This window comes from Cydia fagiglandana, chromosome 9, assembly GCF_963556715.1.
Source record: "Cydia fagiglandana chromosome 9, ilCydFagi1.1, whole genome shotgun sequence".
Taxonomy (NCBI): Eukaryota; Metazoa; Arthropoda; class Insecta; order Lepidoptera; family Tortricidae; genus Cydia; species Cydia fagiglandana.
The window spans coordinates 10,344,041-10,593,032 of NC_085940.1; the positions used below are offsets into that span (position 1 = coordinate 10,344,041).

The following is a 248,992-nucleotide window of genomic DNA, read 5'->3' on the forward strand; positions in this document are numbered from 1 at the left end:
TCTACTTTACCACCCTAAAATCATAAATGATCACCAAAATTATAACACCATTTTAATGTGAAATGATTACCAATTTTATTACATTTTACTATCCTATTAAAGGAAATGACACCAAACTAATCATTATTAACCCAAAAATTGTAAATGATTACCAAATTTCAAACCCCATTTTAATGTCAATTGATAACCAAAATTTTACATCTTGCTATTCTATTAAATAAAATGACACCAAAATAATCATTGTAAACCCAAAAATAGTAAATGACCACCAAAATTAGAACTCCATTTTAATGTAGGTAAAATTATAACCAAATTTTTAAATATTGCTATCCTATTAAAGCAAATGACTCCAAAATAATCATTGTAAACCCGAAAATAGTAAATGACCACCAAAATTGTAACCACAATTGTTTCTGTATGGATCACAGTTCAAACCTAATCTAACCCACTTTTCTAGTAGATTTTCGTTTCTGTATGGGTCGCAAATCAAACCTAACCTAACCCACTTTTCTAGTAGCATTTCATTTCTGTAAGGGTCACAGTTCAAACCTAACCTAACCCACTTTTCTAGTAGCATTTCGTTTCTGTAAGGGTCACAGTTCAAACCTAACCTAACCCACTTTTATAGTAGCATTTCGTTTCTGTATGGGTTGCAATTCAAAAACCTAACCTAACCCACTTTTCTAGTAGCATTTCGTTTCTATAAGGTTCGCAGTTCAAACCTAACCTAACCCACTTTTCTAGTAGCATTTCGTTTCTGTAAGGGTCGCAGTTCAAACCTAACCTAACCCACTTTTCTAGTAGCTTTTCGTTTCTGTATGGGTTGCAATTCAAACCTAACCTAACCTACTTTTCTAGTAGCATATCAGTATGCTATTAGAAAAGTAGGTGAGGTTAGGTAGGTATGCGGTGTGGGGTACGGGGGTTGAGCTGAGCGAGAGGGGCTAGTAATTTTGGCATCATTTTACTTTATTTGGTAATACGTATACATTTTTTGGTAATCATGTGGTTTATTTAGGTGCAAAAATCTCATTAATTTGGTCTTCAAGATTTGGTGATCATTAATGATTTTTGGTAATCATTCAATATATTTGGTATTCGAATACAATTTGAAGTGCAGTCGTAATTAAAACGGTGGTACATTTGTAATTTTAGGGCTTACTTTTTTGGTGTTCAGTATTTTTTTTTGTAAGCATAATTTTTTTATTTAGGGTACCAAAGTATTTTTTGGTGGTCATTATATTTGTAGCCTAATGGAATCAGCCACATTGACCTTATACTACTCTTTTGTTATATAGGTACTCATAAGTCTGGATAATTTGGTCAAAACAACTGAATTTCAAAGGTAGCATGAAACACCGAAAAATTACAATCCACTTGAGATTTTACTTTTGATCTCAGTTCATAAGTACAATAGAACATGAGTAATTACCGAAGTTTCTGTGTGAAACAACGGCAAATAAAACTTATGCAATAAACGAGAGAACAAAGTTCATATCACGGGGTGGAAGCGTGTTCTTCCGCCACAGGCTCATAAGGTGAGCAACTTCCTGGGCTCAACTCCCATAATAACTTCACGAGCGCATCACAACTTTCCATCCAGCCGGCCTAGCCAAGGTGTCAATCGCTATCGCTTCGACAGGAGCGTAAGCGATTGGCATGTTTGCTACGCGGCCAGTACGAGTAGGTACTTAAGGATGACTCACGCTAGACCAGACTGGGGCCGGGCCGGAGCTTGCGGCGCTTCGTTTTCTATGAAACCACGTGGTCACCGACCAGCCGTCATAGAAAATGACATGTCGGACGCTCCGGCTCTGGCACGGCCGGATCTAGCGTGTGTCATCCTTTCAATCTTTGATTACGCATAGTTAACTTGTCATAGATCTCTCAACTATACTGGTTTTTTGGAAATATTGGGAGCTCGGTTCCTAATTAATGAGTATTGTAATATTGCCACTTTTTGATAAACACAGTTTATATGAAAACTAATGAATTAGATTTATAATAGCCTTTTCTATACATATATAAAATAATAAAAAAAACTTGTTTTTTATTATTTATCATAAGAATAAGAGACACAGTCATTTTTTGAAATGATTTAAAAGGTTTAGGTTGTAGTTACCTCTCCCATTCCCTCAATAACACGAATTATAAACAACCCAACAGCGCCTCCAACAGTAACAGCCCATGGGGTTAGTACAGTGGCCACAGACGTAGTCAACAGACCGAGCCCAACAGTCCATTTTCCACCAAACTTCTCCGCCAGAAGAGCGCCGGGCAGGTGAGTCAGCACGTATCCATAATAAAAGGAACTAAGCAGGAATCCTTGGGTTGCTTCGCTCCAATCATATTTTTCGCGACGCTGAAATATAAAAATATTTTTTAGACTAAGGGTCAGCTGCACCAAACTATCTGTCAACTTTAAACAGTTCGCTAAATGTATTTTGTATGGGAAAATTTCATACTTTACTGCTGTTTGACGTTAATCAGTCAGTTAAATGTGGTTGGTGCATCTGTGCCTAATAGTTCACTGCTGACTGACGTTGATGATGGTCACTCTATTGATATGTGAAAATCGCATGAAAATTCGTTTAGTACCTAGTTTTAGAGTTTATCCCGAACAAACACACAAACAGACAGACGCGGCGGGTTGTTTTATAAGGTGTAGTGATAAAAACCGTACAATATTACCAGAATTAATAATCAAACGAACTTACCTGTGAAGTTTGATTACAATTATACGAGTATCCAAATCCAAGACAACAAATATAATTTACAAGCAGCAGTACATGGAATCATGCCGTCCTTGTCACACATTTTAGAGATATAATATTTAAAAAACAATTTCGCGCTGTTCCCCTACCTCACTACGCCATCGTCCCTCGCCATCCCACTCTAACCCCGCTCCTGAGATACCCGTCATTATTTCAGAGTGAATCTTTTTTGTGTTATGAACAGACACTATTTTATTTTAATTTTCGGGGTTGGGGGGCGGGAATTTGTTGTCTTGGATTTGGATACTCGTATAATTGTAATCAAACTTCACAGGTAAGTTCGTTTGATTATTAATTATACTTCCTATCCAAATCCAAGACAACAAATATAATTTACAAGCAGATGTTCAAAGCCTTGTATCTAAATACAGGTGCGAAAATAAAATGAAATATCGATATGAAATCAGTAAGTTACGTATACCGTTACTGATATGACTGATTTCAGCTGAAGAGATTTACCTGCAAATGTAATTTTATATAAGTATAGCATAATATATTATAATGATAAGCATCATTGATTAACGGGTAAAATTAGGTACCTTTTATATTCCTTTTTGGTGAAAGAAAAAAAATAATCATAAATAAATTAAACTTTCTTAGTTTTTATTGTAATACTATAACTATAACTTTAAAAAAACAACTTCTTAAAATTATGGTTATAACTGTTGTATAATGTAATTTTGCCTTTGCATATGTAGACCATTGAAAGGTGTGTTCAATCTTTAGTTATAGCTCTGAACCAATTTTTATACCACTTTATACCCATTATATTATTCGAATTTCAATTTAAATTTAACTAAGATATACATTGTTTTAATTTTCAAGATTATAATTACTACAACAGTTTAGGTTGTTTTCTGCCAGACACTATACATAATAAATAAGCTGTTTTTTATCATTTAGATTTTACCAACCACTCACTGGATGTAATTATTTTTTGGGTTATGATTAATCTATGAATGTATGTCTTTTTAAGTATTGACAAGTAGAATAAAATATAACTTTATGACAGTTTGCAATGAAGATCCAATACAACAATAAATACCCTCTTCTATACAAAGCCTGTGGGTAAAGGAGATTTTTCTTCATTGTAAGGTTGTCATAGAAATCAAGTTTCTATACATTTAGACTAAGCCCGGACAATGACTAGTAGAAAAGCCCGTAGGTGCTGTTTTGAAACTTATAATTTTTCAAATTTTCAATTATAATTCAGCTTCAAGTTATAGATTTATATAGTTGGTCAAACCAATTTGTCAGTCAGTAACAGGAAAACTATACTCATCCTTTCCTTTTGGGTGCTAGTACTGGTGTAAGACAAAGATAGTACGATTCGCTCTGTCTTTGATTGAAATGAGACAGTCACATTCTCAAACGATATGTAAATAGCTAAATCTATACATATAATAAAGCTGTAGAGGGTCGAAAGTCTGTACATGGAAGATATTTGAAAAAAAGTTGGCTGGGGATACTTAGAATCGATAACAGAACACGTTCCAACAGTTTTTAGAATTTTTGTCTGTTTATCTGTTTATCTGTTTATCTGTTTGTCTGTTTATTTGAACGCGCATCACGTGAAAACGGCTGAACGGATTTTTATGAAAACTTCATTAATCTGTCGAGAAAATCCCCGGCCAGGTTATAGGCTATAAAAATTTAACCCCTAAAAGGGGGGGTAGCCACAACATTCGATTGACTTAAGTTTGCCCCTGAATCTTATGGCGCTACTTAGGAAGGAGGGGCAAACTCTTTTCAGATATGTGCTGCCACTATTGAGTACCCTAACTGAACAAACAGATGGCGCTGAATTTGAAGCCACCGCGGAAAGATCTTGCCAAATTAACTCTAAGTTTAGAAAGGGGGTACGGATATATCAGCAAAAATAATTGAATAATTATGTTGATTTAATAAATTAATAATACAACAAAATTAAACGACAGTAAATTAATTGCCCCTCATTGCACAGTGCCATCTTTTGGGGAAGTGAGTAAACATTAAGTAAACAAGAAAACTAAAAATGAGTTTACATAGTTACGTAAGTAGTGGTAAAATAAACACACATATCAACACGCGTGTAATTGCATAGTTATTTAAAATTATTAATTTTCTCCGTCATGAATTATACCTAATCGTAATTATATCGCACCCATATCAAATCTATATTCATACGTATCGCCTACTTTAAGCACTTAATAGTAATGACCACGAAGGTGGGTACTTTGAGAAAAAAAACATTGACCTCCGTCATTTGCAGTGCCGGATTAACCCTTTTAAGCAAAATAAGCACTTGCTTAGGGCACCAAAACTGTAGACAAAAAAGAGAAGGCTGCATCAGCATTGCAGTCGTCGTGGAGTAGGTACCTACATGAAACTTTTATACGTGTGTACCCATCTAATAGCGAAGGGCCGTAGGGATCAAGTAAGAGAGTGAGGGTACGTAAGAACATCTCCAACGTAGGCTTTCGATTTGACCTTACGCGGAGGCCCTTAAAGTCATGGAAAAAAATCTTGCTTTCGGGCTTGCGGCCAGCGGATTTTTTCGACAAAGGTTACCGATATTATAGTGAAATTTGCTCTCTTGCACGCCAGATTTGTCGGCCAACCCGAGTTGCTCCTTAGCCGCGATCCTGAGACCTAACTGTCAAAGTGTTATAAGGGGCCCCGTGAAAGCCGAAAACTAAAAGCATCCTATAAAGAAGCGCTTTCAAGTGAAGCCACAGAGCGAGCAGTAGAAGAGTCGTGATTACATGCATAGATTCGATTTCAAGCCACTCTTTTGCAGTTCGGTCTTATGCGAGGTCTTCTGCCTTATGGCAAAGTTAATCTTCTGCCTTAATTACACTTGGGCGTGGATCCAAATCCATGCTTTCCTCTTTCGAAGCTGGGCCTTCTGCCTTGCTCACACTTCACCAATTCCATTCACTTGGTCAATTCCAAGTCCAAGCTCTGCTTTCTTGCATCTTTTCTGTATGAAAACAACCTCGCTGACACCCTTAAATGTCGAGCCCTATGCGAAGCTAGGCTGATAGAAAACTGTCCCGTCCCTTCTCTGTAATAAATCCTGGATACGCGCCTGGTTGGGACTAAAAGTAAAAACTAATGTACAACTGCCTATCAAATTGCGTTTTTTATATCGATACATTTTTGCGCTCGCTTCGCTCGCGTTTATAATAACATTATAAGATATGATAAAAGTGACATTCGGGTGGCGACTGCAGCAGCATTACTCTGTTAAACGTTACTGCTGTAGCACTGTCGATTTTCGTGATAAAATGCTGTGACTGATTCCCATACTAAAAGTAAAAATGTACTACTATCTATCAAATTGCGTTTTTATATCGAAAAATTTTCGCGCTCGCTTCGCTCGCGTTTATAATCACTTTCTAAGATATGGCGACTACAGCAGCATTACTCTGATGCAACGTTACTGTTGCAGCACTGTCAATTTTCGTGATAAAATTATGTGACTGATTTCCATACTAAAAGTGGAAATGTACAACTGTCTATCAAATTGCGTTTTTATATCGAAAAATTTTCGCGCTCGCTTCGCTCGCGTTATTAATAACTTTCTCAGATATGACAACTGCAGCAGCATTAATCTGATACAACGTTACTGCTGCAGCACTGTCAATTTTCGTGATAAAATTATGTGACTGATTTCCATACTAAAAGTAGAAATGTACAACTGTCTATCAAATTGCGTTTTTATATCGAAAAATTTTCGCGCTCGCTTCGCTCGCGTTATTAATAACTTTCTCAGATATGACAACTGCAGCAGCATTACTCTGATGCAACGTTACTGCTGCAGCACTGTCAATTTTTGTGATAAAATTTTGTGACTGATTTCCATACTAAAAAATTAAAATGGAACTGTCTATCAAATTGCGTTTTTAAATCGAACATTTTTCGCGCTCGCTTCGCTCGCGTTTTCAATAACTTTCTAAGTCAAATAGCGTTTTTTTTTATCGAAAAATTTTCGCGCTCGCTTCGCTCGCGATTTCAATCACTTTCTAAGATATACCGACTGCAACAGCATTACTCTGTTGCAACGTTACTGCTGCAGCACTGTCAATTTTCGTGATAAAATTATGTGACTGATTTCCATTCTCAGCTGTAATGCAGCAATTAACGTCACTCAATTTACCAAAAAAATTCAATGTAATCTCGATGACCCGAGGGAGAGGGGGCACCATGGTCTAGAAATGCTTAGGGCATCAAAATATCTTAATCCGGCACTGGTCGTTTGCGGAGTGAAACGATTTGGGACTCGCATTTTATACGCATTACCATGCCTTCCCGAAAAAAATAGAATCATTCGCGAAAGTCTCGCAACGCATTGGGGTTACAAGGGGCACGCGGTCTTCCTCAGGAGTCTGAAGAAGACCACGGTGAGTGGCGCTCCAGCCAGGCAGGCCGCTTCGCTTTCGCTCGCGCGCCTATTCCTTACTGTATCGTCCGATATAGGTACATCTACTACTCTGTCGTTTAAATCACGTGTAAAATTTGAATAAGGGCGAAAAAAACTATTGATTTTGGAGTGTAGTTTTATTTAGTGGTACCTAATTGTAAAATGTTTTATCTGGACTACAGTCCTCTAGCATATCCATCTGTCAACTTTACTTCAAGTTCCGCCTTCAGGGGAGAGGGAGAGAAATTAGGCTTAGAAATAAGCCGCTTACTGACACAGACCGAATTCCACGCGGGCGGAGCCGCGGGCACAGCTAGTAATGTATATAGATAGACTACCTTCATTAATAAATAACTCGTCTTTCTTTACGTATCTGACCGATGACGACTACACGTGATACAAGTGGCAAGTAAACTTTGGTAGATTGTAGTGTAGGTAGTTAGGTCTTAAATTATGATATATTTGTGTATAAGGCATTTACTTGAAATTTATCATTCAAGGAGTAACTTATAGTAACCTTTTTAAAAAATAACAATTATACTGTGCAGCGTGCACAGTATTCTTGTGATACACAATCAACAATAATTATTTAAGCTTTCTCGTGTTACGTAGCATTCAATAGGGTATTACATAGGTGCTATAAGTATTTAAATAAATTATTTTACACCATACATAAAATACACAGATTAGAGTTATTGTTAAACACAAGTTCTATTTTATAAATTGGATAGAAATATAACAATACACTCTTTTTGTTTGGGCAGTCGTGTAAAAAGTAGGTGAGTTGACCGTGACGTCACGATCTAATGTTTCATATAAATTCCATGTTAGCAAATCCTTTTGACAGTTCTAAAAAGGTAACTGATTTGTAGTAGTAGTAGTAGTAGTAGTAGGAAAATACCCTATTATAACTGTACAGCAATATAATATGACAACCTAGAGCATTTAAATTAATGACAATATTTAATTTTATTATTGTTGATGGATATCAATCTTTTATTGCGATTGTCAATCTAGCTATTTAGCGAATGCGACTCATGTAACAGGTTACAGCATTTAACTCTGGTTGCATTGTTGTGCAATTATGCATATTGGTTTTCAGCTAAGGATTCCAGCGTTGATTTCGCGTCGTGGGATATATGCATCAACCACGGTGCAGCCCTTGTTAGTTGCGGCGACGGTCCCCTGAAGTTTAGAGCTGAGATAACCAGTAAGCAAATCGTACTGGATTTGTTACGAGTAGGTAAATCGGGCTCGTTGAGATGGTATATATTTGACTGCAGGACAAAGATGCTGTTTGAAGCTATTTGGAACACATAACTTCGTTATATGTATGTAATTTCGGTGGTTGGGTAATGTAAAACCGGTTAAAGGGTTATATCTCTTTCCATATATTGTTTACTCGTCATACAGCACTGTTGGTGTACTTAACAGGATTTTAGGCTGCATTAACACCAGTTAAATTGCTTCAACGTAACTAAAATCTCCTTTGTATTTCACATACGTAAAGTCACATCATCACTATTAAAGTGGAGGCAACATAAAGGTCTGAATGCAGACTATGACAAGTACATTACATTGGCATCAACACTGTTACAGTGGAGCACGGTTATATATCTTTGACTCATTTTATAACGATCAAAGCGTCTGCAGAACAAACATACCGAAGAGCGTAAAGACCGAAGAACGAAGTGACTGAAGAACGAAGTGATCGAAGAGCGAAGCGACTGAAGAGCGTATCATCAGAAGAGCGAAGCGACCGAAGAGCGTAGTATCCGAAGAGCGAAGCGACCGAAGAGCGTAGCATCCGAAGAGCGGAGAGACCGAAGAGCGTAGCATCCGAAGAGCGAAGCGGCCGAAGAGCAAAGCGACCGATAAACCAAATGACCGAAGCAATCGAAGAGCGAGTCAGCCATTATTATGTAGTTTTTGATATTATGCAATTATCGTCATAAATCTTCAACACAGTAAATGTGGAGTAAGGATAACCTCGTTACTATTAATGAGGAGCAAATTCAACCTCGACGCTGTGAAAGCGGAGCTCTCGACACAATTACTGTGGAGTAAAAATAGCCTCATCACTATTAAAGTGGGGCAAATTTAGCCTCAACGCTGTTAAAGCGGAGCTCTCGACACAATTGATGTGGAGTAATGATGGCCTCTTCACTATTAAAGTGGGGCAAATTTACCCTCAACGCTGTTAAAGCGGAGTTCTCGACACAATTAATGTGGAGTTAAGATAGCCTCTTCACTATTAAAGTGGGGCAAATATAACCTCAACGCTGTGAAGGCGGAGCTCTCGACACAATGAATGTGGAAAATTTTGCCTACCTGTTTGATGATCATCTCGTTGCATAGTATAAGTAAGTAGTATAAGTAAGTTTCTAAGTACTCACCCTACGTAAACTACCAAATTCTGAATCCCAGTTGTCATTAGGAGGTTTACTTATATTTCCGATACGATTTACGCATGAGTTTACGATCCTCGACGCTATTGTACTAGCGGAGTATTATTATTTGACGTAGTCTATAATATTACACAAATCAAGTCCCAATACTTTGACAATGATTTATTTCATTCTAAAATTACATTGAGTTGATAATATGCGAGTGCATAAAAAGAAATTGATGTTAGCACATTCATGAGGTTTACTTACTCGTACAAAGATATACTGTTCACACTTGGTACGCCTCCGTTATACAGTACTGTTGTAGAAAGTAACTGGCTATGTGATATTAAGCATATAGCATTGGTACTTAATAGTGTCAATCAGTAATGTCTATTTATCACAAAGCAGGAGATCTGATGAGCAAAAGGAGGCGACCACACCGACTGGACCCAAGACTCGACGATACTGCGATGTGCGATTAAAACAGTACCTAATCCGTTTTAATCCTTACGATACATTCACTATGTCGGTATCGGAGCACGCATAGCGCGTGCTCGTCGTATACATCGGTCACTGGCAACAGTCGGTCAAACTATTCTTCAAGTATCTTGTAGATCGTGTATTTAATGAATTTTTTTATGTACCTACATATAAAATATAGGTATCTGTATACCTACAGGTATGAGGATACCTCCTCATAAGTTGCTAATTAAACTTATTGGTTAAGTAAAGAAAGTCTATATGCACAAAGACACATTTGCTACCGTGCATAGGCACTTAAATATTACCAATCGGCAAGGATTAATATTGTTACCTATCTTTTTTATTACACAGTAGGGTAGATCTATAATTTTTATTCAATTCGGATATAGTTTGTATAGAGTCTGTGCGGAAAGAGAAGAGTCGTGGGATTTGAGGGCGCGCCAGTGCTATTTTATGGTTTTTGCTATGCTGACAACACTGGTCACGTGATTATAGCACGACACTAAAGGTCATGATACTTGAATCCCTTTTGTTCCGGTTTTTTACCACGGCTTACTAAACGGAGTGGTGGTGTCGGCTCGTCAACTCAATCCTCTGATTTAGCGCAGGCACTAGTTTTCTTTTTAAAACACACTTGTTTTTATATCTCAGATACTAAAAAGTGACTGCGATTGACAAAACTGCTAAAACTATTTAAGAATCTGCCCAATACAACTGTAATTTTAGTACCAAACAAGATACGAGTCTCATTTATGTACTGCCTAATCTGTGCAGTCCAACAGTTATTAAAACCAGGTAGATCGGGTAGAAATTGGGCAATAGAACTGTAATTTTATCTGGGATATATTTCACCCATTGTAAACTTGACTTGTAATGTATGTGTACATTATTAATAATAAATATGAATATGAATAAAAATAGTGCATAAGTAGGTAGGCCTTATTGGGATATGTCCGGTTTTCTCATCTCACGATATTTTACTTCGCCGAAAAGTCACTGCTAAATATGAAATATAATTTCGTAACTAACAGAACCTACAAATAAAGAAATATTTTATTAGAAAAAGTTTTATTCTTTGTAATCGAAGTCTGAATTAAAATATTCAATGTCACTTATGTTTGAGCTAGCTTCAAAACAACCAGGGACATTCATAGAACTATCTTCATCTGAACTGGATGTGCTTGAATCCGGCACGTAGATTACGAATTCTTGCATATCACCTACTTAGCGGTCTTTTATTCGAAATACCGTAGGTACGTTTACACAATCCTGAAAAAGAAATTACATATAAATATGCATAAAATGGCAAGTATCAAGACTATTTATCAGTTATTTTAAAGATCATGAATGACCTGCATATTTATGAAAATTAATATATTTTGAATGAATATACTTACCGATTATGTACCGGAGACAAGGGGGCTTATTAAATAGGTAATTATTTAATATTAAATACAACATCAATACCCGCGAATAGCGGAAACACGTTCCGCGACTTTTTGTAAGTCGATAGTCGGCTTTTAGCCGTTTTCTTCCCGCTGACAAAACCGAACAATGTTAAATATAATTTTTCTTGTGGTTTTATGTACGGTTTTATCGTGTTTTGAATATATTTTATACATAAAACTTGCGGTTTTTGTTAATAAAAATATACATTGACAGAAGTTTGTTTACTTTTTACAAGACAGGTGTCAAAGGTTTGATTGCCATATAAAATTTAAAATGTTAGTTCCCGTTTCTGCCACGACTCTTCTCTTTCCGCACAGACTCTACCTAGTACCTACTAGTATACAGTATATAAAATCTGTAGGCGAAAGCATGTCAATATAATATAATAATATGGTGTTCGCATTCGTAAACAATTTATTGAGCGAACATTGCATAGTATGAATGTAACATATTTTATTCAAAACATGAAATGTTAGTAATATGGTACATATTACTATAATCTTTGAATTTTTTATTAGTCGTATAACTGGGTTAAAGATCATTTTGTGATTTATCTATTTATAGCTCCGTACTTATTTCATCCGTAATTATTTTATTCTAAAAAGGAGGTAGTTGTAACAAGTGATTTCGTACGGAAGCAAAGATTACTTACTTAGTTGATTTATTACGTAATGACTTTATAACGCTAAATGAAAATACGATTTCAAATTAAAGATTACTAGCCATGTAAAGTATTGCAAACGAGACTAGACTTGCCGTGCCGAAAAACCATTCATTTGTTGCTCGGCCACGGCGGCCGGCGGTACAAGTAATGTTTTGATTCTATAATTATTCAGCGCTTAATAGACATATTAAAATTACTCACCCTAACTTCATCAATCGACACACACACAGACATTTTTAGAGGAACACTATTTTGGCGAAAATACGTGTGATTCGGACTAACACAAAAACATGTAATGACGGGTATCTCAGGAGCGGGGTTAGAGTGCATGGGATGGCGAGGGACGATGGCGTAGTGAGGTAGGGGAACAGCGCGAAATTGTTTTTTAAATATTATATCTCTAAAATGTGTGACAAGGACGGCATGATTCCATGTACTGCTGCTTGTAAATTATATTTGTTGTCTTGGATTTGGATAGGAAGTATAATTAATTATACAGTCATTCGCCTTCTTACCTCATATATCATCAGCGTCATATTGGGAGCCTCTCTGACAGTAACGTTCGATATGTCCGGATCAGGACAAGTTTCACCAATAACGTGTTCTGTGGAAGCCGTGTGCGTTACCATCTGTGTGATCGTCATGCTGAGACAGACCCGCATTGTGAAAGAGTTCGCTAAAGCGAATAAACCCATCACCCCGAGGACATAGCGCTGGGGTATGATCATTACTGAAAAATATAAAATGTTACTGATATGATAACCTGTAACTGTCTACTTATTATTGAAATACAGTTTGTACAATACATTGAACAGACAGACAGCCATACAGACGAACCTCAGAATGTTAGTATCAGACGTTGATAGTTATAGTTAAAAATAGCAAACTATAAAAGGTTTTATAAAACGTCTCAAATAAACTTTTACAACCTTTTGTATTTCGAAGATCAAATTTAATAGTCAGGTGACAAGCAAAACTCACTAATTACCACCGCAAGGTCATAGCCATAGTAAACTATATGTATTAGTACTCAAATGAGGTTGAATTTTGTTTAATTATTTTAGTAATTAGTGATTTTTGCTTGTCACCTGACGAAATAGATGATTTAACACTACAGTGATTTTGAAAGGGACGATCAGCATCGCTCTTATAATCTAAAATTCTAAATGAATGTCACTGAGGAATGCAAAAGATTCCAACGGAATTTATTCCCATTATGTGTCTAAAGGCTGTTTTGCAATCCACATTTAATTATTATTTTTTCGGAGAAGGAAAATATCGTGAGGAAACCGGACTAATCCCAATAATGCCTAGTTTCCCCTCTGGGTTGGAAGGTCAGATGGCAGTCGCTTTCGTAAAAACTAGTGCCTACGTCAAATCATGGGATTAGATGTCAAGCGGACCCCAGGCTCCTATGTGAGCCTTAGCAAAATGCCGGGATAACGCGAGAAAGAAGATTTATAATTAATATTTTCCATTCAAGACTCAACAGTGATCTTTGACCCGCTACATATGTAAGTAAGGTAAGGTGAGGTAAGACTATCACTTGAATGGAATCCTCATAATGTTAGTCTTGCCCCGAGCAAAATACACTGTGTGTCTTACCTCAACTTGCCTTATTCACTTACCTCGATTTAATATTAGTCTCCATCCTGTGAGGGTCATACTGCATTAAATACTGGCGTATAAACATTTACTTGCAGCCGACACTGCCAGTCATTTCTGCAATGATTAAATTGATTAAAAGGTACAGCCGAGTGCACAAACATCTTTACAGGCCAAAGTTCCAAAAATATATACACGCATCTAAGACAAAGATGTTTCGACGGTACCATGATTCCTACAGTCGATAGCAAGGCTTCCAAAGAAAAAAATAGGTATGTGTTTATTTATTACGTTACTTACAAATATTTTAAAAAAGATTGTGTAAAATTGATTATCTAATTAGAAGATTTAAGCTAGTTATTAATTTCGTTTCTAAAGTAGTACCACTGTATATATTGTGTATGTAAATAAATGCTTTTTCCTCAAAGAGTTTAACATATCAGATTATATGTAAATACGATGTATACGTCATACCTCTCATTCCTTTCTTTCACAAAAATATTTACTCGTTCACTATCAAGTAATCGCACTCAATGTTTTTTTTTTATATTTATCTAAAAATTACGGCACACTTCGTTCGTAAACCATCTCACAACAGTATCGCAACGCGTGGTGCCAATTATCACTATAGCTGACATGGGATCTGATAACGTGTTCTCAAGCAGACTTAAGATAAATTGTTAAGTCTGATAAGCGGAATAAAATCAAGAAGTGAAGATGTGATAAGCGAGTGTCGATCACTCTTTAAGTGTTCTGTTTGTTTGCAATTTTTGAAAGTAATATTTAAGAAGTATTTACTCGAATTTACACATGAGCTTATTATCATTACTTAATACTTGTATTTAAGTAGATAACGTTTGCTTTATGGTTACAAACACGTATTTTTACTGTACAAAGCACATACTATGTAGGTACTTACTATTTTTTGTCTGGTTATAATTTAAACTCACCTTCTCCCACAATGTTAGCATAGATTTTTTTTAGATTTTCTTTGTTTTATATTCTTATATTTTTTCCTCTGGTTGAATCGGTAAATGCTGCCGAGTGCCATCCATTTTGGTCTTACAATGTAGATAGGTACTTATTAAATAAGATGTATTTGTAGGATAAGTTTTATTTTGACACCAAATAAACTTTTTCTATTCTATTCTATTTGTCATAAAGATCTCGTTTTAAATTACTTAATGAATACAATGGCATAACTATAAATATCTAAGTCTAAATTTGACCAAGAGGCTCTGAGTACAAGCCCCCAGTTGCCGCTAATTATCTAATTAATTAATTTGCCTCAATCGGTATAGTTATGACACTATTACTCTCTACATTTAATTACCTTCAAGTTCAAAATTGACACCAATTTACCTATTTATTATTAATTTTATTTTTATTTATTATAATATTATTTTATTTATTATATATAATACTAGTTAAACTTAAAGTGCGTCAGGAGTTATTAGAAACATTCAACTCCATTATCAACCCGTTATGTGGTTAAATCACAAATAATCCTTTCTCAGTAGAGCTCGCTACATTAACCTCTGTGGTTAATTTAGAAGTAAGTATTTCAAGCATCGCAGAAAGCTTTTTAAATACCTATAGGTTAAGTACTTAGTAAGTTTTGTTATGTTTGTTTTTGTTTAACGAATAATATTATGAATTATTTAATAAAATAATTAAGTATAGTCGTTCGATTTGTAGCTGGCCCCGAACGGCTAAACCTTTGTCTAATAATGATTCTATACTATCGGCATAAGGATCGTTAACGCTCCATAGCGTATCGTAGTCATCTCTCTCTATCACTCTTCCTCACTAGTGCGACAGTGACAGTTGCGTTTCGTTCGATGCAGAGCGTTAACGATTGCATGACTGCATGTTGGCTACGCACCCAGGAACGCTACAGCAATGACGCTACTGCAGTCACAATCGAATATTGACCACACCCCATTCTACCATCGGACTTTTAGACGCACGGCCGGTTTCCATCCTTACTTGGTAGATATTCCACCAATTCGCACGAAGCGCTTTGCTTCTACTTTCCTTATGCGCACTGCCAAGGAATGGAATTCCTTGCCGGCGTCTATATTTCCGTGTTCTTATAACCCGGCAACCTTCAAATCAAGAGTGAACAGGCACCTTCTGGGCGAGCTCGCTCCATCGTAGGCCACGTCTACGCCTCGGCTAGTCTGTGGCCATGAGTAAACCCATTCATAATAAAAAAAAAATTGACTTTTAAATTTGAACTAAGTATTTAAAGCTTCGAAGACGCGCAGCCGCTACCTACCTGAAGCGTACAATGGAACGGCACCTTTAGTGTCAATTATTATTTATTTTTTAAACATTGAAATAAATTATACTTACACGTTACGCAACCAAAACAACACATTACAGCCCAAAGAATCTGCAAGTTTTTAGATTCAACGGGACTTAGAAAACACTTTTTAGAAGGCTGCCATATAATATCACTCTTGGCCGAACCGACATTTAAACTCAATAATAACAATATGAGTCGGCTAATAAAGAGTAAATGTAGCGATGATTGCGCCAGTCGTCGTGTTCACTGACAGGTGGCGATTGTACGCAATTCCACAAGTCACGATTCATCCGCATCCAGTTGATACGTGAAATGTGATTTGTCGAATATGGCCCCTTATATTTTGATTTATCTATTGTCAAGTAGCAATACTGATAAATCCGCTACTTGATATGTCGACTACGAAAATAATTAAGCGTTTTCGTAAGAAAACTGATGTGTGAAGTGAGTAGTTGGTATATGCTTTCTTATTTCTCTATGACTGAGGTAAAATAAAGGACAGTAATCATAATTAACGTATTTAATCGCCTCTTTTAAATAAACTATAACTTAAAACCATTTTATAATTACACTAATTGTCATTTTGGTCAATGTTTCTGCTTTTCTTTACTTTCACTAGTTGGCGCTTCACTGTCTTTCTTCTTGGTGGGCAGAGGTCCATGTTTCCAGTTGGGAGGGTAGCCGTACTTTTTGACATCGTCCCACCACTGAGGTTCTCCTTGCGCCCATATGATGTATATGATGTTGGTGATCACTAACACCGCGAGACATACCCAGAATGCTATCCGCCATTGCGCTAGGGTCGACTGTAAGAAAAAATAATAATTTAACCATAGATATTTTCTGAAGTATTCTATATATTATTTGGGACTCTAGGCGTGAGTTCGCGGATATATCGAGGATAAAATACTTAAGTTTTTATGCTCGAGTTAAACACATGGCTTGCAATTTAATTACAATCGTCACTGAACTAGCAAGTATCTACTATCTACAGTACTCTAAACCTCGGACTGGACTCTATAATATTGGCCTATGCGGATTTATTGAGTGAATTGCAAAATATTTGTACATAGACACCTGTAATTAGTCTAAAGTTAGTTGATTCCATTGTGTAATGAATGTGTGTTAGCGTATGCGAAATAGATGAATGAAAGTGTGTTAGCGTATGCTATAGACTTTAACTATAGTTAATTTTCGTAACACAAATGAATCAATTAAGTTAAGACTAATCACGACTCATTCTGCGCTTAATTACGTACATTTTTTTTTGCAATTCACTCTTAAATGCAATTCAGCCGTTGCGATACTGGTCGGTAGGATTTTTAAAAGGTGATTCATATATTAATTAATGCAACATCTAGTAAAGACCAATTTTACAAAAATAAATACAGTAAAAAAATGTAAATGAGCCCAAAAGGGAAGAAGCTGATGACGGATAAATACCTGATAACTAGTTAAACCTGAAAATTACCTGTGGAGTCAAAAGGCCAATGAGATACGGCGTTATAATGGCAGATATGGCTGCTATGCCGTTAACCATGGCGGTGGTGGTGCCAGCGTAGTTCGGCGTGATGTCCAAGGCGTTGATCTTCATGCCGCTGTAATACGCGCCCATGAGTGTCATGGCTGCCACGAACCAGAACACCGCCAGCGTAGTGTCACAGCCGGAGTACGAAGCCATGATGATGCAAATACCGGGGCCCGTGGCAGCTGTAAGAAAGCGATAAGTCATATATATAGGTACTTCAAAGCATTTGACATTCAGTAAAATGCTTGATTTGATTGCCGCTACCAAACTTTAATGATTTAACAATTTTAAGTTTGCCAAAATTAAACAAGTTAAGCCGTTAAATAACGTTTATACTGTTACACTATTGACTGGCCTTTAGTAAATCTTTTTGGAATGAAATATACCAATGCTGACTTAACTATTTTACTCTTAAAACAAAAATTTGAATTGCAAAACCCAAGGTTCTATAGTTCGCCAAGTACAAAGACAGGTAAAAACTTAGTTTAAAAAAAAATTGTTAAATAAAAGACTACGTACCTATTGTAGTATAGATTTTTCTTGCATTAAGAATACTGTGGTATCCTCGTTTGACACAGAAGTCACACAGTAGACCGAAGAAGAAGGCGGCTATCCACATAGCTATGTAGGGCACGGAAGACAACACCCCGGCCGCCTTGATGTTGAACTTCAGGACGTCCGTCATGTACTTGGGGAGATCGGTGACCATTGTGAAGTATCCCCAATCGTGTCCGATCTGCCAGTTAAAGAAGGTTAATAAATATACCACACATCTATGCGTATGGGGCTATTCCTAAATTACTTCATTTCAAATTAGGGGGGGGGTCCGGACATCGGATGATGGTAGCATGACGTAGGAGGAAACGGGGTCATTCGAATCATGATTTTTGGATGATTTTAGGGGGCCGGGGTCAAAAATTGTCAAAAAACGATGACGTAATTTATGGACAGCCTCACAGGACAGGACTCTTCAGTTCCCGTTTTCATTGAAAATTAGGGTTGGCAAAACTATTCTAGATTTATTTTTAAGCATTAATTGTGAATTCAGTGGATATATATTTCTTGGTATTCTTGTTAATTTATTTTATTTATCATTTTACTTGGGAAAAGTTAGGCATCAACAGTGCTTCTTAACGATAAATAGTTTTATCAACGCTTAGGTAATTTAGAGTTTGTTGGTAGAGCACCCCTTGCTTGCCAGGCAATACCTGGTCGCAAGTATGTAGATTATTCATCTAACAAAAGTTAAGTATTCATCACAACTGGATGATCACCTGAGCGATGTCTACCTTATAGATCTTCTAGACAGATTCAAGGGGAACTCCAATGACAACTTACTCCCGCAATAATTAAAGCCCACAATGGCACGGAGCGCAACAGCGCCTTCCAAGGAACTGGGTCTAACTCGTGTTCAGCGGTGCTGATCAGCGATGATACATTCTCGTTTAAGTACTTCTTTTCCTTGTCGGATATGTACGGGTGAGTGTTAGGCGTGCTGTAGCAGAGGACAATCTGAAATCAAAATCACCATGGTTACACTTTTAAGCAGAATTTTTTATTAATAAAATTTGCGAAGGTGTAAAACTGAATAAAACTCTAAAAGCTCCATATCCCAAGGCAATTCAAGTGTCTCCGATAGTATCATTCAGATAGGTACCAAAAAACATTATCATCTGATATCTGACGTCAGGTCATGGTCGTCAAAAAATAAATCTAGGTTTAAGTTTGAGATTATTATGAGTACGTACTTGGAATTTTTTCTGATATCTATTATCTATATAGGTAACGAGTATATCTATATTGTCACTTACCCAAAGAGCAAACCAAATCAGCCCCAATCCTCCGAACAAGTAAAATACGTTGTCCCAGACCCCGTCGCTTAAAACTATTCCAGAAAAGAATGTTCCCGCAATGTTTCCAATCTGAGCGCCTCCAAACACGATGGAACCTATCCTCGCACGTTCAGTTTTTGGAGCCCAGCGGGATACCATTGACATTAGTGCAGGCATAGTTGGACCCTAAAAATAATAGCATAATTATTAATTGTCACTGTAATAAGTATAGACATAATAGGTACGAGTATTGAAGAAGGCTGGAAGAGCAAGGCTGGCAAGAAGGAAGGAAAGATAGAACACTTCTTATTCTATTTTATGCGGACAAAGAGATTGTAAAACTTATTCTCCGACCTATTATTTGTACAATGTAAAACGTTCATAAGTGCTTGTTGCTAGGCCTACATGAATAAAGTACTTATATTTGACTTTTTTGACTTTTTGTCAATTTTATATAGCACTTACTTCACCAATACCTTCAATAACTCTCAAGGCGAACAGTGCCGGTGCTCCTCCCATTTTAGTCACAACAGGGGTGACGAATGTGCAAACTGCAGTAGAGAGGAGACCCAGGCCGAGAACCCATTTTCCTCCGTACCGCTCCGCCAGCATACCCCCCGGAATATGCGTTATGACGTAGCCGTAGTAGAAGGCGCTGAGAAGCAAACCTTGGGTTGCTTCGCTCCATTCGAATAAAATTGCCTGTAAATGTCAGAGATTGGTAAAAAATAAAACTTTTCTAACAATTTATCGTAGCATAAAAGGACGTGTATTTCTTTGGTGGGCCCTAGAAGTGTAAGTGTAGATACGTAAGTAACAAGTTAGTGCAAGATGCGCTGACGTTTTTCAACGCTATCAGCTAAACGTATGTTTCAAATGAAAACAAAATCGGTTTGGTTTCGTTTCCTCAAATAAATTCATCAGTAAAATAATATAACAAAAGTGAAGCTGGCAAGCTTTGATTATAAAAACTAAGCGCTCCGAAAACAAAACCTGATAGGTATGAGGAAATATGGGATTTACAAAAGGTAGTCAAAATGTTTATGTAAACTTGTTATCGTTTTACGTATCAAAATAAACCAGCGGTAGTTAACGATAAGACAATACAGGCTCATGAATAATTCCTCTGTTAGATGGTACTTATAATGTACAAAATATCTGCCGTATTCGAACTTCAAGATATTCACAAGAGACGACACGTACAAGATCCATTCTAGATACGTTATAGTTTAGATATTATTATCAATTAGTTCTCTTTTTCAGCGCAATTCGGGCAACCAATATCACTTTTACGTTAGATAGAGTAAGATATCTATTAGACGTGAATTGGATCTCTAAGTCATATCCTGTGGAAATCGTTCAAGAGTATCTCCAGAATCGCGCAAATATCAAATTTGACAGGTTAGATCTTAAACATATCTTGGTGATGTCTAAAAGATATCTAATAGATGTCTATATCAAAATCCGAATCGGGCCCATACTCAAACGCAGAGTGCGTAGTTATTTGATTGTCGACATTGTCGTCATAAGTATATATATTTTTTTTTAATATTTTTTTTTACATATATTTATCTCGTAGAAAACAATATTGTTTAGTGATTCATTTGGATAATTTTAGGTACATTTGACTCATTTTCCCTAAACTAATTGTAAGTCAATTGGTAGTGAACATGGAATATACAATATAGTACTATACAAATACTCTTTTCATCACAGTCGCTCAGTAAATGTGGGATTGCACGCAGGTTTAGCGGGAGTTATAGAAAAAGCGTTCTCCCTAGGGAGTTATGACGTTTCTAGTGCCATAATTAACAGTTTTTTCTCTTTATACTTAAATTTTGTGTCGCAAGTGTGATGAAAAACTTTGTGTGTAACTCGGGGCGTAATAATATTGCAAACTCGAGTCTATAAATGTTTACCTGAAAGATACCAAAACTGGTTTATAAAAAAAAAATCGAGAGTATTACTTTTACAAAAGTAGAGGTATCAAAAACATCTCGCTAATAAAAGATATGTACACAGATGTGAAGACGCAAGTCGTGAGCCCAGCAGGTAGAAGTGATAGTTTCTCCATAACAACCGGTGTCCACCAGGGCTCTACACTCAGCCCGTTACTTTTCAATGTAACAATGGACAACCTCACGAAAAGTTGCCAAAAACCCGTACCTTGGAACATCCTTTACGCGGACGATGTTGCACTCATCTCAGAGGATATAGGTAGACGACCTCCAACACACATTTAACACCTGGATAGATGCACTTGAAAAAAATGGGCTCAAGATTAGTAGAAAGAAAACTGAACATATGTCGTGTGTGTTTGATGGCACTTCCGACGCCAGCAACTTTGAGATCTACATCGGCGCAACAAAAATCCCTACTGTGTGCCAGTTCAAATACTTAGGATCCATTATCAGCAACGATGGCAAGATCGATAAAGATGTCACACATAGAACCACAGTAGGTTGGCAAAAATGGAGAGAACTGACTGGCGTAATATGCGATAAGAAAATGCCAATAAAAGTAAAAGGGAAAATCTATAAAAGTGCAATAAGACCCGCTCTCTTATACGGCTCGGAATGCTGGGCAACATGTAAACAACAAATAAATAAAATGCATGTTACAGAAATGCGCATGTTACGCTGGTCAGGAGGAGTCACACTGTTGGATAAAATCCGTAACGACTTTATTAGAGGGAGTTTCAAAGTCGCTCCAATATCTGATAAACTTAAAGAAAATCGTCTCCGGTGGTACGGGCATATTTCTACGTCGCCCGGAAGATCATATGGTTAAGATAGCCCTAAATATGCCGACACAAAAACGAGGAAAAGGAAGACCACCTGCCACTTGGCTGACGACAGTCGAAAAAGACATGAAAGATGTAAATACAGACGCTGAAATAGCCAAAAATCGTGGATTATGGAGGAAAAGGACAAGAAAGGCCGACCCCAAGTAAATGGGAAAAGGTCAAGGAGGAAGAAGAAGAAGAAGAAGAGGTATCAAAAAAATACTTTTTTTGTACTTTTTGGTTTACTACTATACAATTTATATTTTTCATAATTATATTTTTTGTATGCGGCAAAATACCAATTAGTACTTTTTACCTGACATATGCAACAGGCGTTATAACATATTTTTTTAGTAGAATTTTGTTAATGGGTTTCTTTAAACGAAATAATAATAAACCGAAATAATAAACCGACAATTGGCATAATTATTTTCTAATTAACGTGTTCATGTAGTCCTAGCAATTCGAAAACAAGATGAAGAACATTGTGTAGTGATATTGTGGCTATGTCATAATCAGTGATCGTACATTTTCCAGCATTTATAGTGCAGCAGAGTGGTGTTAACGGAATTGGTATAGATAATTTCAACTGAAATGGTAAATTAAGGTTAATATTAACCTAATTAACGCTAATTAATCATTAGGGTTGAAATTATTTATCACCAGTTATAAATAATTATTACATTTATATTTACGTTTTTATGTACATTTTCAAGCATTTTTGGTGCAGCGGCGTAGCGTTCATTACGTTAATATTAACCTTAATTTACCATTTCAGTCGAAATTATCTATACCAATTCCGTCAACACCTGTTGCACCAAAAATGCTGGAAAATGTACGATCACTGGTCATAATACTCATAATATTTGTAACAAACTTGAACTTTGTAATATCAATATACTTAATATATTTTTAATGGTATAAAAATCATTTATTTACAAACAAGATATACATATATTATAATAAAATTATTCTGCCTATACACATGTTCACGTTTTCGTTCAGGCTCATCAACTATATATCTATATGGTTTGATATCAAACAGGAAAAAACATAAAAATACGATTAGGTACCTGCATCTTAAACTTTAATGCAATTTGAGTCATAGTGGAAATAACTGTTTACTAGGTACATAGTTTTTCCCATTGTCACTTTCCTACAATATTGATATTGTGACAAACATGAATTAGGTCGTAAAAGATAAAGTAAACAATAAAAGTTTACTTTGTATTTGTAAACGTGGCTCGTTTTTCAGTATTTTGTCGTAAATTTTATAGAAACGTGACGGTGACTAGAATATTGACCGAATCTAAATACAAAGGTAAGTATAGCCTTGAATTCCAATGTTTGAAACAAAAAGAATGCTATTGTGCTTAGGCGGTAGCGTCTCGTAGCATAATTAGCTATAGGTACCTAATTTACATAAACTATCCGATATTAATGATCTGTTCAATACCAGATAAATTCGAGTTGACTAGTCTAAATTATCGTTATTATGACTCATAATAACAATTATGTTATTAAAGCTAGTTATTAATTTCGTTTAGTAATAGCACTGAATATATCTTAAATAAAAAAGTTAATAAATGGAAAGTCATATTATGTTTTATTTGCGACTGAAGATGATCTGGACGTAATTATAGGTATACTTGATGTGCAATCTTAATTAAGTACAATTTATAAAGCTACCGCCGTAGGTACCGCACACTTTACAAGTATTGCATATGTTATAAATAATGTACAATAAGATTATTTTTCGGTAATTAATTATTACAAGACATACTCAGAAGCTATAGTAGGTAAAACGCCTACAATTGTAATTTACTATAGTTCTCCGTAAATCAGTTCTAAGATTTATATTGTTTGTAGGTTTATACACTCGGGCTAATTCTAATTTAACGTCAACAATTAGATCTCGATACGATATAGATCGGATCTGTCAGTGTCAAAAGTGACATTTTTATTTGAAGAATACTCGTATAATACGAGTATTATATGAATACGAATCGTATTCATCTGGTAGGTACTCTATGGATAGTTAAGACTTCTGTAGGTATATCCAGAGATATATATAACTCCGTATAAGATAAATAAAGCCTAAGAAAAAAACGTGCCTCGGAAATCAAGAAAAAGTCATTCTCGAATAGATGGCGCACACACCTTTGGCCTATTCTCGGCTAGACGGCGTTGACGACACCGTTTGATATTTAACAATTTTAACACATATCAGTGAAAGAACATGGGTCAGTATGGAACAATAAAAATTAAAAATCATTTATCTGTAAACATATTTTGATTAATTTATACATTTTCAATTTTATTTTAAGTTTTAATCGTGTGTCGATAGATGGCAATAAATGTACCGTGACTACAAAATTTACTTTGGCAATTGCCCTATACACGGTGTAACATGAGTAAACCGAAAAATTTTAATAGCGTATTCCTGATCATATTTAGAGACAAAAATGTCCTATAAACTTTTTTGAAATTCGCCTAGTTTCAGAGATATTATTAATTAAAAAAAAAACAAGTTTTTATTGTTACATAGTGTAAAAGGCCATTTTGATGGTGATGTTGCTGCTATGGGACGTAGTCTAAATATCCTTATTGATAGATGTCAAAAAGTGACAAGTAACACTTCGCAAAAAGTAGGTTCTACGAAAAAAAAATGTAAAAATCAATTTTAAGTGACAAGTCTACCAATAACATTTATTATTTATGTGCAAATACATTCACAAAATTGAAAAAAAAACAAAACAAAAAATATATTTTTTTGTCGAAATTGACCTAAAGTCATATTACATTTTTTACTTCTTTTGACCTCAGAAATGCGTGGTTAAAATTATTCGGTTTACTCATGTTACACCGTGTATACTATCTATTCTCTTTGGTATATCTCTGAAGATAACTTACCTCGCTTTGAAGGTATGTGTCCGCAGTCGTATTCCTTGACACGACGGTCTCCGTGCTCGGGTCCGGACATGCGTTAGGGTCGTAATGCGGATCACCCTCGACCGCCGTCGTCTTTCTCACCATCTGAGTGATGGCCATGTTAAGACACACCCGCATCGTGTAAGCGTTGGCGATGGCCAACAGGGCCATGATTGCGAACACATACCGCTGAGGTATGAGAAATACTGAAATCAATACAATGCATCATCGATGGTAAATGGTATGGGAACATATAAAATAGAATAGATTTCACATCTCTCCTGTGCACCCAACACCCATAAAGTTAAGGGTTATAAAGACTAATTAACAAGCTTTTATTGGGTCGACCTGTATGTAACTATGTAATGGAATCTAAGGTAACTAATTTAACCATCTTTCAAGGATCGTAGCGTCATGAAAATTGGCAGCTGTATGTAGTTCTGATGACAATACAATAATAATTATGGTACTGTCGAACTGATCTGATGATGGAGACAGGAGGTGGCCGTAGGAACTCTGTGATGAAACAACGCAACCTAATTGTGTTAGGGGTTTTTAGAATTGTCTCGATGAGCATTAGTTGTCTGTCGTAAGAAAAGTACAGTCAGCAATAAAAGCTTGTACCAAAAATGAAATTTTTGCCAAAAATTTATTTTCTGACTTAACCTGTGTGAAAAAATCGTTGCTGAAATGAACAGAAGATACACCAGAAAAATATTTGTATATAATACTACAAGAACGTGTAGAGTAGATATACCTAGTTGTAAGTTGTGAAATAGGTAGTTATTTCAAATAAAATATTGAGGTGATTATCAAAAAAATTGTATCGTGTATGATGTGGTTTGTAATCGATACTATAACATTTTGTGTCTAGTTTTAGTTAGTTAGTGTCTAGTTTTACAAGAACGCGGCTTGATACTAATTTACAATTACAGTGAAAAATAAAGATGTAAGCGTAAAAACAAAATGTTAGTGTTATTTACAATAATATCGTAAGATGAATATTTTTTATGTAATTGATACACCATACATATCAAATCAATACTGCATAGATAACAGGATTCTGTTTGTGGGATAACATGATTAGGATTACAGTGTATTGTTGTTATCTAATTGTCTACAAGTGAGAAAACTTTTGTTTTAAATATGTGAATAACCCAGGTATGGCGTTCGAACTAATTGTCCGCTAAAGTTGGAGATCTTGGATTCGAATCCTGGTTATAGAAGATAAAAATAATTTATTGTATATAAATACGTACATTTCGACAGAGCAAGCCTCCAACCCGTCAACATGTTGAAGTTGTACCTAGAAACACCATAAAACAAACTCGTCACAATGTTCCTAGAGGCATACGGTTCCAGAGTACATGTGGAAAGCACTCAAGTTTTATCACAGATGTTAAAATAAATGTGTGGAGGTGTTGACTATAGGACGCGCACTGAAAGATAAAACGCTGTGCAGACTCGGTTCCTTATTTTACAGCTTAACTTCTTGTCGTCATAGCCCTGCGAGCACTATTACTGGTACTTTAATTTCCTCATTTACGCTATTCGGTCACGGTTTTTTCTCAAATACGAGTAATACAGTTTGTTTGCGCGGACAGTATCAGATTTCGGCTAAGGAAAGTGTTCAAAAAAATATATTACGCAGTAGATAGAGGAAATTGGTATCGTCTTGGATCGTCCCATTCGTTTTTCGTCAAGTTCTTAAATTAGTCCTATTCTGCTTTCGTCACTTATTCTACATTGAAAGCCACCGACGGTTGTGACGAATGTGACGAAGACGATACCAGGAAATTTCCTAAATATGAGTACCTACCTAGGCGTTTAATATTAACGTACCTTAGTGAGTGCTATTGTAAGAAGACCGCCGCCCTTGAGCCACAGCACCCCGCAAGCTGATCGCAGCCAAGGACGCTCGTACTTATCTAGTCATCACAATTTTAAAGTTAGGCACGTTCAATGTCATCATCATCATCATCATTTCAGCCTATATACGTCCCACTGCTGAGCACAGGCCTCCTCTCATGCGCGAGAGGGCTTGCCCAATGTGGATTGGGGACTTCACATACACCTTTGAATTTCTTCGCAGATGTATGCAGGTTTCCTCACGATGTTTCCCTTCACCGAAAAACTAGTGGTAAATATCAAATGATATTTCGTACATAAGTTCCGAAAAACTCATTGGTACGAGCCGGGATTTGAACCCGCGACCTCCGGATTGAAAGTCGGGCGTCATATCCACTCGGCCACCACTGCTTCAATCATTCAACGTTCAATGTAATGTGTAAATATTTTGATTTTTATTAATATTGCTTGTTCTAGGTAATCAAAAGTAAAAAGCTAATAAAGAACAATGCAAAGACTGCCGTAAATTTAATTGTTTGTAATTCTTGGTTTATTTTGTACTGGTACATACTAGATTTTTGTATTTAGCTACGATTAGCTATAATTTTGTGATAAAGTAGACTGACTGTTAGAAAATGACTCATAGTAGTCATAGTATTAAGTCGGCCCTTTCTACGATACGTTTTCCTTTTATGCAATAAAGGTTAAACAAATATTGTATTAAACATTTTTATCTTTCATATAAATTCTTATAGATTAGTGTGAAATAATTAATATTGTAACAATGATAACAAATAATAATTAAATTAGTTACTAATTAAAATTAACTAAAAGTCATGCACGTATAATATATTGTTACAGATACAGATGTAGTGCATAATTATTTTCCACTGTATTTGCTCGGAAACGTTCATATTTGTCATGCTAGTTCAATCAACCTCAGTACTTTTTGTACCTCAGTACTTGTGCTGACTGAAATAGCAAGACACGTTCGTACGTTTCCGTGACAATACGATGCAAAATAATTGTGCACTACATTTATATATATTTAATATTATGATATAAATTTGAATCATATAGGTACTACCGGCAACCATGGCAGCTCGTATTCGCCCGGTTAAGGGGCCCACTGATTAACAGTCCGCCGGACGGTATCGGCCTGTCAGTTATTCGGAACTGTCAAAATTTTGTTCTAACTGACAGGCCGATACCGTCTGGCGAACTGTTAATCAGTAGGCCCCTTTAGAACTAAAGTATTACGAGCATAAAGCAATTGAAAAATTACTTCCAGCCAATTTATTTAAGAATAGCGTCGGGGTCAGGTGCGTCGGGCACGGCAAAGATTGGTCGAAATGTTCAAATAAAAAAATATTATAAAGGTAGTACATATTTTAAATTTATTTTACGCGATATACTTAATCCGTTAATTTAGTAATCAAGAATCTAAGGAAATTACATTTATTTAGATACATAAAAGATACCATACAGTGGTACTACTAAACTAAATTAATAACTAGCATAAATCTAAAATAGGCCTTTGAAGCACCAAGGATGCTGGCAGCATTTCCTCGCTGTATCGCAATGCTGATACGTTGTGCGGAGTCGCTAGCTCTTCGGTCACCAGTTACGTTCATTTAGTTATATTTCATATAAATATGTAGGTGCATATGAAATTTTTATTTTAATAATAATGAGTAGGTAAAATATTAGAGATAGTTAAGAAGTTTAATTTAAAAGCTTTTACTAACCTCGGACACTTATTCCATCAATTAGGTACTAAGTTTTTATTAAATATTTGAACTCCCAGAACGCCGAGCACAACAGTCCTACTAACTTCTTGTTCGCAAGAATTTCAGTATGTAACCTTTATCAGCGCATGATTGACGTTATCACCGCTCACTTTCGTTGTCTTTTTGAAATGTCAGGAATTACCTAATGTAAAGCTTATACCCTTAAACTAATAACGCATAGACAGATAGTCCCCATACGGTGAACCTGCCAAAAGTGAAGCCGAAACACGATGGATGTGTGCGTGCGACGCTCGTGTTTTACGCTCAGCAAACACACACATATATACAAAATATGTTGCCAGTATTCATTTACATCTCTCAAAGTAGGGGATTTTTAACAACATCCACACTTGGTTATTAATAATTAGGAAGTGTGTAGATTCGATTTTGTAGTAAAAGCTTTTTGTTTATTTTGGGATTTATTGCATTTCTGTACTTTGTGAAATAAGGTAATATAAAATAAATAGCTGATAAGTTTTTACTATTTTATTTTTATTCAACAAAATAAAAGTGCATAAAATAATAAGAATACATTTAAATATGACAGAGCATATTCGACTGTGTTTAGTCGGTTTCCAATGTTTCCATATTGCGTCATTCCGATTTTAGTCTAATTTTTTTCCTTCCATCTCGCAGACAGCAGATCAGTCAGAAAACTGAAACGAACATTACACATAATAAAAATAAGAAAAAACTAAGTACCTAAATAATTAACTTAATTATAATGTATAATTGTATACAATGAAATTCAATTGAGCGTATTTATTTTAGAATGTAGACGTCATGTCCCATTTGGAGGAAAAAATATTCACTACACTGGCAACATTTAGAAGAAATGGCAGCTGACGAAAATTTGGATTTTTGTATTTACGATTATGTAAAAATATCACCTTAAACTCGGTACTTACGCGTGAAATGTAATATCGGGCGGTTTGTTTTTATTATATGATGTGTTGTGACACCCATTCACTGTACAAACAACCATCTTTCCTGTAGTTTTTGATTTTTAAACGGGAGGTGTACACACACCGATTTGACTTTGAGTACTGCGACGGCCGTTCGAATACGACGATACGAGTGTGACGAGACGTCGCACTTGAAATGGCTTCACTGGGGGTGTACGGATTAGGGATCTATGCCTTATAAATCTATGCTTATACCTACCTTCTTGAGAAAATAATATCAATAACCTCTTCAAGAGCACTAAACACATATGGATATCATATGAACTATGAGCTACGGCAATCCTTAAAAGAAACCTATACAGTGATCAGCAGAAGTATATAACTAAGCGGGTCTGATGTTGATAATACTATGAACTCACTGCCAGATTCGAACTTTAACCCTTATCTTGGCAAGGCTCAAAATATCTTAAATATAAACATTTTTTTAGTTTTTTGTCACCTATTGAGCATACTAGACTATTAAAAAATAAGGAAAAAAATTCAGGATTTTCCAGTTTCGGAAAATCATATGTATCATATTTGATACAATGCCAATAACTCGACAAAATAGTTACCTACTTTTTAGAAGAAAAATGAAGATTTTAATAAAAATTAAACATATAATGCATAAGAAATTAGCATTTACTGCTAATTAAACGCAATCTAAAGCATCAGATGACTATTAAACCTGTAAAAATAAATTATATCTACGAATACCTGATCACATGGGCGGAAAATCTGATCCCGTAAAGTTTCAAAAAAGTCGTCAGCAAAAAGTTGAGTAAAATATGAAAAGTAAACAAATAATTAAAAGTAAAAAAAAATACATTTTTTTACTTTGGGGCCATTTTTTGCCATACACATATTTTTCCGTGCTACGGGGTACGGCGTAGCAATAATGCTACGTCATACGAATATATAGCTAAATAACATCTAGTACTTAAAAAAAAACAAAGTTTAATAACTAAATAATACCACAACTAATATTAAATAATTGAAGCATGTTTTGTAACCCCACAAAAATAAAAAAAATAAAATATCATGTAAAACTATTTTGACGATAACTTGGCAATGTATTAAATGTAATACAATCCTTTCGATATGTACATTTCTGAGTTCTTGGCAGTGTATCAAATATAATACATAACAGTTTCATGTAAGGTTCTGTGTATTAAATGTTTTTAAATTCGAAGGCATTGTAAATATGTATGCACTAAGAGACAGTAAAGATATCAAAATGTTGATTATGGAAAAATATATACTAACATAAGAAATAAATGCAAAACTTCCAGTACGAACCGAAATCTATTGTTACCGCGGCGCCATGTTGATTATTACTAATTAATTTACAATGACACTCGTGTCAATTATTTTTTTCTATAAGTAAGAAGGGTAGCTCGACTTATTGATGGCAGAATTATTTTGTTAGGTTGTAAAGTGAACCTGCTAGATTTTTTTAAGTTCCATGTATCACGGGTGTTACGATGCCAAGATAAGGGTTAAGATACATCAGTTAATAGATCTAGAAACGATATGAATTAGATATGTCAGTGTTAATGTGACGTTTCTTCAAACAAAAATGTTACATTTGACACTGACACATATCGTATCTTTAGCAAATTTTTGACATCTCTTAAAGTTCGAATCAGGCCGTGTATCATATGCGGCAAACTACTTTCATCATTTTTGGTTGTCTCTTTATCTATACCTATATCCTTAGATAATAGCAACTTGAACTAGTAACACACAAACTATGTTTATTTTGTATTTTAAACTTACAACTAAGTAGTTTGTTTTTATGAGTACTTAGAATAAGTCATAATAGATATTCTTTGTTTGTTTTAGGGTGTTGGGGATTAAGTATAATGATCCTGATTTATAAAAATCTGAAGCGGATGAAGCATCTTGGCGTAAAAGGAAACTATGGCGTGCTATGGCTGATGGATTAGGAAGACATATACCGGGTGTGGCCTGTATTACGAGCAAAAAATTAAACTGTAGGCTGTACTCCTCATACTAATCAACATTTGTTCAGCGACTTGTAAAAATAACTTGTGGTTTGATTTTTAATACACTTTAAAGTTTATTCTAAGACGCAATGTATTGCGAATTTTGTTATGTTTAAGGCGTGACAAGCAACTTCAATCACAATGATATGGCGTGGCGATGGCGTCCATTGAAGATAATATTTATTTAAAAGTTATAATTTTTAAAAGTTGTTGAACAAAAGTATCACCGTTTGAGGAGTACAATCCATGTTTTAATTATTTGCTCATGTTACAGGCCACACCCGGTATATGTCTGAAGATTAAGCACGGATACAATTCAGACTGTTTAGCTTGAAAAGTATGTGAGGGCATCACGCACGCGAACAAAAGCGGTTTATTAGTACATTTTTCAAACGTTACTTGTCCCCCCGCGCGTTTGAAATGCGGTTACATATTCAAAAAGATTCAGTCTGCGAAGACACACTGCCGTATTCGAACTTCAAGATATTTACAAGAGACGACACGTACTAGATCCATTCTAGATACGTTATAGTTTAGATATCAACTAATTCTCTTTTGCAGCGCAATTCGGGCAACCAATATCACTTTTACTTTAGATAAGTAAGATATCTATTAGATGTGAATTGGATGTCTAAGTCATATCCTGTGGAAATCGTTCAAGAGTATCTCCAGAATCGCGCAAATGTCAAATTTGACAGGTTAGATCTTAAACATATCGTTATCGTATCTTGGTGATGTCTAAAAGATATCTAATAGATGTCTATTCCAAATTCCGAATCGGGCCCACATTCTAACAAAAGGTCCTATTACCGCTACCAATCGTTTCAAATTAAGATACCATCGCCATCGTACATTGGTGGACCTTATGTCTTTTGTAATAAGGTCCACCGCGATGTAAAGTTAAGAGTGTTGCTGTTTGTACCTACTTATTTAAATTAACTCTATTTAAAGATTGTTCGTATAGGTGTTTATTAATAGGTACCTATACCCTTCTATAAAACATCTGCTAGGTATGCTTTTACACTAAAAAGGAATAAAATGCGTCACTTTGTATAAACATTCGACTAAACTGGGACCGATAGGCATCAAGCACCACTTCTGCTCCATCAGGGATGGTGCCAAACGAGTACCTAAGGGCTGATTTAAACGGCGCGCGAACTCGCATGCACGATTGTAGTTACATTGACGGACTGTGGATTACGTCCAACTCAACCGACCAATCAAAACCCGCAATGATATGAAACTCGCATGCGAGTTCTCGCATCGTCCAACTCGGCCTTACGCATTTTGGCTGCTGTCGCACTGTCGCTCTCGTGACCTCGCAGACCTCACTGAATTTGTCACATATTTTTTTCCCACTAACTATACCTTCCGAAATGCCAACTAGACCTACTTCTGCTCCAGATTCTAGTTTGATTAGATTACTGGATGAATCTCAGTATAATTAGATTAATTAGCAACGCGATGACGAAGGTAACGGAACGTTCATAAGGAATACTTACTGCCCTTATTAGTTAGTTATAGATATAAATAAGTTACAGTTCAAGAATAGCTTGCAACGATTTTGATAGCATAGCTACGCAGTGCAAGTGTTATTTATACGTCAAAATTTCATAGAACTTTGACGTTTAAAATGTGCTATCAAAATCATTGCAAAGCAAACTCGTTGGTCTAACTCTATTATACGATCTCCCCTCCTGCTGAGACTTCGTATAGCTTACCTAATCATATAGGTACTTGAATGATTTATCTACTCACGGCTGTCATGATAAAATGGTCGTAAGCTTACGAATATATTTTTCTTATCAAAGACACCAGCCATTGACAGAATGATAAAAGTAAAGGTTCCATTCGGATGGTGACTGCAGCATTATTAGGTACTGTTGTCAAGGAGATTGACAGTGACACCGTCCCCGTCAACGCTGTACCAGCAATACTGGGTAACCTTTCATGTGCTCCTGAAAAATAGCCATTTATGTAGCAATCATGACAATTTCATGTTTAGGTTGAGTATACATGAGTATACATATATGAAGCAAATCTGCTCCTAAGCATACCAAAGGGTCAAATTCATATGGCAAATCAAATCTGTGATGATAACTGAAGACGCATTTCTGTTCCAGTATTACTGCCGCGGTGTTGACGCGCTGTGACTGCCACAAATCAGTGACGGATTGAACGTTCTAATCGCGGTGACTACCGTAACTCAAGCTTCAACGCCGCAGCGGTAATGCAGCTGCAGTTGCCACCCGAGTATCGCCATAACGCTGATGTGGACAGAATGTAGCCTTTAGTACCTTAGCACGTGCTAACTTGCGTCAACGTTTGCTTAGTTGTAGAGTTGTAGATTGATAAGTTGTAGTAGATAGATATAACGAAAAAATTGGCTAAGAGCATGTCGGGCCATGCTCAGTGTAGGGTTACGTAGTTACCATTCTGTCAGAATAGACTAAACGCTATTATATATTAGTATCATGTTACATGTACATTACAAAGAATAATTGAGTACTTTTGCAGAACTTTGTAACGTAGGTAACTCAAAAACGGGTGAACCAAACATGTTCACTATAGTTTTAATTGAAAGTATTTATTAAGCTCTTGTTTTACGATACACTCCATTTTTTGGACCGATAGCTCAAAAGTTAGAGGGATAGGCGCATATTTTTGTCCCATACAAGAACTTATTCATAAACTGGCCATGCAATTTTGCTGCCGGGTATAGGCACCTACGTCTTAAAACATACTTTGAAAATAAAACACATTCATATTATGATAATAAGGTTTTTTGTTCGATTAATGCTAGTTTACAATAAGATTACTTTACCATTTCATATAATTAATTAATTAATTGTATGTTCACAATGTACAATGTGTAAATTTTGTCTTAGAGTTAAATTCAGAAACAGTCCGCCGGGCCGCCGCCGGCCGCAAGGGCACTTTGAAATAACGCGGTGAACTTATTTGGCAAAATGTTGATAGCCAGCTTCATACGAACACACTTCACACAACGATCAAACGTTTTTCTTAATATAAAATTCGAAGTAATAAGTCAAAAGGTGTTGTAACAACTAGGAGATGTTCCCGGTACCGATTTTGTATGGCTAGAAACTGAATTTTCCGGTTCTAGGACTGATTTTGTTTTGTAATCCAATACCGGGAGCACACCAATAACAACGCAAGCTGCGAACTCTGCTCTTGTAAACATTATTCCTTACACAATAAAAAAAACGTAGGGACAATGACTCGCAAAAAGCGTTGATATGCTCAAAATAGTAAATCGCCATTCGAAACCGTTTTCCATACATATTGGCTAGCAACCAGTATTTACGTAAGTAACTCCACTTTAAAACATCATATCTTGTAGGATTTCGTTACGATTATTGGAACGTGCAATTTCGTAGTTGGAAAAAGGTATCTAATTAGCGGGTAAGAATTACAACAATCGCTTCATAAAACCTGCTACACATATAAGACAGTAGGTAGGTACACATAGTAAATAACTCCTTTGCTTCTCGAGACAGACTCGAGAGTTCCATACAAGCAAGTTGTCTGTAGTGGAAAATGAAAATGGCTTACCTGCAAAACTAGTAATAGGCATGTATTAACTAAAAATAAACTTGAAGACATACTAAAAACACCCATTAAAAAAGTAATTTCAATTTTACATTAATACGATGAAGTTTTAGATAATATTAAGTTATATTATAAATCATTATTAGGTAGTTACCGAAACTTATTTTTGTTTTGAGTAGGTAGGTAACGAAGCGATTGTAAAATGGTTAAAAAAAGTAAATCGTTATACAAAGTTGAACTATTTAATTTACGGACACATCCTGGACATTTCAATAGACCAGTTTTAGAGAGAGTGGTATGAAACAGCCAAAATATGAAAGATCCAAAATATATGTCTTTTTTTAATATTTACTATTTGATTTTTTTAGCGGGACAACAAGTTTATTTAAACTAAAACTAGAAAAAAAATACATATAAAAAAAAAAAAAAAAAAAAATTAATATTATAGGACATTCTTACACAGATTGACTAAGTCCCACAGTAAGCTCAAGAAGGCTTGTATTGTGGTGTATATATAAAGAGAGTTGGTTAACGGTGGAGTTCTGGGCCCTAGGCTGCAGTAGGGCTGCCCCGTCATCAAAGCCTAGAATTTTTTGTAGATTTTAATCTATGTCGAATGCACATGCTTAAATTGTGGCTCTAATTATTTAAATGTGTACTCCATAAAGTAAAATGTCTCTCTCATGGCACTCTTCCCGTACGAATTTAAATTTAATTTAATATTTTTTGATCATAAGTTTTAGCTCAAAGTGAACTTTAATAATTACGATACTGCTGCTTGTTAATTATAAGAATCAATTTCAGCTACTGTCACTTGACTCCATGTGAAGGCTTAATTGCGAATAGGTCTCACCGATGTCAGTACTCATAGATAGATAGGATAGGTAAATTTCGCTGATCACCTGTCAAGTTATCAAAATTGAACTTACTGACGTAAGCGATACCGTTCCTACATTACGTAGCACCACTATACCGGGTGTGGCCTGTAACATGAGCAAATAATTAAAACATAAATTGTACTCCTCAAAAGGTACACTTTTTTCGACAACTTTTAAAAATTATGAAGTATTTAGACTCCCTATTTTTCATACAAAATAAATATTATCTTCAATGGACGCCATTGCCACGCCAAATCATTGTGATTGACGTTGCTTGTCACGCCTTAAACATAACAGAATTCGAAATACATTGCGTCTTAGAATAAACTTTAAAGTGTATTAAAAATCAAACCACAAGTTATTTTTAAAAGTCGCTGAACAAATGTTGGTCAGTATGAGGAGTACAGCCTACAGTTTAATTTTTTGCTCATATTACAGGCCACACCCGGTATATCGAATGGCTTTCCAATAGCAACAAACATTGAATGAATGCATATAGGTAACTAGCTCACAAAAAGCCTGTCTTGTCTTTTCAATATCTAGTTTTCTCATGTAAAATTGAATAGAGAATCTATGTCCGTATAACTTAACGCCGCGAATAAATATAGGTAGTACACAGAGTCGGTTCCTTTAACATTCGAATTGTATGGGTCTTTGCACACGCAATTCAATAAGAAGTACATAACAAAATAAAAATTAGGATCTCTAAGATTGTGCTAAATTAAAAGGGATTTTTAATGTAAAATTTAAGGTATTTTAGATTCAATCCACAATATTTCCACTATTATAAGATGATCCATTCATACTCTAATATTCGACAAAATGTTTGAAAAGCAGCAATTTACTTACTGGATAACGATAAACTCAATCTAAGTATTTCTATATTTAAGTATTGCTTCTTCTGGCTGTATTATTGCATAATATAGGTACCCCAATGTTATTGCATGATGTACGTATGTTAAAAGTACAACTCACACACATTAAAGGCGTCATCGAGTAATGGCACTCTTGACATTAAGTTTTATAACATTGCAAATATCAGGTTTTATTTATAAAACAAATAGCGTATTTATAAAGGGAATTGGAATAAAAACGAACTGATTTCATTATCACAATTCATTCATTGATTTCATTGACGACCACTCTGGCCTAGTGGGTAGTGACCCTGCCTATGAAGCCGATGGTCCCGGGTTCGAATCCTGGTAAGGGCATTTATTTGTATGATGATATAGATATTTGTTCCTGAGTCATGGTTGTTTTCTATGTATTTAAGTATTTATATATTATATATATCGTTGTCTGAGTACCCACAACACAAGCCTTCTTGAGCTTACCGTGGGGCTTAGTCAATTTGTGTAAAAAAAATGTCCTATAATATTTATTTATTATTTATTTATTTATTATTTATTATTGATCGACTGATTTCATTTTAATTTGGAACGACGGGTTTCCATTTCCATAAATTTTATTCTAATTTAAGAAAGACGAATAAATGGATCATGCCAAGGATAGTGCCTTTATTCGATGCGACATGTTACATACAAGTGACAGATAGTAAATAATATTAAAAGCTTAGGCAGTGTATCGTTACAATCTATTAATCATTTGATGCCTGGTCTTATGAAAGTAAAAGGCTCTATAAAATTAAATATTCCGCTTATAATATGTTACACAGTTAACAAAGCGCGCAAAGAGACTCCAATAATCAGGATTTATATTTAAGTGAATATTTAACTTGCAAAATGTAAAAAGCCGGGAATAAAAATCGACACCAAAATTTTCAATAATTACCACGGTTAATTTTCTTCAACATTCCGAGCATAACCCAAAACTATTTTGTATTTTATTTTATTAAATACTTTTATGAACCAGTCGCACAAACTTTTTTATTGCTATCGACTCTCAATTTCCAACTACATATTATTTGGATATTTAAAAACATAATGTTCATTCAGTAACTCGATATAAAAATAATTGTATGCGTCAATATCATAGGTATTAAGACATCCCTTGTCTCATATTTATAAGGACTACTTACAGAAATGGTTTTATATACAATGGTTCCGAGTTTGTATAAAAATTGTCAAGTTCAGGTTACCCTGCGATACAGGATCCACTACCAGTAACAAACTTATTACACATATTAAGCAACTTGCCCACTAAAATATCATGAATGATTTATGATTGATAAAGTAATATAGGTACATATCTCCACTTTATCGTTACTTATACGATAAATTGGTAAGCTTTATGTAATAATGAGAGTTCTTAAGAACATAATAAACGCATTAACAAGTTCCTGGACCTGAGGGCCTATCAAGAACCACGTTCGACGTGTTGCCTCTCAATCGCACTTGTAAATTCGTACGTTAGTGTGACAGAGAGGCAACACGTCGAACGTAGTTCACGGTAGGCCCTCTGATTTCTGAGTGCTGCCAGCTACACCGAATATAGCTCTGTATTCATGGGTCAAGAGCTGTCGTTGTTTCGATATCTGAGGGGCTACCGCGAACCACGTTCGACGTGTTGCCTCTCTGTCGCACTTGTAAATTCGTACGTTAGTGTGACAGGAAGGCAACACGTCGAACGTGGTTCGCGGTAGGTCCTCTGATTTCTGAGTGCTGCCAGCTACACCGAATATACCTCTGTATTCATGAGTCAAAAGCTGTCGTTGTTTCGATATCTAAGGGGCTACCGTGAACCACCTTCGACGTGTTGCCTCTCTGTCGCACTTGTAAATTCGTACGTTAGTGTGACAGGAAGGCAACACGTCGAACGTGGTTCGCGGTAGGCCCTCTGAACCTCGTAACATACCAGGGCTACCACTTTGTTTACGTCAAATCGGTAAACTTTCATTATCAATAAGATTTGAAACTGCAAACGCCTCATTCACAAAATCACTTAAACACCCACTGCTCACTGCTCATGTAATAAAATAAATAATCCTAAAGTTAGATGGTTTAAATATTTACTAGCATATTTTATAAAATAACATATATAAACCTACGCAGACTTCATTATATACCTATATAAATTGACGAAATTAAAACGTTATTATTGTGATACTTATAGATAAGACTGAATTCGTTATGCATGATAAACTTAAGACATGAAAATATGACATATTTATTTAACACTATTTACATTATTTAGTAATATACTAAATTATGTATATTTTGACACCATTTTACGGGAACATGTTTAAGCTATAACCGCGACGAATGAACGCAGAACTAGTAATAACCCTATAGGGAATTTTCTCTGAATCCCTCACATTATACGAGTAGGTCGGTACCAAGAAATTTATAATATGTACCTGCATAGTTTTAATACCGAAAAAACTAACTTTTATTAAATTCTGACAACACAGCAGGTTTTGTGTAAATTATATATATTTAGCACACTACTATATACTTATTATAAGTAACAATCCGCTGAGGATAGCTGTTGCACCTCATCTTTAGCATTTTAGCAATGAGGATCTCATATCATTGCTAAATTGCTTATGTTGTGTTTATGTGTAATTCTTGCAAGTTTATTGTTTATTGTTGTGTATTGCTATGTGTGTACCTAAATCACATGAAATAAATAATTTTGAATCTTGAATTTGAATCGTAGCTAAAAATTTTAATATTAAATGTGATTGGTTAGCGGGAATACAGAGAAAATTCCCTACAATCATTTTACACATCTGTAACATGGCAATTGTTTATAACAGAGTTTATTCTACATTTGAAATCGCCCGACGTTATTTTGTATTATTTGTAATTAGAAAAATACTTTTATTTATAAGTACGTTGCGACTGCACGACGTTCCCGTAAATTGCACTCGACATCCGCACATTTAAATACAGCGCCTTACCGCGAACCACGTTCGACGTGTTGCCTCCCTGTCACACTTACGTACGAATTTACAAGTGCGACAGAGAGGCAACACGTCGAACGTGATTCGCGGTAGGCCCTCAGCGGCTTACACATATATAATACAAGTTATATACAACAATTACTCGCTTCGAACGATAAGTTACCCGTGGATATTATCACATTATTTTTAATCGATTATACACACTCTCGAAATTGCATGTTTTGAAAATTTGAGATAATTTTAGTCCATTCAAACAACAAATTCAATAAGTATAGGTAATTCTCAACCGCTCACATATTAAAATGGTATTAAATTGATTTAATTCACTTCTAACGGTTTACTTTGAGAGACAGATTATTTTTCCATAAGTAAGTGCGACGAATTATTTTTCGAAACAAAAAAATATCGACACGAACAAGAACGCAAGTTCCGATATCTCCGACTTCATCGCTCTCGCAATAAAGTTGGAGTTATTCAGACATTGAGTGTAGAGAGTTGGCAGTATCTGGGCAGGTGTCGGGTGTCTCTGGTATGTCCCTAGGCTGCGGCACGGCGGCTGGGACAGGCGGCGGGTCGCTTCGGGCGAGGGGGCTCTGGCGGCGGACACGCCCGCGCCGCGCGCCGTCATACCCCGTCCAGCTGGCGCACGCGCACGTCCTGCGACGCGCACATGTCGGGCGCGAACGGCAGGCACGTGAAGTACGCGCACAGGGCGCACTCGTAGGCCGGCGCCGCGTAGAACAGCGCCACCAGCGCGCACATCATGCCGCCCGCCGACACCAGGCACGCCCACACCAGCACGATCTTCCGCCGCCTCTCGTACGGCCCGAACGTTATGAACGGCAGCAGCGCGTACGACAGGAGGAACCCGAATACGAAGCCGAACACGTGAGCGAAGTTGTCGATCCACGGGAGGAGGCCGAGGACGAACAGCGCTAGCGCGAGCCCTATGAGCTTGAGGATCGCGCGTCGCGGATGTTTCAGGAGCGGCCACGCGCCGATCACTTCTACTATGAGGCACGCCAGCAGGCCGAAGTGAGATCCAGCCGGCCCCACCTGAAAAATTCATAACATGGTTCATATTAGCAAGTTTTTTTAATACCTAATTATTATACACTGAATAGTAGTTCGCCCGGACCTGAGATCTCGAGATTCATGAAAAGCGTGAAATTTTTAACCACAGGATTATAAGAGTGGATTCATAAAAATCTAGTCGCCATCAGATACATATATCGTAGCGGCAAAGGTGTTCAAATATTTCTGACCAAGACTATATTTCAATAAATTATGTACACTGCAAATACCAATTACAACAGCCTGTGCTATGCTGCCTAGATACACTAAGGTAATCCTGACCGGGCCCGGTATCTTAGGAAAATATCACATGAGGGGGCACTGTAGCGACCTACAAACAATAAGGTATAGGCGTGGTTTAGTTTATCGAGGCAGTTATAACACCCCGTGTGCTGTCAGGGTACCATTGCATCTTACCTCAGCTCTATAAGGCTCAAAGATCGCTGAAGCCATATTCCCGGCGACACCGCTCCCCAGATACACCACAGCGATCCTGACCGGGCCCGCCATCTTCTCCAGGTCGCGCATGAACAGCCACTGCAGCGCTAATGACGCCGCCAGGTGGAGCAAACCGGCGTGGACGAACAGAGAGGTCCAGGCGCGGTACAGCTGGTCGGGACGTCGGCGACGCATGAATGGAAGCATACCGCATACGTCGTCGAGGCAGGATACCTGTAACGTAAGCATTGAATGGATTAAGGATCTTGCATCATGTGAGGAGCCTAGTAATTAAATGTGACGTCCCACGGGTAAAGGTACCTTATGGCGGTTGGCGCTTACGCTATTATTAACGCCGCTCCAATATTATTGCGGCGCTATGCGACATAAGCGCCAGCCGCCATAAGGTACCTTTTGCCGTGGAACGTCACAAATGGTCTGATGTATCCAAAAAAGTTACACAGGAATAGTAGTTTGCCACAAGTTTGGATAAAGGTTTTGATACTATCGATACAAAAGAGAACGCCTATATAGAACGGATAACTTTAAGCATTGAATGTTTAAGGACTTGCATCATGTGAGGAACCTAGTAACTGAATGGTCGGATGTATCCAAAAATATAGTACGGATAACTTTGTTCATTTTCATAGAGTTAGATCAAGGAAAGTCAGCAGCGATTTTGGTCGCCTACGCAGTGCGAGTGTTATTTTAAATGTCAAACTTCTATGAAACAATGACGTATGAATAACACTAGCATTGCATGTGCTGAAAAAATCGCTGCAGACTTTTCTTGGTCTATCTCTAATAATCATTTTTAAAATGTAAGAAAAAAAATATACCTGTGAACACAACGACGCTTCCTCGTGGAAGTAACCCTTAACAAAATCACAGTGCTCTCTCGTCGTGATGACACACTGGCCGTGCACGCCTATGCAGCACGGGTGGCCGATGACCTCGCACGCCATGTGCTCGGCGGCGTGGCCCGCGCGGCCCGCCGCGGCGGACCCGTCGATCACAGACTTGCGGCAGATCGGCCATTTTGTGATGTCGTCCGGCCATTCGTGCGGGGCTATCGAGCGTGGAGCTTCGCAGAACCTGGCAATTAAATAATAAAACACTATATTCTTAAGGACCGTAGAGTCGGGTTACATTGACCCAATGGAGGGTAACTTTGACCCACATGAAAACCTCATTTAAAAGGGTTACTTAAATAAAAAAAACTTCAGTTTCAAATGTGATTCATCTGCCTGTCTGTGTATTTCAAGATATTTTAAGTAAATTGCAGTTTTTTCGTAAGATTTATAACTTACTGAAATGAAAGTTTTGCTACAGCATAAACATGACAATACCTACAATTAATAATCTACGAGTAGCTTACATATGGCTTTTTCTATTACTCTATTTCAGAGATTTACCCGTGGGGCGCCCTACTGTCACACGTGTGCAGGTAATAATATAGGAGTTCCATACTACGGTAATTCTGGGGCGCTCCACGGGTTAAGATACGCTGATGTATCAAGTGTGCTGTAAAAGTTACAAAGGTAATGTCGACGCACTTACTTTGGATCTAGCCCACAAACAGAGCCCGATATCCGACCTCCGGGACCGGACTCACCCGACGACCATTTTTTCCACGTCGATATTGTGTTCTGAAATTTAAAATACTTATATTAAGACAACGATAGATACTTTTGATGCTGACCGTGCTGACGCTTTATATTTTGTTTAGTTTTGATCTTGGGTGGAAAATTTTCCAACCAAATACTTGCGCCTGCCAGACATCTACTAAACCCATCATCCGCATGAATTTTTAAATAGCTCATACCTATTTAGTTAAGAGGTCTTTACTTTGAAGCAAGACTAATGAAAAAATCTTTCCCATAATTAAATCGTGGTTGTTTTTTAACTACTAGTACCTATAGGTGGGGGAGTTGTAGGTACTATTCTTAAATAATATTAATGGAAATTTACTCACCAGACCCACCTTCGGGGTTAATCCTCTTATCTGAAGGGTAAGCATGAACAGAAATGCAAATTTCTAAACTATTTTACTTATGACTAATACTGATTGAGCGAATACGTCAATATTTTTTGTAATAGCATGATGATGATAAATTAAATAACAACTTCATTCAGGTAATACTAACAGTTATTTTTTTTTAATCCATACAAGTCTAATCATGTGTTGTGTATGTGTGTATGTCAGACGTCCTATAGCTGTCTGTTGACTAACTCTTTCTTTATTCATCGCCCGGTAGCTGTGGCTTTTAGCTAGCTAAAGTTTTCTTACAACTATAAGAATTATGCCTTAACTTAAATCGAGAAAAATCAAACAAACAAAGACTTCACACAGCCAGGTATATACCATACCTATACGTTAAAGGTGTACACCTTTATCGTATGGAAGCTGCGTCACACTCTGTTTTTGCGTCAATCTTCGCGTAGGGGACAAGCGCAGCCTATTCTAGCGTCAATCCTCGCGTAGGGGGCAAACTTGAACCTTGCCCTCTAAACGTAAATTAAATTAAAGTTTACTCACCGAACAATCAGCCTTGGATGACTGTACACAGCCAGAATCGTCATTTCGTATGCAGCACGCCGTGTCGCGTTCTCTTCTCGCTGAAGCTGCTATCGCGCGCGCTATCCTAGCGTCCCTCCTCATGCAAGGGGCGAATTTAGCACCTAAGTGTATAAGGTCTGCCGCCCGCGGCCCGAGCCAGAAGGATGCTGGCTCTTCCCATTCAACCTGGAATGAATATCATTTTGTTTTTAAAGTATGCTCATACTCATGCACTGGTAGTGTTGGCAATTAAATAATAAAACACTATTTAATTTAATCAGGAAGATCAGCGCTGGAAGCCACCAGCAACATGCTGAGATGGGGCCATTTCGTGGCACTTTAATCTTATTTTGTGCTTTCTTTTATACTATGTACTGTTCCGATTGTTTGTGCTTACGAATAAATCTATTCTATTATATTCTATTCTACTATATATACTTAAGTACCGTAGAGTCGGGTCGGGTTACATTGACCCAATGGAGGGTAACTTTGACCCACATGAAAACCTCATTTAAAAGGGTTACTTAAATAAAAAAAAACTTCACAGGCTAGCTAAAACCAACCTCATGGCATATTTCCATAATTATAGTGCCATAATATAACAAGGACCGAGTAATCCGACTTTTCGGTACAGATAATAGTGATGGACAGTAAAGAGGCCCGCTGATTAACAGTCCGCCGGACGGTATCGGCCTGTCAGTTGTCAGTCAAAATTTTGTTCTAACTGACAGGCCAATACCGTCCGGCGGACTGTTAATCAGTGGGCCCCTTTAGTTTTTGAATTGTTGCAATACCCTGAGTTATTTTATAAAAGAATACATTTTCATCGTGTTGTCATTTATAAAGTAAGTATATATTTTGGAAATTTTAACGAGGATAATGATATAAGTAAGAGGTAACGACTTGTTAAGACTGGAACCACGCCCACGTTAGTACAAAACTTCGCATTAAGAAACAAAGGAGAATAAAAGAAGGAGGTAAGGGTAAAGTAATATAAAAATGTACAAATAAAACTCTTATATGGGCGAAAAAATAATCATATTTACAAAAGTACTAAACCGCCTACATATACATGTAGGAGTCTAATTAGTATTTGCTTATTTTAATTGTAACGTTCCATTACTGAATGCAACCTTTAGCGTGTGATAAGGAGAGCGAGTGTGTGGGAGAAAGAGGGGAGATGGGGGCTATGGCCATAATGGCGGAAATTGTAACTTGGTGGAAAAATAAATCAAAAAAGTGGTTTCAAGTGAAAATGCCTTTTATTTTGGACTCCAACCTACATACATATATTTTGGATTTACTTTAAATCTGGAGCCCGATTCTGATATTCTATTCTTGTTCTGAAACTATTATGGATTTGATCTGTCAGCTATCAACAGTGACATTTTTTGGTCCATACTTAAATGTCACTTTTGACAACTGACGTCCAAAGCTATAAAGGGGCCCACTGATTAACAGTCCGCCGGACGGTATCGGCCTGTCAGTTAGAAGCAAATTTTGACAGTTCCGAACAACTGACAGGCCGATACCGTCCGACGAACTGTTAATCAGTGGGCCCCTTAAAAGGTTTTAGACGAGCAATTGAAATCAGAATATGGCTGCCCTTGTGTTGTTATTTAAAATTAAAAATATGTTATTCATCATAGATGTGTACACGATGTCTAGTCAAAATGGCGAATTTCAAATAAGGTAAACATTAACATCACCTTATTCAATATTCGGAACAAGTACCGCAGATCCAACTTTAGCGTACGTTCTCACTTAATAAAGATAATTTATAGTTGTTACTTAATAAAGTTTACTGAACATGGCATGAATTTAAAGCAATATTTCGGTGACTTACTCGAACTCGTTCGAGGTTTACCCGACATTAGGCACTTGAAAATTAGACTATTGTACTAATAAGATAATATATTTTCAGTACCTACGTAGACAGAGCAGTCAATAAACGCTCTTAGTTAACTCCAAAAGCATCAGTAGAGCATTAAAGACCAATTAAGTTCAGTAATTAAAAAAAAGAAAAACCGTCTTCAAACAGTATTAAAACGCAAACAGTATCGAAGTATCGGGTCTCTATTGTTTCCCAAATAGTTTTAAGCCATAATGTATTGTTTGTCCGAATTTTCATTAGTCATAATTGGTTTTTCTCAGAAACGCGTAACTTTTCAGGATTGCCATAAAACAAACCTAACCTAACCTAACCGATCTATACAATAACCTTACGATAATCCTGAAAAGTTAACGGTTTCAGTTTTATGACTAACGATAATATGACAAACGTTACATTATGACTTAAAACTTTATGGGAAACAAAGGGACCCCCGAAGGTATCGCCTAGTTGGCCCACGTTTACTTAGTAACGCTTTTTTAATATACCACATCGGTGGCAAACAAGCACACGGCCCGCCTGATGGTAAGCAATCACCGTAGCCTATGGACGCATGGAACTCCAGAGGTGTTACATGCGCGTTGCCGACCTCTGCCTCCTCTGACCTCTGTTGCTTAAAAATTCTGGTTAAGCCCCTGACCACTTTAAATGTAGGCACTTTGATAGAAGAAACCAATCAAAACCAATTTCAATTTAATGTTATTATCCGATAGTCGAATCAAGTACATATTCATAATTATCAGAAACGTATACGATATCACTCGAACGAGAATTCATAAATTCCATAATTGACTTCGTAATATTTGACCTCGTAGTAGCTACCTACTAATATTTGACCTATACGTTAGGTATTCGAATTGAAAAGGTCAAGTTCACAGTTTAATTTGATATTAACTTGGTTTTCACGAAAGTTTCTGGGCACACAAATTGCCTTATAAAAATAATTGGATACCAGGTAGTTCACCTCACATTCATTACATTAGACTTGCCCCTGTTCGCTCCAATCCGAAAGATTGTTAAGCGGCAAAAACTGAGAGACAAAGGGACTCCTCACAAAGCCTGTGTGACCTATATACCGGGCTGGCTTAATACCCTTACTTTGTATCGCGACGCCCCTCTCGTGTCTTTCACCTGCTAATTTCCACATTACGATTGTGCTTTATGTGTTTGTGTGTACATAGTTTAGCAAATCGGGTCATGAGTTTTATGTCATGCTTGCGCGCTTGTTTTGTAGTCTGAATGCTTTAGTTAATATCTGTGGAAATCTTATACAAAGCCGCATAGTTCCAAGCTCAACAAATGTCGAAGTAACAACGATGTAGACAACGATATACATAGTATCTGTACGCACTGGTAACGACAGAGGACAATGCGTACAGATATGTATATCGTTGTCTACATCGTTGTTACTTCGACATTTGTCAAGGTTTGAAAACAAATATTTCTTTTTTTTTAGACGATATATTATTTAATTTGAATCGCTAAGTTTCATGGCGCACACTACTAACTTTTCCATGTTATTCCACTTCTATCTCTCCTTTAAAATCCACGGATAAACCCATAAAGTAGCATGCATTGCAAAGGACTGACCTGATTACCTCTACAAAATAGCTTTCTACCTGTGGGAGTAATTTCTCCTAAGGTAAGCTCTAAAACTAGAATAACGGTGGTATTATGGTAACTACGGAGGGTTTAAATTAACAAATAGCTATCCATTCGGCTTGTATACGAGTATATTCTTGAAGATCCAGCCTACGCGTTGAAGAATATAAAATATAAGTTAGGTTCTTAACCACCGTAATCAAAGTTCTACCTGAGTATGAAAAATAGGTAAGCTTAGTATTGCTATCGATGGCACAGTTATAGTTTCATGAGTCTGATTTTTTATGTATACATATAAGTTAGTGTTAATAGGTACGGCTAAATATTAAGCAGTCATCACAACACAAAGAGCGAAGGCGGTAATGAATCCCCAGGGAAAATATTATGCATTGTCTTCTAAGCGCCGTCTAAGGCATTAATCCGTAGGGGCGTGTTCTCTAAAAGCTTTGAGTCATTTAAGCTTATTATACTGGTCGCGACAAAGAAACCGAATTCTGGAGATGACTTTTGTCACTGTAAGGGCTGCAGTAGATAAACTAACATAAAGAGGAGAACCTTAAAGATTAATATGACTGTAGTGGATATTTGAATCTTTAAAAAAATACTTCCAATAGGAACCTTAGATAAGTATAAAATTATAAAATAGAGATTGTTAAACGACTTTGAATTCATGGTATTTTAAGAGGAATAAAAAAAAATAACAGCTTATTTTTCTTTAAAAGTAAGTAGTTACATCAATTGAATACCATGTGAACTCAGTTTCATCTGAATTTCAAAAATAAAGAGAAATTCAAGTCGAATATATTATGGTGCCAGTCTTATATAATTAATTTAAACTTTAAACATGATCGCTTATTTTGACGTAAACATCCTGACATGACGTGACTAAAATAAATATAGTTGTACAATTTGATAAAACATATTTGGCAGTTAATTCATTGTAGTGTTGGTATTAGAAAAACACAATTGACGACTTGTTTCCACATCCACTTTTCATATTTACCTGTGAAAACTACTGCTACATGCATAACAAGTTCCAAAAATGACATTTCAAAACAGAAGACAACTTTTTTGTTACTATCATGACTCATATTTCATTCAAAAAGACCTGTCCGCCCTCGGAATAGGTACCCAACTGGCGCGAAGTGGCGCAGAATAGGGCAGAGTGGCGCTCTCTTGTGTCAGAGGCCAAGATCCTTTTTGGGTCACTGGGCCAGTGATGTATGTATGTATCATGACTCATAACAATTTTATAATGACTACATAATATAATCACCTGTTGCAAACTCAAGCTCTTCACGAGCACCTGTCCGGAATGCGTGTGCCGGCCGAAGCCGACGGGCCCGAAGCCGTAGCACAGCAGACTCAGCAGCAGCACCAGCGTCTGCACCGTGCTGACCCACCACGTGAAGTACGGCCGGTAGTCTGTGAGCTCGTCCAGTTGCTGCGCCACGTCCTCTTGCCGTGTCACGGATTTGCGGAGCGACCGTCTGGAATGAGGGAAAGGTATGCTTAGTATTATGATAACAGAGTCGTATTATGTCGTGAAAGCAGATATGAGCGTGAACGGGCTCACACGAAACGACGCCCAGGATCGCGCAAAGTGGAGGAAAGCAAGTAGGAAAGCGGACCCTGGCAAAGGCCGGGATAACGCTAGGTAGAAGAAGAGTGTGTTGCCAGAACGGTTAATATTTTCATAACTGAACTGTATCTAGATTGCAAGGTTCTAATTTAAGTGCATATATTCGCCATTATATTGCCATGGTACCTTTATTTAGATAATAATTTAAATTGTTCTTATTTTTAATAATATTGGAGTTTGTTATTGAGGTACAGATAAATAAATAATGACATGTTTGTTCATATTTTGCTTAAAGCATATTTTAGGATACGGAAGAAGCTCTAAAGATACAGGGGTTATCTTCAGAAGATAGTGATAAATAATTTAAAAAAAAAACATTTACCTAACCATAAGTCTATAACCAGGACTTCACTGAATATCGTATAACCGATGGATATCCGTAAAATCATGGTTCTCTTCGTTGTAATTCACATGAGTTAGCGTCCGAAGGCGTAAACAGCGGCCATAAATACAGCCATGCATCATGCCATGTCCAGCAGTTATTAATTCCAAAGCCATTACAAAACACTTTTACACGGAATTTTCTGGGTACGCAAGGGTAATGTTTAAAAAGCAGACAGGAAAACGCCAAGTTGTTATAGAGTTTAAAAAACAAAAGATACAAACATTGAAGAGTTGTATTATATATTTTGTTTACATAGTGTTGATCGACAACAAGTTTACAGTAAGTAAGTTAAGTTCAAGTTTAGACATAGGCTTAGTAATTCCCTCTTTTGTAAGTAAAATAAGTAAATTTTACCTAAATATTTTATTAAAGACTTGTTTTAGTTTGATCGCCACTAAAATTACCAGAAAATCTTTCATGCCGAGCTACTAACGACTATCGCTGTAATATCTAAAATACATTTGTATATCATACCATCCAAATATTAAGTAACTACTTAATCCTTTTATATTCTTTCGAAACATGTAAAAATTCACAAATGAAAACTTTGCGACTTCGTTTAAAACCCTACATACCTAACATAAAAATTCAAACGTTGGAGTATTGTGCAATTTGTAAAATTGAAACTATTCCTATGTAAATAAAATTGAAAATAGGATAACATGCAGAAGCTAAAATGTTGAGTTCCATTGTGCAGTTTTTCATGCAAGTTATGAATCATTTGCAAGAGTTTTTATTTATAATTTATGCGTTTTGAACGAGCCACACGAAAGGCGATTTATACCAGCCAGGGTTACTGTGTTGTTTTATTGAAAACCGTAAATGTATATTTTACGCATTTAAATTTGCGTTTTCAGACATATAATTAGAGATAAATATATACTTAACTTAAAAATAGTTTTATGTGCTTTAAATCGTGTAATAATATTTTCTTGTACTTCATATCATGTTAGTCAATGTTATATAAAACATAAAAATTGCTAAACCAAAAATGGTTCGATAGTTTCTTTTTAATTAAATACAGCATTTAGCACTGGACTTTGAACCAGTTAGTAGGTATGTTAATTTAAAGTAAATTTCAATCAAGCAGATCCTTATTTCGCTAACCTTTTGCCATATTTGACCCAATTCTTACATTTTGAACCGGCGCTCGAATTTATCGATTTTCATGATTAATATAATGATCGGCAACACAATGTTTGACAGTGCTGCTTAAATATCTTGTGTAGGTATTTATCCTTATCTGCATCTTTAATATTTTTGGATGATTCGTCTATGTCTTGAATTTGAATATGTAACGTTTCAGCGGTTGAGCCGACCTAACTGTTCGAAAATATTCATTATTTTTAAAAATTAAACCTTTCGTAACTAAAACAAAATGTAAACCTTCTGCCTTCTGCTTGTGCCTTGTTATCACAGACAATGTAAATGTGAAATTACGTTTAGTCTCATATATTAACTCACATTTACAGACGGGTCTATCGTGAATTTATTTATTACCTTTATTTACTGACGTTTCGACACAAGTTTCACTCTTCGTGGTCGCGGCTAACTGGCCTATAACCGCGAACATCGAAGTTCGCAAATTGCGGGCATTTTTCTCTGTCACTCTAATTACACCTTCATTGGAGTAAAAGAGAAAGATCCCCGCAATTTACGAATTTCGGTTTTCGCGGTAGCCCCTCTGATGTCCCAGCAAAATGTTTAGCCAGCAAAACAGAGATTTGTGTGTCTCATAGAGCTGCCTAATATGGTTCAGATTATCCTTGAATCATTCATTTATTGATTTTTATTATGTCCTTGTTCTCAATGCTTTGTAGCAATGTATCCTCTCGCGAGAATTACAGCGTCCTTCATTAGAGTCAGACGCAGGGATCCTCGAAAATCGTAGTGCGGGGCGATATGTCACGCGTACGCGTCGCGGTGACACGTCGTTAAGGAAACAGCTTTACAAATGACGCTCTCGCGGCACTAAGCCCGCGCCGCGAGCAGAGACTCCAGTGCAAGTAACAATTACAGTGGATCTTCTACTTAGGAAGAAATCTATATACACAGGGTGAAATTTTAACCACCTGCTACTCTGCGTAGTAAAGTGACTCTACAGGTCACACTGAACAACTTTTATTACAGGAGCAATGCCGAAATCGCATAAAAAAATGTGGCTGTTTCATACATTCCGGTTGATGTGATGCCGCTGATTTCTATGGGACAGCCAAATTTTTCCGCGATTTCGGCATTGGTTCCATACCAAAGGTACCATACCAAACCTATAAAGTCACTCCGCATAGTATGGCTGGTGGTTAAATTTCCCCGTGTATTAACTTCTACCCGGTGCTTCGTCTGCGTGAATCACAGACAAAACATCCTCCAGACTGAGCCAAGTCGCGCTACCCCCCCACGCATACGGTAATTTTACTCCATGTTCGAGTCGAAAGTGTCTTTGTGTGACGTCCGTGTCTTTGACCGGACCAATCACGGCACGGGACTTCGCTCACCTCGTTCCGCGCACCCCCGCATTTTTGGCATCATCGGTTGCATGAAATAATTGCTCTAAACTCGGTCTAGAGGATTCCTAGTCTATGGCGTGAATTGATGATGTTGATTGATAGAAAATCCTATATCCTTCCCTGGCCCTCAGTTTATCCCATACCTAATTTCATTTAAATCGGTTTAGCGGTTTAAGCATGAAGATATAACAGACAAACAGGTTACTTAAGCATTTATGATATTGCTAGCTTCTGCTAATGACGTCTGTATGTAATTGAAGATGATGATAAGTATAAACTATATATATATAAGTAAAAACTATCCTATGTTTCTAACTATTTCCAAACCAAATTTCACCTAAATCACATTTTTGCCAAAATCTCTAAGTTGATTGACAGTGGTATGGAACCGACATTCTGTACCTATCCATCTGTGCCATCATACTTGTAGGCGCTAAGCCTGCTATGCTATTAAATAACATATGTGTCCCAATGCTTGGGTACTATTACGATCCTTCGCTTTACAATTTAAATGTAATGATGAAAACGCGGGCCAATAGCTATAAAACCGACCATGGTTTTAATCCACTGTCGTCTCGGAGCCACAGTTTTACGATATTTATTCATTTAGTTAACATTCACGAATTACGTAGTTGAAGTCGTCATTCATTTTAGAATTGAGAACGGCAGCCTTAAAGACAATTAATTCTTGCGACTGCCAGTCAACTCGTAAGCAGTGGGGAGACACTCCTGACTTCGGTCGAACTCGGCTCCGTTCGGCTCAGCATTGCTCCGAGCAATTATAGGGTTGGCACCACTTGACTTACTTTTGCGTGCACGACCACAGATAAGATAATCACTTGAATTTTGTCAACCCTAAATAGCCGAAAGGGATAGTGCCATATATTAGAAAGTGATAGCATGGTTCGACCCTGAACCGCTGTCAAACTTCGGGTTTGTAGGAAGTGTCCTTTTTGTACGGTAGTACTGTTATTTCTTCTGTGTCTTAAGTAACCAATTTCAAACGTTTTGATTACTACTACATTACGGTTAAAAGATAAATTAGTTGTACTTCATTAGCAAAGTTAATTCAAAACTATTTTGAAGGTATAATAAGCGGAATAGGTAAATTCTAAAGTGTCTAATACAGCTTTTAGTTGCTTAGTTTAAATTTTGTCATAGGCAAACAAATTCTGAAAAGCAATTTGTAATTTCGTTTAGTAAAATAAATTGTGAAAAGCAATTTGTAATTTCGTTTAGTGGAAAACTTCACTTTGTAATTCAATTACAAGTAAGTTTGCAACTTTCCTCGGTGGCTTAGACAGAAAATCGGCACAAAACTAATCAAGCTACTATGTATTCTGTTTGAGTAGGTACTTAGGTACTATTTGCATACATGGGACAAAGCTACATTATTGAGGTCATTCATTAATTTTGTCATAAACTCATTGAAAGGGCAACTAAAACAAAACTCATTTAGTCGAAACTAAGCTTACACTAAAAAAGTTTTGCATTAAAAGTTAAATTACAAATAAATAAAATTGGTGACTAGGTAGTTACACTATTTACTAATTTAAGTACCCCACTAGCAACATTACTGAATGATTATATACTCATAAGTACCTACATAAAGTCTGTCTTATAGAAAATTTTGCCAAAAAATACTAGGCCGTCTGGCTAAGGCTAGGCTAAACAGTTGTCTTCAGCTGAAATGCCAAGTGTTATCTGAAAATTGTCTACCAACGTCCATGCCAAGCTGCCTTCGATTACAGAGGACCTGCCGCAAACCACGTTCGACGTGTTGCATCCCTGTCGAACTTACGTACGAATATACAAGTGCGACAGAGAGGTAACACGTCGAACGTGGTACGCGGTAGGGCCTCTGTTGTCCGCCAGTGGCTCTAGATTAGACGTGGAAAATACGCTCACCACCCGCGTTTCGCGGCTCTTTCCGCTCCGGTTGCCAATTCTCTACGTCATCGGTCGGCAACCTGCGGCCCGCGAGCCGCATGCGGCTCGTGAACCTGTCACTTGCGGCCCGAATCGTTGTATGTAATAGTGACAAACGACAATGTCTCATAAAGTCATAAATATTAACAAAGTACGGCCGGCATCACCTCCGTTAACTACTATGTGGCCCTTAAAAGGTTGCCGACCGCTGCTCTACGTCATCGGATCTTAGTATTATAGGGTTACCTGAAAAATCGTCCAACGACGCCCATGCCGAACTGCCTTCGGTTGGAGTTGTCGGCCAAAGGCTCCAGCATCGGGGTGTGGATGCGCGCGCCGCCCGCGCCCCACGACACGCTCCGCTCCGGCCGTCGGTACTCCACGCCTCCGGAGCTTAGAGGCGATCGGGCGCTGTAACAATAATCAACATCAAATCGGACAACATTAAGTTCTCAAATCTGTCACCATTAAAGCGTTCGCTAAATTTGATTGTATGGGAAATTACATACTTCAATGCTGTTTGACGTCAATCAGCCAGATCAGCCTGTTAAATGTGGTAGGCGCAACAGGGCCTAACAATAGGTATAAACGAAAATCTGGTATCTTTGGACCAAGCTGAGTGATTATAAACGAGTTTTATTTTTTTGATAAAGTTGTCAGATATAAGTTTTAATTTCAAAACCTATTTATTTGACTTATCGGGTTTAGCGTCAGAACCTATTGTATTATTATGCAAGGATATTATATCACATAATAACGTAGTTTCCCCACAGAGATAATTAAAGTATGACATTGGCAGTCGTTTCCGCAAAACCTAGTACGTATGGAAATAATATATTAGGAACAAACCTCGATGGAAAAGCGGGATAAGCTTGCTAGGCTTTTGGGTAGATAGAGAATCAAGCAAAATCTCTAATAAAGAAAACCCTTATAACCCGTTCTTATAACCCGGCAACCTTCAAATCAAGAGTGAACAGGCACCTTCTGGGCGAGCTCGCTCCATCGTAGGCCACGTCTACGCCTCGGCTAGTCTGTGGCCATGAGTAAGCCCATTCATAATAAAAAAAAAAAAAAAAAACATTTTTCTTTGTTATTTGTCTCAGATCTCGCTGTATATGTATAGCAATAATGTGGGTAACGAAACCACAAACCGCTAACCGTTGTTGGTATTTCTACATTATTTTATTGATTTAAGGATCACCAACGAAATTACATAAGAACACTACTACTTATAATATTTGAACAAGTTACCTATTAGGTAATCACGTTTAAGCTACGTAGGTACATATCTCTTTGTATTCTTTTGACGCTCGGCGAAATTCGAAGGGTAATAATGTTATAATTCATATAAAAACGTAAATATGCCAGAAAGTATAGTAAATATGCCAGTATAATAAAAGGTTTTTTATATTAAATAATACCATATTATAAACTGAAATAAATGTCATATACTAAGAAAAAGTGACCAAGGCCTCCAGTGCCCCAGGCTGGAATCGAACCAGCGTCCTCTGCTATCGCGGCAGGTGCCTGAACCACTCGGCCACCGGGTCACAGAGACGTTAGTCAAATTTTTCCAAGTATATGCACTTTTACTGAAGGCTTGTGGCGCCCCCTAGCCATCTCTAAGGTAGAACAGTATGGTTCGAACCCTTCTAGCTGGATCATTCCCATGATGATACCGAGCTAGCGAGACCATACCATATTGCTATAAATAAAAATCAGATAGGAAACCCGACCGCCACCTGAGCTCTTTAATTCAGAGTCTCCCGAGCCTAATAAATAATGTAAACAGCGAAGTAGGTTCGGTAAATAACAGCACAAAAATACTAGTAATAAATAAAATAGCGTATTAGGGTGAGCATATACCAGTAGCTTTTGAGTACTTAATGATAAAATCCACCAACATTTATAAAGTCTAATAGAAATGCGCGCACCAATGGGAACGCAATCTCAGATCTGTCCACTCACTTCGCTCGCTAGCCGCTACTATACACTCATCCCTAGTGGATGCTCACCCCATCGCAAAAGGCAAGCCAGGCAGTGTCCGATAGGAAACTATTAAGATTAAATCTCCGATTTTACAGACCCATGTCACCATAATTTGGGTAAAATTATATCTACATGAGATAACATGTTACATTCTAGTCATTTATTTATGCTGATATACCTAATATATTGACTTTAACTTATCTGTTACCAAACTGTAATCTAGTAGTAACTGTAATCTGTATTGCTTAAATCACTGTAAAAACTGTGGTGTTTTGAAAATACTGTTTCAGTATGCATTTGTACATAGGGGCAACAAAAAAGTAATATGGTAATAAGTATATAATCATGTTACTAAACTCAAGGAGCAGAATCCTAATAAGTATTTGCTACGTTTTAATTCAAAACGCATTTCCCCTAGAACTAACTTTCTAGTAAAGTCCAATCTAGTTTTAACAAGATACTTATAATACCTTATATAAGTATTATTACCTATTACCTTAGTGACTACTAAATTAACTTAAAACTAAACTTAACTTAAAACTACTAAATTTACTTATCTTTATGAAAAAAATCCAATTAAAATGTACATTATAACAAAGTCATATAAAAAAAATATCAAAACTATGTTTGTTAATAGATATACAGTAATCGTACAAATTGAAAATAATAGATACATAGATGGTCAAGCAAATCTTGTCAGTAGGAAAAGGCGCGAAATTCAAATTTTCTATGGGATGATATCCTTTCGCGCCTACATTTTTCAAATTAGCCGCCTTTTTCTACTGACAAGACCCAGTATACCTACTCTAGTCGTACAAATTGAAAATTAGTTAGGTACTAAATTACTTTTGAGTAGCTCAAGATAGAGACACATGGAGAACACTGGGGGAGGCCTACGCCAAAGAGGCGACTTCCATAATTAATGAAGGATAGTTAAATTAAATTTTTGAAATTTATGTTTAGTAGGTACTGGTAATTAATAAATTTACACTAATATTAATATGATATAATTTGATAGATATAATAGTAAAAATGGCTTTAAATGTAAATGACTGTGATAAAAATAGATAATGGAAATGGAATCGAAATTGAATGTCAAATTGAATCTTTTATATTTTATGAATAATACCTATACTAGTATCTTATACAATTCTATATTTTAAATACAACAAAATGAAATAATATAATAATTATGCAACTAAAAATGTAATTATGCATGCAAAGGAAATGTAAAAAAAAATGTAACTATGGTGGAATAAAGGCTATTTTTATTTTATTTTATTTTATTTAAATTACTTTGACGATAAATAACAGTAACAGTTACTGACATTAACATATTATATACATATCACAAGACAAATGTTAGCTATCACTCCTAAAAGCTTCTTTCAGGCATGTCAACGGAGAATTTTACTCTATGCCAACTCAGAAACTAGATCAAAGAAAATTATTGAATAACATCATGAAAACATTATCTTATAGTTAATCGCGATAAAGTCTGCCTCCTAATTAAGTTAGGATCAAAAACTTGCGGCTTTATGCTTTCACTTAAAAGATGATAATCTAAGTATATTTATAAATTATAAGGAACGAGGAGCTAATTATTCTGTCAAGTTAGCGCAACATGGCGTTATTAGCAGAGTTTGACTCGGCTCGAGCGCGATTATGGGCCAAACTTGTGCAAACTTGGCCCCACTAACTTACTCTCTACGTTGCGTGGGGAACACTTCATAACCTCTGTCAAACTAGTTTCGTGGTTTAAACAATCGGTTGTTAAAGCACTTTTTGGCATTAGCGCGATTCGGGGAGCGATTTTGAGTAATAGTTAACAGTCGTTCAATCATGTGTCAAGTATGCGCCGCGTTTGAAGTGTCTTGCAAGGAAATCAATATGGCTCGGCCTTGCTCATACTTCGGCGCGGCGGAGAGGCCATTCAAATCGCTCTACCTAGTTATTCCTTATCTTTCCGCGCATTGCCAACATCTCAATGGAACTTTATGATTTCATGGACCTGACAACGCTATTAACAAGAGAGCTGTTCTACTAATAAATTACCTTTTGTGTAAGTATAAAATAAAACTCAAATGACTTTTTGCCTTTCCAGAAGTTATGCATAATTAAATTCTTGCCAAGTTATTTTTAAAATGGTATATCTTTTTCAGACTACGCGTTATTCTATGCAAAAACAAATGGGATTAATTGCCTAAGGCACCGTTATATTATTTAATAAGCTGGTCAAAAACGCTTCTCACTTACTTTTTCTTAATAATTATGTAGAAAATTATCTTACAAACAATTAGAAAATAGTTATTATTAGAATCTGCTTAGTTATCCACAAATAAGTAGAGTTACACCAAGAAAAGCCTCCAACGGTTTTGATAACCCACGCAGTGCAAAAGTTAGTTTAAACATCAAACTTCTATGAAATTATGACGTATAAATAACACTTGCACTGCGTGGGATATCAAAATCACTGCAGACATTTCTCGGTCTAACTCCACTTCCTATAGACGAAGACCACTGCTATTAGGTTTGTGCTATAGCAGAGTTAATTCAAACGGATAATATAATGGACAATATACGTGATGGAAAATAGTATTGTCAAAAATAATAAAAACAGGGACAGTTTGTATAAAATTGTATCTCTTATGGCAACAAATCTTCCAGACTAGGCTGGGTATTCCAGAAATCTTTCAAGAGCTCCCACTGTTATTAATTTGAAAGGTTTCCTACGGCTACAAGCCTACCATTGTTTCAAAATCTGTGTTTTTAAAACCCTCGAGTAGCTACATGATTTTTATATAAAACATAAATACTGCTTTAACTATTGACTTTAAAGTGGAAGCAATATCAGGTACAAATGAATCCAGCATGTATTACATCATTGAATATTGCTCACATATTTTATTCTAATCTTGTATTGCAAATTTATAATTTGAACTAGAATACATAGATGCAAGAATGAAAAAAACATTGAGCATTGAGCAAAATTGGAATTGGTACCTATTTTTAGAATTTACGTGTATCTCAATACCGGATAGATTTAATTGTCTTTGTTGGTAAACTTACTTAAAGATGCCGTAGACTACCTTTAGATATTTTATTATCAATGCGTGAAAAAGGTGCATCAGGATACTTTCTCTCTTCGCTTTGTCGAGGTATTTCGTCGTGGTTCGCAACAGCGACCAGCGCAGCGAAGAACACGTCATCCATATCGCCTTCCACGCGTTACACCGCTGCGTCACCAGTATATACCCCAGTAGAATACGACCCCTATATATATATAGGTTATAGGTTATCGCGGGCTTGTTTTCCGCAACTCGACGTCTATTATTGCGCCTATTTTGCGTGATGGGATGGCTGCACTATTCCTGCCAACCCAACTCCACCAAGAAGCCTAGCAGACCCTTAATGTTGCCGACGACTTCTGGGAGAGACCCCGGTGAGCCGAGGTGTTGTGCCCGGTATTTTGCCACCCCTGGGCATTCGAGAATGACGTGGGCGGCTGTCTCCTCTGCCTCCATGCATGCTCTGCAGAGGGGGCTATCTGTAACACGTAGGGTTAATAGGTGTTTGTTAAATGAGGCGTGTCCAGTTATTGCCCCAGCTAAAAGCCGGAGCTGTGGTCTCTTCAGCTGTCGAAGCCTCCGCGACAGATTGGGGTTGAGTGTCGGGAGGGCTTCCTTCGCCTGCCTGCATGTGCCTAGGTTAGACCAATATTGCTGGTGTTTTACCTTGGTGTTGTGTCGCAGCGTGTTCCGGAGCCAGGCATATGGCAGAGGTAGGATTGGCTCAGGTCCTGCCACCTTCAGTTCCGAGCCTCCTCTCGCCAGGATGTCGGCTGCATCGTTACCTCGTGAGTTGCTGTGTCCTTTGATCCACTGCAGAGTTACGCCATTGGTGGTACATACCTCTGACAGAGCTTTGTGACATTCGTAAATTAGCCCTGAAGTGAAAGTAAAACTTTGTAGAGCTTGTAGTACTGACCGACTATCAGAGAGTATGCGGATGGGGTAGTCCATTGCTTCCCTTGAGACGATTGCGTGTGCTGCCATTATAATGCCCATACATTCCGCCTGGAAGACTGTGTTATGGGCACCAAGTGGTGTCGAGATGTGTATGTTTAGGTCCTCTGAGAAAACCCCAGCGCCAGTGCCTGACCTTGTTTTTGATCCGTCCGTGAAGATTCTCAGCTCCCTTGGGTTGAGTCCTTCATGGGGTTCTTCGTGTAATTGTATTTTGTATTTTTTGTCGAAGACGAACTGCTTGGGTATCCTGTCAGTCACCGCTTCTATAAGCGGTTCCTTACCTATGGCCTCATAGAGGATTTCGGTGTGTGGCACCCTAGGCGGTCTCCAGAGATTAGATTTTTTGAGACGTACCGCCGCAGCCAGCGCTTCTTGTTGTATGAAGAGGTGCAGCGGCGGCAGGCCCAGTAAGGCTTCCAAGGCCGCGGTTGGTGTTGTCCTCATGCAGCCCGTTGTCGCCATACAGGCCAACCTCTGGAGTCGTTGTAGTCTAGCCTCAACAGTGGATAGTTTGGTGCGTGGCCACCATACTATCGCGCCGTAGCTTATTATTGGTCTTATCACTGCCTGGTAAAGCCATAGAGTTAGCCTAGGAGTTAATCCCCAGGTTCTACCCACCATTCTACGACATTGCCAGAACGCGACTGTAGCTTTATCAATTTTGCCATTTAGGTGATTACTCCAATTCAGTTTGTTGTCAAGTATTACCCCTAGATACTTTACCTCTGCCGATAGTTGGAGTTCTGTATTGAACAGTTTGGGAAGGTGGTAGTTTCCCAAGTTGCGTTTGTTGGTGAACATTACCAGCTCCGTCTTGCGAGGATTGACTGTGAGTTCGTTGTTAACGCACCAGCGCTCCACGATGGCTAGTGCAGAGCGGGTAACATCGCATACCGTACCTGAGTGGTTGCCGCTTGTTAGTATCACTATGTCGTCAGCATAGCCGATTGTGTAATAGTGATTGTTGTTTAATGTTGTTATGAGGTCGTTCACCACTAGGTTCCATAGAAGTGGCGATAGAACTCCCCCTTGGGGGCATCCCTTTGCCACTACTGCCTGCTGTGTCTCGCCTGTCCCAAGTCTTATGATCCTCTGGCTCAACATGTTGTTTATCCATTTGGTCATGACTGTATTCGCACCATGTCTTACCAGTGCTGCTGCAATGCTGCTGAACCTAGTCCTGTCGAAGGCTCCTTCTATGTCTATAAAGGTTCCTAAGCACATGGACCTGTTTTTAATCGCTACCTCAATTTTGCTTACCACTGCATGAAGTGCCGATTCTGTAGACTTGCCAGGGCTGTAGGCATGTTGGTTGGGATGCAGGGGCACGTTACTCAGCACTCTCTCCCTCAGGTGCCTATCGCACAACCTCTCCAAGGTTTTAAGCATGAATGAGGTCAGGCTGATGGGCCTGAAGGATTTGGGATCTGAGTAATCGCTTTTACCTGGTTTCGGTATGAAGATGACTTTGACCTCTCTCCACCGCTTCGGCACGTACCTGTGAGCCAGACGACCCCTATAATTTAGGTACTTCTGTGGTCCGTCGATCTCGTCGTGTTGCGCAACAGAGGTCGGCGCAGCGAAGAACACGTCATCTACGTCGTCCTCCTCGTGTGGCGCGCTGCTCCGAAACTGCCGTGATCGCTACGTCACTAACACTACAGTAGTATAATACTTTACCTCTTTACTCCATCAATCTCGTCATTATGGTGCACAACAGAGGTCGGCGCAGCAAAGAACATGTCATCTCGTCACTAACACTACAGTAGTAATACTTTACCTCTTTACTCCGTCAATCTCGTCATCGTGGTGCGCAGCAGAGGTCGGTGCAGCAAAAAACACGTTATCTACCTCGCTCTCCTCGAGCGGCGCGTTGCTCCGAATTCTCCGAAATTGCCGCGACCGCTACGTCACTAAAACCACAGCTACAGTAATAATACTTTACCTCTTTACTCCGTCAATCTCGTCATCGTGGTGTGCAGCAGAGGTCGGCGCAGCAAAACACACGCCATCAAACTCTATCTCCGCTACGTCACTAACACTACATTAATAATACTTTACCTCTTTACTCCGTCAACCTCGTCATCGTGGTGCGCAGCAGAGGTCGGCGCAGCGAAGAACACGTCGTCTACGTCGCCCTCCTCTTGCGGCGCGCTACTCCGAAACGATCGCGACCACTGCGCCGACGACGACTGCCGCGATCGCCGCGTCACCGCCTGGGAATGAAATAGTTCGTTTAATACTGATTTATATCCATAAAATCCCGCCATTAGAAAGCTATAATAGTATATAAGTAGCCTTACAGAGTACGCGTCGTGACACCTACTTTACCAAAAAAATACGCGAATATGAGGCCTAGGAACAGTAACATTCTCTCATATTGTTAGTACAGTTAACTGTAAAAATATGTGTGCACAAATCACCTCAAAAATATGTCCCATAGCTCTTATGTCAGCGAATTAAGAACTATGGGACATAGTTTTGAATAAGTTGGCTACACCTATATTTTTACAGTTGACTGTACCTACGAAAAATATTGTATCACTTTAGTTAGGACGTGATTAGAATCTACCAGTATTAAAATATACTAAGAATGATTTTTTGCATCTTTTGAATTAACGATATGTAGTTTAATACATATTCATATACCTGCCTACCTACATATATAGGTATCTCTGGATCCTACTGCTCCGGAGGTACCTAGGTACTAGTACATATTTCTCACTGGGAAAACTCCTTCCGAGATATCACTGACACGGCACCGAGCATCTTGGCCCATTATTTACGATGCCGTAACAGCGGCGCCGATCCCAAAAGACATCGCTTTTATAATTTATTGCTCGGAAATATGGTAGCCTAATTCTTCCGCCATATATTTAAGGCCTACTGAATAAAAAATATTGGGGTCAGGTTAGGAGGCGAGTGCATGTAAAAATGTCGGAGGCGGTCATTAATTTTTAAAGTACCATGCTTGAGAGTTTTACGGAATCACGGTAATGGTACAACACATTAAAGTTGATTTTTATTACGGACAGACCACGAAAGAACTTGACCTGTGCCTTGCGTTTTTAGCATGCATTTTTCTCCATAAAGACTGTGTCTGGAATTTTATTCTCAATCTGACCATAATTATATTGAATACTATGAACAAAATATACCTCCTAAATGCTTTATTGCTTGCATACTTTATTTTACGGTGTCTCGTAGTTTTATAAAGGAGTTTTAACTAACTTTAAGTACCGTATTTAGGTACATAAACACATTAATATCTCATCTTATCTATTTCAAAATATTTGTTTAAAGTCTAACGCCTTGTCATTCAACAAGATATACAAGATTCCTAGACAATAATCCTTATAGTAACAAGGCAGTTACAACGCCTACACGAAGGGTTTCATTTTATGAACTCGGATCTTACAAAGCTTTTAATAGTCGTTCCATTTTACTAAAGCTATTATACGTTATAACAATTATACATATTATCATTCCATTACAGGCCTCTAAATTAATACACCATGAAAGCAGTGACGAGCCATTGAATATTAAAATGTAAACAATCAAGAGAATAAATTGATTTGGATGAAAGGATTAATTAGCAAATTTACATAATCAACGCTCTATGTATACTATTGTATGGTTCAGTTCACAAATCAATTAAAATTTCAACTTGACCGACACAGCCAATCGCAGTGTAGGTACGAGAGGTACCTGAGTTAACTCGAACATAAACACCCCTCACCTCTTGAACTTATTAAGCTAGGCAAAACTAATTGGTACTGTTTTTTTTCGTGTTTTATTTAAAAATCAATTGATAAGATTTATATGTATAATGGTAAAACGACGGTCATGATTTTGAGGACTAGTTATTGTATAGTACACTCAATAGCAATTAAAATAATTAAATTTAATTATGCACTGCAATTGTTTCTGGTTTGACCCATTGGTTGACTGGTAGAGAATGCCTTAAGGGATATATTGTTTAATAAAGATTAAAATAAATAAATAAATAAATAAATAAATAAATAAATAAAACTGGTCACTAGATAGTTCATGCAAAATGATCACTTTTCATTATTTAAAAAATATAGAAGTCTTATGAATACTATGTTCTTTATTTATTTTGTTAGGTTGTTTATAACATGAATATAAAAGTAAAATACTAAAGCACATAAAAAACAATAAAAAATACATAGGTACACATTATAAAAAAACCTATCCTAATAGGGTGCCGCCAGCAGCGGAGCAGGGCCCAAGCTCTATTATCATTAAGTATATTTTCTGTTCTGAAAGCGTCGTATTTACTTAGCTTCCAGCTTTGAATTTGTATAACCTATTAAACTTAGCCTCCATTAAACGGGACTCCAGCTAATCGCTGGCCATTAATAATGGAAAGTTCGATTGGGAGCAATGCATTTCTAAGTCTTTCAATAAAGTAGACGACCGTATCAAACGGTCAGGGATTTAGCTTGAAAGTCTTGAAACGCGAAGCGCTTTTAGCATAGCTTAACAGATGGTTCTATGAGAGTACTTAGTATCTAGATGGGTTTCGAAGTTATTAAAAATATATATTTATATTAAGTAAAAGTTTTTTTTGTTGATGGTAGTCACACGTACCTAATACTTCAACATGTTGCGGATTAGTTCATGCTCAACTTCACAAAATCTAGTACAAATTAAATTAGTACTAGATTTGTCCCCAAACTCAGCTGACTTTAACTGCAAGAAACCCATGACGCAACTATTTCTGAAGGTGACATTCCGAAGGCGACTGCATCTGTATTAGTGTGGCGGCATTACTGCCGCGGCGTGGCCACGGCCGCTGTAACTGTCATTTGCCATTCGTTACTGTCACGATCGTTCAAACCGTCGCTCATTTTATCCAGGCAATCGACAATGCAGGCGTCCGAGTTAAGGCCACAGCATACATGTCGCAACAGTAATATAACTGCAGTTGCCAACTGAATGTCACCTTAAGCATACAATTTATCGTATACCTAAACATACAACTGTTTTTAATTTCAATCACGATACCTACTACCCTGAATATGAAACTATTTTAAAAATAGATCAGTGCTTCAAATGTTCATAAAAGATGCTATGCAACATACTGAATGCAATAAAATGGCCCATCTGTGTGTTTAATGGCAGTCGTCATTTCCCGCCTCTAGCAGATTGCGCCTCTCTGAGCAGTTAAATTCAGAAATCACTTATGGAACCAGTATAAAAATCATTTCAAATAATACAATAGTTGATGGAACTCGAGCTCAAGTTATACTAGAAACAGACTCGCAGTAGAGTTAAAATGTTTTGTTAAGCTAGTTAGCTTCTCGGGGTATTTACCTAACTTTTAAATACTTAACCTAGGAAACTAGGTCAGGTGCTAGCACCTGTGGCAATAATGGCGTCTGTCTTACCAATTAACTATGTCTACATAGCTTCAGCGCTATAATAAAGTTGCTCTCTTGCGCTTGTGCATTGTTTATTAGTTTCAGAATTTGTCTGCACTCACGTAAATAGCGGAGAAAAGCTTAGTCACTCACAGTAACAACATAAGAAAGGCCACTGAGCCATGCAACACTATCCTTGCAGGATGGGGGCGGGCTACCTACGGTTCAGGTTTAATGCCGAAGCCGCTTAGTTCATCCCTAGTGCTCAATCTAGCCATCAGTGATTCCCCCTAGCTTTCCAAAGAGTTATTTTAATGCTGGCAATGATACTCACAGTAACAACATAAGAAAGGCGCTGAGCGTGAACCGTGCTCGTATGTATCCTTGCTAAGGCGTAAGCTATGTATGTACATGCAGCGATACTCATAAAAGTCAACATAAGAAACTTACAGTAACAACATAAGAAAGGCCGCTGAGCGTGAGCCGCGCGACGCTGCCCTTGCCGGGGCGCGGCAGGACGGGGGGCGCGGGCTCGTCCGCCGCCGCAAAACAGTTTATCACCATCTCTACAGTTCTTTCAGAAGCTATATTTGTACAATGCACTCATAATCTCATAAACACTTACAGTAACAACATAAATGAAAGGCCGCTGAGCGTGAGCCGCGCGACGCTATCCTGGCCGGGGCGCGGCAGGGCGGGGGCTGCGGGCTCGTCCGCCACCGCAAAACACTCCGTTTATCACTAGTTATGGTTCCAGTTATCTAAGAAACTATGTATGTACATGCAGCGATACTCATAAAAGTCAACATAAGAAACTTACAGTAACAACATAAGAAAGGCCACTGAGCGTGAGCCGCGCGATGCTGTCCTTGCCGGGGCGCGGCAGGGTGGGGGGTGCGGGCTCGTCCGCCACCGCAAAACACTCCGTTTATCACTAGTTATGGTTCCAGTTATCTAAGAAGCTATGTATGTACATGCACCGATACTCATAAAAGTCAACATAAGAAACTTACAGTAACAACATAAGAAAGGCCGCTGAGCGTGAGCCGCGCGACGCTGTCCTTGCCGGGGCGCGGCAGGGCGGGGGGCGCGGGCTTGTCCGCCACAGTATAACACTCCGTTTATCACTAGTTATGGTTCCATTTATCTAAAAAGCTATATATATGTACAATGCAGTGATACTCATAATCACATAAATACTTACAGTAACAACATATGAAAGGCCGCTGAGCGTGAGCCGCGCGACGCTGTCCTTGCCGGGGCGCGGCAGGGCGGGGGGCGCGGGCTCGTCCGCCGCTGCGGGCGCGGGCAGCACGTCGGGCCGCTCGCGCGCCCGCCCCCGGGCCTCTCTTGGTGCCGCTCCCGATGCTCCATACATACTAGGAAGATAAAATAATTTTGAGTCAAAATTAATAGAACATTATCTTACACTACGCAGGAAGCAGGAACGAATAGAAGGATAACTTTTTTACATGGACCGATATACTATCAACACAAACAGTTCGGATAATGAATTAGAGATTAAGGTATCTTATGATGGCGGTTGGAGCTTACGCTATTATTAACGCCGCTCCAATATTATTTCGGCTGCCATAAGGTACCTTTTGCCGTGAAACGTCACATATCTGTACTATTTCATATCTAGTGAATCTCTAAATCATTTCCCGAATCGCGCCGTACGCATACCAACTCTAACAACAGGGGTATGATTTAATTCTCATCAAATTTTACAAATTAAATAATTATTAACTTAGTACCTACCTACTATGATATACATACTAAATAAAAAAAATAGCACAGCTTCTCTACCCCAATCTACTTATGTGTTTAATGTCTATACTTTATCTGTATGCAAAGCTTTGATGTTGCAAAGCTATTTGCACTGACCGCTTCCGTTTCTCCATTAAATGCTATAACATTTCTCTTTGTTTTGGAATGGCGTTCAATATCAGGGTCCATTCCAATTGCTTACAAAACACAGGCGAGTATAAGGGTTAGCAAACCAGTATACATAGGTACTCCCGATACCTATAGTAACTACTAAACTGGAGGTCACACTGATCATGAGAAGTAGGTAGACGCATTATCAATAGAAATGCGGCCAATAAACCGTTCCAGGGATGCAATGCTAACCTGCTAATTTACAAAGGCTTTGTCGAGATTACCTAACCACGGTTTACCTACGTTTAGCCGAAATATTGTTTGCTGTAAGTCATACCAAAGTGAATTTGAAATAGAGGAATATTTTCAAAGTAAATTATGTAGTCAGTACATTTATTGCCATCTTTCAACACAAATGATTAAAACTTTTGGATCGCCATTTGACTTTGATCCTTATTTTTTCACTATGTGTTAAATTTGTCAAGTGTCAAAAAGCATCGCTCGAAAAGATGGCACCATAACTAAGTACACAGTTAAAAATCTATCTAGAGGCATATTCTGATTATTATCTATATGACAGGTTATGAATTCTGTCTGGATTGGTTATGGATATGATTTGTCACTATCAAGGATGATTCTATTTCTTCAACCAATAACGTTCTTATTCAATAAATAAATCCAACAAAATGCTATAGGTAACCTAATTTTGATGGAAGATATTTCAAGCACTCTCAAATATCAAACTAATGACGTTCATGACGTCATCTGTTCGCAGACTAATCAATCTAAATCAAGTGTCCTATATCACATAAGAGATTGAAAATCCATGTAGGGTAACTGTAATGCCGCCAAAAGCATCTATCACCGTTATATAAGAACAGCGACAAAGCCGCTGTCATGCTTTCAATAATATGTATACTTAATCGTGAACCTATTTGAACCCTAGTCCATTAGGTCGATCGATTGGTCTAATGCTGACCGGTTAGCACACCTGGGGTATTCAGAAACAATATTGAATACTAATATATAAATACATTTTCAATGTTATTTTAGTGTTAAGATTGCCATCTCTATGTCCTACATTGCGCAAGTTTACAAGCACACGCATCCCGTGGGTTTTGAAAATGCAATTCCCATAAATCAAATGTAATTGGGAAAATATACAGGGTGGCTAAAAAATACCAGTTGTAATTTTAAATGATTCATCAATCAATCTATTACATATTTAATTTTACAGCTCATTGGCGCCCCTAGCTGTAATGCTGTAAAATTATCTCTGAATAAATATCAATATCTCAGTCATGACAATAAGTAGTACAACCATAGTAGATACAACATAATTATGTAAAGAGGAAACACTTATTTAATAATTAAAACCACAATAACCAACAAAAGTTCCTTCAACAAGTAATTACACATACTTACTTGGGCAACACAACCGTGGATTTGAATAAGCAAATCGAATTTACATTTCTCGCCAAGCCGACTGCAACATGTATGTATTGCGGCGAGCAGTCGAAACTTGTTGTTCACGGAGCACGCAAAGTTCGAGCGCGGAATTAACAAGGACATTAATGAGCTCGCCACCGCGGTCCACGTGGACGCCGGTTCTGTTTTATTATTATTATTAGCCTATGTGTGTGTCCCACTGCTGGGCAAAGGCCTCCCCTCTCCCTTTCCGATCCTCCCTGTGCTGAGCAAATCCCCAAACCGGCTGGGATGCATCCAGGTCGTCCCGCCATCAGAATCAGAATCAGAATCAGAATTGTTTATTGCACTCATATTAGTATACAGCTCTTAAAAACTACTAGTACAGTTCCACATGAACCCTGTAAGGGTATAGCAATATACTTAACACTAACTTATGAGATAACATGCATCATAGGCCAATTCCTAAGGGCTAATGTATGATTTACAATGGTCTCTCTTGTAACCTTTTTTCAAACTTATATCTTCTCGGTTATTCATCCATATTTTCATTAAAAAAATCATTTAATGTATAGTACGCTTTTTTTACTAGGTAAGTTTTTAATGCATTTTTAAAGTTACTATAATTATTTATTTCTTTGATTTCGTTTGGGATGTTATTATATATTTTTATGGCCATGCCAAAAGGGCCTTTATGGATCATCTGTAAAGTAGAGTTTTGTGTGGCTAGTCTAGTCTTTGGTCGTAGGTGGGCCGCTCGCGAGTATTGAGGAAAGAGGTTTCCATTATTCTTTACGAATAGACACACTTCCAATATGTACATGGAGATTAAGGTCAGGATTCTTAACTTTATGATCTCTTCCTCGGTCTGCCTCTGCCTCGACTACCCTGGGGATGCCAGCTAGTGGCTATTTTGGCCCATCTATCATCATGCATCCGGCAGATATGTCCAGCCCAGTCCCACTTTAACAAGTTCATATTTTCATTTCATGTTGATCTTGGTATATGGATGCAAAGCTTGGACGTTGACCCTGAAGGAAGAAAACAAGCTCTTTGTGGCAGAGAGGAAGATCTTAGAAACATCTTAGACACTACAAGACGTGATGGTGGCTCTTGGAGAGAAAGGAGGAGCTTGGAGGTAGAAGAACTGGCGGGCGAGCCCAAAATCATCGGCGAGAGCAACGCTGCTCGACTTTGCTGGCTCGGCCATGTGGAGAGGACGGGAGAGGATCGTGTGGCCAAGAGAGCTTAATCTGGGGCAACCAATTGGGAGACGTCGGAAGGCCTAGGTACCGATGGATCGATGAGGTCCAGAAAGACCTTCGTGACATCCAAGCGACTGAATAGCGTCGGATCGCTCAGGACAGGAGCGAATGGCGAAATCCGGTGTCGGGGGCTAAGATCCACTTCGGTTGGCTGAGCGAAGTAAGTAAGTATTTAAATTGATACGTCCATGAGTCTCGTTATAATTATAAGGCATCTCACGCGTACCTGGTGCGAATAAAATATCTTACGCGACGAAGACGACGGCTTCCACCAGTTTCACACTGACATACTCGTATTACCTAGCGTGCGTAACTTACTGCATCTCTCTCGTACTCGCATATTAGAGCGAGAGTGATGTACAGAAAACAGACGAAGACTTTAGCGAATATGTCAGTTTGACACTACTAAGGGTGGTATTCTAACTGTCCAATTTCTTTATACAATGTCAAATGTTGCGTCTCACTCTCTCATTAAAGGAATTATGCGATCGACAACACAAACGCAATTCTTCCTATTCGCGATTCCCATACAATATGGATTCCACACAACTGCAGTTTACTACATTCATGATTCCACACAGTTGCTTTTTTTACGCAATCGAGATTCTTCCTATTCGCGATTCTACACAATATTTTTTCGACGCAATCGTAGTTTACTACATTCGTGAAAAAATATTGTGTAGAATCGCGAATAGGAGGAATTCCGATTGCGTTAAAATAACGCCTGTATGGAATCACGAATGTAGTAAACTGCGATTGCGTCGAAAAAATATTGTGTAGAATCGCGAATAGGAAGAATCTCGATTGTGTAAAAAAAGCAACTGTGTGGAATCACGAATGTAGTAAACTGCAGTTGTGTGGAATCTATATTGTATGGGAATCGCGAATAGGAAGAATTGCGTTTGTGTTGTCGATCGTATAATTCCATTAAAGCAATGAGACGCAATACACATTGGACAAAGAAATTGGATAGGTGGAATACCCTGAGGCAGTCATGATAATGCTACTGATTGCATTCAATCAGCATAAGCCGCGGTAACGCTGATTGGCACCCGCGGCCAAGGTCGTATGAGAATACGATTAAAATCATATGACATTGTTAAAACAGAATCAGCCTCGGGCTTCGTAATCTTGCTCAAGAGGAAGAGCTTATATTGTGTCTTTGAACGACATGCGTGCGGTATTTTACCGCTGTTCTTTGTTCGTATCGTATAGCTTAGTTTTTTACCATTACGAGTGTGCCTCTTATACTAAATCGACATCGATTAAAACAAAGGTTTATGTCTATGTAGATGTAACATTATTAAATATGTTATTTAAATGCTGTAATTGTAATTATGTTCTCTAACATTTCAAATGTTACTGCTGTCCATAAATACCTAATATACCTACTACCTTGTCTATCACTTGTTAACAAGACACGTAAGCGTACGTACGTTTCCATTAAGATCACCTAGTACAAACTATACTATGTATTTATACAGATACAGATGTTACGTTACGTAATAAGTTAAATTTAAATTGTATTGTAAAACAATCGCACACACTTAAACAAAGTGCCACCATAAGCTTGTCAATATTCTGTTTTGGATACCTACTAGACCTTAAATCAAATCCTTAAGCTGGCTCATTTTACTTAAAGGAGACATTCCTTTATTTTTAAACAAATCTGCATCTGGATTTAAGGTAGTTTCCCTCCAGGGCCCGACTTATTTTTCCACACTCTATATGACAGATAAATACAAAATATCTGGGATACCGAGCTTTGCTCGGAAAACATATAAAAACTCAACGCGTTTTCCCAGAGATAAGATCTAGCTAGATCGATTTATCGCCTCCGAAAAGCCCCATATAGCAAATTTCACCGAAATCGTAAATAAATAAATAAAGAAGAATTGCTCGTTTTAAAGGTATTAGATAGGTAGATAGATAAAACACCCATATTTTCAGTACCTATTTAGTGATTTCGCCCTTATTATTTGTGCATTAAGCTAACTGTTCGTAATAGCGACGCGCTACATATGGCGAAACTGTGGCTACGCGCTACGAGCGTAACCCATAGCACTTAGTAGCAATGAATGTGTTAATAACCATATATGGCTTAAAATTACTCTGCTTTGTAGGTACTTAGTAGCTTCGGTGTTTGTGAGTAGTTCCAAACTACTCTTTGCTGCACTTGATATTCTGCCGTATTCGAACTTCAAGATATTCACAAGAGACGACACGTACTAGATCCATTCTAGATACGTTATAGTTTAGATATCAAACTAGTTCTCTTTTGCAGCGCAATTCGGGCAACCAATGTCACTTTTACGTTAGATGGAGTAAGATATCTATTAGATGTGAATTGGATTTCTAAGTCATATCCTGTGGAAATCGTTCAAGAGTATCTCTAGAATCGCGCAAATGTCAAATTAGACAGGTTAGATCTTAAACAAATCGTTATCGTATCTTGGTGATGTCTAATAGATGTCTATTTCAAAATCCGAATCGAGCCCATTAGCACTTTGCATGTAGGTACATGTACAAGGTGTAGGTAGCACTTTGTATGAGAGCAACACCGTACAAAATAACTTTTCACAAGTTAACTTGGCTGGAACTTGAAACAATATGTAGGTACTAGTACTTTAGTGTCATGTTAACTAACTTGAATATTTAAGACTTACGGCTCGATTCGGAAAATGAATTAGATTTCTACTAGACTTCAACAAGTTACGATATGGATAATTTAAAAATATTTGTAAGATAGATATGTCAAATTTGACGTTTCCGCGATTCTGGAGGTCCTCTTGAACGATTTCGACAAATTATGACTATCCAAGTCACATCTAGTCGATATCTAATGTAGATCTAGTTAATCTCTAAATCGTCTCTAGATCTCGTGATTATCTCGAAATCCGAATAGGCCTGTTAACTTTGACCTTTGGAAGTTATTTATGACTAGGGCTTGCAATTCGATTATTCGAATTTGTCGCAACCTTTTTGGCGCAAACATTGATTGTTTATATTATGAATCATTTTTATAGAAATAGAAATATAAATACATTTATTTATGACAAACAAACACAGATGACAAAAACATGTTGACAAATATACAATGTATAACATTTAGTGAAAAATGCCATAAAAGGGTCACAACTCAGCATGTTGCTGGCAAAGCCAGCGCTGTTCTTCCGTTGTAACCCAGGCGTACGCGTACGTCGTTCGACGACGAGGAGGTTATGCTATAAATTTTTCTAACATATTATAGCGATATTGATTCAGGAAATAAAAATACCAGTCGGCTATCAAAGCTATGGAAACATTTATAATATATTTAAATATATGTAGAAATATCCTTTATGTGTATTTTCTTTATGTGTCCTTTGTGTGTTTTTGTGTATGTCCTTTTTCCTCCTCCTTTTGGCCAGATGTAGTTCAAAACCGGGACGAGTGGAAGAAGAGGGGGAGGCCTTTGCCTAGCAGTGGGACACAACAGGCTCATAATAATAATATGCGTTCGGGGATGGTATCCGCCACGTGTATCCCTTGCCTTTAGATTAATTTGTCTTAAAAGGCCTCTGCGCTTCGGCCCCACGCACGCCTCTCAAAGGTCCGGGACCCCATGGTCCCGAGATATGCAAAGACAGACAAATAATAATAATAATATGTAGAGCCTGTTAAGGTCACTATTTCCGATTTCAGGGTAGGAAGGAACTACACAAAATAAAGTGTTATTTATTAAAAATACTTGACGCTGAATATCTTTACAAAATAATTTTAAGTTTGTAAGAACTTAGTATGTAATTAATTTATTATAAACTTCCTCATAACTAATAACTGTAATAAAATAATTTCAAACCCCTCAAAGTCAGAAATACACGGAGGCCTTGACAAAGTCGTATAAACCCTTACACGTGCCGCGCTATAAGTATGTAATAATAAATATTATAGAAACAAATTGGCTAAGTCTCACGGTAAGTGAATAAAGCTTGTGTTTCAGGTACTTACACGCGTATTCGTGAAACGAGATAATCACTAGATCTAGAGACGATATAGAGATTAACTAGATTTACATTAGATATCGCCTAGATGTGACTTGGATATCTAAGTCATAACTTGTCGAAATCGTTCAAGAGGACCTCCAGAATCGCGGTAACATCAAATTTGACATATTTATCTTACAAATATCTTTAAATTATCCATATCGTAACTTGTTGAGGTCTAGTAGAGATCTAATTCATTTTCCGAATCGAGCCGTTAGACAACGATATATATAATACTAGCTTTTGCCCGCGACTTTGTCAGCGTGGAATCAATAATTTAGGTAGGTTGCTAATTATTTTATTCAATCTGCGTTTTGTTGATTCCCTATACAAACTTCAACCCCTCTTTTCACCCCCTTAAAGGGTGATTTCTTGGATGAAAATTACCCTTTGTCCTTCCCCGGGATTCAAACTATCTCTATACCAAATTTCATCTAAATCGGTTCAGAGATTTAAGCGTGGAGAGGTAACAGACATACAGACAGACTTCGTTTTATAATATTATATATATATATATATATATAGTATGGATATAAATAACACCCACAACCCAGGAACAACTATCCGTGCTCATCACACAAATAAATGTTCTAACCAGGATTTGAACCCGTGCCACTAGGCCGGACCAGTCTAGTGGGTAGTATAGACGTGTAACTAATTACACTGATTTGGTTGTGTTCGTATATTTTTTAAATAATTTGTTATATTTTTAAAGTATAAATAAATGTATTCTTGTGAATAAAAACAAATCAAAATTGTAATGACTCTAGATCTCCGTGTGACATTATTCATTTACCCTATTTATTTTGAACACAGTTTTTCACTGGTATCATCATTCGTATACGGACTTGAATTTATGTCAATATATATATATGCCAAAACGAAATGTCAAAATGGGAGATCCAGGTACGCGACCGCTCCGGACCAATCTCAGCGGGCATCTGATTTCTGGGATGTATGGGAATTTTACGAAAGTTTACGTTTACGATGGAATTTCTCTATTGCCTTTAAGAGGAAAAATAGGAAAAGCCTGATTCGTTGTAGTTCAGTTATCTGGCTTTCGAAATCACTCGATTTTATAGCTTGAGCATCGATTTTTTTATACAAATTTTACTAAACGCTGACACTCGTTCATCTCGTTTTAGGTACAACTTTGCATAAGTGTATTTATTATATTGAAAAAGATTTCAGATTTTCAAGGGTGATTCGTTGTAAACACACTCTTTGAGATAATAATGACATTTTTTTTTACCAAGATATGTGAACGCTAGCGACTAAACGGTGACTGCCTTTTTCGCTGATTTTGCTCGACGCAGTCTTAACTAAAGACATCGGTATCATTGTTGTAACGCTTTATTTCCACTTCCCAGTATTTTAAGACATTGGTGGTACTAAAAGGCTCTTTAATAAAAAAATTTAGAACAGCAAATTTTCTGTTGAGCCACGTAAACTTTAGTATGACCTTGGTGAAAGCTCCATCAACAATCAACATCATGATAAAAAAAGCATATTTTAAAACGCTATAAACAAGCGAGCAATTATATAGGTAGGTACGGTACATATATAATATATAAAAAGATCGATTTACCAAATCTAGTTATTAACAAAATTGTAATCGTGTTGCTAATCGGTACCAACATATACTAGAACTAGAATATGTTGTGCATAGATTATCGGTATGACAAATGGCTTACATCCATTAATTACAATTATCCTTCGTCAACTAAAGTGGGCAAGATCAGTTTCAGACAGGTTAAGCCTGTAATAATAATAGACTGAGTGCTTCTAGCATGATATATTAATGCAAGAATCCTACAAACTATCTTCTACCTTTATCTTTCTTCTTCTTTTATTTGTGTTTTTTTTTTCTTCAAAATATCTTCTGAACTGTATAACTTAGCATTAACTATTATGTACATACTTCTGTTGTTTCTCCAATAAAGAAAATAAAAATAAAAATTAAATCAAGCTGGAGGGCAACTTACTTCAGATATCATAAACCCTCTATGACGCTTTTAAAACCGGCCAAGACCATGTCGGACCATACTCAGCGTAGGGTAAGGTTCCGTAGTTACCGCAGTCCGTCACAATGGACCTTGAACGGGTAGGTACAGTCACCACACAGGATTGTTATGCCATTTAGGGTTCATTGGAAATTCTATAGCGTAAGTATAGATCAATCAAATTAGCTAGAACGCTAAAGCAAACGGCTTAACTGATCATGGTGGCTATAGTTTTTCCTTTAATGTCTAATATTAAGCACTATTTTCATATTTTTTTCATATGTTTGGACAAATTTAAAAGTTACAGGGGGAGGGACAAAAGTTTCTTTAATCTGCCGGAGCGATTATTTCGGAAAACTTTCACTTAATCAAGAATTATTTTTGAAGACCCCTATTCGTCGTTTAGGGCCGGTACAGACTAACTGCAACCCGACTGCAACTTGTATGAGAACTGCACGCCTACGTTACAGTTGGCGTGCAGGCGGCGTGCAGTTCCCCTACAAATTGCCGGGTTGCAATCCGTCTGTATCGGCCCATCAAAAGACCTATCCAACGGCAACCCACACCATAGGATAGGGTTAAAGCGAAACAAAATAATCATCCCCACTTTACAAGTTTTTGTAGGAATAGAAAATATTTTACCATTTTGTCACTCATTTATATGTTAACTGCAAAGGCAATCTCTGCGTAAGCGATAGGAATAATACAAGAGAGAGCTTCGGTCTAGATTAGAGATACTATATCAGGATTAAGGGTTTAGGATTCCATTTGAGACTGCAACATTAAGTGCTCTACTGCTTCCAAACTGTTACACTTCATTCGATAATTCTAATTATGACGGTCAAAGAAATCACGGACCCTACACACTGACGAACTCTATTAATTGGAGTTAATATATAAAATAGTCATTATTTGACGACTGGTCTGACCGCCTAGCACTCATAGATAGGTAGCTATAGCTAGGTTTGGTTAATCTGTGTAAGATGTTCCCTAATATTTATTTATTTAGAAATAAGATCAGGTAGGTACATGTATATTGTACACTTCCTAACAAATATATTTTCTGGAAGATAATAAAAAATAATTAAGTAGGCTCTTTGAGTTCTAGCCGCAATAGCTAAGACTCCTGAGACCTAATCAATCTTAATCAATGAGTCTTAATTGAATTCAATATAATGTGCTTACCATCACTCGCAAGAAAAAATGATTTAGTATACTCGCCGCTGTGTACAAAGTAAATAATCACGAATATGTTGAATATGTATTTTAATTGTAGGTATATGTTTAAACACAGGCCTAACTTATGCCTGCTACCTCATTGAACTATACCGACTCTGTGTGATAATAGTTATTTGTTTTACAAGGGGGCAAAGTTGTTGTTTAACCGCTCGTGCTAATATTGATACCCGAGCAAGCGAAAGATTCCAAAATTGAACCACGAACGTAGCGAGTGGTTCGAAAAATGGAATCTTGAGCGTTGCGAGGGTTTCAAAGCACGAGGGTTAAACAAAATTTGCCCCCGAGTGAAACACAAAAATTTTCACCACACCAACCCGAAGCAAATTTTAAATGTAAAATATCAAACAAAATGAAACCAAATCAAATCCAAATCAATGTTATTAAATATTTGTCATCCAAAATCATCATTTAAAAGTCAATTCTACCAGCAAACATAATAAACTAACTCAAAATTTGCATTTGATTACTTTGTCTCACATGTGAATAAAATGCAACTTTGCTATCAGTTTTCGAAGTGCAAAGTAAGCCTTTCCGAGCTGGTGTGGTGAAAAGTCTGTTACTAATTCCACTATTACCTATCTATATTGGAACTCATGATCAATCAAAAACTTGCATTCATCACAACTAGGGTAAGTTTTTTTTTTAATCTCATTGTGTTTATTTAAACTTACCTTATAAATTTAATGCCTGAAATACAGAATTTCGTTACCAGGGGGCGTGTTAAGTAGTAACTTTTGCTTTTCAGAGATGTACTCAGTGCATGTACTCAATAAATTAGAACGGCTTTAGCCACATTAAGCTGGAGACTCGATTCATACCACATCGAAAAAAAAATTGGCGGTTTCATACATTTTGGCTGGTCTATTTTCTATGGGAGGGTAATTTTTTTTTCGCGATTTTGAGATTGGTAAAAGTTGTTCAGTATAATCCCAAAACCTCCCTGGCAACGGGAATGCAGCTATTTTTATCCACCGTGTATATGCACACACAATACAGTCAATACAAACTTACCTAATATCATCATCATCAGGATGATGATCCGGAGGCAGGTCGAGCCGGAGGTCGCCGAGCGCCCGCGCCGCGTGCCTCCTCCGCCTCTCGTACCACAGCCGCCGTTGTTCCCTCTCATTGTCCCTCTGTACGCCGAAGAACGTCTGCGTCTCTCTCTTAAGGTAATCCCGCACGGCGACGGTGTGCACTCTGCGCAATCTGACGCCGTCTTCCTGAGCGGGCTGGGGAACGGGGTCGGGGGGCGGCGCGAGCGGCGCGGGCGGCGCGGACACCACCCGCGGAGGAGACGCGGGCGCGGGGAGGGGAGCCGACGCGACCGGCGCCGGCGATGCGCTTTGGCATGCCAGCTGAGGTGCCAGCAAGCCTGCGCTTGAGCGCCTGAAACAAAATAATTATCGTTTACAACATGTTCAGTTATTTATTAGTCTCCGACAGAAATCAGATATTTATGCCAAAACTGAAACATCAGTGGACACTGCCGAAACTTAAAATCTCGTGTTTCGGCGCGGCCTGAATTCGGCAGTTTTTTAGCCGAAACCGTATCTTCGGTACAAACATGATTTTTTTGCCGAAACCAAAACCGAAATTAAACTTCGGTCGAACACTATATTTAATATTAATCACGACACGTTACTACTGTTTAATAATAGTAAATTTCAAAACTTTTTTGAAATGATAAAATACATGGTCGTAATAATTGTCATTTATTGATAAGCAGCCTAATTATTTATTAAGTACTAAAACGCTGTAACTACTCCATCGAATATTATAAGGTATTAGTAGTATGGACATTGTTGCCTGATTTAAATTTCTAAATAATTATATGTCTAAGCTTAATACTCGGTTCCATATCCTCAAACGTTTCCTCGAGCACTACCCCTCTGACTCTGACCTGTCTCACCTGTTTAAAGCCTTATAAATAAAATTAAAACATTTAATTGAAATAATATTGACTTAACACTACTCTCTGGCGGTAGAAACTTTCGGCAATTCTGACCTACTTACACGAGTAAACCATCTTACACGGGCTGCCGAATTTACCCCGATTCCGAGAACTACCTTCATTACATAAGACGTAAACATGCGTGCGTTATAGTACCCCAAATTAGCGTAAGTTGCGTGCGTATCAGACAGAGCGGAAGTGTGCTTATAAATGTAAACCAGTTTACATACGTCACAATAAATAGAAGTAGATTTTAAATGCCGATATTTATAATTGAAATATATGAACGGCCAATTAAGCTGGAACGGATATTTAGCATATTTATACGAATTTATATAATAACTATGTACCTTGTGTATAATATAAAATAAAAAACTTTTTTTTGTTTATTAAGTAAGACATGATAATTCCCCTTGAAACCTCGGCCCTGTTAATTTAAGTTAGTGTACAGTCACCTGCAATAATATGTTACACAACTAAGGCCGCAAAAATATAAGAGAGTGTCACATATTTTTGCGGCCTTCGAAGAGTAACATATTATTGCAGGTACTGTACACATAATAATTTGTGTCATGCAACCATCATCACCACTGACTATTATCATTTTTAATAAGATTATAATCCTACTGCTATAAAGATGGAGATAGAAATTAAGGCAACCCACATAGTGATACTTGTATATTTTGGTTGTACACCACAATTGCATTGAAGTACCTACCTATCATGAATTATGAATAAACTGATGAAATCCAAGTCGCTAGTGAATCGAGACATAATTACCGTCCATCCGAGCCGAGGCACGAAATCCGCCGTTCCGGAGTGAACGTCATCGTCAAATCGAACGGATTCATTCGGTATTTCCGATTGCAATTCCACGGCCAATGAGCGAATGTCAATTGAAATCATTCACAGCCGCTTCAGACGTTAGAATTCCCATTTTGATGGTGAACGTTTGGTAAAAGGTTGGGGGACCTAAAGTATATTTGTTTTTAAATACTTATTAGTACCCTAAGAAAAAAGAGTACCTTTTTCTCGAATATTCGAGACACCTCCTCTATGTGTTTTCATATTATTAAACAATTTTTCGACCGACCGAGAGTAAAAAAATCCTCAATATTCGCCATTGCGCTATTGTGTGTGCTAATAAAATGGCTTTGTAATAACTATGTATGACGTTCAACCCTAAGTGAGTTATTTTTAATCGGCTTAATAATCTGGCTAACTTTAAAGCATTATTTATTTAGATCTTACCACGACAAACACAAGTACAATTAGAAATATGTACCTACATATTAAACTCTAGTAGGGAAATCAAATTCTCCGTAAGCGGTAGCTCCTAAAGTCAGTTACAAGAGCAATGACTATAAGCACTGCAACCAGCGTCTTACACATTTGAAATGTACATTTAATTCCGCCGTCACCATTGACAATGTGACACATAAGTCACATAACATAATGGCACTGGTATTGTATAATGCACGGCACAGGTGCTCACGGCAATAATTTGTGAGGCTCGAGGTGCTCGAGATATACAGAGGTAAGCAATGCCTTTGATAAATATTCCTTATTATGGCGTCACGTGGCGCTCCGACTCCCGGATCCATAGACAGACAGACTGTTACAGACAGACTGCCCGATTCGAACATTAAGATACCTCAAATATGACGGCTAAGATACTCGTGCGATATGGATTATAGATATGCCAGTGTGAAAAGTGACATACGGCTCAATTAAAATTTAACACGCGTATTCGGGAAACGAGATAATCACAAGATCTAGAGACGATATAGAGATCAACTAGATTTACATTAGATATCGACTAGATGTGACTTGGATATCTTAGTCATAACTTGTCGAAATCGTTCAAGAGGACCTCCAGAATCGCGGAAACGTCAAATTTGACATATCTCTCTTACAAATATCTTTAAATTATCCATATCGTAGCTTGTTGAGGTCTAGTAGAGATGTAATTCATTTCCCGAATCGCGCCGTAAGATACGTCATCGTCAGTTAACAGATCCATAAAAAATATGGATTAGACAAGTCAGTGTCAAATGTGACATTTCTTCAAACAAAAACGTCACTTTTGACACTGACATATCTAATTCATATCTTTTCTAGATCTTTTAACTGACGTATCTTAAAGTTCTAGCCCATGTTTACAGTATACCTATTACAGATCGTAAACGGTGCCGTCTATGCTACATCTAGTACGTACGTGATCTGTGGCCGGATCACAGGTGTGTATACACGTGAGTATATATTATATGTAGATTTTCATACATCACGTAGGAACATATATACACTACATGACGCTTACTTAGGTCTTAACAAGCACAACCCATGGAAAGTTGTATTATTCCGACGTAAGAAAGAAGTACTTAGTAAGTAGAATTGTACAGATCAGTAGCAAAAATTAAGGGGTGTTATATAGTTGTTAATTAAAAATAATAGGCTTCTACTTTGATGTGCAGTAGGAACAGAATACAGAGTTATTGAAAGGTCGTAGCACTTTTTTAGATCACAATACGGTTGCAAAAAATCATTAGCAATCCTAAAACCTGTCACTGGGCTACTGGACCTTAACATTTACTTAAAACTCGTGAGGTTAAATTTATTTCGAGGAAATAAAATAAATTTAAATTTTATTAAACTAGCACGAATTTGACTTAAAATATGCATTTGCATAGTTGCACAAAGCGAAACAACTGGAATGTATGATTTAAGAGGATGCAGATGCAATATACATTAAAACAAAAATGTTTCAGTTTCGGTGTGAAACGTTCTATTTTAAACTTTAATCCAAAGGATGCTTAAAGGATGACTCACGTTAGACCGGGCCGTGTCCGGGCCAGAGCTTCCGGCGCATCATTCTCTATAGAAAGCATCATGTAATCGCCTTGTCATGTCATAGAAAACAAAAACGCCGCGCGCCGATCCTTAAGTTTCAAATCAAATAAACAGAAATTAAATATACATTGTCTCACGCTCTATGTACATATTTACGACGAGTGCTTTGCAAAGACGGTACGGTGAGTTATTAAACTATTTATACCTACACCTATTATTTTTATCCATTTTTTGCCGGCTGCGTACCTTCAAATGTCTTTACCATCTGAAATTAATAACATAAGCGACGTGTTTGTTTCCATTATTAATACATTGTTTCAGTTTCAATGTTAAGGTTCTCACAAATAATACCTACGTACAAACATCAACACTCTTACCTGTCCATTGGTGGACCTTATGCCTTTTGTAATAAGGTTTACCGATGGGCAATTAACAGTGTGGGCGATGGAACGTGTCGTACCTACCGTATATTTAAGTCTGTTTGTAAATTAGCAGGTACAATAGAGATAGGTAAAGTGAACGTGTTTTGGACACGGGCATTCAAATGGAACGTGCCAGATCCTAAGTAGGAATAACGCCGAAACACGTGTAAGATACCCTGTCGTCATAAACACTCATATATGTATATAGGTATGTCAATGTCCAACAGGATCCGGAATGAATATGAAAAGGACGAGGGAAATTGTCGAAGAGAAACTATTTTCCACCAAATTATCCGCATAATGCGCCCATAATCGGGACATATTCACGAAAATTCACAAACCGGAATTTATTTTGCAGCTTAAGTCGAACCGTAAAACACGTTTAAGACTATTATTGGAAATGGGAGGAGTGAATAACGACTTGAGCATTTAAATGAGTATTAGCCTAACAAGAGACATTCTCGACTCTCGTGAAGTTTGCTCTAATCTGAGTAATATTTGCTAGCCTCTCGCCTCCGATTTATAAGTGCCAACTCTTAAGAATTCTAAGCACTGTTCAAAATTAGGTTATCTTCCATCTTAATCCGTTGCGATAAAAATCTCATAGTTAACTTTTTCGTGGTTTATTTGTTAATGAGGCTGAATTTCAATAATCATGATTAAAAAACAAGCGGAATATATACTAACAATTAACTTACAAGTAACATAACTTTTAAACGAAATGTAATGAAATTTATTGACTGAAAAAAGGAGTATTAGGTTTCATTTTATATTATTATTTCTTGTAAGTATACGAAAAAACTATTTATTTTATTAACATAATATGTAGTTTAATTGAACATAAAACATCTAACATTTTTTGTAATAAAATCAAACAATCGATAAAAAAAAATCCTTTGATTTTCGTACCAGTTTTAAGAAGAAAAGTGGCATTTAAACTGCATTTTTATGCAGCGATATACGGGTCAGAATGTCACTTACCTAGAAATAACCTTTTAAGGGCTGTTATACATTTACTACAGAGTTGTAACTCCGCAGAGTGCCGTAAAAGTATAAAACTGTGTATATATAAGAGCCTTACAATCATAAAGTGGCAAATGACGCAGTCGGATCTGCGTCACTCGAGAGCAACAACTTTAAAGTCCAAACTCCATTAGCAGCAAAATCATAAATGAGCGGGGGCTTGTGAAGGAACTTTTAAAATGCTAGTTAAATATTATAAGTTTGATAAATAAATAGAAATAACGTTTTTTGGCTAGCAAAGTTACATAAATGCTTAGTAGGTTTTTAGGCTATAGATAAATATACTTCTGCTTGAACATATATACTTAAGCAGTCAAACTTAATGGATGTGACGTGCCTACATAAACTTAAGCTATAACATAAAACATTTCACTTTGAAGTTAGCTGAAATTCAAAAATGTTTTAGCTCTTAAGTCGTCTGTGATGCCGTTGAATTCTTGCCTTTTATTTTGTGCAGTCGTAGACTTGGCCGTTGTGAAAATTTCAAATACCTACTCCTACACAAATTTTTAGTACACACTTTGTTACTACCTACATAGTTAAAGGTGTTTGGATTCAAAGCCTATCAAAATATACCTACCTAATTAAACTTATTTTTGCAATGCGATAAGAAACCATTTAGAGATCAGTCTTATAAGGTTGTTTTATACCTAATTGCTAATTCTACATTCTGGTTTCATGATCAAGACAGTTCTGGGTTATATTAGTGATAAGTCAAATGTCTACTGGTAATTAATAAATTTACACCAATATTAATATGATATATTTCATAGATATAATAGTAAAAATAGCTTTAAATGTAAATGACTGTCATAAAAATAGATAATGGAAATGGAATCGAAATTGAATGTCAAATTGAATCTTTTATATTTTATGAATAATACCTATACTAGTATCTTATACAATTCTATATTTTAAATACAACAAAATGAAATAATATAATAATTATGCAACTAAAAATGTAATTATGCATGCAAAGGAAATGTAAAAAAAAAATGTAATTATGGTGGAATAAAGGCTATTTTTATTTTATTTTATTTTAAGTCAAATGTCATTATCCTTTAAAGGGAAAGGTTCGCCTTTGTACACGTTTATTTTACTATCTCTGTGTTGTATACTTGCAGAGAGTTATTCAATAGTGTTAAAATACTACTTTTTTAAATAAATGCTCATTAATAATAAAGGTTTAAAGTTTTTATCGCAGCTAGAATATAGCACCTTATTTAAATATAATAATCAAAGTTGAAATAAAGCGAATACCACACAAAAATCGGGATTTGTTTGGATCGTAGCTACGGTATTCCAATATGCTACGGTGCTACGAAAATTCGTAGCACCTCGATTTCTCATGCACTGCACGCAGCCAATAACTCAAGCGGGATGGTGCTACGGCACGCGCGCTACGAAATATTAAAAGAATTGTAATTAACACCACTGATAACCACAGCGCATAGTAATGATAATGATGCAAACTTGTAGTCTTAGCCTCATAGAAAATAATATTCATGTTAGACTATAGATTAACAAATAAGATTGACAAATATGAAAATCGTAATCCAGCGACACGAAAACATTATAGGGACATTCTTACATAAATCGACTAAGTGCCACGGTAAACTCAAGAAGGCTTGTGTTGTGGGTATTCATTAGATACTACAATGCTCAGAGTTATTTCAACGGCCTTAGTTCTGTCTGCGTTGTATGTGATGTTGCTGATGTTATAATACAATATACCGGGTGTGGCCTGTAATATAAGCAAAAAATTAAACTGTAGGCTGTACTCCTCATATTGACCAACATTTGTTCAGCGACTTTTTAAAATAACTTGTGGTTTGATTTTTAATACAGATTAAAGTTTATTCTAACACGCAATGTATTGCGAATTCTGTTATGTTTAAGGCGTGACAAGCAACGTCAATCACAATGATATGGCGTGGCGATGGCGTCCATTGAAGATAATATTTATTATGTATGAAAAATATAGTCTTTATACTTCATAATTTTCAAAAGTTGTTGAACAAAAGTGTCACCATTTGAGGAGTACAATCTATGTTTTAATAATTTGCTCGTGTTACAGGCCACACCCGGTATAACGATGTGAAATTATTTAAAAAAGCCTATTTTAAGATTAATCACGATTTGTTCATTTCATTATCGTTAATTCATTTATCGTCGCCCGAGCTACGCCAAGTTGATCGTAAAATTTCACTTTTTATCTTATTGCTCGAAAAATTGGAATATTCTGCCAAATTTATTAAGATCATCCTAAAGAAACTTAATCAGATCATAATCTTTCTTTCATTCTAATAAAAATTGTTAAGATGTTTTACGTAATAATGATTGCGAATAGAAATCCCACTGCGAATGCGGGAGAGTAAAATATTTATGTCTTCATAATAAACGTGGCCTGTCTCGCGTCTCCACCCACAAAATCGATATAAGTATCCGACTGCCCGTCTTTTAAATATCATAAATGTCACTCACCTACACTCTGTATCTTTATGTAACTTAAATAAAAGTAAACACATAATCTGTACATTTTCAGATAGTTATAACATTTATTGGTTGGTTAAACCAAATACAAAACTGCCTGGATCTATCACTGATCGACCTGACTTTAACCTACATTATTTGATCTTGTAATGTTTTCATCTACCCTCAACTGGCTTAAGAAGGCATTTCCGGGTAGATTTTGTTTACACTTTTTTAAATACCTAAATGACACAGACTATGCTACCCTTTTAGTAAAGCATGTAAAAGTGAGACTTTATTGGGACAAAAAATACAAACTAAACAATAATAAAACTAAACTACATGGAATATAAAACTAATAATATACTCGTACTTATAAATAAAAAATGCTCCCTAGGTCGCTGTCATGAGTTATGGTGCCCAGTAGACTGGCAGCGTTACCTCGTTGGATGGCCAGACTTAGTCTCTGGCCGAAGTAGCTGCCAGCCCTCTGGTCACCAGACGCATCTATAAGGCGCATTATTCAAAACGAAATGCAACACCATATTTGGGACGTGTTTTTCCTGTTTACTACGCGAGATTTGAAAGTATTTCGCGGTAAAGAGTTGCAGCTTGCAGGTTATTCCACACAGCAAACATTCAAAGCTTGGAAGTTTTACAAACTAGTAACAACTTCCGATAAAGAATATTTAAATGTGGAACATGATCGGAACGCAATGTTTCTTGTTTCGAATCTTCGAGTCTCTTTTAGTACGAGTGTTGTTTGGTGATCAAAAGCTGTTTACTAACCTGCTTTGATAGAAAACTACTTTTTCAACAGAGAGTACAGCGTAAGAGCATCGGTACATTACATATCGTATCTTAAAATCGATGTCTTATTTTAAAAGACTTTAAGAAGATATACTTACCAGACCCCGTTTTCAGTGGTGAAATTTTATTGAAATACTAGGGTTAGCACTAGCTCGGCCACCGTGCGGGTAAAAGTCCGCAAGCTATTGGGTACGCATGTGGGGTAATTGTACGAGTTCAAGAAAATTTCAATGGAATTGTCAATAATTAAAGTTTAACGAATATTAATGAAATTGTCTGATCAATATTTTGGAACCACGTGAACAGTGTCTGCTGCGGACGCAAAGCGAAAGTAGTTCGCCACACGCATTTTTTTGGATAAAGGGTGTAGTGGCCCGATTCGAATTTTGAAATAAACATCTATTAGATATCTTTTAGACATCACCAAGATACGATAACGATATGTTTAAGATCTAACATGTCAAATTTGACATTTGCGAGATCCTGGAGATACTCTTGAACGATTTCCACAGGATATGACTTAGAGATCCAATTCACATCTGATAGATATCTTAACCTATATAACGTAAAAGTGACATTGGTTGCCAGAATTGCGCTGCAAAAGAGAACTAGTTGATATCTAAACTATAACGTATCTAGTACGTGTCGTCTCTTGTCAATATCTTGAAGTTCGAATACAGCAGTAGCACACTTAAGTGTGTTTTTCTTGTGATCTTTAACAAACCGCGGTGTTACAATTTTTTTCAAAAAGTTAGACGACTAATAAATATTATAATTTATTAATAACGGGTCATTCATTTAATATATTTAATTATGACGTATTTCGTGTAATTACTACGTCTGTGTCTCACGAAAGTTTTGTGACTAAGAAATAGTTGGAGTACCCACTTACGAGTTGGGCGAGTTCGCGTGAGCCACGGCTATATAATAGGGGCTGTGTTATCAATGGCATCTTTCCGCAGGAAAACGGGAACCCCATACCGCCACTGTTTACTAACAAAAACTCACGAAAAGAAAACTGTTGAAACTTTCGCAATATCACATTTAGAAATGTAATCGTTTTTGACCAAGCTATTTATAAATGACGTCGAACAGCAAAAAACTAAATTGAAAGATAATGCTCCGTAAAAGTGAACAGAAGGCGTTTTTCAATTGTAAAAACAGGTAACAAATTTTAATTTTTAACAACCAGAAACGTTTGCGAACGATGTTTTTAAGCTTAGAGTTCAAGTTTTACCCAAGACAGTAATTTTTCCATGGTTATTATATGGTTACGAATTTTCTATGGAAAGTAATCCACGTATCCCGATCAATCGTCATAGAATATGACATGTCGGACGCCTCGGCCTGGGCACGACATCTTTAAATGTGCGATTCTCCAATCGCTAATATAATTATATTTCTTTAATTTTGCTTTGTTGGTATGGTTTGGTTACTATCCCATTCATTTCAACTAGCACGCGCTATCAAATTTAGATTTCCAGTGGTTACAGTTTCGTGGTACGTGCCAATGTTGCTAGTATCATGTCCCCGCGGGGAAGGCTTTAATAATTCAACTCCTACTGTAACGCTGCGGCGCGTCTAGGGCTGCTAACGCCTCTAAATCATGTTCCATTGACATAAATTATAATTTACTTTACGATCATCTTTTGTTCTATTCTAATTTTTTATTTAAGGTCGCTCGAATAGATGAGGCCATTAGCGACCACAATATACAAGATCAAATTAAGTCATAATATTTAACTAGTTTAAGAAATCATACAGTACATTCTGATTAATTCAAGGAATCCTTTAAACATTTAGGAAGGTTAACAGCTAATCTTTGAATATTTTACATCGGATATTGGATCGGCCAATGTGAAAACGCGTTTTAAACGCTTTATTATGTTAATTATAGGACAATTTAATGACCTACGTCACTTACATTTTTGTTAAATGTCCGTAATCAACAAGGTCTGACTGTCTACCCGTGACAGCGTATAATATTTTACATGGTGCAATAAAATAATCACGTCGATAGTATTAAAATCAGAGGTAGAATAATGTAAGGTAAATATACATATACGGAGTGTAAGTATTTTATATGAGGCCATATAATCCTGGTTATCCTGTGGTCTCGACTCACATTGGTACAGCGAGCTTTATGAACGAATTCCTTTTATAAAGTGAGCATGCACTTTTGCAGCTGTGTATATATATATATACATATATTAAATATACCTACCCACGAAATTTTCGATTTTCACAACAAACTCTGTGAAACACAGCGAGCTAACTTAATCCCGGGCCTGTCTTCTTGAAGCCAATATAAAGCGTCTCAAGTGCCAGCAGATCCTGGCACATGGCAACCCTAAGAGTGGAGGCGTGCTTTAGTCGTAGTATTACGCGAGAAATCGACTGTTTCCTTCCTACACATCATATCTCCTTTCTCCTTTATATCGTAATATAAACCTTATTACGCTTAGCTTAAAGTTGGTATTGCAAGTACGCTGTTGTAACATACGACTATGTGGTATTGAGGAATTGAAATGTTGGAAAACTGTCGCGCTCTTTTCGAGCGTCGCGTCGATATAGAGGAAACAGTTCTTATTAAGAAGTGTCGGTACAGCTCTGTCGGATAGTGGTTTCGTGCATAATTCAGAATCCTCTTTCCGCGGCGCACTTACGTTAACATGATTTGAATTTGATTAAATTGAGACGGTTTAAAAAGTGTGGCACTTACGAAATAACGCAGACAGGTGATATTTTCCGATACGAGTCCTATTTTTCAGCCAACGATGCGAATCTGAACGGTTTTTCAGTGTAAGTATCTATTATGAGGGGCATAATTTTTGATATGTAGACTTTGACACTGAAACAAGTATTTTTATATTATCTTCCAAGTAACGAAGTTTTCATTTTTTTACATCGAAAGTATTAAAATGTTTTGTACGACAACGGTTTCACTCACTTGAATTTTTAGTCGCTATTAGCGACATGTTATGTTTAATATCGATTATCAAAAGTATTGTTATAAAAACTTAGGTATTAAATATTCTAATACATTGTAGCATAAATAAGTAGTTTTATTATGATACAGATTGAACCTATTATATTTTATGCTGTTGAGTGTACTGTTTGAATGATCACCTGGGTTAAACACGTGAACCTCAACACAGTTCGTAAAGTTACTACTCCGTTGAGTAAAGTTTTGAAAACTGCGGAATAACAAGTACTAGTTCCAGTAAACAGAGTGCCTCAAGACAAAAGTGCGATACCCTTACATTCGACCCTATAAATAAGTTCAAGATACTTAAAAAGCCAATAGAAAGAGCAATGATCGGGAATTCCCAGTGCAATAGAACCAAACGTTATCGATCGATCGACATTGGCAGTATAACTAATTGGTAACGGGCAGGGCGCATACTCATAACTAATAAGGATCTTACCAGCAAACTCTTAAAGCATTTGATAGGATTAAAATGTTTTTTTGAAATTTCGACTAGTCACGTAGGAGCTAGGAAAATTAGCAGCCCCTAATTATTTATATATTTAGACCAACTCCAAATGTAATATTTAATTTTACACATTAGTGACTCTTGGGATATTATGATACAATGACATCTTTTAGGCGATAAAATGATGATGACAAATTAAATTAAATACTTGGTAAGCATAGAAATATTATAGTCAGCAACAGAATATATTAGTAAACTTATATAAACGAAGCTCTCATTACATTTTTGACTTCAAAACATGATCCAAATGACTGACACTTATCTGACACATGTGACTGAAAGTTTTCCCTTTTCAAAAAATATATCCTGCCCGCAGTATGCAACATTTCCCGCTATTAAAAATAAAGTTGTGATTGCATCGTTTTGTAAAAACTATTTGTCACTGAAATATATTTTTAAACAATTAGTCTAAACTAGTTTTCACCAAGGCGGGTTTCACGGGTTTTCACGGTGATAATATGCTTAATCTTGTATAATCCCTAACGATTATTTAAGTGTTTTGAATAAACTTTCCGCTAATCTATAAGTACTTAAACCAAGTTAATTTAAAGAATATCTTTTCAAAATTAGAAAGGCAAATTCAGGATGATTAACGACTTTAGTAGGTACTAAACGAGCAATTTTACAAGCCAACAAAAAATCGTTACAGTTCTTTTGTTTAGTTTTTCGGTTACAATAGAACTTAACTTGTAAATGCGGTCACAATTTATATGCTTAGCATTTTTTTTGTTACAATGGCACATATGTATACATAATCAATTTTAAAGTTACTCGCCAAACTACTTAAAATGCAGTTTGTTGGCGAGCGAGAAATATTATTTTAACTAACGACCCGCCCCGACTTCGAACAGGTTACACAAAACCTTAACAAATGATACACCCACACTTTCCTCAAAAGTCACTCTATTAATAAGTGAAAACCGCATGAAAATCCGTTTAATAGTTATCGAGTTTATCGCAAACATATACATGTCGGCGACAGATCGTAAAATCGGCCAAAAAAGGTAAATAAATTGACGTTTAAAATAACACCTTTGATTAAGTAAGTACCTATATTTCACTTTTGGGTTTTGAAAAGACAATAAATGTATACCCATACAATAGCCCCTAGGCGGGGTAGTTAAAGAAAAAAATGGTAAAACTTTTAAATAATTTGTATTCGAGTAAAGCTTACATTACGTTTTTCGTATCCAAGTTAAATTAAAGAATAATAAAAAATCTCATACTGATTGATCACAATTGTTTGGAATTGAAAAACTTAATTTTGCTAAGTTGGTTTTCTAAGACATCGGTAAAAAACTGAACATCGAACAAAAAAAAATAGGTAATTTTGCCTAAAGGTAATAGGTGTAGCTGTCCAACCTTTTTTATGTATACCTATATTTAACCATGTATGAATTGTTATCTGAAGGCTTGAAACTCGTAAATCACGTAATTTTAACGTGGTTACGTGTGCATTTTTTCCAGAGTCATTACCCTTTTTCCTGACAGCAGCAAAGCTAAAATGAAGAAGGGCTATGCAATTAGCTGCCAATGTGAGTAATCTTACTAAGTATGTTGTGTTGTAGGGTGTAATGATTCGTTTTTTTTTTAAGCTCAGGTAAAAAATTAAATTGGAGTTACTTTACCGTTTTTAACGTTAGATTTGTTTGAGAATAAATTATGTAACTACGTAGTACTCTTATATAGTCATACCAATAAAACTCTGCAGCGGATTTGATAGCCCACGCAGTGTAAGTGTTATTAATGCGTCATAATTTCATAGAAGTTTGACGTTTAATACTTATGACACTTGCACTGCGTGGGCTATCAAAATTGCTACAGACTTTTTACGGTCTAACTATACCTACTTTCAGGAGTGACCCTAAAACACTGGGCACTCATTTATTGCTCAATTTCATAATTAGCATTTTTTCCTGTATTTAAAATAACATTTAAAAATAATTGAGAAAAGGTAAAAAAAAATGCTTAAAGGTACAAATTGATCTCTTTTCCTGATTATTCTCATTGAAACTATTTTCGCAAAAATTGTAGTAAGTAGCAACACTCCGGGTAGGTATCATATTTATGAATAATTTGAAAATAGTTAAAATATACCTCACAAATAGAGTTGGATACCACTCCAAATGAAACAGCGTAGTAATAGTAGTATAGGTACACCAGAAACTTGAGTTGTTTAGTAAACTTGCAGAGTAACATTTCACTCAGCCCGAAAACAGAATTTCTCCTACAATGAATTTCCCTCCAAACTTTATAGACCTTTCCTCCCACGGACGTAAGCACGTGGAAGTGAAGACGTATAAGTAGTATGGGCACGTACTGCCACAGATTACTCTCTTATAGTTGAGTTAAAAACGCTGCACGCGAAGCAAAAAAAAGAGACAGGACGCCGCCCGCCGCAGGTACGTGTGACAGAGAACACACTAGGTACGTATATGTTTGTGCGTGCAGCGAGTATTTGACTTAAGGTGACAGTCCATTTCCAACAACAGCTGCACTACTGTTCATTTTACTATGGCAATTGATAATGACAGCGACGCGTTCAGTACCGGTAGTGTAGCTGCGGTTAGAAATGGAATGTTACCATTATAGACTAGTTTGTATCGCTCGCTTTCATGCTCGCCATGGCAATGCGCGATATCTTCTTTTGCCTGGCTCCTTCCCATTTACTTGGGGTCGGCCCTTCTAATCATGCGTCGCCAGGCCAGTCGGTCCTGGGTCGTCTCTGGTCTTAGATTTCCATTCTTCATGTCTTTTCTTACAACTGTCATCTAGGTTGTCAGGGGTCTCCCTGGTCCCCGAGCTGCAACAGCCATATCAAGAACTTTTTGGTCATGTGTTCTGTTGGTCGTCGCATCACATGGCCCTACCACCTTAATCGGCTCTCTACGAGTTTTTCTTGGATAGGTTTCATCTTGAAACTTGTAACGTAGATACGTTACGTAACCTAGGTTACATTTATAAAATTAAATTAGATTGTAAAATAACTTATGTGGCATTAAAATATAAATACTTTAATAATAAACACTTGTCTTAAATACACTAAAATAATATCACTTTAATATTATTTACACAAAACTGTTCCCTCTAATTGCGACTTACTGTACTTCGTGCAACACTCTTTTGTTCGAAGTAAACCGGCTAGCGGCGTCCCCGTCCCGCGGACCCTCTCTCCGCGCGGGCCCGCGCGCCAGTCGATCAGGGGAGGACAGATCTAGCTTTCGTCGCCGGCGCACGCTCGCTTGCCTTCGCGCAGCGACGTCTGTCGTGCCCGGCGAGAATGAATTTGTACGATTATATTTATTCATTCCGTTCCTGCACTCATTTAGTGCAAATGGAATCATTTTTTGGTGTTTAAAATCCCCTTTGGGGGGCCTAGTTACGGCTAAGACCGTAGCCGTGAAGACCAGCCGGCAGTTCCTGAGCGGCCCAGCTGACGTCCCTCAGCTCGTCCGTCTCCGTCTCCAAACCCGCAGTGGCTCCGGCAGCTTCAGGGGAGTACTTGCGTGGTGGAACTGTCCTCGGAGCAAAATCAGTACCGGCCTAGAACCCTACCCTACGACCTATTCGTGTGCTTGCGGCGGAGAATAAATTAGTTACTTTTCTTAACTCTTTGTTTAAATTCCTCTCCGCCTACCCGTAGCACTGGCGCCTCACCGTGGTTTTTTAAATAGGGTCTGATTTTGCTCTGAGTGGGTATCTGTGGTTTGTGTGTTTGTGTGGTGTTTTGGTTTTTTTATTTTTTGTGAAACGTTTTTTTCCTCTTTTTATTTTTTGGTTGCCAGCAGCTACAGTGTACGGAGTAGTATTGTTGTAAATTTATTTGCAATCTCTTTGTATCGTACGCACTGTATAGTCAGCCGCATTTGTTGTATTAATTATTTTTTTTGTTACTTCTTTGGCATTTTTTTGATTGTAACCATTATCAGTCTTCTTTTCATTAGTACAGTCGGCCATATTAAAGAGTGTTTTTTTAATTTTAACTAAATTGTTACTTTGTTTTTTTGTACATTTACGCTCCGTACGCATTAGTTGCATTTAAACGTTTTTTTTTGGATATTTATTTTTGTGTTGTTTTTTCTCTTCTTTCTGCTTCTTACATTTTTTTGTGCTTTTAAGAAAAACAACCAAAAACGTTCGTAAATTTTTTTTAATTACTGTTGTAACAGACGGAGTATTTTGTTGTTTTTTTGAATTAGTTCAACATTTACCCAATTTTTCTTGACGTATTAAAAACCAATGGCTTTGACAATTAAATTCTTGTCACTTCCAAATACTGTACGCACAGTGCAAAAATTGCGTAATCAATTGCGAAGTGTGGTTTTCTTTTCCTTCCGAAGATATTCATTTAATTAAAAAAAAATAGTGCGTGATACCTCCTATTTAGCAAGGTACTTGTAGGGTTTCTAGTTCGTGTAACGAGACAACTCATTATTATATTGTAATTGTGCGTTAGTAATTAAATTCTTGAACGTATTTTCGAGTAATTACTAATGTTTTATGCAAGCGTGAAGTATGAATGAAGATTTATGGAAGCGTATTAACAAGTGCTTAGTTCTGCGGATTTTATTTCATTTAGATGACATAAAATCCTTGACCACGCGCCGGGGTATTGTAACGTAGATACGTTACGTAACCTAGGTTACATTTATAAAATTAAATTAGATTGTAAAATAACTTATGTGGCATTAAAATATAAATACTTTAATAATAAACACTTGTCTTAAATACACTAAAATAATATCACTTTAATATTATTTACACAAAACTGTTCCCTCTAATTGCGACTTACTGTACTTCGTGCAACACTCTTTTGCTCGAAGTAAACCGGCTAGCGGCGTCCCCGTCCCGCGGACCCTCTCTCCGCGCGGGCCCGCGCGCCAGTCGATCAGGGGAGGACAGATCTAGCTTTCGTCGCCGGCGCACGCTCGCTTGCCTTCGCGCAGCGACGTCTGTCGTGCCCGGCGAGAATGAATTTGTACGATTATATTTGGGGGGCCTAGTTACGGCTAAGACCGTAGCCGTGAAGACCAGCCGGCAGTTCCTGAGCGGCCCAGCTGACGTCCCTCAGCTCGTCCGTCTCCGTCTCCAAACCCGCAGTGGCTCCGGCAGCTTCAGGGGAGTACTTGCGTGGTGGAACTGTCCTCGGAGCAAAATCAGTACCGGCCTAGAACCCTACCCTACGACCTATTCGTGTGCTTGCGGCGGAGAATAAATTAGTTACTTTTCTTAACTCTTTGTTTAAATTCCTCTCCGCCTACCCGTAGCAAACTGATATATAAAATAAAATGCAATTTTAAATACTTAGTTGTAATTTTTTTTCTTCGAGCACTATAATCTGTCAATTTAATAGCAGATATACCTACTAATGTTATACATTATACTTTTTTATTGCATAACATATATAAATTCAATATTTAATTTGGTTTCAGTTTCATTTAATATCATTCTAAATTGTGCAATTGTTTGATATTTTTGTAACAGTGTTATTTCTTCTTTCGTAATTATCTAATCTATGTTACCGTAGGGATGTGCCAAAGGCCGTTTGTTTACCACGTTCTGATGGAGGCTAAAACCATCCATATCTGTATTTACACTATCTATACATAAACATATTGAAATTTAGAAATTTCACATTGTCGTCGTAGCCACGTGTAATAAATTTATTTATAGATGTGTTTCAAAGATATAGTTAGCTATTGAATGTTCTACAACCTACACATTATATATTAGAATATTAACCAGATTCTAAATTAAACCGGGTGGATATTTGTCCCTGAAAACGTTATGTTACCGTGTAATAACTCGGTAATACAAAATTATAAAGGCCTCTGGGACTCAGGAGGTTAATATTTATTACACGAAAAATCCACGTTGACCTTAGAGTTCACCCCTTGATTGATCGAATAGGTAAACCGTACTTTAGAATGTGTGTAAGTGAATTTCAGAGAAAAATGGTTATCAGGTAAGTAAATAGGTACCAAGAAACTATTTAGTATTCTGGGCACCACTAGCCCCGCAAACAGCGGCAAACTCTAGAGTTAAAAGTTGAGGAAAGCCATATATTATCCATTTAATTCTCAACGCGTCTGAAACGACTCGACCTGGATTCGTGTAAGTAATTTGTTTGTAAGTATTTTTTAGCAATAAGCGACTTGTTAATAATAAAGACTGGCTGCCCTATTCGAACTTCAAGATATTCACAAGAGACAACACGTACTAGATCCATTCTACATACGTTATAGTTTAGATATCAACTTGTTCTCTTTTACAGCGCAATTCGGGCAACCAATGTCACTTTTACGTTAGATAGACTAAGATATCTATTAGATGTGAATTGGATCTCTAAGTCATATCGTGGAAATCGTTCAAGATTATCTCCAGAATCGCGCAAATGTCAAAATTGAGGGGTTAGATCTTAAACATATCGTTATCGTATCTTGGTGATGTCTAAAAGATATCTAATAGATGTCTATTTCAAAATCCGAATCGGGCCCTGAGAATATCGAAATTGTTTACACCGTCATTGTAGATGGGGGCGAGTTTCATGAGGTGATATGTAATTTACATATGGGTAATATGCACATAATATGTTTGCTCAGCTCTTCACACTGTTAAGCGGGGTCAATGCGACATTAAAAAAAATATAACCGTATATATTACACTTTCTTAAAAAAATTATTAAACTAGTCATAAGTTTCTCTGAAATAAATAAAGAAACGTGGTCGAATCGGAAGTTACTTTTCTAGCCCTAATAAACGAGGAATGGGCGAATGGAAAATAAATATACCTATAACAAGCATGAGTAACTATTTGCAGTAACTGTAAACTTATGAAATAAATACAATAAATAATAGTACATTTTAATTTAATATGGTCCAAATTAAACTCAACTTAGGCCATAACTATGAAATGTGTTTTTGCAATTCACATGTATTAGGAACCTACCAGTATTTATTCTTTATTAGTCTCTGGCATAAGACGGATTACCCCTTACTTAGGGCTCGGATATTCTGAAATGCCTTATCGTAATTACAACCTAATCTTGGCTGTATCGTGTCGTATTGTGCTTTCGGAAGGTTTTTCGGAGAATTTATATTGAAGGCCGCACTCTGCCCGTAGCCAACTTAACTTGTAAGGCTTTGTTCTGGTTTACAGTTAAGTTTTTAGTATACTGATACGAATTTTATCCCAACGGGTTCTTAAATAATGTGAAAATTTGTTAGTTTAGACATTTAAAACATAATTACGCAAAAACAGTACAATTAATCAGCAGCACGGACAATTTAAAATTTAGACCCATTTTTAAAACGTTAAAATGTAATTAATGACCTCATAGAAAATAGGTAGCTATTTATATAAATTCTTCTTCCCATTTCCACCAAAATGTTACGAGATTACTGATAATGTGATAAGTGATCATGACCACTTTTTGAAGTGAAAACTTCTTTAGCGGCGCTGAGCACTTTTTGAGGTGGGGAAAAAATGATAAACTCGATTCAGCGTAACGCGTAACGTAACGCTGACGTCATGTGTGACGGACAATGTTATTCACCAAAGAACTTTAGTCCGTATCATAATCAGGTCAATTATTTAAAACTGGACTTTTATATTAAGCAATAAAGCTCAATGTTCTAATCTTGTACGGACTGAAATACGAGGATCTCACAGTTACATTCTAACTTTATATCACTCAAATATAATTCAATAAAGCTACATCTTGATGAAATCGCTAATAAAAGTAAACTCTAGTACTGGTGAATAAAACTCAAAATATCATGACCAAATATATTTATATGCGAGGTCTGCATGGTAACTTTACAATTTCTATTCGAATTTTAAACAATTAACGCTACAAATTTAAGCTCACTGGCCAGCAATTTCGGAACTAAAGTTTTTCAATAGAAAGGAGGATGGGTCAATTATACATAGTGCTGCAGACATTTTGGACTAGTCATTGACTTTTCACTTCTGTCGGCACTCCCGGAGTGCAACCCGTTGTTTTTTATTCCTGTAGTCATCTCGCAATAAAACTTGGAAGGGAGGAGATGTAGCAGAAAAAAGTACCTACAACTATTTGTCAGTTATGCATAAGGGGAATTCCTAGCAGCATTAAGCCTATTTGACAGCTGCTAATTACTGAAAACGGCATAATTGACGAGTGCTGCGTCGGTACACGGCTGTGTACATTCAAGTATAACTGGACGTAGTTTAGGGTAAAAGATCCAATCCACAAAAATCTGTTAGTAAAATTTGAACTTTCTGTCAAACGGAGAAGTCATTCATTTAAATGACAAATTTTAGAGGATGGATCTTTTACGCTAAACTACGTCCAACTCATAGTCGGTCAGAAATAGCAATCGGCCTAACCGATTAGCCCATTTGCGGTTTCAATACGCGGTGGATCGGGTATATAATACTCGTAAACATAATTAACATAATTGGTTACCGTTATCTTATAGCCCTGTGATGCCTGTATATTCGTAGATTGCGCAGGTTTTGCCACGACGGTCGTAGTGATGGATGATAGTGGTCGGTATACACTTTTTATATACTGTTGTTGCTTGATTTATAATGCAGACATGAATAAATGAACATAGCGCCCTCTAACAGGTACTATTAAGGGACTTGCACTAACACAAGGCAGGTGTCTCTCAGGCCAATTCGAATTGCACCTGACATCAAACCGATATTTGGATCTTATTGGAATCATATCAGTTTGAGTATAATTTTGGACAGGTAAAAAATATACGGCACCCTGTTTCTCTCTCTATGTAATCTACTTTTACATCTGACCTAAGTAATCAAATCTTCACTCTGCCATTATTTTGAGAATATAATATGTCTAGAAGCCACAGACGTGTAGTTTGACATAATTAAATCTATTCTTTCTTCTTAACTCATTAGTCTCATTACGCTCATTACGTATTATGCGTACAGATTATGATATTGAATTATTAACATTATTGACTCTACAGCGGTCAACAAATCAGTTAACATGAAGTAGGTTATATACGTTAAACCTAATATAGTCGTGAAGCACATAAAACATATCATTAGTTTTCATTAAGCCGTGTCATAATGTCAGTTTATTGTTGTGCATCGTTACCATAGTCGGTTATCGCTTGCGTTGCCCTAGTTATTGCAGTAACCGCAGACCATAGATTATCACACGCTACATCCTGCATTATTACATAAACGATGATTCGCGATCAACACTAATACCTACGCACACCCATTCCCCTGCCTATAAATTACTAAGCCGCAAACGTTAACGGTCCGCGCGCGCGTAAAGAAAATATGAACAAAAAATTGAGTTTCAAGGATAAACATGAGCTGTATTAAGTATAAAAAGGCGTTGGGAACCACTGAAGCGTATGACATGAGATTTTGTTTGCGACTTCATTCACGTAGAACTCGTTACTTCCACTTTATTTATCCCTTAGGGGATGACTTCTGGTATTAAAGAGTTATGTATATCTATTACTGTAAAAGCCCGAAGTACGGAAAACCTAGTATTTACCGATGCCGATCGGTAAAAGCCCGAAATGTTAACTTTAGTTTACTTCCGGCTTTTACCAACATCGATATGGTAAATCCTAGGTCTTACCACGGCGACCGGTAAAATTTGAATCATGCACTGATTCTTGAGGATTGATTAGCAAGAGCGAGTGGTTTTATAGTTCTTATTTGCTCCATCTCGTGGTAGCGATCTCTGTTTCCAAGTATCGCATCCGCGGCAAAACCTCTAGCTTTATTAGCTGATTTATCCCGATTACGACCACAGTGTACAGATTTAGAACTATTAGCATAATTTCATATAAACATTATTTTTCTTTTTGTCTTTTCCTTTCGATATTTGTATGTACTCTCCAGTGGCGGCGCGTCAAACATATTCATAGGCAAGCCGGGGCTAATTTGGCTTACATATTTCCTTTACAACTCTGCTCAAATGTCCAAAAACAGGCAAGCCGGAGGGAATCTGCTTTTATGGACTCGCCGCCACTGGTACTCTTTATTTACACCTTGCAAACATTTGAAAACGATATAGCCGGAATATTAAGATTACATTCAAATCGTATTAGTATGTGTTTTTTTTTTCGTTTTAAAGCACCCTTATGCATGACAGCGCCATTAACTAAATAGGACATATGTTATGTTCGCTCAGAAAATAAATAGGGCTTTAAAACTATACCGTACAGTCACCTGCAATAATACAGGGTGTCCCAGAATTCGACGTCAAGCCGTAAACGGATGATAGACCAAGTCATAACAGTTATCATAAAAATACAAAAAAAAATCCAACTCATGTTCTTTAAAAATTATGGTCACTTTAAAAATTCACTAAAAAATCCACACCCTGTAATTATTCAACATTACACAATAATAAAAAAAATAAATAAATTATGGAATTTGTAGTAACAAGAGTTAAAGAACCATTACAGGGTGTGGATTTTTTAGTGAATTTTTAAAGTGACCATAATTTTTTAAAAACATGAATTGGATTTTTTTTATGTATTTTTATGATAACTGTTATGACTTGGTCTAACATCCGTTTACGGCTTGACGTCGAATTCTGGGACACCCTGTATGTTAAGAGGGCGTCGAGGAGGGTAAATTTTCAGATTCTGTCAAATTACCCCATTTCACACACAAACGCAGCTCACACACACTACCTCAATTTACTGGGACAGGTCAGTGACCCCTAATGTTTTTTTAAAGGTTCTGTTTCGAGTTTAGTGTTAACTACGGACCTTCTTTGAGGAATTTAAACTGTCAAAGCTTTCCTTTGTGAGAAGACAGAGAAAAATCACTTTTTATATATAGCTTTCCTTGTTTGTTCATGTCATGTCATAGGTATGTGACGTATTAGGTAATTAATTATTTTCGTTGTTGACTTTTATTTGTATTCATCATCATCATCATCTCAGCCATAAGACGTCCACTGCTGAACATAGGCCTCCCCCTTGGACCTCCATACGTGCCGGTTGGAAGCGACCCGCATCCAGCGTCTTCCGGCGACCTTAACAAGATCGTCTGTCCATCTTGTGGGTGGACGTCCTACGCTGCGCTTGCTAGTCCGTGGTCTCCACTCGAGCACTTTTCGACCCCATCGGCCATCTTCTCTGCGTGCAATGTGGCCTGCCCATTGCCACTTCAGCTTGCTAATCCGGTGGGCTATGTCGGTGACTTTAGTTCGTCTACGGATCTCCTCATTTCTGATTCGATCACGTAGAGAAACTCCGAGCATAGCCCTCTCCATAGCTCGTTGAGCGACTTTGAGTTTTGAGATGAGGCCGATAGTGAAAGATTTGACTTAAGAAGACTTTTATTTGTATTAAGATAGGTACAAACGGCGATGCTCTTAACTGTCCATCGGTGGACCTTATGCCTTTTGTAATAAGGTTTACGAATCGAAAAAAGTGGACTATATCTAAAATGATCCCCTCATTAGTTATAGGGCTTGTAATATTTTTTTACAACTAAAGACGCTTATTATATTTCACTTATAACTTAATTGATAATAAGGCTTTAAAAACCTCTAATAAAATTCAGGTACTACATATACTTGGTCAAGCAGATCTTGTCAGTAGAAAAAGGCGGCAAATTTGAAAAATGTAAGCGCGAAGGGATAGCGTCTCATAGAAAATTTAAATTTCGCGCCTTTTTCTACTGACAAGATTTGCTTGACCATCTATATGTACTACATTTATACTTTTGTAAGTCAGTAAGTGATGCTTATCGGGAAATCAAAGAACTCATAATTACCTATATAAAAATAATTAAATTTACTATTTCGTCTCACGTTCAATAAGGCCCGGGGCCGGGCCTTGTCACCCGCACAGACAGAGGGCCTTTTTAGCCCAAGTACAAGTTCAAGAATAACAGAGAATATAGTAAGTATAATTTAGTTTATTTATCTCAATTATACAATTTTCACACAGGTAAAATGTACATACATTTCAGCGTGTAGGTACTTATCATATAACGATCGTTTTTGTTATAAAAAAATATTTATTTATTACACTGTGCTAAACATGAGAACAATATGTTATAATCTAGTTCCTTTTTATCCTATTCAGTTCACATACATTGTTCGTGGGTAATAAGGCCTCCAAAATTTCCCTTTAGGCCTTATTATCCTTTATCTGGAATTAATTACGCCTTAAATTTAAAATGGTATACAGGGTGGAAAGATAAGTCGGGCCCTGGAGGGAGCTTTAAATCCTTAAGAGGGCGTCGAGGAGGGTAAATTTTCAGATTCTGTCAAATTACCCCATTTCACACACAAACGCAGCTCACACACACTACCTCAATTTACTGGGACAGGTCAGTGACCCCTAATGTTTTTTTAAAGGTTCTGTTTCGAGTTTAGTGTTAACTACGGACCTTCTTTGAGGAATTTAAACTGTCAAAGCTTTCCTTTGTGAGAAGACAGAGAAAGATCACTTTTTATATATAGCTTTCCTTGTTTGTTCATGTCATGTCATAGGTATGTGACGTATTAGGTAATTAATTATTTTCGTTGTTGACTTTTATTTGTATTCATCATCATCATCATCTCAGCCATAAGACGTCCACTGCTGAACATAGGCCTCCCGCTTGGACCTCCATACGTGCCGGTTGGAAGCGACCCGCATCCAGCGTCTTCCGGCGACCTTAACAAGATCGTCTGTCCATCTTGTGGGTGGACGTCCTACGCTGCGCTTGCTAGTCCGTGGTCTCCACTCGAGCACTTTTCGACCCCATCGGCCATCTTCTCTGCGTGCAATGTGGCCTGCCCATTGCCACTTCAGCTTGCTAATCCGGTGGGCTATGTCGGTGACTTTAGTTCGTCTACGGATCTCCTCATTTCTGATTCGATCACGTAGAGAAACTCCGAGCATAGCCCTCTCCATAGCTCGTTGAGCGACTTTGAGTTTTGAGATGAGGCCGATAGTGAAAGATTTGACTTAAGAAGACTTTTATTTGTATTAAGATAGGTACAAACGGCGATGCTCTTAACTGTCCATCGGTGGACCTTATGCCTTTTGTAATAAGGTTTACGAATCGAAAAAAGTGGACTATATCTAAAATGATCCCCTCATTAGTTATAGGGCTTGTAATATTTTTTTACAACTAAAGACGCTTATTATATTTCACTTATAACTTAATTGATAATAAGGCTTTAAAAACCTCTAATAAAATTCAGGTACTACATATACTTGGTCAAGCAGATCTTGTCAGTAGAAAAAGGCGGCAAATTTGAAAAATGTAGGCGCGAAGGGATAGCGTCTCATAGAAAATTTAAATTTCGCGCCTTTTTCTACTGACAAGATTTGCTTGACCATCTATATGTACTACATTTATACTTTTGTAAGTCAGTAAGTGATGCTTATCGGGAAATCAAAGAACTCATAATTACCTATATAAAAATAATTAAATTTACTATTTCGTCTCACGTTCAATAAGGCCCGGGGCCGGGCCTTGTCACCCGCACAGACAGAGGGCCTTTTTAGCCCAAGTACAAGTTCAAGAATAACAGAGAATATAGTAAGTATAATTTAGTTTATTTATCTCAATTATACAATTTTCACACAGGTAAAATGTACATACATTTCAGCGTGTAGGTACTTATCATATAACGATCGTTTTTGTTATAAAAAAATATTTATTTATTACACTGTGCTAAACATGAGAACAATATGTTATAATCTAGTTCCTTTTTATCCTATTCAGTTCACATACATTGTTCGTGGGTAATAAGGCCTCCAAAATTTCCCTTTAGGCCTTATTATCCTTTATCTGGAATTAATTACGCCTTAAATTTAAAATGGTATACAGGGTGGAAAGATAAGTCGGGCCCTGGAGGGAGCCTTAAATCCTTAAGCTGGCTCATTTTACCTAAAGGAGACATTCCTTTATTTTTAAAAAGAAACAAAACTGCATTAAAAGTATTTTTCTTTTTTTATTCAATTTGGCTTGTCAAACGAAATCTTAAGTACTAAATATTAGATTTTATGGATATTTTGTACGACAGACGAGTGTAAGACCTAATGTTTCTTGGAGAAATGTTATCATTAACATTAACTGTATCGACTAGTAGAATAAACTTGCGAGTTTTTATTTTTTGGAATTTTTAGTCGGTTCGAGTCCCGGGCGAGGCAAGCGAGTTTTAGAAAATCTTTGAATGCAGTTTTGTTTCTTTTAAAAAATAAGGTATAATTAAGGTAATTTCCCTCCAGGGCCCGACTTATCTTTCCACCCTGTATAGTAAATAAAGGCCTAGATTCATTTGATTGTTGGCATTTTGTTTTATAGTTTCATGTGATCCACGATGACGCGCTGATTTGGTAAATCTAACCTTTAATAACATGGCAATACAAGTCAAGGCACGCGTTTTCGTGAATGACACGATCTATACTTTGCATTTGTAATAGGTACAAGATTGTAATATAGAGTGTTTGTTACCTAACTTACTAAAACAATCGATTCCAGGTATAAGACAATTCATTCTCAAAAGAATATACATACCTATACAAACTTCACTTTTAGAATTGATTTAAATTGTACTACATCGCAAAAGCTTAGTTTGTGTTTCGTAACGATAATTGTGTTAATATTAATACCTTACCTACCTTACGATGCTCCGCAAACTCCTGCATCTTTGAATACCACTGCCTTTTGTTATCGTTGTAACTTTTGAAAATGTACAGTCTCCCACGAAAACGATCTGATAAACATTTTTAATGTTATAAACCTACAGAGTTGGGCTGTCGTTCATACTACTTTATACGGGCCCGACACTATCATGAATGACAAGACTTATCATAACATTCCAACGTTTGGTCCAGTTCGGTCATGACATTACAAAATCTCCTCAGTGAGGAAGCCTCAAACACTTATCAGTATTTTACAGTACTGCTTACAGCTATTTAATTGTTATTTTAACTACTATTCTTGAATGCTGGGCCTTGTTACCCGTCGGGCCTTATATTCCTCACCTAACTTTAACCTTAAATTTCTCTGTTGCCTTTAAGAGGAAAAATAGGAAAAGCCTGATTCGTTGTAGTCTAGTTATCTGGCTTTCGAAATCACTCGGTTTTATAGCTTGAGCATCGATTTTTTTATATAAATTTTACTAAACGCTGACACTCGTTCATCTCATTTTAGGTACAACTTTGCATAAGTGTATTTATTATATTGTAAAAGATTTCAGATTTTCAAGGGTGATTTGTTGTAAACACACTCTTTGGGATAATAATGACATTTATTATAATTTTTTTTATCAAGAGATGTGAACGCTAGCGACTAAACGGTGACTGCCTTTTCCGCTGATTTTGCTCGACACAAACGATATATAAACGGCAACTAAGCCACTAGTATTGGGTTGCCTATAATCATTTTTCCGTGAATGTACTCGTAAACCTCTATCCGTTAGTATGCGATTCATTAATGGACGCACCATCGGGACACGGTTCTTTAACACGTAATGTTAATAATCAGTGAACATCTTTAATTACGCTCAAATGCTTAAGTTTCAGTACAGGTAAAAGTCCATATGAGCTGTACTTTTAATTGTTAGTACAATCGGCATCAAATAGATAGTGACGGCCAAAGTGACCAAATATAGCTATAGGATCTAAATGTGGACGAATAAGGTCAGGTGAAGCATATAAGGCCCACCTTTATTTTAACTGAAATAGTTCTATTAATAATCAGGATATTATTAACAAATCAATTCAATATAGATTTCTCATTTGTTCATGTTTCTTCATATACCAAAATAGTTATATAAATATTCCAGCGCTTTTGAAAAATACACGTTTTATAAAAAAAACCGGGCAAATGCGAGTCGGACTCGCGCACGAAGGGTTCCGTACCATAATGCAAAAAGAAAACAAAAAAAAAGCAAAAAAAAAAACGGTCACCCATCCAAGTACTGACCACTCCCGTGCATAACTTTGGTCTAAAATCACGTTTGTTGTATGGGCGCCCCATTTAAATCTTTATTTTATTCTGTTTTTAGTATTTGTTGTTATAGCGGCAACAGAAATATATCATCTGTGAAAATTTCAACTGTCACTGGCTATCACGGTTCGTGAGATACAGCCTGGTGACAGACAGACGGACGGACGGACGGACGGACAGCGAAGTCTTAGTAATAGGGTCCCGTTTTACCCTTTGGGTACGGAACCCTAAAAACCATACCATGTTGGTTCGGAACCGGGCCTTGTTACTTGCACTGACAGTTGAACACTGACTTGAACAGAAGTTCAAGAATAACAGAAAATATTACCGGGCCTTATTAGCTTTCATCATGAATTAATTTCATCTTCAATTTAAAATGGTTTATAGTAAAATACGGCCTACATGAGTCATGGAAAAACAAATTGTATTTTATTTAGAAAGTACTTATATGTTGTTCATAATCTTCAGTAAGCTGACTTCTAAGAGTCTATCTATTATAATTAATGTAGATTGACAGTTTACTTAGCAAATTGTACTTTTATACCTTTAGGTTTTATGTCGGAAGTATTTCAGCCAATTTGTACTGAAACAAGCATTTGAGCGTAATTAATGATGTTTACTGATTGTTAATCTTAAATATACCTATTATGTAGGGCACTTAAATTATTTTAGCGGACCGAGCGGATATGTATGTTTGTAGACCACTTATTTATTTAAATAATTAAATTGTAATTCATTCAAAAAAAGGTTATTAAATGAGGGATATAGATACCTCACCTACCTTATTACAAAGCATTACAAAAATGTCCAAAGGCCAAAGCCACGCTGATAAGACATAAGACCTCATAAATACCTATAAATAAACGTTCACTGAAAAAACTTTAAGGCATTTCTGATAAGTAATTATTTTTCGTTACTGAGTTATCGTTTTGCACCGAATATCAATGAAATAAAAGCACGTTGTTATTTGATAGATACATTTATATAAACATCGTCACATGAAACCAATATAGGTACTCGTAAACCATACCACTGCGATGGAAATATCGTTCTTTCAACTGATAACATAGCCACAAAAACTCGCTGAGACTGCAGGTCGAGTCTTGGTTTCAATTTCTTGATGATATATCATTGAATTAACTTTCAAAGCACGTGATAGCTCTCAGAATAGCAACAAAACTGGTTGAAACTAAAAAATTTTATTGCTGATATTATGCGAACAACATTGCTTCGTCTTCATAAATAAAATTTTAATAATTTATATTGTTTACGTTAAAATGTGAAGAAATTTGTTGATAAATTGTCTATCTAGTATATTGACATTATGTCATATATGTTTTTAAAATGACGTAATATGAATGCCAGCACAATGAAAATTTATTCCAATAAGATAAAACAAATCTTCAAACTTTTTTAATTTTTAGTGAATTAGGAAGAAACTAATTACGCTGATTTGGTTGTGTTTGTATATATTTTAAATAATTTGTTATATTTTTAAAGTATTATGACTTATGAATAAAAACAAATCAAAATTTTAATGACTCTGGATCTCCATGTGACATTATTCATTTACCCTATTTATTTTGAACACAGTTTTTCACTGGTATCATCATTCGTATACGGACATGAATTTCTGTCAATATATATGCCAAATTGAACTGTCAATTTGGAAAAAGCATGTACGCGTCCGCTTCCAACGGCCCACAGCGGGCATCTGAGGAGAAGGAGATTTTGACAGATATGGCGGATGTATGGAAATTTTACGAAAGTTTACGTTTACGATTGAATTTCTCTGTAGCCTTTAAGAGGAAAAATAGGAAAAGCCTGATTCGTTGTAGTCTAGTTATCTGGCTTTCGAAATCACTCGATTTTGTAGCATGAGCATCGATTTTTTTATACAAATTTTACTAAACGCTGACACTCGTTCATCACGTTTTAGGTACAACTTTGCATGAGTGTATTTATTATATTGTAAAAGATTTCAAATTTTCAAGGGTGATTCGTTGTAAACACACTCCTTGGGATAATAATGATATTTATTATAATTTTTTTTATCAAGCGATGTGGACGCTAGCGACTAAACGGTGACTGCCTTTTTCGCTGATTTTGCACGACGCAGTCTTAAACTTCAGAGGCCGCAAAAATTTGTGACACGCTATTATGGCTCTACAAATAAGACCGTGTCAGATATTTTTGCGGCCTTTGTTGTGTAACATATTATTGCAGGTGACTGTACAGTAAATAGTTTGCACCATACTGTGACGCAGTGACATGCCGTCACACTAATGACAGTTTGTCATATTGCAGTGCCGCTCAAATTAGCTCGCACGCTAAACATGCAAATCTGCACAAAGCGGGCGCAGTCACGGCTTTTTGTGAGCCACGCTTAATGAACAATTATGATACAGCCAGATAATACATTTATAAGGCCTTTGGAGAATAATCTTATCAAGCAGATACTGAACTTTTTCAATATAGCATTCTTATATGGTATCCATTGCCACAAACCCCAAGAATACCACGTAGACTCCTTCTAGGGTAGATAAGATTAACTGAAATATTGATCTAAACTCTACTTCCTACCTGGCAAACTCGGTTTACCCTTGAATTGCCGACAGACATTTCATCGAATGTTATTTCGAAGACAACGTTTCAAGTATTTTCATTTCATCGACAAGTCATTGCGTCGAAGAATTGATACTAGTAAATTTAAATCTGGGACTTTTAATTGGCACTCGAGTTATTTCGTATATAGTTTATATCGTGGTATTTCTTTACGGGTATTCTTATTTCATTTTGGATTGCATTTAATAAAATTTACTACGCATAAAATTATTTCAATATGTAATATTTGACTTTGATAGCCGTTCGTTTCTGTGTGGGATCGCAGTTCTAACCTAACCTAAACCTACTTTGAAAGCCGTTCGTTTCTGTGTGGGATCGCAGTTCTAACCTAACCTAAACCTACTTTGATAGCCGTTCGTTTCTGTGTGGAGTCGCAGTTCTAACCTAACCTAAACCTACTTTGAAAGCCGTTCGTTTTTGTGTGGGGTCGCAGTTCTAACCTAACCTAAACCTACTTTGAAAGCCGTTCGTTTCTGTGTGGGGTCGCAGTTCTAACCTAACCTAAATCCACTTTGAAAGCCGTTCGTTTCTGTGTGGGGTCGCAGTACTAACCTAACCTAAACCTACTTTGAAAGCCGTTCGTTTCTGTGTGGGGTCGCAGTTCTAACCTAACCTAAACCGACTTTGATAGCCGTTCGTTTCTGTGTGGGGTCGCAGTTCTAACCTAACCGAAACTTAAAATTGTTACAACAGAAAAATGTATACTTAAATGAGTAGTACGATATATAAAAATGTATGAAAGTAATACGTCGAACAAATGAATTGCAATGTTTAGTAGTTGTGCCTATTAAAATAATTTGAAACGAATCAGCGATCAAGTAATATTCGTTGAATAGTATTTCTACGCAGTAAGAAAAATTGAAATAAATAGTACATGAAACAAAATAACGCCAAACAATATTACTAGTACTAACGTTTCGATGAATCGTTGTCGATGAAATAATATTCGATGAAAAGTTTGTCGGCAAAACAAGGGTACACCGGCAAACTCACTGCATTAATAATGGTACCTAACCTCAAACACGGAGGCCCATTGGCCACATATCAATATAATTTTTTATCACTTGCCCGTGCGACTCTAACATCTATAGGTAAATGTACGGACAACTGAGTGAAATGCATGCGTGAATTATATCTAAATTACATCAATTTAGATATAATTTTGATGTCAGCTTGCAAGTTTGAATTGGCCTGCAGGATTCATAAAATTCAAGGGCCGAAGTTACAAAACGCTACGAAGTTTATACAATAGGCTATTGTATAAACTTCTACGGCTAATTGCAAACATATACAATATAAACCTCATACTTATCTAGTAATTTTTAAATGACATATCCAAGGTATTTTTATACTTAGCTAACAAACTTTTTTAAGTATTTAGGTATGTAGCCGCCATGCAGGTCAGGATCTCGACAACTCAGATAAAAAGCTTCAATGTATAGTGAATTGTGGTATTCTTCAATAGGTACTGGTTTACAAGGGTTTTCTTGATATAAATAAATAAATAATAAATATAAATAAATAAATAGTATAGGACATTCTTACACAGATTGACTAAGTCCCACAGTAAGCTCAAGAAGGCTTGTGTTGTGGGTACTCAGACAACGATATATATAATATACAAATACTTAAAAACATAGAAAACACCCATGACTCAGGAACAAATATCTGTATCATCATACAAATAAATGCCCTTACTGGGATTCGAACCCAGGACCATCGGCTTCGCAGGCAGGGTCACTACCCACTAGGCCAGACCGGTCGTCAAGTTGATGAAACGATTAAATGCAGAAGTGGTGTGGTTATTGTATGGATGTAGATGTAGATGTAATGGAGACTGATGAGAGATAATTTGCATTATTTGATCGGTACAAAAAGGTGGTTTAGATTTAGGTGCCCCTAATTAGGATTGTTCATTTTTTTTAGACCCCCATTTTTATTTTATTTTCTGAAAATATAGGTTAATTTAAGATACCAATTTGAATGATTTAGTAATTCGTGGCTCGGTTGAATATTTATAATTTATTGAAAATATGAGATACGACTTCTCGTAAATTACATGTCGTCGGCTGATTAGGATAATGCACAAGCAACAACAAGCATTAAAAAAATAGTTGTCATTGTCAATTGATTGTAATGTCACCTGTCGACAATGTCAGTGTCACGTGTTTCTATAAATAACAATCGTCTGGAATGGAAAACTCGTTTATTTTGAATCATTAATTTCAAAATACCTACGCTATAAATTTGAGAAAGCTGATTCCAGAAATCTGCCTAAGTTATATAATATAACTTAGTTTTATTGGAGTATGTATCCATATAGCATCCAACTCCAACCATAACTTGGCTGAAATCAAGGGAGCAAAAATACAAATGTAAGTCACCTACATCATATATATTTTAACTGATTCGATTTGTAAGAAGATTGGATTCATAAAATCGTTACAAGCGTCCATTGCTAAAGGTAGCTTAGCACCCAGTGGGTGCTTTCTACCGGCTTGTCACCATTGTTTGGATATTGTACTACATACTTATACTACTATATTAGGAACATGCCAATTTTGCTAATTATATCCTATTATTTCAGGTCATCGTGATTCCTATTTAGATACAGCTGTGAGATATGTAACTGCACTTGGGCCCAGAACAAAGTTGAGCATTTTGTATTGAAACGAACGTCATATTAATTATTAATCGTCGTAATACTTTACGACCGTAAATAATGCCTGGGAACAGAGTAAATAACAAACCATACACTTCTCTTCTGGATGGTCAACAAGAAACCATCATTGTCAGATGCTCGTGCAGAACATGATAAACATACATTTAATGTAAAGTTACTATTTTTTTTGGAAACATATATAACATATTTCCCAAATTAATAAAAAAGTAGGTAAACAAAAACATGTTTTATTATTCACAACTCTTTATTAAGTCTTGTCCACCATGATATCAGCAGCTTGAACTGCAACATGTACCTGGAAATTAGAAATTATATCTTTTTAAAGCAGTTTCAGGCTGAAATTTGAGTATGGCTATGTATTCTTGTATATTCCTTCTTTCTAGTAGGCACCATCTCTGTTTAACGGTTTGCCTTTAGATACTCTGGCTACATTACCACAGAAAATAAATAGATACCACGACCCTACCAATAAAGTGAGCTTTTAAATACTTAATTGTAGTAAATTAATATTAATTTTATACTTACATCAACGTGATTCTCACAGCAATACTGTGTGTAACACGTGAAGTAGGTAGGTATTCCAAGTTTAATTCACGGCACCATCTTTCACGTCGTAGGTCTTCGTGGATTCGAACTATTATTTTTGTCAATCATTCCCACACATAGGAACAAGGTTTTTGATATATTATTAAGCAATGAAATCTACTGTTTAGGTATTAATTATAAATCAAATTGTAACAAACAAGCGCAGCGGTTTAACTGAAAAATTTTGTTATGACAATCGATGACAATGATAACTTTGACAATACGTGAGTGACGGATTTATTTACTATGGTTCGATAACTTTTATTATGCAATGACTTTACATTCAGCCCAGGAGAAGGTCAAACTAAGGTCATAAGGATATTTGTTGAAATATCTTCAATCCTCAATTATTATATCGCAGCAAATGTCGGAAACTGTTTAAAAACCTTATATCTCGAAATGGTTTTCGAAATAGAACATTTGAAAAAAAATGAACAATCCTAATTGGCCGCGATACAGGGTATGTGAAGCGCTCCTATTGGTGCTTTAGAAAAGGTTTCCGAATACTAGCCGAGCCCGACGGCTGCGTTTAGTTACTGCATTAGGAATATAGATTTTATACAAATAAAAGTTTGCGTTCGCAACATGTACTTATATCAAGACCTAAGGTACTTATAATTTATGTATGTATAATGCATGCCCCACTTTGAGTTTTCACCTCGCTTACCTAATGTTGAGTGACTGAAATGTTTTAAGTTACCTCCAAAAACATATTCCTGCCTACACCGCACCGTATAAGAACATAATTTAGGCACAAAGCTCTAGCATTGTTCAGCATCTATTCTTGTATCTAATTATGCGTAGTAACATCACTGGCTCGGGCTATTGTTGGCATATGCAAATTTCACTAATAAGGCCATTGGGTTTACCCGGCTCTGGACTATTAGTAAACACAGCCTTTCGTTGCCAGGGGCCTTATTCTGAATTCTGAATATCAAATCACAGTGCGTCGCGCTAGTCTGCACTTTAGAAGGAGTACGAGTAAGCATCCATTTCGAACATTCTTAATGGGTTTATTCGAAAATGATGACGTACCTATCAAATTAATAGCAAGAAAGAAATAGAGCATGGTAATCTGAAGTTGAATGGCGGTACGCATTAATACATAGGGATGTCATATAATTTATTATTCTTCTTATTCATTTCTCGTCTTAAGTTAGGTTAATTATAATATAATTTTATTATTATATTGATTTTCATTAATAGTTAAAAGCAAACGTGTGAATTTATCAAGCGGCTGCTATTATTTAAGCTTCCGCAACGTTATCAAAGTTTACAAAACACTTCTATGTTACAGTTTCATCGTGTCGACCCAATTCCATGACACAGCGAATGCGTGTAAAAAGGTATTTTTCCATGTGCAACTACACTCGGCGTCAAAAAAATCGCACCTCGCCAAAAATTCGTTTCAAGCAAATATAGCTCTTATCTAATGCATTGTACCCTATCAATATTGGTATCATTTGAAAGCGCAATTAACGAACTTTAAAAAGATAAATCGGCATTGTCCGTAAAAACAACCATCGCCGAACAAAGGCGTTTTGTTTAAAAAAGGGCCGAGAGCCAATTTTAATCGGTCCGTTGTTGTGCAATCCGGGAGGGGTATAAAATGGAGGGTAATGGTTAGTTATGGTTTATTCGCTCTTCAGTGGTCACTGAGGTTACTAATGAACCGTTACAGCAAGAAAAAACCCTTGGACATGAATACCAGTCCAGAAGAAGCAGCTCAAGAGGTGGCACTGCTGCAAACAAGACTATGGCAGTAAGAATTTGCTGAAAGATTTAACATAAGCGGTTTCCGAGTGCGTCGAGTCTTGCTGGGGTTTCAGGTGACTAGTGGTTACATCAGGAGGCCTGCACCTGGAAGACAACACTGCGCTTCCGCTAGAGACCATCGGTACAATGTATCGAACTCTTTGCAGAACCGTTTCTCCGAGGCTGTTGAGCTGCAGCAGCAGCTTCAAGCAGCTCAAAAAACAGCAGTAAGCATCTCTACGATCGGAAGAAAGCCGGAAGAGAAGAGGATGTTGCCCTGTAGAGCTGCTACAGGCCCCCAATTAAAGCAATAGCATCGAATAGCCAGGAGGCAATTTTGCCGACTGCACGAAGATTGGACGTTTGAACAATAGAGAAATGTCCTCTTTTCCGACGAGACGAGGGTTTGCCTTTACATCAACGACAGGTGCAGGGGGGTGTATAGGAGGCAGGAAGAGCAATTTACGCAAGCCTGCACTGAAAAAACCGTCTGCTTAGGGGTCGGATCTCGCATGTTCTGGGGCGGCATTTCGATCGACGAGTAAACTGATCTCTTGTGCATTTCCCGCACTGAAGGTGGTCACAGCCAGGGACTCCTGACTGCTCGGCGTTCCATAACGGTGTTCATGGAGGAGCATGTGTTCCCATATGATGGTTTTGTTGGACCCAACTTCCAGTTTATGCATGACAACGCCCGCTGTCACACTGCGTTGTTTGTGTGAGATTAAGTGTGGGAGGTTGGGGTCACCGTAATGGAGTGGCCAGCAAGGAGCCCTGACCTGAACCCAATCGAACATCACTAGGATCAGCTAAACCGGCGGGTTCGATCGCCTGATCCTGCTCCTGCCACTCTCGACAGGCTTCAAAACGCCATTATTGAGGAGTGGAACAACTTTCCTCAAAAACGCACCGTGGCACTCATGACAGTCATTACTGATCACATGGAAGCTACCCGGAGGGCAAGAGGAGGCAGCATTAGGTTTTAAGTTTAGTTTTAAGTTTGTTTTTTCCGTATCTGTTGATTTTGTAGTGTTTTTATTCTTTGCAATTTTAACCTGAATACACGTCGATTCGTTTTTCCTGAAAATTTTCTTTTTGTATGGAGTAGATCGTCCATTTTACGACATTTTCCAATAGAGGGTTTCATAACCTTTCAAATAAGGCCCCATAGTCTTATCTTGCCTTATATAATATAAGGTTTAAAACCGCTTGAAAGAAAAAAGTTAATATGTTCGATTTTTTTGACGCTGAGTGTACTTGGTTATGAATGTTATGATAGAACTAAACGACTTGCAAACACAAAAGCAGATCCCGCTTTGATCCCCGCTCATGCTCCGAGAGGATGCTCGTTGATATGTCAGGTCAGCCTTTCAAATATAATTGGTTGGCCGCGAATAACAATCCAGGCGTTATTTTCAGATTTTAGACATTCATTGAAGGAAATTCAAGGCAGTTTCTAGATGTGAGAATAAGCGTGTGGTTCAGAGAGCATGCAAATAGTTCTACAGATACAGTCCCTACTTCGTTTTTGTCTTAAATCCAGTATGTACAGGCGAATTCATAAGTATGTATACATTTGTTCACCTTGAAATACATATTTATGAAGTCGAACGTACATGTCGTGGGTGTGATTCTGTATGAACCATAAGGGACCTCAATTTTATAACACTAGTAGTAGTAAAGAGGCCCACTGATTACAAGTCCGCCGGACGATATCGGCCTGTCAGTTGTTCGGACTTGTAAAATTTTTGTTCTCACTGACTGGCCGATACTGTCCGGCGGCCTGTTAGTCGGTGATCGGCTTAAGAAGATGATGATGAAAGATTAGAGCTTGAAAATAATTCTAATTTATGGTCAAGTCGAGTAAAACAAACAGAAGCGCAGTTGTAGGTACCTACGATCTTTTCTCGAAGCCATTGAGTTATCCTAATAGGTAGACCTTTTCTCCTGTTATCACTTCCATTTAAATAATAAAAAAGGTCTGTATTTCTATCTAGTCACGCCATCTTCAAATTTTTCTATCACTTTATCATCCACTTTAGGATACCTAAGCGGCACTGGAGACGAAAACACTTTGCACTAAGTACCACACATTTCAAATAATCGTGACTGACGGTCCTGATGATTGATTGCTCATAGAATGAACTGCTCAATTTTGAATTTAAAGAATACGAAACTATATTAAGAAATTGAATTTATAATATAATACGACTAAAAGAAAAATAAACACATGAATAAATTCTATTAAAAACATAGCCATCCTTTGAACAAACAATCGCATCCGGAGTGTTCCGGCGCCCATTGCGAGCTTTGAACACAAGGCTGTATTGGAACCTCGTGGACCGCTTCTGTCGAAGGCTATTTCCGACCGAAATGTAAAGTATCGTATCGGAAACGAGAAGGACCATTGGACCGAAAACGAAGGTTCATTTGAAATTTTTAAAATACCCCGGAACAAAGCTTTAGTGAGAAAGTTGAAAGTTGGCGAGCAAATTATAAATTAATTAACAGTGAAAAGCTCTCAGTGGAGGCCCGGACTCCAACAATTACTTTAAGATTGCGCGACGCCGATTCTGCGCCAGGCTCTTTGCCAACAAAGCCCAAGTGAGCGCCCATTTAAATAATTATGACTTATTTCATTAATTCTAGGGTACATGGCACGTAGTTTAATTGTATACTTTTGTGAATTAATGCACGATGTTTTTCATGCTGAGTTGTCTTGAATTTGTGACATCGAGTCGCTTTATGCATTATCTACGGGTTAAGTTTAATTTTACATTTCATAGCGACTGTATAATTTATATGCCCTTACTACGTACTGTCTTTGTGAGTAATATTAAAGTTAGATATACAGGGTGCTTCCTGTAACAGGAGCAATAAATTAAACTAAAGGCTGTACTCCTCAAACTGACCAACATTTGTTCAGCAACTTTTAAAAATTATGAATCCTTTAGACTTCCTCTTTTTCATACAAAATAAATATTGCCTTCAATGTACGCTGACATCAGTGTGTTTGACGTTACTTGTCACGCTTTTAACATAACAAAATTTGCAATACATTGCGTCTTAGAATAAACTTTAAAGTGTAATAAAAATCAAAATATGAGTTATTTTCAAAAGTTGCTGAACAAATGTTGGTCAGTTTGAGGAGTACAGCCTACAGTTTAACTTATTGCTCCTGTTACAGAAAACACACTGTATTTAGTATGTAGGTACCTACTGGTAATAATAACCACCCTTTCTTCCCGAAACAATTGAAGAATAGGGTAATTCGCCAGTAGCTGGCCACTTTTACCTATAAATACATAGTAACGTGGTGGCACCAATGACCGACAGGAACCAATAACCGACATTTTTGTTTTTTAGTCAAGAAAATAAGGCTTTTAATCACCTTTTCAGTACCTACTACTTAGCTGTTCCGAAGTACATACATGTCATACATGGCCCTGTGATCCGATACGCTTCGGTCTACCCTACTTAATCGAGGACAAAGTTCTTTTTATTTACCATTATTGCGATGAAACAATGAATTTTAAAAATAACTACCTACTTTAATTAAAGCAAAAAACAGTACCTAGTTACGTAGCACCGACAAAAGCATTCAAGTTGTACTCACATGCAGTTCTAATGCCGCCCGACAGTCTCAATTCTCAACCTTGATTACAACATATTTAACGTGCATAGGTACCAAAAGAGTGAATATTAAAATATTTTCCCTAGCCAAAATACCTATAGGTACATAAAATCTAACGAACCAACCAATGGCACGCTCGATAAAAACATAGAGTGAATATACCTATAAATATATGTATAACCCGCGCACCGCAGAGATGAATTTCATGTTTTACACAGGCCAGATGTGGCAGTAAAAAGTGAAGCGTCACAATTTACTGAAATGGAAATGCTGTCACAAGTTTGCCGCGGTAAAAATGGACGCATGAAATATGAGTGTAATCAAATGTGTTACAGCGTCGGGTCGGGTCGGGCCGGGGAACCTTGAGCCTTGCTAACATTTTTGAGTGTATTTAAGTTTAATATTACGAGGACAGAGTCGATTAACGATAAGAAAAACTGAAGCGGTATCATAGTCGCGTTTTCATCACCTGTCATGTCATGCGTTACTTTCGCACTTACATAATTAGAACGTGACAGGCATGGCGACAAATTATAAAGAGCCGGCCATCTTAGCCCTTCTGGACTACGATTACTATTCGTACTGCTCCGAGCATCCCTGTGACTTCGTCCATTTTAGTAAATAGGTACATAGTAATACCGTATGTACCTCATTAACTATTTACGTCAGAAGGCGCCGCGAGTGACGCACAAACTTATTACTTTAGCCAGCCGAAAGCGAAATCTGAGATAGGTACATTCCGTAGCCTATAGCGTGTTAAGTAAGGATGACTGGACCGAGCCGGGCCCGGAACGAGGCGTTCGGCATGTCATTTTCTATCACGGCTGATCGGTGATCACCTGGTGCTTTCCATAGAAAACAAAGCGCCGGAAGCTCCGGCCCGGACCCGGCCCGGTCTAGCGTGAGTCGTCCTTTATGCGTCGGAAATGCGCTGCACAGATACCTATGTCACAGAATAATAATAGTACTAGGTACAGAAGACTCACTCTCTAACAAAACGCATCTGTTACGATCAGGACAGATATGGCCACTAGGTGGCGACAGCGCCACGCGCGGCTTATGGCAAACCCCAAAATTGGGGTGGAACGGATGTACTTTCAGCTACCTGTAGCAAAGCGACGAAATCGCGGAGTGAGACACGCCTGCCTATGTCATGATTTTCAGTGTTCCGTACAAAACTTTGTTCACGGAATACTTACGGGATCACTTCGGTCTTGCAAATCAGTTAAATGCGTTATTTGTTTAGTTGTCAACCATTGATTTTGTCACACGTAACAGATAATAAGGAATTACTATTTCTACATTTCTACATATTTTAATACATGGTTTTATTTACTCCTTTCTAATTTCTAAATCAATGATTAACAGACAAAGACATCATACATTTTATAGCTATTTTGGTGGAGTGGTGTAAACGGAATTGGTACCGATAGATAATTCCAACTAAATTGGTAAATTAAGGTTAACATTTGTTCACGGAATACCGGAATAGGTGACCGTAAGGACCCAAATAATTATAGGCCTATAACTTTGGTCCCCGTAATTTCAAAAGTTATGGAGAAGGCTATGTTTGTGAGACTAACTGATTACTTAACAATGTATAACATTCTATCACCAGACCAATTTGGTTTTCGTAAAGAGCGGTCAACTGAATTGGCTTGCTTCGAATTTATCAAGGTCATATCAGAGGCTACAAATGACAAATTACAAATACAAATACAAATACAAATACAAATACAAATGCTTTATTCGTCGATCATAGGTGTACACAACATGATATTGCATATGATGTTAAAAAAGGAAAATTGTTCCACTATGTCGTACCCAAGGGCATACGAAATTAAGTTTGATTGCTAATAGCAATTAGCATGCACCATGCACTAATTTAAGATTTACAGGCAGTATGTATGTCAAACAATAAATTAAGTAAAATGTCCAAATAATATCAGTTAAAAATCATTAAAAAAATATATCATTATACATATTTATATCATAAAAAATATATCATTTTTAATTTAATAATAATTATTCAGTAAAGGTTGTCAGTGAGAAATTCATTACATGAGTAGAAAGCCTTTCTGACCAAAAATTCTTTTACAGATTTTTTAAATATATTTATGTCACACACTTTCCTTATAAGTTCTGGTAATTTGTTATAAACTCTAGGAGCCATACCGAGAACGCTTTTTGACAAGAGAGCAGTTCTCGATGGATGTGCACAGACCATGTGTTGCAGACGTTGACTATTAAGACTTCGAAATATATCTGGATGTTTCTTCACAAAAATTACTAGTTCGTAGATGTACATACAAGGAAAGGTTAATATTTTTAAATTTATGAAATATGGCTTACATGATACTGTGGGCAGTAGATGATGAGTCGCTCTAAGGCATCTTTTCTGAGCTTTGAAAGCCAAGTACCAGTCAGTCGAATTCCCCCAGAAAATTATGCCATATCGGAGACTAGAAGATACATATGCATGATAAGCGGTTAACACAACAGGTTGGCTAGCTACTTTATTTAGCATATACAGTGCATAGGAGTAACGACTTAACTTTTTACATAAATTATCAATCTGACCTTTCCAGTTCATATTGCTGTCTAAAACCAATCCTAAAAATGTTGTGTTTTAGACTTCTACAAGTTGTTGCCCCTTATATTTGACATCTAAATCTTCCAGTTCGTTCTTCCTTTGTCTAAAATTCATTATTTTTGTTTTTTTAATATTTATTTTTAGATTGTTTTCATGAAGCCACTTTACAATACATTCCAAAGCATTGCTCATTTCGAAATTAATACCAATGTCATAATTATTCAAACTTGTACCAGTGAAAATAGCGGTGCTATCATCCGCAAAGAGAACCATTGGATATTTAGTAATTTTGGGAAGGTCATTTATATAGATAATAAAAAGCAGGGGCCCTAAAATGCTTCCTTGAGGCACCCCATAAAAAGATTCTCTTAAATCCGACGAATATGTGACTTCTGTTATTGTTTCATAACATAGCTTCGTTATTACTGTATACTGCTTCCTATCACTAATATATGACTCAATTAGGTTTAGTACGTTGCCTCTAATACCATATGTTCGTAGCTTGTTTATTAAGATCTTGGGATGCACGCAGTCAAACGCTTTCGTCAAGTCCATATACATTGCTGTTACGGGTATTCGTTTGTCCATGCTAACTACAACTTTTGACACCAATTCATATATCGCTTCGTCAATGGACCGATTTTTACGAAAGCCTTTTTGTTCTGAAGCAAGTAATCCTTTTGTTTCAAAATAGTTGTAAATATTTGAATAAATCACCTTCTCAAAAATTTTAGATATAATTGATAGCAAGGCTATTGGTCTATAATTGCCCAAATCATTTTTATCTCCTTTTTTGTATAGCGGAACTACTTTAGTTATTTTTAATTTATCAGGAAAAACTCCATTTACTATGCATAGATTCATTAAATGACTGATAACTGGTGCCACTATATGACCAACGCTTTTCAGAATCTTAGTATCAATGTCATCGTAGCCAGTGCTTATAGTATTTTTTAATGAATTGATTATTCTAAGGATGTCAATTGAAATCACCGGCGGCATAAATAATGAATTTGATAGGTTATTAGAAATTAAATTATTAGAATTGATATGTGAATTACTATTATTAGCTATATCATTAATTGAATCTATACAAAAATTATTAAAGGCATTTGCTATTTCTCTTGGATGATTCAATACTTTTCCTTTGCCACTTATACTTGTAATACATTCTGCCGGAAATATTGCTTTATTGTTATTTATTATATCCCATGTTGCTTTGACCTTATTTTGTGAATTATTTACAAAATTATCATTTTGAGACTTTTGCGTAAGTTTAATAATATTTTTTAATCTATTTGAATATGTCTTAAATGCTATTTTATCGTCATCTTTCAGAGTCAATCTATATGTCCAAAGCATTTCTCTTCGGCGCTTACAACATTTGCGTATTCCTTTGCTGATCCATTTCGGTTTTTTTGTTTTTGTCATTTTTATTCTTTTTAAGGGAAAACACAGATCGTAAAACAATTTAAAATCATCCATAAAGCTATCAAAGGCATTGTTTACATCGTCCGAATTGAATGCTTCACTAAAAGTAAGGTTTCGTATACAGTCAATGAATTTTTGTATATTTTCGCTACTGTAATCCCTGCGATAGACATACCAATATTGAAGGAGGCAGGTTTTTTTTATTGGGCAGTTTGCCAACTGTGCAGTATGGTCAGACATACCAAGATCAAGCACTTCACAAGTACTACCACGGATGTTGTGTATTACATTGTCTATACAGGTATTACTATTTAATCTGGTTGGTTTGTTAATTCCAAATTTAAGATTATAGCTCGCAATAACATTTTTAAATTCTAAAGAAGATTTTGTATCTTTCAGCAGATCTATATTAAAGTCTCCACAAAGTATGATTTTATTATTGTTATAACATATATCATTCAAAATATCGCTCAATTTATCAAAGAACAGATTAATAGATGACATATTTGTCCTTGGAACTCTGTAAATGCAAATTACAATCAGTTTTAGGTCTACTATTTGGATTGCCGATATTTCGATAGAATTCTGAATGCTTTGTTCCATAATCTCATTAATTACCAGTCACATGTATATTTCTTGACATGAGCAAAGCTTTCGACTGTGTAAATCACTTGAAACTCCTTTCCAAGCTTGAATGCATTGGTATCAGAGGTAATGTTCTGGATTGGATGAAAAGTTACCTGAGCAACCGAACACAGTGTACAGAAATTGCTAGAATGATCACAGAAGGGAACAATTTTTTAAAGATCAAGTTTAGATCTGATGGTCGTGTCAATGGAACAGGGGTGCCACAAGGGAGTAATTTGGGCCCTTTATTATTTTTACTGTATATAAATGACCTTCCACAATCAACATCGTAAAGGTGTATAATCTTTGCAGATGATACTACCTTAATAGTAAAGGGAACTGACGTGAATACATATGAATCGGACATAAATAAAGCATTAGCAGATGTTAATACATGGACAGAACGTAATGACCTTAATATTAATGTTAACAAAACTATGTTTACACAATTTCATCATCATAATTCAAATTTAACTGTGAATCTTACTATTAATCTTAATAATACTCCAATCGTAGAATCTCATAATGCCAAATTCTTAGGTTTGATTATTAATCAACATTTAAACTGGAAAGGTCATATTGATGCAGTATGTTCTAAACTAGTGCGATTTGTTTTTGCTCTAAGAAATCTTAAGAATACAATTTCCACTCAGGCCGCGTTAGCAGCTTACCATGGATATGTGTCATCTACCCTTAATTACGGCTTGCTATTGTGGGGTAATTCTGTTGACGTCCAGAGGGCATTTATAATCCAGAAATATTGTATACGAGCATTGGGTGGCGTTAAATTTGATGACACGTGCAGACCTCTTTTCCAAAAGTTTCACATTCTCCCCCTAGCCTGTATGTATATTAAAAGTATGTCTTTTTACAATAAACCACCCGGAGTACTTTATAAAGCGCGAGGAAATGTTCGCAAGGCAACTCCGGGCTCAGTACCAACATCTACTATACCAGCCAGCCTGTACTTCTGATATATGTAGGAGAAATGCTTTTAATATGTGTGTTGTAATATTTAATAATCTCCCTAAAGAGCTGAGAATGTTGAGTGGGAAAGTATTTAAAGTAAAATTGACTGAATGGCTACATGAACATTGTTTTTATAGTGTTAAGGATTATTTAAAATTTAGAACGTAATGTATAAAATGATAATTTCTGATTTGTATTTGATATATATAATTAATTAACTTTTTGACTAAATCTATCATAATACTTTTATTTTTAAATTTTAATTTCACTGACATTATAATATTTTAAATTTTCGAGTTTTGAACATTCACATCATTCATTGACATTGTTTTATTACTATTATTACTATATTGTTTTAATGATTGCATGTTAATAATTAGTAAATTAGTACCTTAATGTACGATTTTGTAAATATTTTGCATGTTGATGTTAAGTCGACTGAATACTGTGTCTATTTTATTATAAGATCTGATTGTTACGTATTCAAGCAAATAAATATTTTCTATTCTATTCTATTCTTTTTCTATTCATTAACGTAATTAACGCTAATTAATCATTACGGTTGCAATTGTTTATACCAATTCCGATAACACCACTCCCCCTGCACCAAAAATGCTATAAAATTTACGATGTCTGATGATTAAATAATATCTAGGCAACATCAAATATTCTCTTTAAATGCGTTTTCAATTAAAACTTTAGTTAGTTTCGTTTTTTTTTTTTCATTTGTTTGTTTCATTTATTTGTTTGAAAAATATACCGACAAAATGTATGCAATTAAAGCTTAAAAAATTAAAACTTATATCGTCGGGAGGATGGGTAGAAAAGTAAGACTCAATCTAACTGGCCCAGCTTAAGGTAAAACACATATTTTAATCACGGAGCCTACTTAATAATATATGCATATAGATGGAAGCCTGGGGAAATTTCCAGCTGTCTCCGAGCCGGTTCAATTACAGGTAGATCTGACTTCAATTATTCCCAGGCCTTCAGCCGAGTGCATTTGAGGACTGTGAGTTAATTAATTGCAATTAGCAGAATGTCTCTTACGTCGATAGAAAGGTAACTACAACCGAACATCCAGTACAAGTGAAATGTTGTTTCTAGCAGTGGAACCTTGAAATCCCGCAACTCGATATTGCAAAATCTTTGGCAATACGAAATAAATAAATAAAATACTCTTCTTACCTAGGTACCCTTCAAGTTAACGTCCATAGATTGTCGTTGTCGTAACAAACGAGTATAAGCATTAAGCATAAATAGCATTGAATTTAACATTATTTACTTTTACTTGAAGTACTAAAGCACAGAATAAATAATAGTACTACCGTACAGAAAGGAAACTTCCTACAAAACCGAAGTATGACAGCGGTTCAGACCGCGTAGCCAAGATGCCAATCGCTTACGCTCCGTAGCGATCGAAACGCACTGTCACTGTCGCGCTAATATGGAAGAGTGATAGAGAGACATAATGTTTTTCGTTGTCGAAGCGACAGCGATTGTAACCTTGGCTAGGCCGGCAGGGTCGAATCACTTTCTAATATATGGCACTATTCCTTTCGGCTATTTAGGGTTGTCAAAATGTATGCCATTATCTTATCCGTGGTCGTGCACGCAAAGGGACGTCAAGTTGTGTTAACCCTAATAATTGCCCGGAGCAATGCTGAGCCGAACGGAGCCGAGTTTGCCCGAGGGGAGGAGTTTCGCACACCTTACTAAAGTATCTATGATGAGTGATGCTTTTTATAGTCAATTTTATAATAAAAGTAGTCATACATTTTGAAAGAATGTGTTAGTTTTTTGTTTTCCTTAGGGGTCAGATTTCAGACTTTATTATAGGCCCCGTTCATGAACTATAGGGGGCAGCATAGGAGCCGTCAGATTTTTGGCGCGAGGCATAAATGTGTCGTTTATGCTTCCGATGTAGCCCACAAGATGGCAGAACCTGCTATGCACAAGAAAACGTACCGACGAGGACGGTAGATGGTAGCACTTGCTTTGGCACATGTAGTGCACATATATTTCCGAATCAAGCCACAAGATGGCAGACTGTCCAACGCGCACGGTCCCTATAGATAAAAGAAAACTTATAACGCCATTTAAACCTAAGATTAAATATTTCTATATCCAGATCCCAAACAGTAAAACTGTAGCACACTAAGGCTCACTTGCACCATTCTACTAACCCGAAATTAACCGGTTAAACCAGGAGTTACCATGGCTACCAGTACAATTTGACACTAGGTTAACGGTTAAACCGCTTAACCCCGGGTTAATAGGATGGTGCAAGTGGGCCTAAGCGTCATAATACATATTTTACAATGAAAAATGGTACTTACATTTTATCAGCCCATTGATATACCTACCAAGATTAAAAAAGATATAAAGATAGGCATTGTTGCTGCAGAACTTCAAACAGCTATCTTTTGTTTAATTTTTCTTTATGACCCTTGAAAGGGCCTTTAGCTCGCAAGGTCCTCTCCGAGAACAATATCTATATAAAAAAACTTACCTGTTTTATAAAAGAACAATATGTAATCCTTACTTACATTAAATGTTTCCAAAAATATTAATGTTGTCTTCCTTAAATTGGGAAAATTCCTAAGTAGTCAGTAACACAACACAACAATGAGGAAATCAAAATTAAAGTATAAGTCACCCATCCTGACTATTTTTAGATTATTATTAGCAAGATAGTCAATATTATCATAAATAAAGAAGGACACGTGTTTGCATCATAGTAATATTTTCTAGTTTTTTTCTTTATTATGGCTAAAGAGGTAGTGGCATTTAGAACAAACGCAGAAAGCTTTTCGCGAACGATAAAGAAATACAAATTTTATCCTACGTGCTTTATTAATGGTGTTAACACTTCTTTCAATAATGAGTCAGGATAGATATCTTTAGAACTGATAAGGGAAGTGATATGATCAGAATGTTATTTTATTCAAAAGGAAATGAAGGTCATCCTAAACCCCCAGATGATAAGTCCCAAACACGTAGGTTGATACAAGCCTTAATTCGAAGTAAGTGGCTCCGGGGGCGCATACCGTTCGCTCGGCATAAAAATCACATTGCGCGCCCCTCGCAGATTTTATCGCCCTATCAAATAACTCGCAAACTCACTATGAAGTCTATTTCCTGACAATACGCGATTTAAAGAGAACCTCCTCGTTTTCCGAGAGAAATGCCTTTTATTCGGTACACAATACCGTTGTGATAACACGACGATCATAGCTCTGTTTATTTAAAATAACGTTATTACATTTCGTAATATGTTACTTGGGTTTATGTGTTTAATCAATTATAGCAACATCCTATTCGAGTTACTATTTGAACAAAGCTTCCTACATACCTATACATACCTATTGGTATTTCACTATTCTCATATGTACAAGATAAAAAATTGTCACCACAGAAATACCATGTCCAAAGCTGAACCACAATCATTGCCACAATTGCAGATATCGTACAAAAAAACACTGTCACTACGCAAAAAGTGCGCTCCTTTTAGCATAACTTTAACACGTACGTTGTCAAACATATTAGTATGCAGGGGTGCTAAGCTAATAAGTAGTTTTGCTGACTGTACCTAATTCTGAGTGTATACCATTTATTAGAAGCGAGTAGGAGGAAATGAGCAGTAGGTATATCAAGCGCTTCGAGACAGCGCAGGAAACTAGTTACATCGTCGAATCGACACTTCCTGGACCGAGGTTCCATTTTAGTTGCTATCAAATCTGATTTTCTTCATAGGCTCACCCTTTTATGTCCAATATTTTTTATCTGTATTTGATGATTATTGTCTAAAGAAAAGGCACCCTGTTGGAAAATTGACAGTACTTATATTGGCAAAGCAGTGTTACTATTTTCTTGACTAAAAGAGACTATATGCAATGGGGCTCATGACCAACAAGAAAAATTCTAGTCGATGATAAACTTTATATCAAGTCCTCACTAAAATTTGTTACAGCGGATTTTTTTAGGCACGGCGCGCGTGAAAGTTAAAACCTAAAACAATGAACTAAATACCTAGTGAAATGTCATCGTTACTCTGTTTAAATGTCGGGGTACAGCATCTGTACGACTCCATTTAACTTAGTACCTTCCATTACACTAACATTAGGAGACGCTTAGAAACGTACGTGGTACTGAAAACGAGACTTAAGGGCGTCATAGCCTTGGCTCGGCGGTTAACAGCCTCGTTTTATCATTCTTAATTATGTTTCTGGATGCGTACCTATGACACAAAGGAAACTATATTTTTTCGCGCTATGGGGATTTGTTTAATCACTTAAAGGACTTTAGCATTGTTTACCTACTTTTGCGGATATGAGTTAGTGAATATGATCAAAAAAATGTGCCAAAAGTTGTCCTTTATCATTTTCGAGTAGAATTTTCGGTGGTTAATAATGTTTGATCAGGGACGAAAGACAGACAGGTGGTGGAACAGTGCAGACTAAATACTGGCCGATTCGAACTTTAAGATACGTCGAATATTACGGCTAATAGATACGGTTCAGATATGTGATGTTTTTGTTTGAAGAAACGTCACATTTGACATATCTAATCCATATCGTATCTAGCCGTAATATTTGACGTATCTTATTCCACTCGAGCCTACAATCAATAAAATAAACAATAATACTTCTACTAGAACGACAACATAATCGCTATTTTGTAAAGTCGTTGATATTACATTTATGTGTGTATTTTGAAGTTTTAATAATTAGAAGGTCGAATAGCGTTCCAGTCTGACTAGAAATGAAATTCTAAAGTTACAGACTAATTGGTCATGTTCTCGATCGTTTAAAAACTTTAAAAGAATATCGTCTGTGATCTGATTTCAAGAACTTACGTACAGTAATAATACTTTGAATTATTCAAAGTACTTTTAAGTTTAAGGACATACCCGGGTCCTGGACGTAGTTTAAGGACATACCCGGGTCCAAAACAGGGTGGCTTAAAACACGTCCAAGACCACCGGTGGACGGGCAGCAGCGTCCCTCAAATTCGGTGTACTCGACTGCGATCGCCAACCCGCCTGCCAAGCGTGGCGATTATGGCATTCACCCCCCAGAAAAAGGGGGAGGCCTATGTTCAGCAGTGGACGTCTTATGGCTGAGATGATGATGATGATGACTTTTAAGTTTTAATGGAGTCCTGTTTTGTTAAATTCATCATTCCTAATAGCACAAACTTATTTCGAGACTTCATCTCGATCCCATAATTACTCCCTTAAAAACTTTTCAAATATGTTTATCTCATAATTAGTTTAGTTCTTAATTACCGTTTCTATAATGTGTAGAACTACGTAGGTACTTATGAATATGCAATTTGACTAACCAGCAAGTTATAAACTTTTCTTAAAACTTTCATTTACAAACAAATGAAATAGACTTTATTTGACACTTTGACTTTAACTGGCTTTGTGAGCGGTAGACCCGTTTTCTATCCATTTTTGTACCTTATATTATATTCTAAATGTTACATATTTTTTTAAACAGCCCCGGTACCTATTGAGTTTTGACGTCAGACGACGTAGATACTTAGGTAGGACGTAGCCGTAAAGTTTATATACTCTGCAGTTTCTATGGCATCTCTCAGAGATGAAAAATATAAAGTAAAGGATGACTCACGCTAGACCAGGGCCCTATTTCACCAACGTGACAAATGTCGCATTTGTCGACATCACTGTTACTGACGTCACAGGCCTCCATAGGCTACGGTAACCCCTTTCCATCAGACGGGCGGTGTGGTTGTTTGCCACCAACATGTTAATTAAAATAAAACTCCACTATATCGCCAGTAAATAAGTATTTATTTTGCGAAGCTAATGACAATTGTCACAAGAAATACGACAATTGTCACGAAATTCCGACACAGAACTCATTTGCTGTCAAGAATTACCGAAAGTTCTTTGAAATCTTGTGACAATTGTCATAATTATCATCATAAACATCACAAGAGAAATACCTGTTTTTTGCCGATATAATAAAGTTTTTTTTAAATAATACAATGATGGTGACAAACAGGAATACGGCCCGCCCGATGGTAAGCGATAACCGTAGCCCATGGATGCCTGTGACGTCAGCAACAATGAGACTTGTCGAACTGTCGCACCTGTCACGTTGGTCGGTCAGGCGTCTTACATGCCTTTTTCTATGACTGCTGATCGGTGTTCACGTGGTGATTTCCATAGAAAATGAAGCGCCGAAAGCTCAGGCCCGATCTAACTTGAGTCATCCTTTGAGTTATAAATTAATACAATCTACGGCCCGTATAAATATAATTAAGGTGTGGTGTGTATATATATATATCCGTGCCGTGCATATTTGCTCTGATAACTGGTAGGTATTTGACGTCTAGAGGTCACAATTATACGCAAATATAATAAGCGTTTAGTGGGCGTTTACTCGCCTACGCTTCAAAATGTAAGGCGATAGCCACGCGGTAATCCTACACCAAATTAACTGTTTCTGTTTAGCCCAATGGTTGACTAGTAGAGAATGATTTATGGCTCCTCTACACGATGGGCCAGCGCCGGCCACTCCAAGGGACGCAGCCATGCGGTAGAATGAGATAGCAATATCACTTGCTCCCTCTAACGCATAAATGCGTCCTTTGGAGTGGCCGACGCTGGCCCATCATGTAGAAGAGCCATTAGGCGTTATGTCCACCATTTGTGCTGTCTTTAGTGTTCCATACCCGAAGGGTAAAAACGGGACCCTATTACTAAGACTCCGCTGTCCGTCCGTGTGTCCGTCTGTCCGTCCGTCCGTCTGTCTGTCCGTCACCTGGCTGTATCTCATGAACCGTGATAGCTAGGCAGCTGAAATTTTCACAGATGATGTATTTCTGTTGCGGCTATAACAATAACTAATAACAGAATATAATAAATATTTAAGTGGGGCTTACATAAAACGAACCTCATTTTTTGCCGTATTATGCGTACGGAACCCTTCGTGCAACAATCCGACTCGCACTTGGCCGGTTTTATTGTTAAATTGTGCAATAAATTTTAAACAATTAAATAATCCCGTTACAATCCCGACTCAAATTAGTCATTCAATTCTATCAAATTTAGTTTCCAAACAAATCGGCCCCTGTGCTCAAAAGCAGAGGATTCTAAGTAAAGCAATTACCTAACCGAGAAATGACGTTTTTCCTAAGGGCTCTGTGCCTAGCACTAACTTCGCTTAACTTGTTTTGCGAGTGTAATATTTCTAAGGCGCAACTTTGAAAGTCAAAGTCAAATTGTTTATTACACAATCAAATTCAATAATCGAGTTTATTTATATTGCTCAGCAATATACCTCCCTATCAAAAGTTTTCACTTTATTACGTACTAAGTACTTAAATTTACATTGAATAAAGTTTGGTACGAAGGTAGTTCAAGTCCCGGGATAGTTTTTATCTCAGAAATCATCCCTTAAAGGGACGCAAAGGGGGGTGGAAAGTGAATATGAGTTTGGAAGTGGTATATTGTAATTATAGGCCGACGAATTCGCGTGTACAAGCTAGTGTACGAATATAATGTGTTTCCTACTATACCTCAGTTATACATACTCTTTATTGCACCACCTCAGTTATAAGTCCTCTTTAAGTAATCATAATCATAAGTACGAGTATAGAGATGTGCTCTCAATTATCACGGAACGATTTTTTAAACCGCATATTAATAACTACTTCACTTTGCGGCCCGTCCCTAAATCGTCCTCTTTTCAAGCTGGGTAATGTCGCGAGCAAAAGTGGGTCACCGCAATTATGCCTCAGACGCAAGCACGGAATTTATATTACAAATAAATTCATTTACATTTTCACACGCGCAAATAATTATTAATTAGATTTGTATTTAAACATTTAATTGTGTGATTAAACAAAAACTTAATTGCCACTACAGCACAGCATAAAATAGTTATTTTATGTCCTTGGTTCCTCATTTGCCTTCAAAACTGTTATAAGGATATGTGAACAATCCTATCCATCAGTTTTTGGTCTTATATTGGGTCGTGAGCGCTAAGAATGTCAACAAGGAAAGTTTTATTATTATACGTATTATTACACAATACACATAAGCAGTAAAACTGGCGTATAAAGTTTTTACGCCTACAATAATAACACTTGCCAATTAACTTGTCACGAAAACAAAAGCCGGTACTTACAAAAGTGTCATATAAAGTAACAGTGTCAGCTTCATACCTATAAATAGGTACCTTATCTTTGTTACTGCGTACTTGTGTATAGTGGATAAGTATTTAGGTTCTTTTAACGAATCAATAAAATTTACATAAAGCAACAAAGTCACAAATAACTATCCAGAAGAGCGATAACTACATGTTTTGTATGTTTTGACATGTGTTCCTAAATTACCTACGCAAAAACGGCTCAACCGATTTGAACAGAATATGTTGGCGTATCTAAACTTAAAATTAAGAAGCATATTGCAGTGAGCGCTGTGAGTATCTATCGATTATTCACTCATTCAACAGTAAAATGACGCAACGTAATATCTCAGCTTTTACGCCGCACGTAAACGATCAAAGAGAAAATAAAAGAAGCAAAATAAGCAAGGAACAAAGTAAATAAGGAAAAAAGGCTTTTACATATAACTGGAAGGTTCCTCGTATGTGACTCAGCCCACGCATGAGGGCATTATAGTGACCGTAAAGTGTCATCAATAATAAAATTATATCGTCGTTTATATTATAAATATCCGTTATAACTATTATAAAATGAGCCAATTTACTGTGATCACTGGATTGGTATTACACAAAAGATAGAAATAATATGTGTTTTAAAATTACATTGAAACTAACTTTAGTAAAATATTCTAATCGACCATTCTCAACAGATCGCAAAGCTATTTATCCAGGTTCAAAGAGCTGATTCATATGCGGATACAATTAGTTTCAAGCTTTAAGCAAATTCATAAGTGTAAATATAGCTTATGAATTATTTCCGTATTTTAACGATATTTAACAATTTAATTCCTAAAAGGCTTTTAAAAACTCTACACGGTGACGCCAATGAAGACTCTCTAATCGAGTCTTTATCCTTGCGTAATCTAATCTCAACCAAACAAGTGTAGGTAGGTTGAAAGTAATTAAAAGTGTCCCAGGACTAAAGCCTTTCTGAAGCTCGGCCGACCGCAAAGATTGAGGTTTTATTCTTATTCTCGAGTTTTATCAGTAAAATATTTCTCAAAGGATCACCGCCGGATTACCATCAAAGATGTTAAACAAAGTTGAAATATTATAACTTATCTAGTCCAATTAAGATCTGAAACCCACACGGCTCAGTAACCAGAAGCTGAATTGCGATTAAGGCAATTTACTACTTTTGAGTGGTGAAAGAAGAGTCAACAACAGTCGATCTAAATTACAAAGGCGAAGTTTGTCATTCCGAAGTTGCGGACCAGAAGCCAGTGACCTAGAAACAACGAGACACTTCCCTCGTGGAGTTTTTCAATAAGAACTTTTGAACATGAGTTGATGAGAAAGTTTACCTTTCTTACTCGCTGAACTATCTGCCACTATTCGCAAGTTTTGTAATTGATGGGCAATCCAACACTTACTTAAGGCGTTGAAGCGTGTAACATAAAACATACCACAATTTACATGTATGTTGTAACATTCTTAGGTTTTTTTATAGTTTTTTATAGTCATACTGAAATGATCATCACATGTAGAACTAGTTAATCTTTATCTACGACTAATTTTAGCGAAAACTTCACATATTAACTCAACGTGTTCCAAAACTAGGTCATGTGAGGATACAAACATTTGCCGTGAACATTAAACAACAATATTTGTGGTTGCCATTAAACAAAGTTCCTTCTTATGTATTAACTTGAACGCTGCTTTTCAGGTTTGAGGCCCAGATATACACGTGACATAGACATGTCACCGCCGCCTTCACCTGTGCTTGTTTGTAGTAATAATGCGTGGGTTTTTTCGGCTCCAAATATAAAAGTGAGCAAGGTAAGTTCAGCTCTTGATATTTTTATTATACATATTTGTTTTAGCCTTTTTTGTGTATGAAAAATAAAAAGTTGGCTTTAACATTAAATTATATGAAAAAGAAATAATATCACACTATAAATACCGTTTACTTGTACAATTTCCATTGAGTAGAGTAACAACTCTACTAAATTACCTATTATTCAATCTTTGTTTTGGAATCAATCAAAAAATCAATCAAAACTTTTATTGATAAAATATAACTATTTTACATGTCAACACATTATATCTGTTACAGCACACATTATTATTTCATACATTAAAACATTTACAGAACATCATTATTACTATTTCATCATTATTAATAACTACATAAATGACGTTCTAAAAAAAGTACGATAGTTAAAAGACATGACAACGAATGATTTTTTTTCCATTTTCCTTATTACAGAATACAGATCGTTTTGATGACACATCCCTCATGACAAGGCTCGGATTACAACGACTATCTCGTCAGATTTGAGTCAAGCATAAAATTGGGTCAATCAACATTTTGGTAGGTACCTCGTTGTCATGGTTACGAATCACCGACGATGTAGAGAAATCTAGCTGACAAAGGACAAAGTTATTTTTACATTTTTAATACGATATGATAAATTAGTTGTGTTTATACTTAATGTAATATAAGTATTTACATATCATGCTTACATAGCATTTTTTTGTTTTGACTGAGTAACATTTATACATCTGCACACATATACAGGGTGGAAAGGCACGACGATCCTTTCCGCAAAAGGGGGATTGTTTAGCTTAAGCTCTATATTTTCTCCATAGAAACTATGTTAATATGGACAACCGTTTCTAAATAATGGCCTTTTAAACATCCATGCAAAAAACTACGTTGTTCTAACCCTAACAGGTGACAGGGTCAATGAACTTACTTGTAAACAATCAGTATACGATAGGAAATTATGCTTATTTGTTGCCATGTAACCATTCTTAGGTCTGCTTACAATACGGTAAGAATCGTTGCAGGATTTTCGCTTTCTTAGTGGTTCCACTTCTTCAATACTTGAATGAAGTAGTTATGTTATTCCTTAATATTAATAATACTAACCACAACATTGTTTACAACTATTTTACAACGACAGTTCAAATTGTGACATTGACAACCACTCAAAAGTACGCAATCGTCTTATAAATATCTCTGGTTTCCTTGACTGACAAAAAGGTTTTAGTTTCTTAATACGTTTCACAATATTATTTTCGAATTATTGGAAATTATCTAAAATAATAAAAAATTTACAAATATGTTGTATTTGATGCACCAAATGAACTTGCAAAAATGAAATACTAAGAATAAATCAAGAATAAATATTTCTTAAATACCTAACTAACAAACCTTCTTGCGTGGTAGGAAATAGAAAAGACGTCTGATGTTTGAAATTAAATTGTCATTGAACTTTTATCTAATGTCACATTCTTCAAATAAAAATGCCGTTGTTAGATGCTCGTGGTTAAATTTGTGGGGCTGAGTAAAAGATATGGTGTACCAAACGAAATGTGAAACTGCGGACGAAATGAGACATTAAAGGCTAATTGCTGATTTTGACAATCTGCGGAGGAAAAATGACGAAGAGCAATCGCATGGGCAATGTGCGCGGGCTCGGGTGCGGGATGCGGCGTACATTATAAGACACGGAGGTACATTTGAACACCGTATGTGAAGAGAAGATAGTGTTAAATATTGGCAAAAAGTAATTATCTAAGAAAGTAATAAAATTGTTTGTAATATTTTTGCATTCATTTGATTTATTTGTCATTTATGCGTCATTCATACATCATTGCGATTCTGTCAATGATCGGAAAAAAGCGTAAAGTCCCGAGCTTTCCCGACGGAGATCCTTAATCTAGCCGTCATGTGCATATGCTATAGGGTTATCACCACAGTTAAAAAGTAGAAAATTTGGTATTTTTATTTTTGACTCAATTAACGATTCTTACCATTACCAATATGCTCTGTATCACTTAAACGACCTAATACTTCCGGGAAGGATCGTCGTGCCTTTCCACCCTGTATATCTGCGACCCAAATTGTAGTTTTTAGTAGTAGGTAAAACTAGATTATCAGCTTCGGTCACACAAACCCCATAATTTAAGATTATAAAGTCCGCCACTTATACTTTGTTGTCTTGTACAATAAAGTTAAATAAATAATTCAGCAGTAAATTATTTTTTGTTAACAAGATGTCTAAGGCTACTTCGTATATATATGTTGATAAGTTGGTGTAGTGATGAGTCGACGATGAGACAAAAGAGCGTAACTCAACGAAATATATTTCTTCTCAAGAAAAATGCGCTGTAACGTAAAAAAAACTCTTATTGCGCGAGCTCTGATTGCCACTTGATGGCTTTTTCCATTCGGCTGTCTGAGCCACGTAAGCTTCAATTGATTGGGCCCTTGTGTGAGCATCTATCAGCGGTGCTGCGGAATCATAGCTCCCTTGGTGCAATTCGCATTGATCATGCGAGATTGGGCGAGCTATAGGGATACATGAGAAAATTGACTAGACAAACCAAAGTCATTTCGTGCAGCAGCATGAAACTATGGTGTCAATTTGCCGTCACTGTATTGATGACATTGGCTTGCGGTAGACGAACGCTCGCTGTTAACGAGACTTACTTGTATGCTCTGTATTTCATCCAGGAGCTAACTAATCTACACGACATAATTCATAAAGTACGTGCGCCTAATATCAGGGTATTTACCAAAATTAATGCATACCTTTATTAACTAATGTCCACGCACCATCACGCATGTTTAACTATTAATATACGTATATTGTATGTAACGAGTGTTTACGTTAACAAAGAGGATACAGTCGTATGAAAACACATGGTTGTTCTTGTTATCAGTTTTCGTGCTATGAAAATATTTTCAATAATATATTATGTTGTTTCTAATGTTCTATTTCCTTAAATAATTCAGCCGCTTCCGTATTAACATGATTTCAATCATAATATTCATAATAAATATTTGAACACGACCGATTACTCCATATTTGGACATTTACTCCATTAATTTCTTACAACTGGAATCGTGACCTTAGGAGTGACTGCACATAATTAATACTTAAAATGTTGTAACATTCCAGTTTCTAGCTACCCAAAAACTGTCTAATTTATCGTGAACGAGGGCAGTTGCTGTAAATATAAAGTAAAATTAGTGAACTTGTAAAAAGTAATCGGTATAAGATGCAAATCCTTTCTCATGGGAGTGGTGAGCCCGGGAGTGAACTGCTCTCAATGCAAATGAGGCCCGTTTGTAAGGAATTTATCTCCGGCCATTGCTAAAACACTGTGTTTTCTTTTTGCTTTAGTCCTTTTATTGAGTGGAGAGTGATAGCTCTCAGTGAAGTCTGGAGAAAAGTTTGCCCTGCATTAATGACAGCGTGTTTCGTGTCAATACTCTAACAATTGTAAACTGCAAAGTGTCATCGGCGGTTTGTTATTTTTCGCACTATCTTAATGTACTATAATAGCACTGCTACTTACTTTATCGGCATCCGCACCTATAAAGTGTTCTGTCTCTGAGATTCCCAGAGTTTTCACAGATGTATTATTGATACCGTATATATTTAACAGTTTGCGAAAAACTATGCGGATAACTAAGAAATAATAAACGCCTAAGACATAGGTACTATTAGAATATACTAAATTATTTTTAGAAAATATTTTAATTTGTTTTTATTTCAAGTTTCACTACTATTATATATATTACTATATATACAGGCACCTGCCGCGATAGTAAATGACGCTGGTTCGATTCCACTGGGGGCAATGCAGGCCTTGGTCACTTTTTCTTAGTATATGACATTTATTTCGCCTTAGACATATTTTTAATATGCTGTCAATATTTTCAACTAACAATTTTATGTACAGGTTACGCAGCTAAAACAGATTTCAATTGCTAAAACACAAATTTAATTGGTTTGGTTGGTGAGAATGCCTGGATACAGCTACAAAACATTTCAATTAAGCTGTCAATTTATTTCATAACTGCATTAGATGAATGAGAACGGACCCGGTATTCGGGAACCGAGATTTGGGTCAGTTGCTACGCAAAATTAAATATTTACGTATATTTTATTTAGCTCCGAAGGAAAATGTGTTATCGACTGCTACGCGAAGCGAAATACCCCAATGATCTGAGGTTTATTGCTAAGTTATTAAGACTTGTAGGGAGGCAATTTCGACTGAGTGGTAATTTCAAGTAATCGAAATATCTTCCATGTTTTACATTATTAACTAGAGTCACACACAACACATCTTTTTCGCTGTCGGGACATATATATGTATATGGCACTCTAGTTAATAATGTAAGACGTGGAAGATATTTCAAATAGTTGCACCTACACCTTAAAGATCACATTGAGAATCTAAAGATTCTATAGTTTAATTATAACTAATTTAATTTTATGATTTATGTATTCTACTCGTATATCATAATTTATAATATTTAAGACTTCCTGAATTCCGACTCTTTATTTAGTTTTTAGGGCACGAGTATAGCGACAAACACGCCCCACTTATAATTTATTAGCATTCAGTACATACTTATATAATTACAGTTTAGTTAACACTTGCAAGGACAAGTTTGGAATAAATTGGATTTGTTACTAAAAGTAAGTTTTTGTCAACTGATTATAATTTCAGTTACAGTGAAATAAAATAATTTCACTTAAACGAAAGCCAGAAACTTATCAACATAGTAAAGAAACATTTTAAAGATATTCTTAATTAACGTTTCCTTAACAACTGAGGCGAGCTTTTGAGCATACGATTGTCTTTGCACCTCTGTTACACACGTAAATAAATCACGTAGGTAGGTACACTTACATTCTTCTGAAGTATTTATTGATTGTAACGTTATATTTTTGTTACAGGAAAACTAGCGAGGGATTTTGTAATTGAATAATATATCTTCTGCGCGGGACTTCGAACTACCCGCTCTTGGTCTTGATTGTTTACTTTTTATACTGTCACAGTATATAACAAACCATCTAACAATGTTTGACGATTGAGATGTAGGCGATAGGTCCCACAAAAAAAGAAACTCCAATACGCATGTCTAAAGTGTCTATGGAACTTTCTAACTATGTAAACAAAAGTCTCTAGTAAATTTATTATTTTTGACAGTTTCAATATGGCGGTTTGTTTATAATAGTTAGCAAGTTCCATAGAATGACATCTTACATTTTCTTCCTAGCTAAACGTCGAGAAGTAAAAGGTATTTTAATAGACATGAAAGTTTTGCCGCGCTATTTGTCATAATGGTTCACGTAATGCAGGTCGGAATTTCAGTCACTTACCGAACATAGCCAAGGCAAATAATGAAACGTTACGTATACTAGTTTGGCTATGAACTCGAATCGCCTACGCGTGCTAAACCAATAGAATTACATGATTAGATCGTTAAAGTTCTTGCGAATTCATCTATATGATTCAAATTCAATTCAAATAATCAGTCCAAAAGCAGGCGTGGCTCACTCCGCGATTTCGTCGTTTTGCTACAGGTAGCTAAAAGTACATCCGTTCCGCCCCAATTTTGGGGAAAGCCATGAGCCGCGCGTGGCGCTGTCGCCACCTAGCGGCCATATCGGTGCTGATCGTAACAGACGCGTCTTGTTAGAGAGTGAGTCTTCTGTACCTAGTACTATTATTTTTTCTGTGCCAAAAGTAGACCTAATTAACTAAGTAAGAATCAAATCGGGATAACAAAATTGGTCTGTTCTGTCAGTTAATATTATGCGAAACAATATAACTACTATTTATCTGGTAATAAAAGTAACAATCCGTTCCATACGGGCGCCGCCGTCCAAGCGTCCCGTTCTCGCTGTCATTTCCGAAAGCAGTCAACAGTATGAGAAGCTCGGGGTAACTTAAATAGCAACAATCTCCATTTATATGACCGTCGTAAGCCCGGTTCCGGTGTTTTAGTTAAGCTATATCACTTCTGTAATAGGAGAAGTTATCTAGTTCATCTTCAATTGTAACCGGTTATCGTTTCTCAAATTTGATTGAAGATATTTAGCGATAAAACGATCAAAAATAGGTAGAATTAGACCAAAAAAGTCTGCATCGATTTTGATAGCCCGCGCAGTGCAAGTGTTATTTTAAACGTCATAATTTAATAGAAGATTGACATTTAAAATAACACTTGCGCTGAGTGGGCTATCAAAACGCTGCAGACTTTTCTTGGTCTAACTCTATTCAATTTGTATAATTTTCAAATCTGAAAATGCGTTTTACTTGAAACTAATAGACACTTTCATTGCTCTTAAAGGCCATTTTCAGTCTTGTTGCAGTCAGAAACCTTACCTATTTGTAATTGTTAAAAATATGTGCTTAACTGCTTAAATATAATAACTGTGTATGTGTAAGCACTTAAATGATATCACAAACCTATTTCACAATTCTCCTCCGATAGGTATTGTACCAAATTCCGAGAGCGTCGTATTTTAGAAGGGGCCGCAATAAATAAAGTCGCGACCTCTATTTCTTGCGATCACTTTTTAAGATAAAGTCCTCCACTAACTGCTGCCCGTTATGTAATGCCGGCCTGTCACATGTTTTGTACGAGGGTAAAAATGCCTGTTCCGTTATTTGCAAATTGAAAACGTTACAAAAATACAAAGCACTTCATGTTAATATATATACGTAGGACCCTACATCAAAGTGTGATGAAAAATATTTATGTGAAAAACGGGCGATATTGAAAACGTAAATTCGTTTATCTTGCGTGTATACCAGCTTTTAATATAGGACGGCTGCAGGTGCTACTTAATACGTAAGAATTAGAACACCGATTGGACCTTATACGTTCTGAGTCGGTCTAAAGGGTTAATATAATTTTGCTCGTTTGGAGCAGCAAAATTATAAGCTATTAGTTATTATAGTTTGTAAGACATTGAGATCGTATTGTAACAATACAGCCATACAACCTTGAGGCCATACACATAAAAAATGCATACTCGTCTTTTACCAGCAATTGTGGCTTTCCATCAGAGAAGGGTCCAAAATGTGTCATGTGCAAGTGTGCAATAAGCACCTTTCTAGCAGAATTTCTGTTGGAATTTCAGATAAAAATGACCTTATTGCACTTGAAGCATAAGGACCCTTCTCTGATGGAAAACCACACAATTATTTGATTATATTTTAGGCGTAGTTTAACGATTGATGACGAAGACCATGACGACAATGACGATTGACGGCTTTCAACGTACCTGCAACAAAAGAAAAAACTAATGAATATTATTTATCATATAGGTACTTAATTAAATAAAAAATAATAATATCAAAAAATAACGTAAGTTTGATAAAGATTAATGTAACGTAACGGGGGTAAATAAGTAAAGGTAGTTTTAAGGATGTATCACGTTAAACCGGGCCGTGTCCGGGCCGGAGCTTCTGGGCGCTTTGTTTTCTATGGAAGCATCGCGTGATCACGGTCATCTGTCATAGAAAAGTAAGCTCGAAAACCTCCAGCTCGGACACGGCCCGGTCTAACGTGAGTCATCCTTTATAGAGAAATCTAAAAACTATCTCGAACATAAAATATCTATGTACTTATAGCACTATTTCATTAAAATATATATGTTTGAACGTGCCCATAATTATAGACGAAAGGGTGAGAAGAAACGGGCCAACTTCATCTGGAAAATAATACTTTCTAAATTGTCGCGGATGTCACATTTCATCTGGGAGCTGGTCACCAAAATCATACCTGACTTTCTTTAAGCAGAAAACTTCAGTACATTTTCACAAGAACCCCATTTATTTTATTGAATGTAGCTACGTCCCAACCAATAACGAAACGGCCCTCATTTCCTTGAAAGGAAATATTGTCAGTTTTTTCTGAATCCAAAACAAAGCTGTACAAAAGAATTAACATATAAATAGTTGCTTCCACGTTCTCTTTGTACAACGTAAGGCTGTGGCAGCTTTTAGCCGGATTACAGGCCTAGAAGCTACGAAGCTCATGGACAAGTCGTTTGCATACTCTTTACCCAGATACACATGTATGTTATGCTTTTTAATTTAATTTTTTAATGCACTTTTTCTGATTCCTTAACATCAGCCTCATCGTTCCTAAAGGACTTATTTACCTTTATACCTTTTTCTAATTTCCCATTTCTGTATTGCTTGTAAAATAATATAAATAAAAAAATAAATTACATATAAATAAATTAATAAATTGCACTTTAGAGTGACCTTGTTAAAAAAAACATTTTTACTAAAACATATACAACTTTGAAAATACAACTTTAACAGCTTCTTCATTTAATCCACCAAAATTCTAACATTATTTAAATTTCAAAGGCCTTTAACAACTTTGTGAGCTCTAAAAATTTCAAAATCTTGTTTATCTTTCAAACTCAAGTTAGGAGTTCCACTAAAGAAAGGTCACTTAAAGTTTGATTGCCTATTATGAAGCGGCGAGGGCTAGTTGCTAGCCAGCACAACCGTATGACTTTCCAATGAACCTGTGAATTAAATAGGAGGGCTTATGACAATTATAATGTTGAAGTAATGTTATTATGTTGTTGTTAAGGTATCGATGGGCGGATGTGATGGACTCTGATCTGCGCGAACTCCGGGTTGAAAACTGGCGAGAAACGACACAGGCCGCGTAGCCAAGATGCCAATTGCTTACGCTCCGTAGCGATCGAAACGCAACTGTCACTGTCGCGCTAATATGGAAGAAGGAAAAAGAGACATTATGCTTTTCGTTGTCGAAGCGATAGCGATTGTAATCTTGGCTAGGCCGGCAGGACCGGGAACAGTGGCGAATAGTCGTGTTGAAGGCCAAGACACACTTTGGGTCGCTGCGCCAGAGGAGTAAGTAAGTAATATTTAAATAAATAAGTACCTATACAAACTTTGTAAAACATTTGCCAATTTCAATCAGGGACTGATTCGTTTCGTCAGTTTTAATTTTAATGCAATTGTCAAATAACGCACCGCCCGATAGCGTCAGCCTACCAATATATATAAATCACGATTAAAATTGTATTCGCTTATCTCCGGTCCACGTATTTACTTCATTTGATCCGCGTCCAACTACGCATTCTGTGTACAGTCAGCAGCATTAGTTGCTAAGCGGGCCAGGTGTTCAAAATTATCTTGACGTTATTGTTAAGAGAGTAAGAACGTGTCAAGTTCATTTTGAGCACCTCGCCCGCTTAGCAACTTCTGCTGCTGACTGTATGTTACCGGAAAACACATTCGCACTACCCCTAAAGCAATTATTCAATGCATCATCATTATCTAATCATTTAATTTTATATCATAAGCCTTTAATGTATACATATAACCCCTAATCTGTCCTTGTGAGTTTTAAGGGTTACAATTACAATTCAAAGTTTTAAAACCATCTATAACATAGAGGATGATCCTGCGCTTAATAGTCAAAAAAGTAAACTCGAATGTCAAACTCTTAAGGCACACTATTTGCAGAAATGACTTTGAGGCCGTGTCACTTGCTATTAAATAAATCAGATTGCATATATCCCAGCCAAATTATTATACAACAAAATAGTTTACATAAATTTGAAACCATAGAGTGTGCAAAAAGCAGAACATAGTTGTGGTTTGGAGTAGTGCCATGTCCATCGTAGTCATGCCAATACTAGCACAATACGAGTCAAAGGTCACATAGAAGGACCACGCTAAACATCGATCTTATTTTCTGTGTTATACGAACTAACACACGTATTCGGGAAACGAGATAATCGCAAGATCTAGAGACGATATAGAGATCAACTAGATTTACATTAGATATCGACTAGACGTGACTTGGATATCTAAGTCATAACTTGTTGAAATCGTTCAAGAGGACCTCCAGAATCGCGGAAACGTCAAATTTGACATATCTATCTTACAAATATCTTTAAATTATCCATATCGTAACTTGTTGAGGTCTAGTAGAGATCTAATTCATTTTCCGAATCGAGCCGTAAGTTTGAATTTATATTGTTTTAAATTTGTTTCAAGGTTAGGTTAGCCATGAAAAAAGAAACCACTTCGGGTAAGGAGGTCCAATTTTGAATGGAGAAAATAATATAATAAAGTTGATTTCCTTAGGCTTTCTGTATTCTTTTATTACAAACTGGTCACTTAGATTTTGTGATTAAATTAAATTACAAATCACAAAATCACTGACTGTTTAATTATTCGACGACTACAACATGCATGAAATTACAAATTGTCGTGAGAACTGACACAGGACTGGTTATATTCCTATTTATTTATTTTTATTGATCATAACATGGTTAAGTAAAGTGCAGAATCTGAATCTCTGTCTATTACAGAATGTCATAATTTTCGTGTTTCTTTTATTTTTTATGAACAAAGACGAAATGCGCAGTCGCGCATATAAGAATCCTATAATGCAGCATAGCAGCATAGCTGGCCGCGTAGCCAAGATGCCAATCGCTTACGCTCCGTAGCGATCGAAACGCAACTGTCACTGTCACACTAATTTGGAATAGTGATAGAGAGACATAATGCTTTTCGTTGTCGAAGCGATAGCGATTGTAACCTTGGCTAGGCCAGCTGGTCGGGTGGAGTATCGTGAAAACATTTCATTTCATACGCTCTATCGCAGTAAACGTTAGATTTTATGGTCTTATATACTTCCCAAAGGGGTAAGCAACATGTTTTTAGACGTTTGCCTATTGCTCTATCTTACATGAATAATAAATAAATTAAGGTATTGTCTAGATTCTTGTGTATTGTACCATAAAAACATACGCTGAATTTCCAAATTTGACATGTCGACCATTCTACTCATAGACTAGGAATCCTCTAGACCGAATTTTGAGCAATTATTTCATCCAACCGATGGTGCCAAAAATGCGGGGGTGCGCGGGACGAGGTGAGCGAGGTCCCGTGCCGTGATTGGTCCGTTTAAAGACACGGACGTCACACAGACACTTTCGACTCGAACATGGAGTAAAATTACCGTATGCGTGGCAGTGGGGGTAGCGCGACTGTACTCAGTCCGGAGGATGTTTTGTCCGTGATTCTACTACACCGTCTACGACATAATACTTCTATAATACCCCTACAAAAACAAAATGTTCCGTACTTCTCTTTTGTATTTATATTTAGAAAGAAAGAAAGTAAGAAAGAAAGAAAGAAAGAAAGAAAGAAAATACATTTATTTACGTCAAACCAACAACTTAAACTACAAATTTAAATGTGAATGTGAATATAAATATTTTGTTTCAATCGTAAACAACTAATACAGCTCTATCTGTTACTAGTTATAACATATAGCTTGCGGTTAATAACTATGAATACTTGAATAGTAATAGATTCAAGAACAGAGAGAGGTCAGCCATTGTTACCTATAACGATTTTAGGTCAGCCGGCCAGCCAAACAAAAGCCGGGATACAAAACTAAACCTAAATAAGCTTTGGATAACTCATTCTATAACAATAAAATATCCAGTTACTCTTTATCACAAGGCAGAGTTTTGATAAACAGGCAAATTGAGTTTATGAAACCGTATACAAATTGACCTGCTAAATAAAGCCAATTATTGGAAAAAATAGGGTCACACCGGTCTATTTTTGCCAGGTGCCAAAGGCATTAAGAGACCAATTCAATTTGTAGATCACAGAATCACCAACATCCAAACTAAATGGATTTTTTGTCGACTCTTTTAAAAATATTTCCCGCAAGTAAACTTTTTATATCAACTCTGGATCGAAATGTATAAAGTGCTTATTTGGAGATCTTAGATAATTGTTTTCAACATAAAACCATTTGGCTTACAGTGTTTTTTTAGTACAGTTGAATGAGTTTGTGAGATTAAAATGAGCTAAATTGTTTCTTGCCATTGCTCTGTACCCGGGGCGAACAAAACAAATTCAATCCGAATTATCATTTGGACTAACATTCTCCTTTTCTTTTTTTGTAATCAAAAAACATAATTATTGAAGACCCATCGTGCAGGTAATAAATTCAATACTGTAAGTGCAGCAAGGCAGGATGTGAAGAACACATATTATTTATATGTATGTAACAACTTCACGATAAAAAAGACGGACGGACAGACATGACGAATCTATAAGGGTTCCGTTTTTTGCCATTTGGCTACGGAACCCTAAAAAATGATAGAGGTTTCATCTTAGTTGCAATGGTGCGAAATAATCGTAAATTACTGATACGAACCAGCTAAGCGGTAAATGTAATATTCGTTATAGGTACAAAATGAGAATAAAATGCACAAAATTTTATTAAAACGGAATTGCGTTCACTTTGGCCAATCTCTGTCAGCTTTTTGATAGGCAGTTATAACGTGTTTTAAAGTCATTTTTATTTCATTTATTTGAGTTACAATTTAGCTTTACATTATCATTAAATTCTATATGTATTATAATAAGTTCCACATTAACCTCTACGTTAATATGATGTCTCAAGTCGAGTGAAAAGGTCGGTCGCAAAACGTTTGACATTATTCAAATTAAAGATAAATATAGCCAATTTCATAAGCTGAATATATCATTTAAACACAAGCTTTTAGTTTGAAGCCTGTGGACAAATTTATTCAATTGATATTCATCAAAAGCATTTTAAGCTTTTACCCCGAATAAATAACATAATGTTTACGATTCACTAACTCTACATATTAGGCTTCGTAGCCCAATAAATGGTAGGCAAAAGTAAATTAGGAGCTATAGCAACCGCACATTCATACGAGATGTGTATAATTAGGGCGTTCGCCGGTGGCCAGCGGTATATTCGGGTAGATGAACCACAAGCCTAATAGGGCTCCAGAGGCAACGGCAGCGAAATATAGCACCGAGGAGCTTTGGCTAAGTAACTTGCCCTGTATACAGTCGCACACTTCTTTCATAATAAGGATATATTGAAGAAATGAAACTGGGTAATTTATTAAATGAAAGCTTTAGAAAAACAGACTCTAAATGAGGAAAATTATAAGTCTACGAGCCAAGTCTTTATTTATACATTACTGAGCGAATCATTTGGGTAACTAATTAAATTATGAATACTTACTTAAAATTAAATGAAATAAACAGATACAAACGTAATAAGTCTGACTATTAAATACTTAACTTACAGGTAAAAAATTGGCCTACTTTAATTATATTCGTAAACAAAAGAATATTATATTTAACAAGTGAAATAATAGCATCATCGTCTGTTACCTATACTGTACCTAAATTAACATTGTTAAAATTGTATCTAGTCTAGTTGGACCGATGATATCTATAAATATGTAGCCACTTAAGTGGCAGTGGACTAGCGCCAGAACACATTCCCGGTGGTCTATGGTGCTAAATGTTATCGAATAGCGACCACGTTTCTGACGACGCAGCCAGGGCCTTTCACGCCCTGCGAATAGTGGAGCTATTTGAAGACTTTTGTGACCTTTGTGCAGCAGCCGTCAAAGCAGGGTCACATTTATCCCACGTACCTACGCAACGTATGCAATGCATTATGAGTTGATGAATATGATTATATGTGTAGGCTATAAGTATTGTCGTATTTAATTCCAAGATCTTAAAGTTATACAATGTTGTAACTGTACTTTCTCACCTTCTATTACAACTCATTTGAGTTTAAGGAGAAAATATACTAGAGAAACTGGAAACAAAAGCTATTTGGAGTGAAATGCTATGTGGTTTTGTTTCTTTGGAACACACTGCTCAGCGGTCGATTCTGTACTGTGAGAAATAATAGCGAACTTTAAACTTACCCAGCAAATGAAGTAAGACCAATTGAAAAATAAAAGTATTGCGTCTACAACTCTGTATCAGAAAGTATATACTGCAGTAGTTTACTTCGTGACTGTCGATTTTACTACAGTTCTTTAAACAAAAAAAATATTCTCTTAACGATTGCATTGTATTTTATACTAATAGTCTGTTCGTTTTACAAGAATTTCCGCATAGAAACAATTCAGAGATTTATCTACATATTTCACATTTGCAGTGGAAACAACAATAAACGGACGCAAATAATTAGCAAACAATTATTTCGAGATAAAATTAACGAATAACTACTAAACAAAACACAATTAAATGCCCCGCCAACGGGAAAGTTCACTGGAATTCATTAGCGGTGCACAATTTACGTATTTCCAAAACATTCACTTCATGCGAGTCCGCTAATTGCTCGCACGATAAACATACGACAAACACATACAACGATGTACACAGTATGCTAATAATTCGATACACGCTTTTAAAATAAGTACCTATACCTTATTTGACGGTGTGACGTCTATTCGCTAGTTGGGACAGCCTGGCGGAGTTCAGTAAACAATAATTTGTGAAAGAAATTTTATTGGACTGTGGGAAATATTATCATTCAAACTACTTATTATTCAAATACGATATCAATATTTTATCCCAACCATTAAAATGATTGCAGTACCTAACCTCGTTATTGAAGAATTATGTATTTCTAGAATGAGGAAAATTATAAGTCTACGAGCTAAGGCTCTTTATTTATACATTACTGAACAATATAATTTTTGTAATACCGTGTTTATATCTTGTTTGTAAATAAATGATTTTTCCATTCTAGAAACCTGAGCCTGTAAAGTTAAGAGTTGTGAATATTAATTTGTTCACTGATTTTTAAGGCGTGCGTAAGACCTGTAGTAGCGCATCCAATAGTAATTATAATTTAATTTCACACCTCAGAAAAAAAAAGCATTTAAATTTTCAGTACAATATAAAATGTGAAATAATTACACGCATGGACAGATTATTTTTCATCTACAAAATTGAATCAATACAACTATTCCACGAATACCTTTTACAATAGGAACATTGTCACATAATTGTCAATACTCTGCGATTTATTTAAGAACCATTTACTTTTATGACTAATACGTATTAGGTACCTACACAGAAGAAATGAAACAGAATGGTAACGGAAAATAACATCTATTCGACCCTTAATGGATTGTTACCATGCGAGCACATTGTAATGCCGGCAATAACTATATTTCGCGCTTGTATGATGAAGAGGGTCCAGGCATTTTGGTCCGTTAGCCGCCCGGAAGATGTACCTACATAATATTATTTATATTTTGTACAGCCTGGCAAATGGGCTAGTAACTGCGTTGTCTTACGTAAGTTTTATTATTTACAATCAGTCAGATTCATATAATATGTATTCTCATTTCTTTTATTGATTTTATTTCTTTTCCTTTTGTAAGAATTTGATATGTTTTCTGAAAGAGCTACGTATTTGTATAAAGTTATGTACTCACTGAGTATAATTGCACGAATTCTATAGTAATTTAAATTGTATTTTTCTTAATTACTCGTAATGCATGTTAATTATAAGATGTAATAATGTTTTGAAAAGATGTGTCCCGCCGAGTTTGTTGCCGGTCCCATATTGGGATACCCTCCTCCAATTGAGGGGGGATTTAAATCTTCTCGGGGCAGAGGTGTACGGTTGGAGCCGGTAAAGGTTTATTTGACGTTCATAAGCGCATTGTAATATACGTACTTGAATAAACATTTTTTTATCTTTATCTTTATCTTATCTTTATCAATAATTCAACACGTTTTTATTTTAAAAAAAATCATTCCATAGTAGGTATGTAAGTTTACTAAGTAACGATAAGTATAAAGATATAACTTGTTGTCAAAATCTTTTACCGTATTTCCAACATATTTATGATACCGTAAAACTACCCAACTTTAGTCCAAAAGCTCTCATCGAAACTGATGTTTAATGGTTGAAAAAGCTTTAAGAAGTAATTAATATACTTACATATACGAGTACACTCATCGCTGTAGACACCTATCATTATTGAGTTTTGAAATATCGAATAATGTCGACAAAGTCCACAACAAATCTGAAAACCATCGAAAATAAAGAAGGAATAAATAAAACGAACTTTTCGTTTTACAATACTGTTCCTAATGGCGACAATCATTAAGAGCTTTGCGCCTGTGTTCTCGCAATTTGGCTACTCTTTGCTCCCAGAATTAATAAAACGGAGGAACGCCGTGACAGGCTCAACATTGCCTCACAAATTACGTACCTAAATACTTGTAATACAGGTGCTATTCGCATGTACTATGATATTAAATAGTTGGTAACATAGATGACACGAAATAAAATTTGCATTTAAAAGTGTTAACGAAAACTTTCACTTACAATGAATAGGTAGGGATTTTTATTATCTTATAAATACCTATCTAATACTTATCTTATAATTTGGTAGTTTCAGATAGCGAACTAAGCAGAAGACTTACGTGCACCATCCAGCGGGTGAGTCATCTGTATCTGTACACTGCAATGACTTAAATCAATTAAATAGTGTTGTTGTAGGTACTCATATTTATAGCACGTAGTAAAAATAGGGGGGTGTATAACAAGTAGGTTTTAGTTCAATAGTGTATTTTTGGATTCATGTGTGAAATAGCGTGGGACTTTCTGACTAATAGAAGAGCCGGCCGCAAATTTTCTAACCGACTTGATACCACGATGAAATGCACAATGGTTTCCCATAAAAGTGATGCTAAGTCCGAATTCGATAGTCTGCCACGGCGGAACTTGCCGAAAGTACGAAAAAGAAGGCCACTTCCGGTGCGAAAAAAGGGGGCTGATTTAACCCATCTGATACCGAAATAATAGTTATGGCAGCAGTTAGAAATTTACATGTAGACACATAAAAGCGAAGTCTGCCAGTATTTTTTTTGCCGGAAGTGCTTGGCAGACGCTCTCAAAGGTGGCCAACGGGACCCCTAATTTAACCCATCTGATACCACCATGAAACCAATTCCAGTCGGTAGGTATGAACCCTCATGTCAGGAATATATAAGTCTGCCAAGGCTTTTCCTGCCGAAACACCTTGGCAGACGAGATTATGTAAGCAAGGTCGGCATCGGTTACCCTACACTAACCCATCTGATACCACCATGAAACCAATTCCAGTCGGTAGGTACGAACCCCCATTTTAGGAATATATAAGTCTGCCAAGGTTTTTCCTGCCGAAACACCTTGGCAGACGAGATTATAAACAAGATGACCATCGGTTACCGTACACTAACCCATCTGATACCGCCATGAAACCAATTCCAGTCGGTAGGTATGAACCCTCATTTCAGGAATATATAAGTCTGCCAAGGCTTTTCCTGCCGTAACACCACGGCAGACGAGATTATGTAAGCACAAGGTCGGCATCGGTTACCCTACACTAACCCATCTGATACCACCATGAAACCAATTCTAGTCGGTAGGTATGAACCCTCATTTCAGGAATTTATAAGTCTGCCAAGGCCTTTCCTGCCGAAACACCTTGACAGACGAGATTATGTAAGCAGCATCCACATACGAGGGATCCGTATTTTGGGATTATACAGATTACGGACATTATTAATAGCTGTAGGCTTATTTATTACTTTATGCTTATACATATTTGTATATTATTATGTTATTAATAAAATATATTTATAATTTATTAAACCTAAACTCAATAAATTGGGAATTCATTACCTGCTTACGGCAGTAGTAGGGATAAGTGGGTGAGTTCTGGCTCACTGAGCCAGGCCAACAGTCCCTCCCCCTTTTTTCCCTTGTTGAGGCCCTGCAACCTTGCCTTGAACCCAAACTAATGTCATTGTAGCTCGAATCTAACCTAATTTATTTTTATTGCTTTTAGAATATTTCAATTATCTACTTTTGCAAAGTTAAATGTTGAAATCTCTATTTCGAAAAATGGAATTTTAATGTGACTTTAACACGTTCACTGCGTTACGGGGGCTTTAAGCCCCGTACGATGTCATCATTCAGTGCGAAGTTAAATTTATTTTAGAAGTTAAAGGGGGAGGGGAGGGTGCACACATTTTACCACTTTGGAAGTGTCTCTCGCGCAAACTATTCAGTTTAGAAATAAATGATATTAGAAACCTCAATTTCATAAGCGATAAGACCGCTTGTTGTTACCTCTATTGTCTTTGTTTATGTTATTGTCCATTTATTGTAAACTAAGTGTATGTTAGGCGTGCAATAAAGAGTATTGAATTGTATTGTATTGTATCATTTTTGAAGACCTATCCATAGATACCCCACACGTATGGGTTTAATGAAAAAGACATTTTAAGTTTCAGTTCTAAGTATGGGGGACCCCCAAAAAAAATTTTTTTTTGTGTTGAAATCTTAATGCGGTTCACAAAATATATCTACTTACCAAGTTTCAACAGTTCTTATAGTTTCGGACAAAAGTGGCTGTGACATACGGACGGACAGACAGACAGACATGACGAATCTATAAGGGTTCCGTTTTTTGCCATTTGGCTACGGAACCCTAAAAAGGAGGTATTAATTCGGTTTTTTAATGTTTGATATCTCCGTCATTTCGGGATCGATTTTGAAAATTATTTTTTTAGTTGAGTTGTAACTTGTAAGTATATACATACAGATTGGTTCCGTCTTTGTCAAAACCCAGTTCTGATGGTGAGATTTATGAGGAATCGAGGGCACTCTTCAAATCTTGTAAGGGTGGTTCACGTTTGTATGGGAAAAATTCAAACTCTAGCTAGAAGAAGCGGCACCCCCTCATTTTGTTACACTTATTATGTTGACAAAATACGCCAAGTTTGTAATCTTACAATCTTAACTACAAGGACCCCCTTTGAAATTTTTCAAATTGTATGAAATCAAAAAAAAATAAGTTACTATTTTTTTGATTTTTATGTAAGTAGTAGTTTTCACATTATTTGAAAGTGTGATTTAAAAGATATTATTTTGAAAGAAAATGTTTTTCTACTTCAAAACTTATACATCACATGTGCAAATAGTGTGAAACCAGATATTTAAATAAAATTCTGAATCATAAATACTCTTTTTGTTGGGTTTCAAACAACATACAAAATTTCAACGTGGTTAAGCACCCCCTTGTATAGTTCGTTTTTTTTAGCATTAGAAAGAACTTGCAAGAAGGTAAGCGATCTTAGAATGTCTTTTAATTGAAAAACGCTTTTCAAAATTCAAAAACTATTACTTATGAAAGCAGACGAATATAAATGATCGTACTAGATTAATAATTATTACATACACTCGCGTGCAAAAGTATTGCATCACTTTGCCTTTTTTCAACTGCACCCAATAATTTTGTAAACCGGTTATTTTCCATTAATTATTTTAATGGGATCATGTCCCTTGAAGTTTTAGCTTTACGAAAAGTTAAAAAACATGGAAAACGGCCCAGTATTTTTCAAATTATCGGCATTTTCCCGATTTGTGAGCGGTTTCGCGTTATCACGCGCACGAGTTGCGCTACCCTTGACCCCTATAAAACGGGGGGTAGGGGAGGGGTTGTTATCAGTCACTTATCAAAAGTTGACCGGTACACATCTCCGCATATTTTCCCGTGAAGAAGACCTGTGAAAAATGGAAACCACTGAAGCTGAAGTCCGCCAAGTCGTCCAGCTCCTGCAAGAGGGGCGTAGCCAACGTTCAGTAGCTGCCACGCTGAATTTAAGTCAATCTACAGTTTGCAGAGTTTACCAGAGGTTCCAACGGACTGGATCCTTTACTTCAAGACCAAGAAGCGGCCGCAAAAAGTGTACATCAGAGAGGGACGACCGCTTCATTGTCACAACATCTCTCCGAGATCGACACCTGACAAGCGTTGCCATCCAGCAGCGTCTGCGTGAGATACGAGGAGTGGCTGCCAGTGAGTGGACAATAAGAAGAAGACTCAAGAAAGCGAACTTGACACCCAGGAGGCCTGCAACAGGGCCCAGATTGCTGGCGCGACACCGTACAGCCCGAAGATAGTTTGCAGAAAATCATATGGACTGGACCATTAAGCAATGGACCCCAGTTCTCTTCTCGGACGAGTGCAGAATATGTTTGAATGGATGTGACCGAAGAGGAAGAGTCTACAGAAGGCCAGAAGAACGGTTCGCCCAATGTTGCTTCTCCGAAAGGGTCGCCTATGGCGGTGGATCCGTGATGTTCTGGGGCGGCGTTTCCTACGACGCGCGAACAGAGCTGGTTTTCGTGCCTGGCGGGGGCCGTGGCGGTGGATTGACCGCTGCAAATGCAGGATAATGCCCGTGTCATACCGCTAGGGTCACCGCAGCCTACCTTCTCGAAGTGGGCATCGACACCATGGACTGGCCAGCGATGAGCCCGGACCTTAACCCCATTGACCACGTGTGGGACTACCTGAAAAGGAGGATTCGGAAGCGGAATCCTGCCCCGGCCAATGTTGAGGAGCTGAAGGGAGCCTTGCTGGAGGAGTGGGACGCTATTCCACAAGATTTCATTAGAAAATGAATTAGGTCTATGAAAAACCGCTTGATTTGTGTGAGGAGGGCTAGGGGTGGCAACACCAGGTATTAATTTAATAATAATAATTTATTTTGTATTAAATAAATGACTTTTATTCTTAACTTTCCTAAATTTATTTCTCGACCATTATGTCGCTACTTTCAGTTTCTGATTTTTTTTAGTCTTCAGATTTGAAATTTCATTAAATTTCCCAATTTTCTAATGCGTTAGATTATAATCTTTCAGTTGATACCAAAATTTTCAGAATCGGCTCTAGAATTACAAAGATATTGGGTGCGGACGAAAAAATGCAAAGTGATGCAATACTTTTGCACGCGAGTGTATTTGCCGTAACTTATTCTTAAAATGTGTTTTTCAATTAAAAGACATCAAGATTGTTTACCTAATTTCTAATGCTAAAAAAAACGAAGTATAGTTGAGATAAATTAAGAAACTTGGTGTATTTTATCAACATAATAAGTGTAACAAAATAAGGGGGTGCCCCTTAGGAAAAAAAATGTTTTTTGAACCACCCTAACATATAGTGATACTGGTGTATTTTAAACAAACCAAGCATTTACATTCAGAATTGTGACATTTGATGAAGTGAAACTGCTGATGATCAGAATGGAACTCTTCAACGACGCATAGCTCATGTTTGGGGATTTGTCCTCTTCGTTATGTTTGTTAAGCACGTTAGATTTTTAAGTCATATTATCGTGAAGCTCAAGTTCTGATGATGGGATCCATAAGGAATCGAGGGAACTCTACAAATCTTAATGGCATTGTATAGTGACTCTTGTTCTTTCATGAGGCAAACAAGGATTTACATTAAGAACAGTGGCATTTGATGAAGTGGTATTGCTGATGGTGATCAGAACGGAACTCCTCGACGACTTGTCTTTTTCTAATTGATTGTTAAGCAAGTTACCCCACTGGCAAAACAAGCAAGATTTTGAATTCGACTTCTACCTGAACCTGGACCCGGACGCGGACCCGAACTCGAGATCGCGAATTCGGACACGGACTCGTTTTCTATTTGGTTGGTGTAAATGGAGTTGGTGAATTTTTTGATTAATTCGGGCGAAAACTGGAAGCTTAGGTATGATAAAATGTTCATGAAGAGAAATTGTAAGAGATGGTATCATTACCAACAACTGTGGAAAATACTGTTTAGTTACTCTTTATTTAAAAATAGCAAAATCAAATTGCATGATTTCATTCGTTTTCTCCACTGTACACAGAATAAGTAATGATAAGCCGGGTACTCACTAGCGAGCTGTAACCGATCATGCGTGATACAGTAACGAGGTTCTAGTGTGTACGCGTGTTACAGTTTCGGCTCGCGACGTCGCCGGAACGCTTTCACCGAGCGTACTCATTTTGCGAGCTGTAACTGTAACCGAACAGATACATTACGAGGTTCTAGTGTGTACGCATGTTACAGTTTCGGCTCGCGACGTCGCCGGAACGCTTTCACCGAGCGTACTCATTTTGCGAGCTGTAACTGTAACCGAATAGATACAGTACGAGGTTCTAGTGTGTACGCATGTTCGAGTTTCGGCTCGCGACGTCGGCGGAACGCTTTCACCGAGCGTACTCATTTTGCGAACTGTAACTGTAACCGAACAGATACAGTAACGAGGTTCTAGTGTGTACGAGAAGGCCAAGCCGCTGGAAGCCGGATCTATCCTGAGTTTTGGTTTGTAACTCCACGATGTCGGACGAGTATTTTGCGCATGTGCAGAATACATACTAGATGCCTACTCGATGATCATAAACGGCCACGAAGATGTGGGATTCATAGAATTTATCGGGAAAGTAGTTCCATAGAATACACTACATAGTACACTATTTTCCCTGTAGGCGTCTATCAGCAATAGTAGTTTGTGTTACAAGGGATCAAAATGATATATTTCCGTCAAGGGCGTATATTGAATCCTGAATGAAGCGATGGATTGTACAATAGAATCCCGAACGTAGTGAGGGATTCTAAAGTAGAATCCTGAGCGTAATGAGGGATTCAAGTGTTAACGCCCAAGACGAAATAATTTTGATACCGTGTGACACATACTGCTTTTCACATCAACTATGAGGAAAATAAAAAAATCTTAGTGTTGACACAATCTGATGCTTAAACAAATTATTTAAGCAAAAAAAAATGTGCAAAAAAAATTAAAAATAGTGTGCTTGAACAGAAAAGTGCCACTTTGATCCCTCCTAGCAGGGAAGAAAAGTGCCACTTTGATCCCTCCTATTTGCAGGGAAGTAAAAGCCTTTTTCCGAATAGGTGATATGAAAAATACATTTATCCTCTGACCATTCACTCATGACGAATAAATACTCGATATACTGGTTCGCAGCGGCTAGCAACAACTAATCTTGACGTCCACAAACGCAGTGCAAGCGTCCTTTGGTTCGCGACAAAAACCGACAACCCTCGGATCGCTGCGAGCCGCTCGTGTAGCGTTCGTTGCAGGCTCGCGAGCACGTACACACTATGTTTTTGGCAACAGTAACAGTTACAGTTACGTGCAACGTTACGGGTTCAGAAATGAGTACGTTGTAAACGTCGGCTCGCTGCGAGCCGCTCGTGTAGCGTTCGTTGCAGGCTCGCGAGCCACGTACACACTATGTTTTTGGCAACAGTAACAGTTACAGTTACGTGCAACGTTACGGGTTCAGAAATGAGTACGTTGTAAACGTCGGTTCGCTGCGAGCCGCTCGTGTAGCGTTCGTTGCAGGCTCGCGAGCTACGTACACACTATGTTTTTGGCAACAGTAACTGTTACAGTTACGTGCAACGTTACGGGTTCAGAAATGAGTACGTTGTAGATGTCGGCTCGCTGCGAGCCGCTCGCGTACCGCTCGCAGCAGGTTTGCGAACCACGTACACACTATGTTTTTTGGTTACAGTACATGCAACGGTTACAGTTACAGCTCGCTAGTGAGTACCCGGCTATATTTAGACTAGACAAAAAAAATCAAAATCGCTCTCCTTCTTGATCGACTGGCAAATCATATTACTTTTTGGCAACCGGGTTTTTTAACCTAATTAGACCCCGCTGAATCCGAATTTGCCGGTTGCTCGATCGAAATCTTGACCGGAAGTGAGATATTTGACATTAAAGGTCCGTTTTTTTCGTTTTTCGTAAATAACTCTTAAACGGTGGTGCATAGCAAAAAATGTTCTATTACATAAGTAATATGCATAAAATTGCCTACAAGAAAGATTCAGTACAATTTTTCGCTAGGATCAATATTAAAAGAGATTTTAACGCGGGAAATTTAATTATAATCACTTCTAAGGTCCCGTTTTTTAGGTTTTCGTAAATAACTCATAAACGGTGGCCAATATCAAAAAATGTTATTAGACGTTAATAATCTACACAAAATTTTGAACAAAAAAGATTCAGTACACTTTTTGCAGGGATCAATATTTAAAAAGATAGTAAAGAGGGAAAGTTAATTATACTAAATTCTAAGGTTCCTTGTTTTTATTTTTTCGTTAATAATTTGAAAAGTATGACTCATAGCAAAAAAAATCTTATACATAAATAAATAATAAACGTAAAATTTCCTACAAGAAACATGCAGGACACTTTTCGCTAGGATCAATATTTAAAAAGACAAAGCAGCGGGTAAGGGGTCATCCATTAATTACGTCACACGTTAAGGGGGAGGGAGGGGGTCAAGAAAATGTGACATATTGTGACATGGGGGAGGGGGGAGACACAAACTTTGTGACGTCACTTTAACTTCATCAGTAACCGAAAATTTATTTAAATTATTTAGTTCGCTGTACATTTAAATAACAAGTTTTTAAAACGAAAATAGTTTTTAATCGTTTAATTTTCTTTCCTAAGCAGTTTTGGGTTATAAAATTACTAATATTTATATCGTCAAAAATATTTTGATAAAATATTAATAATACTTAGGTACTTACTTAATTCGATTTGGCGATTTCGTAGAAAAAATGTGACGTCACACTAGGGGGGGAGGGGTTTTCCAAATGTGACCAAGTGTGACAAGGGGGGGGAGGGGTCAAAAAACCTAGAAATTGGTGTGACGTAATTAATGGATGACCCCTAAGTTAATTATAATCAATTTTAAAGTCCCGTTTTAGTTTTTTGTAAATAACTCGTAAACGGTGTCCCATAGCGAAATAGGTTTTTAAGAATAAATTATCTACATAAAATTTCCTCCAAAAAACATCTAGAACACTTTTCTCTAGGATCAATATTTCAAGCGATATTAAAGGAAGAAAGTTAATTACAATCAGTTCACAGGTCACTTTTTTTTAGTTTTTCGTAAATAACTCGTAAACGGTGGCCCGTTGCAAAACAATATTCTACATAAATATTAAACATAAAATTGTCCACAAAAAAGATTCTGTACACTTTTTCGCTACGATCAATATTTAAAGAGGTATTAAAGGGGGTAAGTTAATTATAATCAATTTCCAGGTCCCTATTTTTAGGTTTACGTCTATATAGGTAAAGAACTATTTTATTTTATTTTATTTTCAAAATTTAGACCCAGTAGTTTCGGAGATAAAGGGGGGGGGGTGGTATTTTTTTGTATTTTAATGTTTTATTTTGGGGAAGGGGGCTTTATCTCCGAAACTACTGGGTCTAAAATTTTGAAAAGATACACAGAATAGAATCTATAGATGACAGGAAAACCTATTAGAATTATGCAGTCAAGCGCGAGTCGGACATTACTTATAGTTTTTGAACCGATCCCTACAGGTTTTTTAAAGGCAATTCACTCGCGTTTCACATATATAAAATACACTGTTAAAAATTGGGTAATGTACGGAACCCTTGCAACGCGAGTCCGACTCGCGCTTGGCCGGTTTTTATTCATTTTGAGGTACGGAACCCTAAAAAGAGAAAAGTGTTCCATATGTCTTTCGTAGAAAATTTTATATCGATTATTTATTTACAAGAACATTAATAGTAGGGTCCGTAAGGAACACAAATGTATGGAAGTGCATGCACTTTAGTCTCAGGCGATGCCGCTTGGCACGATTGTTCCTTAGGTCAAACAAAGTTGATCTGGCCCGGTAGCCAGGAGATCGTACCATGCAGACCCCCCAAAAAGGGGGGGGGGGGGGGTGAAAGGGTCGGCTCCCAGGTCCAATCTATGCTATATTCCTTCCTAGTCTTAGCAACTAGGGCAAGTTATATATCATTTTCGTATAAATTAGGGACGAGGAATTCATTTTTGAAAGAATTATTATGCTTTTCCATACAAAAAAAAATGATTTTCGTATAAAACATGACAATGTTATGTAATTTTTGGTGACAATTTTGGATGTTACAATCACAGTGTGGCGATTTGCACTAGATAAAAAATTGGACGATGTAGCCCATGTATTCTTTATTTTGGAAAATATCACTTTAAAGTAGGCATTCATACATTTTTATGTAATAAAAAAATAAATTATAGCGCGTGGCGGTAACGACTTCCATACAAATGGAACTATGCCCAAAATCAAAGATTAAAAATGTTTACTAAAACACTGAATTTGACATTTTAAAAGTTTATATATAATGTTTTAATAATTTTTCCAAGCGTTTTTGCCCTTTTTTGGTACAACTTTGTTGTTTATATCTTTCTTCCATACAAACTTTCTCCCCCCCTTATTTGCCCCCCTTAAGCGTTGATTTTATAAAATTTTATTTTAATTTAAACTTAAACCTGTTGCATTTAATTGATGTTGAAAATTTCAGCTTTATATCTTCAGGGGTTTAGATTGTATGATGTCTGGAAGTAAGCAGAGTTTTGTTAGATATTATAATGTATGGGATATTATGAAATAAAATGTCTTTAGCTCAAACACATATAGATCCCAAACTACTGAACATTTTAACCTGAAAGTTTGAACATCGATTAATTACTAAAGGTATAAGTTAGTTATAAAAACAAATTTAAAAATATCTACCCTTAAGGGAGGAAATCGGGGGGAGAAAGTTGGTATGGAAGAAAAATAAAAACAACAAATTTGTACCAAAAAAGGGCAATAACGCATGGAAAAATTATTCAAACATTATATTTAAACTTTTAAAATGCCAAATTCAGTGTTTTAGTAAACATTTTTAATCATTGACTTAGGGCATAGTTCCATTTGTATGGAAATCGTTACCGCCATACGCTATAAATATTTTTATACTACAAAAAAACGTATGAATGCCTACTTTAGAGTGATATTTTTCAGAATAAAGAATACATGGGCTACATCGTCCAATTTTTTATTTAGTGCATATCGTCACACTGTGATTGTACCATCCAAAATTGTCACCAAAAATTACATAACATTTTCATGTTTTATACGAAAATATTTTTTCTTGTATGGAAAGGCATAATAATTCTTTCAAAAATGAATTCCTCGTCCCTTTTTTATACGAAAATGATATATAACTTGACCTAGTTGCTAAGACTAGGAAGGAATATAGCATAGATTGGACCTGGGGAGCCGACCCTTTCACCCCCCCTTTTTGGGGGGTCTGCATGGTACGATCTCCTGTCTACCGGGTCAGATCAACTTTGTTTGACCTAAGGAACAATCGTGCCAAGCGGCATCGCCTGAGACTAAAGTGCATGCTAAATGACCTTACTGACCCTACTATTAAGAACTTATTTTGCTATGAGCCTTATTTTACGAGTCATTTGCGAAATCCTAAAAATAGGGACCTGGTAATTGATTATAATTAACTTACCCCCTTTAATATCTCTTTAAATATTGATCGTAGCGAAAAAGTGTACAGAACCTTTTTTGTGGACAATTTTATGTTTAATATTTATGTAGAATATTGTTTTGCAACGGGCCACCGTTTACGAGTTATTTACGAAAAACTAAAAAAAAGTGACCTGTGAACTGATTGTAATTAACTTTCTTCCTTTAATATCGCTTGAAATATTGATCCTAGAGAAAAGTGTTCTAGATGTTTTTTGGAGGAAATTTTATGTAGATAATTTATTCTTAAAAACCTATTTCGCTATGGGACACCGTTTACGAGTTATTTACAAAAAACTAAAAAGGGACTTTAAAATTGATTATAATTAACTTACCCGCTGCTTTGTCTTTTTAAATATTGATCCTAGCGAAAAGTGTCCTGCATGTTTCTTGTAGGAAATTTTACGTTTATTATTTATTTATGTATAAGATTTTTTTTGCTATGAGTCATACTTTTCAAATTATTAACGAAAAGATAAAAACAAGGAACCTTAGAATTTATTATAATTAATTTTCCCTCTTTATTATCTTTTTAAATATTGATCCCTGCAAAAAGTGTACTGAATCTTTTTTGTTCAAAATTTTGTGTAGATTATTAACGTCTTACAGCATTTTTTGATAGTGGCCACCGTTTATGAGTTATTTACGAAAACCTAAAAAACGGGACCTTAGAAGTGATTATAATTAAATTTCCCGCGTTAAAATCTCTTTTAATATTGATCCTAGCGAAAAATTCTACTGATTCTTTCTTGTAGGCAATTTTATGCAAAATACTTATGTAATAGAACATTTTTTGCTATGTGCCACCGTTTAAGAGTTATTTACGAAAAACGAAAAAAACGGACCTTTAATGTCAAATATCTCACTTCCGGTCAAGATTTCGATCGAGCAACCGGCAAATTCGAATTCAGCGGGGTCTAATTAGGTTAAAAAACCCGGTTGCCAAGAAGTAATATGCTTTGCCAGTCGAAATCGATTTTATGAAAAATATGACCAGTCTAATTACTATATATGTTCAGAATATTATTTGAATAAACTTAGGATAGGATACTTAGGATAGGAAATAAAATGTGTGTTTTTATATCTTTAAACCCAATTACTAAGTAGACTGCACATATATTAAAGTCACATTAAAATTCCATTTTGCGAAATAGAGATTTCAACCTTTAACTTTGCAAAAGTAGATAATTGAAATATTCTAAAAGCAATAAAAATAGATTAGGTTAGATTCGAGCTACAATGACATTAGTTTGGGTTCAAGGCAAGGTTGCAGGGCCTCAACAAGGGAAAAAAGGGGGAGGGACTGTTGGCCTGGCTCAGTGAGCCAGAACTCACCCACTTATCCCTACTACTGCCGTAAGCAGGTAATGAATTCCCAATGTATTAAGTTTAGGTTTAATAAATTATAAATATATTTTATTAGTAACATAATTATATACAAATATGTATAAGCATAAAGTAATAAATAAGCTTACAGCTATTAATGATGTCCGTAATCTGTATAATCCCAAAATACGGATCCCTCGTATGTGGATGCTGCTTACATAATCTCGTCTGTCAAGGTGTTTCGGCAGGAAAAACCTTGGCAGACTTATATATTTCTAAAATGGGGGTTCATACCTACCGACTGGAATTGGTTTCATGGTGGTATCAGATGGGTTAGTGTAGGGTAACCGATGCCGACCTTGCTTACATAATCTCGTCTGCCATGGTGTTACGGCAGGAAAAGCCTTGGCAGACTTATATATTCCTGAAATGAGGGTTCATACCTACCGACTGGAATTGGTTTCATGGCGGTATCAGATGGGTTAGTGTACGGTAACCGATGGTTATCTTGCTTATAATCTCGTCTGCCAAGGTGTTTCGGCAGGAAAAACCTTGGCAGACTTATATATTCCTAAAATGGGGGTTCGTACCTACCGACTGGAATTGGTTTCATGGTGGTATCAGATGGGTTAGTGTAGGGTAACCGATGCCGACCTTGCTTACATAATCTCGTCTGCCAAGGTGTTTCGGCAGGAAAAGCCTTGGCAGACTTATATATTCCTGACATGAGGGTTCATACCTACCAACTGGAATTGGTTTCATGGTGGTATCAGATGGGTTAAATTAGGGGTCCCGTTGGCCACCTTTGAGAGCGTCTGCCAAGCACTTCCGGCAAAAAAAATACTGGCAGACTTCGCTTTTATGTGTCTACATGTAAATTTCTAACTGCTGCCATAACTATTATTTCGGTATCAGATGGGTTAAATCAGCCCCCTTTTTTCGCACCGGAAGTGGCCTTCTTTTTCGTACTTTCGGCAAGTTCCGCCGTGGCAGACTATCGAATTCGGACTTAGCATCACTTTTATGGGAAACCATTGTGCATTTCATCGTGGTATCAAGTCGGTTAGAAAATTTGCGGCCGGCTCTTCTACTATAAGTTTTGAGACCATGACACTTACACCTGTTATGTTGGCTTACCACCTGTTATACAGAGTAATATATAGAGTTTGATAAGTCACGGTAAATTGAAGTGGGCGTACGGCAAATTTAGTCACATAGTGGCTATAAATATATTACAATTAAAAAATCACTTTAATAGACAAGGCACTAAATGTGCTGTGTGGGTAAAAGTAAGTATAAGTGTGTATATCGTCGCCTAGCCGTCATAGTACAACCTTTGCTTAGTATGGGGCTAGGTTGATCTGTGTAAGATGTCCCCAGATATTAATTTATTTATTAAATCTAAGTAATACAATTGACTTTCCAATATTTTGAGTTACCTACGATAAAAAAAACTAGGGGCAAATACTACGTTTACACAACTCCGGTTTCATCAAATAACACATCAGGTATAAAAATTAAGTTCAAACTCACAACCCTGGGAAAACAAAACATCAAACAGATATAATGCGTGGTTATTGGGTCAAATGAAGGTAGCCAACAATATTAAAGACATAAAAACATTCTATTTGGAAAGCTTAAGTGGATAATAGCTGTAATTTTCGTTGAAATTTGGAGCTTTTTACTTAAAGAATACTTAACCTTTTTTCCTTTTTATTCACACGTGTTACGTACTCTAGTACAATCCAGAATGTTTTATATATGTATGTAGCATATGTAATAAGTCTACGTATGTAAATGTAATTCACTGAATCCAATTATTTTCTATATAAACAAATTCAACTTAAAACAAAATGTTGTGCCAAAAATGCTTTGAAACTCGTTTTATTAAATAACCGATATTTGGCGGGACATAGAAAATATACGGACGGAAAAATTGAGAAAGTCCCTGGCAGCCGGTTGAAAACCAAATCGCCAAGCGACGCATGTACCTAAACCCGGCAAAACACAAATCCGATTCGCCCAGAGGAATCGATTATGGAAGACAAAGAGTAGCCGAAGCTCGTTATCGTCGCAAAGTTTATCCCACAACAAATGCTCGAATTGATGACCTACAAAAGTCGATTCCTTAATTCATACACGGAGTGTTCGTAAATATTCAATGTCGTCATGTTTATTTACGTTTATATTTACACTACGCAGTGTAAAGGTGCCACTGTAAACGTATATGAACACTACAACACTGTCGCTGCAAAGTCTGTGCAGAGTTCGTTTGGTGTCACTACCGATCCTGGAAGATACGGGTTAAGTAGATTATTCAGCAACACAGATGATGATGAGTTGATGACAGGTGAAAAGCTGGGTAAATAATACAAGAGGACGTGAATTTGTTTGTACTAATCTTAATCCGTTTCAATCGGAAGGACCCGAATGACGACATAAAGAATTCCTATTCAAAAATTAACAATAAATAAAATGATTCCATCAATCTAAATAATTTTCTTCTGTACTTACCAATTTTTTTTTAAATTATGTTGACACTGATGGGTAAGTATAAGAGTATTTTAATTCTAATTTATTTAAACTGAGATCAAAAATCGGGACATTTAATACTGGTATTCAAAGTTACTCATTTATGTAGTTATTTCTAATTCTAAATACAAGAATAAGTAATTACAAAACTTTTGTGAAACTCGGACATACTTGTATTAAAATATATTAATGGAAATTAGAACTGAATAACATGTGTGACCCATTATGAACATATTTTTCTATAAATGTATGAATGATGAACTCCATATATGACATAAAAGTATCGGGATATTTTGTGTAATACAATGTTGTTACATGTATTAAATAATTTAACTTTCAATACCTACACTATTGTCATCATATTCGTTTTCCTAGTTAGGTGTCTCCAGTAACATAATAACTAAAGTTATGGCTGTAGGTATACAGTGGACTGATCTTAACCTAATAAGACTATGATCAAGAGAAATCTTGATTTGTTGGCGATACCCACCAAATGTAAGGCTCCCATGAGTACAACAAATTTCACACAATCCTATTACGCAATAGGTACAAATGACTGAGAAGTTTGGAATTATTATTTCGGTATATGAATCCATGGGGCGTTTGTAAACTAAGTACTAACAATGTTTAGATAAATAACACCTATACTCGTATAGTAAGAAACAAATTTAAAAGAAATAAAAAATATACGGTCTTTATAGGTACCTTCTGTAAAAAAGTGTTTAGTGTATGTGGTGTTTGAACAAAAGTTTAAAGATAAAGATTTTCTATTTGCAAGAATACTTATTCTAGAATACAAAGGTGATGTTTTGTTATGTGGTATGTATAGTATTCAGTCGCACACAACGACATGCAAATTTTACAAAAAATATTTTTATATTTACTAATTACTACTATATATTGTAATCGATTAAAATTCAAATATTAAATGTCATAATAATTAATTAGTTCATAATAAAAATAGTTTATATTAAATACTTTAATGCAAATTATATTCTAAATATTCCTTCAATTAAGGTAGGTATTCTGTACAATTATATGTATAACCAATTAATTCCTATCACTAAAGTTCGTAGACAGTAGACACACTTCACGCACTACTACCTCTGTTTATTATTCAAGGCCAAAATAATGTCAACGATTTTTATGGGTGGGTTCTAGTCAGCACACCCGTTATTCGATTTACTTGAGGTTGACGCAGATTGACTTTTTCCTTCATACCTCCCTGTTTCCCATCATCTCGTGACCTTTTCCCCAAGTCTACTCCCTCAGACTGAATATTCATTCAATACTTACTTGATTTTCGTCCCTTCTCGTATGTTTTAACCAAGGATAACATATAGAACTTGTGATGTGAAAATAGAATAAGTAATGTATGTGAAAATCGTCGTACATTTTGTACCTCTAGTCATCTGTAACTCGGCGTGTTTATGTTTACCGGGCGGGCGGGCGGTCGGGGGGAGGGCGTTACAGCTGAGATCCCCTTGGCGGGGAAAATCGATACCGCGGCCCCACAGATCTCTGCGACGTTGCTACCTCGTGACGTGCCTTCGTTAAAGCTTAATCACTCTTGTTTATTGTATCGTTAACTAGGCCTGTACAAAATCATTTATATCCAGAAACTAGGGGACATTTGTACAATATAGATTAGGCCTCAATAGGTTAAATTATAGTATTCTTGTGTAGAGAATTAATCTGGAATTTCAGACATAGAACATTAACGTATTCAGGCCTATTACCTATTTCTACGCACAAGAAATAAATAATCATAATTATTTCCACTACGCACTGTTATAATACCTACTTGTAATTGTTACTTAAAAGCTATGTAGGAGTGGTTGACTAGTAAATAATGCCTTTTGCAGTGGCGGATTTGCAGTCTTTGCCGCCCTAGGCCCCAGGCCCTGTAGCCGCCCCCCTTTCTCAGCATCAGCACCCATCATATTTTTTTAATTCTCCGCCGCAGTGCGATTTATTTGTGAGTGCGATGGGGTGAGTGACGATGGAATGCAAGAGGATGTTAGAAAGAGAGATGCCTAAGAGTACCATACCATAATGAATACATGTGTCTTAGCTGTATATTGTATTGTTATAAATAATGTTAAAAATGCTTTATGTTGTTAATGTGTTCCAATTTGTGCCGCTTTGGCATTAGCTGTAGGGTGCAATTTGTTATTTGAAATAATAAATAAATAAATAAATATTGACTACATTTAGGTCAGGCAACAAAAAGGTATAGGGGGAAATGCTTGGGACATTTTTAACTTATAGTTGGCAAGCAGATCTTGTCAGTAGAAAAAGGTGGCAAATTCGAAAAATGTAGGCGCGAAGGGATATCGTCTCAAAGAAAATTAGAATTTCGCGCCTTTTTCTACAGACAAGATTTGCTTGACCAACTATAGTAACTTTGTTTGGACTCGTAGGCCCTTGAGCGGGCGGGGGTAGGGGGTTTGAAGGTCCCATTTCGACCGGTAAGTAGCTTATTTAGTTTTTGAGATATCCACTCTTGAACGTCTGTAATTTTGCATTACATTTCCTACAATAATATTCACGGTGCTCGCGAGGAAAGGAACAAGTAAGTAGCTTATTTAGTTTTTGAGATATCCACTCTTGAACGTCTGTAATTTTGCATTACATTTCCTACAATAATATTCACGGTGCTCGCGAGGAAAGGAACAATTTTAACAGTTTATTGGGTAGTTTTATTTATTACTAATCATATTTAAAATACTAAAATGTCCTTTCAACTTTGACGTATCACTCCACACTCGCAAACTTCACGGTGATTTCGCAGTTTAGTTCGCGCCAAGATGGCTGAAAAGCATCAGCTGATCGAGTTTAACTGTCATTTATCTACAGGGCCCTCGACACTCGTGCGCGAACTAAACGAAATCACCAAGATATCAAAAAACTTGACTTGAAATTTAATCAGCTTTGATTTTGTATAATGATCATGCCATTAGAACGCATAGTTTCAGAGATATAAGTGAAAAATCGGAAAATGGGACCTTCAAACTCCTCTCTTCCCCCGGCCTTAGGGCTACTGCCGGGGACTTTAGATATGTTCAACCTTCTAACTAGTTCAAAGTTATGAAGTCAAAAATTGTGTTCCAAGCATTTTCCTCTATGCTTTTTTTGAGAATTCGTTACTTTTGAGTTAGGTATTTCTTGTTATCATCAGCGAATTTTTTGTCAGAATTTGCCGCCCCTAATATCTCGCCGCCCTAGGCCCGGGCCTACTGTGCCTTATGGGAAATCCGCCACTGGCCTTTTGGCAAAGAAACTACGAGTAATTCGACTTGTCAGTCAGTGTATTTAGATTAATGATTAATTTTTGAAACGTACGCCAATGACAAACTACTGTCGTTTTTTTAGTGCAGATTTCCCTACCGTGACCACAATCTGTACTATCTATAGAATATGGATTTAAACAAATTAATAGAGTTTCCTACTATTTTAAAGACATTTTACAAACCCCACTTTTAAATGTTTAAACGGCCTTTGTTGCCGGTCCATATTGGGATACCCTCCTCCAATTGAGGGGGGATTTAAATCTTCTAGAGGCAGAAGTGTAGGGTTGGAGCTGGTATAACTTTATCTGACGTTCATAAGCGCATTGTAATATGCGTACTTGATTAAAGTTTGTTTTATCTTTGTTATCTTTTTATCTAAATAAAACTCATTGAAAACAAATCCTATAAATCCGACCTTAAACTCAATATATTATAAGCCTTAGATAACGTTGTAAGCCTTTTTTCTTTAATTAACCATCAATAAATCCTCGGCAACGTTGAACCTTGTTACTGAAGGCAGCCGGGAACTAGGTTACCTCCTGGTCGGTTTATTTCTGTAATCCGTTCTTGGCGACCGCTTTCATTATAAAAGGCATACGCTCGTGAAAATTCAAGAGCCTTGCCACAGCAGTTTCGGCCATACATTAATGAGTTAGTGGACACTCCCCCTTAAATAAGTACGCTTAACGCCAGACGCTGCAATGGTAGTCTGTCGGAAAGTAATATAATATTTATTATGATTTTAGAGAGACGTAGGTACAGACAATTAATTTGAATTATGGGCCTTAAAGGAAAGATAATTACTATAAAAACCCGATGTCAAATCTAACTTGATTATACGATGCCCGAAGCAAGCAAATAACTTGGACTTAAAATTCTTTTGAACGAATAAGGTTTTGATTGGTCGATAAAGAATTAATAACTAAAAGACCTCGAAAATTGCAGAAATTCAATTTCAGCTAAGAAAACTATCAATAAGTTACATAATAACTATTCATAGTAATTCTTCATAATTGTGAAAAATAATGAGATTTCTGCTTCTGCTTCACAAACAATTAACTTGAGCAGCTGCAGCTGAATAAAATTATTTGCTAAAAAGAACCTTTTAGCATTACCGTTAATAATTAAAAACGTAGCTAGCTGTATAGTTAAGTACAAAGTCTTACCTAGAGCACCTCGGAAATAGGTCGACTAAATTTAATAATTCGCCTGTCTTCTGCCTCCAGTAACGTACGCTTCTATCTCAAAGCTTCCCTTGCAATTAACATAATTTCCATCATATTTAACAACGTTCATTTGTACTGTCATATATAATAGGAAAGTCAAGAATTCACGTATTTACAAATGTATTTATGTTGATGCTAATCGTGTTTTAACTTTGGACGTTCTAACTTTGCACATTAGAAATTTGACGCGTGGGATGGAAAAAGTTGCTGTATTCAGAAATTGGGTGACAATCGGGTAGCTCAAGTAAAATGTTATCAAACTTTATCCAATGTTTATACTATTATTGTATTTTTCTTAACTCACAAAGGAAAATAGTTCGGCATTTCTGTTTTTTAAGTTCTCTCTCTAGTCGTTTTCTTCATTGCTGAAGGTCGTGTCCGTCTTGAAATTTTCCGATGACCTTTGTCACCAATCGCTTCCCACCCTGCTTCGCCATCCCACCCTGCTCTCGGCCTTCTTCATGGCGGTTGCTATTGTGAGGCCTGTAAGGGTAGAGACCTGATCCGACCACCGAGCAAGAGATCTGCCACGTCGCCTGTCTGTTTTTTCAAGTTACTTATCTTATTTTCATCTATATATAGGTAATAGCGTGAAAATGAACATGATTATTTCAGGCTGTCAACTTGAAATCAAACAAAAAGAATAAGATTAACGATACAGGCTTAAAACGGGCTGTATTCACTGTTGGGTGAAACTGTCTGTCGATTAGGGGTGACAAAATTCTTTTTTTTTTTACGAGTAATTCTTTTATCAAGTATTTCCTGTTTTAACGACAATAAGAAAACACACTCCAATATATTGATATGCTTCTTAGACATAGCCGTACAAAAACACCGAAATATCACGTTTCTAGTCTGGGCGACGCCCTTTAATATTTTATTTTATCTAAGTTGATTTTATTAATTTAAACTGTCTTGAAATACAGCAGCAGGCTATAATTAGCCAAAGATAATATTAACTACCTACGTACGTCAATTCGAATCTAAACATACCGCTCAACTTCGTACTAAACAAACACGGCCCAAATTAATCAAATAATTTAAAGCAACTGAAAGTTCCCAACACTGGAACATTATTGAATAGTGTTCCAGCCATTCACCGGGGAACGTGGTTACTCAAACACTAAACCATATTTCGCAGTTCACAATGAACTACCTAAAGCACTTTGCAAGTAAGTAACTTGTGATAGGCAGATTCGTTGTCTGCTATTAAAAATCTAAGACACACTAAACTTGTATAGCATTAACAATATTTATTGTTATATTATATATTTAACTCTAAGCTAAGTCTCGGAAATTCGGAAACAAATTAATAAGCCTCAACCCAACGTCTACAAGCCCAAAAAGGTTAATGTAAGTTTATGTCCCCGTTAAGTCACGGAAATTATAATTTAAATATGCTAATTTCATTCGAAAACTATACAAATTAGTTTAAAGGTAATGTAGTTGTAATGTAATGTTTATATCTAATGCTTTCATTTTATGTCTATTTAAGTTTTAAAACTAGAAAGTTGAAAAGGAAACGCATTCAATCGGTTTTTTGCGGCCCATGTTTCCGATGCACTCGGGGAAAAAATTGCAATATGTATCCGAGGAAAATATCGGGACATTTAAAGCGCACGGCTATAAACTCGAGATTTCGCCCGATATAAATCTTTCAAGTGGAGATGAATTCCCGGGACTGCGAAATGATACATAAAGTATTCATCTTACTCAGAAATGCAAGCATCTGTTTTTCACTTCGCTAGATTCTCAGATCCTCTCGTTCGAAGGTCTTTTTTTTAAATCCTGTATCAATATTTGTGATTAGTGCAAACACTCTTTTGATTTATTTTGTTTGAATTTACTTACGCATGTAGGTACCTGCATATTTTATTATATGTACATTGATACCCGTATCCCTTTCATTCAACGTACCTGTAACAAGAAAACACAATATTTATGAATAATTATGATTTATAGGGTATAATACAATTCTTACTTAAGAGCCCTTCAACGTGCACACTAGCGCCACAGCTTAATAATCGTGATTATTTAAATTTAACGAAAGATATTGAAAAAAGGGGGCCGCTACGGACTGTATTGTGTATTTAAGTACCTTTTGAATACATCAGACTAGTTTTTATGTTGCTGAATTCGTCAATCTATGCGTCCAAAGTTAAAACGGCCGTTTTTGTTTTGAGTTCCTAGATCGACGAATCCAGCAACATAAAAACTAGTCTGATGTATTCAAAAGGTACTTAAATACACAATACAGTCCGTAGCGGCCCCCTTTATTTGAATATCTTTCGTTAAATTTAAATAATCACGATTATTTAGCTGTGGCGCTAGTGTGCACGTTGTAGGGCTCTTAATACGTATACATATTAGTATTTAGATAACTGTTGTTAACTGTATTCAGTTAAATCTATAATTAATAGACGACGCTCAGCTTAAATCGTTGAAGGTAGGACATTGAACTTTAAAAACATAATATTCTTTAAAGAGCTCAAGAGTGATTTATGTAGAATTTAAAACCAAAAAATCATTTTCTATGCCGTAGAAAGTGGGCTCGAATTTTACACATAATAATACATATAGGAGGAATTTTATACATAATAGGAGTGCGACTACCGTATTTAATGCAGACTATTTTTATTTTTTGCCCGCCGCCGAGAAGATAAAATATGTAAACGTGCTCATAACTAAGTAGGGGTGGGGAGATGCAGATATTAGCACAATGTATCTTCAATAAAATCCTTTTTGGTAAAATGAATAAATGGATTACCCACCGCCCACCTAATCTCTATACTACCCCTACTGACCTTAATAAAATAATGTTCGAATAACAATTTAATGGTATCACTATGTACAATATGTATTTCATGAAGAATATTATCGCTGCCTCCCTTACCTAAAGCTTTAACCATGTAATGAAAAGGCTCTTTCGACCGTATCGAATATCTCGAGAACTCTAATGGGGTCAGTGACCTTAACTGAGGACGAATTACAGCTCCATTCAAAATGTATTTCTCGAAAGATATCGCAGACGGATATATATAATGAAATTAAATAACCAATGGTTTGTGTTACAATGAATGAAAGAGGTAGTGCCTACCTTATAATTTGCGTTCTTTGCGTTCTGTAATACTTATTTATCGAATAACAAAAATATTTATTCTATTAATCGGTATAAAAGGAATATTGTATTTTTTTACAAAACTGTTACATAAATAACTCATAAAATTTACTCACACCGTACTACACTAATAAAACGGAACCGAATCGCGAAGAGAGATTGATTAAATTCGTCTTATCATTGTTCCTACACACACAACGGATTATTGGATTTTTACTATTACCTATTGTGGCATTATGTGTTATTGTGTCCGCAACCCTCGTTTCTGTAGCTAACGTATAAACTGTAAGATAGGTAGTCCTTAATGACCTAAATTATACTCCAATTTCAAGATCTATCTGAAAGTTGACTTGCCAGTCGATTGTCAAAATTAAAGTAATTTAGCGTCGGAACATTACAATGCTGAGTGCGGCGGTCGTTGTTTAAGTTGAGTCTAAGTGAGTTGCGATAACTCGCAGCTTACCGACGACGTGACTTAGACTACGTAGAAGTACGTATATTATCGAGCTAGCGAAGAAACTCGACTTTTCACGCAAAGCCATTGTAACTTGACCTTAAGACTCTAACAACTACATGTATTCAGAAAACAGTCATATACTGGTTTGACTGTTACCACGCACCCATGCTCGGTAAGCAATTGGAAAGCCCAGTAGTATCATTCTAGTTGCTCACATGGCGTGGGCCTGTGTTGCTCTGTCTGGCCAGTACAAGAGCACTATGATTAAATATACTTCCCGCTGATCTCGAGATCACGTTACAATAGTTCGCTCAGAAACTAGACTAGCTCGTAGCCATGGGAATACAGGGCCAGAAGCACTCTTTGAAATTAACAGTGTTTTGGATCCGGCGGAGTGGCTTAGCAAGATCACTTTACATTTACATTTTTATATCCTGTTTTAATGCGCTGTTGTGGATTTGTGACAGGGACTTGACTTTTGCGTACTACGAGTAGGTAAAGTTATATTCCAAATACATAAATAGTACCTACGAACTGTTAATACCTAGCAAAAAAGAAGAACTATTTGCTAAAATCTTTAGTAAAAGTTATAAATTGAAGATTATTTTTGACGATCGGTCTGGCCTAGTGGTAGTGACCCTGCATATGAAGCCGAAGGTCCCGGGTTCGAATCCTGGTAAGGGCATTTATTTGTATGATGATACAGATATTTGTTCCTGAGTCATAGTTGTTTTCAGTGTATTTAAGTATTTATATATTATATATATATATATATCGTTGTCTGAGTACCCACAACACAAGCCTTCTTGAGCTTACCACGGCTTAGTCAATTTGTTTAAAAAATGTCCTATAATATTTATTTATTTATTTTATTTTCCACTTCATTACATTTAAGTAACTCACATGTTACATAAATCGGAATAGGTATATTAAAAACGTAGCTTAGAAATCTCTACAAAAGAGAACGCTAAAAATATAAAACAGTCCGCGTTCGATAGGTATGAATTTAAAACCGAAAAAAGCTTTTTAATCTTGGCTAAAGCGATCGGTTTAACATGAATTTTGTATTTTAACTCGCTCCTAACTCCTAACCATTTAAACATTTTTTGATATTGAGCATTGAATTCAATCAATGTTGCAAACTTCTAAATTCTTTGAATGCATGTCGTATCCATATAATAAGTTAAAGTTTTGTGAAAGATAGGAGTATGTGAAATAAGTGATGTGCAAGAAGGGGTCCCTTTGTTTCCCATAAAGTTTTAAGTCATAATGTATTGTTTGTCATATTATCGTTAGTCATAAAACTGAAACCGTTAATTTTTCAGGATTTTCCTAAGGTTATTCTATAGATAGGTTAGGTTAGGTTAGGTTAGGTTTGTTTTATGGCAATCCTGAAAAGTTACGCGTTTCTGAGGAAAACCAATTATGACTAACGAAAATTCGGACAAACAATACATTATGACTTAAAACTATTTGGGAAACAATAGAGACCCGTGCAAGAATAGATACATTTTACACCAGTGACAGTGACGTCAATGACCATCAAAAATATAATGTGTATTTCGTATTAAATCGTAAATAGTACATATTATACTCGTTGATTTTATTCTATAACAAGTTTAAATGCGTTTTAAATGATTGAAATTATGTAATTATTAACACTAATTTAAGAACTAAGTATTTTGCTATTTTTCTCAACACATATAAAAGGGAACAAAAATGTTTCTATAAGACATTTAAAAAATACGCCACGTCCAATAAATATTTACATGCATATTATTTATGATTCAGAGCTCTAAAAGATACGATGCGTTAGAACGAGAAGCGATGGCCCACTCGCGTGATCATAAATCCAGATCAAATGCATGAGTGCGATGCCTCAGACGCCAAGAAAGGCTGTAATGGCCGCGATCCGTCTTGTCGAGACAGTGACCAAAGTAATTGGGGATTACGTCATTTCCCTTCTTATTGATTGCTGTTTTGATTTAGGTTTGCAGAGATGGATACAGTAGGTATCTAACTATTTTACCATTCAAGACCGTCACGTCATAAGAATATACCGGGTGTGGCCTGTAACACGAGCAAATAATTTAAACATAGATTGTACTCCTCAAACGTTGACACATTTGTTCAACAACTTTTAAAAATTATGAAGTATTTAGACTCCCTATTTTTATTATCATCCCTATTTTTATAATACTCCCTGTATTAAGGAGTACAGCCTACAGTTTAATTTTTTGCTTATATTACAGGCCACACCCGGTACGTCACCGTAAATTTGTAAACACTCGTCAGTTTATAATATCGCTAGTTAAATTACAAACTGACGGTAGGGAGATTACAATCTAACCTAACCTACGTTAGATTGTAAACTAACGGGTTCACAATCTAACGGTGTCATATATAGACGAGACTTACTGCCGTATTCGAACTTCAAGATATTCACAAGAGACGACACGTACTAGATCCATTCTAGATACGTTATAGTTTAGATATCAACTAGTTCTCTTTTGCAGCGCAATTCGGACAACCAATGTCACATTTACGTTAGATAAAGGGGCCCACTGATTAACAGTTCGCCGGACGGTATCGGCCTGTCAGTTAGAACAAAATGTTGACAGTTCCGAACAACTGACAGGCCGATACCGTCCGGCGGACTGGTAATCAGTGGGCCCCTTAAGATATCTATTAGATGTGAATTGGATCTCTAAGTCATATCCTGTGGAAATCGTTCAAGAGTATCTCCAGAATCGCGCAAATGTCAAATTTGACAAGTTAGATCTTAAACATATCGTTATCGTATCTTGGTGATGTCTAATAGATGTCTATTTCATAATCCGAATCGGGCCCTTAAATAATAGATCAAAAACAAGTACACCCCCAGCCGCAAAAATCCATATGGCTACTATATGTAATTATATATGTACGCGCATATACCTACAGGTTTTAATATAATTTTTAAGAAAAATAAACCGACTTCCATGGGGGCCAATGAAAGATTATTGTAGATGGTACACTATGTAGAAAAGGAGGCAAAACCACCCACTTTTCTACTAGCATTTCGCTTCTGTATAATGGCTCCTCTACAGGATGGGCCAACACCGGCCACTCCAAGGGACGCAGCCATGCGGTAGAATGAGATAGTAATATCACTTGCTCCCTCTAACGCATAAATGCGTCCCTTGGAGTGGCCGGCGTTGGCCCATCGAGTCCGGGTATGAGTCCGGGTCCCAGTCCAAGTCAAAATCGAAATTCGAAATCACCAAACATGTACTATGCGTCGTTGAAGAGTTCTGTTCTGATCATCATCAGCAGTTCCACTTCATTAAATGCGACAGTTTTTAATGTAAATGCTTGATTTTATGATGAAAATACAAAAAATTATATACGTATGCCTTTAAGATTTGAGGAGTTCCCTCGATTCCTTATGGATCCCATCATCAGAACTCGAGCTTGACAGAAATGTGGCTTAAAAACTAAACTTGCTTAACAATCATAACGAAGAGGACAAATCGCCAAACGTGAACTATGCGTCGTTGAAGAGTTCCGTTCTGATCATCATCAGCAGTTCCACTTCATCAAATGCGACAGTTTTTAATGAAAATGCTTGATTTTCTGATGAAAATACAAAAATCTCTATACGCATGCCTTTAAAATTTGAGGAGTTCCCTCGATTTCTCATGGATCCCATCATCAGAACTCAAGCTTGACAAAATTGTGGCTTAAAAACTTAACTTGCTTAACAAACATAACGTAGAGGACAAATCGCCAAAGGTGAACTATGCGTCGTTGAAGAGTTCCGTTCTGATCATCATCAGCAGTTCCACTTCATCAAATGTCACGTTTTTGAATGTATATGCTTGATTTGTTGATAAAAACACAAAAATCACCATATGTATGCCTTTAAGATTTGAGGAGTTCCGTCGATTCCTCATGGATCTCATCATCAGAACTGGATTTTGACAAAAACGGGACCAATCTGTATGCATATACATACAATCAAAAAAATAATTTTCAAAATCGGTCCAGTAATGACGGAGATATGGAGTAACAAACATAAAAAATAAAAAAAATAAAAAAAATAAAAATAATAATTTTTAAGAAAAAAAAACCGACTTCTATGGGGGCCGGTGAAAGATTATTGTAGATGGTATACCTACTATGTAGAAAAGGAGGTAAAACCACCCACTTTTCTACTAGCATTTCGCTTCTGTAAGGGTCGTAGTTCTAGCCTAACCTAACCCACTTCTCTGATAGCAGTTCGGTTCTGTGAGGATCGCAGTTCAAACCTAACCTAACCCACTTAACGGCGCATGCGGTGCGGTGTACGGGGGTTTAAGCGGGAGGGGCTAGTAAGATTGGCATCATCATACTTATATACTTACACATTTTATGGTAGGTAATCATAGTGGTTTATTTAGTTAAGGTCTCATAGTGGTTTTCCGGGTCAAGGTCCGGGTCCGAGTCCGGGTCTGAGTCCGGGTCCGAGTCCGGGTCCGAGCCCGGATCCGAGTCCAGGTCCGGGTCCGGGTCCGAACCGGATCCGGGTATTCCGGTTCTGGGTCCGAGTCCGGGACCCAGTCCAAGTCGAAATCGAAATTCGTAATCACCAAATGTGTACTATGCGTTGTTGAAGAGTTCTATTCTGGTCATCATCAGCAGTTCCATTTCATCAAATGTGACAGTTTTTAATGTAAATGCTTGATTTTATGATGAAAATACAAAAAAAATCTATGCGTATGCCTTTAATATTTGAGGAGTTCCCTCGATTCCTTATGGTTTCCATCATCAGAACTCGAGCTTGACAAAAATGTGGCTTAAAAACTTAACTTGCTTAACAAACATAACGAAGAGGAAAAATCGCCAAACGTGAACTATTCGTCGTTGAAGAGTTCTGTTCTGATCATCATCAGCAGTTCCACTTCATCAAATGCGACAGTTTTTAATGAAAATGCTTAATTTTCTGATGTAAACACAAAAATCTCTATACGCATGCCTTTAAGATTTGAGGAGTTCCCTTGATTCCTCATGGATCCCATCATCAGAACTCGAGCTTGACAAAAATGTGGCTTAAAAACTTAACTTGCTTAACAAACATAACGACGAGGACAAATCGCCAACCGTGAACTATGCGTCGTTGAAGAGTTCTGTTCTGATCATCATCAGCAGTTCCACTTCATCAAATGCAACAGTTTTTAATGAAAATGCTTGATTTTTTGATGTAATTACAAACATCTCTATACGCATGCCTTTAAGATTTGAGGAGTTCTCTCGATTCCTCATGGATCCCATCATCAGAACTCGAGCTTGACAAAAATGTAGCTTAAAAACTGAACTTGCTTAACAAACATAACGAAGAGGACAAATCACCAACCGTGAACTATGCGTGGTTGAGGAGTTCCGTTCTGATCATCATCAGCAGTTCCACTTCATCAAATGTCACTTTTTTGGATGTATATGCTTGATTTGATGATAAAATCCCAAAAATCACTATATGTATGCCTTTAAGATTTGAGGAGTTCCCTCGATTCCTCATGGAACCCATCATCAGAACTGGGTTTTGATAGAAACGGGACCAATCTGTATGCATATACATTCAATCAAAAAAAGAATTTTCAAAATCGGTCCAGTAATGACGGAGATATGGAGTAACAAACATAAAAAATAAAAAAAATAATAAAAAAAAACATACAACCGAATTGATAACCTCCTCCTTTGGGATTTGGAAGTCGGTTAAAAAACATACAACCGAATTGATAACCTCCTCCTTTGGGATTTGGAAGTCGGTTAAAAAACTAACACAGAATCAAAGTAATTGAAGCAGTGATGTTATTGTTAGGGTTATTGCATTACCCTTCTCCTACCAAGCTATGAGTAAGTAAGAGAGAAAGCCCCCTGAAAACTTATTGATTATCTGCCACCAAGTGTACCTCTTGATGGATGATTCTCCGGGAACGATTTTGTACCGAATTTCACCGAACATAAAAAATCGTAAACCATCTCATGAATGTAGCTACTTTATATTCATATAGTTATATACATTAGTAAAGATACGATAATCTGCTGGCAACAGCAATATACGTAGATACATACATAGTAGGTACCTAAATCTCCCGTTTTCGATAGTAAATTTATTAACACCTTATATAAATGGCCACATTTTCGATAGTAAATTTATTAACACCTTATATAAATGGCCACATTTTCGATAGTAAATTTATTTACACCTTATATAAATGGCCACATTTTCGATAGTAAATTTATTTACACCTTATATAAAATATATAAATGGCCACATTTTCGATAGTAAATTTATTTACACCTTATATAAATGGCCACATTGGCTTTAAATCCTATATTGTTTTGTTACATGTACAGATAGAGTGTATAATTGGGGCATTCCACGAGACTGTCGCTTACATAACGCTTTTGCCTTGTATGGCAGCTACCTCAATAAAATACGTGAATCTCGAGAATATACTGCCAATTTGTTAGCCGAGTCATGAAATATTACCTGACCCAATATCGCTTACTCAGCATTTCCAGAAGTATTAGAAGAATTGCGTTATGTAAGCGACAGTCTCGTGGAATGCCCCAATTGTTCGTATTTAAATAAATAAAATAAATAAATATTATTGGACATTTTTTACACAAATTGACTAAGCCCCACGGTAAGCTCAAGAAGGCTTTGTTGTGAGTACTCAGACAACGATATATATAATATATAAATACTTCAATACGTAGAAAACAACCATGACTCAGGAACAATTATCATAATAGTATAAATAATAGTATTTGTCATGCTACTTCAGACAACCTCTGTACGTTTTGTACCAAGACTGACTGAAATAGCAAGACACGTTCGTACGTTTCCGTGAAAATACGAAGGAAGATGAAAATGAAAATGAAAATGAAAATGAAAAATTATATATTTAGGTAAAGGTTTCGTTTTAACAATACAGTTAATGGAGTCTCCTAGTAAGTATAATTATACCTGTGACAGGAGACCCCGCTCTTCCCAGCTAAAATTTTTGTTCAAACAATTTATTCGTTATACATTTAAAATTTGATTTAGTTTAGTGTAATCTAATCTAAAAACTACCTTACACTAACTTAAGCTAAAATATACATTTTTATTATTATTAAGTGTGTGCGTGTGTGTGTGTGTGTGTGTGTGTGTGTGTGTGTGTCTGTAATCCTTTTATTTATGTACCTACATCTGTAGGTACATAAATAAAAGGCCCGATTCAAACAGCGCTTGTAAGATGTCACAGCGATACGATACCGATATGTCAGTGTCAAAAGTGACATTTCTTCGACCAAGTATAAGAATTATTAGAATTGGGCCTTACATAATCAGTCAGATTTCTTATTCCGATAAAAATCCTACATTATTTAGAGTCACGGTGATTTGCTAAAAGAAGTCTGTCTGGGACTTTAAAGGTCACTCTTAAAATTCTTTTGGTATTGAACAAAATCGTTGCGTGAATATTATTTAATAATTTGTTGAAATGTTTTTAGTACCTTTTCTAGAATCACATATTTCATTTGAAGATATGTAATTACTATCGGAATAATGTTTTGATGTGATACTATTTGAACAAACACTTAGTTTTATTGCTCTATGCCAAGTTTCATGTAGTTTAAGAGGAAAGGGGGTCGCTTCTCCGTACAAACGTAGTCCCCATTTTCCTCTCTGGATATTGACATTACCTACCTACGCTTGACGTTATTTTAGATTCATCAAAAGATTGTATAAATTAGGAGCGAAAAATAGATTTCATACAAAATTGTAAAGGCATCTCACTCTTATAATAATTAAAAATATAAAAAGTCAGAAAGTAAGACCCATTTTGTACCTTGTCACAGTGACAATAGTACGGTATCTACCTCATATTGGGTCATGAATTAAAACTTCCGACTGTACCTACAACAAATTGCATTAAAATATTTTTAACAACGTTAATATCCAGAGAGGAAAATGAGGACTACGTTTGTATGAAAAGGCGAATTCGCAGGGGTCCGCCACTTTCATCTTAATCATGTTGTTTTAAAATGAGAGCGTAACTTCAATTGTATGGAGGCGGTTTTTGGCGGCGGGTTGGTGTGACTCTTTTAAGATTTTCAGATGAAACGGAATATCGATTTACATTGCGATAATAAAGAAAAAACCGGGCAAGTGCGAGTCGGAGTCGCGCACGAAGGGTTCCGTACCATAATGCAAAAAAGCAAAAAAGGCGAAAAGAAAAACGGTCACCCATCCAAATACTGACCCCGCCCGACGTTGCTTAACTTCGGTCAAAAATCACGTTTGTTGTATGGGAGCCCCACTTAAATCTTTCTTTTATTCTGTTTTTAGTATTTGTTGTTATAGCGGCAACAGAAATATCATCTGTGAAAATTTAAACTGTCTAGCTATCACGGTTCGTGAGATACAGCCTGGTGACAGACGGACGGACGGACGGACGGACGGACAACAGCAGAGTCTTAGTAATAGGGTCCAGTTTTACCCTTTGGGTACGAAACCCTAAAAATATCAATACAAAAATGATAAATGTGATGACGACTCAGACCCTAGGCAAATACTTATTTTAAGACAATGCCTAATGGAAAAGGGCTTCACTAGTACTTTGTCGGCTTCTTGTCAAATACCTACAATAATAAGTCTAACATTAAACATTCGAGAACGTGAACTGTGATTTGAATAAGTACAATAATACAATGAGAATTATATAATAGAATAGAATTTACTTAATCAAATAGGTACAAATATTTACGTATTTTGAATGGAAATGGCAGGTAAATACGACAAACAAAGGAAAGTGAGACTGATGTACTTCCACTTCCAAAGACCATTTAAACACAGTAAGTGCCTATACATATTATTGCTGCCCATCATAATTAAATGTATCATCACGAAAATGCATCCTAGATCTAAGTATAATATAGAGTTATAGACCAACGGCTGGCGACGCCGTTGTTAAGGTTTTGCTTATTAACTAATCTCATTACCTAAGTACTTACCTACAGCGCAGCGGTAATGGCGGATACCTCCTTCCTGGTTAGCCTAATGGCTTAATATTAACATATTTTCTATAAATAAAACACCAAGCAGTCTGCAACCAGTAAATAATATTCTAAACTATTTTGTCCCGTGCTCCGAAGGCTCTATTGAGGCCTTAGCCGGCACGTTCCATTTCCCTGCACAATACTATCGATCAGGCGTCAGCCTATCCCGTGTTTATCTTAACATCCATCGATTCGCTACTACCCACCATAGACTAGGAATCCTCTAGACCGAGTTTAGAGCAATTATTTCATGCAACATGATGCCAAAAATGCGGGGGTGCGCGGGACGAGGTGAGCGAAGTCCCGTGCCGTGATTGGTCCGTTCAAAGACTCGGACGTCACACAAAGACACTTTCGACTCGAACATGGAGTAAAATTACCGTATGCGTGGCAGAGGGGGTAGCGCGACTATGCTAAGTCTGGAGGATGTTTTGTCTGTGCTACCCACTAAACGAGTATGCCTGCAGGCAGGGGCACTCATGCTGAAACGCTAAACTAGGAAACTTTTATCCGTTATTCAGTGGACTAATCAGCCGTTGTTGTCCCGGACGGACTAGGGTACTTATACACAAATCATATACTAATAAAAATAAAAATAAAACTATAAAGATTTCAATTATTGAAACATTATTACGAGTCTACTGGAGGTAACTCTACATAATACATACCATTCGTTTCGAATAATGTCGCTTCAGTAACTCCCTCGCGTAAAAGCAATCATTAAAATAATATTTACTTTCATATAAAGGTTGTCCCTAAACCAACGCCAAGACATAAAGAGCTTATAAAACAGCTGATGGGCTACAAAGCAAATTGACCCTTAATGACAATTTCGTAGTTTTTCAGATATCGGCACTTTTATAAATCTTATATAACCAGGATTCTTGTAAAAGTGCCGATAACTCAAAAAAATAGATTACCATTAAGGTTATATTTGCTTAATCTTGTAGTCCATCAGCTATTCTATAAGCCATTTAAGTCTTGGCGTTGGTTTTAGGGACACCAGATATAAATATTTACGTACCTACTTACTTATTCAAAACATTCAAAACCTTCAAGCGATCAACTTAAAACAACTGAACAATTAAATTAATACGTCTGGTATTATGTGTAAAGTTAGACACAATGCTAGCAAGGCATACTTGTATTGTCTTCAATTTATTTTAAATGTGTACCTACTAAAATTGTGGTTTATTTTGTTTGTATTAAATTGTAGTGCGTCTGTCGAAATAAGTGCGTCATCTAATATTAATATTTTTGATCCTTGATTGACACCACTCTTAAGTAATAGGTACATTTAAGTAACCACTTACCTGATCGCAATTAAATAGAACTAAAAGGGCTTTTAAAATTAGGCTTAAGGGTCAGGCAACCGTCTAAAATGTCATAATTGGGCGTGAGGATCTGTTAAGGTTAGGACGTAGGTAGGTAGGTATTTGAATTCAGAAAAAAGACCGTATCGGGTTTAGTTATTTTCGGATTGTGCTAAAATGTAGTTATAAGTAGGGAATTATTTGCTTACATAACACTGCAAAATTAAACGAAAAACAAAATGCGAACCAAACTGATATGTGAAAAATACCATGGTTAAAAATAGTACATCACTACAGAGGCCGGGACGAAAGGGGTTGCCGGCCGAAGACATATAGACGGCCGAGCGAAGCGAGGCCGGATAGGTCTGAGCGCGGGCAACCCCATTTCCCGCCGAGGTATGTATAGTGCTTTTCTCAAACATGCAATGAAATAAATAAAATAAAAAATCCACGAAACCCAAGTTTTATTTATAGAAAAAACTAAAAGTAAACTACACCCAAAATATAACCAACACGTACCTATATCATTATCACGCGTATGTTTTACACGAGTCGTGTATTTTTACTACCCGTATATTTTCATGTATCTTTGATTTTTTCGCCTTGTATCCGTCTCACTGTCGTTTTCGTCACAAAGGTTTACATAGTCTTTCATGTTGATATCATGTTTCACATACATCGTTGATTTATGCATGGAGTAAATAAGTATAATTTCGACAGTGTTGACGAATTTGTAGTTACATTCATTTAAAATATGTCACAAAACTGTTTCTAATAAACTGTAAGCCATTTTTCTTAGTTTCTCAAATAATAAAATTGCCATAAGCAACCATATACATACTTCGTCTTTGACTTGGCGGCAGAGGCAGCAACTTATTTAAAATCAATTCTGCTTACGCTGCCAGTTCCAACACCTACGATTACAATTAATATTAATTTCATTATTTCGTTGGAACTCATATTAAAGTCAAAAAATCAACAACGCACCATAAATCCAATAAAACAGAATGAATATTTTTCAACTTTACCTCCATATCAATTTAAAAAAAATAACTACGCGTGTTTGAGTAGACCTTTTTACCGCTAACATTTAGATGAAATATTTTAAATGTTTTTATTTGTGTAGTTAAATTTATAATTTAAAATTATTAAATTATAGAATGTATTATTAAGTTTATGTTGATTTTATACAAATAAAACTGCAAATTATAGCAAACATTGTTTTTTGTTTTTTTTTTTTATAGGCGTAGTGGCTGAGTGTCATTACGAACCATAAAGCAAATACTGCCTCTAGTTTTTTTTAATGGATGAATGCCACGATGCTGTGTCACAAATATATGTGAAATGAAAATTAAAAAAGAGGACTTTGCCGGCCTAGGCCTGCAAGATGTGTATGAAATTCCATTAAAGACCTTTTGTCCTAGCCGCACCTGAAACGTCATACTTCGCAGCCTATTACATATAAGGAACATAACATCAATATTTCATTGCATGTTTGAGAAAATATTATTTTCATGAATAAAGAATATAGCATTGGAAATTTTACTAGCCGTAGCGTGACGTGATGTTTGAATCAGTCAAAATAAAACCGAAAGCATAAAAGAATTGTCCTAACTAAACACTACCGCCTTTGTTCGCACTCTCCTGAAAGATACTAAAATTCCGCTTATTAAGCAAGTGTTTTAAAATCTGATAACTCTCTAGCAAATGCGTTATTGCCGGCAACTCTCTTGTCTAACAAACTCCTCCTCCGTGTCGTATTCCTCATTGCTGAGGGTAGTGACCTCCACGAATTATTTTGTGGACTAACTCCTTCCACTTGTAACACTTGTTGCGATCTTCAGCAATGTGCAGTGCATCGTGGATTTTAGATTTAGTGCCTTCGCGGATCTGATCTGTCCATCGCATTGGGCTTCTTCTACGTGGTCGCCTTCCTTCGACATTCCCCGTTACCAGAAGCATTTCCACGTTGTCATTTTTCTTTCTGGCTGTGTCCAAAGAATTCAAAAATTCTACGAAGACAGATGTTTGACAGTCTGACAGTAACTCCCACTTCTAGTAGAATGGACACATTTGTGCGGTGGGCTATCCATGGCACTCGAAGCATTCGCCTCCAGCACCACAACTCAAACGCATCAATGCGAGCTCTGTCGGCCTTTTTGTGGTTCCAAGTTTCCGCGCCGTAAGTGAAGATCGAGAATGACACTTAAATGGCGCCACTATTCTAGGCGACCGAGAAACGTACCGTACAAATTCAAAGTAACCTGTTTTTTTCGTATTACAATACGATACAATACCCGACCTGATAACACTTGATACGAGTAGAATCTTGTGGCACAAAATAATTAGGACAACCGCCCCAACCTAAATGGAAGAGCAAGGAAAAAAAGATGGGCCATCGCCCTGTATCCATAAGTAATCAAGTAGGTTTTCAGATTTCCGAATATCGACCAATGGAAAAAAATGGCTTGTCCCCGAAACAGTCCAATGTTTTATTATTACAATAAAACTTCTCCTAAACAAATAACAAAGCCCAGACCAGCTCGTTTACTATGGACACTATTTAGACAGTAGTTTAATTAATGTAACCAAATCAGAAGGCTACTGCTTCAGAATAATTAATGAACACGCCGTATAGTTTGATTCAGAGTACAAATGTCACGTATACGTAGGATACACAATTTCGATTTCTCTGGAACTGGAACTTAATTATAAATAATAACTACTTTAATTAATTTTAAATTGTAATATGATATCGCTGCGTTACTAATTTCGTTTATTTTAACCACGAGCGAGCGGACGAGATTTAGGTTCTGGACGAGCCTTCCCTCTCCTCTTCTCTTAGAAATTTAAGATACTTCGTACATAAATGAGTCCATAATAAACATAGCATACTTTGAGCGTCTCTCATGGGACGTTGGGGGCAACAGGAGCGATTGCCGCTACCCCCTTCCCCTTCACTACTCTCTCACTGCTATTCTTTAACCGACTTTTTCGGTAAATTTCGTAACAAAATGTTTATTCAGTGGCGTAGCTAGGCGTGGACGAAGTGGGCCGTCGCCCACGGCCTCGCGCCCGAAGGAGGCCCTCGCGCGAGGCCCCTTTGAGCGCAGTAAAAGAAAAGGGCCTACAGACAGGCGTGGCTCACTCCGCGATTTCGTCGCTTTGCTACAGGTAGCTAAAAGTACATCCGTTCCACCCCAATTTTGGGGTGTGCCATAAGCAGCGCGTAGCGCTGTCGCCACCTAGCGGCCATATCTGTGCTGATCGTGACAGACGCGTTTTGTTAGAGAGTGAGTCTTCTGTACCTAGTACTATTATTTATTCTATGCTACAGATACGATTTCGCCCACGACTAGATTCGTTTACACCACGCCACTGTTTTTAATGAATTGGTTATGTTATAGTAACGGGATCTTACGGTAGTTCCATGCTTAAGGGATTTCCGATCTCGCATTTTATTTGCTTAAAATACGTAGGTAAATCATAGATATATGACTTCTCAATTATCCCTCGAGTCATGACTTTCCACCTCTCCTTTGTAAGAGCAAAATTCATCGACCTATGGCCGCGTCACGCTCAAAGACCGAAACTGAGAACTAAGGAAGGATCAAAGGACTCGTTTGGTGCGAGTACATTTACATCGAAATTGCCAGATCCTCTTCTCCGTGAATCATTCACCCGAAGCATCAGCCGTTTAGATGCCTAAAGTATTAAATATTTATATAACACAATAACCTAAGAAAAGTGTGTAGTTTTCTAGCGTAAGTAAATAATAAGGGTACAAAGTACGCACTGGTTTAAACTATTAAAAGTACCCAACATACCTCTAAAAAAATATTAATTTAAAAATATAAAATAATAATTGTATAATATTTCTTTCCTCATACAGTCGAGGTCAAAGACATGTTTACACTTTTGCACCTCACTCCTTTGTAACAAGGCGAAGTGCAAACATGTCGTTGACATCGACTCTACAAGAACGAATTTAAGCGAAATTGATTTCAATCAAATATTTTTGAGAACACCCCACCGTTTACAAAATAAATAAAAAATGCATTTAACTTGTCGTTTTCATTTTTGCGAGAGGGCAGTCCGCGCTTTCGTATTCAACGAGAGTAACGCTCCCCCCTCCCCCGCCACTGTGGGGGTCGATGCACCGGGGGCCGCGGGCATAGCCGCAGGCAGGAGCGGGCGCGTCTGATAGACCAAATGGCACGGTGAGGTGAACACAAGTGGCCCATTTGTGTAATGTCATGTAATCTAACACACTGTAGTCTAGGGTTAAATTTTGGGTAAGTTGCACAGTTATAAGATATCATTCAAGTATTTAATAAACCACAATATCATTCAATGTTTTACTATGGTAAATGCCAATTCATTATTATACACATGCCAGGTACCGAAAACTAGAGAACAGGCTAGAGACTTTTAACATTTATTGTTTTTGCTCTATGTCTATATTAAATATCTATATTAGGTACCTACATAATTATTATCCACTACACCCTCTCTAGTTACTATTACTACTATTTGCATGTTGTTGTCCTACGGCACCCCAGAGGTCCAAAGGGCCTTCACAAGCATACTTTACTATATATTGCTTTATAGCCATACTTGTAATTATCATATATATTAACCGTAATATGAAAAATTACTAAATAAGGAATAAACCATGTACGAGTAAATATACAATAATGAATCCGCTTAGGCGGCGCTATCCGCTATCCTTTTGTCACGAGGCGCTCCTATTTTCACAGGAGAAATTCTCCGGACAGAGAAAAACAAGCTAATACCCTACGCTTTGTTGTTTCTTGCGCAATATCTGTAACTACCATCGACATACGTTTGGCTGCTCCAGTATATACCTACTTGTATTGTCCATTGTTCTATCGGGAATAACTTTTCATTTCGACTTTATACTGTAATACCAAAAAGTTCTTGAAAAATGTAATAGGGATTCCTTCATCATACTTTTAATCTATATTACTTAACGTGCATTTTGTAAAATGTATATTAGACAGTTTGGAACACGTGTGCAAAGTTGATATAGAAATCCATATAGTTAAGTTGTTTTTATGTATTGTTTATAGAAATAAAATTGTTTACTTGTTAGTAATCTACTTATTTGTTCGCAGCCAATTACGAATTTTCTTGCGAACAAAGCGTTCATCGTTTGCTTCCAGCTTACTTCAAATATGCTGACTTTTTTTTTTATCAGAGCGTATATTTATAATCTTTTGGGTTACACGTTACACCTTTGGGTTAAAAAGCTAGGGTCGGGGTACTTTGACCTTACAAGGTTACTTTGTCAACCCTTGAAATCCTATTTTATTAAATTAATACATTCTTAAAAACGACACTTAACGCTGACACGAAAACAGATTAATCATATATGGAATTTTGTTTTTATGAACGTATTAATTTAATAAAATAGGTTTTCGTGGGTTGACAAAGTAACCTTGCGGGGTTAAAGTATCCTGACCCTACGGTAAATAGGTATTAATGCAGGTCATAAACTATCTTCTTCTTTTCCTTCTCCTTTTCCTATTATTCGGGGTCGGTTCCCCTAGTTATATTTCGCCTGGATTCTGGATCCTAGATCAACCCAGCTGGGATTTGGGCTTCATACATACATCTTCACTGTTGCCAGCCATGTCAGTCAGGGTTTTCTTTGTCACGTTAGTGTGGGGAACATAAATATGTAAAAAATATCCAGTAGCTAGCGTGTCTAATCGGGTTCTCGGCGCATGGCGTGCCTGCAATATCAGAGACGCCTTGCGGTTATCTTTCGGGCAGGGGTCTAACTCTGAAACTGCCACGGATGTAGGTGTTATTCGAATGTAGGCTCAGCGCAGCATTTTCATCACGGCGGCTTGAGGTGTATCCACAAGGCTGGGCTGACTGTCGCTTTATAAACTTTTCCTTTACTGGTTACTCTTTTGTCACATAAAACACCAGTTAGGTCTTTCCATTTCATCCGACCAGTATTTATTCTGTGAGTAACATCGGTAACAATGACCGAGCCGAGATGTTTAGAGCTTAAAATTAACTTGGTTTAAGGGCATCCCTTCCAAGGGGTTTACGAGTAAGTATATGTGGGTTTCAGGCGTGGTTAGTGTTCTTTGACTGGTTACTCTTAGGGTTTGTTCTACGAGTATAAACGTGTATCCTTAAATGTCATGTATTATTGGCTACTCCCACTGTAAAATTCAGTATTTAATATTAAATAACCCTGCTAACTATTCTAATAATAACAGCGTCTAGTTGCAAAACCATTTCGTTTCAGCAAAAACATACATAATGACTGTAACGGCCGGGCGTTCTGTTAGTTGGAAAATGCACAAAAAACGGGCCGTCCTATTTCCAGTCTGCCCATACCACTTATTGTTAGGGCACTTGTACACTCGCCATTTTATTATTTGTATAAATTGCGTCACAAACAATAAAAAAATATAAACTTAAATCATTCAGTCACGGTATTTTTCTAGCTTTGAGTTCTGATTCTTATGTGTAAATTATTAGAAAAATTAATTCACCTTGGTTTTTAATTTAAAAAAATATGTAACTTTGGATGGTAAAATGGCTGACTAAAAGTAGGTTAGTAAATAATCATAATTACTAACCTACTTTTAGTCAGCCATGACCCTGTTATCTTAGTAATAAACATTAATGCAATTTAATTTTCGTACCGAAATTTTGAACACTGAAACCAGGACAAAGTTTCGCTGACGCAAAGTACTTACAGTTAATCTCAGTCTGAACTTATCAATGGATCCTCCAGCCAGCGGACGGTCGTTCGTCTTAACTTGGAACTAATACCTACTAATTTATCTTATCTCAAGTTTTTAACTTACAGATTATGTCCTTGATTATAGGTACTTACATCCCGGAAGTTCAGGACTGGTCAACGTTAAATCCCGTTATAAACCTTAAAGCCCTTTTACATTAAATTACAGATATAATATCGCCATTGGAGGCGTCGATACGATGGCGACCGTTATTTTAATTTTTTATTTCATTTTTTGCATTATATCATGTCAGGTAAAAGGAACGATAACAACGATATAACATTCTATACAAGTGTTCTTCTTGACACAGTCTTCATCTTACCCCACCCGGCCTTATTCGATACGATATCAAAATATCTAATCGTAGATATTATTCTAATCGTAGGTTAATATTACCGAATTAAAATGAGAACGGAGTATGGATGAATATCTGAAAACCAAAAATGTTACCGGGTGACGGGTGTCAAGTATGGACGCGATAGTGTTGTTGAGGCAGATATTCGATTCCGAGTCTCTTACTTAGGGCCAACACACATACCCACGATACGACGTGGACGTCGTCTCACGTTGCGATGTCGTGTGTGTACGACGTCGTATCGTGGGTATGCGTGCCGGCCCTTATTATATCAGGTCTTTTCTGTAAACAATATTCATTGGCTGTCTACAATTATTTCCCAACTCCATAGCTACACGAGAAGCAAGTTTCTTTGAAGCGGCCAAATGACACGTTAACAATGTAAACGGGGACATTTGGGTACAGTTTCATAAAGGTCACTTAGTACGATATTCTTACCCTATTGTGGCGAAGGACACACAATACGTGTAATAAGATAACGCTCCCATGTTAAAATGCTTGTCATTTTAACACATCGTTGGCCAACGCTCGTAAAATCGGAAATTGTGCTGACAACCACGTCGTATTTATTTTACTATCGCGCTAGTTTCGGATTAAGTTTGCTGTAATGAAAGGCTAGCTGGATCAAGTAGATTTCGCTCTAAACTTGTCTAGCTTGTCTTATTTCTTTCGTTGTGGAAGCTTTATGACCTTGCTGAAGCTTGACTTTAGATTACTTGTATAGTGGTAGTATTTTTGAAAATCCTGAATTTGCAATAAACCGTATTTCGATTCATTGGCAATTACCAGCTTCGTCTAAATGCACAAACTCCAAAATTTGCATCAACTGGCAGAGCGAAGAGCAATCTCGTTATAGATATCTTCAATAATGCTGAGGTTCATCTCAAGAGTCCATGTCCTTTGAGACTCTAAATTGATCCGATTCTCCCCTATTCGAGACCACCACCCGATGCAAATTGATATTACTTTTGATATAAAATGCAATGAGTTGAAAGACGTGACCGCTCATAGCAATGATATTTGCATGTAAGTGATATAAAGTCTATACTAATATTGTTTCTTTACGTAATGTAATTAATAACTTCGTTAATCCTGACCAACATATATGTTGCTGTAGTACGTTCATAGTAGGTATTTACATCAGCATAGTTCTCTCTCCAAAAAGTTTAATAACCTTCGTTTGACCAGTTTCGTTTGTACCATGTCAACAACCCTCCACATGAGGCTGATTATTAACGCACGCTTAACACGTGCGGCCCAGGAGGCGTCCCTATTTCACACCTTTATAGAAGTAATTAACTTAATGTCATTAGGATTCTTTTTCTGTCTAAAATCCCACACTGAGGAAACGTTAAAGAGTAATGTGACGTAGGAATGTGTCAAGCCGAGGGAAACGCAAATTAATCAGTGGCGTCGCGTTAAACCTTCTTCCCTCCGCATATTTAATTAGAGCATTTAGACACAAAACAAATGTCAGGAAAAGTTTACTGAAATCGGTCTTGTTTTAGAGATAATGTAAATTATTGTAATAAAATGTTTCTTCAATAATTTAGTAAAAAACCTTTTTTTGGCTGCGACGCTGCGACTGTGTGATTTGGCTTAGATACACCTACGATAGATACTACGATAGATAGACTAGATACGCATTAAAGTTTTGAAGGAAACTTGTAATTTTTATCTGTGAATTAAAAAAAAAACAAGAAAGATCACGAAACATAATTAATTACGTGTACACAGATTTTTTTGTGATTGTAACCGCCCTGATTTTTTCAGAATTTTCATGTCTGGGATTTCATTAAAGATCATAAGAAAAGTCAGAAGTGACAGTGAAAGTTAGACAATCATACTCAGCACACGAAACGCCACTTACTAAATAGAACTCAGACGTGACGTCACGCCTGAGTAGAAATCAGAGCCATATGGTTATACCAAAGATTTCATTTCCATCGAACTTGCCTAGATTCAACCTAAAAGCAAAATTAAATTAGTTCAACATTCCTAGAAATTGATGAATAGTTAAACGTATTCCTGATTCACGTTTAAAATGTTTCGAGTGTCGAGAACGTGTGAATAAATTAAGTTTGGCTCAGCTAAAGTGGGACGTCTTTTCGCTCCAGGTACTGAATTAAAGCAAGAGAAATGAATTATATCCTTCTAAAGTTTTGCGACACATCTGTAGAATAATAAGAATATACGCTTGAGATCTGAAATGCATTCATTTTACGTGAGCAAGAACGCAGTAAGAACCTAGTTACTTGGAAAATTTAAACGTAGTGTATTATAAATGAAAAATGGAAACGATCGATGGTTTCTGATTTATTCTGGTGATAAATTTTACACATTGTCATGATGCTAATTGCAAATAAGACCGATATTTGAATTTAAATTATGGTGACTCGGTAGATCCGATTATTGACGGCTAATTCTTAAACAAGCTACAATGATAAACCATAGCATTACTTTTTTTAATGTTCCTGGTGCGTGAGCTAGTATTATTTCACTATAATTAAATTGTAGCTATGTTTATCTTTCTATCTAAATACATCATAATTTATTTTATTTTTATACATGATCTTCATGCCGACAACTGGCGGCAGATTGCGCAGGATCGAGACAACTGGAGTGTACTCGTATCGGAGGCCAAGACTAATTTTGGGTCGCTGCGCCATTAAGGAAGTAAGTTAAGTAAGTACCACCACCACCAAGTCCAATGAGATTTAATGGTAATTGTCATATCTGCTTATCGTTTATTGAATCGCCTCCAAGGAAGTTTAACTTTAATAGCTAAATGCTCGAGGCAGTGCTTAATCTACGCTCGTCAGTATGCGTAGGCATGCTGAGACAGTCTTAAGTCTACCCACTCGCTATCTAGAAGCTAGGAGCTAACAGAGAGACAAAGCGAATGCAAATCTTAGAGTTGTGAGCGCGACATACAAGTCTGCATGCGGCATTTCAACGAGATATTCTGATATTTTGTTGCCTTTCTGACCTAACTAGTGAAGTTCCGCTTTAATATAACAATAACTTTGAATACTCGTACAGTCAACAAAGCTCGCATGGCATCCAGCAAACTGAAGTTTCCCGAGGTCAGCTTTAAACCATTACTAGGCATATTTCATGCTTAAACGTCAAAACAAAGTTTTGTTATACACTCCGGAAGGCACTTAAAAGGAAGTCGTTAATATGTTATATGGACCATCGAAACAGTCGGAGGCCCGCATTAAATTTTAATAGCGGAACTGTAAGGAAATACTTTTTAACAAGGCGACAATATTCATTACGGACTAACGTCGGAAAAACTATGCTCATATTATAACCAACGACAATCCCTGAGGCGTGACTCAACAGTTTATTGGAAAAGCAACGTATGTAACAATCTAACCACGTATACCTAAAAAAGTAACATAGGGAAAATCAATGCATGTTGTAGTAATGTGTCGTATTCACAAGTTTAATCATATACATGTATGTCCCTCTAGTATGAAACGTCAGGTACACACAAATTAGGATCATAATTAATTTACGTTCACTAGTTAAACGGAAACAAGTTTCCTTGATATATGACCCTGAAAGGTAAATCAGGGCAACTAACGTTAATGTGAATGTGAAGTTATTTAAGTTAGGTAAGCTATAAAATTGAGTTATTTTTTACAAACGAACAACCGTCAGGAAAAGACACGATCGAACGCGACGCAATAAAATTAGGCTTTATCCCGAGCAGCGGACGCAGTGAAAGCGAGGACAAGGGTTGTTATATCCATGGCATACTGAAAGCGCGTTTCAATGAAACGAATACCTATACTGATCTACGATGACCCATTGTTTTTACGGATCTCTAGATCACAGTTATACTGGTACTAGCTGCCTGTTCTCGGCAGGCTATTGACAATAACAGCCAAAGAGGGGGTCGCCGGCCGACCTACTTCCCGCCTACCGCGCGCGTCGCCGCCGCCCCGAGCATTACTATCGCCGCATTTATACCAGCTACAGACATCTGCGACGGAGTTCGCACTTCGATGTAAAGCTCGCAAAGTGGAAAGAAAAGCGAGTCGCGAGAGCGATAGTGCCGGGTTGAGGGTGGGATCGATCGGCACCCGTTCCTTAGCGGGATCACAATTAGTGGTGACGTAACGCGGTTACCGGCCGGGTGATTGATGCTGCTCGCGCGCCTAATCAGACCACTTTACATCGCGAAATTGCAGCGCACAGTACTCCCAATTTTTTATTGTCACGTAGGTAGTACCTGAAATAACGACAAGCGTTTTATAAAATTCCCTTGAACAAATGTAGCTATGAAACACAAAATAACATTTAAATTTAACTGATAAGGGGCATGTACTTACTATTGCGTACAGTAGGCCTAGGTACCTACTTATATAGTTAAACGGGCGTTTGTTTGCTAAGCTATCTGCATACCTTTTGTTAAATACAACAAAGCTATATAAACCATTGTTCGAAACGACGAATAATTCGTCGCGTGAACGCACCCTTTACATTTTGACAAACAGATCTATGCAATTCGACAGTGACATCATATTTTAATTTTATTTTAATAATAGTGTCGCGATCCTATTGACGCGGGTGTGTTTAGATTCTAAGTCAGAATCGCCTACTAAAAGGTAATTCCAACCCCACGGCTCCCTGGGCTCAACTAATAAATTCACTTATCATCTATAGGTATTGTTAACCAATACGCGCTAAAATCTTAGAAGAGTATACCGAGTGTGGCCTGTAACACGAGCAAATAATTAAAACATAGATTGTACTCCTCAAACAGTGAAACTTTTGTTCAACAACTTTTAAAAATTATGAAGTATTAAGACTTCCTATTTATCATACAAAATAAATATTATCTTCCATGGACGCCATCGTCATGCCATATCATTAGTGCTTGACGTTGCTTGTCATGCCTTAAACATAACAAAATTCACAATACATTGCGTCTTAGAATAGACTTTAAAGTGTATTAAAAATCAAACTAAAAGTTATTTTTAAAAGTTGCTGAACAAATGTTGGTCAGTATGAGGAGTACAGCCTACAGTTACATTTTTTGTTCGTATTACAGGCCACACCCGCCGGCCGGTATGTTCAAAGTGGAGACTAAGTAATAACGACTCGCTGTCTGCATACTAATTTCTAATATTCTGGAGAAACTTAATATGGAATCGATCATATTATAAACTAGCAACCCGCCCCGGCTTCGCACGGGTAAACCTTAACAAATCATATACCTAAACCTTCTCCAAGAATCCTCTATTGATTGGTGAAAACCGCATGAATATCCCGTGTTTTAACCGTGGTACCACGGCTTTTGTACCACAGGGGACCACGGGTAATTTTTTTTCCCCGTAGACCCACTGCTCCAGTTTTAAGTTATCTTTTTGAATACGAAACTTTCCGTGGGCCCACGGGTCATTCCTCAGATAATTTATTTCCCCATAGACCCACTTCAATTTAAGCGTAGGTTGGTAGGTACGAGTAGGTAGGTTAGGTAGCTTCAGATGCCCGAAAAGCCCGCGAAGCGGGGCTCCGTCTAGTTACGTTGTAAAGACAATGTTTTTGGAGAAGAAACAATAAATTTGCAATTTGCTTACGGCAATTTATATAACGTTTCACGTTTGTAAAATGACGACGCCGTTTGTGATAATTAAATGTAAGAGAATGTAATAATTAAACCTACCTATATAACCTTCCAAATATGACAACGGTGGTCCACGGGTAAAATACAGTTCTTTTCAATTACCCATAGTCCCATTTTGGTGCAGTGGGTCTACGGGGAAAAAAAATTACCCGTGGTCCCCTGTGGTACAAAAGCCGTGGTACCACGGTTAAAACACTGAATATCCGGTATCGTCTTGGGTCGTCCCGTTCGTTTTTCGTCTAGTTCTTAAATTAGTCCTATTCTGCTTTCATCACTAGAATAAGACAAATTTAAGAACTTGACGAAAAACGAATAGGACGACCCAAGACGATACCGAAAATCCGTTCAGTTTATCGCGAACATACAAACAGACAGACGCGGCGGGGACGTTTTATAAGATGTAGTGATGTAAAGGAGCGCTAACTGGAAGTCCGTATCAGATTCATTTTATTAAGCTAATACTTAGTTGTAACATATAAAATATATAACTAAGCACTAAATAATAATCGCATCTTACACTTAATTCGAAGTTTCTACGATAAGAAATTAGCTCAGAAATGAGAAAGGAGTCAAGTCGATATTAAAGTTCATTCATGAAAAAATCTAATTTGCTCACAACTTTAGATGGTTAGGAGTACGTGCAGTTGCCAGTTTAATTTATCGCTCCAACAGCTTGTTGGCTAATCGCTGCTCAGTTTATTTAGTAGGTATTCTGTCGTGCAAAGCGTAACTTGAGAGAGCTGGAACTTCTGCAAGACGAAGACAAAGAGTGCGACCGTCCGAGGTAATTCACCTTCGCTGCTCAGAGATTGGAGAACTCCCAAGAAACCGTTTAGTTCGTACTCGATCGTTGGTACGTGATTGAACTTGTGCGCTCATGTTGGTAACTTATACGTATCGAATTAAGTTTACTTATTCTTGTCTTTTGTTTCTGTCCGGGCCATTGAGTCCACATTACGATGGAATAAGTAAGCCCTGCTATAATAGGTGGCTCGAAAAGGAACTTGAAACGACATACGAAATTACGTAAGGCACGTCAGCAATAAATTATAAATAAGTCCTTTAACTTCTAAGTAGAGTACCCTATCAAATATCACTTTGTTGTAACTACCTTTTTATGTACAAATCAATAAATCATACAGGATATGACTATTGTCGATTATATTTTGTAGTTTACATTGCTGGTAGGTTTTTTTTGGTGACCAATGAAGAGTAGGTTTGATTGATTGATTTGATATTAAAATAAAAGACTTCCAAAAAAGAAATAAAAGTAAAGTTGGGGACCCAGTTTTCTTCTAGTGAAGCTCCGACAAATAATTCTAATGAATTAAATCAAATAATTGAACTCATTTGTTAAGAGCGTCGATGCCGAATCGGCTAAAGCTGCCCAGAAAATGATGTGTCCAGGTCTTAAAAGAACTTAACGACAACTCGACGAGAACTCGAGTGACAAATACTTCGTTTATGTCGCTCGAACTTGGACGTCGAGTATCGATATCAGCAAGTAACGTATGAAGTTTGATGAAACGTCATATACTTAAGTTGATTTGGCATCGATAAATTTAATGTGACAACAGCATAAGTATCCATGTACCCTAAAGCATTGTAATTTTAGCCATTAGAATCTATAAAACACGTGTTACACAACGTGCCATCGCCAACGGTTACGCAGTAGAATCAGCCCTCATTTACCTTATCAAAACTCAATTTGGCTGTCCTTAGTTCGTCGGTTTGGAAACAAGACCTTTTGGGGGGAAAACTTTATGTCTTCGTGATTAATTATCAACGAACTCAAACTTTTGGGGATCGTGCTGTTTAAACGTAGCCTGGTGCCAAATAACCGTAAATGGGTGACACGTCATGTTAATCGGCAGTGCATTGATTCCTGAGTTAACATATTAGAATGGAATAGTAAGATAACATGGCTTCCTATAAACAACAGAATCAAAAATACAAAATTATTGTTGGTGTGAGAGCGCTATGTTTGCTTTAGCCCCCTGGCTTTGTCCTATCGATAAAAAACACATGTTACTGTATTCATAAAACACAGTTTTGATTTGACTGTTCTACGATTATGATTACTTTATTTTTCTTCTTATAAATAGATTAGTTGTATAATGTTACAAGAAAGCTTCAACAAAGGAAGGTTCAAGCAATAACTAGCGGGATCACTTTCCAAGAATCGATAAGGATCATGACCGATTGAAGCTGAATCAGGAATTTGGTTAGCTGGAAATTGTACCCAAAATAAACAAGTATTTTCTAACGGGAAAAATCATTTATTTACAAACAAGATATCAAATATCTTTATTATATAGTGTTTATTAAACATTTTTATTATATGTGACGTCCCACGGGTAAAGGTACCTTATGGCGGTTGGCGCTTACGCTATTATTAAAGCCGCTCCAATGTTATTGCGGCGCTATGCGACGTAAGCGCCAGCCGCCATAAGGTACCTTTTGCCGTGGGACGTCACATATAGTGGTATTATGTACTAAAAGGAATTAATAACTAGCTTAAATCTAAAATAGGCCCTTGTACCAAGGATGCTGGCGGCATTTCCTCACTGTATCGCAATCGCAATGCTGATACGTTATGCGAGGTATAGCCGCCAGCTCTTAGCTGTATTTTCTTAACATAAATAATTTGAATATAACATACGTGGTTAAATTCTGAAAATTGTACTTGAAGAAGCACTTTATCTCTGAAGTCATAATCATAAACTGGACGTAGCGTTTATACTTCTAACAATACATAAAGGAGTAACAAAATCAGTTCTAATCTCATTTAATTTTAATTGCCCTCCTTAATTCCCTTGCGGATTTAACTAGAAAATTAAAATTCGACTTGAGAAGGGTTTACGAAGCTCATCAAAGATGCAAGCCTGATCTCGGGAGGTACCTACTCTTATTAGTTTTATTTTGCAACTAAACCCCTGCAGAGTAAATGTTAATTTCTGCTGGTTAGTGATGATAAGCAAATTTCAAATACACAGTCGAAGTTTTAATTTATGACTTATGATACGACCCATCTTGTACCTTGTCACAGTGAACATAAATAGTATGATATCTCTAGCGACTTTTATATTGATTGTCACCTTAGAGGATATAACCAAACGGAGACGACATGTCTATAATTTTCGGTACAAAATAATCTGCCGTTTTTTGCGGGGGAGGGGCACATCAAATGTATACGTAACGTCAACCTAGCCATGTCAGATAAACGTCAGCCCATACATGTGGTTGACATTGTGGTTGACCATTGGCCGCCTATTTTCGACAGAGGGGAACGCCTGTTAATGACCACTCCGTTTGGTTATATTCTCTAAGATTGTCACTGTGACCAGGTACATACCTAATGGGTCATAAATTAATACTTTCGACCGTACCGTACGTTATAAATGTCAAGTTAAACGTACCTACTCATGGTTGATAGCCAAGTTATTTTCGCAATGTGACTAAAAGTAAGAAAAACATGTGAAAGTGTGCAGGTTTTCCAACCTTTTCCGCGATGAGTTATATCGGAAAATAATAAGGGTTGATCGAGTTTACGATCCCTCTTTATTATTTTCGTGACTAAAACAAGAGATTGTACGCGTATTGAAAAATAGTGCAAAATATTTTTAAGCAAGTGCATTCTGTTCAAAGCTCTTCTGCTTTCTTTGTATACTCGCCTAGAGACACTTCCTTGGATTACGTTAGGTTATTTATTAGCAAGGATCGGACAAACGCCCGTCATTTAGGTAACATACCATTGAAACATCTTCATTTCTATTTAACAGAGTCGCATGCTTATTGCTTTTAACATTTCGCCCGAACGGCAGCTATCTGGTAAGTGGGAATGGCTGCTTTTGGCTGCCAAGTCCGGACCAAGTCCTAGCCAAGTCTGGGCTCGAGCCAAGCTGCAGCCGGGCCGCTAAACGCGCCCTATCGTGATCGCGGAGGAGATAGGCGCCGCTTCCCAGACACTCTTGAGTGATTTTAAATTAGGTTGCATTTACTGCTACGTGTTCATGATTTCCTGGGAAACGATAAGACAGTTTTTTGGCTTTCTGCAACGGCTAAAACTAATTGTATGACTAAAACGGTGTGTTTTGGTGACATTTTTAAACCAAGAAGGAGATTAGGTAAGTACTTACTGATATTAATTTTAACAACGTTAATTAGTAACTATTTTCGGTATTCATTTTGTGGGCACTTCCTCTTAAGTTATGTTGTCACGTTCGCAGCTTTATTCAATTATGACAGTGTCATTAATATTTACATACCCACATGCTTTTGATTCCTTGACTGTATGACGCTTCATATCTTAGATTCGTACATAACAGTATTTTCTTGTTTTAACAAAAATTGCTGATATCAGATTAGTTGTTTTGGTATGATCGGTCATTAATCATTACATTTTTAGTTACTTTATACAAATCACGTTCAAAGTGCTAAAGTATACATTCCGTTTAGGGCTCTTTCACAAGTTTCCAAAAAGAAACCATCTATAGGGAATTGATTATTTTCAGAACTACCCCCAAGCACTTTACACACGTTAATCCCAAACCTACCCATAAATACACAGAGCCATAAAAAGCAGCCGTATTGATGTTCAATTGCTTGTAAAGTTATCCATTGCATCCGGATTGGGGTGGGGCGGGAAGAGATTGCTGACGTCCCGATCCCGACCTGAGACGAGCGATTTAACTCAAACGAATTAAGAGCTCCGGGACGCATCCGGTATAGGTTATCGCTAAAGATTATCGCCCGGCAGACCCTGCAATCATCATCGCGATAGACCGACTGTTATGTGGTTTTCAGTAGCGTAGTATAACTGTTTTATTTTAACGTACATATAAATGCATACCCACATTATGTATGTATGGAATACATTTATAAAGCGTGAATGTACTTTTGCAGCTGGCTGTATTTGTAGCTCTAGTTTTACTAACACACAATAAAATTATTCATACTAGGTATTTACCCTACACCACACTGTATACAGTAAATTAACACCTAATATCAGCAGGGGTGCGAAGCTCCTGACTTCGGCCAAACTCGGCTCCGCTCGGCTCAGCATTGCTCCGAGCAATTATTAGGGTTGGCACCACTTGACTTCCTTTTGCGTGCACGACCACAGATAAGATAATCACTTGAATTTTGACAACCCTAATTAGCCGAAAGGGATAGTGCCATGTATTAGAAAGGGATAGCATGATTCGACCCTGAACCGCTGTCAAACTTCGGTTTTGTAGGAAGCTTCCTTTCTGTACGGTAGTACTATTATTTATTCTGTGATATCAGTAATATGCAGACTGGGTCAGTGACAAGGTACACTAGGTGACTAGGTATAAATACTTTACTTGCATTCTACCAACCATACTCATACAATAACGTTGACATTGCACAATAAAGTTACAAATACATACCTACATAATGATAATGAGATACCTAATTAACAAGGTAAGTACGTTGTTAGTATAGTGAAATACAACATCCAACTAAACAGTTGTAACATACTTCGTAGGCACCTGTATGTATATTACGATAATTAAGTGTTTTACATGTATGTAGATACCTACATAATATTTGTCGGGTTATTTTATGTGCTCTATCTAGTACTGAGTCAGTGATCTGCGTTTCTCACAATCTCAAGCCAATTTCATTTCGCATGCATCCCGTTTGACAACCTCTAAATCGATATCGCCGTCCCTGTCTAAGGATCCATCTGTCTCAGTTGTCAAGCGCAGATGTTGATTGGTGTTAATTCAGGATTGGGACGCACATAGACGTAATACGTTGAGCAAGGCTGAGTATTCTGGGTATGTAGGTGCTAACTTCCAGCAGGCCGTTTCTAGGCCGGTTCAGGTTCATAATTTGTAGAAGTTTTGATTATGGTTTTGACACAGCCTTATTGACACAACTCGTAGGGCATCTTACACGCACCAATAAGGGTGAGTGGCCCAATGAATAGACACGAATGTGAGCGTATCATAACAAGATCAAAAATAGTATCGGTTGTGCTAAAACCTTAACAAACCTTAAAAAATGTTAATTCAGAATTGGCCTGCAGGAGCGTTAAACGTGGGAGCAAACCAACGTCAAATTATTAATATGCACTGTCATTGAAGATTTTAATACGATTCGAAATGTGGGTAGACGATAGAATAGAGAGAATTTGTTGTCGCCCCTTTTGAGTCTATTCAGCCCATCGACACCCCATACTTTGATAAATTAAGAACGTACTTGTTAGTACGTAGTAGTAGTAGTAGTAGTAGTAGTTAGTATATGACATTTATTTCAGTTTATAACGTACTTGTTACCAACATTGAGGCATAGAAATAATCTTATCGAATTAAAATGACTGCTGTTGCATTTTGGTGGCACATACCATACTTGCTTTTAACATAGACGTATTATACTTACTTTTCTTTAGGTTGGTATGATTGGTAGTAAAACGTCAAACGTCATTTGAATTGTCGTGAACGTGGAAATACGTGGTTATTTTTTATTGTAATTGGTAAAATAACTTTAGCTGTTATTTAAATGGGGGCCAAATCTTTAAGGAAATGTGAAGTTTGTAGTGGGTGTGTAAGAAGACTAACTACTGACGCATTTTTGGCCAAATTTCCACTTGATCCGAACAGGTCGGTAAACTGATGTTTGTATGCAATATTTTCATTTTTTACTTTGAGTCGTTAACAGTTACTAATTTAATTAGTTTTAGTCGTGTACAATCCATGATTAAAACGAAAATATTTTGTGAATAAAGTATTTTTTCTCAAACATGCAATGAAATATTGATGTTATGTTCCTTATAATAGGCTGCGAAGTATGACGTTTCAGGTGCGGCTAGGACAAAAGGTCGTTAATGGAATTTCATACACATCTTGCAGGCCTAGGCCGGCAAAGTCCTCTTTTTTAATTTTCATTTCACAGATATTTGTGACACAGCATCGTGGCATTCATCCATTAAAAAAAAACTAGAGGCAGTATTTGCTTTATGGTTCGTAATGACACTCTGCCACTACGCCTATAAAAAAAAAACAAAAAACAATGTTTGCTATAATTTGCAGTTTTATTTGTATAAAATCAACATGAACTTAATAAATAATATATTGCTTGCGGTTTTTGACAGGCATGCTCCTTTAAAACCGACACGTGTCAAACACTTTCCTGCCCCGTGGCTTACCTCAGACATTAAGGACCTAATGAAGAAAAGGAACAGAGCTCGTATAAGACTAAGACATGATCCCTCGGAACGTAATCACCGAGCTTACACATCGCTTCGTAACCGCTGTAATAGGGCTTGCAGGGACGCTAGGCGGAAATACGTACATCGTTCTATTGACGAATGTCCTCCCACTAAACTTTGGAGTTCTTTAAAATCACTCGGTGTTGGCAAGCCCAAACCTAATGCTATCGGTACTCTAGATCTTAACGCTCTTAATCAATATTTCAGCGCCTCCCCTGTTTGCCTTGATCCGACGGTCAAGCAAAGTTCTTTGGCCCTTTTAGCCAATTCTCCACTCCCAGATATTTCTCTTTTTGATTTTAGTCCCATTACCTCACAAGAAGTTATCTCAATTCTCAAGTCTATTAAAACTAAAGCCGTCGGTGATGATAATCTGAGCTTGGATATGCTTATGCTCGTGGCGGACTCAATTGCTCCTGTACTGTCGCATATAATAAATTTTTCTTTCTCCTCTGGTGTCTTTCCCTCGTGCTGGAAAAATGCTCACATAATTCCACTTCCTAAAGTATCTAATCCTTCCTCGCTTTCCCAATATCGACCTATTTCCATCTTACCAGTCCTTTCCAAGATAATTGAACACTTTGCTAATAGACGTCTCTCTTCTCATCTCAATAGACATAACCTTTTTAACCCTTTCCAATCTGGGTTCCGCCCCGGGCATAGCACCACCACTGCTCTTGTTAAAGTCACCGACGATATTCGCCTTAATATAGAAAATAAAATGATCACAGTTTTGGTTCTCTTGGACTTTAGCAGCGCGTTCAATACAGTTGATTTCGACATTCTTCTAGCCTTTTTAAATCTTTTAAATGTTGCACCCACTTCATTGTCCTGGTTTCGCAGCTACCTCTTTGGGAGGCGTCAGAGGGTTCGAGTTGATGATAATCTTTCTGATTGGTGTGAACTCTCCTCTGGCGTCCCTCAGGGGGGTATTCTCTCTCCATTGCTTTTCTCCATTTTTATAAATAACATTACAAAGTCATTAAAATCTTCTTACCACCTTTACGCAGACGATCTGCAAATTTATTCAGCTGCCAACCTTGATGATTTCGATTCCCTCGTAAGCCAAATTAACGCCGATTTAGATTCCGTCTGTTTATGGGCTTCATCTTTCGGTTTAAAAGTCAACGCCATGAAGTCGCAAGCGATCGTTTTGGGAAGTCCTCATTACATCTCCATATTGTCTGAGCAGGTGGCACCTAGAATTTTCTTTGATGGTACACCAATTCCTTTCTCACCCACTGTTAAAAATCTAGGGGTCACCATGGATCAGACACTTTCCTGGGCTCCTCATGTCACTGAAGTAAGCAAAAAGTTGTTTGGTTCTCTCCATTCTTTAAGGCGCCTTCAGAACTTTCTTCCACTTGATACCAAAGCCATGCTGGTCCGGCCTCTGTTACTGCCTTTACTAGACTACGGTGACGTCGTAAATCTTGACATGACAGAAGAACTCCTAGACAAGTTAGAGCGCTTACAGAATGTCTGTATAAGATTCATTTTCGGACTACGGAAGTACGATCATGTGTCTTACTACCGTCAAAAACTCAATTTGCTTCCAATCCGCCGCCGTAGAGATCTTCACACTCTTTCTCTTCTCTTTAATGTTCTTTTTACACCTTCTTCTCCGCTATACCTCTCTCAAAAATTTCAATTTCTGGCTGAAGGCAGTGGCCACCGTATGCGTTCGAGCGCGAATTTATCACTTGCCATCCCTCCTCACAATTCTCGAGGATACAACAAGTCCTTCGCAGTGCGTCCAGTGAAGCTGTGGAATGAGCTGCCTGTGTCGCTCAGGCAGGCACAATCGGTTGCGTCGTTCAAGGAGAGGTTAAAGAAGCTATGGTTATCTGATTTGACTGATTAATTTGTCTATATTTCTATTGTATAGTTGCTTTATATCGTTCTAATTCTTTCCAATTTTTAGTGTATTTTCCCCTTTCCTTTTTGTGTAATATATGTATGTTTATCCGATAAATTTTGTATGTATTTATATCCTTTATCTTTCTGGTACCTTGTTGTACATTTTGCTGCATTTGTCACCCTCTTTTCACTCTCTCCTCTCATTTACTCAAAGGTTAACTGGAAGAGATCCCTCAAAGGGATAAGTTCGCCTTTGTACTTCTTGCTAATTGTATGTTATTTTTAATATGTCTTTTTGTACAATAAAGAGTTTACTACTACTACTACTACTAAATAATATATTCAATGATTTTATAATTTTAAATTATAAATTTAACTACACAAATAAAAACATTTAAAATATTATAGATTTAAAATATTTCACCTAAACGTTAGCGGTAAAAAGGTCTACTCAAACACGCGTACCTAGGTATATTTTTTAAATTGTTATGGAGGTAAAGTTGAAAAATATTCATTCTGTTTTATTGGATTTATGGTGCGTTGTTGATTTTTTGACTTTAATATGAGTTCCGACGAAATAATGAAATTAATATTCATTGTAATCGTAAGTGTTGGAATTGGCAGCGTAAGCAGAATTGATTTAAATAACTTGCTGCCTCTGCCGCCAAGTCAAAGACGAAGTATGTATATGGTTGCTTATGGCAATTTTATTATTTGAGAAACTAATAAAAATGGCTTACAATTTATTAGAAACAGTTTTGTGGCATATTTTAAATGAATGTAACTACAAATTCGTCAACACTGTGGAAATTATAATTATTTACTCCATGCATAAAGCAACGATGTATGTGAAACATGATATCAACATGAAAGACTATGTAAACTTATGTGACGAAAACGACAGTCAGACGGATACAAGGCGAAAAAATCAAAGATACATGAAAATATACGGGTGGTAAAAATACACGACTCGTGTAAAACATACGCGTGATAATGATATAGGTACGTGTTGGTTATATTTTGGGTGTATGTAGTTTACTTTTAGTTTTTTCTATAAATAAAACTTGGGTTTCGTGGATTTTTTATTTTATTTATTTCATTGCATGTTTGAGAAAAGCACTATACATACCTCGGCGGGAAATGGGGTTGCCCGCGCTCAGACCTATCCGTCTATATGTCTTCGGCCGGCAACCCCTTTCGTCCCGGCCTCTGTAGTAATTTACTATTAAGTAAAAAACTAAGTAACCTATGACACGAATAGTGTACGACCAATTTATCGATAATCTCTTTATTTCAGATGTCGATTATGGGCAAAGCTGAGGAAAAGGAAATGAGGATTTGGCGTATTTATTTACCTATTCAAAAGCTGAATGGAAACAAGTTCATTTGTGGAAATCATTCTCCATCCAGTGCCTTCAATAAAAAGGGACCAGATTAAAAAAGAATGCGCGCGAATTTAGCATATTGTAATATGCCTACTTGAATAATAAACTATGTTATTTTTATCATGTAAAATAAAATTGTTTATATATATAATGTTCTTTTATTTTATTAATCCACGTGATTCTCAAAATGTACTGTTACAATAGTACAGTAGGTAAATACAGCAGCACGTACCGCACATTTATCGATATCGATAAACAGTAGGTACTGGAAGTGTCGAGCCCTAGCGTTGTTTTTTTTTGTGTTGGTAGTATTGTGTGTGTTTTTTTTTTTAACAATTATGGCCTGGATGCGAGATCTTTAAGCCTGTATTTGGTGTGTTGGGATATGTACGTTCATAATTCGGTTCGAGGATTGTTCGAGAGTGCCGACTCTTAAAACGTAGTGATTATACAGGGTGTCCCAGAATTCGACGTCAAGCCGTAAACGGATGATAGACCAAGTCATAACAGTTATCATAAAAATACAAAAAAAAAAACCAACTCATGTTTTTTAAAAATTATGGTCACTTTAAAAATTCACTAATAAATCCACACCTTTATGATGACTTGGTCTATCATCCGTTTACGGCTTGACGTCGAATTCTGGGACACCCTGTATGCTCTTTGAGTCTATTTATTCGCGGTGTGATGTTGGTATCATTCATTGCATACAAATTATTAATATGATGAGTTAGCACTTAATATTTATTATTTAGAGGATTAAAGAAGCAATATTTTTGTTTAAATTAATATGTAGAGTACCTAGGTATATACATATTAAAACTTAGTCTACGGCCCGAGATCCTATAGGTAATACGAATTGGTAGCCCCTATGATAATGTGGCTCCTAAATAGATAATGTGCCAAAATTGAGTTGTCTGAGTGTACCTACTTAAAAATATATATATATGTGTGTGTGTGTGTAGTGTGTAATATGTTTATACTTCGTGAAAACTTAATGTAGTTAGACTATTACTAAGTTAGCAGCGATTTTGATAGGACAGACTGTGCAAGTGTTATTTTAAACGTCATAATTTCATAATAATACCAGGAGGTCATTCAACACGAAATCAATTGTATTTTTTATAAGCTGAGCACGACGGTGCATTGAAATAAATAATAAACTTACCTAGCGTGAGTACTGCCTGTATATTCCCAACGACGCGAGCCCCGGACGAATCAAACCGATAACAGATTAGGTAGGTACCTATGTGTAGACGCAAACACCAATAAATAGTCTGCGAAAACAGCAGGCCGGCGGACCTATACTGACCTTTATCATAAAAATTCGTACCTAATAGTCAACATTACCAAAAATGGGCGCCATCTCGTTCGTACATCTTAATTTTTTACTCAATCGCGTCGAAAATAAATAGTTATCACTATCAGTATTCAGAGTCTAAATAGATATCTATGAATTCACTCTAGATATGTAATTCTGTGATCAAAAGACTAGCTTTTTCAACTGCACAATTTCGGGTAACCGCGAGTTAACAGTCCCGCGCAGACTACTATGTAGTTTGAGTCAAATGCTCGATGGTGATGGTAATACAGAACTCGTTCTAACGTCTGCACGCTACGGTTCTATCGGTTCCTCCTGTCATCATAAATTGTTACATCATACTTGTTTTTAATGTCCCTTTTATTCATTAGACAGATAATAATGCATTACCATTTATAAGGGCCTGTTTCTCCAATCGTAATTAATGTAATTATGTATGTGTTAGGATACGTGTAAAGTTTGCCAGTTCCTCAAGAGACAGAGAAATTGGGGAAAAGTGGTATACAAAGAGAATATAATGACTTTGTTAGCTTTGGCAAAAATAAGACAGTTTCTATTGAAATTGTATTGTATAATATTTATAAAAAACAATTCCCGACTCACATATTTTTTTTACCTCCTATCTAATTCTGGATATAACATGAGTAATTATTGCAAGTTAGTTCCACATCAAAATGACAGTTATTTCCAATCAAGACATTAAATTAAAACCATTATAACTCAAACAGTCGGTATATCGTAGGCACGCAACCACTAATTGATGGTAATCACTGTCTGGATTCCACAAGACTGGATAACGCTAATAAGCTACAGAATACGCTCCCGACCCCGGCCGTAAGCTCTTATAAGGGAAGAAATAGTCAGTAGGTAAACAGCGTTGAAGAATTGTACCAACACTAAAGTCAAATATTTAAGAACAAATTCTTAATAAATAGGTACTGGTAGCTAGACAGAGCAAGCGTTCTCTTCTGAATTTAATATTTAAGTCAAACACGCGGAAGTACTTATAAGCCTACAGGGAGAAAGATTCTATTTTAAGCTAGCTCAGGCTAGGGTGTACATGCGCACCCCATGCATAGTATCATGGCAATAACTTTATCGATTTCATCCTCAGTTTTTGTCAATAACACGGGAGCCGAAAATATCACGTGGCCATAAGTGAGCGCGACAGTTGCATATTTTTCATGCAATATTGTCATGTTGTTGTCTTGTGTAAGCATTCAGTTACGGTAATCAGCAGACACACGACTCTAGTTGGTCAGGTGTGCGGCGTTGTATAGAACACTGTATAGAAACTCCTAATTACTGCGGCTGTAGTATGGTGCGCCCCGGCAGTCAGTTGATATGAATCGTATTTACATTAAATCCAATGCATATCCACTGGCCACTGCATGTAATACTGCACTGCATTGGCCGCGGCGGTACAATGCATTGACACCTGACAACTAGGTCGCTACTCGACCCAAAAGCGGTCGAATTTAGGGTTAGAATGAAGCCTTTTGTGAGGCAATTGACACTTGACCGACAACTATAGCGGTTAAGTAATCAACAGTCGGATAAATAATTATTTTTATAAGAAGAGAATAGCGTTAATGATGTGAGCTTAAACTGTATGTTAACTTATACTAACAATGATTTACGTTAGCGCTAAGTCGACATGAACGAATAAAAGCGCGACTAATGTCCCCAAGATACCTATGTCATTTGATATGTATAAGGAAGTAATTCTTCCGTGAAAAACAATATCGTGAGCTCCCGAAGTAATCCCAAAAAGATCTAGTTTCCCTTTAGGTTGAAAACTCAGATGACATTGGCTTTCGTAAATTCTGGTACCCTGCGTCAAGAATTTTCTTGGAAATAAGTTTCTTAAGCTAGCTCGGGGCTCCTTAAGGATGAAAACAAGAAAGAGCTAATATGAATAATATGACTAGTAGTATTAAAACACTTTATTGTACAAAAAGAAACATAAGACATGAAAGAACACACACCATTAGTACAAAGGCGAACTTATCCCTTTCAGGGATTTCTTCAAGTTAACCTTCCTAGTAGAAGAGTACCTCTGCCGTCAAATGGTAAAACGCTGCAAGTCAAAAAACACAGTTTTGAGAAAAACGCATTTAAAGGTTTAAACATTCCGGCCTTTGAAACACCTATTTTTTATAAACTTATAAGGTTGAAATTTACACAATATATACCTAAGAGTGCATTTTATATAGCCGATTACTGAAAATTTTATAAATTAGTGTATTTATTTAAATATTAGCCATAAAGTGTTTTGCCAATAAGATCCAACAAAAAATTACCTACAGAGTTCTTAGCAAAACTTACTTACTAGGTCCTAGTAGTAGTAGTAGTAGTATTCCTCGTTGTTAAATTTAACACATCGGTGACATCAATGTAAACGCTTGTATAATAATTATTGTGAAACTCACCATTATACAAGCCGTCATTAAAATGTGGAATATGCACCACCTAGTACGAGTAGGTATGTGTAAAGTGCGCATGGTGACAGCACAGCACATCGACGGCTGGCAACTGGGTCGACACTCGACCTAAAGCGGTCAGATTTGGCGCTGAGATGGCGTAAAAGACGTACTTGTCACAATTCTGGTTATTTCCGAGAAGTTAGTTTGACCTGGATTTGTATCTAATGTTTATAAAAATGACAACTGAGCATGAGCAATGTACAAATGGAGGAATTCCGCCATTAAATATTAATGAATACCTAATGTCATTGACATAATGGAGCATTGAAAAAATAGAACCTTTACGAAACTATGTAAAAATATTATTAAATAAGTGCCGTTGGAGTAGTGTAGTCAAAGACGTGTATTGAAGAACTTTTTGATGGAAATATTTTCCGTAGTTGGGATAGAATGATGTACAAGCTGCGAGTATAAATCTCGGCCATGAGCCATGACTGTATTCTTAGGAGGTTTTTTGTACCTTATGAAAGAATGAAACCTTTACTTTTGCGTGTTCTGTGTTCTATAGTGTACTATATAGCACTGTACAGTCGACGTCAATGATTATGTTTACATTTTTTAACACGTTACAACAGAAGTGCAAAAGTGTAACATACATTTGTATAGATAGGTACCTATACCTACTGAGGTTAAAACAATCAAAGCAAGTAAAACTTACAAACTCTCCCCTACCACAAAACCAGGTAGAAGTGATTAAAATAACAAACTGTTAACTCTAAAGTGCCTTTTGTTTACAAGCCTAGGTAATACCTTAGCTTCCTGCGAGACTTGAACCGTTTATCTAACGGCTAAATCCTGAAATACTTTCAGTACTGTCTAGAAGTAAAACTTGTTATAGCCGACTTTGTATGTACATTTTAGTAGTTCTAGGCTTCGCAGCTCTGAATATTGAAATGAATTGCGGAACTTTGTAGACGAACTTAGAACTTTAAATAATAAGAACCCGCTCACTGCAACTACTGCAGTTGTATTAAGTAAAATAGCGTCTACTTGAAAGTTTGTATGCAATAATATTTAACGATGCCTTCTGTTTCTTCTATTTCAGTTCAGATTCTATTTGAAATTCAACGCACCGGTCCGAAGTCGGAGGACATTTGGTAGATAATAATATTGTAATTAATACATAAGAACAAAGATGTCCAATCTGTTCATATAAACAGGAAACGTAATATATGACAGGTAAGGTAATTTCAGATCTTTAACTGTTTCAGTCATTTTAATAGTTTTATTTGACCGTGGACCTTTTATAAGTATACCTACTCAAAGTGGAATTATTAACTAATTATTGATACAAAACAGTCAGGGTCATGTCGAAGAAATCGAAAAAATCTATCGAAAGGCCTCTTTTCTTGTAACAGCAAGGTTGGAACGCGAGAGGGGGTGTTTAAGGTAAATACTGTATCCTACGCGAAGCCCCTTCTGCTGGCCCCCAGGCTACGGTATTATTCCGGAACAGACCTTGCGCCTATTGAATATATTATATTATTTATTTTAGAGAGAGAGCGAGAGAGAGAGAGATTCTTTATTCGTGAAAACACAGATACAATTACTGGTCTTAGATAGGCTTACATTTCGTAGTCTCACCATGCTCTGTCAACAACGGTGGCGTTCACTGGCGTACCTACCTTATTTCAAAATTCACAATTCAATTCACAATTTGTAAATTAAATCTTAATCATTAGAACATAGTCACAAAAAATTGAACATAATTATACTTAAGAAATAAAATGTGTACATTTAATTTTCATTTTTATGATACGATTAATGATGCAGTCAGTTCACTGATTTAAACTTTCACGATTATTAAACATTATCAAACTGCACAACGGGACTTAATCGCGTATTTAAGTTTTAAGATTTACCTCCGACGTTTCCCCCGTGGTCTCGGAGAAGACTGGCTCAAGTTGACATCAACATCTTCTAGCCGCGCGAGTTTTTCGAACTACCCGCACTTGGTCTGAAACGTTCAAACTGATAAACAAGACCAAGTGCGGGTAGTTCGAAAAACTCGCGCGGCTAGAAGATGTTGATGTCAACTTGAGCCAGTCTTCTCCGAGACCACGGGGACAACGCCGTCCTCGAAACGTCGGAGGTAAATCTTAAAACTTAAATACGCAATTAAGTCCCGTTGTGCAGTTTGATGATGCAGTCAGTTGTTTTTCAAATTGTGATAGTGGTAATGTATTTTTCTCAAAAATGGACGGCAAAGTCGACTTTGCCGTCTAAAAAATAGGTCGCGAAGCGCGTAGTTTATGGTCAGTCAAAAATTAAAAAGTTAAAAACATTGCAGTCTCGATTTTGGGACTGCAATGTTGCATACAAATTCCATTATTTGTCGAGTTCCAAACTTTTTAAAAGTTGAAATGGCCATATCAAGGCACAGGCCCATTAAACAGCCAAACAGATGATTAGTACCGCGACTATTTAGCTGTCTCAAATAGGTTGGCGTATTTTCGGCAGAAAAATACACTTCTATTTTTTTATTAAAAAAATAAAAAGGCGGCAAGGGCTTTTTTCTGTGAAAATATATGCGTAAGAACGTTGCTTTTGTAAAATATTTCTATGATATTTATGTTTCTTGCGCCATTTTTGAGAAAAGCACTATATATGACTCGGCTGGAAGGCTACTTGCTGGCTTCGGATTCAATTAAACGGACTCCCAAGGTCGTCCGTTTAAAACGAATCCTCAGCCTGCAAGTAGCTACTTCCGAGCCTCGACAATAATGTACTATAAATAATCAGGAATTTTATATATACAGCGTGTTTGATACATCGTTTGCCGGCAGATAGGTTGAGTCATTTGCTATCTACTCATACCTAGAAAAAAAATTGGCCATCGTTTTTATTACTACTGCGCAAGTATAAGTTTGAAATTGACGAAAAAATGGCATAGAGCTGAAAAAAAAAACGTGCGCAAAATAAAATAAAAATCTAGGCCCAGGAAGACAGCAAATAACTCAACCTATCTGCCGTTTTAATTTGGCAAGCGATGTACCAAACACCCTGTATAATATATATTCTGGTTGCCATTCCAAAAATGCTAACACATCAATGTGGTGTTTCGTTGCTCATTGTGCAACTTCTGGTCATATTGTGATCGCGTTGCATATTTGCGGTATTCTGAGACTTTAGTGAACAAATTAGAACATTCATATCTATCTCAAACGTGCAAATAGAAGGCCATATTTGAGATTATGTTAGACAAAGAGGTCCTTTTTTAAGCATTAATATACTTTTAAGCGTTAAGATGCTTTTAAGTAAGCATTAAGTACATTTTTAAACCAATCTGAAATTATAAATTTTAGGTACAAAAATACCAAATGTAAATACCAAGAAACGTCTACAAATTATGTGCAAGTTGATCGAGTACAATGTAACTTTATTTGAATTCGCATAATTGAAGTTTCTAACATGAACTTTCGCGCCCATGAACTAATTCTATTCCCCCCTTACTCTATCTTAGGCTTCGTGTTCTCCGTTTTCTTACAGCATCTGTTAAAATCTCTTTCAGACCAAACAATATTGTTCAGTCCCTCTAACCCCTCTCTCTAATCCCTCGGATATGAGATCCTATAATTTATTATACTTACCTAATTTTAAAAACCTCCACAGAAACCCTAACTAGACACATAATACACAGTTTTATACATAATATCGTCTATAAATATTTTTCATCATTACGTTCACATCAGTGATTATTACTAGTTGAAACACAATGACTCATAATTATTGTTTACGTTTACATTAATTACGAAACCATTTTAGGTCAACCAAATTGGTTCGTTCGTTTATATTCAATACAGTCATTGATTAAGCAAATTTATTGAAACTTCTCTTAATTACTGTTACTGTCCCAATATTAGTGATGTTATCACTACTGCTGTATTCGAACTTCAAGATATTCACAAGAGACGACACGTACTAGATCCATTCTGGATACGTTATAGTTTAGATATCAACTAGTTCTCTTTTGCAGCGCAATTCGGGCCACCGATGTTACTTTTACGCAAGATAGAGTAAGATATCTATTAGATGTGAATTAGATCTCTAAGTCATATCCTGTGGAAATCGTTCAAAAGTATGTCCAGACTCGCGCAAATGTCAAATTTGACAGGTTAGATCTTAAACATATCGTTATCGTATCTTGGTGATGTCTACTAGATGTCTATTTCAAAATCAGAATCGGGCCCCTAGTGTGTATCGATTATGTACAGTCGCCATCAGATATATGTATTCTAAAAGTGCTGTTCTAAAAATAAGTTAGACTACTATTTAGGACCTATTTATAACGACTTTTTTTTAATAAAATACCAGGGAAGAGACACAATTTCTGCTAGCCTGCTACTATTTAGTCGGAAGTGGGCCAATCTGCTAAATAACATATTTTCTGTACAAAACTTAAAAGATATAATTTAATTGCGTTCCATGGATTTAGCAGAAACAGGTCTGGATAATCGTGCTGTTAATTAAATAAACTTGAGTCGGATGTCGTTTATTTAGTGTCTATCTCGACCAAATTTTGGCATAAACTTAGGCGAAGTAACTTCTCAGATTCATTACAGAAAATGCGATTCAGACAGACTTGACGTAATAACTTAGGAACTTCAGAGGCCCTGCGTTCGACATTTGCCTAAGTGAAATGTCGCTCTCAATCGTAAATAAATGTAAGTTTATAATAATTATTGTATTTAGCGACCGCTGGCTATGATGAGTTGGTCAATAGTCACCATTTTGGTAAAAGTATTTCACCCTCAGCGCCTAATTATAAAGATAACACCTCTTTACCCGGTATGGCAGCACTTTAATTAGGTACCTATGAAAAAATTGATTGTCGCACTTAATTGAGATACGACTTTTTAAAATTAACCAGACTGATGATACCTATCCAATTTACTTGACAATGAATAAAAAAAAGAGTAATCGCTATTTGACAGAAGTATGTCGTACCAAATAAATTAAAACTTTTTTAGTACAAAAAAATCGTATTTTCACTGATTACTGAATCATCCTGTAGCTTTTAGCACCTACGGGGAGGTACAAACAAATAGCTTTAAAGGAGGTGCTTTCTAAATATGTAGTACAAATTAGGTACAAAATGCGTATGTCCATTGTCCACAGCCTAGCTCAGAGATCGCTATACTACAAAGTTGAAATATGGCGTGGGTATAAATTCTCTAGCATAGCGTCTGGGGGCAAAGAATTATATTTCTAGCCATAAAACTAGCGCCTAAGTGCGCCTCGCAGGGTATTTCTAACCCACTGAAGTCTGCGTTGTACCGCATGACTAGGTTATTAGCCTTAGCATTTTCACCGCAGGGCCGATCTTGAAGGGCAAATGACCCAATTATAACGGGCAACGAGTTTCCCATTTGATGTTTAATTAAGTGATAATGCGGTAGCGCTAACGTTGGGTTAAGAAGATGTCATCATTAAGGCACTGTCAGCTGCCAAGGCCACCAGGCGATTTGGGAGCAAGCCAACATCTTGTGCAGGCTTGGAGCGATGTTCCGGTCGCTTATCGAATGAAGGCGAGTTGAACGCTCATGCATACCAGTATCAGTGCTCTATCAACTACACATAGTTGTTACGGATCTTAGAAAAACTGGTTTAACTAGCGTGCATCGGGTAAGCACTGGGATTGGCTGTTCTCAAGACTGAAACGAACTCCGTACGTGCTCGCAAAACTTAGACTTGATATTAAATAAGTCACAATATTTAGACTATTAAAATATTGAATTAGTTGATATGTTATATGAATCTTAATATGTACATGGTTTTAATGCTGACTGCACATTTATGCCATGGCCGTGACTTAACGTCATGGACTTGATAGACTACCAACCCCTTTTTAATTGATACAGTTAGAAAGAGACGGGCTGTCTATCTCAGGCTGGAATCGCGAAAAGACTTGAGATAATAAACGTAGAGTAAACTATATAAATTAAAGCTTGTAATACTTTTACTAACACAAATTGAACGAGGACGCCCAAGATTGTCAACTCCAATTTGTGCAAAATTGCGGGAAACATTTTGCAATTTATCATTTTTAATTTTAACCCATTGTTTTCGAGTTCCGAGTTCAATAATCTAACATCTGTCAAGAAGGAAATTCGGTTTGTCCACGTCATTTGTTATCTAGAAAATGAAGGGACAAGCCTCCCCTCGCAACCCTTTCTCGCCGCCTTTGAAGTTCCCAACAACCCTCTGCTGCCAAAAGGCCAGTGATTAAACTTTTTTGCTCGGGTATTTCGCTTATATTTTAATTTAACTCGCGTCTAAAAACAAGCTTCGACTTAAGTACTAAGCTTTTGCAAGGAACCTACACGTATCATGTAAAACCTTACATCAGATTGTTTTATAATAAAAAGGGTTTTTTGTTGCATGAAGTTACTTTAATCCTTAACCTATTTAACTGTATGTAATTTAAAAGCAATTAAAACGAGTATAGTTTCAGAACGTTAATTGTAAACTCGACGCTGAGTTTTTTTTATTGTGCAGCATTTTAATCTCAAGCATTCAGAATAAAGCAGAACAGAAATAGTATTATTTTATCTTAGGTACTATAGAATATGTATCTGATGAAGTGAGAGATATAATCAATAGTGGCATCGTTTGCAAATAAACTTACAAGGGTATTAAGCCAGCTGGCTGGAACAATTTTTACGTGTATTTTAAAATTTATTTTTATGCGTATTTTATTTTATATTGATTACTTTGTAAATATTGTTTTGTTTTGTGCAAAATAAACGAGTAGCATATTACTTGAGTAGTATGCTTTTACTTGCATATTACTTGGGTAATATGCTTTTACTTGCACATTATTTGAGTAATATGCTTTTACTTGCATATTACTTGAGTAATATGCTTTCATCGTCATCATCTCAGCCATAAAACGTCCACTGCTGAACATAGGCCTCCCCCTTTTTTGGGGGGTGAATGCCATAATCGCCACGCTTGGCAGGCAGGTTGGCGATCGCAGTCGAGTACACCGAATTTGAGGGACGCTGCTGCCCGTCCACCGGTGGTCTTGGACGTGGTTTAAGGACATACCCGGGTCCTGGACGTAGTTTAAGGACATACCCGGGTCCAATATGCTTTATTTGTGTCTAATTATTTACTTACAACCTACTAATAACCATAAATCTTCAGCTAGTATAATTTTATTAAATGAATTTAGTACTTATACCTGTTCACGCTGCATAATATAACTTATTATTATAAAAAAAACCGGACAAGATCGAGTCGGATTCGCCCTCCGCCCGCCTTTGTTGTTATAGTGGCAACAAAAATACATCATCTGTGAAAACCTTTACCTACGGAACCCTAAAACGAACTGCTCAAATCGATAAAATACTTTTACTCGTAGAGAGAAGTCCTGGAATCCTCAATTAACGCAAGAAACCTGCAATGGAGCCTCTAATCCGGCTAACTTTAATTGAAGTATTTGTGCAGAAGGTACTTACATCAACTCTTCGGTGTAAATTGGGTTTCCGGAATTGTAAATTGAACTTTAAAAGAGATACACAGATTTAAGTCCACGGTCATAAGACTGGGTTGAAGTTGTATGAAAATAAAGGGTTCCAATAGGAGTAGGTATATACTATATAGGTATGACTGCTACATAAAATTCAAATAAGAGTGTGGGGTTTATGAAACGAGCCAAGCGAGTTTCATAATCAAACGAGTGTTTTAATGCCTAATTATGAACAGTTACATACAATGTTTTATCTATACACAAATTATTAAGTTCTCTGTGATGTGTTCAGGAACCACATGTTACGACCGGCATTGCGGCATCGTTGCTCTGTCGCGGATATCTTGATCGCTCATTTTACAAAAAAAATGGTACTATAGTTAATTTATAAACAACGAAATAAGCTAATTTCATACATTCTAATTAAAAGATAAATTGAACGTAAAATGGCGGTGAAGTTTACATATTTGTGCCAACCCTTATTTTTTGCAACATCAATCGTTATTGATGACACTGTAATCAAACCCCGTTGGGTTTGATTATGTACACAGTGTCAAGCGACTGCGATGCTAACAGTAGGTAGATACTTACAAACAACCGTATAAATTCTCAGAATGAATAAAATACGAATAGAAAGTATAACTTAAATAGGATTAGTTGGTTTAAATAGGATTAGTTGTTTATAACGCTATACCTATATGTTTAAGTTATATTCAGCTTTCGACTCAAATTATACAGTAAAAGTAAATGATCCCAACTAAGTAAGTACATTTTAATTGGACAGAAATGATCTCAAGTAAACAGACGAGTTGTGAACGATGATATTAATTAAGAAGTCAATCGGAAATTATAAACGAGAATGTTTAGGAGGAAATTCAACATCAATTCAAAGGATTCTCGGCTTGCAGAAGCTGCTAATCTGATATTTTTGTCCCATTAGATAGAATACAATTTCGAATATCAACCCAATTGAGAATAATCTTCTTAATATAGGTTATAATAGTACATTACTTTACGAAGTTTGCAACGAGTGGCCATAAATTAAAACACAACCGAAGTGGTTTAAAATCGACACGAGTTGCGAATCACTGTGGAATGAGCTCCCTTCCGAGATTTTCCCGAGGGTCTACAGTATGGGGTTCTTCAAAAAAGGAGTGTACAGGTTTTTAAAAGGTCGGCAACGCGCATGTAACACCTCTGGAGTTGCAGGCGTCCATAGGCTACGGTGACTGCTTACCATCAGGCGGGCCGTATGCTTGTTTGCCACCGATGTGGTATTAAAAAAAAAACACCTATTCGCACATTTATCGTACAACGTTTTACAGTTAGGTATTATCATGCCGCGATCAGAAAGGGATTAGAAATAACAGATTTCCATACACTTACGTCAAAATCAATATGGATTGACAGCTATCTCAATCCCTTTCTAATCGCGATTCAGTAATACAAATGACTCTTTAAATTTTAAATTATTGACACATGACGTAATGACGTAATGTGCCAATTATCGCACTAGTGTGGTAAAGTAGCACCATATGTACAGTCGACGTTATTATAAGAGAGTAAGGTGCAAAAGTGTAAAGATATCTTTGACGTCGACTGTACCTACTGTAAAAATATTTAATATTGAAGGCTAACGTACATACGTAAAACTATAAATATCATAATGGTAGGATACATGTCGGCACATTATACTAAGGAAACTAAAGCTTAATGCATTGAAAGCTTTCAATATGAGATTAATAATACCCACGACCAGCTGCGGCCAGCGGAGCAGAGGATGCTCGAAATATCTAATTTACTCATTACGTCGGATTACCATGCCGGCACACGGGACTACACTTTGGGAATTCCGAATATCTACTACCTACCTAATATCGCAACGTGCACAGAATTTGCTTAAATATTTATAATCATGGTCAAAGCGATTTAGAAGATATCAAAGTGAATGAAAACGACAGCATGGCTCTTCATGTATAGGCGAACTTTTGCAAAATTGTTTAGGGTACTTTGTTTAGGAAATAAATAGTCGCGCTACCTAAGCAAATAATACCGTTAATTCTTACCTTCATATGTACTTCTTTTAGGGAGTTCAAACATACAAAAAAATCTAAACTTAAATAGGTAGGTAGCTATGCAAAATAAACGCAAATAAAACAAATAACGTGAATAACAAAATCATGAACTCCATATGATGAGCACAATAAAACCACGGCCCCGAGGTTCCGGCGACCCCCGGTGCTCTGGCTATGGTAGCGGTCAGGGCATTAGCGGGGTCAGGGGTGCTAAGAATCTCCGGCAAAGATCCGGCTACCCGCCCCGACGACGACTGGCCCTGGTAACACACAACATACGCACTATGAGGACTGACGAAAAGATCTGCGAGCTGGAAGAGGAACTGAGCAGGTTACACTGGGACATTGTAGGGTTATGCGAAGTCCGTAGAGAGGGGGAGGACACGACAACCCTGAAGTCTGGTAACTTGCTCTACCACCGGGAGGGCGACCAACAGTCCCAAGGTGGTGTCGGGTTTCTCGTTCACAAGTCCCTCGTAAACAACATAATAACCATCGACAGTGTGTCGAGCAGGGTGGTATACCTAATACTCAGAATATCCAAAAGATATTCGCTGAAGGTCATTCAGGTATACGCACCGACCTCGTCACACTCCGATGATGAAGTAGAAGCTATGTATGAGGACGTAAGTAGGGCCATACATACTTCTAAAACCTACTTTACTGTTGTTATGGGGGACTTTAACGCAAAGTTGGGCAAGAGAAGCGGGGATGAGTTGAGAGTGGGGCAATTTGGGTATGGGCAACGGAACCCTAGGGGTCAGAGGCTGGCCGACTTTCTGGAGAGAGAGGAACTCTTCATGATGAACTCTTTCTTCCAGAAGCCGCCTCACAGGAAATGGACCTGGATGAGTCCTGACGGTTCCACGAGAAACGAGATAGACTTCATCATGACCGACAAGAAACGGATATTCAGCGATGTCTCTGTGATCAACAGGGTAAAGACCGGTAGTGATCACCGAATCGTAAGAGGCACACTGAATATCAATATTAAACTTGAAAGGTCCAGCCTGATGAAGTCTACGCTCCGACCTACTCGAGCCCATGTTCAAAACCCCGAAAGCTTTCAACTTGAGCTCTCTAACCGCTTTGCTTGCCTAGAGAACTTGGCTTCAGTGGACGAAATCAACGACGGGCTAGTGGAAACTGTCCACACAGTAGGGTCTAAGTTTTTTAGACCTCGCCGTAAAGATAGACCTCAGAAATTGACCGAGCAAACCTTAAACCTCATGGCTGAACGACGCTCGCTACAGTTGCAGTCTCCCGATGACGCGGAGTCATATAGGCAGCTCAATAGACGTATATCTAAGTCCTTGCGACATGATCTGCGTCTCTTTAATACTAACCGTATTAAAGAGACTATTGAGCGAAACCAAGGCTCCAAAGTGTTCGCAAAGGACAAGTCTATTGGGCAAAGCCAGCTGACAAAGCTGAAACGAGAAGATGGCAGCATAGCGTCGAGCAAAGCGGAGGTTTTAGGTGAGATCGAGAGGTTCTATGGACAGTTATACACTTCGATCGCAAAGCCCGTTGACAGCTTGGTAGGAGATCCAAGAGCCAAGCTGTCCCGACATTATACCGAAGATATCCCGGACATCAGTCTGTACGAGATTAGGATGGCCCTGAAGCAGCTTAAGAACAACAAGGCGCCGGGCAAAGACGGAATCACTTCAGAGCTTCTGAGAGCGGGTAGAACACCGGTACTTAAAGTCCTCCAGAAGCTCTTTAATTCCGTCTTGTCCGAGGGCATAACGCCTGAAACATGGAATAGAGGCGAGGTGGTGCTGTTCTTCAAAAAAGGTGATAACAACCTATTGAAGAACTACAGACCCATCACGCTTCTGAGCCATGTCTATAAGCTGTTTTCAAGGGTCATCACGAACCGTCTCGAACACAGACTTGATGACTTCCAGCCTCCCGAACAAGCCGGTTTCCGAAAAGGCTATAGTACCATAGACCACATCCATACGCTGCGGCAAGTTATACAGAAGACCGAAGAGTATAACTTGCCATTATGCTTAGCGTTTGTGGACTATGAGAAAGCCTTCGATTCGGTGGAAACATGGGCGGTGCTTGAGTCTCTTCAGCGATGCCATATTGACTATCGGTACATCGAAGTGTTGAAGTGTTTGTATAGTAACGCCACCATGTCGGTCCGAGTACAGGAGCAGAGCACGAGGGCGATTCCATTGCGAAGAGGCGTAAGGCAGGGAGACGTTATCTCTCCGAAACTGTTTACTGCCGTAATGGAAGACGCCTTCAAGCTCCTGGAATGGGAAGGACTTGGCATCAACATCAACGGCGAATACATCACTCACCTTCGGTTTGCCGACGATATCGTAGTCATGGCAAAGTCGTTGGAGGAACTCAGCATGATGCTCGATGACCTCAACCGAGTTTCACAACGGGTGGGCTTGAAAATGAACATGGACAAGACGAAACTTATGTCAAATGCCAATGTTGTGCCCATCCCAGTCTCTGTTGGGAACTCGGTACTCGAAGTTGTTGACTCGTACATCTACCTAGGACAAGTAGTCCAATTAGGTAGGTCCAACTTCGAGAAAGAGGTCAACCGCCGAATCCAACTCGGTTGGGCAGCGTTCGGGAAACTACGTAATGTCTTTTCGTCCGACATACCTCAGTGCCTCAAGACGAAAGTCTTTAATCAATGTGTGTTACCAGTGATGACTTACGGCTCCGAAACGTGGTCTTTCACTATCGGCCTCATCTCAAAACTCAAAGTCGCTCAACGAGCTATGGAGAGGGCTATGCTCGGAGTTTCTCTACGTGATCGAATCAGAAATGAGGAGATCCGTAGACGAACTAAAGTCACCGACATAGCCCACCGGATTAGCAAGCTGAAGTGGCAATGGGCAGGCCACATTGCACGCAGAGAAGATGGCCGATGGGGTCGAAAAGTGCTCGAGTGAAGACCACGGACTAGCAAGCGCAGCGTAGGACGTCCACCCACAAGATGGACAGACGATCTTGTTAAGGTCGCCGGAAGACGCTGGATGCGGGTCGCTTCCAACCGGCACGTATGGAGGTCCAAGGGGGAGGCCTATGTTCAGCAGTGGACGTCTTATGGCTGAGATGATGATGATGATGATGAACTCCATATCAATTGCACGTAAAACTTTCTGCTATTAATACCAGCATTCTTCTGGTATTAACTGATGTAAGACTACAATTTAATATCGATACAAACACACTTACCTAATAATGAAAGTGAAGGTCAAGCTCATAGACAATCAAAATGGTCAGTTATATTGTATGGATTATGACGAAAACTATAATATTATGCCTTAGGTACCTAATGATTTATACATTATTGAGCGGTCAAATTTGCGGTCTATTCAACGTTGGTCCGCGAAAGGTAAATGGGTGTGCTCAAAATGAAAGTAATTCATTTATCTTCCTTATTCTCTTGTTTTGCTTCGGCAGTGCGGTACTTTTTCAGTGAGCCTATCAATAAATCACGTAGGCACCTTTGCTTCCTTACTTAGGATAATATCTTTTGCCTCTATTCCTGTTTTTTTTATAAATCCATTAGTATCATTTTGTATGTCTACAATGTCTCGGTAATATTTCTTTTTTGAGACAATCTGAAAAGTTTTTTATTTTCAACATTAACGATGTTCTTTTTGTTTTTATTTCATTTGATTTAGGAACTCAGTCTCAGTTCATTACGTGTTAACGGTAACTCCAAATCCTGTTAGAAGTATAATTTGCATTTTATTTCAGCTAAATTTTGGCGCAATAACTAAAGTGCCACTTTCCCGATAGCGCACATTCTAATAACGCCAGAATATACGAAAGAACTAAATCCCTAATATCTCTAAAAGGAATACCTACTTTACTTTTAAAATACGAGCATGGCTCTGCATAATACACCGGCAAAACCCTCACAAATCAAGGGAATTTCCCAAAAGCGAAATTTTATTTCAAGCACAATTCGACAAAAAATATCCGAAGGCCGTCAGCGCTCTTTAGGACAGGCTGATTTTATCTGTTTCCATTTATAGATCAAAACGTGGAGTCCAAGGCAGACTTTAGGAGCAAACATAAAACAAAATTAATGAACACCACAAATTGAATTTAATTACGAGCAATCGAGACATTTTATTATATGCAAGATCACTAATTTAATATTTCAATAAAAGCAGTAGAAGCAAACGACACATGTACCTATACAGTGTGTGTCTGACCATGGGGCTTTAAATCCAAGGCTCGATTCTACTCGCTAAACTGAGCTACTTTTACTATGGGACTAACCCCGAAATCCCGATTTTTTTTACTTTTTCATACATTTTGGCTGATTAGATGTCGACGCTTTCTATGGAAAAACCAAAAAAAAACCCCGAGGGTTGGTCCCATAGTAAAAGTAGTTTAGTTTTACTATGGGACCAACAACAAAGTCCCATGGTCAGACACACACTGTACTTAAATCGACTTTGATAATTATATGAAAAAGTGTCGTATTTGTGTAATCAAAAGAAAAAATATAGGTAGGTAATAATTACTCTAACATAATACCTAAATTTACTTAGCTCACGATAAAAACTGATTATCTGTCTAAGGTCACTTACTTTTTATGCATAACCTCCAAACTGAAATCCGAACCAAGCTAGAAGTGTCTTGTTTAACACTTATCACTCACTAAACCAAATATTTAGGTATGTTACTTAGCACAATACACGTTTCTTCACTATAGTAAAACACTCTTCACAGCACGCGAATAACCTAAGAGATACTTGTCACATCACACCATGATATGAATTTTTAGTAATTATTGTCATAGCAACAGCCGTAGCCGTTGCAGCCACTACAGTTGTATCAAAATACACACAAGTACGAGTATACTGTAGTAGTTTTAATCAATGTAATAGGACGACTTATCAGGTGCGATGACGGCACAAAAGATAAGCTTGTATGTGATATCAGTATCACTGACCTCACCGTAGGTATTAAATTCTAGGTATCTGTCATAGGTAATAGGTACACCTGTCCTTCTGATTTGTTTAAAACATTTCATTTTCTACCTACTTTTGGATATAATTATAATAACGACGCTTCTAGTTGTGCTACCATTAACACTTAACAATTCTATTCTTCTTCTACTTCCTAAAAAATCTTAAATTGGTGGGGACGGATATAAGGGCTTTTGTCACATAAAAGTATCATTTAAACATGTATATGTAACATACAAGTAAAGTCAAGTCTATAAAATGAACAATTTGTTTATAATGTGTTCAACGATTTTGCTTTTTAGGGTTCCGTACCCAAAGGGTAAAACGGGACCCTATTACTAAGACTTCGCTGTCCGTCCGTCTGTCCGTCTGTCCGTCTGTCCGTCTGTCCGTCTGTCCGTCTGTCTGTCACCAGGCTGTATCTCACGAACCGTCACACACAGATGATGTATTTCTGTTGCCGCTATAACAACAAATACTAAAAACAGAATAAAATAAAGATTTAAATGGGGCTCCCATACAACAAACGTGATTTTTGACCAAAGTTAAGCAACGTCGGGAGTGGTCAGTACTTGGATGGGTGACCGTTTTTTTTTGCTTTTTTTTGTCTTTTTTTTTGCATTATGGTACGGAACCCTTCGTGCGCGAGTCCAACTTGCACTTGCCCGGTTTTTTATAAAAGCTTATCTATCTACACATTAACGGTCAAATCAAATATATTAAACGTTTAAATCAATTTAAAAGCACATTCGTGTTATTTACACAAAGCCTAAAATAATAGTTTACCTAATGGGTTAAGTTTAATTTAAATTTCAGTTTTATCTAAGTACTATCAGCCGTAGACACCCTTTTGGCAGCCTTTATTTAAAGGCTAGGCACCTTTATAGCTATTAGAGTGCTAATACAGCCAATGTGACCTTTTAAGTCTGTAATTCAATCTGGAATCTTCGTTATTGATACTTAGATCAATTTAGTTTCGAGGAATTTTAAGATAATACGTTGTGCAATTTTGGCCTTTTTCTAGAAGAAACAAATTGATCACGATTTAAAAATTAGGACAAGTAACTATGTCACTCGGCCTTCTCCACAAAGTTCGAAAAAGGTGAACACCAATTTGACTGTATTTTTAAACAGACTCAGAAACTGTGACTCTTATACTTCTTTTGACAATTCGTCATAAGTTACCTACATTTCTAATGCGATAAAAAGCTGATGTAGCGCTATATTATTATTAAGATATAAATTGCTGTAATGAACGAATTAGTTACACACAGAGTTTAATCAAGAGTGTACCTTAAAAAAAGATAATTGAAGTACTTAAAAGTAACGTTAACTCTGAAAAACAACTCTCGATATGTCAGGAAATGTTAGATACATTTACTGACAAAAATTTATTTACTGAAAAATTTTACATAGGTAGGTACATACATGTATAAATCGGCGTGGGTGATCAGTTTGTTTCGAGCAGTCATTTTGCGGGCGATCGTTAACCGATGTCATAAATCATGCGTTATCAATCCCATCCGCGGAATTTTAGCCAATTACATCTCATCCCCTCACACCTCTAGGGTTATCACTTATCAGACGTCAGCTTTTTCCATAACATGAATAAATTTTATCATAGGGTAATTCGCCAGTAACTGGCCACCGGGCAATAACTGGTCACCCTAAACTAGAAAAGATTCTATTTACCTATAAACATAATTTATTTTAATATAAGGTCAATAACTAGCTACCCTTCAATAACTGACTACCCTAAAATTTATTATGTTTATAGGTGAATAGAAATCATTTTTAGTTTAGGGTGGCCAATTACTGGCGAATGTAGGTAGCATTGGAAAAGCGGCTAAATAACATAAAGTAGACAGTTTTTTTGTTTTTAAATTAAATTAAATATAGTCAAGATTGATTCATTAGTAACGATGAATGTAAACTATTGTAGATATTATAAGATTATTAGTCATGGTATTAATTTTGTGTTTGTGTTTGTGAATTTTTCAAGGTGGTTTCATATAATCCGGCATATTACAATCATACTAGGCCTATCGTGATATCAAGCCGCTAATTTTCATAATAATCAAGCATCCCGCCTCGAGTTTTTAAATTTGGTGACTGCTAACCCTAGTCACACCCACCCCGTCGACCCGCGAGGCCGTAATTCATCGGATGTTTTCGAATTCATCAGTAATTTATATGCACGCCCGCACGAACATTAAGTTTGACGTTTCAAAATGTTTGTATTGATGTTTATATTGTTAGGTCTCGTTCACTATAAGAACGCGTCTCTACTCTTTATCATCTAAAATCTGTGGTGAATGGAAGGAGATGAATATCTTTGAGGCGAAATATTGTATCAACTTAGAAGAATCCCATAAAATAGGTAAATATCTCTTATACTGCCTGCTAACGGGTCAGTTTAGTCCCAAGCACGTATTATTTGAGTTTTTTTTAATCTATTCTGGCGAGTAAGTTCAAAGACAAATAGTCATTCTAAGTGTCTTCGTTATCGTACTTTCATATAATTTGATCAAGTAACTTACCAATCATGTGGAGGCTGCGGTCGCCTGCGGGCTTGGACACAGCACGGAGGTTCCTGTGGCTCGCAGGGCAGCTGCAGCGCGGGCGGCGGTGGTGGTGGCGGCGTGCATGCCAGGCGTCGCGCGGCGGCGGCGCCCACGTACTCCACGTAGCGAGTAGGGGGCGGCGAGCCCGCCAGGTCCTCGCGGCACGCTGGGCCGCAACACTTGCGCGACGACGGCGGCGGCGGCCGACACGCCAACCCGCAGTATACCGGGGGTGGCGGGCGCAGCGGCGCCGGCGGCCGCGGCACGTACCGCTCCACCGGCACGTGAGCCGCCGGCGGCACATAGCGCGGTCGCCGCGCGCGCTCGGCCTCCGCGCAACGGCGCACCCGCCTCGGAGACGCTGAGAAGCGATCCGGCAGCGGCGCGGGCGGCGGCGGGCTGAGCCTCTCCGGCGGTGCCACGCTGAACGCGCCCGCCGCCGGGAACCGCTCGCAGGGGGAGCGCGGATACTCCTCGCCCATGGCGCGCGGTCAGCCTGGCCCGCCGCCGCCCGCGCGCCCTCCCAACCACGCGGGCACGCCGAGTCACATGCCGCGCCTCCACTCTAGCACTATCACTGGTAGGACGCGCCGCTCGCGTGCGGGAGCTGCGGCACGGTCCCGATGTCCGCATTCACTCCGCGAGCGCCATAGCGCTCGAAACGATCGATAGCCGCGCCGAGCGGGCAGGCTCAAAGACCGCCCGCCGCGACGCCTCGCCCGTGGAACATTCTGACCCCCTTCGTTACCGCTAAGGGTTTCAGCTTAAAGTCTAAAGCTGGGGCGAGGCGAAAGTGCGTCTTCAGCCAAGATGGCCGACCTCGACATGTCCGCGTGCGGCGCGCTTGCGCGAATAACACTGCGATGTGTTTGTTTTCACCAGACTAGGTTGGGGATATTATAGTAGGTACCACTTAACAGCTTTGGATTTGTTTTTTTCACGTTAAACTTAACTATCACTTAGCAGGTATACGCACGTCGCTGAGTAAGCGTTTGTCGTCGCTGGAAAATCGAGGCAGTCGCGGAGCTGGCGACGACGGCGACGGTCCGTCGCGAGGCCCGAATGCCGGAGTGCGCCGGCCCGCGGCCCGCGGCGACGTCAGGCCGTTGCGCGGGACACGTATCGACGCCGCGCCGCGCCGCTGCGTTGCGCCGATGCCCTACACCTCTCTTCACATCGGTCCCACAAAAACATTCAATGCGAAACAACCTTCGCATCCAGATCGTTTTTATTTTCAGAGACCTGATCATACATTTAAATTTGATCCCGATAAATTCACACAGCGCGGCTTTTGTAAAGCTCGGCATTGAATATCTATTTACGCTTTCCAATTCGCAAAACTGAATGGAACAGCGATATCAACGCATACAATTTACGTTCAGAGGACATGACAAACAACTGTTTTGATAAAACGACGCTCTCGACGTTACATCTTCAGAGTTCGTATTAAATTTGTATAGTTTGTCGAGCTCTAACCCCGTCTCCTTGACTCGAAAGTTCACGATGTGACTGTAGAGATGTATGCTTTCGCAAACTAGATGCGCTACTTTTTAAGGTGGTCGCCTTCTTCTTCTTTACGTGGTGAGGTTCCTTTTTTATACGATGGATGCAAATGTAGTCCAAGCTGTAAGCAAACAAATGCGTCGTCAATGTATTTGTTTGCTTACAGCTTGGACTACATTTATTAATACCACTTAGGTGATAAACTAGCGTACGGCGCCTGAGGGCAAGCGGTCATCGCAGCCTTTGCACGTCTGCAAGCCCAGGTGTGTCACATGCCCATTATCAACACTTTGGAAACCACTTCAAGTGTTCAAACCTTTTTTGGAGAACCCCATACTGTAATCTCTCGAGAAAACCGGAACCCTTTATCGTTTTTATTTTTTTATTCTAATTTTGATTGAATACAAGGCCCATATTACAAATACCTTAAAGACTAACATACATACATACATACATACATACATACATACATACATTAAATCAAATTGAAACTAAAGACTATTGAGGGCACCGGTGACAACATATGGGCTGAAAAGGCATACAGACTCTCATTATTGGTAAAACTTTACTCGCCTCCTCCAATTAGATAAGCACGCCCGCCATATAACAGAGACAAGATATGTTCTAAATCGACGGTAGATGGTAGATAGTTTATGGGTTACATAAGCAATGTTTATCCCGGCTATCCCTCACCTGACACCGGCAGTCATTACATCGCTCCGCTCGAGAGACATCACATCTTCACTTGACATGCAAACTGGTTATGTATTATTCAACACATGTTAAGGATAACACACATCGCCGCAATGACATCTGACTGAGATGAGAAATACTCGTGATGGAGCTTACGGAACTATCTTAAGGCGCAATATACTCAGACTCAGTCCTACTTAACATCTTAACATTATGCTTTGTTCGTGCAGATTTCAATTTGAGCGTAGCTTTTAGTGAAATTAAATATAATTTGAACCAGTCAGACATTGAGATCGAAAGAGACGTCAGTTTGTTCTTTGGACAACTTCTAAAAAACTGTATGTGGTATGGCTTAAAGATTAAATTAATATACACCTACGAGTAGAAGACTGTTATTTTTACGTAGATGTTTTTGAGCCTTAAGTAGAGGATCCATTTGGCTGATGGCAATCCATTGGATTATCGACACAGGTTGGTAAAACACCGCCTCCTATCTGCTAAGGATTGCGTCCGAATATAATCAATATAAATTTGTATCAAAATAAGCAATCCTAAGGGTAAATTTTACACCTCTTTAGATGTGATACGCGGGACATCGCTTATTAGGGTAGGTAACTAACGAGGTATATTTTGCAAATTTACTGTCTATCACTACCGCATATTAAATTACCTTTTCAACGACGCCCCGACGTGTGAGGGGAGCAACCCCATTTACACGAATGGGGACTAGTTCAGAATATACAAATCTAGGTACGATCGTAGCCAGGCTATAACTAAAAGAGATAACAAAATTAAAAAATGGTCTTCTCCGTTATATAGTAACCAAGGAAAATCTATTGAACCTGGTTATACTTATCTAATACTTACTTCGGTTTGAAGACTGAAGACATTCACTTATTTCTCATAACAAATTACATTTCAATTACATGAGACTGACATACTTGAATTATCATAATACATATATGAGAAATCATGTTACGAGCACATAGCTACCACTCTAAGTACTTATGTAGAGCATATTTGGCGTACAACAAGTTCAATTTAACTTTCCTACACACCGCATATTTATGGAATTTCGTAATCGTAACCGTAACCCTTTTCGTATTATACTTATAAATATTTAAAAAAGAATTAGAGGATATCTAGTAAATATTAAGTCCACCATTCTCTTAGCAAGTTTTTATAACTCGCGGCGCGATTCGAACTTTAAGATATCGCGCCGTTAGACATTCACTAAGGTTGCCTCCAGAATCTCGCGAACTAAATTGACAGGTCAATGTGCACAAATGATACCACAGTTTGGCCAGTGCTGTTCATATCGATATTTTCAAAAAAGTTTGAATTAGAGAATATCGCGAGAATTCACCGCTATCGGCGCTACTGTTGCGCGGTCAGTTAAAATGTATCTTTAAGTAATTTAAATGATTTTACAAATGTTACTTAGTATTTCGAAAATTGTGCAATTTTATAGTAATCGATACAAGGATATTGGATAAACATATTGTAGGTAATTAAAGACTGTATCGTTAAGTATAAATACAACTTTAAAGAGGTCTAATTCGATTAAAACATATACGTTCTGAATTCAAATTGATGTCAATTTATACTCTTGAATATCGGCTTTGACTTATGATATTTCATTTTCCTATTAGTCGCTCTAATCTGAACATGCGAGGACTTTCAGCAGAAAAACGGAAATCAATAGTGGACAAATGGTGTTCTATAAAAGGGATCACTTACAGGAAGCTAGCTAAACTGGAAAACGTTAGTGTTGGTGCAGTCCAAAATGCGATCAAAAAGTTCGGCGAAGAGTATACTTTCGCCGATAAACCGAAATCAGGCCGGAAACCAGGACCTTCAAACCGCGATTTGGATAGAAAGATTGTAAAGGCATACAAAACCAATAAGGAGGTGTCTGTACGTGATTTAGCAAAAAAAATAGGTACGTCTGTTGGTATGGTCCAACGTGCCAAGCAAAGAAACAATTTAAAGACTTACAAAAAGCAAAGGCAGCCTAAACGAAGCCAAAAACAAGAAAGCTCAGTAAAATCAAGAGTCCGAAAATTATATGATACTATTCTGTCCAAGAAAAATATGTGTGTTATAATGGATGATGAAACATACGTGAAGTTAGATTATAAATCACTGCCGGGACCACAGTATTACACAGTTCGTGATAGATCTGTTATTAGTGACTCTGAGAAGTCAATTTTCACGGAAAAATTTGGCAAAAAAGTTATGGTTTGGCAGGCGATCTGCGAGTGTGGCCTAAAATCGACGCCATTTTTTACAACCTCTACGATGACGGCAGATATCTACGTAAAGGAATGCCTCAACAAACGTCTTCTACCTATGATTAAAAAGCACAGTGATCGAACTCTATTTTGGCCCGATTTGGCATCTTGCCACTATGGGTCCAAGGCTATGCAGTGGTACAAAGAGAATAATATCAACTTTGTACCTAAAACTAAGAACCCACCGAATTGCCCAAATCTCAGGCCTATTGAACGTTTTTGGGCTATAATTAAGGCTAAACTGCGAAAATATGGCCGATCTACAGAATCAGAAACAAAATTTCGTCGAGATTGGAATAGGTTGACAAAAACGTTTAACCAAGACGCTGTCCGATCCCTGATGTCGACGTTCAGACAAAAAGTCAGAAAATTGGCTAAAAATCAATAATTCTATTGTGCTAAAACAAGTTAATTTAGTTATGGCATTATACAACGCAGTTTAGCACTTTTATTTTATTTATAAATATATGCAATTATAAAAAAAAACCCTGGTTTCTTTGTATTTATACTTAACGATACAGTCTTTAAATAAATATTTTATTATATTTATTTTATTTTATTTGTTAGGAAAACTTACAGCTAGAGTAACAAGTTGTAGGTGATAACATAGAAACATTGATTTGGGCTCAAAATACACATAAGGCTGACCCAGACGGGGAAATAAGATAAGATTTTTCATTCAAAATGGCCTCATTGACTATGCCGCAATGACAGGCGTAGTATTCAAAACTGATATCAATTAGCCAAAAAAGCAAACCGTCCGGCATAGATAATTTCATAATCATTTAGATTTCCAAATTTGGTTACGATTGGTTAAGTTTTGGAGGAGGAAACAGTCGAGTACGAAACCTCGATTTTTGAGATTTTTACGCAGGATTTTTCGCCTTGTCCTTATTGCACTAGTTTTAGGAGCCGCTTCCGTAACCGAGATGGGTATATTTACCTAAAATATTTAAAACTCAGCTCCTGTTTCGTCTTAACATTGAAATTTGTCAGTGTCACATCCGCACCTCCTGATTTGATTGGTAACGTCACAATCTTACAATCGAATCAACCACTTTTCTCGTCGCATTCATACAAATCGAAATCGTTTGTGACCCCTTTATAATTATCACATGGGTATAGTAAGTGCATCTTACTTATCGATATCATTTTATCGACATATACCCCTGCCTATTTTTCTTTGCTATTCCTGGTATCATTTTATTTGTCAAACTCATGTCAATTTAGTTCGCGAGTTTCTGGAGGCAACTGTAGATATGAAATAGTAAAGATATGTGACGTTCCACGAAAAAAGGTACCTTATGGCGGCTGGCGCTTACGCTTATTATTAACGCCGCTCCAATTTCCCGAATCGCGCCGTCGGACTCGTGCGTGAATTGCTACGAGAATGTAGTAGTACCTATATTCGGCGCGGTTCGGGAAATGAATTAGAGATTAACTAAATACAATATAGTAAAGATAATTATCCTCATTATGTCATATCTAGTGAATCTCTAATTCATTTCCCGAATCGCGGAGCCAGCCGCCATAAGGTACCTTTTGCAGTGGAACGTCACATATCTTTACTATTTTATATCTAGTGAGCCTCTAATTCATTTCCCGAATGGAGCCGATTGTGTCTTCTGTAAGGTAGAGGCATTTCCTATTAATTCCTAATTGTCGTCCATTCTAAGCTGTAAGTATACCTACCTACCTATCTGCTTAGTAAAATTCAAACGGGCAGGTATGTATGTTCTGTGTTTATAATGTGTTTCTATTCTATGGGCACCCATGGGCAAATTTAGAAGGTTGTAAGTGCTTTGCCAGCCTTTAAGATGCGAGAACGCTCTGATGATGACGTCCAAGCAATATTAACTTATTTGAGCCATGCTAAATTAATAATAATGCCGTAACCTACTTAGAATTAGCTCTTTGAACTCACCGCATTTCATGCACTGTTTGCTAAACGAAAAGCGCTTTCTCCAAGTTATAGATCAATCGATTCACTATTCAAATATTCAAATACCCGCATAGTGTGATCGGTTATTCACACTTCGAACTCTATTCCCACTCACTATCTTAAACTGAAAACTATGTTTACACGCATAAAAATGAATATCTTAGTTTATTTTATCTCCAAAACTGGCGTCATCATTGATAAGACCTTTATTTATTCTATCCTCGTGCCGTCCAATGTACATTAGGATGTACATTCCGATTCGATGGAACCTTAATTATAAAAAAAATAGGTAGCATTTCATTTGTCTCGTAAACTTTCCGAACAAAATGAAATTCAAATTAATTGAGAATACAACAAGATTCTAAATTCCTTGGCTATAATTTTATATGGTGGGCGGCACGAGGCTATAGTTTTTGATGTGCCAATTGTCATGCGCAATTCTGTATCAGGCTACGCCAAGTGGACGGAAACAAGCACAGGACGGTAAACTTACGCAACGACCGGGTAAGTTTGTAAGTGCCTACCTACTCGTACCTCTACATATATGTACTCGTATAACTGCCAATACGCAAGCTCGACAATAGCCAGACTATTAGATAAGTATTATTGCAATCGCTTCCCCCACACGCGAGAGTATAGAGTTTATCGCTAAGGCAGGGGTTCCAAATTCGTTTTGCGATATATGCCTTTAATTTGAGTGTTGAGAAAACAATCTAAATAATTGGGTATAAATACCAAGAAAATCTCGCTTTTATGCGAAAAGCATTCCGTGGAAAAATAAACTCTTCAAAATAAGTTAATGCTGCTTAATCCGGTTTCAAGCCATACAAATACCTGGAGGTCAAATCAATTTTTAATCGTGACATCAAAATGACGTCAGTCGCCCGTGCTTCTTGCTCGTGTCAATACATGTACATGTCTGTAGTACATGTATTGACACATTTGAGATGTCATTTTGATTTGAACTAGCTTCCAGCTTTTATAACTTGACGTAACTCTCACCTTGGTGCGGTGCGGTAGTGTGTTACAGCTATTAGATGCACGCTATTTTCTTAGAGCATTTGACGCCTTGGCTGTCATTTCCTGTACAAAATAGCCTGCCGATTTTTGCGGGAGAGGGGCACGTCAAAAGGTATGGCTATTTCTACACGATTTGTAGGTACGTAAAGTACAAATAGTCATGTCAGATAAACGTCAGTCCATACAAAAGTTTGCACAACTGTGCAAGGTTTTCGGCAGAGGGGTAAGCTCTCAAAGGCGACTCCGGTTATTAACTGATCTAAGGGTATGTTAGGATAAGCGACCAGTCAATAAGCATTTGACGCCCCTGAACTCGCTAACCGAACGAAATAGCGGCCAAGCTAATGAACACCGGCTAACGAACTGATATTTAGCCTAAACTTGTTAGCCTCTTCATGGGTTTTCGGATAATCTGGTTATAACGTCCAATTCTCAGGTTCTGCAGATTGCAATGTTACATCGAGGAGCATGTTATTCTCTACCCAACTTAGTTAAATTGCTAGGGCAATTCTTGCTGAGGCCGCATGAGATCCGAGACAAAAGTAACCCGTTTCCGCTGAGGAAAAATAAGTCTGGCCCTGGAGGGAAACTACCTTAAATCCTTAAGTTGGCTCATTTTACTTAAAGGAGACATTCCTTTATTTTTAAAAAGAAACAAAACTGCATTCAAAGATTTTCTAAAACCCGCTTGCCTCGCCCGGGACTCGAACCGACTAAAAATTCCAAAAAATAAACACTCGCAATATTATTCTACTAGTCGATACAGTTAATGTTAATGATAACATTTCTCCAAGATACATTAGGACTTACACTCGTCTGTCGTACAAAATATCCATAAAATCTAATATTTAGTAGGTACTCAAGATTTTTTTAGACAAGCCAAATTGAAGAAATAAAGAAATATCATTGAATTCAGTTTTGTTTCTTTTTAAAAATAAAGGAATGTCTCCATTAAGTAAAATGGGCCAACTTAAGGATTTAAGGTAGTTTCCCTTCGGCTCGACTTATTTTTCCACATTGTATATCATATATTATGTGTGTATTATGTACATAGGTATATGGGTAGGTACTCTTTCTGAAAAAATGTGGCATAAAAATACATTGCAAACTACATTTTGTGACATACCTGAAACTGTTAACGTATGATTTTAGTTTCGAGGCGAGACCGTCTCCAGCCAAAATTAGTTAGCAGCGGGAATAGTGTTTTATGCAACGGGTGCAGTCAAATGTAAAAATATGATCGCACAAATCATACTCAAAATTGTGTCTCATAACTCTTATGTCAGCGAATTAAGAAAATACATACAAAAGTATGTCTGTTGTATAATTTTAATCTATTCTTCACTTTAGGTAGATCTTTCTAAACCTTTGCGGAAAACTTTTTAAATTGCATTGCATAGACAATAGGCAATTACCCGGTTCTCGATTACAAAAAAGTACGACTGCGTTCAAGGAGACCGAAATGTCTTTTTTTTTATAATGTGTTTATATATTTTTGTACCTATTATTTTGTTCGTAATTTAGTATTTTACTTTTATATTCATGTTATAAAGTAATATAATTCAAGCAGAAAAATAAATAAAGAATATTAATTTAATAAAATACTTATTGGGGCTACGTTTTCTGTAGATATAAATATTTACAATTACAATTACGAAGTATTTTTACGAATTATATTTACAATTACGAAGTATTTTTACTTCCATTTTGATTTGCCTAACCTACCTATCTTAATTTGAAAAGGTAAGTAATTTTGTAAATAATAACTAACTTTTTTGGAACATATAAGTAAACCTTTAAAAAAATAGGTACAACAGTTAAGTATACTCAAACAAACACTTGTCAGTAGAAAAAGCCGCAAAAATTTTCAATCGGAGATTAATTTTCACGCCTACATTTTTTAACGTACATATAAACATAATTAAATCTGACTATTAAATTTAATAATAGAATGTCTGCATTAGGTCTCGTTTACCCAATTAAGCTACACTAACGAATGCAGACCTGTTACCTAATATCTGATTAAATATGCTCTCTGAGACGGCACATAAGCCTATAGTTGGTTTTTTTTTTTAGCATTAGAAATAAGGTAAACAATCTTGATGTGTCTTTTAATTGAATAACATATTTTAAAAATAAGTTACGGCAAATATGTAAACAATTATGAATCTAATACGATCATTTATATTCTTCTGCTTTCATAAGTAATAGTTACTGATTTTAAAAAAGCGTTTTTCAATTAAAAGACATGTCAAGATCGCTTACCTTCTTGCAAGTTCTTTCTAATGCTAAAAAAAACGAACTATAGCGAGTGTTGATCTACTTATTTCTTAGTGATTCTACTTTACTGACACGTATGGCTTTTTTTGATTATTTAGGAAAACAAATTAAATGAGGGTTTTCAAATTAAACAAAATATTTTTTTGTAAGTGTACCTAGTAGTATCTTAATCAAAAGCGCACATTTTCGCCATCTAATTCTGTGCTCAAACACCCAGGATCTGGAGTCACCTAAAATGAAGTCTAGACAGGATTACCTATCGTTTTCAAACCGACCCATTTGATCAGAAAAGAACTTTGCGTCAAACTCCAATTTAACTACCAATTCTAGTTTTATGGTGATATGTGAGTGATCTAAATTTAAATAAATTAAAAAAATGACAGGGAACCCTTCTGACTGTAAGTCTCTGTCTCTCTCTCTCTCTCTCTCCCTCTACAGGTAATTACCTTTCATCGACCTTCCCAATTTAGAAACCACGTCAAGAATAGGTAGGTACCTATCTAATAAAATACCTGAATATCGCACGGCATTATATTGTTACTGCCTAGTCAACCATTTGTGTCATTAGCAGAACACCTAAATACGGTGTATTGTTACTGTAATGGACTTATTTAATATTACCTACAACAAAGACAACAGAGTGCTTACCTTTTTGTTTACTCATAAGATACTAATAGGGCTTTAATCAATTTTAATGTAACCTGATTTATAGGGGTCCCGTTTTGTCTTTTAGGGGAATCTAATATGTATTATAAATAATATTTTCGACTCGAGAAGTTCCAAGTAACTCGTAGTGAGAAGTCGTACACACCTACCTACTTATTTATAGAATTTATGCCGAGCTCGTGATTCACCGATACCGCAACGGTCAAAAAATTCCTAGATAAAGTAGGCAAAATGGGTGGTAATGGTAAGGTTAAGGGACAACTGCAAGACAACAGACGATTCCTTGCCATGACACAGATAGAGTTGGACCAAGAAAAGTCTGCAGCGGATTTGATAGCCCACGCAGTGTAAGTGTTGTTTACGTATACATCATAATTTCATAGAAGTTTGACGTTTAAAATAACACGTGCACTGCGTGGGCTATCAAATCCGCTGTAGACTTTTCTTGCTCTGACTTTAATAAATAGTAGGTAATGATAGTACGTCCTCCAATTTTTATCTTCATACTTACAACTTTAACTAGGTACAACATTACATAGATACCTACCTTACAGTAAACAACCATAATTACGACAGAAAAAGGTGCGATATGCAGTTAGAGTTGGACCAAGATAAGTCTGCAACGATTTAGTTAGCATACGCAGGGCAAGTGTTATTTATACGTCATAATTGCATAGAAGTTTGACTTGGTCTAACTCTAGGACACTTGAGAGATAAGTAGGTACCTATGGGAGTTTGTCAAGGGTGTATTATAAATAAAATACATTCATATTCTTGTAGACTTTAATACATACGAGCATATAGCTACACATAGTTAAAACGATATTCAGTCTTACTTTAAAATAAATTAGCTAACTGTAAGATATAAATAAAATTTAAATAAGTCATGTCACAAGCAGATAATGATCGTGAGACAGCTTTTATTACAGAACTGGGATCAATTTAATTCTTCGTAGAATTATTTATACGGATTGTAGTTAAAGCTGGGAGAATAGCTTTGAGTAGGATAGCTTGGAGCGTGATAGGACGGCTTCGGTGCGTATCCATATGATGGGTGGTGGTACACCGGCTGGGGGCAGTCCTCCTCCCACAACCACCAAATAGTTATCAACACTTCCAAATTTATCAACAATAGAGAAATCACTGGAATGCTCAACTTACTGATCAAAGACTTCAGACCACCTTTAGCTGTCAACAAAGGCTTCACTATCCCGTTAATGACAATATCCTTGAAACCTTTTAGCTCCAAATCGTTGGAGGCAGATCCTGACAGCAATGCGAGGACCAACTCAATCAAACCGCTGATTTTACTTGCCGCCTTCGTAGCCACTGGTTTCACTAGTAGATCTGGCTTTAACAGTGATAATTTCGGAGTTTGTTCATGTTTGTATTGAGGCACGGGAGAAGGAGACCACGGTCCATAGTTCTGTGGGCTTGGGGAGTATCCATAAGAAGGGCGGTGATACGATCCATATTCGTCCGCCCGCTCAGCGGCACGAGACTCCTGATTCTCGTCCATCCTGTTTTCCGTCATCCTGTTCTCTGTCAACTGGTTCAAAGATTCAATGATTTCGTTGATTTCAGAGTTCAAGTTTTTTCCTATGAGCGAGGTATCCATTGGAACTTTTGGTGGAGACGGCTGTAACTGCCTAATGTTGCGCTGTTCAGGTATTTGCGGAACTTCCAGAATATTCGTAATTGGCTGATACATTGGCGGGCTTGCTTCCGGGTAGAACGAGACTCCGTCGTTAGGTAACAAAGTTCCCACTTCGTATTGATATCCATTAGGGTCGACTATTAATGTACATATACTATATTGAAATAAAACAGACGTCAGGAATGCTACCGCCAGCGACATTGTGAACAACTAAACTTGTATAAAATGCATCATCGCGCTTTATAAGGTAAAAATAACAAATATCCGCAAGTTGGCACTTTTTCATGTTATTATTATGTAGGTTATGTTTAGCGATTGAGTCATGTATTTTATTTTATTGGTGTTATAAGTGTCAGCTAATATTGACTCCGGAACCACAGTCCAGTGACATACATTGTGCAATCTTATCGCCGGCCAAAGCACTGAGTAGAACCTTGGCAAATGGAGCGTCTTCCTCGACGTCGTTTATCATGGCAAAAGTAGCAGCCGCACCCAAGTGGCTTGCCCAGCCGTCCCTCGAAGCTGTCTGAATAACACAAGCGATTCTTTCCGAACAATCCATGATCATTCTTGATTTGTGACCTTTTTTCTTTTTCTTCTTAAAATATTTGATCATCTTCGATATCATGGGCCACAACAGGAACGCCTTTAAACCTGCCTTAGCGATAAGCATCACTGTGAGCGGTAACAACATCATTTTGCCAGCTGCCACTTTAAGGAACACTATAACAGCAGCGGACATCATTATTTTAGCGGCACTTCCTAAAACACTGGCCAACGAAGAGAGAGAATCGGATTTCGGACACGACACATGATAAGAGTATCCAGGATCAGAATATGTCTTCCGAACATGATCCGAGTAATAATTAGATGGCGCAGTAAACAAATCCATGAACGGTAAAGGGAGTGCACTTGTGGGCGTTGCGGGACCTAATGCTTGATGGTTCTCCTGACCGAACACAGGAGACGCAAAAACAACAAAAAGAAGTGCGATTGATACAATCATGACTGAGAAACTGTTACGCTTCAAATACAACATTTTACTTAAAACCTCTGCCATGAAATTTAAATTTGTAGTCTTAAAATGCATGAACAAACAATTAACTGTTAACGGTATCAATGTCAACAGGTCATGTAATTTGTACAATTTTATGGATTATTTAAGGTCAATAAGCTAACAAATTAAGAACACTTTTGAAACGAAGTTATTTACTTTCACTTTGGATCTTAATTATTATAAACTTGGTCAAGCAGACCTTGTCAGTAGAAAAAGGCGGCAAATTTGAAAAATGTAGGCGCGAGGGGATAGCGTCTCATAGAAAATTTGAATTTCGCGCCTTTTTTTACTGACAAGATTTGCTTGACCATCTATAGCAATACTTTTTTCGGTCAATAATTTTATGAAACAAAATAATTGGTATTTATAGCTATGGTTGGCATAATTGTAAACAACCTTTGCCTTTTTTCTCAGAATGGCGGGAAAATTGTTGAGTGAAAAAAAAACAATTTTTTTTTTATTTATATACATTTCATGGCTAGCTCTCAACAGTCACCATCGTTTCTTGTCATCTTATTATTTCTGCCACTAAACATATATTGCAGATATATTATTGAAATTAAATAAAACTGACTAGTACTATGGCGACATGTACCCGTAAGATCTCAATAAATTTTGACAAAAGCGATGCAGTTTTGTTTCGTAACTGTGTCGTACATTCGCGATATTCTACGGCCGGTAAGTGTCAAAATGTACTATACATTTCGGAAATATTTTGTTTCAAACCCTAGCTATAAGCAATGATGTAATTAACTTCTCTCAGATGTATAACATAATCACTAGTATTGTGACAAACTATAAGTAGGTATTTAAAGTAAGTAAATAATATCCTTAATTAAAACTTAAATATGACTAGCAACAAGACAAGTCTGCGACTATTTTGATAGCACACGCGATGCAAGTGTTATTTTAAACGTAAAACTTCTATGGAATTATGACGTACGTAACACTCGCAATGCGTGTGCTATCAAAATCGTTGCAGACTTATTTTGATCTTACTCTAGGTAAGCAGAAAAGAAAAATCACTGTTCTAAAAAACTAAAAGTTTCTTATAGTTATTAGGGTTCCGTACCTCAAAAGGAAAAAACGGAACCCTTATAGGATCACTCCTGCGTCTGTCTGTCTGTCCGTCTGTCACAGCCGATTTTCTCCGGAACTACTAGACCAATTAAGTTGAAATTTGGTACCCATATGTAAGTTTGTGACCCAAATACGGACATGTAACGTAAACATGTTTAAAATTCATTATTTTAAACATGGGGGCCACTTTTGGGGGGTAAATGAGAAAATTAAAAAATAAAGTTTTTCAAACTATATCATATTACATATCAAATGAAAGAGCTAATTGTAAGGATCTCAAATATATATTTTTTAAACAGTTTAGAAGTAATTCAAGAGAGTAGGCAAAAAATTACCATTCCCCCCCTTTATCTCCGAAACTACTGGGTCTAAAATTTGAAAAAAAATACATCTAATAGGTCTATACCTATAGATGACAGGAAAATCTATTAGAAATGTACAGTCAAGCGTGAGTCGGACTTAATTACTTCGTTTTTAATCCGACCCCTACGGATTTTTTAAAGAGATTTCACTCACGTTTCACATAAAAAAATACATTGTTAAAAATTGTGTAATGTACAGAACCCTTGGAACGCGAGTCCGACTCGCACTTGGCCGGTTTTTTTCATTTATGTATACAAAAAATATACAGCTCGCTTAAAGCGATAATATTGTGAGCGGGATAACCGCGCGGTCAGCGATCCGCTCTGACCTAACTCGCGCCACGTCATCAAATAAACAAGCTGCTAAGAATGTTTTACGACCTCCGCTTGGCAACCATCTTACGTATATCAATACATAATATAAATAAAACAAAGTCCCCCGCAGAGTCTGTCTGTGTGTTCGCAATAAACTCAAAAACAACTAAACGGATTTTCATGCGGTTTCACCTACGAGTATGATTAATTATTGGGATAAATTGAAATTACATGTTTTACCTCTAAAATACCTGAGAACTACGCTATTGCGGGTTCATAACAAATAATAATATTGAACACTTACGCTTTTAGGTATAGTTATGGCTAGGTATGTCAATGTCAATCAGGCAGAAGGCTTACTTATCTGTCCATAATTTCATGGAAGTTTGACATTTAAAACTGCGTGTGTTATTAAAATCGTTGCATACCTACTTATCTTGGTCTAACTTTATTACTATTTTTTGGAGGTAACTAGTTCAATATACCTATACTCAGAAAATTACCTACTAGCATACTATTTACATAACAAAGCCAAAATAAAAAAATATAAACGTATGGGAGGAGTTGGGAACATTTTAATGTTTTACTTACCTATATGATTTAGAACCAAACTGACAATATCCCATTATGCTTAATAATGTCAATCACCGTCATTTAATGTCACATTAATATAGGTATTTGTAGTAGATATCTACTTTGTAACTTAATTATTGTTCCAAAGAATCCTAAAGACGTGTGGGACGGCTCCTGTGGAAACTTCCTTAATAAAATATAAAACATCGACATGATCCAGATTAAGTTACATAACTTTTCATGTTTTCCTGTCTTTTGTGTATTAGCAACTTATCGGTTAAAATTAACAATGTATGTACTGGGATAATTGTTATATCAATACCTAATACCATACTATAATATATACATACCTAATTCATTATTCTAAATAAGAAGAGTCACGAGACTAGTCTATGACTGGTATAATTTATGCAAGACCAACCACTACACTGCCCCTCGTATAAGTATTAAAAACTGGCAAGCCATGAATTGATTAGGTATATGATTCAAATGATTTTATTGAAAAAATTAAAATAGGCATTTTCCGAAGCAGTTCGACAGGACCTATATTAAAATATGAGCTATATCCGCCCTAGCACTAATTTGCGCGACCTGAAAACCGAATCGCAGCGAGCTACATAATGCAATTGGAGCATGCCACCTGCCAATGTGAATAATAATTAAAGTAGGAAATAAATATTTCATGAAGCCTTAACAAAGAGCTTCTAACCGAGATAGAGAACAAAAATCGATGTGAGCCCTGAAATAAACTACATTTGAGTTACCTAGGAGTTTTATTCAAAGCGAGTAAAATGTAAATATTTTTAGCGTGGCATGGTAAAAAAAGTCAAGAGCTTTGTGGCCAGTAGGTACTTAACTTTCTTGGTTTTATCATTCAAAAGCTAGGTTTAGAGTTGCTGCCAGTGAAAGCACTGGTTTGTTATTGGCCTCGTAAAACCAGCTAGCTGCCAGCAGGGCTTGTTAACGTTACCAATTCACATTATAAAGTAACGTTACTTAACGTTAAAATCATAAATATACCTTATTACCGGTAGTAAATGGTAACGATACTTGGTAACTTAACATTATTATAACGTTAGCTAGTTAACGTTAATTTTACCGGTAAATCTACTTTTTATTGCAGGGCTTCTTAACGTTACCCAATTCCCATTATAAACTAACGTTACCCAACTAACGTTAACACTATGGTTCATTAAGCTGATATTTGCTTGTAATTTCATATACAATTTTAAGGCCAGTAGACCTTATTGACCATAAATACGGTAGGGCTTCTGTCAAATTTAAATCAGTCAAAATACATTAAAGATAATTATGTACGTTAGTAAAACTCAACTTTAATTCTAGTAGTTAGAGTTCATAGTCTTTTGTCATTATTCTTCATGTTTATCAAATGAAAGAGGTGTATTCTACTTGTTTAAGATCTTTGTCTAATATGCATTGCGTCTCCCTCTCTCATTATGCAAAATGTGAGACGCGAATACACATTGGACCGAGATTGGACAGATAGAATACCACCCGGCTTTGTCGTAATATATGTATTTGCCAAAATAACGAGGTTGCAAAACGTCATAATTTTGTTTGTTAAATATGATGGTATAGCTAATTCGTTACTTGGTCGGTTTATATTAGGTACAGGCGTCTTTGATATAAAATACGTCAAGATTATATAGGTTGGATAATGTCTTGATTTATTTTGTGAAATATGCAGGTGTTACTGAAATGTAATTTAGTCGGATTATATTAAATGAGACACCTGTTTATTGATGTCATTGCTTGTTTGTAAAAATGATTCCATCAAAAACATTGTAAAAAGATGCAAGTCTCACAATGCAATTCTTCTACTACAAAAAAGTTTTAGTAGTTAAACCGTATCAATAAGATATCTTTAATTTTTTCACCACACCAGCTCGGAAAGTCTTACTTTGCACTTCGAAAACTGATAGCAAAGTTGCATTTTATTCACATGTTATTAAACTTACTAAGACTTCGCTGTCCGTCCGTCTGTCACCAGGCTGTATCTCACGAACCGTGATAGCTAGACAGTTGAAATTTTCACAGATGATGTATTTCTGTTGCCGCTATAACAACAAATACTAAAAACAGAATAAAATAAAGATTTAAATGGGGCTCCCATACAACAAACGTGATTTTTGACCAAAGCTAAGCAACGTCGGGAGTGGTCAGTACTTGGATGGGTGGCCGTTTTTTTTTTGCATTATGGTACGGAACCCTTCGTGCGCGAGTCCGACTCGCACTGGCCCGGTTTGTTTATTTCGTACCAAGTTCATGGAAATGCACGTGTAGATTAAGATAATAATGGTTTGCGGGCGGCACATGCAATAAAATAGCCGTGGCAATTTTGACACCGGTATTTTACCCGGCATATCTTTTGTTTGAAAAAAGAAGTAGTCGTGCTGTTTTACAAACAAGAATTGGATTTTTTTAGTTATTTTGGAGGGGGCAGCTTTTGAACTCACAAGTACCCCTACCCCCTACCCCTACTTAGAACCAACAGATATTTTCAGACGTTGATTGTCATGTGCTTGTGGCACCCACTTAGGGTTGCCAGATGGTCGGGATTTGACGGCATTCTCCCGATTTTTAGCATGTGTTCCCGATTCCCGACAAAGTGTAAACTGTCCCGAAAAACAGCTTCACGTTATAAAACAATAATTTCATGTTCCAACCTGCCCTCGAGGGAGCGAGCTGACGTAGTGCCAATAATGTAAAATATCATTGTTTTTAATACAATTACTTTAGTGTGAATGTATTTTTTTTTCCCGGCTTAAGTCCCAAAATCCCGAAAAATTAATATTGTTTCCCGATAATAGCGCCTTTCGATCTGGCAACCCTACACCCACTACATCTGTTTTAAAAAAAAAATTAGCTAGTGACAATGATTCTGGGTTCAAATCACGACGCTGCATAATTTTTTTATTAATTTATTTTTTATTTTTATTTTAGCGCAAAACTAAACAAATTTTTGTTTCCCTTTAGGAAACCCCAAAGTAATATCTAAAAAATACAAAATAAAGAAAAAGAAAACAAGCAAGAAAAATATTTATAGGTATGTATCTCCTAAACCGTGCGTCGTAAAGCAAAAATAATAAAATGTTCGTTCCCCTGTAAGAAACCCCTACTTGGTAATAAAAAAAAAATAACGACAAAACTTTATAATACTGTATCTCCTAAACCGTACGAAGTAGCGCAAAAATATTCAAATTTTTGTCACCCTTTAGAATATTTAAACCCCTAAGTAATATTTAAAAATCACAAAAATAGGAAAAAAAGAAAAAAAAAGCAAAAAGATATGAATAGCGATGTATCTCCTAAACCGTACGTCGTAGCTCAAAAATAATCAAATTTTCGTTCCCCTTTAAGACACTCGTAAGTAATATTTAAAAATCACAAAAATAGGAAATAAGAAGCAAAAAAAATATTTATAGGTCTGTATCTCCTAACCGTGCGTCGTAACGCAAAAATAATAAAATGTTCGTTCCCCTTTCGGAAACCTCTAAGTAATATTTTTAAATCACAAAAATAGGAAAAATTAGCAAAAAAAATATTTATAAGTCTGTATCTCCTAAACCGTGTGTCGTAGCGCAAAGATAATAAGATATTCGTTTCTCTGTATGAAACCCCTAATCGTAAATAAAAATTTTACAAAAAAACTTTATAATGCTGTATCTCTTAAACCGTACGTCGTAGCGCAAAAATAATCAAATTTTCGTTCCCCTTTCGGAAACCCCTAAGTAATATTTTAAAATCACAAAAATAGGAAAAAAAAAACAAAACAAAAAAAAATATTTATAGGTCTGTATGTCCTAAACCGTGAGTCGTAGCGCAAAAATAATAAAATGTTCGTTCCCCTGTAAGAAACCCCTAATTAATATTTAAAAAAAAAACAAAAAAGAAAAATAAAAACAAAAACATACTTTATAATGCTGTGTATCTCCTAAAATATCCTAAACCGTACGTCGTAGCGCAAAAACAACGGAAAACCCCTTTAGGAAACCCCTTAATAACATTTAAAAAACACAAGAAAAGAAGAAAACGAATAAAAAGAAGAAAAAAATTTAAAGAAAAATCTTTAAATAGGGCTGGATCTCCTAAACCGTGCTTCGTCACGCGAAAATAATAAAAATTTCGTTCCTCTTTAGAACCACACGCACTGAACAACCTATCACATTAGGATATTATTATAGTAATATTTTAAGGACATTATTATTATTTCATTGCACTCTCTAAAACCTATAAAACGACACCCATGATGACTTTTATGTCAAAGCACACGGCAGGCATCTTGGACTCCAAAACGGTCATTTTCGAAATCTGCACACCTGATTCAAATAAGGTGCATTTATATCTAGTAAGCCAACATCAACAACATCTATACATATTTACAGTTGAAATGTACTTTTGATAGTAGTAGTACGAAATGTAATCTGAAAGAAATCAATTAATACATTCCTGTAGTGAGGAATCGACATTGATTCCAATTAGTAGTAATTGTAATATTAGAAAAGATGATTCCTGATTCAAGTGATCAGATTACAAAGTAATTTCGAGTAATCGTAGAATCAGGAATCAATTACGAAATGCCCATCTCTGCTTGAGCTTGAGAGTGAATGAATATTCGCTCGATTGTCAACGATGATGACATCTATCAGTTAATCAAACGGGTAATAAGCAGCTGTTAACGTTAGCAACTAACGTTAAAAATGGTGTATCGATACCTTTGACTTAACGTTAGCTCAAATTGACAGCTGCTAACGTTACCATTTTATTACCGGTAAAGAGTAGTATAACTAACGGTACCTGGTCTAACGTTAGTTACAACTTAACGTTAAATCCGTCACCTCGTGGTAACGATACCAACTTTTTAACGGTATTTAAAGCCCTGGCTGCCAGCACTGGCGGGAATAGAGCGAAGGCCAAGTGAAGGCCTTTTGAAGACACACTGCTGGCTGCTAGTGAAACTAACAGCCTACACTGGCTTCGTCTTATTCTTCTGGCTCTATACGATGGGCCAGCGCCGGCCACTCCAAGGGACGCATTTAGAATAGAATAGAATAGAATAGAATAGAAAAACGTTTATTGCAAAAACCATCTACATACAGCACCACACATATAAATTTAAAAAAAGAGGATCTTATACACTAAACATTTATACGTTAGAGGGAGCAAGTGATATTGCTATCTCATTCTACCGCATGGCTGCGTCCCTTGGACTGGCCGGCGCTGGCCCATCGTGTAGAGGAGCCATTAAGCCAGAGCTTAGCCAGGTTCAGGAACCACAAAACGCACAACCTAACTTAAAAGGTCACTGGTTTTTTATCACGCTTTCTTTCCTACTTCGTCGTAATTATCGCGACACGCATTATCTGAGATGGACTTGAGATATTAGAGTACGAAATCAGACATATATACCTAAGTAGACCACGTAAACTTTCATGAACTATTTTGTGTACAATTAACAAAACAACTCTTTGTTTAATACAGTGAAACCTGGTTAAGTGGGACCTGGATAAGTGAGAAACCTCTATAGCTGGGACTCATGGTGCGGTCCCGACACTTTAGCACTGAATTACCTCTGTTACTGAGAAAAAACGAACCTCTATAACTGAGATTCGTTATTGTGATTTTATAGTCACATTTACCTCTATAACTGAGACAGAGAGTGTATTTTACCTCTTTTACTGAGACTATATTTATAAGATTACATTTTCCTAATTGTTTTTTGGAATTTTATAGGGAATTGACTTCTATATCTGAGATAACGTCAATCTATGACCTCTCTAACTTGGACTTCATTGAACAATTTCCGTATTCTTACTAACTCTTAGTCAATCCACAAATTCCGCATTTGCCTAATTGTGTCTAAACAACTTCAAGTTTGATTTAGTTAATTTATGTAAGTAGTTAAAACTATCGAAACGAAAGCTGAAATTTTGATAAGTAACACGAAAAAATAAATTTTCATTTATTAAATTTCTAATACGCATTGAAGTCCATATCAGATTTAATTTAATTTTGAAATATCTATCCTTTGAAGAATCATTCAAAATTAATTCAAAGAAATATTAAACAGACTAAAAAAATATTTAGGGACAAGGATTATTTTACCTTATTTATTTTTAAAGATAATTACTAAATACCCTATTAACCACCTCTATAACTGAAATATACTCTATTCTCACCTCTATTAATGGGACCCTCTGTAAATGAGACAGAAATTTATTTGTACCTGGCTAACTGGGAGCCTGGGTAAGTGGAAAACCTCTTTAAGTGAGACAAATTTGCTCGCCCATTGAGATCTCACTTATCCAGGTTTCACTGTATCATCATATTAAACGTAAATTTAAAAAAATACACATAGTGCGTGTCGAACCACTTAAGGTATAATGGAGGGGTCCGTACCTTTATTGAAAATAATCTCATAATATGCTTAATAATCATGTTCAAAATAGTTAATTTTAATGGAAAATATATGTACTTTCTACCTACCTATAGGTAAGTAAAATCGATGGGACTGACGGACAAAAAATTATAAGTATTTCATTTTTATGGAACAGTAAAAAGAATCATTAAAAAACGTTATATGTTTAAATTCGGTACCTACTTAATATATACACGGTATTTCCTCATCACCAAAACACAATCAGATCATGGTCATGTTTCGTTTTTAGGGTTCCGTAACCAAAGGGTAAAACGGGACCCTATTACTAAGACTTCGCTGTCCGTCCGTCTGTCCGTCTGTCTGTCACCAGGCTGTATCTCACGAA

The 248,992-nt window shown here is 36.9% G+C and overlaps 5 protein-coding genes across 6 annotated transcripts in view; all 5 read right to left on the reverse strand.

Moving 5' to 3' along the window:
• The window catches only part of LOC134667335 (putative inorganic phosphate cotransporter), a 21,009-nt gene extending 7,124 nt beyond the window's left edge, over positions 1–13,885 (reverse strand). The window contains exons 1-3 of the mRNA XM_063524689.1: positions 13,794–13,885; positions 12,681–12,895; positions 2,123–2,362 (exon numbers count right to left, since the gene is read on the reverse strand). Coding sequence (XP_063380759.1) covers positions 2,123–2,362; positions 12,681–12,895; positions 13,794–13,830 — 492 coding nt within the window. The 5' untranslated portion in view covers positions 13,831–13,885. The remainder of the gene's footprint in view (positions 1–2,122; positions 2,363–12,680; positions 12,896–13,793) is intronic.
• Positions 13,886–16,586: 2,701 nt separating this feature from the next.
• Positions 16,587–28,821, reverse strand: LOC134667336 (putative inorganic phosphate cotransporter). Of its 2 annotated transcripts, XM_063524691.1 has the most exons (9): positions 28,754–28,821; positions 26,417–26,463; positions 25,140–25,363; positions 19,907–20,143; positions 19,421–19,627; positions 18,948–19,121; positions 18,129–18,345; positions 17,553–17,791; positions 16,587–16,887 (listed from the first exon to the last, which is right to left on the reverse strand). In XM_063524691.1, exons 2-9 carry the CDS (start codon positions 26,448–26,450, stop codon positions 16,669–16,671), a joined length of 1,551 nt encoding a protein of 516 aa, XP_063380761.1. In that variant the 5' UTR covers positions 26,451–26,463; positions 28,754–28,821; the 3' UTR covers positions 16,587–16,668. The 2 variants fall into 2 exon arrangements, with proteins under 2 accessions (XP_063380761.1, XP_063380760.1); XM_063524690.1 differs by lacking the exon at positions 28,754–28,821 and having other exon boundaries at positions 26,417–26,559.
• A 5,692-nt stretch (positions 28,822–34,513) lies between these two features.
• LOC134667396 (inactive rhomboid protein 2) lies at positions 34,514–228,120 on the reverse strand. The gene is made up of 11 exons (XM_063524799.1): positions 226,742–228,120; positions 78,349–78,726; positions 66,701–66,875; positions 62,171–62,325; positions 54,339–54,503; positions 48,906–49,119; positions 44,116–44,322; positions 43,137–43,225; positions 42,416–42,671; positions 41,556–41,810; positions 34,514–41,120 (listed from the first exon to the last, which is right to left on the reverse strand). Exons 1-11 carry the CDS (start codon positions 227,245–227,247, stop codon positions 40,689–40,691), a joined length of 2,832 nt encoding a protein of 943 aa, XP_063380869.1. The 5' UTR covers positions 227,248–228,120; the 3' UTR covers positions 34,514–40,688.
• A 9,812-nt stretch (positions 228,121–237,932) lies between these two features.
• Positions 237,933–239,052, reverse strand: LOC134667347 (uncharacterized). The gene has a single exon (XM_063524709.1). It carries the CDS (start codon positions 239,019–239,021, stop codon positions 238,122–238,124), a length of 900 nt encoding a protein of 299 aa, XP_063380779.1. The 5' UTR covers positions 239,022–239,052; the 3' UTR covers positions 237,933–238,121.
• Positions 239,053–239,143: 91 nt separating this feature from the next.
• On the reverse strand, positions 239,144–240,048 carry LOC134667348 (uncharacterized). Its single transcript, XM_063524711.1, has one exon. It carries the CDS (start codon positions 239,908–239,910, stop codon positions 239,173–239,175), a length of 738 nt encoding a protein of 245 aa, XP_063380781.1. The 5' UTR covers positions 239,911–240,048; the 3' UTR covers positions 239,144–239,172.
• Between the last annotated feature and the right edge of the window lie 8,944 nt (positions 240,049–248,992).

Excerpts from the sequence above, each read along its gene's own strand:
- LOC134667336 (XM_063524691.1), bottom strand. The coding sequence starts at position 26,450 with ATGTTGACGGGTTGGAGGCTTGCTCTGTCGAAAT. Across the intron at positions 19,122-19,420 it reads TGATTTGGTTTGCTCTTTGG|ATTGTCCTCTGCTACAGCAC; the intron begins GTAAGTGACAAT and ends TTTTGATTTCAG. Across the intron at positions 18,346-18,947 it reads GGGCTTTAATTATTGCGGGA|ATCGGACACGATTGGGGATA; the intron begins GTAAGTTGTCAT and ends TTTAACTGGCAG.
- LOC134667396 (XM_063524799.1), bottom strand. The coding sequence starts at position 227,247 with ATGGGCGAGGAGTATCCGCGCTCCCCCTGCGAGCGGTTCCCGGCGGCG. Across the intron at positions 66,876-78,348 it reads CCTGATGATGATGATATTAG|TATGTATGGAGCATCGGGAG; the intron begins GTAAGTTTGTAT and ends TTATCTTCCTAG. Across the intron at positions 41,811-42,415 it reads AAGCGTCGTTGTGTTCACAG|GTATCCTGCCTCGACGACGT; the intron begins GTATATTTTTTT and ends CTTACGTTACAG.
- LOC134667347 (XM_063524709.1), bottom strand. The coding sequence starts at position 239,021 with ATGTCGCTGGCGGTAGCATTCCTGACGTCTGTTTTATTTCAATATAGT.
- LOC134667348 (XM_063524711.1), bottom strand. The coding sequence starts at position 239,910 with ATGCATTTTAAGACTACAAATTTAAATTTCATGGCAGAGGTTTTAAGT.